Genomic DNA, 224,196 nt, shown 5'->3' with positions numbered 1-224,196 from the left:
GATTCAGTGCCTGGTGAGAGCTCTCTTCGTGGCTTGCAGATGGCCACCTTCTCAGTATGTCCTCCATACGGCAGAACTAGGGAGAGCTCTCTGGTGTCTCCTCTTATAAGGATCTTATCCTTTCGTGAGGCTCCACCCTCATGACCTCATCTAATCTGGATTACTTCCAAATACTTTCACATTGGGTGTTAAAGCATCAACATGTAAATTTGGGGGGCACGCAATTTAGTCCATAGCATGACCTAAGTTTAGTAATCTTAGTATCTTCATTCCTTTTTAATCCTTTCCTCCAAATACATCTCACTTCACATTGTGACCAGCTGTGAATAAAACGTCCTAATCTTAGGGTTGCCTGGATGGCTCAGTCAGTTAAGAGTCCGACTCTTGGTTTCGGCTGGGGTCATGATCTCACAGTTTGTGAGTTCAAGCCCTGTGTCGGGCTCTGTGCTGACAGCCCAAGTCTGCCTGGGATTCTATCTCCCTCTGTATCTGCGCCTCCCCTGCTCGCTATTTTTCTCTCTCAAAAATAAATAAATAAACTTTTTTTTTTTTTTTAAAGTCCTAACATTAGAGGGCGCCTGGGTGGCTCAGTCTGTTAAGCGTCGGACTTCAGTTTAGGTAATGATCTCACAGTTCATGAGTTTGAGCTCAGCCTCGGGCTCTGTGGTGACAGCTCAGAGCCTGGAGCCTGCTTGGGATTCTGTGTCTCCCTCTCTCTCTGCCCCACCCCACTTGTATTTTGTCTCTCTCTTTCTCTCTCTCTCTCTCTCAAATATAAATAAACATTAAAAAAATTTTAAAGTTCTAATATTAGAAATCAAAGTAGAACTTAATTTTGGAGTTTCAGAGATTGATCAGAACAAATTGGAAACATATCCATAGCACAGAAGACACTGATTTCTACTAGAGTTCAGGATATAGTGTGTACTTGATCTAAAGTTTGAAGGAATGATTAGCTAGTCTTTGTCAAGCCAGGTTTGTTGGAAAATTCAAAGTGGTTTCATGCTTCCCAGCCAAAGCATTGGAGGTCATCTTTCCCATAAGCTTCTGGAACTTCTGAGCATTACTCATTCAATCTTAAAACCTGCATGATTCTTTCAATCTTTATTTTCAGGCTCTTAATGGCCTTGAACACCACAAAAGCAATTAAGTTGCCAGAGAAAGTTTCTAATATCCTGTTCATCTGAAGTTCTTTGAACAGGTATTTTATTCACTGCATGTGTAAGGAGAGAGAGGAAGGAAACACTTCTTCAGTATTTTCATTTTGTCAATTAATGAATTAAAGAATGAACATCTTTAAGGAGAGAGAAAGGTTTCAGAGAAGAAAGCCAATATCCTAGAGAAATGATGAGATTAATCTGTTCAGAGAGTATATGAAAAGTAGACTGATCTATGGGACGTGTTTATAGACTGGCTATCCACTATCAGCCTCTACAAAGGTATGGCCCTTGGGACAGGCATTCAGGAAAGCTGTTGTTCAACCCAATCAATATCTCATAGACAACAGCATTATTGATAAGTCTTCAATCAGCAGAAGAAAATTTAGAATTCTCCCTGAACTGGTATTCACATTAGTATAAGGAAATGAAAACTGGATTTGGGAATTTTAACACTTTTAACATCATCCTTTTCATCAGGCGCATTATGTTTACTGATGCTTCTGACCAGTCCTGGCAAAAACTGATGGATACCAAAGGAGATATCTAGGAGGACTAGAAATAAAGAACAGTGGCTATCTATTCTTTTTTTTTTTTATCAAAAAAATTTTGGGGCGCCTGGGTGGCGCAGTTGGTTAAGCGTCCGACTTCAGCTCAGGTCACGATCTCGCGGTCCGTGAGTTCGAGCCCCGCGTCGGGCTCTGGGCTGATGGCTCAGAGCCTGGAGCCTGCTTCCGATTCTGTGTCTCCCTCTTTCTCTGCCCCTCCCCCGTTCATGCTCTGTCTCTCTCTGTCTCAAAAATAAATAAAACGTTAAAAAAAAATTTTAATGTTTACTTATTTTGGAGAGAGAGACAGAGCATGAGCAGGGGAGGGGCAGGGAGAAAGGGAGACACAGAATCCAAAGCAAGCTCCAGGATCCAAGCTACCAGCCCAGAGCCCGAGGCGGGGCTTGAACTCACAAACTGTAAGATCATGACCTGAGCCGAAGTCACATACTCAACCAATTGAGCCACCCAGGCGTCCCTAAAAGATTTTTAAAATCATTCACGTTTAATTTGTCAGAAGTGTATCTTATTTAATTTTGCAATCATTTTGACTGCATATCTGTGTATTTATACAGGTGTGTTGTTATTGCAAATTAAGTGGGCTGGGTTCCATAAGGCACACATAAAAAATCTGTCCCTAGTTCTGTGTTGCACACACAGGGAAGAGCCATAAGATCAATTTCCAATTTTTTCAACATGTTTATTCATTTATTTATTAATTTAGAGAGCACCCCTGAACAGGCCGAGGAAGAGGGAGAGAGAATCCCAAGGAGGCTACCAGCTGTCAGCACAGAGTTCAATCCCACGTGGGGCTCCAGCCCACGAACATGAGATCATGACCTGAGCTGAAACCAAGAGTCAGACGCTTAACCAACTAAGCCATCCAGGCACCCTGGGTCAATCTCCACTTTTAATTGTCTTGTCAGGTACATATTTATACCTCACCTTGTTAGCCTGATCAGGATATATAGTACTGAAGTAGTTTTTGCAATAAAAAAACTTTAACAAAAGCATAATAGTTTAACAGCTTTAAACATCACTATCCCGCCTTCAAATTGAACTGATATTGAATTGACATGACCCTGGATTTATTTTTTTTAAGTTTACATAAATATATATTTTTTTCAGATTATAAAAATAATACATGATTGTAGAAAACTTGAAAAACATAAGAAGGACAAAACAGAAGAAATAAAATTGGCTATCATTTCACAACCAGTGGTAACTTCTATGTCACTTGGGCATATTTCCCTTATTTTGGTCATGGCTGCATAGCAGCATCTGAGATATATATATAGATATATAGATATAGATATAGATATAGATATAGATATAGATATAGATATAGATATACACACACACACACAATTTATACATATACAGAATTATATGCATATATATATGTAATTGGCATATAATAAATATTTGTCAAATATGTTAATGATTGGGTCTTTGTTGACAGAAAGTTAAATCAAGCAAATTTTTCCATAAAATTAGTCAGAAGAATATGGCTGTGAGGTGCCTGGGTGGCTCAGTCGGTTAAGCATTGGACTTCGGCTCAGGTCATGACCTCACGGTTCGTGAGTTCGAGCCCCACATCGGGCTCTGTGCTGACAGCTCAGAGCCTGAAGCCTGCTTTGGATTCTGGGTCTCCCTCTCTCTCTCTGCCCCTCCCCTGCTCACACTCTGTCTGTCTCTCTCTCTCTCTCTCTCTCTCTCTCTGTGTCTCTCTCAAAAACAAATAAACATTTAAAAAAAGAGAAGAATATGGTTGTCATTGTGTTGACTTTGTATCTTTTGATTTTCAAGTGTAGAATACTGAGCAAATGCTACAGACAGATCCAAATCACAGAGGAGAGGCAGGGTACGTCAGGCCAAGGAACAGCACCTTTAAAACCACCCAATTAGAATCCACTCCAGGAGTGGGACTCTAGGGGCACCTAGATGGCTCAGTTGGCTGAGCGTCCAACTTCAGCTCAGGTCATGATCTCGCAGTTTGTGGGTTTGAGCCCCGAGTCAGGCCCTGTGCTGATAGCTCAGAGCCTGGAGCCTGCTTCGGATTCTGTGTCTCCTTCTCTCTCTGCCCCTCCCCAACGTGTGCTCTGTCTCTCTCTGTCTCTCAAAAATAAATAAATGTAATAATAATAAAAAAAAAAAAAGAAGTGGACTCCAAAACATGTCACTCCTTGAATATACTCAGCCACATCTCACATACAAAGGCAATCTCCCTTGCTGATTTGGAAGCTACACTAACTTTTTCTAGCCCCTGGTAGGTGATTTGGAATGTCAAGACTTATTCTTTCCCAAAGCTAAGTTCATCAAAAGTAATGGGTAAGTCTTTTGATGGCGAATAAATTTTCCAATGCCTTAAGGGGAGAACGCTAATGAAAGACTGCTGAGAACTCGTTCAGCAAATAATCATGCCTCAATGCGTCTTCAGAAGAAAAGTCAAATTATATCTATTGAGTTGCCAAAAGTAGGATAGTTTGAACCACCCCAGTGTTCCAATAGCAGTGCTTCTGAAACGTTAAGGTGCATCCAAATGACCTGAAAATCTCAGTAAAAAACAGATTCTGATTCAGGTGGTTGGAAGCAATCCAGGATTCTGAAAGACACACAAACTCCCACGTGATGCTAAGACTGTTGGTCCTCTGACCACACTTTGAGAAGTAAGGTCCCATCACACAAAGCTGATGAATGGCCTGACTGGTCTCCGCTATTAAAAACTCAGGGTACAGTGTGGTAAATATAACAGGGGCATCAGGCTGTGTCTCATATAGAGTCTGTCGCATTAACTGATCTAAATCATCTCTGTCTACATTTGAAGTGCTTTGCCACTGATCGGATAAGGCTACATTTAATTTCTCTCCTTTAAAAAAATTGAGGTGAGATTCGTAGCACATGAAATTAACCACTTCTTTTTATTTGAAAGAGAGAGTGCATGTGAGTGGGGGAGAGGGGCAGAGGGGGAGAGAGAGAGAGAGAGAGAGAGAGAGAGAGAGAGAGAGAGAGAGAGAGAGAGAATCTTAAGCAGGCTCCATGTTCAGTGCAGACCCCAACACGGGGGCTCAATCCCATGATTCTGGGATCATGACTTGAGCTGAAATCAAGAGTCAGACACTCAACAGATTGAGCCACCCAGACACCCCTGGAATTAACCATTTTAAGTGTGTAGTTCAATGACATTTTCATCACCCCAAAAGGAAATCTTATGCTCATTAATTAGTCACTCCTCATTCCCCCCTCTCACACATCCCTGCCAACCACGCATCTACTTTCTGGATGTTCCATATCCAGGTGAAAATGTTCTGGACAAGGGTCCCTGCCTGGCTCAGTCAGAAAAGCATGTGACTCCAGGGGCACCTGGGTGGCTCAGTAGGTTAAGTGTCCAACTCGATTTCAGCTCAAGTTATGATCTCACAGTTTGTGGGATGGAGCGAGCCCTGAGGTGGGCTCTGTGCTGACAGCATTGCACCTGCTTGGCATTCTCTCTCTCTCTCTCTGGCCCTCCCCTGATTGGGCTCTCTCTCTCTCTCAAAGTAAAGAAACTTAAAAAAAAAAAAAAAAAAAAAAAAAAGGCCAAACTTTTTTTTTTTTTTTTTAAAGAAAAAGCATGTGACTCTTGATCTCAGAGTTGTGAGTTAGAGCCCCACGTTGGGCATAGAGATTACTTAAATAAACCTAAAAAAAAAAAAAAAAGAAAAGAAAAGAAAATGTTCTGGACATAGACAGTGGTGATGGCTGCCCAATACTGTGAATATACTAAATGTCACTGAATTGTGCATTTTAAAATGGCTTTAAAAAAAAGTGAAACTTATGTGAATTTTACCACAATAAAAAAAGGGTATGGGCTCTGCATTTTCTAACAAAAGCTACTTGCTGATGATCTTCTCAAAATTAACTTGAGACCTAGAGGATGCTGAAACCAAGGCCTGGAGGTCACTCAGCTATTTGGTGGCAGAATACAGCCCAGATTCTTGATTTCCTAATTCCTACCTTGTTTGCTCTCAACCAATAGGATAAAAAAACAATTTTAAACACAGCAATATATTGGATGGCAAGAAACCAGACATTAAGATCTGCACCTCAGGGTGCCCAGGTGACTCAGTTGGTTAAGCGTCCGACTTTGGCTCAGGTCATGATCTCACAGTTCGAGCCCTGCATTGCGCTCTGTGCTGACAGCTCAGAGCCTGGAGCCTGCTTCGGATTCTGGGTCTCCCTCTCTCTCTGTACCCCTCCCCCACTCACATGCTGTCTCTCAAAAATGAATAAATGTTTAAAAGATTAAAAAAAAGATCTGCACCTCGATGCTTGCAATCTAACTGGGAAAACAAAATTGTCACATGAGTGCAAGTGGGCTATCAGAAATGCAGAGTAAGTACGAATGGAGTACAGCCAAACATCAGTAACAAAGAATACGTAGATCCTGCATTTATTTGGACAATCAGTTCTGAGGATTCTTCTCTTCCTGCATGGGATGCAATTCTAGGTAAATGAACCATGCAAACCAGGCCATAATAGGTTCCTCCTAATCTATGTGAAGTATAACAAACATCTCTGCCCTTCTGAAATATCTGTGGTGAGCCTACCACATTTCAGAACTGGTTAGAAATGTGGGCTCTGTACTCAGATGGCCTAGGTTGGAAGCCGGCCGCACTACTTAATATCATGGGGCTTTGGGTGAGTCACTTAATCCTCTGTGCCTCCATTTTCTTGTCCATAAAATGGGAATAAAAACAGTACAAACCACAGGGGTTAGTATAAGACACATATACAGTGCCTAGAATAGTGCCTAGGACTTAGTAAACCATAATAAATATTAGCTGTTATTATTATTGCATTTAATAGGGTGCCTGGGTGGCTCACTTGGTTAAGTGTCTGATTCTTGATTTCAGCTCTGGTTATGGTCTCATGGTTTGTGAGTTCGAGCCCCACATCAGGCTCTGTATCAGGATTCTTTGCCTCTCCCCTACATGAGTATGCATTCTCTCTCTCTCTCTCAATAAATAAATAAACTTAAAAAATTAAAATTAAAAAATTAAAATACAATAAAAATTTAAAAAAACTGATAAGCTGGGTGACTTTTGACACTTTGCAAGTCAGTCACTAGCTTTCTTATTACCTCTACAATGGAAAATATAATACATGCCTCCCCTACTTCTGAGACTGAGTATCAAAATAAATAATAAAGGCAAAGCCTTTTTGAAACACTAAAGCACTGTCCAAACATAAACTTTTTATTGAATCCAAGGGAAATCATATTTACCTACTCATAAAAGCAAATTTCCACGAATTTCCCATTTTCCTGAATTTTGACTTATTCAGAACTATTGCACAAACTCGAATGTGCTGAAATCACATCTCTTTCAAATTATCAGAATTCAGACTTTTCACTAATTTAGGCATTTTCCTAATCAACACAAATTGTTGCAACTTTATTTTATATCAAAATTTACTGGTGTGGATTTATGCTCTTGCAGGGATCTGAACAAGAAGATTTCTGACCTCGTGCTAAAGGAATCCAGACGAGAAAGACCTTGAGTATAGGCAGAGTTGGGTGAATTTGATCAATGAAAACATTTTAAGTCCAATAAAAGAGCTGTAATTTGGGAAGAAAGGGAGAGCATGAGCCGGCAAATATACAAGACTACAAAGGTAGCCGTTGGGTGAGAAAGGAAAAGAAAAACTGGAAAGAAATGGTGTTACCAGTTATCCTTTGGGTTAAAAGATTCTGGAATAAGGGGCTCCTGGGTGGCTCAGTTGGTTAAGGGTCTGACTTTGACTCAGGTCATGATCTCAGGGCTCATGAGTTCGAGCCCTGCATCAGGCTCATTGCTGTCAATGCAGAGCTTGGAGCCTTCTTTGGATTCTGTGTCCCCCTCTCTCTGTGCTCCTCCCCTACGCATTCTCTCTCTCTCTCTCTCTCTCTCTCTCTCTCTCTCTCAAGAATAAACGAATATTTAAAAAAGAAGATCCTGGAATAATACAGATCTTCTTACATGTTGTATTAGCTCTGGCTGCCATAACAAAATACCATAAACTCGGTGGCTTAAACAATAGGAATTTATTTTCTCACAGTTCTGGACACTGGCAAGTCCAAGATCAAGGTGCCAGCTGACTGAGTCTCTGGTGAAAGCACTCTTCCTGCTTTGCAGCTAGCTGCCTTCTTGCTCTCCTCACATGGCCCGGGATGGGGATGGGGGTATCTCTCCTCTTCCTCCTCCTCCTCTTTCTTCTTCTTCTTCTTCTTCTTCTTCTTCTTCTTCTTCTTCTTCTTCTTCTTCAGCCATCATTCATATCAGATTAGGGCCTCACCCTTATGACTTCGTTTAACCTTAGTTACTCCCTAAAAGCCCTATCCCAAATACAGTCACATTGAGGCTTTAGGACTTCAATATATGAATGGGCGGGGGGGGGGGGCATTCAGTCTATAGCACATATATATATTTGTGTGTGTTTTCCAAATTTGTACAAACAGCAGTCAGTATTTATATTGATCATCTTTAAAAGACAGAAATGGAAAGAAAGAGGGATCTCCTGAAGATATTTTGAAGGAAGATATTACAAAAGAGTTAGTGTCGATCAAGAAGAATGTTAAATAACTCCCATACTTAAGCCTAGGGGTCTGGTATTAGTTTGGAAGGCGGTTAGTTTCTCTGGTTTTACCTGAAGTGTGACTTTGTCTCAGTGTTGCAGGAAAAGCCACGAGGACAACTAAAATGACAAACACATGGGTCAGGTTAAATCAAGGTCCAAAGCCTAGACATACTGGAGTTGAAGCTTTGCCTGACCTCCCCAGCTGGAATGATTTCTTCCTCCCCAGAATTGATGGAGCAACAGTCTTCAACACTCATTTGGCACATCTACATTCATTCATTCATTCATTCATTCATTCATTCATTCCAACATATTTCCTGAATGCTCTTTGTCTGGGATCATTCAGGTGGAAAAGGGAATAGACCAGATTTGAGGAATGGGCGAGGAGTGGGGAGGGTAGGCAGACAAGGAGAAAGTGGAGACTAACTCCAAAACCTAGGGGCTTTCCCCCCATAGATTTAGGATTACCTTCAAAACTATATACCTGATTCTTAATATCTTTTGCACAAATGAAAAACACTCCTGCCTTTCCTTCCCCCTCCAAAAATCTCAGTATAAATATTAAAACAGAAAAATACTACTGGCAAACAGGTGCCAAGCACAAGTCTTAGAGAGAAAATTGAACATCTCATTTTTACCCCTCTTGATAATGAATCCATTTGGAATGTAAATTTTCAACTAACCTCTTCACTACAGCCACTCTAAGGTAATAGAGAAAAAAATGGTAAGCTTCTGGATCTGATTCTTACTTTCCAAGTACAAATTATCCTAAGAACATAAATTACAGTTCACTTTTTTTTTTCCAGAGAAAGCATTAAGGAGGAAATTAAATTGGAAACATTATGCTAATAATTTTCTACATGTAGATAAGCATTGAGAGTAGAAATATATTAGGGAAAAGCAAACAGTTTGGATGTATACTATACTATAATACTATAATACTGTAATGAAGAGCTTATCAAACTTTAGACAAGGCCAGAATGAAAGACTTTTTTATTTTATTTTATTTTATTTTATTTTATTTTATTATTATTTTTTAATACACCTAACACTTTTTTTTTTTTTTTTTAACATTTGTTTGTTTTTGAGACAGAGAGAGACAGAGCATGAACGGGGGAGGGTCAGAGAGAGGGAGACACAGAATCCGAAACAGGCTCCAGGCTCTGAGCTGTCAGCAGAGAGCCCAATGTGGGGCTTAGACTCACGGACCACGAGATCGTGACCTGAGCCGAAGTCGGACGCTTAACTGACTGAGCCACCCAGGCGCCCCTGTTTATTTTATTTTTTATTTTTATTTTTTTTTAATTTTTTTTTCAACGTTTATTTATTTTTCGGACAGAGAGAGACAGAGCATGAACGGGCGAGGGGCAGAGAGAGAGGGAGACATAGAATCGGAAACAGGCTCCAGGCTCTGAGCCATCAGCCCAGAGCCCGACGCGGGGCTCGAACTCACGGACCGCGAGATCGTGACTTGGCTGAAGTCGGACGCTTAACCGACTGCGCCACCCAGGCGCCCCTATTTTATTTTTTAAAAAATTGAGTTGAAGGAGCCCCTGATCTGCTCAGTTGGTAGAACATGTGACTCTTGATCTTGGGATCATGAGTTCAAGCCCCACATTGGGCATACAGCTCACTTAAAAACATTTTAAAGTGACCAATTCAGTGGCACTTAGTACATTCACAATGTTGTGAGCAGGGGGAGTGGCAGAGAGAGAGAGAGGGAGAGAGAGAATTCCAAGAAAGCTCTGCGCTATCAGTGCAGAGCCTGACACAGGGCTCAAACCCACAAACCATGAGGTCAAGACCTGAGCTTAAATCAGGAGTCAGTCGCTTAACTGACTAACCCAGGCACACCCAGCACATACATTCTTATATGGTACATGAATGTGGTGATGGAGAAGACAGAAAACTTTTTATGTTGCATAGCCTGAAATTGGAATATTTCAAGACAACTATTTTTATCTCAACCATCTGGATATCTCCATCTCTAAATGTTTATCTTGTTCATTCATGAGTTGACTTAATGTGTGTATTCCATTGTGTCTGTCCAGTTTGTCTGTAAGTGTGAATGAGCTTCAGCCTGTCTGCCCTGGATTGTAAACTGTTAGAGATGAGACAAGGTTTAGCTAATTTTCTCTGAAAGCAGTTAGCATGGCATAACACCACACACAATGAGGGATTTAATAAAGGCATTTATTCTGACCTTTGGAAAGAGGCTTAGTACCTGCCATCAGTTCTCAAAAGGATGGGAAAAGTTGACTTGATCTACTTTTCATATATTGTTAGCCTAGGAGCATATGCAGAATGAGATAGCTGAGGCCTATTGCTAATGTCTACTGGTAAATGTGTGTGTGGTACAATAAGCAATATACTTGGTCTTTGTCCCTGGTTCCCGGCACAGAGCCAAACCAGTGGAATTTCCTGATAGGAATGTATTTTGTTATTTAAAAAAATTTTTTTAATGTTTATTTATTTTTGAAGAGAGAGACAGAACATGAGCAGGAGAAGGGCAGAGAAAGAGGGAGACACAGAATCCAAAGCGGGCTTCAGGCTCTGAGTTGTTAGCACAGAGCCCAACACAGGGCTTGACCTCATGAGCCACGAGATTATGACCTGAGCGGAAGTTGGATGCTTAACCCACTGAGCCACCCAGGTGCCCCTGTATTTTGTTATTTTTAAGGGGCCCCTTCTGAGCACATCTGAGTTTATATTAATGAATGACTTAGGTGGGGCCCTAGATCGCCTAGTGATGGAGCTGGTCACCAGAAAAGCTGGAGGTTTGTTATATATATATTTTTTAACTGGTTTCTAGTTTAATTCCACTGATACTGTATGATTGCTATTCTTTAAATTTGTTAAGGTGTGTTTTATGGCCCAGAATGTTGTTTGTGTTGGTGAATGTTCCATGTGAGCTTGAGAAAGAATGTATATTCTGCTGTTGTTGGAAAAGCAGTCTATAGATGTCAATTATATCCAGTTAGTTAATGATGTTGTTGAGTTCAACCATGTCTGATACTGATTTTCTGTATATACTGATTTTCTGCCTGCTGGATCTGTCCATTTCTGAGAGAGGGGTGTTGAAGTCTCCAACTGTGGTAGTGGATTCACCTCCCTAGGTCACAGTGATGAAAAAGAGAGGTTGTTTCTGGAGGCTGATTTTGGAGTAGAGAGATGGAGATTTTTTTTTTTTTAACTAGAAAAGACGTTTGTAACAACATGGATGGACCTTGAGGACATTATGCTAAGTGAGATAAGTCAAAGAAAGAAAGACAAATACTGTATGATACCTCTCATATGTGGAATTAAAAATAATCATAAGAGCAGAGACTCAAATGATGTTTACCAGGGATGGGAGGTAGGGGAATGGGAGAAATGTTCTTTATTTATTAAAAAAATTTTTTTTATGTCTATTTATTTTTGAGAGAGAGAGGACAGGTGACAGGCAGAGAGAGAGGGAGAAAGAGAGAATCCCAAGCAGGACCTGCACTGCCAGTGCAAAGCTGGACATGGGGCTCGAACTCATGAACCATGAGATCATGACCTGAGTCAAAGTTCGACGCCAACTAACTGAGCTACCCAGTTGCCCCGAAATGTTATTTAAATGTATATACTGGCAACTAGCAGATAAATAAGTCCAAGAGAACCAAAACACAACACAATGATTATAGACAATGACAGTATTATAAACATTAAACTTGGTAAGAGGCTAGGTCTTAATTGTTTGCAAGACTAGAAGAAATGATAAGTATTTGACAGACAGAGTTGTTAGCTAATGCTACAATAACAATCATTACGATGTAAATGTATCAAATCAATATGTTGTACACCTTAAACTTATACAATGTTGTATATCAAATATATCTCAATAAAAAAAGATAAATATATATGAGTGTATTTTTATTTATTTATTTATTTTGAGAGAGAGAGTATGTGAGGGGGTAGGGGCAGAGAGAGAGGGAGAAAGAGAATCTCAAGCAGGCTCTGCACTGTCACCACAGAGCCCATTGGTGGGGCTTGAACTCAGGAACCACAAAATCATGACCTGAGCCAAAATCAAGAGTCAAACGCCACCCAGGCTCCCCGTGAATATATTTTTAAAAAAATTTTAATGTTTATTTTTGAGAGACAGAGAGAGGAGTGTATTTTTTTTAATGTTTATTTTTTTTTTAATTTTTTTTTCAACGTTTATTTATTTTTGGGACAGAGAGAGACAGAGCATGAACGGGGGAGGGGCAGAGAGAGAGGGAGACACAGAATTAATGTTTATTTATTTTTGAGATAGAGAGCGCCAGTGGGGAAGGGGCAGAGAGAAAGACAGAGGATCTGAAGGGGGGCTCCACACTGACAGCACAGAGCCCGATGTGGGGCTTGAACTCATGAACCATGAGATCATGACCTGAGCCAAAGTCAGATGCTCAACTACCTCAGCCACTCAAGTGTATTTTAACATAGGCATGATGAATAAAATTACTTCAATTTGGTAGAATTTTGTCCTAAAACTGGGGAATGAGAAGGTAGAATACTGAATATACATTTATCTTTCTTCAGCAGTCTTGCCACTTGTAGTAGGTGGAATGGTGGCCCTCGGAAGGACATGTCCACCCAGAATCTGCAAATGTGACCTTACTTGGGAAAAAGGTCATTACAATTAAGTTAGGGATCTCAAGATGAAATCGTCCTGGATTATATGGGTGGGCCATAAATCCAATGACTGCTCTGCCTTTTTTTTTTTTAATTGAAGTATAATTGACATACGACATGTTTCTTTCAGGTATACAACATGATTTGATATTTATATGTATTGCAAAATGATCATCACAGTAAGGCTAGCCAACATCTGTCACCACATACAGTTACAGATCTTTTTTTCTTGTGATGGTAATTTTTTAAAATGTTTATTTGTTTATTTATTTATTTATTTATTTATTCATTTATTGGGGGCGAGGGGCTGAGAGACTGGGAGAGAGAGAATCCCAAGCAGGCTCCATGATGTCAGTGCCGTCTGGTGCAGGGCTCAATCTCACAAACTGTCAGATCATGACCTTAGCCAAAGGCAGACGCTTAACTCACTCAGCCACTCAGGCACCCCTCAATACAGTCCTTTTAACTATAGTTGTCATGCTGTATATTATATACCCATGACTCACTTATTTATTTATTTATTTATTTATTTATTTATTTATTTTTTTTTTTTTTATTTTTTTTTCCCCCGGGACTTACTTATTTTATAACTGGAAGTTTGTACCTTTTGGCCGCCTTCACCCATTTCATCCATCCCCCACCCCAATAACCAGTGTCCTCATATGAAGAGGTATTGTACACATAAAACTAATACAATGTTATGTATCAATTACATCTCAGTAAAACTGGGGGGGGGGGGGGAAAGAATACATAAACAGGAGGCTGTATGAAGACAGGGAGGCAGAGACTGGAGGGATTCTACCACAGCCAAGGAACCGTCTGTAGAGGCTTCTTCCTGAAGCCAGAAGAGGCAAAGAAGGACTCCCTTAGAGGCTTTGGTGGAAGCCCAATCCTGCCAACACCTTCATTTAGGACTTCTGGTCTCCAAAGCCGTGAGAGAATAAGTCCTGTTGTTTTAAGCCATCAAGTTTGTGGTTACTTGATGATGGCAGCCGCAGGAAACCAATGTACCACTTCTGACATTTTCTTTTATTCTGACCATTTAAGCTCCATGAGGAGAGGGGATGTGCCCTCTTTTTTGGTGCTTGGCATCACATAGTGGGTGCTTAATACACTCGAATGATAGATCAATACGAGGCGGAAATTATACTGACTCCACATTTCAGGGGTAGACGAATTGTCTCCCCAATGCTGTATATAATATCCATAGAGTCTATATGTGAATGTGGATCTACTGGACAAGAGGTAACTAGTTTTACAAGGTCTGCGCCTTTGTTAGAAGAGTAGTAATATAGGCGAGCATAATACTGGGCTGGATGTAGAAGATTTGGCAGCTAGTCTCGTTTTCATTGCTGCCTCACTTTGCCGCAGGCACCAAGGCTCCCTTCTGTGGCTCAGTTTCCCAAGGCTTGAAAAGAAAACCCTGTCCCCTTTCTGCCTACTCATGGGGATCAAGGGGGAGGAGGAAAGCCTGTAAAATGCTCCAACTTTACTTTAGAGAATTATAAAATGGCCCCACATTGTTTGTTTTACTCTGTAGTAAACAGTTTAAAGTTCTGTTTCACGTATAGCATCCAGATTCTTCAACCATTCAGCAAAGTGTAAGACATAAGCTGCTAGTTAATTATCATTATCTCCATTTTACAGATGGAGATACTTAAGGTAGAAGAGGGTTATATGTTCAGGTTGGCAAAATAATTCACCAGCAGAATTCCAAAAAGATTCTGAGTCCCGGACAAAATGATTCTGTGGAACCATCTGTTCTCCAGCTGCATAGACAGTTCTATAAAATGCAGTAAGTATTGTTGAAACTATTTTTACCATAGCAGAAGTCAATCAGACATCTGGGATTCAGATAAGACCTGGCTCAAGCAATCCAATGAAGAGATGATTTTTCATTCTACTGGTGAGTAGATTTTATGCCCTATCTACAGCTTTGGTATTTGCAAACACAGGTTAATTGAGGATCGTTAGAGAACCCTTCAGTCTTCTAAGTCATGAAATTTAAGCAGCAGCCACAAAGAAGATGAATTACATTGGGTAAAATAGTTACATTTGTGAAGGTGACCCAACAAGCAAATCAGACCCAATTTTCAGATACCTTCATCTGGCTCATATCCAGGCAACCAGTCATGCACTAATCTAATGATGTGACATAACTCTGATGGGGGATGGGTGGGGAGTGGGGGCAGAGATACAAATGCTGGATATGAGACAGTGGTAGAAGGTAGAGAATTGTGAAAAGTGGGTGATGGATACAAGGAGTTCATCACTCAATTCTCTTTACTTCCTATATGTTTGAAAATTTCCAAAATAGGAAATAGCTTAGTATAGCAAGTTGCTAACCAACTTTGCAAAAAGGCTCATATGGTCTTCTATGACTTTTTATCTTTGAGAGAATCCATTGCTAGAATAAAAATAGCTAGCTTTCTACCCTATTGTCTTATGAATACACATGATGTTGAAAGAAATAGATTATTCAGTAGGTTTTTAAAAAATGTAGACAACAAAACATTTGCTACTTCTTGAATTTGAGACAAGTTTTGAAATTATTTGACATAGCCCATTTTGAATTCAATAAAATTTTGGGGGGGAATTAAAAAAACCCAACTCAGATAACATTCTAATGACATCCTAAGCAAGTAATTGAACTGCAATAAATATCTCACGTGCCTGGGTAATACTTTTTGACTCTGAAATACAAAGTATTAGGCTGTTATGATTACCTTAGCAATCAGACCACATTTTCCTGAACCACAATTGGCACAATTAGTACACAATTGAAAGAAAGGTGTCATATAAAGTTTGAAACAAAGAAAAAAATAATCACATAATTTATCTCATTTATTGAAAAAGTATGATGTTTAACCAGAAAATGCCTCTCAAGCTTCAGGAGGTCCCAACTTAAAGTATTTAGAAAGTGTGAACTTATGAGAGAGTGAACTTATTTAGAGAGTGTGTACCTTATTTACTCCCTAATGGGTGAGGTTTTTTGTTTTTTGGTTTTTTTTTGGTTTTGTTTTTGTGGGGTTTTTTTGTCAATATCCTATTCCTTCTTAGTCTTACAGAAGAAAGAATTCACTCAAACGTTTGTTGGGAGCTTACTTTTTGCTAGGCACAAAATAAGTTTGCCTCAAGAGTTGTAGTTTTAAAATGTTCTCCAATACTTGAAGCACCTGGGCAACTAAGTCAGTTAAGTGTCGGACTTCGGCTTATGTCATGATCTCGTGGGTTCGTGAGTTTGAGCTCTACTGACAGCTCAGAGCCTGGAGCCTGCTTTGAATTTTGTGTCTTCCTTTCTCTCTGCTCCTCCTCCCTGCTTGTACTCCCTCTCTCTGAAAAATAAGCATTAAAAAAAAATGTTCTCTACCCGTGGTTGTTGTTGTTTCATTTCTTTGTTTTTATTTTAATTCCAGTATAGTTAACATAGTATTCATTTCAGGTGTACCCTTGGCTGTTTTCATTACCTTCCTCTGGCTACTCTCCAGTTTTATAAACTCTTTTTTGGTGTGTTTTTACTCCACATCTTTACTATTGTTGTTGTTATTATTTAAATGTTTATTCATTTTTGAGAGAGATAGAGAGAATGCAACAAAGGATCTAAAGCAGGCTCTGCGCTGACAGCAGAGAGCTTGATGTGGGTCAGGGATTCGAGCTCATGAGCTGTGAGATCATGACCTGAGCTGAAGTTGGATGCTAAAACAACTGAGCCACCCAGGTACCCCCAACATCTCTATTATTATCAAAGCTTTATTGAGATTTAACTCACATACCATACAATTTACTCATTTAAATAGTAAAATTTAATAGTTTTTAGTGTATTTACTCAGTTGTGCAACTATCACCACAGTTAATTTTACTTATTTTAAATGTAAACTCTATGCCCTTTGTGGGACTTCAACAAAGTCACCCAGAGATCAAGAGTCACATCTCCACCAACTGAGCCAGCCAAGTGCCCCCACCACAGTTAACTTTTAAAATATTTTCATTGCCCCAAAAGAAACTGCCCACTAGCTGTCACTCCATTCCTCTCTAACCCCCTCAACCTCTGGCAACTACTACTCTACTTCCTGTCTCTATAAATTTGCCTAATAGGGACATTTCATACCAGTGGAATCAAACAATATGTGACCTTGTGTGACTGCCTTCTTTCTTCACTTAGCATCATTTTTGTTTTTTCAAAGTTCATCCATGTTGTTGCATGTGTCACTACTTCATTCCTATTTTGGCTAAATAATATTCTGCTATATGGATGACATTTTTAACCCATTCATCAAATAGTGGACATTTTTACATTTGTCCACTTTTGGGCTCTGATGATTGTACTGCTGTAAACATTTCATGTACAAGAGGTGGTGTTTTTTGTTTGTTTACAGACATATGTTTTTATCTCTCCTGGGTTTATGCATAGGACTGGAATTGCTGGGTCGTGTGGTAACTCGACGTTTAACATTTTGAGGAACTGCCAGATGGTTTTCCAAAGCAGCTGCACCATTTTACAGTCCCAACAGCAATATACTAAGGCTCCGATTTCTCCACATCCTTACAACACTAATCATCTGTTTGATTTTAGCCATCCTAATGGGTGTGAGGTGGAATCTCATTATGGTTTTGATTTGCATTTCCCTAATGGCTAATGACATTGAGTATCTTTTCATGTGCTTCTTCGTTAACTTTGAGGCAGGCCTGCCAGATTTCCTTCTTATGAGGGAGAATCATGGCTTTGTACGACCAGTGAGTTTTTATTGAGTTTCTTTGTGCCTAGATCATTAGAAGAATAAATTAATAACTCTCTTTTCCAGCGAAGCTCGGCTGCTGCTCCAACGTGGTGAATGAAAGGCTTTCTTTGCATTTTTTTCCCAAAGAAGAAAACTCGGGACAGAACTGCGTAAGAAGTTAAATGACATTATCTCAGCAGTGCTTGAAGAAAAAGAAGGACGCTAAAATAGAAGCTAAAAAAATAAGTATTCTTGCAGCCTGAGGAAGTGGCGTGCCTTTGTGTTAAATCCCACATGGTGCATATAATAAGCAAATCTGTTTAAAAGAAATACAACAGTTTTGGTCCTCTTGAGAGGTGAGTGAATTGACATCATCCTGTATTTTTCTTTAAATACGGTGGAGTTCGAGGGGAGAGGAAGTGTGGGAAAACCAACGGAATGTCACCAAGTCGGACTGAAGAAACCGATACTTTATTTTACAACCTCAATTTTCTCTAAATAAAGTCAACTCCAAGGGCTCGTCTGAATTCTCTCATTGTGTTCGGATTTGGTTATTTTGAACGTCGCTCTAAAAGAGCAGCTGGGATTTGAGAACCGTTGGTTCAAGTGTTTCCAATAAAACCTTGCTTTTAAAGCCGCGTCTTTGCGCGGCTTGCCGCTCTGCTCACCAGACCCTCCCGAGACCTAAGGTCATTACCGAGTGTGAGAGGATTCAACGTCCCGGGAGGAAATCCAGAGGTGCTGCTCTGACTGCTGTTAAAAAAAAAAAAAAAAAAAAAAAAAAAAAAAAGCCTTCAAACCTACTTTCAAATTTACCACGCCCCTTCCTGCCTTCTCAGCCCCGGAGACTTCATCACCTAGCCCCAAAGCTAAATCTCCGCTTACACAGGTTCCTCAGGGGACGCTGACTCCTATTTCAACGACCCAGCCAAGAAATCCGCCCCGGCGGGTACCGCCCGCCAACGCCCAGACCCGCCCAGCTCAGCGCCGGGCGGAATGGAGTCTTCCTCCGCCTACCCCCAGGCCAGAGGCCCCGCCCCGCCCCGCTCCCGCCACTTCATTGGCTCTGCTGACCGGCCCCCCGAGGACTGGCTCCGGATTGGCCGACTCCGCCGCCGCTCGGCGCTCTTCCTGGGGGCGTGAGGCGGGCGCGACTACGCCCCTGACGTCGGGACGCTAGGTCGCCGCGGGAGGCGCCGTAATCGCCGCCCAGAAGGAAGGAGGGCGGCTGTGCGAGGAGCTGCTATGGTGCTTAGTTCCCCGGCAGAGCCGACCGAGACGCGGCGGTCGCGGCCATGAAGGTGAGAGGCCGGTGGGGCCGGGCCGTTCCTCCTCGCCTCTCCTAAGTGGCCGGGACGCCTGAAGTGCCTTCCTTTAGCCTCAGAGGTGAACCCCGCCGGCACCTCGGAGAGCTCCGCGGAGGGGCGTCCCGGGCCGGCGTCCGGGCCCTGCCCGGCCCGGAGCGGAGATCCTGGGCTCTGGGACCTCTCCGGCTCCCACAGCGCCTCCCTGCAGCGAGCCTGAGGAGGGGGGAGAGGCCGGGAGGCCCCCGCGCTCAAGCCTGGTGGGCCCGTCTTTGCTCCTGGCCCTGTCCTCTCCCTCGGGGGCCCGAGGCAGACCCCCTAGTTCCCGCCTCAGCCCTCCATGCTTTTGCCCACAGCGTGCCCTCTCCCGTCCCGAGTCCTTGAACTAACCCAGATGTCGGGAACACGACGGGACCGTCGCAGGATGCGAACTGCAGGACGAAGGGAAAAGGAGTTAGTGTGGGGAGTCGTGAGGCTGGGGCCAGGCTAACAGGTTAGAAACGCCTCGGGGCGCCCTTCCGAGGGATTTCAGGCTTATCTTTGGGGCCGTGACCTAGAGCGCTAGCAAGCTGGATGTGTCTGCTTCGCCACTAGGTACGCAGCAAGTAATTTGACAGCTTGAGTTCTTCAAGGTGGGTGTGAGAGCGTGGGAACATCAGTGAGTGAGAAGTTTAAGGAAAAGGGGAAGCGGGGAGACTCTGGCCTACTTTTGGGAGCTGATTTTCTCAACTCGATCGCCGAGAGTTCTACAGAGCTCTGTGTACGACAGTCAGTCCAGGTATTGATTCGTTAGCTGAACTCCGACCAAGTGGGGTAAGGTGATCCTGTTTCAGACCTGGACGATTTCATTAATCCCAGTGAAGAGGTGTGCTCGTTGTGGGTAAGGAAAACAACCGGGAACGGCTGGCTTCAAACAGAACCGTCACCAAAAAACCTCGAAGATGGACCGTGGAAGACTGATAGGGAGTGTCAGGCGGCTAGAGAAATTTCAGCAAATATTGTGTGTTGGGAGGGAGACTTGCTGAGTTGGAGTAACTGAAAATGCAGTCCACCTTTGAGGAGTTTGCCAATCTAGAGAGAAAAGGCCTTCTCAACCGCATTACAAAGCAGAGTATGATGGAAGGTATCAAACCCTAAGTGCTCTGGAGCAAGAAAGGATGTTTCTGGCCTCAGGAAATAAGGAAGATTTTTGGAAATAGATAACTTTTTTTTTTTTTAATGTTTATTTTTGAGAGGGAGAGAGAGAAAGAATGAGCAGATGAGACAGAGAGAGACAGAGCATGAACGGGGGAGGGTCAGAGAGAGGGAGACACAGACTCTGAAACAGGCTCCAGGCTCCCGGCTCCCAGCTGTCAGCACAGAGCCCGACGCGGGGCTTGAACCCACAAACTGGGAGATCATGACCCGAGCCGAAGTCGGATGCTTAACCGGCTGAGCCACCCAGGTGCCCAGAAATAGATAACTTTGCGAACAGTGTGTGAAAGTATGAAGATATTGTAAGACCTTTGTTATTCACATTTTTGTTTTAATTTGTTTGATTTGAGAGGGAGAGAGAGCATGAGCAGGGAAGGGGCAGCGCGAGGGAGAAAGCGAATCCCAAGCAGACTCCTCACTGCCCAAACCCACAAATCGTGAGATCATGACCTGAGCTGAAATCAGGAGTTGGATGCCCAACCGACTGAGCCACCCAGGTGTCCCTAACACCTTATTTTTAACTTCCTGGTATAGTTATAAAATATTTTAACTTAGAATGCCTATTAAAATACCTAAAACTAGCTATCTTCCCTGAAAATTATCATCTTGCTCTGTTAAGATTCAGAAACAAAATAGGGGTGTGTGTGTGTGTGTGTAGATATTCTCAAAGAATGTCGGTATCTTGAGGAGTATTAAATCTGTGGCCCATCACTGAACTAGATGTGGAAGGAAAAGAAGTAGGGACAGGTCCAGTATTGAACTTTTTAATCAAGTTCTTTAAAATCAATTGAAGTGGAAGATACTGCTGAATCGAAATTTTAGAAACAAGGTTTGGTGGTAGGTAAAAATGTAGCAAAGATAGATATTTTTTGAAGCAAAATGGAGACCTAACTAGACACCAGTCTATTTAGACTATCAGAATTTAGGATGTAGAATTTCCTCCTTTGTGGTGTATGGTCTGATTAGTTGATAATTAAAAAGGCAGAATTTCTGCAAATTTTATTTCAGTTGCAGTTTCCATAAGAAATCTTCCCACATTTTGGGGCGCCTGGGTGGCGCAGTCGGTTAAGCGTCCGACTTCAGCCAGGTCACGATCTCGCGGTCCGTGAGTTCGAGCCCCGCATCAGGCTCTGGGCTGATGGCTCGGAGCCTGGAGCCTGTTTCCGATTCTGTGTCTCCCTCTCTCTCTGCCCCTCCCCCGTTCATGCTCTGTCTCTCTCTGTCCCAAAAATAAATATAAAATGCTGAAAAAAAAATTAAAAAAAAAAAAAGAAATCTTCCCACATTTTAAGGAGCATGTTCTTCTCATGTGGCTCTAAATAGGTTAAAGATTTTTGATAATTATCTCAACTGGTTCTTCTGCCTTGCTTGCTTTCTTCTGGTAGTCCTAAGTTCTATAGGAAATTGTAAAACTTATTTTACATCACTAGTGGTGAGGTTTGAAATATCTTTTCGTGTTGTTTAACACAAGGACGTTGAGTTTTAGCAAACAAAATTGTTGGGAGTTGAAAACAACACATATGGTGAGTGAATTCTCTGACGAAACATTCCTTGGTGGAAGAATTGAATTCCTGCTTGGTCCTAGTTAGCTTCATACAACATCCAAGAAAATTAATATTCTTTTCAGTCTGAAACCTGGAGGTAACTGTATAATGTATTTAATTGAGAGTTATGGCAAGCAACTCCTAGGAGATGGCATTATTATTGCTCTTTACCTATTTTAATCAAAAGCAAATGATAAAGGGGTGCCTGGCTGGTTTAGTTGGTGGAACATGCAACTCTTAGGGTCGTGAGTTCAAGCCCCATGATGGGCATAGAGCTTATTTAGAAAAAATGATTTAGACTATGATTGCTAGTTTTCTGCTGTTTTCAAATCCATCAACTTTCTCTCTCATTGGCTGTCATTTAGTCTTCATGGAAACCAGCATGGCTTTTTAAATTCTTCATTCTAGTTTGCCTAGTTACTATTATATTTGGTGGAATCATTAAAAGGGATCACATCCTGATGTGGTTTAGAATAGGATTCAAAATTTGCAGCAAACATTTTTTAATTGAGCATTTTGGAATTATTTTACCTCCGCAGGGATTCTAAAAGCACATTAGATCTCTCTCTCTTTCTCTTTCTCTTTCTCTCTCTCTCTCTCTCTCTCTCTCAATCAAAGATGGTTGAACCTTGAAGCCATTTGAAAACTCTGGCACTCTGCCAGAAAAAAGGCTGGGCTTTTGGTTTTGCAAAGATACAGCATGTTTCCTCTTGCTTTTGTTGACTGAAATGATGATTCAGAGTGGGCTTATATTGTGTGAATCTGAGGAATCTGAGAGAGTGCTTATAAAATTGGTGGTGTCTCATGGAAATAAATGTCAGAGCACTGGAAACCAGTCCCACTTGCATGCAAATTGTTTAGATTTGTGGATACACTCCCCTCCTCTGTACTCCTACAGAGGGAAGATACTTTTTAACTCATCCTCTAGGAAGGAACAATATAAGACAAACACTTTCAGCATTTATGCTATCAGAGAAAGAAGAGAACTTTTATGTGGGTAAGTTTTAGCACAGGAACCAAACGGTACTTTCTGGAACTTTCTCAGATCTGTCTTCCTATGGGGTGGTGGCATTGTGGTCAACTAGACGACAAGCAACTGTTGGTCTGCTGTGCTGGTGACTGGCCTGTTAACAAGACCAATAGGCGACAGAGCTAAAGTCATGCTTTCAAACTGGTGTAAGTAAAGCAAACGTTTAAATTTCTGTTTGTATTATTTCTTAATTAGTTCCAAATTGGGAGTGAAAAAAAGTCATTATTGCCCCCCTTCACCCCCAAATCTTGGTGTACTGGCTTTGGAAAAAACACAAAAACTGGCATTGGATATCAGAGTAACATGAGATCTAGGTGTCTGGGCCAGTTCAGAGGAGGCTTTAGAATTTGATTTTTTTTTTTTTTTTTTTTTTTTTACCACGGAGCATGTAAGTTTTTAGTATGATACCTAGTTCTTAGCTAATACAAGCCAGGCAGGCCATGTCCCATGAGTATTCTATTCAGGAGCAATTTTGGCCTGAGGGGGTATGTAGGAAAGGGCTTAGATTATCATGAAAATCATTTATTTTCGCTAGTCATTGAGGAGTAGAAAATAAACTGCAAACACAGTTAAATTCCCTGAGTAAGTTTTGTGCCAGGCATAGGTAGATAGTTGTTTTGTTCAGTTAGTCTCCATTTCTGAACTACATTTATGGTCCAGGGAAGAAATGTTGCCATCTTTACAGATTGTTCCTTCCAACCTCTCGGATTCATGTAGTTTAGCCTGTAGAGTCTTGCTCTCAGCCATGGTCCCAAGTAGGATTTAGAATTGTTAGTCACATAAGCCCAGATCATAGCTGTAGTTTTCAGAAATCCAGACTTTGGCTTCACTCACGGAAGGGTAGCTTTTTGTTTTAATAAGCAAAAGATGAATGGCGTAAATATTAAATATTGTTTTAATAAGCAAAAGATGAATGGTGTAAAAAAGGTGTAAATATCACACCTTTTTGGAATGGGGGCAGAGTAACAACTCAGTGAATTTAATGCAAATTTAAAAGCCAAAGGGCTGTGCCTTGTATGCTGTCTAGGAATTAGGTTTGCTCAGAAAATCTAGGAGGAAGTGGAATAATTTGGAAAATATGCTTCAGTCTTACTACCAAAAGGTGAACAGAGAATGAATAAAGGAAAAATAAGGGAATGCAGGCTGCTTAAACTGGTGGAAGATCTTAAAGGATAGGGAAGACCGTGGGAAAGAACATGAGCCTGGGTCTCTAAATCTAAAGCTTTTAAAGGGAAGATGCAAAAAGAGAGAAGCTCTTTGGCTGATATCTTATGAGACACGGGAACTGGGCTCCAGGGACATAGAGGCAGAATCAAGAGCTCAGAGGATCAATTGGCATGTTCCCTCTCCACACCCCCCCTTCAAGAGCCCACATTCAGTAAACTTGGGAAAGTGCTCTCTGAAATACTTCCCTAATTGCTTTTATAGATTCTGTCACTCAAAAATTGGGACTGTTACCCCAAGTAGTAACAAAATCTGGACAGATTTGAGAGGGGAAAAATTGGTGTAGGACACTTCAAGCATTATTAGGTGAACGTCAAGGTGACAGTTGTGAGGTAGGAATGCCTGTGCCCTGAGGGGACGTGCAGAAAATATTGAGGAAATTGGGATGTTAAGGGAAAGTGCTGGAAGATGAAACATACTAAAGGGGGCAAGGAAATGGAGTTCAACAAGCCTCGGGGGGGGGGATCCACCTTCTGGATGGATTCTTCAACTTGCAGGTGAAGGACAAAAATAGTTTGAACAAGGGCTGCTTTTGACCCAGAAATCATTTTCTTTCTCCCAGTGTTGGGGATTTCACACAAGAAAATATGGAGAGGAGTACTTTGGGAAATAAAAAGTTGGGGCCAAAAAGCAAAGAGTAAATAAAATGACGGAATAAATTAAAAATGAAAGAAGGCACCAAATTTCAACAAAAGTTCCAGGCCAATACGTGGAAAGGAACTAATATAACAATTAGATAAAATTGTTAAAAACTCAGCCGATCCTTTGTGAAGGGACTAGGGGAGACCATAGAGGGAGAGGAAACAGGGGAGGCATGTCCTACTCCTGCAGGGAAAAATTATCCACAGATTATGAGGAGCATTTGGCTGAGGTCTTGGTCCTGGAACTGGAGAGGTACAGGCTTTGGAAGTAACCACAGCCTCTTTTCGTCAGCACTCTGCTGAGAGCGGTTTTCCAGCTGAAACCCTGTAGACAGGAAACAAATCGCCTAAACTGAGCAGGTGTTAACCTTGTAACCTTTGCTGTAATTTGAATCAAGTGGGGAACTTCAAAAAAATTCGGGGGGGGGGGGTTGGGGGCTGGCTGGCTGGCTCAGGGGAGCATGTGACTCTTAGTTTCCGGGTTGTGAGTTAAAGCCGTAAGTTGGGGGTAGAAATTACTTAAAAAATAATAATAAATCTTTAAAAAAATTCTGATGCGTCAGGCTATACCCAGACCAGTTAAGAATCTTGGGCTGGGACCCAGGCATCGGTATTTTTTTAAGGTTCCCCTGTTGAGTCCAACCACTGTTTTCAGGGCCATGTCATAGGCCTGTGCAGTTTCCTAGCAGGAGACCAAGGCAGCAGCCCCCTGGAACAGAAGTAAAAATCCCCGCTCCCAAGAAGTTGGGGAGATCGAATCACTGAAGAGAGATCATCTGCACTTCAGCACTGGGGTGCCAGAAAGCGTGGGGTTTTAAGGGGGAAATGGAAGTTAAGTTTTAAAAATACGCTGGATGGGAAAGAAAGGTCCTTCAAGTAAAATTAGTGCCTGGGGCTTCCACGATTGCAAATCTCTGAACTTTGAAGAAGGCTGGAGTATTGCAAATGCTATTGTCAGAAGATAATAGTCTAAGTAGGTAGGGTCACCCTGAAGTGTGAGTATTATTGGGAAATTTTGTCTAAGTTCTCAGTGCTGATGAGGCTGAGACCTAGTTCTTTTTGGTGTTTTTTCTTTCCCTCTCCTATGGTCTTTGGCTGAATTATACTAAATATTAGGTTGTAGCAACGTATTTTTGCCTGGGACAACACTTTGGGGGTTGGCTTGAGCTTTTTTTATTTTGTAGTGTGATGACCAAAAGAAGATAGGAGTGTTCTTTTCATTCTTTTCCCTTCTGGGGAATGAAGAGGAAATTCCCTCCCCTTTATAGAAATGAGGAGTAGGAGAAAGTTGTTACTCCCAATATTGATATACGTATAGGGATTCTACCTGTTTTCCCAAAATAAATCCTTCTATTCATAAGAGCTGTGAATATTTGCAGCCTAGAATTGTGATGATTCTACTCATTTATATGGTTTGAAAGTATGTATCCTTCCTTAACTCTTGTAAAACTGCTTTGTGGTAGAAGGAACAAAATGTGACAGTGCTGCTTTTTATTGAGCTCACATCTGAGATTCCGTGCCTGCTAGGTTAGAGTCCTTCTTACCTTTAATACTTTCTCAAAAAGATGCGATTGGATCTTTCTGGGTAGCATGCAAAATGTAATATTACATTGCCTTTAAAGAGGTAATATGAAGAAACCTTCTACACGGTTATTTTCTTATCAGTCGTGGTGGAGCTAGATGTTGTGCAAGGAGGGAGTCATGTCCACAAGGAACTTGCAGTTGTTTGCGGAGGCACATCACCAGGAATCAGAAGGGTTATGGATAAAAGCCAACACAGCTGTTTAACTATTGTAGCTAGGTCAGCAGGAAGCAGAAGCTTACTGAGAACTTTATTTCTTTAAACTCCTGGAATGAAGAAGAGTTTATCCCAGTGGTGCTTTCTGCAATTGAGGTATTTCCTTCCCAAAAATGTTACGTGCAAATTATATTTATCCCCCCAATGGTAAACTTGAAAACAATTATTTTATGTATTTTTAATTTCATTATGATTAACACACTATTATATTAGTTTCAGGCATACTGCAAATTGAATTTTTAAAAACATTTTCAGTTTTTAGAACGTGTGTGTGTGTGTGTGTGTGTGTGTGTGTGTGTGTGTGTGTGTGTGTGTTCTAAGTAATCTCTGTGCCCAATGTAGGGCTCAAACTCACAACCCGGAGATCAAGAGTCCTATCCTCTACCAAGTGAGTTAGCCAGGCACCCCAAGAGCTCGTTGTTTAAAGCACTGAGGATAAATCTTTTGCTAAAAGAATGCTTCATTTAAAATGTGTTTTTACAATTTTATTGCTATTGACCTGCAATGTTACATTAGGTTCAGGTTTGTAGCACGGTGACTAGATGGACTTGTCACCTCTATACACTGTGCTGTGCTCCCCACAGAAAAGAACACTCACTTTCAGTGAACTTAATAAATCCGGATTTTCATTTTTTTTTTCATTTTTTTTTTTAATGTTTATTTATTTTTGAGACAGAGAGAGACAGAGCATGAACGGGGGAGGGGCAGAGAGAGAGGGAGACACAGAATCGGAAGCAGGCTCCAGGCTCTGAGCCATCAGCCCAGAGCCCGACGCGGGGCTCGAACTCATGGACCGCGAGATCGTGACCTAAGCTGAAGTCAGACGCTTAACCGACTGAGCCACCCAGGCGCCCCTGGATTTTCATATTTTTATGTTTAAACATACTGTGGCTCTCAAGCCTGAGGTATATATTTGTTTAAAGGTATGAACTATTAATTATAATTTAACCTGATTTTTATTTATTTATTTATTTTTATTTATTTATTTTTTTAACATTTATTTATTTATGAGACAGAGAGACAGAGCATGAATGGGGGAGGGTCAGAGAGAGAGGGAGACACAGAATCCGAAACAGGCTCTAGGCTCTGAGCTGTCAGCACAGAGCCCGATGCGGGGCTCGAACTCACGGACCGCGAGATCATGACCTGAGCTGAAGTCGGATGCTTAACTGACTGAGCCACCCAGGCGCCCCATTAACCTGACTTTTAAAAGGCATCACTGTTTCTCTAGAATTATAGGGTGTGAAGCCATATAATACTCACGTCAGTGACCCTGCTACTTGAGACTGTTTGAACCCTGTATTGTGGTTTCCTATTGCTTTACCTTCTCCTTTCCCTATATTTAATGTAGCATTACTTGTGGGAAGTAGCAAGAATAGCATGATCCTTCTGTAGCATTCTAAATAGCCTTTTGAGGTTGTTTAGAAAAAACATTTTTAAGAGCTTGTTGGACAAATAACAAATGTTTGATAGAATTAGATAATAAAATATGGAACTATGTGGCCATTTTAACTAATCAGATCTCATCCACCTGGACTTCCATTACCTATCACATTATCTAGAGTCTAGAATATGCTTAAGAATTAGGACAAGGGGCACAAAGTTCATTGGTTCCAAACACTACAGCTTTTATACTTTTGTTTGGGAAAGTACCTTGAGCCCTCACTGAACGTATATTTTCATATATACTTCTGACATGCTTGGCTATCAGCTTTGTGAGTCTGCAGTAATAAAGGGGGTTGCTGGAGGTGAGTATAATGTTAGCAGTGGTGCCTCTCAGAAAGGGAAGAGACTAGAGAAAAACCCAAAAGGCGATACGTTAATATCAGGACATTCAATGGAGTGACAAATAATCCTTACACCCTGGAAGGTCATGATGGTTATCCAGTCATCAGAAATTGTGTTTAGTATTTTCCGTTTGAAAAGATAGGATCACTGCTTTTATAAAAATATATTTTTTTACAAATTTATTATTTTTTTTATTTTTAACGTTTATTTATTTTTGAGACAGAGAGAGACACAGCATGAACGGGGGAGGGGCAGAGAGAGAGGGAGACACAGAATCGGAAGCAGGCTCCAGGCTCTGAGCCGTCACAGAGCCCGACGCGGGGCTCGAACTCACGGACCGCGAGATCGTGACCTGAGCTGAAGTCGGACGCTTAACCAACTGAGCCACCCAGGCGCCCCATAAAAATATATTTTTAATGTCAAAGCAGTGTATTCTTTTTAAAGAGTTTGGAAAGTAGAGAAAAACTGGAGAAAATAAATGTATATAAATTACATTAAAAACCAGAGCTTCCGTTGGCATTTTGATGTTTTTCCCAGTCATTTAAAAAAAATTAAAAAATTTTATATGCCATAGTTTATTAGGCATGGCTGTGAGTGAGAACAGAAGTTTAATGAAATTAAGTAATTTGAATTTATATATTAAAAAAAATGTTTATGTTTGAGAGAAAGAGAGCATGCATGCAAGTGGGGGAGGGACAGAGAGGGGGACAGAGGATCTGAAGTGAGCTCTGCGCTGACAGCAGAGAGCCCAATGTGGGGCTCAAACTTGCAAACTGCAGGGTCATGACCTGAGCCGAAGTTGGACGTTTAGCCGTTCTGCTGTGCTGTCTAGTGCAGTGGTCACCAGTTGAAGGTTGCCAGATGGAAGACAGGATGCTCAGTTAAGTTTGAATTTCAGATAAGCAACAAGCAGTTGCTTTGTTGTAAGCATATCCCACGTGTCACACAGCCTGTAGTTCTGTTCAGTCATTCATGTGTGTGCATGCACGTGTATCTGTTTCAGTGTGTGTGGAGTTTTTTTTTGTTTGTTTTTTGGGTTTTTTTTACAAAATTGGGTATATGTTGTATCTTTTCCTTTTGTTTAATGATGTGTCATGATTTTACCCATTGCCAAGTATTCTTTGAAAACACCAAAAAATGATCTCTTTCCAAAGAGCTTAAATTTGTGATGCTTAAAAGAATAATCTTTCAAAACCACAGTGAGATCTTGCCTCCCACTTACTAGAATTGCTATTATCAAAAAGACAAGAAATATGTGTTGGAGAGCATGTGAAGGAAAGGAAACCTTCGTACACTGTTGGTGGGAATGTAAATTAGTGCAGTCACTATGGAAAACAGTATGGAGAGTCCTTGAAAAATTAGAAATACCATAATCCAGCTATTCCACTTCTGGGTATTGATTTGGAGAATATGAAAACACTAATTCAAAAAGATCTGTGCAACCCCTATGTTCACTGCAGCATTATCACAATAACCAACATAGGAAAACAACCTAAGTGTCCATTGATGAATGATGGATATTATGTGGTTAATGCATACAATGGAATACTACTCAGCTGTAAAAAAAAAAAAAAAGAAGGAAATCTTCCCATTTGTAACAACACAGTTGGACCTTGAGGGAATTATGCTAAGGGAAATAAGTCAGGCAGAGAAAGACAAATACTGTATGATTCTACTTACATGTGGAATTTAAAAAACAAAACAAATGGACACACTCACAGATACACAGAGAACAGACTGCTGGTTACTGGCGGCGGGGGTGGGGGGGGGAGGGTGGTAAGAGGATGGGTGGTAAGAGGATGGGTAAGAGAATGAAGCAGCTCAGTTGTATGGTGATGGATAGTAACCGGACTTGTGATCGCTTTCTAGTGCATCCAGGTATTAAATTGTGTACATCCAAAATTCATTATATACCAATTTTGCCTCAATTAAAAGAATAATCTCGAAGTTACTCAGCGCAAATGAGCCTCTCCAGAATGGCATTCCCGGAAGTTCCTAAAGAGCCTAGGTTCCACTCAGCTTTCAACTGTGGTCTCTACTTGTGTCCCTTTCCAGGCGGGTGCCACGTCTATGTGGGCTTCGTGCTGTGGGCTGCTGAATGAAGTCATGGGAACTGGAGCTGTCCGGGGCCAGCAGTCAGGATTTGCAGGAGGCACCGGTCCATTCAGATTTGCACCAAACTCTGATTTTTCCACTTACCCACCAGCACCTACGGAAGGGCCTAATATAGTTTGCAAAGCCTGTGGACTTTCATTTTCAGTCTTTAGAAAGAAGGTGAGTTGGATGAAATGTTATCTATAGAAACATCACAATTCTTGATTGTATGTTATTTTGAATACTAGTGAATCTTTTTGTGAAAAATATGAAAACTTTTTAAGTTTTTACTATTACCTTATGTAAAGCATTCCCACCTTAAAAAAATTTTTTTTTTAATTTATTTTGAGAGAGAGCATGAGATGGGGAGGGGCAGAGAAGAGGGAGAGAGAGAATGCCAAGCAGGCTCCATGCTGTCAGTGCAGAGCCTGGTGTGAGGCTCGAACTCACAACCACGAGATTATGATCTGAGCTGAAACCAAGAGTCAGACGCTTGACTGAGCCACCCAGGCACCCTAAAAATATAAAAAATTCTTATTAACCTGAGGGGTGCCTGGGTAACTCGGCTGAGCCTCTGACTCAGTTTCAGCTCAGGGCATGATCCCAGGGTCGTGGGATCAAGCCTCGTGTTGGGCTCTGTGCTGAGGATGGAGCCTGCTTAAGATGCTCTTTCTCTCTCTCTCTTTCTCTCTCTCTCTCTCTCTCTCTCTCTCTCTCTGCCCCTCTCCCCTACTCTCAGGAGTGTGCTCTCCCTCTCTCTTTAAAAAAAGTGCTCAGGGGCGCCTGGGTGGCTCAGTTGGTTGAGCGTCTGACTTCGGCTCACGTCACGATCGCGCAGTTTGTGAGTTCAAGCCCCGCGTCGGGCTCTATGCTGACAGCTCAGAGCCTGGAGCCTGCTTTAGATTCTGTGTCTTCTGGCCCTCCCCTGCTCATGCTCTGTCTCTCTCTGTCTCAAAAATAAATAAAACATTAAAAAAAATTTTTTTTAAAGTGCTCAGTTGAATGGACTGTATTACTGCTCAAGTGTCCTGACGAGGTATTGTTCTCACGTTACTCAGGCATCTTCTGAGCTCTGTAAACTTTATTCCTCCTGATGATGCTTATGTTCTGGAGCAAGGGATTTCATTAGTCTGCAGTTTTGTTCAGAGGTGATTTACTGTAACTGACCTTGTGTTCCAAAAAATGTATCCCTATCCACATTCTTCACTCAAGTGAAGAAATAAGTGTAAGGTAACTACTGTGTGGAGGTTCAACATGAAACAGTTGGGCTACAACACTTATTTTCTCTAGGACGGAAAGTCCTTTTTTCTGAGCACCATCATATTGTGAGGCCATCTCAGTCTTTGATCGTCAGTTCAGTCCTCTGAAACACTTCGGGAACAAGGTGTCAGCTGGTGGGAACAGTGCAGCAAGTAGAAAGGGTCACATCTTCATGTCGTCCCTAAGCTTTGCTTGTGCAGTGGCTTTGAGTGTGATTAGGCCTCGGCAGGGTACAGGTGACTAGAATAGTGAGATCCTCTGTTTGCTTGGAACAACCTTGAGAGATCATTTGTCTTTCTCTTTCCCTTTCCCTGTGTTGGGTCCCCTGCCCACCTTGTCTTTAAATGGGGAATTTCACATAGGAAAAGAGCAGGAAGAGTTTGTGGTGGTGCTTTCTGCTCCACGTGGTTCGAGTCAGCTCTGTTCTGCTAATTACATGTTTGCACCAAGGGGTGGAAAGGTTTTAATTCATTAACACAAAAGTATGTGTTTTTCTTAAAGGGCTGTTTTTGAACTTCTGTGAATCCAAACTGCCTGAGCAGGGAGTGTTTCGATTTTCATGGCCTCGGAACACGGAAGTGGCTATGAGAGTAGCCAGGTGCCATGGGAGACTCTAGAAGAACTAAAATTGAATTTTATAGAAGGCGGAAAGAAAACTAGTGCTTTCCCAGGGGCCTGTAGGTGGCTGTCATTGACTGCTTCTTGTCTCTGTTTCTCCAGCATGTGTGCTGTGACTGCAAGAAGGATTTTTGCTCCGTCTGTTCAGTCTTACAAGACAATCTCCGTAGATGTTCCACTTGTCACTTACTACAAGAGACGGCCTTTCAGCGCCCACAGTTAATGCGACTAAAAGTCAAGGATCTCCGGCAGTATCTCATTCTTCGAAACATCCCCATTGACACCTGTCGAGAGAAGGAAGACTTGGTAGATCTCGTTCTCTGCCACCGCGGGCTGGGCTCTGAGGACGACTTGGACACGAGCAGTCTGAATTCCTCACAGTCCCAGACTTCTAGCTTTTTCACACATTCATTTTTTTCAAACTACACAGCCCCTTCTGCTACCGTGTCTTCGTTTCAGGGAGAGCTTATGGGTGGAGACCGGACCTTGGCATCTGGAGCGCTGGCACAGGTACGAGGCTGGGATCCCCCCGAGGGCCTGGCGTGTCTGCTCGGCCGTATGTGGTGGGGTCTTTACGGCTTCATGAGCCCCTGTGGGAGCAGAGATTGCACACACCTCTGACTGCTGTGCACGCGGGCTCTCCTGGGGGGGCACAGAGCCTCGGTGGCAGGGAGCCCCAGAGTCAGCTGTCTGAAGCTCAGCAGTCTCTTGACTCTGGTTGTTTCAGTTTCCCAAGACGTGAAATGCTGTTAAACTAATGACTGAAAAGTAGTGCGTAAATGTTTGTAGGCTCATTTGTCAGGGACCACGTACACGATACAGTAAGTTAACCTAATGCCCCGTTGCCTTGCGCAGTAAAATTGCTCTAATTCGAATTTAGATAATGGGACAAAGCCATCTGAATTAGTCAAAGGATGTGATTATTTACTAATTTCAGAGAAATGCCATGGTAGAATATTGTCCCAGTGGGGTCCTTGGGCATTCTGCTTGAATAACCTGCAAGGGCTTGTAATTAATATTCAGTTTGTACGTATGAATGACTCCAAAATACTGAATGGATTATTTTCAACACTTCTCTCCACATTTAATTTTCTTCTCTGAAGAAAGCAGTTAAAAGCAGAGGGAAATCGGGCCTACCTACCTCTAAATAGTCATAAAGTAGAGAAGTCCAAGCTAGGAATTTTATTTTCCAAATGAGAGCTGGCATAATAATGATGCAAACATACGACACCTCTGACTTTTGTGCCATTTTTGGTTATAGGACCCCACTTGGGAGGTGTGGGTCTTTGGGTGCTGTGACATGGTGCGTGTGAACCAGTGAGTGGGGTGGAATGTTTGAAGCTGGGAACTGACCTAGAGTATTGTAGAGCTATGGCCAAAATCAAGTCTGAAGAGAAAGATAGGAAAGATGGCACGTAACCCATGCTGAAGGTCTCTGTGCTCTTCCTGAAGAAGAGTACCTCTGATTGTGGAGGCATTTCTGAAAACTAGAACCAGCAACAGCCATCGGTGAGGAAGTCTAAAAACCATTCTTTGGAGTCAAAATGTCTAAGTTTGATGTAGTGGGATTGAAGTCTTTCAAATCAATTGGCCCTGCCGCTTGGGCTGGACCTGGAACTTTAGTTTGTCTCTGTGTCTCAGACCAGCCTTGGCAGGTCCTTTGAGAACAGTGCGGTGCAGTTACATACATATACTTATGGCTTTGGCATTTCGTGACAGGACCTTTCTCAGGGAGTTAATACTCTGGTGAGGTTTTACAAATTCACACACACAAAGGAATATGGGTTTTGAGATAACTTTATGGAAGGTAAGTTGTTTATGAAGTTATGTAGGGCCCAACTCTTTGGAGCCCAAGGTCACTGTGGAGTATGCCAGGTGTTGGGGTCATTCTCGAGGAGGATCTGTGGGAAAGGTTTTCTCCAGTGATAAATATTGACAAACAGGGTGGATGCCGTTAGGATAATAGGATTCCTAACCTGATGAGATCGATTATGTGTGTAGGTACAAAGTGAAATAGCTTCAGCAAACACAGAAGAAGAAGAAGAAGATGATGATGATGATGATGATGATGAAGATGATGAGGATGATGAGGATGATGACGATGAAGAAAACTTGGAGGAGCGGGTGAGAGCTCCTGTCAAATTTGGTTTCCTTGACAGGGGAACCTGGCAGGCAGGTAGAGTGCCCATGCGGCCATGTGCCACATTAGCCCAGGATGTTTCTTCTGGTTTGAATGTAGCATCATCTAGAAGACACTTCAAGAACTGACGCGACATCTGGGAAGAACACCAGGGCCGGGGGTGGGGGGGCAGTGGGACTGCGGGGTGAGGGGCGCATGCAGTCGCCTGGCTGTGGGAGGTCTGTGCTTGCAGGAATGGAGCTCAGGAAGCCCTCTGTGATTGCAGACGCCCGGCCTCTCCAAGAAGCGAGTGAGAGCTTCGCTCTCTGACCTGTCGAGCCTTGACGAGGTGGAAGGGATGAGCGTGCGGCAGCTGAAGGAGATCCTGGCTCGGAATTTTGTCAACTATTCTGGCTGTTGTGAGAAATGGGAGCTGGTAGAGAAAGTAAACCGGTTATACAAAGAGAATGAAGAAAACCAAAAGTCATGTAGGTTTCTTTTTTTCTTTTTTGCCTCTCTGGTAGCCTTCTTTTGGCTTTTAAAAACTGGCTGTTTCTGCCACAGTGAAGGCACGTTTTTGGCGAAAACTACCCTTTTATTGAGCGAATTAGATGTAGGAACCTGTTTGTTGATCTGTTAAGTAGTAAGTTTATTATGTGATGTTGGCTCTGAGATCACTAATGGCAGGTGAGTTAGGTAATCGTTTGTCAGTCTCGTTTTCTTCGCCATAATTTGTGAGAAGTCTGATGAAATTTGTTGTCTCTCTAAAAATGCGTGTTTTCTCACTGACCCCTCTGGCAGGCCAATACTTCGGTTAGCTCGGTAGCTTTTAAATCCTAACTGGGAAAAAGAAATTCTCTACCGCCAAGATGTTAAGTAGTTCTTAGCATCAAGCATCAGGTTTCTGTGTAAGTTGTGAAAAGCTGAGGTTAAGAATTCTTCAACTATTGACTGATGAAGCGTGGAGCAGAAATTCTCAGCCAGTAACAGGGCCAAGCCATGGAGCGTTTATAGGCAAGAGAAAAGATTTTAGTGGTGTTTAGACCGACAAATACTATTTCTATCTAAACAGCCCTCCCATCACTAACTTTTCCATCTTGAGTTTTTTGTCTTTAAATCTGCTTATAATACAGCAATTATTGATAAACAGGTTTATGCCCAGAATACACAGTAAGTGTTATGGCATCCCTATTGCTAAGGTGATGCCACAGTGGCAGATACACAGATCTTAATCCTCAGAGCCTTCAGAGGTCCCAGGCCTTGGCTGGGAAATGGAATCCTCGCAGTGAGGGGAGAAGCCCGTTTACTTAGCAAGTGTAAGTGCCAGCTGCGTACGGTGAACAGTGGTCATGCGTAGCCATCCTCACCCCTACCCCCCCAGGAGTTTATGGTAGAGGAAGCCGTGACGTGCACGTTTGCCAAAGTGCCTTTTTCAGTTGATTCACTGCTTACCCTTTCCCTGGCCCAATCTCCAGGTTTGTGGAATACTCATTTTGTTTTGAGCACAGCTGGAATCTTCCCTAGTTTGACTGGCTGAAGCCACTTGGGTTGAGACTCACCCCGACAGTCTTACCTAATACCCTTGACAGACCCTGGCTCCTCTGCTTTATGCTCAGAACTTGTAAGAGTTGGAAAGAAACTTCCATGTAGGAGAGGGGACCAAAGCCTAGACTCTGATTTATTCAGTAGCCCTCTAGTGTCTTCTCCATTGGCTCATCCATTGTCTCATCCCATGCATCCTTTGTCCCCAGCCCCTGGTTTACAAGAATCTCCTGATTGTGGCATTGTTATTTCTCTTAAATCCAGAGACTACTGGCCCTTGAAGGTTGAATTCCTCTTCTTTTCTAACTGTATTTGTGACATATTGATCCCCTCTACAAGCTGTAGACAGGGAAGCCTCAGTGTCCATAGGTCCATGGACAAATCTCAGGCTGAGGTGAACTTTTTAAAATTCATTCAGCACTTTTTTAACCCAGGTTGGATTTTCTCAGAACCCAACCTGGGCCACACAGCAAGGATGGCTTATCCATTTCAAGTTAGAGAGACTCCAAATGTACCTGGGTGGCCAGGAATACAGTTGGTTTTTGAGATACTTCCAAACTTTCCCCCAAGTACAGGCTGCTTGATGTACTTCATAACTTTTCTATCAGTGTGGAAATAAAGGTCCTACTGAGATGAAGCTCTGGACACTGACTTTTCCCAAGGCCACACAGTTGGGTTGGAAATTCCAGTCGTGCTCTCTGAGGCCCATTAGTAGGACAACATTGGGTCTCCTCATTTTCACTTACAGAAGTAATTTATCCTTATCGCAAACACTTGGAGTTACATACAGATAAAAAACAGAAATCAGTAGGTAACATTTGTTGGGCATTTCATACCTGGCCTTAAGCATTTCTCACTTATTCTCCACAATACGCGGTACAGACATTATTATCACTGCCATTTCCAGCAGAGGGAACTGAGGTGCAGAGAAGTTACAACCCTGGGCTCATTCGACGGCCGCTGCGGTCACCCCAGATGCCTGCTGAGCGCCCGTCGGGCAGCGCGGTGCCTGCAGCCCCAGCTGTCTGTTGCCTTTCAGATGGTGAGCGGCTGCAGCTGCAGGATGAGGAAGATGACAGCCTGTGCCGTATCTGCATGGACGCCGTCATCGACTGTGTCCTGCTCGAGTGTGGGCACATGGTCACCTGCACCAAGTGCGGCAAGCGCATGAGCGAGTGTCCCATCTGCCGGCAGTACGTGGTGCGCGCCGTGCATGTGTTCAAGTCCTGAAGCCCAGGTTCTTCCCGACAGGGCGCTCGCCCCAAGCTTGATCCCAGACATTTCAATGCACAGAAGGGACTGGAAACTTACTGTTCAGAGGCTGAGACTATTTTTAAAGATTATTTTCACTACTAACTGGGAACAGAAAGATTCGATCCTAAGTTGTGGCAACATTGGTCCATGCCATGCACCTATCAGCCTGTGGACAAGCCGTTTCCCAGGTTTTGCTGGGTTTCATCCCATGTCCATGATCACTAATTGCTGACGAAGTCAGACTGCTTACAGCGTCAGCTACTGCTCCCTTTGGAGAACACTTATCCTGTTCTCTTATTTCTCCTTCATCCTATTTTTAACTTAAACTACTCAGATGTTTGAAACTTCTGTTCTTTGGATGAGATCACTGTCCACAAGTGGCCAACACGGTACACGCTGAGCAGTGGCCTCTCTAATGTTCACTTTATTAGTCATGTATATTTTAAATGCTACTATTTGATGAATGTAAGTTTCCACATTGTTGCTATTTCTGCGTTTAAACGTAATTGGGAACAAAGGACATTCTATAGTCAACTGCCAGGGCCTTAGATCCAACATGTCCATTTCTGTTCAGGTACAGCTTTTTAGAGTAAGGGCTGCCTCTGGCTTCGTTCATTAGAGAAGTGTGTGTGTTAAAATCTTTATTCACGTGTAATCAGTTTACACTGTTTTGTATAGTGAAAGTGTATTTTCAGTGCTACTGCTAGCTAATTTGAACTTTAGGAATAAAATTAGATTTTAAAAAATGCTTTTGCTTACATTGTCCTAGCCAGTTTCTAATTCACTTGGGTACAGCATGAATGGGTGTCTGCGCCTGGTGTAGTACCTTTCTTCACATGGGGACAGGAGCACCTTCAAAGCCTTGCAGTGATCTACCTTTGCTGCTGACTCCCCAGTAAGGTTAACTACAGATTTGCTGTTGACTATGACCAGGTATTGTGCCGAGTGCTTTCTAGTATTCTCTAGCATTCTGAAATAGATGTTGCCTTGCTTTGCAAATGGAGAAACTGAGAAGTTAAAGAACTTGTCTAAGATCTTAAAAAGTGGCCAGGACGCCTGGCTCGCTCAGTTAGAAGAGCATGGGACTCTAGATCTTGGGGTCATGAGTTCAAGCTCCATGTTGGGAGTAGAGCTTACTTAAAAAGTGGGTGAATTATTTGGGATGTGAATGTCTCTTAATAGAGCTGTTACCAAAAAAGTGATAATAAAATATTTGATACTTGAAAAAAAAAAAAAAAAAAAAGGGAAGTGTCTAATGTCAGAATTTGAACTAGGTCTGATCTTAAACTCTTCTACTACCCCCCAGCAAATGAGAAACCTGACCCGAGCTTATGCAGAAAGGTTCCTGGGACACGAATGATCTGAAATTGCTTTTCTTTTATGTCTAACTCTAACCAGGGTGGTGTTGAGACCAGCTGTGGACTCATTCCCACTGGTAGTGGGCAGGTGTGTTTGTAAGAAATGCCTGACTTCTCAGCTGAGTCCTGTTGGGTTTTATTTTTTGATTCTGCAGTGGGTAGCACACCTGCCTTTAAGTGCTCAGGATCCACAAGTGGGGGCAGATAAAGAAAGTTGGCCTAGTTGTGAAGAAAAACCTACCTTCCCCCCTTTTCTGGATTTTAGGGTCAAAGCATACAAACCAAAGCCTCGTGGATATTTCAGACACCCTTCTCTCCTGTTGGCCTACAGAGCCCAGGGTTGGTGTTAACCATAATTCACAGTAAGCAGCCTGAGCAGATCATTACCACACCACAGAACCAGTGAAAGCCCAACCCCTGCTGAAGCTGTAGGAGCACTTACCCTGTACCTTTCATCAGACCATGAACTCCAGAAATTCAACCTCGTCCACAAATCCCTAATTTGGTTGAAAGAAGTCTTCAAATACAGGCTGGCAGGTGATAGTAAACAGAAACTAAGCAGCGGGTGGTTTGTCTTAAATTAGATAACTGAGATTTATTTGCATATGATCTCAGCTTCAAACAGCTTGTTTGATGTTTCCTCTTGGATTTATAGAAGTTGTCTTGGGTAATTTTTAGCAAGAGAATAAAAAGTCTTAATGGTGGATTTTTTTTAAAGTAGTGTTTTGAGGGGCACCTGGGTGGCTCAGTTGGTTTAGAGTCCCAATTTTGGCTCAGGTCATGATCTCATGGTTCGTGAGTTTGAGCCTTGCATGGAGCTCTGTGCTGACAGCCTGGAGCCTGTTTCGGATTCTGTGTCTTCCTCTCTCTGCCCCTCCCCCCCCAACAAAAATAAAATTTTTTAAAAAATTAAAAGGTAGTGTGAAGTAATCTTGGTTTAGTGAATAGCCAACAGAAATATTTAGTCTAGCAAGCTTGACAACTGAAATAACCACACCTTGTTAGGTACAGACTTGTTAGGCAGAGGGTAAATATTTCTCTCCGCAATGTCCATTTTCTAGCTGGCATGTGCTGCCTCTAATTTTTTTGAACAGGTAATGTATGCATAAAAGTCTGAAGGTCTACAGAATACAAGGATGTCTCTTGGCCCCTATCCTCACAATACGGAAGGAGAACATTCGATGCTTTGGACATGCCATGGTATTATCCTTTGTAAACCTCAGGTTCCCTGGAAGGAGGGGAGATAGAGCCTATTTTCTAGGATAGGAAGCTGTGACCTAATCCACAAAGCACTGCCTCTGGCTTATGGTCCTGTCCGCTTCATCCATTATGGTCTATGGATTCAGAGCAGCAATTTACAAGCATTTAACTCAGGCTGGCCTCATCTAAAGCTCATTTTTAAAAATAACAGGTCTGTAGAGAAACTGTCCTGGGCTATACCCTTAACCAGTTCTGTACACTTGGGAGAGCCCCTGAGCAACCATCACAGGACTGTAGTCTGCCTCAAGCCTACGGAGACTGCTGTCTTGGTTCTGAGGTGTCCCTATGGTAGCCGTGGCTCCCCAGCGCCGGCAGCCCCCTCCTCCCCTCGGCAGGCCTGCATCCTCCCGGAAACATAGGAGAAACAGGGCCCTCTAACCCCAGGGACTGTTCACCTGGAGAACACTGTTACCCTTAAAGCAATTCCCAAGGAAGAAGATGCCTTCACTGGACATCAGGGTAACACGTATTCAGAAGTTCAGAGAACTCGGCTCCCAGAAAATGGACACTTGGCCTCCTGTGCAGGTGTTCCGTGATGAATGAACAGGCTTGCAAAGGTAAGCCGCGTTTTTATAAATAAACTGTAGTGTTAAGCTAATCTTACCTCTGTAACGTGCATCTCCTGAGTTAAATTCTGGGGTACACCAGTTTGAGTCAAAGGATCTCTAGGTTTTAACTAACAGAAGGCAGGAGACCAGATGGGATCTAAAACCATTTGCTGTGGCCCAAAAAAAAAAAAAAAAAACAGGTAAGGGGAGCAATAAACTACCAAGGAAGGAAGTTGGGTTATTTTCTCCATTTTCAGATTCACTAGAGCATTTTTCTATGGAAGTATGAACTTGCAGGGCCCTGTTTAAAAAACAAATTTTTTTTCTATGATCTAAAATTACTTCCTACTGGTTTCTGTGTCTGCTAGCTGGGATAGTCACCTCCTATCCTTGTGCCTTCAGCCACCGAGCAGTGTGTGGCCTCCATGAGCTGCCTCTAGGGAGAGGCTGAGGAGGTGGATGTCCCCCGCCTGCTCCCCTGCGGCCACGGAAGGGGTCAGCGCCACCCAAACAGGTAAGCTGCCTCGCCCCTATGGCAGTTTGTACCGAATTCCTCCCCCTGCCTTCAGGAGTCCTAAACCAGTTCTCTCTGAAGCCAGGAAAAACATGGACCAGGGGGCCACAGCTTTTCTCTGGGGAATACGAAATTACAGCTTGTGTTATGCCAATGTCGAGACTACTGCCTCTGGATCTTTTAATCGAATTTCTAGTCCACTCCTAGAACAGAAACTCTCAAAGTCCAAGGGTGCTTTTTTTGTACAATTGTTTATACAAATTCAACAAAGGTAAAACCGCTTTGGGGAAGGTCTAGGAAAACAACACCTTACAAGAATGGCACTTATGGAGGCATAACTTTACAACTAGGAAATAGCCATGTTATAAACCTTGAACGAGAACTCAACTCACCTCAAAGGAGAGAAAAAAGGAAAAGAAAGGCTATGTTGGATCATTTATTCTACTTGACTCACTGTATAAATTAATCTGTGTAGGTACAACAGCTCATGCGCTGGCCGCAAAACCCTCCTGAGTGCAAAGGCTGAAGTCTGAATTTTAAAATTTTGAGAAATAGGTGAATTCTGTACAGAGTGTCTTACTTCGACTAGAATTAACATAGATCCACATGCTTAGGTAATTCTTGACGTCCAAAGCGGGCTCTCAACTTCCAGTTAAACATGCTTTTAACGGGAAGGTCTTGGCCTGCTCTGCCAGATCTGGGCACGTGTGTAGATGGGGCATCTGTGTTGATGAAGTACAGGTCAAGTTCTCTCCTACCTCAGGGAAACCAGGAAAGTTGGCAATCTTCAAACAATAAAAACACAGGTATGCATTCAAACCTTGCATAAATAACTTTTAAACAATTTGTACAAAAATAGTTCTGCATAATGTAAGATGTAACAAAACCAACCAAACAAAATGTCAAGATGGCAGCAGAGGCGGTGTGTGGCCCACTGTATGTCGACACCAGCCCCGGGGTTGCGAGGACTGAGGCGTCCAAGACAAAACACCACCACCAGCAAAAACTCCTAAGCTCGCTCTTCAGCAAGAGAATTTCTCCAGAGTCCATCCTCCTCCGGCAGGAATGTCTTCTTGGTAAAGGCCGCCTTAGAAATGGTCCAGAAAGCAGTGCGGCTAGAATTCAGACCAAAGGAAAGGGTCCGGCTCATTCAGCCCCAGAACAGGCGGCAGAACAGCTTCTCCCTCGGCAAGACTTGCAGATGGAACGTTCTGTGGTCTGTTGTCCAAGTTCCAAATTGAAAATCAAAGCCCTCCTTTTTTTTTTTTTTTAAAGTCTTTTCCCTCCTCGGCCGTGTCCCCTCTCCCCACCCATCCCTTATTTACATACTTGTCCTCGGACTAACTCAGTTTCTGTAGGAGTTTTTCTTCCACTTGCCCAAACTGGACACTCACAGACATTTCAGCTATGAACTGCTCACAGCCCTCCTTGGTGACCTGCTTGCAGTACCTCAGGTCAATATGACAGATATTTCCACAGCGTTTGAAGAAGGACAGGCACTGGTCAGTCACCTTATTGCAGTCTGCAAAGAAGAGGGGACACATGAGGTGGAGGAATCGCAGAGGCCCAGAGCCCCCCGCCACCACCCCCCTCAGCAATGAAGAAACGGGACAGGGCCCGTGAGCATATTCCAGCCCCTCGTGCCCTGGGGAAAACTGCACTTGCTTGAAAGCTCTCTTTAAACAGGGAAAGGTTCCATCTACCAAACTGTAAAGGTTAGTATAGGCCTGAAAAGCATTCAGACCGTTTCAAGTGGGATCACTTAGAATCTTACCATTGCTTCTTTACATGTATATGTTCTCACATAAATAGGTCCCCTGTCTATGTTGTTTAATAAAGATGGGGCCACACTATATATCAAACAGCTTGCCTTTCCCATCTACTGTTGAAAAACACCTCCCCATCTCCATTACTGTGTGCTTATCTGCTTATTCCCTTCAGATACGTTCTGGACCATCTCTGTGGTCGTCTGAGGATCCTTTTCCCTCGTGTGGGCACCAGTGCTTTGAAGCGAGGTACAGCATGCTTGGGAGCCCCCTTACTAAGTGCAGAAAACCCCAAGGTGCTACAAGGGCTGACGAGATGCTGTCTACAGTGAGCAAACCAGAATTCAGAATCCGTCATCACCCCCTCCACTATAGACACACTTCTCTACCCCATATTCTATTGATTGGTACGTTGCTTTTATCACCCTCTTTTGTGTGAGAACTGAATCCACAGTTCTCTGGCTTCAATGCCAGTGAGCATCCAACTGAGGCTCAGAGATCCCTCCTCTGGCCTGATGATTTCCTTCATCTGAGTGGCCTTCATCTCAAGGCCTGTCATCACTAGTTCTGCATTTGCATTTTTCCGTTAAGTAGGAATGAAAACAGTAAAGGCAAACTGCAAATACAATCAGGAGCCCTGTGCTAGCGCTGTGGTACTGAAGTCCCAGGTTTAGAGGTGGCATAAAGAAGTAAAAAAGTTCAGCCAAGTTGCAGGACACAAAATCAACACACAAAAATCAGTTGCATTTTTATACACTAGCAATGAACAATCTGAAAGAAAATGAGTAATTCCATTTACAATAGCATCAAACAGAGTAAAACAGAGTAAAATACTTAGGAATAAAGGTAACCAAGGAAGTGAAAGACTTGTACACTGAATACTTAAGAACACTGCTATAAGAAATTAAAGATAAAAATGGAGAGATTTCCCTGGCTCATGGGAAGACTTAATATTGTTAAAATGGCCACACAACTCAAAGCAATCTACAGATTCAATGAAGTTGCTATAAAATACCAACAGTGTTTTCTGCAAAAATAGAAAAATCATCCTAAAATTAATGCAGAAGTATAAGAGATCCTGAATTGCCAAAGTAGTCTGGAACACAAAATTGGAGGACTCACACTTCTGGATTTCAAAACTTACTACAAAGCCACAGAATAGTGTTAATGCATTAAGGACGACATACAGACTAACCAACAGACTATAACTGACAGCCTAGAATTTAAACCCTTGAATGTTCAAATGATTTTTGACAAGGTGCTACAACCACTTAGAGGGAAAAAGACAAAATTTTCCAACAAATGCTGCTGGGAAAATTAGATATCCATATGCAAACAAATGAAGCTGAACCTTCTACCTCACACCATATACAAATTTAACTCAAAATTCTTTAGACCTAAATATAAGGGCTGAAACTACCAAACTCTTAGAAGGAAATAGGAAAATCTTTGAATTTGTCAATGGTTTCTTAAAGATGACACCAAAAGCACAAAATTAAAAACATTTGTGCAAAGGACATTATCAAGACGGTGAAAAGACACGCAGAATGGGTGAAAATATTTGCAAATCATGGATCCTGGCAAGGGATTACTACTACCCAGAATATATGAAGAACTCCTACAATTCAACAACAAAAAAATCCACAAACAACCTGATTAAAAAACAGGAAAAGGACATGAATAGACATTTCCCAAAGATGATACACCATCAACAAAAAGATGCTCAACACCACTAATCACGAGGAAAATGCTAACTCCCCAAGACAAAACTACGTTGAGGGGCACCTGGCTGGCTCAGTTGGTAGAGCATGTGACTGTTGATCTTGGGGTTGTGAGTTTGAGCCCAATGTTGGGTGTAGAGATTACTTTAAAAAAAAAAAAAAGGTATTTCAAAACTACATTGAGATATCACTTCATACCACTAGAATGGCTATAAAAAATAAAGTTTAGCAAAGATGTGGAGAAAAATGAGACCTTTGTGTCCTATTACATTAGGAATGTAAAACTGCGCAGCTGCTACAGCAAACAATATGGTGGTTCCTCAAAAAATTAAACCTAGAATTACCATGTGATTCTGCTAGGCCATGTCTGGGTATATACCAAAAAGAACTGCAAGCAGGGACTCGAACAAATATTTGTACATCCATGTTCCCAGCAGCATTATTCATAACAGCCAAAAGGTGGAAGCCACCCAACTGTCCAGATGGACAAATAAATAAAACTGAGTCTATACGTACAATGGAATACTATTCGACTTTAAAAAGGCAGGAAATTCTGACACCTGATATAACACGGATGAACCTTGAGGACATTATGCTAATTAAAACAAGCCAGTCACACACAAAAAAACACTGTTATATAATTCCACTTACATAAGGTCCCTAAAAAAGTCAAGTTCACAGAGACGGCATGGAGATTGTCAGGGGCTGGGGGAAAGAGGAATGGGGAGTTAGTTTGTGGATATAGAGTTTATGATGGGGTGAAATTTCTGGAGAGGGGTGGGGGGGCAGTTTGCACACAATGTAAATGAACTTATATGCTAGTGAACTGTATACTTAAACAGTAAATTTTATGTATTTTACCATAATTTTTTTAATTCTGTTAAGTTGGAGAAGAGATAACATAGATTTGAGAAAGCTTAACCTAAATAGGCTGAAGGGAAAGCAGAGAAGCGATTCATTCTGTAAAACCCCCAAGGGTTCAGGCAGGAGAAAGAACAGGTACACTTGAGGGGCACCTGGGTGGCTCAGTCGGCTGGGCGGCTGACTTCAGCTCAGGTCACAATCTCGCAGTCTGTGGGTTCGAGCCCCATGTCGGGCTCTGTGCTGGCAGCTCGGAGCCTGGAGCCTGCTTCGGATTCTGTGTCTCCCTCTCTCTCTGCCCCTCCCCAGCTCATGCTCTGTCTCTGTCTCTCAAAAATAAATAAAATGTAAAGCAAGCAAACAAACAAACAAAAAAAAACAGGCACACTGGAAGTGGAGCTAATGAAGGGGCTAGATTGGTGGCTGTTTGATTCCCTCCCTAGATGTTGATATAAGAGAGAGAAAGTCTCTGGTCTGAGCACCAGGCTGGGGCACCCATTCAAAATCAGGGTCTAGGGGGGAAACGTACCTGCTGTTGACATCCCCGGCTTCCTTCCCCTGCCAGGCCCCAGGACACTGGGCAGTCTAGCTTGCACCCTCCAGTTGGGAGGTCAAGGAGAATCCTTTTGGCAACCCTGACCAGCTCAAGAGAAACCTCTCAAAGATCTCACGTCTTGGTTTCCCCCAAAGAAACCACCTATACTGACCACACAATGACTGACTGCTCCAACGTGTGTCGCCAGCCTCTGATCACCTTAGTGTGGACAACCCCGTGTTGACACTAAATCCAAGGAAGATCTCTTATGAGGGCCACTGACTACGTTTGAAGGAAACCATGTAAGCCTGGAGAAGAAAATAAAGCTGTCAATATCCTCAGGCTACTCTACCGAGGTTCAGAGAAGGGGAGCACCTGGCTGGCCTAGTCGGTGGGGGTTGTGAGTTTGACCCCCGCGTTGGGTGTAGAGAGTACTTAAAAATAAAGTCTTTAAAAAAAAAAAAAGCTCAGATAACAGAAAGGGGAGAGGATAGTAGGATGGTGGTGGTGGGGGGGGGGAGTTCAGAGAGTAAGATACAGCTGTAATATTAAAAAATATCAGTTGAGGGATGGCTCAGTCAGTTAAGTATCTGACTTCAGCTCAGGTCATGATCTCGCAGTTCTTGAGTTCGAGCCCTGCATAAGGCTCTGTGCTGACAGCTCGGAGCCTGGAACCTGCTTTAGATTCTGTGTCTCCCTCTCTGCCCCACCGCTGCTTGTGTGCGGTCTCTAAAAAATACACATTAAAAAAACTTTTTAAAATTATCAGTTGAACCATATGAAACTGCCCGTGTTTTCACTGTTTGACCTACATAAACAACAGTAAAAAACTCGGTATATGAATTGTGTGATAAAGTAGAAACTCTCAGAAAAATGAGAAGACCTACAGGTGGAAAACAGAAGAAAAGGAAATTGAGAAATAATTCAATGAAGTTTCCTAGAACTGAAGGACATTTGTTTCTAGGTTGAAAAATCAAAAGGGGTCATGAGTGTGGTGGATGAAAACAGATTCAAAGCAAGACTCAACAATTACAGAAAACTAGAAACAAACTAAAACTTTTGATTAGAGAAAATATTCACTGAAGGAAGAAGAATCAAATGGTTTTGGATTTGGACTCTGAATGCAGAGAAGGAAGCGCCCACTTTCTGAAACATCACAGTTGCCAGATCCAGCTATCAGTTCAATGTGAGGGATAATAAAACCATTTTCGGACGTACCAAGTCTAGATGTCCTCCGTGAAATCAGAGAGACAAGAAGAAACATGGGGTCAAGGAAAATAGGGACCCTACACAAGACAGAGACCAAGAAAATTTCTAGGCTGGCAGCAGGTAGAAGTCTAGGAGGAGAAAACAGACAGGAAGGGAGTCCAGGAGAAAGGGCTCCCACCAAACACTGGTCAGGGCCCGGGGTGCCTGGGGGGCTCAGCCAGTTAAGTGACTTTGGCTCCAGTCATGATCTCGAGTTTCCTGAGTTCGAGCCCCACGAGTCAGCACAGAGCCTGCTTTGGGTCCTCTACCTTTCTCTCCCTACTCCTCCCCTGCCCGCACGCTCTCTCAAAAATAGACATTAAAAAACAAAAACCAAAAACCCACAACTGGCTGGGGCCACAGAGAGGAGTTTGTGTGTGAGGGAAGAACGGTATTCAGGTCTGTTGTAGGGTCTGCTTAGAGACTAGGCAAACAAAAAAAGACGCAATTATTAACTCTAGGAAAAAGAAAATTTATACAAGGGAAATGTACTCATAATGCACTATTTAGTTCAACAGTGGACGATACTTATGCGGCCACAGAAAGAGACTTAACCACGAATCGGAAAGATAAGGGGAGAGACGATGTAAGAGCAGCAATCCTGTGTTCTACACAGCAAGCCAGTAAGTACAGAATGCCTGAGTGGAAAAAAAAATCAAGGTGTGCAAGTACAGAGACAGACACTGGGAGAAAGAATTTAAGGTGGTTGCCTGGCCGGGCGGGGGCGGGGGGGGGTGGTGAGCACCCAAATAAGTAATCTAGAGGAACACGCAGCCTAATAATGAAAGCTCGACAACTGTGACTTGACTTTGTCTCTAGACCATATGCTTCACGTTCATAGGTCCTGAAACAGGTCAACTGTCCTCTTTGTTGTGCCAGACTTTTTACCATTAACTAGTTATCCTGATGGCAAGGGAAAACTTTTTAAAAAGCAATGAACCTAAAAGAGACTGGGTCTCAAAGTTTGCCTTCCCGTCCGGCATGGCTCTGAACAGGAACTCGAGACACCTCTATGTACTGAGGCCAAGGGGTGAGCTTCGTGGAAAAACACAGAAGCGCGTTTGCACGCGACGGCACTGCAGGGGAATCTCCGCTCCACACGCAGGGCAACCGACAGTAAACAGTCGCTGTAACACCAAGGCGCACCCAGGCCCTCGTCCGCAGGACAGCCCCGGCATCCGTGTAAGACCTCGAGTGGAGCCTGGAGTCGGGATGGTCAGCCCTGCCTGGCTCTCTCCTCTCTGCCAACACGGGGGCGGGACGGCCCTTGCCGCGACTCCCCGAGGAGGAGCAGGGATGGCTTCCTCGGTACAGAACTCTCTCGTACCACCAACTCCCCCATTCCTCCTCAAATGTGGCACAGCTGACAGGAAGCTGTTGAGCTACTAAGCGTGAGGTGAAGGTGGCCTTTATTAGTTGTTAATTTCTGGAGAAAAAAGCATTTTTTGAGGGTTTGTGTAAATCTTACATCCACAGCCTGACCCATTACTGTCAGTCACCCCCAGGGCCTTAAAACCCGACTCCGGCCCCACGGGCGAGTAGAGGGAGCGCGGGCTCTGCAGACACAGGACCGCAGCAACACCAGCTGTACGGCTTCCTTCTCTCCGACGGGCCCCTTGCTAGCAGGGTCACATAAGCGAGGACACATAACCCCAGCAGACGCTGAGCTACCTCAGGGATCAAAGCCTGCCTGGCCTCACAGCCCGCGGCTCCCCTGCTCTCCTCTCCGCTTCGGGAGCCGGCTTGTGGGCACCACCGGGGAGCAGTTCCTCCAGCCCGTATTGCGGGTCAGGAACCACTGGCGCGTGCTCTCGCTGCCACCAGCACTAATCTTTTGGCAGCAATCATTACCAATCCAGTGATAACTCCTGTGCTCAAGGTTTCTCCACCAGCCCAGGCTGTCTGTCTTGTTTTCAGGTACGTCCCAGCCCTGACCCTGTGACCCTGTAACAGCAGGCACACGGCGGATTTCCCCACAAAGGTGAAATTTCCAGCCTGTCCCCCAGGGTCCCAGGCAGAGCCTGCTGGGTGCCTCTGACTGACCTGATAGGTTGATTTCGGTTAAGGAGTCTCGGGTGGTGGTGCCCACAGCGGTGAGCAGGTTGATGGACTGGTCGGTAACATGGTTACAGTAACTGAGGTGGAGCTTGGACAGCAGGGGCATGTGGCGTATGATGAGCCGCAGGGAGGCATCTGTGATGTCCAGGCCTGCTAGACGCAGTTCCACAATGTTCCGGAGCTTGCTCCGATTGTCCATCTGACCTGAGGGGGCAGGAAGGAGAGAGGCGGCATGTCAACCTGACCGGGGAAATGTGGTCACAATGACCTAACACTCTAGAGGGCCTACTGGCCACATGTCACACTTCAGCTTCACTTAGCCATTGTTTCCCCAAACTGGTTCCCACGTTTAAAAATATAAGGGTTCCACATCAACTCTCCCACTTCTAGATTCCTGAAAAATCAGAACGTCTAGAAACACACCCCACATTCTACCCAGCAGTCCTCAGCCAACTAGAGCAGAGACTGCACAGCATCTCTGATCACCAGGGTTTCCTCATTTGAGCTACAGGCAGGGAGCAATGACCCTCACAACCCAAGCCAGGAAGGTTCCATCTTGTGAGCTCATCTCCAACTACACTGACCCCCGTGCTCACGGAGGCTTGAAGCCAACGAAGGACAAATTAACAGAGAAGTAGCCAGATGCATGCAAAGCCCCCACAGTGAAGTCCTGGGTGCGCAAAGAAGCCTCTGCTCTCAGTGGTCCCTTCTCTGCCTGAAGCTGAGTGAGAACATAACAGCATCCTCCGGAAAGGGCTGGGACCAGAGAAGGCTTGAGAACCCGTGCACCGGGTGGGGCCTGTAGTGAAAACCAGATCCAACGGCAGAGCCTGGTCAGACTGCCTCTGCATCGACCCCCTTGGGCCCGGCCACTCACCTGGCCTGTTATCTGTGGGCGGGGACAGGAGATCCCGCATCTGGGCATCCTTTAGTCCTTCCACCCACTGGACATCCAGGGTCCGGAGCAAAGGACAGCTGGAGCTACAGAGAGCTGAGACGGCGATCCACGAGCAGCCCGACAGCACCAAGTCTCGGAGCCCTGGGGGACAGGGGAGGGCTGGCAGGTCAGGCGATGCACCCAGCCCCCACCACTGCACCTCCAGGGTCCCTGGCCCAGTGCTCACCAGGCAACCGGTTGATGAGCCAGCTCAGCTGTTTCTTGGAGATATTGGTCCAGCTGAGGTCCAGGGAGACAGGCTGCCGCCGGATGATGCCACTCAGCATCAGGGGCGTGATGGACTTGCAGTGGTTCAGATCGATGCGGGTCCATAACCGCTTATCGCAGCACCTGGGGGCCAGGTCCAGCAGAGGGGGTGTCATCAGACTTGAAGCTGGCCCCCTGCACTGCCGTGGCAGCTCACCCCACTGCCACGTTCGGAGGAGGGGGAGCTCCTTAACTCCGCCCTCTGGATCCTTCTCCGTTTCACTCCTGTCCTGCCCACACCTGGGCACCTTTCCTCTGATGGCCCCAGGCCCCCATGGAAGGTGCCAGTACCTGCTCTTCATTAAGTATTTACTGAGGCCTCTACCACACCCCCTACACACCACTTCTCACAAGAATGCTCCAGGCAGACACCGTATCATGCCCTTTTACAGATAAAGGTAAGTCACCTGGCAAAGGCCAGAGAGCTAGGAAACATCGAAGCTGAAATTAAGATCAGTAACTGGAACACTTGCTTTTAACCTGGACTACCTCTTTAAGGACAAGGACTCCACCTGGTCCCCAGTTCATCTTCCAAGGGCCGAATCAAGCAATCAAATAGGGTTCACCTCTTCTGACAAGACCAGCGTGACCAGATTGCTGTAGCCACCTGGAACTCTTTGAGAAGAAGAATTAAGCTGGACTGAGCTTAGAAGGAAGGAAAGACGACCATGAGTGACTTGTGGAGACACATACCACGCATGTGCCATTCCTGGTCTAGTCTAAGCCTTAGCCTGGAGCCCAACACGGTGCCGGTCCCTGGCCGCCTCCCCATCCAAGCTCGGCCCCTCACCAGCGGTTCCAGGTCCTGCAGACCCGCATGCAGACACACAAGTCTTGGTGGCTGAGGTAGCTGAAGACGGCCATCCACACCTCCCTGTGCATGACGTGGGCCGCCCCATCGTCCAGGGGCAGTGAGTCAGGCGGGGGGCTGATGGGGGGCGGCCGGATCACATGTCGCTCCATCTGGATGCACTTGGGCGGGGACACGGAGGGAGGGGGCCGGGAGATGACACGGGGTGGGCTCCGCAGGCCGGGCCCCAGCTGGTGCCGCAACTCCCGGGGGGGGCCGGTGAGCCCCTTGCTGAAACGGTGGGGGCGCTCGCAGAGGCCCAGGGGCCGCTTGGGCTCCTCGCTCTCGCTCTCGGGCTCTGACTTGATGGGCTGGTGGTTCTCGTTGGCCAGGCTGTTCTCGGTCTTCTGGATCTCTTGGTTCAGCTCCTTGCTCAGCTCCTTGCTCAGCTCCTTGGTGGGAAGCCGCCTTTTCCGGCGCATCTTCACCTTCTTCTTCTCCTCAGGGCCCTCTGCCCCCTCGGTGCTGGGCCCAGCGGTAGGGGAGCTTGAACGGGAGTGGTCGCTTTCCCGGGCGGTGGGGGGCGCCTCGGGCAGGTCATCCTCTGGCTCCTGCTTGAAGCGCCGGAGAGGCTTGTTGGCAAGGGCCATCCGGTCCTCGGCGTTCTTCCAGGACCGCCGCTGAGGGAGGAGGGGGGAGCGAGGGCAGCTCAGCCCCTCGGCTCGGGGCTGCCTCCCCACCCTCCCACAGCGACCCAATGACCCAGGAGCAGGCGTGGGGGGGAGACGGTACCTTTTTCCTGAAAAGCTTATCTTCTTTGCCAGGTTTTAGCTGTCACAGGAAAGAAAGCATGCAGAGCTTGCTCCCAGGGTTCGTGGGATTCGGTCCCCTCTACACTCTGCCCCACCACAAGTCCACAGTCTCTGGAGTAGGGGCTGGAGGGCCACCTTTCCCACAAATCCCATCTCCTCCACTGAGGCTGAAACACGGTGGTCCCTGCCTGCTGCTTTTAGACGTTGGAAGGGGAGAAGTGTGGTCCAACTGTTCCCACCCAACTGACCTCCCACCCTCGGCCAGACCCTGAGGTGCGCACTCGCCCACTGAGGTTGGACTTGGCTGTGGGAGCCGGTCCTGGAGGCGGGGCCTGCAGGGTTCCCAGCGGAGCCTTAATGGCTGGAGCTGGGAAACGACAACCAGGCGCCACCTCGTGGCCGAAGCGGGAAGAGCCGCTGGGCGAAGCGGGGCTGCCAGGATCCTCCGAGGTTTCCAGATCCACAGGGCTTCCCCGCGGCAGCTTCAGCTTCTCAGGCCCCACGCCAGAACCACCAGCCAGTGATCCGGGACTGGGGCCCGGGAAGCTGCGGCGCACAGATGCCTCGGAGCGGCTGCGGCAATGGGCTGGAAGACCGCAGGGGCGGGGAGGGGGGGGCGGGGGCAGCCCGGGGCTCGCAAGTCCCCAGGGCCTCAGGAGGGCGGGGCGACGTGGGAGCACCTGCTGCTGGAAGTAAGTGAGACTGGATCTCCACCAGGGGTTGAGGCTGCTGCCTAGAGGGGGCCTCGGCGAGAGGTGAGAGGAGGAACCGGGGGACGTTTGAAGCGTCGAGGCCTAAAGGGGTGGGAAGAGGAGTGACTCGCTGGTTTTCCCCTCCTTTCTTTTGGGCCGGGCTCTCGGGACTTATGTGACCTGCTCAGGGCAGCCAGAGGCCAGGACCCCGAGTTCTCCCCGCTGCCCGTCCCCGCCCCCGCCTGTGCGCCCTGCACCCGGGACCGGCCAGGCCACCCCTCGCTGCCCGCTCCTCCCGCTCCGTACTCGCTTGCGTCCACTCAGCTCTTGGGGCTTCTCGTATTTCCGCTTCCTCCTCAGGTGCACGTCGTCTGACTTTCGGCGCAGGATGCCATCCGGGGGCACCTTCTTGGGGTGCTCATCTGACCTGCGCCGAGGCGCCTCCTCACACTCACTCCTCCGCTTGGCAGGCTCCTGCCCTTCCTTGTTGTCCCGGTTCATCTTCTGCTCCTTGAGCAGGGAGCCGGGCAGGTTGGAGGCATACTTAAAGCCAGGGCCACGCTTTTGCTTGTAGGCCAAAAAGAGAGAAGGAACAAACAAACTGTATATCTTTGGACTTGCCCCCCTCCGGGAACCCGCGGCACCCCGCTGGCCCACAGCGCACCGACAGGCCGCATCTGACAAGGCCAAGGTCTGCCCCTCCCGGGCTGACCCCTGGGACTTGGAGCCCGGCACTCACTTTCCCGGTCTTGCCAGCGTGGTTACACTTTGGACACTCCCAGCAGTTTGGAAGCTCATCGTTGACCACGCCCTCTGACTCCTTAATCTGCGAAGGGCACACGCCAGTCAGCAAGCAGGGAGGGGGCAGAATATGCCACACCTGCCAGGAACACCAACAGCCCCCTCCCAGATGTCACTTCTAGCCCATCCTTGACCAAGACAAAACAAAGGTGGTTAAGACAGGTGGCTCTGGATTCAGGCCAGGGGTCAAATCCTAACTTTGCCTCTTACTAGCTCAGTGATCCCGGGCAAATCACTCCATCTCTGTGGGCCAGTGCCCTCCATCATGGAATGGAATGTACCTGTCTCACCACTGTTCTGCAACAATTCAGTAAGTTAACCTAGGGGAAGCAATGGGCCCAGGGCCTGTTCAGTCATTTAGTAGCACTGGGTGCTAGGTGTGAGCAACACAGAGGTGCTGTCCCTGCCCTTGAGGAGCTTCTGATCTGGGAGACAGAAGTAACCAGGCAACTAAAACATCAAGTCTGACTTCCAAAGCCAGGGAGCAATCACAGTGCCCCTTCAGACTGTGAGGTGTGTGCAGGAGGATGAGCCTTGCAACAAGCCCCCACTACTGCCACCAAAGAAAAGAGACATTTCAGAGCTGAGGTAGTATTCGGGGCAAGCCCACCTCAATCTTTCTAAAACACACACACAGGGGCACCTAAGCGGCTCAGTCAGTTAAGCGTCCGACTTTTAATTTCGGCTCAGGTCATGATCTCCTGGTTGTGAGATTGAGCCCCACGTCCAGCTCTGTGCGGAGTGGGAAGCTTGCTTGGGATTCTCCCTCTCTCTCTCCCCTCCCCCCTTGCTCACATTCTCTCTTTCTCAAAATAAATAAACATTAAAAAACACACACACAGATACACTGAGGCTGACACCTGGGCTGAGAGGGCTGACAACATTCTCTGGGGACAAGCCCAGAGCAGTCTCCTGCTTGCAGAGGTAGAACCTGTTGCCTGAGACAGGCAGGCACAGCACAGTGGTCCCCACAAGAAGGCAGCCCTGCCCTGGACACACCAAGGGAGCAGGTTCTCAGCACAAAGGGACACTGGTGCAACCACCTGTCGTCACAGGGTCCGCCCTCCCAGGCCCAGGCTTTGTTCTCCCAGAAGCCCGGAGCCAGGATTCCAGCGAGCAGCACAACCACCCAGTCTCTCCCTCTGGTCTCAGTGCAAGACTCTGGGAACTCTCTCTGGTTTTGTCTTAGTGGGGAGTGGGGGGTGGGGGGTAGGGGGGGGTATGTGTTCATTCCCTCAAAGCCACAGGTGGGAGGTCTGAGCTACTGCAGACCCTTCTTGCCCTCGGCTTGTTATCTGACACTCAGAACCCCCCCAGACTCAGAGGTCCTCTGGGGAAGGAAGCTCACTGTCCCCCAGCATCAGCACCACCAGAGGTGCTCAATGGGGGTGCCGAGCAGCACAGCCAGACCCCCCCCGGGACTGCTCACCTTAAGGCATCCGGGGTGGATGATTTCGTTGCAGATAGAGCACTCCATTAGCATGAGGTTAAACTTTCCTTCTTCCTCTTCCACTGTGTCTTCTTTCCCTGCCTCGCCACACACCAGGCACACGGCGGTGTGGGGCAGCACTGGCTGAAGAGCCGGAGAGAGCACAGCGAAGTCAGCAGGGGCCAGAACCGTGGGGAGCAGGTCCAAGGCCAGGAGGCAGCAGAGAACTGGCTCAGCCACTGCCTGTCATTCATTCATTGATTCGTTCGTTCGTTCAAATACTCATCAGGCTACTATCTCTTTGTGCCAGATACTAAATGCTGGGAATGGCACTGGACAAGACAAATAAATATCTCTGCCATCCTGAGCTTACATTTTCATGGAGGGGGGCAGACAAAGAAAACCAACAGGATATGCTGTGACAAGGGACACGGAGAAACATACAGCAAGGAGGGCCAGATGAGGGGTGGAAGGGGCTCATTTGGAACATGGAGGTCAGGGACAGCGTCCCATGCGAGTCAAGACCCGAAGGAGGAGGTGGGGTGTGAACTGAGCCCAAGCCTGTGGGGGACTGAGGCTGTGCACCACCAGCGGCCATCAAAGCACGTCCAAGGACTCCAGGGTCCCCACAACCTTTACAGGGAGGTCCGCAGGGTCAAAACTATCTTCAGGGTAACACTAAGATGCTATCTGCCTTTTTCAACTATGCTGACATTTGCACTGGTAAGGGACATTGCCGGTCCTCGTCGGGGCAGTACTGAGTTTGTCCCTGCCACACGCTTATTACAAAGACCACCGGCTTCACTGAAGAAGGTCTTTGATGAAGCAGTAAAAAATTACTAATTTTATGAAATCTTTGACCCTTGAAAACATAACCTTTTAATATTCTGTACGACAAAATAGGAAGTGTGCATCAGGTGCCCCTGCTGCATACCAAAGGACGATGGTTATCTAAAGGAAAAGCACTCGTGACTAAGTTGTGACCTGACTTGGTCATTTTCTGCATAGAACATCATTCTACTTGACAGAGCAACTGAATTTAAAAAAAAAAAAAAAAGTATTGGCAAGTTTCTCAAAGATGAAATGAGCCGGTCACGTCCACAAAAACAAACTTACAGCATCCGTTGCAGATGATAAAATTCAAACTTTAAAAACAAAAATTAGAATTTTGGAAAACCTACACTAGCCACCATGAACTGGGCAGCTTCCTAATCACACTTAAAGACTCTTCAGAGAAGACTGGCGGCGGGTCAACAAATGTGTGGGGTTTTTTGTTGTTGTTGTTGTTTTTACATAGTATAACACTGTTTGCCCCTATTTGGAAAATCTGTATAACTCAGTGAGCCAGTTTTTCCAAATGACCCCACGTGTGATGTTGTAACATCATGCATGAGCAAATGAGCTTTTCCGGGGGCAAGGAAAGACTAATGAATTTTAATGTAACAGCATGACAAGTTCATTGATACAGTTTCAGATTCCACAATGCAACTAACCTTTAAGAAACTGCCACCTGTTGCGTTCTGGTGGAGTACCAGAGATTTCCACCCCTACTGGGAAGACTGCTAAAATACTCCTCCCCTTTCCAACTAGGGATCTGTACCAGGCCACATTTTCCTCACATAGTTGCTCCAAAACAATGTATTGCGACAGAATGAAGACAGACATATATATGAAAATGCAAATCTTGTCTAATGAACCAAACATAAAAGAAAAGATTTACACAAACATAAAACAACGCCATCCTTCCTATTAATCACTTTTGTTTTGGAAAACGTAGCTAGGTCTCATAAAAATGTCATTTGTGTTAACATGTAGTGGGTTTGTTCTTTTTATTTTTTATTTAAAGTTTTATTTATTTAAGTAATCTCTACACTCAACATGGGGCTCAAACTCATGACCATGGGATCGAGAGTAGCACACTCTTCCAACTGAGCCAGCCAGGTGCCCCAAGTTTGTTCTTTTTAAATGAATTCCAAGTATTTTTAAAACTTCTCCATTTTAATTTTGAATAATAATAAATAACCCACATAAATAAAGCTTTTGCGGTGGGGGGGGGGGGCTCATAATTTTTTAGAGGGTACAGAATTCCCAAAACCACAACGTTTGAGAACTGATGTGCTAAACCATAAACCCTTTGCAGACAGAGTCGAGCCACTTACACTCTCCCCCCTTTACACACCCACCCTCCCTGTACCTGGGATCCAGATGAAGCACACAGTCAATTTTTATCACACTGAATTAACAGAGCTTCAAAAAGGCGATACAGGCTCCACTACTAAGTGAAAAGTCTATAAAATGGCACAAACATTTGAGTTCAAATAAATAGAACACTGAAGGCGAAAGAGCCATCATGTGTTCAACAAATACTTAATAAACATCTGCTGAAGCCTGAAGCAAGCAACCAAGAGGGGAACAGTGATGAGGAAGGCAGCTGCTCCCCCGAGCTGTTTGGGAAGATGAAGACAGAACATGCTGAAATCCTAGGAAGACATGGGAAAGTCATGTGCAAGTGCTATGGGAGCAGCAAGAGGCTGGTTTCCGGAGGACTCCCAGGACCGAGAATGTGGGCTCCTGCAGGCGCAGAGAAGTGAGGAGCAGGAAAAGGAAAAGGGACCACCAACCCACGCGAAAGAGGACAGAGAAGCAAGAGCCAGACGCGCTCAGCCACTGGGAGCAGGCCAGGCCACCGGGGGCAGGGGAGTGCGGAGAGCCCAAAGCTGGGGTGCCGGGTGAGGAGCACCTGGTGGCCAGAAGACGGTCTGTGATGGGATGGGCGAGGGTAGGGGACTGAGTCTGAAACTGGCAGGCAGAACCACAGGCGAAGCTACCGCAGAGACTGACAAGGGGAACCCAGGCCCGAGCCAGCAGGGAGATGGTGCTGGACGGTGCGAAGGGATGGAGCCTCACAGGGAGGAGAGAGACAGCAGCACATCAAGAAAGAAGAGCCTGGAAAGGGAGGAGAGGTGGCCTGCGTGTGTCAGAGGCGGGTAAACCATGGCAGGAAGAGCCCCAGCAACGTGGAAAAGTTGGAAGAAGAGTAAAGAGGACCCTAACGGTCAGGCCAAGACGACACTTGCTATTAGTTCCGAAAGCCACATCAGGTTGGAGACACACACACAAAATTGAGGTTTCCTTCAACCAACACTCACAGTGGCAGGCACCATGACTGCAAAGCATAGGTAACATCAGAGACAGGTCCCATGACTGGCCCTGGGACACAGGGCAGGGACGGGGGAGGGCTGAAGAGGAAGAGACAGTGCTGGATCACTGCCAACATGCCGTGTTTAGGGGACACTATTCTCAAAATCGTAAATCCTGACAGCATGCGATGGGTCACATGGACCCTCACTCCAGAAAAATGTACCTAGAGGTAGGCACACAGACAAAAACCTGTATTTAATTTCAAGGGGACTCCCGACATTCCTGAAATCCACGGAAATGACCTGGGTAGAGGTAACAATTAAAAACACAAGTAACCCAACAACAACTGCACAGCAAAAGGAAAAACAACCAACAGAGTGAAAAGGCAACCCACGAATGTATGTGATGATGAGTTAGTATCTAGGGCACATGAAGAACTCCAATTCAACAACAAAAACACAGACAATCCAATTTAAAAATGGCCAAAGGACTTAAACAAACATTTCTCCAAAGAAGCTACGGCCAACAAAATATGAAAAGATGCTCAACGTCACCAATCATCAGGGAAATGCAGATCAAAACCACCACGAAGTACCACCTCACTTCCATCCAGGCAACTGCTTATCAAAACAACAGTAAATCTCAAGTGCTGGCGAGGATGTGGAGAACATGGAACCCTTGTACACCATTGGTGGGAATGTACGATGGAGCAGCCTCTACGGAAAACAGCATGGCGGTCCCTGAAACCAATAAAAGTAGAGCTACCGTATGATCCAGCAATCCTACTTCCAGGTATATACCCAAGGGAATTCAAAACAGGATCTCAGAGAGGTACTGGACGCCCCCACGGTGCCCAAGAGCCAAGAGATGCAGAAGCAACTTAAACGTCCATCAACAGAGGAACAGATAAAGGAAACACAGCACATACAAATGATGGAATACTATTCAGTCTTTAAAAAGAAGGAAATCCTGGGGTGCCTGTCTGGCTCAGTTGGTAGAGCATGCGACTCTTGATCTCGGGGTTGTGAGTTCAAGCCTCAGGTTGGGCACAGAATTTATGAAAGAAAGAAAAGAAAGAAAAGAAAGAAAAGAAAGGGAAGAAAGAAAAGAAAGGGAAGAAAGAAAGAAAGAAAGATCGATCCTGACCCATGCCACTACGTAGATGAACCTTGAGAACACGATGTTCAGTGAAATGAGCCAGTCGCGGAAGGAGAAATACCATTTATATGAGGGATCTAAAGCAGACACACTTAGACAGTAGAAAGATGGTTGCCAGGGGCTGGGGGAGGGGAAATGGAGTTGTTGGATGGATATAGGGTTTCCATTTGGCAAGATGAAAAGGTTCTAGAGATCAGCTTGCACAACGAGTATGTAGGTATTATGACTATACTGGACACTTAAAAACGGTTAAGATGGTAAATTCTGTTCTGTGTTTTTGACCATAAGAAAGAAAACAAAAAATAAAAACAAAACACTAAACTAAAACAAAAACAAAAACGCAGGCAGTACGTGTGGAGGGAGAAGGGGAAGGAGTCCCTGGGCTCAGAGGGGCAGCAGCAGCCGGAGAGAAAGGTGCACCCAATGCCAGGCTGGGCCTTCAGAGCAGCTCTCCCAGGAATCCTGTCCCTCCTGCTGAGCCTGCTTTCCCACAGGAGCAGAGAGATCACCGTTCCCACAGGGAGGACCCCGAGGACCTGGGAGCAGCACCCTGCAGAAGGTGGGGTGTGTGCTGTAGGGATCCAGGGACAGACCCCCAGACCATGTTTTGCCAGGGTCTGTGCCATTGGCCCGCCCTGGAGCAAGGCTGGGGCGGGTGAGGTAGTGTGGAGGGGCCGGCCAGGCTCTGCAGCAGCCCGGCTCCTGGGCACCATAAATCAGCCGTCTTTATCTGGGGCAGTCCCCTCAGGCAGGGCACTGACCTTCCACCTGGACCTCTGACTTTGAAGGCAGGACAGGAAGGAAGGGAGGGCCCAGAACCGTCATGAACTGGACCATAAATGTTGGCAATGGGGTCACAGACAGGACAGGCTGACATCTTTAATGGCAGACACTTCAAAGTACTCGGTCATCTAGGGAAGGAAGCAGTTCTAAGGCCATCAGCCTGTGAAGAAAAAGGGGCCCAGCAAGGTAAGTCTGCCCCCAAGTCCTGCGATGTGGAATCTGAAACGGCACTGGTCAGAGCCCCCTTTCTTCCCACAAGGGAGCCCCTCCTAGGGGTTTCTGCAGCTGCAACATTCTCTTTTAAGGGAGAAAAGAGGCAGACCAACAAGCAGAAGAACAAGCCAGGAAGGTGGGGTCTGGATTCAGAGGAGGGCCAGGGCCACCACCTCTGTTCTGCTCTGGGGGTGTGGGGAGAGGCCCCCAGGGGCCTCCCCGCGTGGCCGCAGCCGCCGCACTCACCGCGATGCACTGCCGCATGATACAGCTCTGCTTCATCCGCCCGGGGCCCCCGAACTTCTTCATGTCCTTGCAGAAGTGACACTCTCCGCACTCGGTCCGCAGGCAGGCCTCGCACTTGCGGCATCGCGTCCGGCGCCGGCGAGCTCCCGCCGTCGTCCGGTTGGCGGCCAACTTCACGGCGGAGGCCGGGCCCAGCTTCCCCTTGGGCCGACCTACCGCCCGGTTCTGCGGGAGAGCACACAGGGCCGGTGAGATGGGCCGCAGGGCCTCTGAAGCTGATGTGTTCAGGTCCCAACCCCAGGACCTCAGGCTCCGACCTTATTTAGAAACAGGGCCTGTATAGAGGCGATCCAATTAAAATAAGGTCATTAGGGTGGGCCCTAATCCAGTACAACTGGCATCCTTATGAAAGGGGAAGTCTGGACACAGGCACAGAGGGAACACATGTGGAGACACAGGAAGATGGCCATGTGACTGGAGTAATGGGTCTATAAGCCAAGGAAGTCCGCGGCCACCAAAGGCTCCACCAAAAGTTGGAATAGACAAGGCAGGATCCTCCCTTAGAGCCTTCAGAGCAAGCATGGTCCTGTTAACACCTTGATTTGAGACTTCTGACCTTCAGAACTGAGAGAGAGTAAGTTTCTGTTAAGTGTCCCAGTTTTGGGTAGTTTATTATGGCAGCCCCTGAAAGTAAAAAGAGGACACCCTGCCTCTGAGAGCATGTCCTGGCTCAAGACCCTTCTGGGCCCCCATGCCTCGGCAGAGGCCCCTGCCCGCCTCAGGCCAGGTCCCACTACTTGTGCTTCCCGAGAGAGGCCGTACACGGCCACACGGGAGGCCTCTGTCCCCTCTGCCAGGAACACAGACTCCCTTCCCCACTCCGCTTGGCTAATGCCTACTCTTCTGCAGGCCCCAGTTTACAACTGCTTTCTTCTGGCAGCCTCCCTGTCCTGTGTTCAGGGCGCCTTCCCCCATGAGGCAGACTCAGGAAAGCGGTTATCAAAAGTCTTGTCACCACTGTCCTTTCACAAGATGGCCTGGCACACCAGATGTGCTCAATAAACCAAACAAACCCAGGTGGAATAAGACAGTAACCCTAAGGAACCCCGACTTCAAGATCTTCTCTAAATGGGCTCCAAATGCTTCTTTCCCTGTGACTCAGAGGAAGAACAGAAGGGAAATGAACAGAAAGCAGTGCAAAAATGTGAAAGAGTGAACCAGCCAGCCACAGGTCCTGTTCAGGGGTCCTTATATCCCAGCCAGCAGTCTCAGAGCCTCTTGCAAACCAGGATCTGTGCTGGAGTTCCTGGGCCAACCGCTGGAGGACAGAGTCTGCTGAAGGGCCCTGTGCACCTGGGACTAAAAGTGGGAGGGACCAGGATGTAGCCTGCATTGTCTGAAGCACATTTCCAAGTAGCAGGAGAGTTTGCTGAAAAATGGTTCATCTGTCAGGGAGACACTCCTTACCCCAAACCATCGGATCGAATTGGCCTCAAATGCTTAACGCCCTTTGCAGCCAATTAATCTCCAGTCCAGTCCCAGCCTTTTAATTTCACTCACTTGCCACACCCGGATCCCTAAGAAAATTAGCTCCTCTAGTCAGTTCTGGGGGCCCAGAAGTGTGGTTACTATGTATCACAACAGTGCAAAGGGTCCTCCTTCCAGGGACCACCTTCCCCCAAGACCACAGGGGCTATCCAGAAACAGCCACATCAGAAGGAAACACCGTCCACCTTTCATCCGTCTCTTCTCCAGTGCAGTGGTCCCTGCGCAGAATGAAGATCTCACACACGCACCCCACTTCAGTACTGACACCTAAGTGGACCCTTCCCTCCAATTCATCTTCCTAGCAGCCTGCAACATTCAAGGGAACTGCAAAGCTGTCTGACGGCTGAGGTGCTCACCTTGGAAGTGCTGCTCCCCTGATCTTTATCCCCCACAGCTTGCCCTGAGCTCCAAAGGGGAAAAGGGAGACACCAGACCTGGCTCTGGTGGCCCATTGGTCCTCATCAACCCCATCCTGACCCTGCCGCTGCCACAGAGCCACTCCACGCTCACTCGGTCACGGCCACCCTGAGCTGTGAGGTGGCCCGGACAGCGGCGCTGTCACCAGGGAGACCCACAGATGGGCCTGTCACCACCAGCTGCCTCGGGGAAGGGGCTGCTCCCACACAAGCTACTCTGCCTTCCCCTAGCGAAGGTCTCGTGGCCCCCTCCCACCAGTCCTTACACTGCACCCCAATGAGGTCTCGAGTGCCCCTTGTCACACACAGGAGAAGCTTGGCAGCCCTAACACCAGAAGAGGGATAAATCGGCCCACACGTCATACATGGACATTCATGTCAGGTATTGCTGCCAGATGAGTAGTAAAGGGAAAAAAAAAAAAAAAAAAAAAAAGATGAGTTTTCAGAGGCTTTGGAGATGAGAATGGTACATAAGGAGCCACGGACCTGAACACTGAGCAGCTGACCAGAGAGCAGCAAGTGTGCCAGGCAGAAGCAGCCGATGACAAGGACGGTGACAGGAGTGATGGTGGATATTTGCCGAACGCTTGCTACTGTGATCATCTTTTTGCGTATGATATTACCTTATTTTTCCAATAATGACCCTATGAGAGATGCCATTTCTCAGATGAGGGGACTGGAGAGGGAGGATAAGTGGCTTGCCCAAGGTGACAGAGCCAGTAGAGGATGAGCACACACCCAGACTGTGCTCTGAGCACTACGAATTACAGCACAGGGGCAGGCACAGCAGGGCGGGAGTCCACTGGAGGTGAGCACACACCCTTGGAAGAGGCCCCTGGTTAGTGCCTTCACGCCCATAGTAGGACAGGTGCCAAAAGAAAGTACACAGAAGCACATTCACTGCCAGAGAAGTGGAAACCAGGAAGGTTTCTCCCTCCCGTCACAGCCAATGCGACTAAGATTCTACCCCTATAAAGAGCACATGTCCTCTAAGTGACTCAGTCCTCAAACCCTGGCAATGAGGCAGACAGTGCCGAGCCTCAAGTCAGGTACAGATGTGAGGGCAGTGCACACAGTCCAACCTCCAAGGACAAACCAGAGGGGAAGGGCTCAAACTCTGACTCCCACAGCAGGAGATTCTAAGGACTAGCCGCTTTGGTGAAGGACTGAAAACATTCCCGGGGTCCAAACACGGTTCTCTTCTTCCACTCAGGAGCGTCAGGTATAAATAGCTGCTGGGCACCTCTGTCCTTACTGGCCATGGGGACAGTGTCCCTCTGAAGTCAAAAGTTAGGCCAATCCAGCCAGGGTCACAGAGCTCATAAGTGACTGTGAAACAAGTCTACCTTCCAGTGCTTTCCAAAGTACGTTCCTCTCCAGAGAGGCACTTTTCCAACCCATGAAAAAAACCCAAATTCGTCAGGATCCCAATGGCAGCTGAGACATCCCGGAAAATGACAGGGTAAACGAGAGACGATGTCCTGGGAGAAGAGGTGTGAGGAGGCTCTGTTTCTGAAGACCTTGACTCAGGCCCTCTCTAGCCAGCTGCCAAGTCAAGCTAGAAAAGCTGCTGCCACCTACAGCCTCATGGCCAGTTTCTGCGGGCAGTGGACACCAGCTGGCGTGTCAGGAGTCAGCTGAGCAACACTTGAAACGCAGGCACCTAAGAAAGATCACCCAGAAAATCAACAGGTGAAAAAGACAGTGGAGGGTCTCTATTAAGGAAGGTAAACAAGTCAAAGCCCTGTCATTCTCTCTGGCATGAAACTTCTGTCCTAATCTCTTCTGCGTGATACCTAAAGGTTCAAAACTCAGGGTGCCTGGGTGGCTCAGTCAGGTAAGTGTCCGACTTTGACTCAGGTCGTGAACTTGCGGTTTGTGAGTTCAAGCCCCACGTCTGGCTCTGCTGACAGCTCACAGACTGGAACCTGCTTCAGATTCTGTGTCTCCCTCACTCTCTGCCCCTCCCCCGCCTTGTACGCTGTCTCTCTCAAAACTAAATTTAAAAACACTTAAAAGTTCAAAACCAATTCTAAATTCCACTCTATCCTACCTTTGCCTCTATTTGTTCAAGTAACCCAGAATGCATCTTTGTTAATTTCAGCATGAACTATTCTCAGCAAAATGGAGTGATGGTATCCACTGACTTTCACTTTACAAACTGGCCTCCTCAACCCCAAGGCCACTTGTTGATTTTATCAGCCCAGCTCCACCTGTTAAGGACATCTAGAGTCCATAACTGTCCCCCACACAAAACATAGTATTCTGACACCTCTTCTCCATCAGTCACTCCTAAGCATTTTCCTTAACAGCAATAGTATTTTGGTAGTTCTTTCATTCATTTGTTCATTCATTCCACAAATATTAACAGTGCATCCTATCCATCAGATCCTCTTCTCCTGAATATTCTTGGGCAGAACCTCTTCAATCCCTCATGTCTAAAATACTGGGATTGGGGCGCCTGGGTGGCGCAGTCGGTTAAGCGTCCGACTTCAGCCAGGTCACGATCTCGCGGTCCGTGAGTTCGAGCCCCGCGTCGGGCTCTGGGCTGATGGCTCAGAGCCTGGAGCCTGTTTCTGATTCTGCATCTCCCTCTCTCTCTGCCCCTCCCCCGTTCATGCTCTGTATCTCTCTGTCCCAAAAATAAATAAACGTTGAAAAAAAAAATTTTTTTTTAAATAAAATACTGGGATTAAAATTACTTGGATTAACCTAAATTAATGAAAAGACATCCCATGTTCATGGATTGAGAGACTTAATATTGTCATGATGGCAATACTCCCCAAAGTGATCTATAAATTCTATGCAATCCCTGTGAAAGTCCCAGCTGTTTTTTGGTTTTTTTTTTTTTTGCAGAAATCAACAAGCTGACCTTAAAATTCATGTGGAAATGCCAGGGACCTGGAAAGGCCAAAACAATCTTGAAAATGAAGAGCAAAGTTGGAGGATAAATACTTCTTGATTTCAATACTTACTACAAAGCTCCAGTAAACAAGACTATGTGATGCTGGCATAAGGACAGACATATTGATCAACGGAATCGAGAATCCAGAAATAAACCCTCAGAATATTTACAACAAAATGAATTTTGAGACCACGTGATTTTCGGCAAGTGTGTCAAAATGATTTAGTCGGGGAAGAGAATAGTCTTTTCAACACATGATGCAGGGACATGCAAAAACAATTAAGTTGATCCCCTACCTCACACTATTTGTAAAATATTACCTCAAATTACCTCTTACCTAAATGTAAGAGCTAAAACTATAAAACTCTTAGAAGAAAACAAAAGGGTAAGCCTTCATGACCCTGGATTAGGCAATGATTTCTTGGATAGGACACCAAAAGCAGAGGCAACAAAAGAAAAGAGATGGACTAAACTTCAAAACTGAAAAATTTTTGTGCTCAAAAGGGGCACAATCAGGTGAAAAAGCCCAGAGAGTGGGAGAACACATTGCAAATAATACATTTGGTAAGGGACTAGTATCTAAAATATATAAAGAACTCTAATGACTCAACAATAAAAAGACAAACATCCCAATTTTAAAATGGACAAAGGATTTAGGGGCGCCTGGGTGGCTCAGTCGGTTGAGCATCTGACTTCAGGTCAAAATCTTGCGGTTGACAAGTTCCAGCCCCACATCGGGCTCTGTGCTGACAGCTCAGAACTTGGAGCCTGCTTCAGATTCTGTGTCTCCCTCTCTCTCTGCCTCTCCCCCACTCATGCTCTGTCTCTCTCTGTCTCAAAAACAAAGATAAACATTAAAAAAAAATTTTAAAATTAAAAAGTGGACAAAGGATTTAAATAGGTATATTTTCAAAAACATACATACAAATGGGGAACAAGCACATGGAAAGATGCTTAACATTACTAGCCAACAAGAGTATGTAATCTGCACTGGAGACTCATTCATTAATGAGTCACAGGTTCACCCACCTGCCTACTCAAGTGTTTTCTGGCTGAGAATTCTGTACCAGATTCAATGGTAGGTGCTGGGAATACAGAGATGAATAAGATGCATCCCATACTCTCAAAGGCATTAGAGTCTAGGGTGAGAAAAACAAACAACCACGTAAATGCAATGCGATGTGATGGTGATGATAATGATATTACAAGTAACGCTGTCTGAAGGAATCATTCCTTTCAATATTCTCATCAGTAACCTATGAGACAGGAATTATGATCTCCATTCAGGAGGAAACTGAAAGAAAAAAAAAAGTGAGGAAACCGAGGCATAGCAGAGTTAAGTCATCTACCTAATGTCATACTGCCAATGAATGAGAAGCTGAGATGTGAGCGTCAGCAGTGACTCTAAAGCATGGCCCCTGGCATGCTGACCCAGAAGAAATGCCTCATCTCACTGGGAAGGGATATTGGGAAAAGGGTCACAGACAGAGGAGGTGGTGACTAAGGTGGGTCTTGAGGGAGAACAAGCCGCATCTTCAGGCCGAGGGTAGGGGTGGGGGTAGGGAGCAGATATTCTAGGCAGAAAGAAGAGTAATAAGATAGAGACGTGAAGTGACATGACATGTTCAATAGCCTGACACAACTACTTGAGATGTCAGAAGCCCAACCTTGTAGGGCCTCATAGGACACAGAAATACGGTGTCCCCTGTAAGAGCAGTGAAAGGACTTTACACTCAGGAGCAACATGCACAAGTGTGAGGAGTGCCTTTCTGGACAGTGAGCAAGATGACAGGCGGGGAGAGGAGTTGAGAAGGGTGCGACGACAGCAGTCCAGGCTGAAGACGATGAAGGCATGAGCAGAAGCCACAGAAGCGTTGACAGGGAGGGGATGATTCAGGACATGTTTTAGAAGCAGACCTGGTTTTAGAAGACCCCGGAGGCTGCCTGAACATGGGGCATACAAGCAGGAAGAGCCCTGGAAAGCTCTGAGGTTTATAGCTTGAGCAACAGCAGAACAAGGGGCCTAGGAGAGGAAGGAAAGATCAGCGACTCCACCGTGGACACACAGAATCTGAGGAGCCACAGGACATTCAAGGAAGCTGGCCGGCAGCGGGAGGGACCAGAGTGGATCCACAGCCGGGAGTCAGCATCACATACTGTTAAACTAGTTAAGTCCACGAGGCTGCCCAGGGAGGACGGGCGGAGTGAAAAGAGGGTCCTGGACACTACCTCCAAGACTACGGACATTCAAGGGCCAGTGAGAAAGACCAGCCCGCGGAGGAACGGCCGGAAAGGCAGGCAAAGCAGCAGGCGGTTGGGTCATCCCTGAGCCTGGGAAGAGTTTCAAGAAGGGACGACTGTCCAGAGGAGTCAGTGAGAAAAACAGTGAAATAAATGTGGCTGTGTGGTTTTACAGTGAAGACCGTTGTATATTTCCCAGCAAGCTACCCCCAACAGCAGCACACTGACACTCAGCCCCACGAGGGGTAGTGATGCCCCCCCCCCCACATCTGTCATGCTAATGCTGTATTCTACTGCATAACACAGATTCACCTCAACATATGTCTGTTCCCAAATCTTCATGCATAATGGACATCCCAGGAAAAGCTGGATGTTAGCAGCAGTGTGGGGCCCCTTAACACACACCTGTAGACTCCAGGGAGGGCTTTGGTTTGTTTATATACTGAGGATAAGGAGCAAGAGAATAAAAACACGAGAGCTACCGGAAACCCAGGGGATGCGAGGACCTCTGGAGAATCTGAGGAAAGCTAAGGACCTTTTCCCAGAAAAATGCACACAAAGTCACAAACCTTTGATATTATTTCAGAAAGGTTCAGGGACCCCTGTCCTAAAATTTCATAAGAAGCTACAATGAGTAATACAGTAGTTATGGCTGCATAAACTTCTGAGAGATTTTCCTCTTCATAATTTTCTATTATTTTTACTTTTTTAAAACAACAATCACTTTTAGTTTAAGAAAAGGAACAAAGCTATTTTCACTTCAGGGGTTAAAAAAAAAAGATGGAACACATATTCTCATTAACAGCCCTTTTTGGGGGGGCATCTCCTCAAACTGAACACAGCTAAAGAATTTTCTGACACATTCTGCACTGGAGAAGCAAATCAAGTCCAGGGGAGAAGGCCCAGCCAAGAGTGAGCACTGGCAAAGAGCAGGCAAGGGGTCTCCTCCTGCCCACCATCACCACCTCGCCCCCACCCCACACTGGGAGCGGGGGGGGGGGGGGAACCCAGGCTGCTGGGGGAAGCCACAGGGCAGACACACCTAAGGAAGCCTGATGCCGCCCAGGACCGGACACCAGCCTCAGGTGGGCACTAGAGATGGGCACGGACTTTTAAAGTGGAACAGGCAAAATTCTGATGCGGGGTGGGTGTGGGAGGGGCCAGGTGCAGCTGCTGGGGGTAACTGGGCAAGAGCAATTCCCGACAGGGCCTCCGCCAGTCTCTTCGCGAGTGTACCTGCGTGCCCACTCCTCCCTGGAGGACACTTTACAGAAGAGTGGGGTCTAGAGCCCAGAGACTCACTCTCCGGTGGAAAGACGCAAATGCTTTCGAGATCCGTCGAGGAAGCCACTGTTCTCAGGCCCAAGAAATCCTGAGGCTGAGAAAGGCTGAAAAACCTAGTGACGAAGGGCTAGAGGAGGCCAACAGCAGGGAGTTACAGCCTGGAGCTTCCACAGGCGTGCGGTCCTTCACGGACAATCTTCTTCTCTGCCGGGAATATGGGAAAACCCTGCTGCCCACTGACCTGGCTTAGGGGTCAGCTCAATACACCTGAGTGAAACAGACCGCCTTAAAGTGAAGCTCAAGAACTTCTGTTGCTGACAGCTCCAGAAGGGCCACACAGGGCTGACTATCCTCAGGAGGGGGAAAGCAGTCTGGCTACCGGGAGCACAGGTCCTCTCCTGAAGGCAGGCTCTCTCAGGAGTGGCAGACCTGAAAACCGTGGTTTTTAGCCCAGAGACACATGAAATCTTGTTTCATACCTTGTCAAAGATTGCATCTACCATAGGCCACAGGGTGTGGCCAAATTAAAAAACCAAAACAAAAGCAAGTAACAGGAACCTCAATCCAGAAACACCAAAGCACAGTCCAGGCCGGCTACCAGTGTCTTCTTGTGAATAAGCAGATGCAGAAAGAGTAACCTGCTGGCAGGAATTAAGCAGACCCAAACTGAACTGAAAAATTTTCAAACCAAGATTTGGTGTGAACCAAGAAGCAAGAAGTGAGAACCATTCGCACACTGTGCTGCTGACTTGATAAAAGTTCCAAGACAAAAACCACTTGGGTTGTCTCTGGGTTAACCCAATGCCTAAGACCAGCGAGATTCAGGAACGTCTCACAAGGTGCATGTGCCTGAAAAATATCCCAGCAAAACTCAGAAAACAGTAAAATGCAACTAAACAATAAGACTTAACTTCGTCTGTTAGATAAAACCACTTAATGATGTGTCTGATACAATTTAAGCGCAGCATATACAGCGCTTCCTCAATCGCCCCCAACGGACGAGAAAGACGTTCCTACATCTCGGCCTGAACATTCCAAAACATCTTTATTCCACTGAGGAAATGCACCCAGGATTATAAATAAGCATCTTATTCACCTGGTCCCATGCCCACATGATAACTTAACCCACCCCATGCTTAATTCCTCGCACAAGTCCACCTAGCCTGTGTCCTGTTTCAAATATTGTGCAGACTGCACTCCGTAAAACCTCAACTTTCTTCCCCCTCTTCCTAAACACGAATGTTCCCGGAGCAAATTCACGCCGTAAACACACCCAGGGCTTTGTTTTATACACAGATTTCTCCCCCCTCGTCCCAAGAGAGGTTGCTTTCCCTTCTAAATCCAACCCAGGCCAAATACTGCCATCTGGGGTCACGGCTTCCTCCGCCCCGCCGTGGCGGAGCGCACTCGCCGGGTTCCGGATTCCCCGCGCCGGCCCGCGGCTCGCACCCCTTCCTGTCTCCGTCTGCCCACGGCGGGCGGCGGGCGCGCGGCGCCCAGACAAAAGCTCCGGCCGTCGGGCCCACGGGCCCCGGGCCGCGGCGTCCTCCAGCCCAGAGGCCGAGGGTCCCGGTGCAACTTTGCAAACAGAAAAGAGGGAGGCGCAGGCGGCCGCAGGTCCGGGTGCGCCCAGGGCGGCCGGCACGCGCGTGGGCCGCGGGCGAGGGCTCGAGGGGAGGGCGAGGCGCGCCCTGGCCGCCAGCGCCGGCGCCCGCAACTTGCCCGCGGGCCGTGGCCCGCGCCCGGCAGGGCCCGCCCGACGGCGAGGCCCACATTGTCCCCGCGGCACTGCCGGCCACCCTCGCGCACAGCCGCTCGCACACGCCCCCTGCCCGGGCCGGCTGCGGGGCCCGCGGCGCCCCGGCGGCCGCCGGCCTGCCGAGCTCCTCCACGCCCCGCTCGGGCCCGGCCCTGGCGGCCCCGCCGGCGGCGGCTGCAAAACTTTCTCCTCATCGCGGCGGCCGCGGCGTCGCTGCCGCCCGGGGCGCGTCAGTCGGTCGGTCGGGAGATCGGCGGGCGGGCGGGCGGCGGGTCCCTCCCTCAGCCCCACCCCGGGCCGCCGACCTGGTCCGGCTCCGATTCATAGTCGTCGTCCTCGGCGCTCACGGACATGGCCATGGCTCATGGTGGGCCCAGGCTCGCGCGCGCTGACATGGCTGGAGCGGCGCCGCCGCCGCCGCCCGCCCGGAGCAGGCTCGGCTCGCCCTGGCTCGGGCTCGGGCTCGGGCTCGGGCTCGGGCGCCTGCTGCCGCGAGGAGGGAGCCGCGCCGCGCGCCTCGCACGCCCGCGCGGGAGGGGGCGGGGAGGGGCCGGCGCGGGGAGGGCCGGGGCGCTCATGCATATGCATGAAGCGAGCCAGGAAGGGGCTGGCCCCCCGGGCCGGCGGGCCAATGGCGCGGCCGCGGCGCTCGGGCCGCACACAAAGGGAGCCCGGCCTGCGGTGACATGGGGGCGGGCCCGCCGAGGGCGGCCCCTCGCGGCCGGCGCGCGGGGACTGGGACTGCGTGGGGGCGTGCCCCGCGGCCCGCCCGGCCCGCGCGCCGCGGGATGCACATGGGTGGCTGCACGCCGCCGCCGCTCTAACAGGAAATGCACGCCCGACCTGGGGTGGGGTCTTTTGTGTGGTCCTGCGGGGCGTCTGGCAGGAGCCCCGGGGCGCACCGGCCACGGGGGGCGGCCCTGCACGCGACGCCAAGCAAGACTCCCTGTGCCCCCGGCAGCGGGCACACAGGCTCCCAGGTTTGCACATGCTTTGGGACCAGGACCTGATGCCCGCGAATACGGGAGTCCCGTACCCGGAGCTTTTAGGCCCACTGGCTTGCATACGGTGTGGGGGCTCAGTTCCCCCGGAAGCGGACAGTTGGGTTGGGCAGGTACCCTGACGCTGCCCTCTCTGCTCTCAGGTTTGCCTTTCCAGATCAAGAGGGAGTCCACGTGAAACGTACTGTGGTGCAGGCGGGAGTTCCCACAGAGATGCCGGAGTTGGACGCTCCCAGAGAGAACGCCCTGAATGCACTCTGCCCCGAGTTGGGCGCCCCACCGTCTTGGACAGAAACCCTCCTTACAGTGGTACCCTGGAGGTGATATGCCCTGGAAGCGATCTCAGAAGGGGCAGGGCACTTGCAGGCCAGAACCCAGTTCTCCTATGAGATTGGCAGTGTCTGAGCCTGGCCCAGAAGGAATGGGTTCTAAATTCTTAAACTGTAAAGAATTTAAACTGTAACTCTTAATGCTTAATCCAAAAGCAGCCCAGTCCTGCAGAAAATTGTTACTGGAAATCCAGATTGAGATTCATTAAAAAAATTAAAAAATGTCTATGGGACACTTTCCTCCCCCTGCCCTTATTCCGAAGAGGAGCTCTGACCATTAGCTAGAGCAATCAATACTGTTTGTTATAAGCATCAAAACCACAGTTAAACTCAAGACAAGGCGCAGATGACTTAGCTGGGCAGCTGGCATACTTATCGTCTAACTAGGAATGTCCAATATGACGCTAAACATGCATACCTGTGTGTGCTCAGTTTCTTCATCTGTAAAATGGAAAGGTATGCCCAACCCAGGGATGAGCAACCTTCTGCAGAGATCAAAGGCTTTCCCAAGAAAAAGCTTATTAGCTGTGAAATCTCGTAATCAACTCTGCAGTGCTGTCCAACTGTTATTCATGCCCAGGCCACTGGCCATGAAATCCACTGTGAGAACAGAAGGGACCCACAGGCAGGTCACGGCCTGGGCTTTCAAGGAAGGCAGAATGTATGTGGCAGAGACCTTGTAAGTAAAACTCAGGAGCTTCCAGCAGGGAGTCAGCAGGAGGGGGTAAGCAGGAATGTCAGTTTTACTGAGTGGATTCTGAAGTCTGTAGGAAATTTATACACCCACTGACACTATGGGGGAAAAATCCCAACAGACTTGCTCTTTACTGAAACATATTTATTCTGCGTTTCCTTCCTGCCTCCTTCCTTATAGTTTCTTTATAGTTTCCACAAGCCACTCAAGGTTAGCAAAAACAAAATGCAAAAGAATATCCCCCTCCTCTACCTTACTCCATCCCCAAAGATCTCAGCTTTTAAAAATCTACAGTGATGGACCTAAGTCTGTATCTGACGACCTCTTAGGGGCCATTCTACCCATTAGGAAGCCCCTTAAAATAAAGGGGAGGGGCTGATAATATGCTAATCATGCTTTTACTTCATTGTCATTCATTGTGGTCAGAACTGCAAAGGTACGGAAGTGGGACTTTTTCTTGAAGGTCTCTCCCATTGCTTATCAGGAATGCAAGATCACCTAGACTTGTCTTCGGGCGATTTCTTTTGAACTCTCAAAAGCTCTTTTCTGTATTTAAGGAAGTAAAAAGACATGGTTCCCATTTATCATGGCACAAAGAAGAGAAGGGGAAAATGTTGATAAACAGAAGCTGTAGCTAACACAAACTTCCTTCCCCCATATCATTTCTGAACTAGAAGGGGCCTCACCAGACCCCCTCACTTCACAAATGAGGAAATGGAGACCCAAAGAAAATTAGGAAATACTCTCAAGCCCAGAGTCCCTTATATGATAACACCACCCAGAGACCCCCATCCTTCAGGGGTCCAGACAATAACAGCAGCTAATATTTACTAAAGCATGATTGCAGGGCTAGAGCCAGTGGTAAGTGTCTTATAGACATTATCTCATTATTCCGTATACTTTTTTTGAAAGAGAGGGTGCAAGTGAGTGAGGCAAGGGTAGAAGGGGCAGAGAGAGAGAGAGGGAAAGAGAGAAGAGAGAGAATCCCACAAGGGGCAGAGAGAGAGAGGGAGGGAGAGAGAAGTGGGGCTCACCCGAAGCGGGGTTTGAGCTCCCCCAATGCAGGGCTCAAATTCACCAACCATGAAATCATGACCTGAGCCAAAGTCAGATGCTTAACTGACTGAGCCACCCAGATGCCCCTACCTTTATTTATTTTTTAAGTTTATTTATTTATTTTGAGAGAGAGCACATGCACACAAGTGGGGGAGGGGCAGAGAGAGAGAGGGAGAGAGAGAATCCCAAGCAGGCTCTGCACTGTCAGTACGGAGCCAGATGTGGGGCTTAAACTCACTGACCTCGAGATCATGACCTGAGCTGAAATCAAGAATTGGACGCTTAGGGGCGCCTGGGTGGCGCAGTCGGTTAAGCGACCAACTTCAGCCAGGTCACGATCTCGTGGTCCGTGATTTCAAGCCCCGCGTCGGGCTCTGGGCTGATGGCTCAGAGCCTGGAGCCTGTTTCCGATTCTGTGTCTCCCTCTCTCTCTGCCCCTCGCCTGTTCATGCTCTGTCTCTCTCTGTCCCAAAAATAAATAAATGTTGAAAAAAAAAAAAAAAAAAAGAATTGGACGCTTAGATAGAGCCACCCAGATGTCCTATGCCTTTTTGTTTGTTTGTTCATTTTCTCTCAAAGAGACAGAATGCATAACTGGGGGAGAGGCAGAGAGAGAAGGAGAGAAAGAATCCCAAGCAGGCTCCTTGCTGTCAATGCAGACCGTGAGATCATGAACTGAACCGAAATTAAGAGTCCGGACACTTAACTGACTGAGGCCCTTATTTATCCCATTAAACAGGCCTATCAGGTATGTACCATTGTTCACCCATTTTATAGATGAGGAAACTGAGGCATATTGCTGCTAGGAAATGAAAGCACCTGGATCTGACTCCGCAGGCAGCTGGAGCCTAGAGCTGACAGCCTGGGGCTTGGGCTGTTAATCACACCGCTCCGAGATCCCTCACGCCAGAGCCAAAAGAGGATGCCAAATGAGATCGATACAAGCATCCAAGTGAAAAACTCAGACTTCTGTAGAATCAAATCAACTATCCCTTATTTAATTTTGCAAATTCTGTATTCTCGGTTCAAATTCAATTTCAAGGCAGATAGGTATGGTTTTGGTAACCAAACTGCTGTCTGATCAATCATCTGTCAGGGGCCAGGTCTGGAAGTAAGAAATCAGGAGTGAGACATGATAATGCAGTGGATCCTCTCCAAACAGTAAGAAGGCTCCTGCCAGCCACTATCCTAACACCTCTTCAAAATTCCTCTTTTGAGGGGTGCCTGGGTGGCTCAGTCGGTTAAGCGTCAACTTTGGTTCAGGTCACGATCTCACGGTTTGTGAGCCCGAGCCGCACGTCGGGCTCTGTGCTGTCAGCTCGGAGCCTGGAGCTTACTTCCAATTCTGTGTGTCCCTCTCTCTGCCCTTCCCCCGCTCACACTCTGTCTCTCTCTCTCTCATAAATAAATAAAACATTAAAAAAATTTTTTTCTAATTCCTCTTTTGACACTTGCAAAGAACTTCTTACTCCTCCCCTCGGTCAAGTTTCCTTTAGCTAATTGGCACACACAATTATCCAACATTTGTTTTGTATTAAAAGCGTGCTGGGCTGTATATAAAATACATTATGCTAGGGGCACCTTGGTGGATCAGTTGGTTAAGCATCCAATTCTTGACTTTGGCTCAAGTTATGATCTCATGGTTCATGAGTTTGAGCCCTGCATCGGGCTCTGCACTGACAGTGCAGAGCCTGCTTGGTATCTGTCTCCCTCTCTCTCTGCCCCTACCCCCTTGCTATCTCTCTCTCAAAATAAATAAAAATAAACTTTAAAAACGATTAACGGGTGCTTGGGTAGCTCAGTCGGTTAAGCATCCAACTTCGGCTCAGGTCATGATCTCGCAGTTTATGAGTTCGAGCCCCGCATCAGGCTCTGTGCTGACAGCTTGGAGTCTACAGTCTGCTTCAGAATCTGTATTTCTCTCTCTCACTCTCTCTGCTCCTCCCCTGCTCTCACTCTGTCTCTTGCTCTTAAAAATAAATAAACATTAAAAATTTTAAGAAAAGGGGCGCCTGGGTGGCGCAGTCGGTTAAGCGTCCGACTTCAGCCAGGTCACGATCTCGCAGTCCGTGAGTTCGAGCCCCGCATCAGGCTCTGGGCTGATGGCTCGGAGCCTGGAGCCTGTTTCCGATTCTGTGTCTCCCTCTCTCTCTGCCCCTCGCCCGTTCATGCTCTGTGTCTCTCTGTCCCAAAAATAAATAAAAAACATTGAAAAAAAATTAAAAAAAATTTTTTTAAGAAAAAATGTATTCAGAAATACATTATGCTAGCCCGGGACCAGCAGAATTGCCACCTGAAAATTTAGTGTTTACATTGTGCTTCTAGGCTTATCCTTTCTCCCTCATCTTTGCCTCATCTTTGACCCTCAGAGCTGAATGCTCTCCCAGCTCCACTTAGCCAAGGCTTATATTCTTAGAAAGAGCTTCCCAAAGCTGATGCCACCCGAGCAGTTGGTGCTTGCCCTGAGCCAGGAGGATTCAGAACTTCCACCAAGCAGGGAAGAAATAAACAAAAAACAGATGGGAGCCGAATCAGCCTTGGTCACAGTCGGCACCCACTTCCCTGTTTTCTGTCATTTAATTTTCTGGTCTGCCTATCAGATCATGAGATACCAGGAATGACCCCTATATGCTGAGAGATTGTGCCCAGAATTAGCCACCTAAGGACACTGCAGGCTGTCCCCAGTGCAGGCACAAGCCCTGAGCTTATTAGGTTAAAGAAGGGGAGCCATCTTCTCTATCCCCATTTCCAGGAACAGGGACAAGTTGCCCGCTGGACTCTGGACTTCCCTAGGACAAGGGTTTCTCCTATGTGTGGCCCCTTTCCTTGTGCCCATGTCCCAAAGGGCATGGCTAAAGCTTGGGAACATTATTTTCCAGAGGATCAAGGCAGGGAAAGAGAATGGATTCTCTGTCCAGACCAGTAACGGGCTGGCACAGTCCTAAACCAATGGACCCCATTTGTAAACATGCCCCTAAGGAGGGAACAGAAATGACAGAACAGGCACACGAAGGGGTAGCTTCCCAGCACAAGTAATAATTTATACTTAACAAGCACCAGGGAATGCGTGCTTCAGTTATTTTACTATATTTTACCCTTTGTCTCTGTTTTTCAATAGGTTTTTTTCCCCCTTAACAGCAAAAGGCAGTCTCTTGGAGAGTTATTTTTCTAATAAAATGTAAATCAGAGGATTTTTTACATTGTGTCACATAGCAACTTAGGACTGATTCCAGGGTTGCCTGGATGAAACTACAGTTCAAAGAGTGTCTGTATGACCAGCCAAGGGCTGCAGTGATTTCTGCCGAGGAAATAATAATGTTATTTAATTGCTTTCTATTTTCCCCCTGGAGAGTCATTCATTCCACAAGCATTTAAAAACCATGTATATTTGTCATATGGGTCCTTTAAACAGACTGAGCTTTCTTTTAAATGGGGTTCCTCTCCTAATAATGTCTCCTTACATTACCAAAATCAACCAACAAATATTTACATTCACTGGAAGATTTGTGACCGGGCACAGGATTTTTTAAAGATTAACTAATTTAACAGGTGACCGGCATTGATCTGAGAAATGTTTTCCCGCCATCCACCCCATTTCCAGTTCATTCGCTGACCTTAGGAAGTTACTTCCCTTCTCTACTCATTGCCCTACAAAAATCCAGGCTAAGGCTGAACACTCAATTTGGACGAAATAAATGAGTTCACTTTACAAACCCCTCTCCCCTGGGACTCCGGAAAATAGGAGGGGCTAAAAATACTAAAATGCCAGCATAATTCTGGCCTACAACCAAGACTTCTGTACTTTAAAAATATTTCTTCTTAACAAGACCAAATCTCCCCGCTTCGTTGCTTTCCTAATGGACACCCATCCCATTATGTATCTCTCCATCCTCCAGAGAAACACCTTACAGAATCAGAATAAAAAGTTCTGCATTTTCAAAGTAGATTACTTAAGATGGGATGATAACATAGACAAGAGGCAAAACAGGAGTAAAATTAAGTTCATCACTGATTAGCAGCTGTTTACAATAGCCAAAATGTGGCATATCCATGCAATGTAATACATATTTTTTTTTACCCACCATCATTGAGAGTGATCTTAATTCCTATTCCTGAAAGGTAACCTGGTTAGGAAATGTAGGCCCTAAACCCCGGGGCATGTTGAAACTAACCAAACCAAAGAGATAGTTGAATCACCTCTTAAATGAGCTGCTAACAGGCACTGTGGTGGTCTGTTGGGCTCTGATGGTGCTTTAAAGACTTTAGGGAAGACTGACAAATGCAAATGTACAGTGGTTGGTGTGGCTGGGAGTAGGGATGGGGGAACACTCCCTCTCTCTCTCTCTCTCTCTCTCTCTCTCTCTCTCTCTCACACACACACACACACACACACACACACACACACACACACACTTTGGCTGCAGCCATAGCCCTCTCTTCATTTACCATTCTTGCTTTTCTTTAAAAATGGCTCATCTCCAGCAGGCCAATTTGCCTTGAAAAGCCCCCTGGATCTATGAAATTCCATGAGTTTATCACGACACTCAACATAGAAAAAGCCTGACAAACTCATCTGTCACCATTTGAAATGGCCATTAAACCAACTCCTTATTTTGAAAATTGGTATTTAAAAGGGGAAAATTGAGCATGTATATGGTCTTTTCAGGAGGAACTGTATTTAAGGGTGGCCCTAATTGATGAGGGAAAACTGTAGGGAAAAAAGCCAAGTCAGTGATGTAATTCTCAACAATTTATATCAGTGATTTATTTCTCAATAAAATTTGGGGGAGGGTATGCCAGCTAATTCACAAGGGAGAGCATGATAAACTAAAGCTCCATTTTCATCTTTTGATACAATTATTGATACAGGAAAGAATGAACAACTGGTCCTAAAACCATGAGTGAATGATGGAGGGAAGCAGGGAACCAGGGGGCCAATGGATCCCCTTCCAGATTGTTCTCTGGAAGAAAGAGGGACAACCATAACTGAATAATGGGGTAACAGACCACCATCACCTTAATCCACCATTAATGATATTTAACTTTAACCAAGCCTTTAGATCTCATTTCCAGTTTACAGAAATTACAAGAGCTGGGGGGAAAGTTCCGTGACACCACAGGGAAGCAATCAGAAAAAATCACATAGTGAAGGGATCCTCTGGAGGACACGTGGTTCCATCTTCTTTACAAATCAATGTCCTGAGAAAGGTCTAGATTGAAATAGAATGAAAATGGATTCAATGTACCGTCCTGGATTGGAGGCTGGTTTAGATAAAGCATCTGTAAAGGATAATTTGGGAAATCTCACTATAACCAGGCACTAAGTGGTATTAAGGAATTATAAATTCTGGTAGGTATAACCCACATGATTTTAGCTGTGTAGAAAAATATTTTTCTTTTTCAGAGATGTAAACTAAGCGCTAAGTATTTAGGAGTAGCATGACATGATGTCTGTAACTTTCTAAAGAATACTTCAGCATAAAAAATAAAGCAAGTTGAAGGGGTGCTTGGGTGGCTCAGTTGATTAAGCATCTGATTCTTAATTTCAGCTCAGGTCATGATCTCACAGTTTGTGAGATAGAGTCCTGGGTCAGGCTCTGTGCTGACAGTGTGTAGCCTGCTTGGGACTCTCTCTCTCCCTCTCTCTCTCTGTGCCTCCCCCACTGGTGTTTTCTCTCTCTCAAAAATAAAATAAATAAATAAAATAAAATAAAAACTTAAAAAGAAAAAAAAGAAGAAGGCAGGTCCCCCATTCACAGACAGGACCAGAGGATAATATTTTAAATAAACAAACAAATAAATAAAATGGTTATTAAAACAATCAATTTTATGTTATATCTATTTTCCCACAATTAAAAAAAATATGATAAGAATCAAAGAAAAGGAAATAAAAGAAATACCCTCCCTCAGGAGAATGGATATACCAATAGGGAATGCTCAAACCAATAAGCCTTGCTCCACGGAACCATCCTGTCCCATAAACATTAACCAAGGGAGACATGAATCTAAATGTCTCAACTCCTTCAGAGTGTTTTGCTGCTTAGTTATTTACACACACTGGTGGAGAACTCCAGTGGTTCAGAGTAGGTGTTACTCCAGCTGTCCCTTCTCACCTGCTTTCTTCATGTGTGATTAAAGTTCCCCTCATCTCAACAAATACACTTGCCCTTGTCACCTTTATAACAAAAAAGCAAAGTTAAACGATGTAAACACCTCACCTGTGTTCACCTACTCGTGTCTTTTTTTTCTCTAGATCACCTAAATTTGGAGAACACATTACCTGGCAACATCATGCGATCACACACATATCCATCCTTCTAAAAAAGCCAAATGAACGGCGCCTGGGTGGCTCAGTTGGTTAAGCATCTGACTTCAGCTCAGGTCATGATCTCACAGTCCGTGAGATCAAGCCCCATGTCAGGCTCTGTGCCGACAGCTCAGAGCCTGGAGCCTGCTTCAGATTCTGTGTTTCCCTCTCTCTCTGCCCCCCTCCTCAATCTATCAATCCATCAATCAATCAATCAATCAATATTAAAAAGCCAAATGATCGGGGGGGCGCAGAAGAACATGATAACTTATTCCCCATGTCAATGATCAAGTGTCCTCCTTTAACATGGGAAATATATGATGACATTTGACAATAAGAAAAGTCCGAGAAGGGGCACCTGGATGGCTCAGTCGATTGGATGGCTGACTTTGGCTCAGGTCATGATCTCATGGTTCATGATTTCGAGCCCCGTGTCAGGCTTGTGCTGACAGCTTGGAGCCTGGAGCCTGCTTCGGGTTCCGTGTCTCCCTCTCTTTCTGCCCCTCCCCTGCTCGCACTGTCTCTCTGTCTCTCAAGAACAAATAAATGTTAAAAAAATTTTTTTTAATTAAAAAAAAAAAAGAAAAAAGAAAAGTCTGAAGGATAGGCCATTGTTCCAGAAATAAAACAAGGATAATGGCAGGCAATCACTTACAGTGCCTGCCTGGCTTTCTAATTACCCCACCAAAGGCAGGAGCCCGCAATATTTCAATTGCTTTCCAAGAATTTGTCTTTGGCGTTATTAACACAGACAGCTGAGCAGGTTATCAGACTAAGAAAGAAATCCTCGGCTGCAGACTTTAATTACAGGTTATTTTAGCTGAACGCTGACTTAAAGTTCAATAAAGCAGTTCTAAAATGACACAGACGATGGCTGAGAAATTCCAGGTGATTTCTAAGTCCAGTGGGATAAAGAAGGTTGTTTAAATCTGAGGGACAAAAAAAGGGTCCAAAAGTACCCATGAGCAATGAACATTCCATTTAGCATTCTTTCACAGTTGGCTGGGGCTGGGACATAAAAGTTGCAGTAAGGAGAGATCCACATTCTCACCAAAGAGACATAGGTAGAAGAAAGACAGCCAAGAGCCTGAAACGGATGGAGTCCAATTTCATCTTTTAGAAATGCTGCGAAAACCTGTGATCGAGTTCATTTACTCAACAGACATTTCCTGGGTCCTTGCTATCTGGGAGAAATCGTGCATGACAGGATAAAAATGGAGAAGGAAAAAATTAATAAGATGAGCTCCAGTCTCAGGAAGCTGGTGAAAGCCATAAAATGCAGAGTAGAATATAGACGTCCAGTGGAAAGAGAGACTGGGGAAGTACAGCCGTCAGGATCTTGGCAGGAAATGGATGGTATACCCTGGCACCCTCATACCAGGTCATGTGGGAGAGTTTAACAGAGACTCGGTTTGCAGAGGGTAAGTAGGGTTAGGGAAATCTACAAGGCACAGTGTTGCACCTCAAGCCTAGCAACGGCCATGAGACATTACCTCCATTTGGCTGATGGGCTATGAGAGGGAACAGTTACTGGACTGGAAATGCAGAGAAAAAAGTTGGAGAAGGCCACAAAACAGGAATCGTGGCCTTCAAAAGAAGGAAACAGCCAACCTTCAATGATCCCATGGGGAGGAAGCTGGGGGAATAAACACCCCAGCCTCTTTCTCCTCCCACATTTCCATCTCATGCTGGTACTTCCCATTGGCTGAGCCCAACCAGAAGCCAGAGAAGGCAAGAAAGCCCTTTGACGGAGCCCACTTTTGGAGCAGGTGGGAGAAGGCTGGAGAGGGGCTCTGAAGGTACAAATAGAAAACATCCAGCCCAGGAAGCTTCCTGGTGAAGAAGTTTGGCTGGGCTTAGAGGTGGAAATTTTGTACATGGGGAAATAAGAAGGGCATTTCCAGAAGGGGAAGAGTGTGAGCAAAGACCAAGGCAACTAAATGGAAAATATGGAGTAATTCAGTTCCCCTGCAATGTTGAGGAGATGAGAGAAAATCGTGAGATTCCATGGCAGAAACACAAGTGAAGACTTGGGCACTTGGGACCGGGTCAAGGATTTGGGAGATGATTTAAAGATGGAAGGCTTGACAAGTTTATAGGCTGAATCTTTTTTTTTTTTAATGTTTATTTATTGTTGAGAGAGAGAGACAGCGTGTGAGCAGGGGAGGGGCAGAGAAAGAGAGGGAGACACAGAAACCGAAGCAGGCTCCAGGCTCTGAGTTGCCAGCACAGAGCCTGACCTGGGGCTTGAACCCACAAACCGTGAGATCATGACCTGAGCCAAAGTCTGGTGCTTAACCGACTGAGCCACCCAGGTGCCCCTATAGGCTGAATCTTACCTGCCCCAAAATTCATATAGTGAAGTCTTACCCACGCTAATGTGTCAGAATATGACATCGAGTCTTTACAGAGGTGATTTAGTTAAAATCAAGCTATTAGGGCCCTAATTCAGTATGACTGGTGTCCTTATAGAAGGAGGAAATTTGGACACAGACACGTACAGAGGGGGGACAATGTGAAGACACAGGGAGAAGACAGGACGCTTACCTACAAAAAGCCAGCAGGCAAAGCCACAGTTCTGTCCTGCCTAGGTCTCATGTGGTGTGCTCTAGAAGCTTCTACCCTCCGGCTTCGGTTCACTCCACCAAAAAGGGAGGGTTCTGATGAAATCCCTGTCATCCGGCTCGCAAAACCATGTGAGTTCAGCCACAAACGGATTTGGAACCGGAGCTCACAAAAACTGGTCCAGAGACCTGAGCCCCAGCTTCTCCGTTCACCACCGATGATTTTCTTCCAACTGGATTTTTCTACTTGTTGATGTTGTGTGCAACACTCTCCAGAATAAGCAGGCTATTTTTGTGGGTACTCTTTCATCACAGGTTTCTGCTGCACTCCTGGGAACCTGCTGGACTTCACAGATGACTCAGCTGTCACTGAGGAAAACCCTGGGGATTCCAGACGAGGGGCCCCCGATTGTTTTCCATTTGCTTCCCCTCGCTGCAGCCTACCCACCATCCACTGGTTTCTCTTGCCTTTCTCTGCTCTCCTGGTGCCAGGGCTCTTTCACTGCCGGCTTCCTCCGGGCCCGTGAGCATTACACCCACCGGCTCTTGGAGTCTGCTCTCAGGAAGCTGGAAAGACTGGGCACCCTCGCCTCCTACCCTGACCCAGAAGCAAAGCCTGTGGCCTCAACAGCCTCAAACCCTCAGGGGCACAGTCTAAGGCAACAGTCACCCACAGCACCCGGGACTTCTCCTTTCGGGGGAGTGAGGGAGGGATAAAGGAGGAGAACCACTTTTTTAAACCAGCTCCCCCGTAAGGGTATGCCGGCCATTTCAGAAAAGCCATGACTACTTAGGGGAGAATGAAGTCACTAGGGTCTTTGCTTGAGATTAAGTGTTTGCACCAGCCAATGGTAACTGAAGGATGGGAAATGTCTCTAAACTCTTCACCCCCTTCCCCTGCTCCCTGCCATTCCTTCCATATCCACTATTTCCATAGAGACCATCACCAGCCTTCTGGAAGGCAAATTCAGGGTTGTCAATTACTTATAAGCCATAATTGCAAAAAAATCACATTAACTATCACTGACTGATAGCCTACTGTCGAGGTATTTTACAGACGGCATCTCACAGCAACTCTACAGGAAAGGCACTATTAGCCCTTTTTACAGATGAGTAAACTGAGGCTCAGACTTGCCTACAACCACACAGTTGGTGGCAAAGCCTGGGTTCAATTCCCAGATGCATCTGACCCCAGAGCCCACCCTAGTCACGCATGAGAATTGCCTGCAAAGTGTCAAGAAAGTGTAGACCTCCCAGGCCCCACCGCAAACCTACTAAATCTCAATGTCCCAGACCAGGCCCAGGAAGCTGTATTTTTTTTTTTTTTACAAGTTCCCCAAGTAAAGCTGATGCCAGCAGCCTGAAGACTGGCTCTCATTAGACCGCAATGCCTTTCTGGGAAACTACCTGGCCCCGAGTAGGCAACAATAAAAGGCAGGCATTATCGTCATCCTCCTTCTCCTCGTCATCAATTTAATTACTCCGGGGGTGACAGGAATCGACAGCAGGGCAGAAAAAGAACAGGAAGTACACGGGACCTCTTTTTATTGAATTATGTGCCTCTCTTTCAGGTAAGGGCTATGTGTCACACCAGAGGGACCCCACACTTATCAAGCCTCCCAGATCTAAATGACCAACTGCAGAGGAAGGGGAAGAGAAACAAAGGGGAACCAAGAGTAACACAGACATCAGGTGTGTGTGTGTGTCACTTCCTGCCGTGGTTCCTGCGTGGCCCTGTAACGTCCCCATAAGGAAGCCAATCCAATAACTGAAAAGGGCTGTCCCACGTCCCCTGTCAGGGTACTTGTGCATACACACTCCAGCCTGTCTGCTCCTAACTCCAGAAAAACTGTCAATAATTGAAATTCATGTGGCAGCCCAGTTTGGCCACTCAAGCTGATGGGTTAAGATGCAGACAGCTGTGGCTCAGTCTCCCCTCCTTCCTCAGTTTCCCTCCATGTGAAAGCACCGGCAAGCTAGCTGGGTAGAAGTGTCTGGCTGGTGAGCCGAAGGTCAACTTGCTAATAAGACTGAGGTCAGAGGTCAAGCCTCAAAGAAGCTCAGTTCTCCTGGCTTGGTTCCAAGGTCACAGACAGGCCCCCAAAATCCTGCCACCTGGTCATAAAAGGGAGCAGCCAGAGTGTAGACGGATCAAAACAAATCCATCACCGCTGGTGGGAACAGCCAATCGGGGGAATGGTGACGGATGGTGATTCAGTAGCATCTTTGATTTGAAAGACACGACATCAGAAATGACCTCACAGCACCTAATCAGTTCCAGAAAGGGACTTTGTTCTCCAGGAGACAAGGTGGGAGATCAAAGCATTTCTTGCTAATCATCATTTAGCATTAATTACTTGTTAAGTAACCTGACCCAGACCCAATACCGCTCCCTACCTCGCATCCTGACAGCCTCAACGAACACCCTTGATCTTTCAACCCAACCTGCATCAAATTGGGAGCAAGCGGACTGCAAACCTGGGAACGGACAGACCCCGGGCGGCCCAGGCAGTCAGTCGTTCAGTTACTTCTCCTTTTCCTGTGAACTTTTTAACCCCACCAGCCAGGAAATGCATACACAGGGCAGCGGGCTTCCCCGCCCCCGCCTCTCCACCACACTGCACGAGTTCCTCAGATCTGGGCACTAACGCCTCTCCATTCACAAGCTGTGTGGCCCAAGGCATACCGGCATCCCTCTCTGAGACCCCGGTTTCAACTGCACGCACAGAGATAACACTATCCACACCTCCCAGCCTCGTTGTAAGGATTAAACAAGATGTAAAAAAGACCTCTAAAGATTGGTCCATACATTGTGTAGGAAACTACAGGGGGTTGGGGCTGTACTGGCAATAATTTATTTCTAGAGCTGAGTGGGGGCCATGGAGTTCATTATTATATTACTTACATATTTTTTTGTAGCTCTGAAATAATGTATGATAAATGCTACAGGTTGAATTGTGTCCCCCCTGCCCCCCAAATTCTTATGTTGAAGCCCTAACCCCAGTGCCTCAGAATGTGACTACCTGGAGATAAAGTCTTTCAGGAAGTAACTAAGTTAAAATGGGGTCATTCGGGTGGGTCCCAATTCAGCAAGACTGACGTCCTTATAAGAAGAGATTAGGACACAGGCACACACAGAGGGCAGACCACGTGATAACACAGAGAGACAACAGCTATCGACAAGCCCAGGAGAGAGTCCCCAGAAGAAATGCGTCCTGCCAACGGACTTCTGGCCTCCAGAACTGTGAGAAAATGAACGTCTGTCCTCTAAGCCACGCACACAGTTTCTGCAGCCCTTGCAAACTCACACAATAAACCTCAAATGAGTTGTAGAAACCATAAGCTGAATGAAAACGAAAGAGACAGTACTAGTATGGCTCTAATCAAAAAGATGGATAAGGGCGCCTGGATGGCTCAGTCTGTTGAGCATCCAACTTCCGATCAGGTCATGATCTCGAGGTTCGTGGGTTTGAGTTCTGTGTTGGGCTCTGTGGAGACATCTCGGAGCCTGGAGCCTGCTTGATTCTGTGTCTTTCTCTCTCTCTCTCTCTGCCCCTCCCCCCGCTCGCAGTCTGTCTCTCTCTCTCAAAAATAAACATTAAAAAAAATTTTTTAGGGGCGCCTGGGTGGCGCAGTCGGTTAAGCGTCCGACTTCAGCCAGGTCACGATCTCGCGGTCTGGGAGTTCGAGCCCCGCGTCGGGCTCTGGGCTGATGATGGCAAAGAGCCTGGAGCCTGTTTCCGATTCTGTGTCTCCCTCTCTCTCTCTGCCCCTCTCACGTTCATGCTCTGTCTCTCTCTGTCCCAAAAATAAATAAACGTTGAAAAAAAAATTTTTTTTAAATTTTTTTTTTAAATATAAAAGACGGATCATAAGTGCTGGCGAAGATGTGGGTTAAATTGAAACTCTCATACATTGCCAGTGGGAGTGTAAAAGGGTGTAGTCACTCTGGAAAACAGTCTAGCCATTCTTCAAAAAGTTAAACACAGAGTTACCATGTGACCAGTCAACTCCACTCCTAGGCATCTACCCAAGAGATATGAAAACATGTATCCACACAAAAACTTGTGCACGAATGTTCAGGGCATCATTATTCACAATAGCCAAAAGATAGGGACAGCCCAAAGGTCCAGCAACTGGACAAGGGATGAACAAAGTATGGTCTACAAACACAATGGAATATTATTCAGCCATAAAAAGGAATGAAATACTGACAGATGCCACTATGTGGGTGAAGCTTAAAAATATTATACTAAGTGAAAAAGCTAGTCACAAAAGGTCAAGTATTGGATAATTCCATTTACATGTCCAGAACGGGCAAATGCATAGAGACAGAAAGCAGATTAGTGGTTGTCAGGGGCTGTGGGAGGGGAAGATTTAGGGGTTGGGGACTGGTTGCTGATGGGCTTTCTTTCAGAGGGCATGAAAATGTTCTAAAATTAGACTGTGGAGATAGCTGTCCAACTCTCTGAATATCCCAATTATACTAAAATGTGAGTTGTACACTTTTAGCGGGAGAACTGTATGGTAAGCAAGTTGTATCTGTTTCATTATAAGGTGTTTAAAAAAAAAAAAGACTGGTACCCCCAAAGTATTGTTTGGTTTAGTATTGTTAAATCTCGAATGTTCTCTCTTCACTCTCTAACCAGCCGAAGGGCTTCAGTCTCTCCCCCACCCCCAGATTTGATATTAGCCACGTGACCTTGTGTATAGACCCGTGCTTATACACCAACCCTCCACAAAAATCTTAGATAAGGGCTACTCCCCCCAGAAGCCTGCTTCCTGTTTCAAGCCCTTTGGAGCAAAAGGGCAGAGGGTTGATTTTTTTTTTTTTTTTTTTAATGCCTATAAGCCTCTCAGGAGTAAACTGAGGGTCTGAGGCACAAAGGACAGGACACATCAGTAATCCTGAAGTGCTTTCCCCCAGAGAAGTTCGTTTGGACCCCTCCATTAATTCTGAGATTACAATGGGTCGTGGCAAGTTTGTTTTTTCAAAGCCCATGTTCTTTAAACCCCAATCCCTCCCCCAAAGCAATTCCTTAGCTGGGAGGGGAGCAGGCAGTGAGGCAAAGCCACCATTTCCTCTTCAAGTTCAGAGCAGCCGTGGGGCCCGGCTAGGTTGTTGCAAGGCGCTATGTTTGCAGGTACAGTTTGCGGTCTGAGCAATGGTGGTTGTGTTTATTGCCCATGTAGGGGAAAGTGAACATTAAAGCCCCACTCACTTCCATGGATCGGGAAACTAATGGCAGAAGCTATGAAAGTGAATCCTTTTTCATTTCTACTGCCACCTAAATTCCCACTAAGCTTCAAAGAGAATTAGAATTCAATACCTACAAGTAATAGGGGCCATCTTCCCCAGCAATTCTACATTTAGGAATATACCCTAAGGAGATAATCAAACAAAAGTGGAAAGAATGACCTAAGAACATCACTGACCAATAGAAATGTAAAGTGAGCCACACATATACTTTTATATACTTTTCGTAACCACATTTAAAGAGGCAAAAAGAAAAAGGTGAAATTAACATTAATAATCCATATATTCAAAATATTATCATTTCAACTAGAGTTGCCAGATTTAACAAATAAAAATACAGTACACCCAGTTAAATTTCAGATGAACAATGAATAATCTTTTTTAGTGTAAGTATATGTGATATGTGGGCTATATTTACACTTAAAGTTTTATTTGTTGTTTACCTGAAATTCAAATTTAAATGGGGATCCTTTCTAAAATCTGGCAACCCTAATTTCAACATGCAATCAATATAAAAAACAAATTAATGAGTAATTTTACAGTGTTCTTTTTTGCACTAAGTCTTTGAAATCTGTTGTGTATTTTATACTTCTGACACATCTCAATTTGAGCTTGTCATATTTCAAGTGTTCAATAGCCATACAGCTAGCAGCTACCATTTTGGACAACACAGATCTAGAATATTCCTCTAAATGTTTCTTATAAGACCAAAAAAAAAAAAAAAACCCAGAAATTGGCAAAATACACATCAACAAAGAGGCTGCTGAAGTCACAACTGACATTTAAAGAGCACTAACCACTGGTCACTCCTTGTCCTAAGAACTTTGCATACATCATTCCTTTTTTTTTTTTAATAGTTAACCAGAAACAAATTCAACAATGCATTATCTCATCTAGTCGTCACAACAACCATTTGAGTAGGTGCTGGTATAACCCTTTTTACAGATGAGGAAAGTAAGGGCCCAGGGAGCATCTATAACCTGCTCAAGAAAGTGGTGAGCTGAGTGTCAGCAGATGGGCTGATACACACGTGTCCTACCCCAGCACAGACTTTGGAAGAAGACACACCAAAATGTTACTGGTTTTCTCTGCAGAATGGACTTTGAGGTAGACACTGGTTAACAGTCTAGTCTCTGCTGTCAGACCGATCGCCTTGCCCTCGGCTCTGCCAGGTGCCCTCACAAGTGACCTTACCTTTCTAAACCTCAGTTTCCTCATCTGTAAAATGAGAGTCACAAGTGTCTGTCCCACAAGGCTGCTGGGAATCTAAAGAAGATAAGGGGATGCAGGGGATGAGGCAAAGCAACCTGCTCCTGGTAAGCCCTCAGTGACATTACTGTCATTCTCCCTAGGGTCTTGGTCCCTTCCTATTTGAATAGACTTTTTCATGGTGAGCATCAATCAGGTTTACAAAGAGAAAAAAAAGTTACTTTCAAAAGAGAGGAAAGAGTCCTTGAAGCAACTGGAGGAAAAAAAGAAGGAAGGAAGGAAGGAAGGAAGGAAGGAAGGAAGGAAGGAAGGAAGGGAGGGAGGGAGGGAGGGAGGGAGGGAGGGAGGGAGGGAGGAAGGGAAAGAAGTCACCTAAAGAAGGGGATAAGTGAGCCATCATTTCCCCACAGTTTTCTGAGTGGCCACCAGGTGGCCACCACTGCCTGCAGTTTCCACAGCTAGGGAAAATGATTCCTTTCAAAAAACAAAAATTTGCAATAGACAAATCACCAAAAACATTCATCTTAACTGGGGTGCCCTAGGCCGGGAGTCCCCACTGAAAAGTTGCCCACACTCATCTTACAGGAGATGTGAAAGGCAGCGGAAATGGTCCCTCAGCTGCGGGCGATCTGCGTCTTACCTTTGGAGTCTTCTTTGGCCAAGTGACTACAGGGACCCCAGTGACGGCCAGACTGGGGTCGTCGTCTGCATGCTCCTTCAGGACATTCTGTGGCCAAACAAAGGAGCCATATTAGCCCAGAGTAGAGGGAAGGTCTCTGAAGGGGGCTAAGACTGGACCTAACCCAGTGAAAGACTGATAGGCCTCTGCAGTCACCCACCACCCACACACTCAGTAGAAACCAAGTCACCAGGGTCCGTCAGAGACCACAAGACACACAACATCCTCCTTTCCAAAAAATGTTTAAAGAGTAAATCACTCACCTCCCTATGACTTCCATGAAAGTATCACTCACTGATCATATTTATAATGTGCCAAATATTTATCTCCAGCACCAGGGACTCACACACAACCTCATTTAATCCTTACCAAGTACCCCGGGAGTGGGCTGGGCAGTGCACTAAAATACTCCAATGTACAAAAACTCAACTATGGATGCAGAGAAACAAAAAAACAACACTAACCACAAGGTCTTGACACCTGTGAGACCTGACTCAGCCATTAAGTCATGCGTATTCTATTCCCCGTGTGAAAAGACATGTCACTGTTTATTACAACATGGGCTTCATAAACACTGGTAGATACTTAATCTGGTTTGACCAAGGATGGAGTCATATGGCTACAAATGCCAGCAGAAAAGTGGGCTGTGATAGACATACATCCAGGCTGGGCAAGGGTCTCCCACATGGCACGCTGTGTTCACATCTTTGTATGTCATCTGAAGGCTTTTCAAAGGTAATTCTGACTCTACCAGATTTCGGCCTTAGGTGGTGACTGATTTGAGAACCTCATCCAGGTGCAAGATGCTACTCCACTGAATTATCCCTAACTTATAGGCACAGCAATCAAGGCTCAGAAAGATTCAAAGGCCTCGGACGCTGCCCCAGACCAGGAGGGCAGAGCCCCTGAACTCACTTTCTGGGTCCAGACTTCCCGGCCCAAGACCACTCCACACATGGGTTTTTTAGTTGCATCCGCAATGCACCATTAGCCTTTAGGGACAGACACAGATCTGTCACTGGCCTCTTCCGACCTTGACCATTAATTTTTGTGTTGTGCAAAAGCATTCCTGCAGGGACATTTAAAAGCAGAGAAAGTTGCACAGGAGAACTTAAAAAGAACAGAAGAGCTCCAAAGAGAAATGTAGGCAAAGAGTATTTTAACTCACTTTCCTCATCTACCCACTGGAAATGAATCCAACTCACTTGTAATTTATTCCATCTACTGTCTTAGTTTTCCTCGTGTGCCTTTGGTTGCCAGATTTTTCAAAATTTACCTAACATCCCAAATCCACCTCCTCTGCCCATGGGAGGTGGCAAACAGGACAGTGATCAAGGGTCAGACTCGGGGCTGCCTGGGTTCAATTCTCAGCCCCTGCAGCCTTCTCCAAGCCCAGCGTCAATGTCACTGATTTATAAATGCTGGGTTTTTTTTAATTTTTTAATGTTTATTCATTTTTTTGAGAGACAGAGACAGAGTGCGGGTGGGGGAGGGGCAGAGAGCGAGGGAGACACAGAATCCAAAGCAGGCTCCAGGCTCTGAGCTGTCAGCACAGAGCCTGATGCAGGGCTCAAACCCACGAACCGTGAGATCATGACCTGAGCCGAAGTCAAACACTTAACCGACTGAGCCACCCAGGCGCCCCTATAAATGCTGTTTATAAATGTTTTGTTTCACTGTTATATTCCTAGCCTTGCACAATGACTTACAGTAACCCTCCAGTAAATAACTTAAAAAATAAATAAATGAAGCTACAAATCCCCAAAGAGGGACTTTCTACTCAATCCCTGACCAGCACTCCTCACATCTGTCAAGGTCAACAAAAAAAAAGCCCCCCAAAATCTGAGAAATCGTCACAGCTGAGAGGAGCCTGAGACATGACAGTTACAAAGATAGAGGTATCCTGGGTGGGATCCTGAAATAAAGGACATTTGGTAAAAATTGAGGAAATGTGAATAAACTATAGACTTTAGTTAGGAATAATGTACAGATACTGGTTTTAATTGTAACCAATGTACTCTGCAGACGTACCATGTTAATAACAGAGGAAACTGGATGGGATGGTCGGGGGGGGGGGGGGGGGGGGTCTAGTAAACGGAAACTCTCTATACTACCTGCTGAGTTTTTCTGTCAATCTGACGCCATTCTGAAACATAAAGTCCTATCATAAAAAGCAATCTTTAAAATGCCAGACAGTAGTAACAGCTACCGTAAAGGAAAACAGGATAATTAGGCTGCCAAGCTTTCTAACATGTATGCAGAGTATTTAAAAAGAAATACAACAGGGACACCTGGCTGGCTGCCAGCAGAGCGTGAAACTCTTGATCTTGGGGTTGTAAGTTCGAGCACCATGCTGGGTGTAGGGATTACTTAAAAATAAAATCTTAAAAAAAAAAAATACAGGGCACCTGCATGGCTCAGTCAGTTAAGCATATGACTTTGGCTCAGGTCATGATATCTTGGTCTGTGAGTTCAAGCCCCGCGTTGGACTCTATGCTGACGCTTCAGAACCTGGAGCCTGCTTCAGGTTCTGCGTCTCCCTCTCCCTCTGCCCCTAATGCACTCTGGCTCTGTCTCTCTTTCTCTCTCAAAAATAAATAAACATTAAAAAAATTTAAAAAAAGAAGAAGAAGGGGCGCCTGAGTGGCTCGGTCAGTTAAGCATCTGGCTTCGGCTTAGGTCATGATCTTGCAGTTTGTGGATTCAAGCTCCGCGTTGGGCTCTGTGCTGACAGCTCAAAGCCTGGAGCTTGCTTCGGATTCTGTGTGGGTGTCTCTCTGCCCCTCCCCGCTTGTGCTCCGTCTCTCTCTCCATTTCAAAAATCAATAAACATTAAAAAGAAAAAAGAAACAGAACAGAAGGGAACCAAGAACACAGCATTATTCAACACACATGTGGACCTCACAAGGGGCATGAAAGAGGCTATGGAAGGTTGGGGGCAGTGGGAACGATCCGTGCCTGGGGGGAGGAGCATTTCATCAGTGACGTTGTTTAGAATCGCCAGTTCCCAATGATGATAAAAAGCAGACCAATTTTTGATCAGTTTTGGTTTTTAATTAAATAGACCGCAGACACTGCACCCTTTACTACATGGACCCTAGTGGGTCATTCCTGCTGCCCCTTCTCTGCCTTGACCCACTGCTCGGGGTAGGTGGGACTGGCTAGGTGAGGGGTAAAATGGAAACATCAGGAGGCAGGTACCACATATTTTGCTGAATGGATGTACGAGAGAATAAGATGTATTGAGTGTTTGCTCTGTGTTGGGCACTGTAATAAACATGCCATATCCACTCGGTCATCCAACTGCTTGACCGCACTGGGAGACAGACCACCATCATTTGCAGATGAGAATACCAGGGTGTAGGGGGTGAAGGAACAGTCCAAGACCACTCAACCAGTAAGAGGTGGAGACCCCTCCACTCTACAACCTGTGCTCTAACCACGGTATTACTCAACCTATCCTTAAACAAAAGAGGGGGCCATGAACCTAGCAGCATTACTCGTAACAGCCAAAGGACACTTGGAAACAACCCAAGTGTCCATCAAGGGATGGATGAATAAATGATATGTGGTCTATCCACACCATGGAATATTATTCAGCCTGAAAAAAGGAAGGAATTGCGACACATGCCACAATATTCTGCTGAGTGAAATAAGCCAGACACAAAAAGCCAAATAGTGCATAATTCTACTTCCATGAGGTGCCTAAAGTAGTCAAATTCATACAAGCATAAAATAGAGCGGTGGTTGCCAGGGGCTGAGGGAGGGAGAAGCAGGGTGTTGCTTAATGCATAGTGGTGACTGCTCTACAGCAGTGTGAATGGACTTAATGCCACTGAACTGGACACTTTGAAAAATGATTAAAATGGTATATTTTATGTTATGTATAATTTGCCACAATTTAAAACTTTTTGCAATGTCTTGTTTTTATTTAACTAATCTCTACACCCAACATGGAGCTCGAACTCACAACCTTAAGATCAAGAGTTGCCCACTCTTCCAACTGAGCCAGCCAGGCGCCCCTACCAAAATTATTGATTTATTTCTAAAAATGTCTTAATTATTTTTTTCTAAGTGTCTATTCATTTTTAAGAGAGAGAGAGCGGGTGATGGAGGATTCAAAGCAGGCTCCATGCTGTTGAATGTGGGGCTTGAACCCATAAAGCGTGAGACCATGACCTGAGCTGAAGTTGGGCACTTAACTGACTGAGCCACCCAGGTGCCCCACAATTTTTTTAAAAGGGGAGGAGAGAATGGGACAAAGCAGTCCCTCCCTAAGGAATGGATTCGGAAGTTCTAGAAAGTACACATAGGGGACCTAATATTTTGCTAGTTAAGCTGTTGCTATTATGCCTGCAACAACACTGGTTCTAGAGTCAGAAGATCTGGGTTCAAGTTCTACATTGGACTGTGTGACCTTGAGGAAGCCACAGCTTAGAACAGTGATATCTAACGTTGATTTTATGCCATGAAGCTAGATATGATTTTGCTACCATTTCTAGGAGCATTTGTTAAGTGCTTGCTCCAGACTAATCTCTGGGGGATAGGGCCGATCTTGCCCATTTCACAAAAGCAGAAACTTAAGTTCAGAGAAGTCAAGTGACTTGCCCAAGGTCACACAGTTGGGAGGTGATAGAACCTGACACTGACCAGGTCCATCTAACTACAAGCCCAGGCATTAATAGTGGTAATAAAGACTCCGGAGACCATTCCAGCAACCTCTACAGCTGACCTATACCTCATTATTGAAAAATGTGACGCCTAGGAGACAATCTGGGCTCATATTTACCATTCGATTAACAAATACAGAAGTGAGTTATCCTTGCCTATTCCTTGCAAGTTAAGACCAAGAACTAATTCAGCCACTAACCCCTCTACGAAGCATTTTTCAAACTTTGCTCCAGTCACAGAAGAGGCACGAGGCCCAATGTGGGCCCGCATAAGCACAAAGTTTCGCTGACATTTCATGGTTCTTAATAATCCTATGAGGGGCGCCTGGGTGGCTGAGTCAGTTGAGCCTCTGACTCTTGATTTCGGCTCAGGTCATGATCTCATGGTTTGTGGGGTCAGGCTCCACACTGGGCTCCGCACTGACAACAAGTAAGCCTTCCTGGGATTCTCTCCCTCTGCCCCTCCCTCACACATGCATACTCTCTCCCTCAAAATAAAGAAATAAACTTAAAGAAAAATAATAATCCTAGGAATTTCACAACCTGCTACACCATACATCAGAGTTCTGTGGGGTTTTTTAAGAATATTTCCCTACCCCCCCCCAAAAAAAGTAAAAAAAAAAAAAAAAGATTGTCAAGTAAGATGCTCTGTGTTTAGGCAAAACCTTTCAATATATGTGTGGATATATATTATATATTCAATATATATTGGAATCATATATATATATATATATATATATATATATATATATATATATATATATATATAAACCTATCTTACCATATGGTTGCAGCAGGGGGCCCATTACTTCCACAGGACTTCCTGCCCCCTTACCCTAATCGCAAACTCCAGGCTGGGATGACAAACTCAAATGCTTCCAGGAACCAAGCAGATAAAATGCAAGATATCAACAAATGAGAGCACTAGACAGTGGTGTGGTCTATGCAAACTAGAAGGCACAGGCCCAGTTTAAAGAGGGCAAATGCTACTCAGTTCCAACCTACTAACCTCTTGTGGACATGAAAGCCCCACCAGATCTTTGATTTTCCAGAAGAAATCAAAGATCCATAGTTTTATCTGAAATCACTTAAATGCTGACAACTGATTAAAAATTTAAAAGTAATAATAATAAAACGAAAACAATTGTGAGCCCAACAAGATCTGTGGGCCAGTTTAGCCCAAGGGCCACCAGCATACAAATGCTACTCTGTGTAAGATTGAAAATAAAGTCCATTCACCTTGGTTTTCTTGGAGTTTCTTTCTGAACTGTCTCAAGATTTCCTATCATTTCAGTATCAAGCTGGAGTCCATCACTCACAACAAGGTGAGGCCGCTTTAGAGGACTGTCTGGTTACAAAAAGCTATTACTGGAGGTGTAAGTATTATTAATAACTAAAAATACGTTAGTAACAATAAATAATAATTAAAAATTAATAGAGACCTCCCCAAGTACCCTAGAGTGGGGCACCTCACACACACTCACTGTAGGAAGCAGTTCCCCCATGGACCTCACTGGCCACCAGGGGGCGCTCGGGGTTCTGTCCCGCAGAGAAGTATTTTCATTAGTATGTGACAGGCTACAGAAAAAGGAGATTATTCAAATTGGAGATTCTCTGAGAAATAAATTGTGCTGAAGAAACTCCTGTCACTGCCTTCCCTGGGCTCTGCAGAATTTATACACTCCTTGGGGCTCTAGGAAGCAGAGACTAGGTAATACCAGCCCAGGGGCCTTTGGGTTACATCCTATAAACCTTCCCAATTAGAAAGCCTCGGGCAGACTTTCTAAAAGAGAAAGATTGGGGGGTGCCTGGGTGGCTCAGTCAGTTGAGCACCCAACTCGATTTCGGCTCAAGTCATGATCCCAGGGTTGTGGGATTGAGCCCTGCATCAGGCTCTGTGCTAAGCATGGAGCCTGCTTGGGACTCTCTCCCCTCTCTCTCTCTCCCCTCACTTGTGCATCTGTGCATGCTATAAATAAGTAAGTAAATAAGAGAAAGATTGAAGCTCCTGGGTGGCTCAGTCAGTTGAGCGTCCAACTTCAGCTCAGGTTATGATCTCCATGTCCATGTGTTTGAGCCACTCATCGGGCTCTGTGCTGACAGCTCAGAGCCTGGAGCCTACTTTGGATTCTGTGTGTCTCTCTCTCTGCCCTTCTCCTGCTCATACTCTGTCTGTCTCTGTCTCTCAAAAATAAACATTTAAAAATTTGAGAAAAAAAGAGAGAGAGGGAGATTCAGGACACTAGAGGCTGTTTCTGCTGGAAACTGCCCTGCTTTTGACCCAACAAGATGACCACAGACAACGGATGTGCTGGGCCTCTGTTCCCTGTTACTCTAACTCTCTCAGAGAGTTTAATTGGTTAACAATAGATTCAGGCCCCACCATTCCCTAGGGTGGGGTGTTAATAATAATGATAATAAAGCAGAGGCAGGCATCAGGAAAGAATCAATGGGTAAAAAGGAAGGTAACAAGGTCACAAGGCCTGGAGCAGCTCCGATGCTGCTCTGAGGAACCTAGCAGACTAAGGGGTCCTCTGCTTGCCACAGGAACTGGATTTCAATGCACTTTGGGCCTCTCAAGGTCTCTGCCTCTGCCCCAGCCAACCACCATGTGCCCGCCTGTAAAAACCCATCTGTACTGGGGTGCACCATATCTCCCAGATAGGTATGTTCAAATCCTAATCCCTGGTACCTGTGAATGGGTAACAGGTTCTTTGCACATGTAATTGTTTAAGGCTATCCAGATGAAATATTCCTAGATTTAGGGTGCACCCTAAATCCTATGACTGGTGTCTTCATAAGAGAAAGAAGAAGGGGATGTGAACAGAGACACAAGGAAGAAGGCTGTGGGAAGACAGAGGCAGGGACTGCAGGGATGCAGCCACAAGCCAAGCAACATCAGGAACAACTAGAAGCTGGAAGAGCAAAGAATGCCCCCCTAGAGCCTTCTCAGGATGCAGACCAGACTGTGAGAGAAGAAATTGCTGTTGTCCTAAGCCACCAAGTTTGGGGCTCCTGGGCGGCTCAGTCGGTTAGACATCCGACTCTTGATTTGGGCTCAGGTCATGATCTCACGGTTCGGGAGTTCAAGCCCCACACTGAGCTCTGTGCTGACAGCGCAGAGCCTGCCTAGGATTGTCTGTCTCCCTCTCTCTGCCCTGCCCCTATTCATGCTCTCTCTCTTTCTCTAAAAAACAAACAAACAAACAAACAAACAAACAAACAAACATTTTAAAAAGTCACCAAGTTTGTAATTAATTTGTTATGGCAGTGACAGGCAACTAGCACAAACTTGCCGTAGCATACTGTGGCTAAAAGCCTCTTAGCTGCATGATTTGGGCAAGTCGCTACATCTCTCTGAGTCTCAGTTTCTCCATCTAAGAAATGGGATGATAATAGTCTCCACCTCACCAGGTTGTGGCAAGGATCACAATGCATGGAAGGTACCAGGTACACAGTAAATGTTCAACAACTTTTGGCCGATCTCTTGTGGCTTATGTCACATTTCCTGCTGGAATACACTGTCCCTGTCCTCTGTCTGCAGAATTCCACTACTTCACAAGTTCTAAGCACAGGGAAATGTAAAAGTTTATTTAGTTGGAAGGGCAGTCTAAAAGCTGACTGAGCTGCCTAACTAGGAGAGAGAATAACGCCCACAAGTTAATTTTAGGCTAAAAAAAAGCTCCAGCTGACATGGACAATCTATCCATTTTTCAGGTCTAGGGTTTGCCCAGATGTCTGGAACTCAGATCTCTGGCCCTTTGCGGTCCTCCTCCGTTCCCCTGAGGTGGTGCAGGCAGAGAACTCGGAGTATGCGTGGTTGGTCGTCATAGTATATGGTTAGGCCTGTCTCACTCACCTTTGTGTCAACCCTCTATCCCCTCCCTCCCCAACAAAAATACAAAACACGCGGCTCAGTATTACACCCAGCCCCCAACAGGAGAGCCTGAGCAACTACTGGAGGCCAGACACCCAGTCCCACTCAGTCTGTGCGGTACCTTCTCTATGCTCTGGGCCATCCTCTGGGGCGGGAGGGAGCCGGGCTGCAGACCTCCCACTGGCTTCCTGCTTTTTGGCTCTTCTGAAGCAGGTGTGGTGGTGGTGGTGATAAATTAAAAAGCCAATAGTTCCAGAGGTCTGGGCTCTACACCTTACTATTTTGCACAACACCTAGGCGGGGGAGGGGCTTAAACAAGCAGGTGTTTTCCGAGGTGAGGGCTGATGACCCCCTGAGAGAAAAGCTGTATAAACGTTCCACGGTCATGGGTTTCACAAACTCTCACACTCATCCCTAAATGGGCCTGTTTTCATTCCACGGTGTCTGAAATAATAATAGTAATAATAATAATAATAATAACAATAATAGTAATGATAATAAAACAGCTCCAGGTTACTGAGCACTTAAAGGCCTGTGCTAAGTAAAGCTTTATGCATGTTGCCTCACTGAATTTTATCACGTTCCCCAAGAGCATTCAGCTGGTTAATGGATGGCACATGGGATTCAGCCTGACTCCAGAAACTTTGGTCTTAAAAGATAATACATGTTTGGATAATGTACTCTTAATTTACAATCATTTTCTTTCCTATGATATTTGGGTTTCAATGAAAGAACAATAGAATTGATTTCTTTCTTTTATGTTGAAAAATATATATATACACATAAAAAACACCTGAAAACAATGGCCCCTCGCTGGCTCTTCCAGCCCCGTAATTCCACGCAACCCCACAATTCCAAGCAATAAGAAAGGTGGTTGTCTGTGGTGAGCTGGCCTTTGTCATCCAAGTTGACAGTCTGGCAGCCAGGGGAGTCTGGTATTACTTTAACTAACAAAAACAGCTGCAGAATAACCTTGCAATGGGGTAATTGACAAAGATCCTCCCATCTCCAACCTCACTGGTCACCACCCACTTAGGCCCAAACCCTCACAACCTTGCAATACACTGGTAATTCTCAAGTCATTTACAGTCAATTTGAGTAGACCTGCCCCCAAAACAGCACCATGCCTCCCTTTCCTCCCAACAGGAACCAGATCTCTCTCTCCCTGAGTTCTAGTTGAAAGTACAGCTTCTTCTAGAAGGAACAGCATCCAGGGCAACTCCCGTCTTACTGTTGGAAATCCAAGATGGAAGAGAAGAAAGATGATGCAGTGGGTTGAATAGCGTGGCCCTCAAAATTCATGTGCAAAACCTCAGAATGTGACCTTACTAAGTTATGGGGTCTTTGTAGATGTAATCATGTTAAGATGAGGTCATAGTGGATGAGGGTGGGACCTAATCCAATGACTGATGTCCTCAGAAGAGAAGAAGACACATGGAAAAGACAAACAACCATGCGAAGACGGAGGCAGAGATTGAAGTGATCTAGGGACAAGCCAAGGAATGCCAAAGATTGCTGGCAATCACAAGAAACTGGAAAAGACAAGGAAGGTTCCTTCCTCCCCTCGAGTCTTCAGAGCAAAAGCATGGCTTTGATTTCAGACTTCCAGCCTCCAGAACTGTGAGAGAATAAGTTTCTGTTGTCTTAAGACAGTCTGTGGTTCTTTGTTATGGCAGGCCCTAGGAAACTCACCCAGATGGCAATCATTAACCTGGAAGATGGATGTGGGGGAAGCTAAGAGATGGGACAGAGCTGGGGAAGGGTGGGGAGCTGGCCAAGGCCAGGCTGGCTCTCCTTGGACTGTCACCTATGAATATCTAATTATTCTCCACAGGTTTAACTAGGAGCGCTAGGCATTCCTTACCTCATTGTCACTCAAAATACTTCAGGGACATAGGTCCCTGTTGTTAGCCCCGTTTTACAGTGAAGACACTCAGGTTTCAACTGGTGAAGCCCTTCAGAACAGCCAAGGACCTACAGAATCTGGTCCCCACCAAGACAAAGCAGAGCTAGTCCCAAACTCTTGTTTTACATGCAGGTGAACAGATGGGTGGAATGACTTGACCACACAGCACGCGGCAAAGAACAAACGGAAATAGAACTCAAGGGTCTCGTGTCCTGATTTCCTATTCTCCCCATTAGGTACAGGCCAATATCCTACACTCCTCCAGCAGAAGTGCTCTGAAAGAAGAAAGTTGCTAAAGGTATGTCAGTGCCAAACCCCAAGGATTTCACAAACACAGGGAAAGGAAATGGCTTTCTCAGTTCGATTTTTACAAGATGCTTGAATCTTTCTTTTCACAATATAAATGAAGTCAGGGTGGTCGTTTTGGTTTGCATCTAAATCCAGACCCTCTCAAGGCAAGTTTTCAAGGTACAAATGAGCTCACTGGGAACTACTGAAACCACAGGGTCACAGCAAGGACAAACTCAACTTTCGAAAGTTCTGCCCCCCAAAAGAGTATAAGCTAGACTTACAGGGAGATAAACACACAAAAAGCTTCTTTAAGGGACAAAAGCAAGTTGCTTTTGCAACTTGCAATCCAACTTTTTAAAAATGATGTATACATGGGGACGACGGGAAAGCCCCAGAAATATATTTAGCAGATGAGTAACAGGGGGTTACCTCCAATTGGGAAAGCTGAGGAGGAGGACATTTTTTCTAGCCTCTAGCCTATAATGTTTAATTTTTCTTACATTGATCATGGAACACTTGAAACTTTTACAGAAAAGAAATATCCAGAATAGGTAAACCCATAAAGACAGAAAGCAGACAAGGGGAGGGGGGAAATGGGGATTGACTGCTAGTGGGGACAGGATTCTGTCTGGGATGTTAAAAATGTTCTGAAGTACACACAGGTGGTGGTTGCACAACATTGTGAATGTACTTAAAGTCACTAAACTATACACTTGAAAATGGTTAAGATTGGGCGCCTGGCTGGTTCAGTCAGTGGAGCATGTGACTCGATCTGGGGGCCATGAGTTTGAGCCCCACATTGGGTGTAGAGATTACTTAAAAATAAAAAAATTAAAACAATATTGGGGCGCCTGGGTGGCTCAATCAGTTAAGCATCCAACTTCGGCTCAGGTCATGATCTCACGTTTCATGAATTTGAGCCCCGCGTCGGGCTCTGTGCTGACAGCTCAGAGCCTGGAGCCTACTTCATTTTTTGTTTTTAGTTTCTTTTAATGTTTATTTATTTTTGAGAGAGAGAGAGAGAGAGAGAGAGAGGGCCTGAGTGGAGGAGGGGGAAAGAGTAAGGGAGACACAATCTGAAGCAGGCTCCAGGCTCTGAGCCGTCAGCACAGAGCCGGACATGGGGCTGGAACCCACGAACCAAGAGATTATGACTGGAGCCGAAGCTGGACGCCCAACCAACTGAGCTACCCAGGCGCTCCAACCTGGAGACTACTTCAGATTCTGTGTCTCCCTCTCTCTTTGCTCCTCCCCAGTTCACACTATGTCTCTCTCTCTCTCTCTCTCAAAAAAAATAAATAAATAAGTAAATAAGTAAATACATAAATAAATGAATAAATATAAAATAATAATAATAATAAAATAAATTTAAAAATTAAAATAAGTATTTTAATAAAATAAAATGGTAAGATGGTAAATTCTTGAAGATTTTTTTTGTATTCCATTATTCTTTTTTTTTTGGAGAGAGAACAGGAGCAGGAGAAAGGGGCAGCGGGGGAGAGAGAAGGAGAGGGGTAGAGAGAGAGAGAGAGAGAGAGAGAGAAAGAATCTCAAGCAGGCTCCACATTCAGCACAGAGCCTGACATAGGGCTCGATCCCATGACCCTGGGATCACGACCTAAGTCAAAATCAAGAGTGGGATGCTCAACCGACTGAGCCACCCAGGCGCCCCAATTCTTGAACATTTTGGAAGATTCTAAAGTAGTGATCTAGTAAGTAAAAAAGAAAAAAAAATTAATGTTTATTTATTTTTGAGAGAGAGACAGAGTGCAAGTGGGGGAGGGGCAGGGAGAGAGGGAGACACAGAATCCAAAGCAGGCTCCAGGTTCCAAGCTGTCAGCACAGAATCTGACACGGAGTTCGAAACCACAACCCTCAAGATCATGACCTGAGCCAAAGTCGGATGCTCAACTGACTGAGCCACTGAGACACCCCAAAAAAGAAAACATTTTAAGACAAAATAGTGTCATGTGTATTTTACCACAATTAAAAAAAACACATTACAGGGGTGCCTGGGTAACGTTGGCTCAGGTCATGATCTGGTGGTTTGTGAGTTTGAGCCCCGCGTCGGGCTCTGTGCTGACAGCTCAGAGCCTGGAGCCTGCTTCAGATTCTGTCTTCCCCTCTCTCTTCCCCTCCCCTGCTCACACTCTGTGTCTGTCTCTCAATAATTAAAAAAAAAAAATTTAATAAATACATTACAAATGAAAGAAAAAAATGAGTTTTCCCAATACACTGTATGTTAACTAACTAGAATTTAAATAAAAAATTGGCGGGGGTGGGGGGCGCCTGGGTGGCTCAGTTTGTTAAGCATCTGACTTCAGCTCAGGTCATGATCTCGCGGTTCGTGGGTTTGAGCTCCACCTCGGACTCTGCTGTTAGCGTGGAGCCTCCTTCAGATCCTCTGTATCCCTCTCTCTGCCCCTCCCCATTTGTGCATGCATGCTCCCTCTTGATCTCTCTCAAAAATAAATAAACATTAAAATTAAAAAAATCTTTTTAAATTTTTTAATGAAAAAAACGTTTTTTTTTTTTAATTTTTTAAATGTTTATTTATTTTTGAGAGAGAGAGACAGAGTGCAAGCAGGGGAGGGGCAGAGAGAGAGGGAGACAGAATCTGAAGCAGGCTCTAGGCTCCGAGTTGTCAGCACAGAGCCCAATGTGGGGCTTGAACTCACAAACTGTGAGATCATGACCTGGGCCAAAGTCGGATGTTTAATCGACTGAGCCACCCAGGCACCCCCCAAAAATGGGTTTTTGATAAAAGCCAAAACCTAGCCATCTGGAGACCGAGTTGTTTTGGGACCATCTCCAATCCCAGGGGCCTCTGGTTACCATGAACCACCATCAGCAGCAATCTCTGAGGCCCCGGAGAAAAGGACAGAAGGAAAAATGTTGTCTTTTTGCAACACAGCCAAAGATCATAACTGGTCAGTCACCAAGGGGGAACCACCATTGGCCAGAGACACGAATCACTCAATGGTAGGGATACCCATAGGCACGGGACCCACATTCCTGACCTGTGTTTGATTTCTCAGCCAGCACAAACGAAAGCTCAATATCTGAGGACAGAGAACAAAGGCATCGAAGTGTGTGGAGCCAGTGTCCGTAACAACACCACTCTCGCTCTGAAGGTCACTCTTGGATGCCACATCTTTTCTGGGTCTCCAGGGACCGTGAGGGGCTGATGGCCTGGCTGGACAGCCAAGAACTCCCCTGTTATGGAAGAGATGTCTGGCCCACTTCCCTGTACAGACTCCTGGCCACACAGCACTTAGACACCAGCAGCTGCTCCAGTTTTCCTGAGGCTCTAAGGAGACCTGTCTACCCAATTTACGAGCTCTTCAAGCTGCAAAAGGCCTCCCCAGACAAGGCTCAAGAACATAAATATCTCCAAAGATAGGCAATTCAAGCCCTCTCGGCCTCAGTTGCCATCTTCCTGGAAACCTCTGCGCCATGAGAGCCAAGTGGAGGAAGAAGCAAAAGCACAGGCTAAGGAGAAAAAAAGGAAAGATGGGACACAGGTCCAAGTAAACCACTAGCTTATGCACCCACGGAAGCCACAGGAGCAGAAATAAGGAAAGCCAGAGGCCAGGGACACGGGTACGAGTTCCTGAACTGCACAGCTACTTTCTAGAACTTGATCCAATGGATCTAAAACATCCAGCACCATCTGATCACAATGACCACCTTTGAGAGACACAGCTTGTTCAGACCAAAAAACACTCCCTTTTGGTCCTTTGCCCTGGACCTGTGACTTTCGGGACTAATTCTGTTTTCATTTGGAACATGTATACAATCAATCATCTCTTCTGCTGTTTTAGTAAAAAAAAAAAAAAAAAAAAAAAAAAAAAGAGAGAGAGAGAGAGAGAGAGGCAAGTTCAATAAGTGAGCTAAGTGACTAGATTATATGAAAAAAAGATGTGAGAGCCTAATAATAAATACACACTCAGGGAGGCAGTAGGGAGTGGTCGGGAGTAGGGTGCTGCTACTCACTTCCTACTAATGGTAGCCAGTCTGGAACACAGGCCAGGAGAGCTAGGATGTTTTTTTATGACTCTTCTGATATTTTAATGTTGGCAAGTAATTACAAAAATATATTTCACACTGTGCAGGCCAAACATAATGCCAAGAGGCTGGATTTGGCCAGGGACTGCTGATTTATAACCTGTTCCAGGGCCTGACCCACTGCTTCTGTAAAGAAAGCCCAAGCAGTCCCCTTACCACCTTCTCCCTAAATGCAGAATGGCCTCTGAGAGGGGAGAGAATTTCTCTACAAAGCAGTATGGTGTAGGGGGTAAACACAAGGATTCCCCCATTGTGGTCTTGGGCAAATCACTTAACCTATCAGTACCTCAATTTTCTCATCTGCAAAATGAGGCTAGTAAAAATACTACTGAGGGTTGTTGGGAGGTTTAAATGAGTTTATATATGGAAAACACCTATAAGAGCACATCTCAATTGAGATGCATTATCACACATTATCACAACCTGCCATTGAACCCCATGGTGGGGATAGGAGGGAGGAGGCTGGGCTCCTTAAAATTTACCTAAACCCCTCCCCCAGGCTTCCTCCACACCATCGACCAGCCTAGGCTGAATCCAGTCTCAGATGCCCATCAGGTGGGTACACGTGAGAGACAGGAGGGGCCAAGTCTCACCCCGAGAAAGAAATCTGACCAACTGAGGAACCAGGAACACTACACAAACAGATCAGAGACACAAAGATGCATTTCAAGTAAAAAACAGAGGGGTGCCTGGATGGCTCAGTCGGTTAAGTGTCCAACTTCGGCTCAGGTCATGATCTCCCAGTTTGTGGGTTCGAGCCCCACATCGGGCTCTGTGCTGACAGTTTAGAACCTGGAGCTTGCTTTGGATTCTGTGTCTCCCTCTCTCTCTCTCTGCCCCTCCTCCTCTCATGCTCTGTTTCTCTCTCAAAAATAAAAAAAGTCTAAAGTAAAAAAAGAGCTTTCCACAAGCACAGAACAACATTTCCTTATAAGATGAATGTGTTTTTAACTCACAATATGTAGGGGCCCCAATACTATTAATGGTCTTATGACTGATGAAAATTCCTTGTTGTTGTTTTTTTTACTTTAAAGGACCTCAGAAGAAAAAAAGGAGCCTCATGAAAGAATGCTAAGGTTTCTTTGGGAAACCCAACAGACAAAACTCCATACCGAGAGATTAAGGATTCTTAACCCAGGGTCCAGGAACAGGCTCAGGAATCCAACAGGTTAGGAGTCCCCTGACCTGGCATGCAAAATTTTGTGTGTATAAGCAAATTTATATAAAACCCTCAGGTGAGGTCAGCAACCTATAAAAAAGTCAAGAGTCAATAAAAAAGACCCAAAGCAAGTAAAGATTTGCTTTATAGGGATGGTCACCACAGAGTTCTTTTACCAGGCAATTTCCCCCAGTTTATAAGATTTTCATTTCATGGCACCTGGAGGAACACATCTTCTATATGAAGTGAAATATATCTGGATTAATGATTTTGAACACCCTCTCCCTTTGCTGGTGGTGCCCGTCAGGCTGCCCGATGCCCCTCCGCCTGCCCTGGGGTCTCACTCCAATATGAGTTCAGCCCCACATCACTGAGCATCTTGAGGACAGGACCTTCTTAACATTTCTGTATTGCAGGCCCTGACACCTGTTTCCTAAATGAATCAGTGAACGCATGAACTAGTTTACAAGACCTGGGTATCGTCTCCAGCCATCAAAAAAGAGACTTAAATTGCTTCCAACCCCAGCAGCAGGCAGCTGGACTCACTGGGGAATCAGACCCTGGAAGAGGAAGCCTAAATGCCTCTGAGGCCTCACAGCAAAAAGCCTGACCGATGTTGAAAACAGAGGTGGTTCTGCATAGTGGTATACACTCGAGAGCTCTTAAGCCACTCCCAGGTCCTCATCCCAGCTCCCCTCATTTACCTGCTCTGTCACCTCAGGCACATCCTTTACCCTCTCTGAACCTACTTCCGTATCTGGTAAATGCAGATAGTTGAGGTAGCTTGCCTGGCACTGGTACCTGACAGGTAGCCAGTTTTCCACAAATGGTATGATGATGATTACTACAGGGCAAGGCCTCTCAGGGTATGTCCTAGGAAATACACACACCGCCTGTGTGCACTGTGCCTGTAACAGCCTTCCCCTTCCAGAGAACTCCTATGCAACCTCTAAGGCCCAAGCCAAATGCCCTCTGCGTAACTGTCTCAGAGCCCTGGCACCTGGTGTGGCTGATGAGTGTCCTTCACCTCACTTCTATGCCCTGGGTACACACAGCAAGCCACAGGCGACTTAATTCCCTATGTCCTGACTTTTTCTCCTCTCTACTCCCCTGCTAATAGGTAAGCTACCAATGCCTTCCTGCTTTCTGTTTCCCTAGTGGTTAGCCCAGATGGTGCTTAATGAATATTTGCTCAATAATTAGGCTCTGCTTAAAGACCTCTGAACCCCAGGCGGCTACCTCAGCAGGCCACCTAGAGGACCACCAGGAGGTACAACTGGTCATATGAAACAGATGCATGCTCTGGAAGAAGCCAGCCCAGAGTCTTGCTGAACAGGATGGAGGGGTCTGTCCCCAAACCTAACAACAGCACTGTGGGCACACCCATGATGTCTAATGCCAGCAAAGCCTGCCAGATTTTCAATAAGTGCTGAGAATAAGTCCTTGCCAACCACAGAGGCAGCTCCCCCTATATAGCTCAATGGTGGCCTCAGCTCAGGGGCCCTACAAGGGCTTGCTTGGACCAGAAGCCCCTTTCCATGCATAGACATACCCCCAGGACAGTCTGCACCAAGCCACCCTGTGCTGAGCTGCCCCTGGGAACTGCCAGGCCCTTCTCAGCCGCCCAGGTCCAGATGCGACCCCCTGCCCACCTTCACACCCTCCAGGAGTGCCTGGGGGTCCTCGATGCCCTCGGGGACACACTTCTTGTTCTCTGGGAGAGATTCCAGTTTCTCCACCAGCGCTTTCAGGCCCTTCAGCTCAAACTCGGTGAGGTGGGTCCACTTGGCAGAGACCCCCGTGGCTGGAGAGCCAGTGGGCGTCTTGGGGTAGTCTGTGGGCACCGTCGTGGACTTCACACTCTCCTCCGACTCGTTAGACAAAGTCCTTTGGAGGAACCGCATGGCAGGTGCTTTGGGCTTCTTCCCGGGGGCCTCCTGGTCCTCTGAAGGGGTGCTGGTGGGCGAGGCAGGACCATCAGCTGGAAGTTTGGGCACCTTATCTGCACCCTCCTCCTCCTCCTCTTCCTCCTCTTCCTCCTTCTCCTCCTCCTGAGGCTGCTGCTCACAGGACTCCTCCTCCATCTCCAGCCAGGAATCAGATGAGAAGCCGTCTATGCTGGGTTTTCTTGGGGCATCTACAGGGAGCAGGAGGGTCAGCAGAAGACTGAGATGAATGGCCCAAACTCCCTGCTGGAAGTCCCTGGAGCCTCCACTCACTATGCCTCCCCTTTACTCAGGAGACCGGGCTTCTTTTTTTTTTATTATTATTATTTTTTTAATGTTTATTTTTGAGACAGACAGAGACAGAGCATGAGCGGAGCAGGGGTAGAAAGAGAGGGAGACACAGAATCAGAAGCAGGCTCCAGGCTCTGAGCTGTCAGCACAGACCCCGACATAGGGCTCGAATTCACAAGCTGTGAGATCGTGACCTGAGCCGAAGTCGGACGCTTAACTGACAGAGCCACCCAGGTGCCCCGCTTCTTTTGACAGTTCTAATGGTCTATGCCTCCCTCAGCCTTTAGAAAGGTAGGGGTCGGTCAGACGTTGGTTCAAATCCCAGCTCTCTGTTTCTTCCTAGCTGTGTGTTCCCACTCAGGTTGCTTTACCTCTCTGAATACACCTGGCATTTTATTTTTCAACATATAAAAATGAGACCAAAAAAATACATATAATGATTCATATGAAATATCCAGAACAGGGGGAAATCTATGGAGACAGAAAGTAGATTAGTGACTGCCTAGGCTGGGGTAGGGGGAGATAAGGAGATAACTCAAGGGTACAGGTTTCTTTCTGGGGTAAAGAAACCAACCCCAAAATTGACTGGTGATGATTGCACAGCTCTGGGAATATACTAAAAACCATTGAGTTGTACACATTAACTTGTAGGATATGTGAACTACATGTTTTTAAAAATGTAAGGCACACGCGGTACCTGGGTGGCCCAGTCAGTTAAGCATCTGACTGGCTCAGGTCATGATCTCACAGCTCGTGAGTTCAAGCCTTGCCTCAGGCTCTGCACTGACAGTGTAAAGCCCGCTTCAGATCCTCTCAGTCTCCCTCTCTCTCTCTCTCTCTCTCTCTGCCTCTCCCCAACTCACGCTTTCTCTATCTCAAAATAAATAAATAAACTTAAATAAATAAATAAATATATATATATATATATATATATGGCACAAAATGCTTCCTCTGAACACTTATGGTGAGGATTCAGTAAGGCATCACTAAGCATGGGTCCTGGTGCACAATCAGCATTTGATAAATGAGGCAACTGCCTAACATCTCCCCTTTTCTTTTGTGGGAGGAGTGCTGAGACAATGAGAAACAAAGACAAGAAATTTTAAGAAAAAAAATCAGGCACCAATGACCCAAATGCCGCCTCAAGATTTTGTCTCATGCCTGCAAATGGAATCAGGGATGTTCTCCTATGGCCCTAAATACACAAATGAGAGATGTGACCTCCTGTTTGCTGGTCCTGAGGACTGCCACAAAATCAAGCATCCGGTCCCCACAGGAACGTGGAGCTACTACAACCACAGGGGTTATCTCATTATTTCAGAATCATTTCCTAATTCCTACCAAGCTGGGAGCTTCCAAAGAGCAGGCTGTGGGGTCTCAGACTTTTCCACACCTGAATATTACATCATCTGACATGTTTGAGACTCACAACAGACTCCCCAGACAAAACTGAACCTCTAGGAGGTAAAGAAGCACTTCCCAATAAAGACCCCAGCAGAAACATTTGTTCCCCATCATATGCCCAGTGTGAAACCCCCAGAAGTCACCGAGGATGAAAGTCAAGGGAAGGAGGGAAGAAGGCTTTTTGCAGTGAGAAAAAAAAAAAAAAAAAAAATAGGGAATCTAAAAATCCTGGCGATTGCAAGAGAAAGAAACAGTGCAAACCCTAAAGGAGACAGACCGATCGTATTTTTCTATCCTGTGATGAGACAGAAACCATGAATGAGGCTCAGCAGACTTTGCATCCAGGAAGCCCCTCAGCAGTAACAGCTCAGAGGCAGGGACAGAGGGAAGATGGGTGTTCCTCCAGATTGCTCCTGGGGGCTCACTGTCACAGCTAGAGGCAACTTCAGGCGGGCACCTATGAGTCAAGATTCAAGGACTGAGCCATTTGGGGGGTGATGTCCCTTTAAATAAAGGAAGTAAGGCAGGGCTCCGCAGCTGTGGCTATAAACGCTCTCTCCCAGCCTCTGTCAGAACCACCCACTGCTCTGGCAAGCTTGTGTCTCCAGCCCTGGTCACCCCTCCCGCTGGCTCAAAGCTGGCCTCAGATTTTGAGGACTGGCTGCACCTCGCGGGCCTGCTCCCATATAGACAAAAACCAACCCCTAGGTGCAGCAGAGGGGTGAGGATAGGGGGATCAGCTGGTGGCCACAGAGAAATAAAACAACCAGGATTATTTGCTCCGTGGGGGTCCTGTCTCAGCAACCATGACTGGACTGGATTCTCCTCACACCTAAACGGTCACCAGCGAGACCTGGAGGCCACCAGTGGGACTCTTTGGGGGGGGGGGTGTCACAATTTCATTTTCTTGGACCCTGTATTCCAAATGGAAGGTCAACAAGGATGGCTTCCCCTTCCTAAGGGGTCTCTAGGAATCTATCCGACACTTTGGTTCAAAAGAATTCCAGAAACCCAGGGACTCTCAGGGGCCACACTGAAAAAATTCTTCCTGCCCAGCTGAGCAGTGGAGGCGGCCAGTCCGCATTTCACTCACCAATAAGCATGGATTCTCTCTGGTATTCCTGAGTGAGGTAGGACCGCTGGGTCACACAGTATACGTATCTCTCCAAGACATACCAGCACATCTCATAGTAGAAGGGGTAACGGAATTTGGGCTGCACCTGAAAGCAAAGACCCAGGAGTAGAAGTCAGTTTCTGGAGGGCAAAGGAGAAACAGGGAGGAAACTGGGAGGAGGGGGTTTCTGCAGGTGGGAGTTATTTTCACCATCTTAAGCAAGAGCACAAATGGTGTGAGGGGAAAAATGGGGGAGGCGGGCCGGAAGGCAGGAGAGAGGCGCTGGAAGGGGCAAGATACCAGTAGCATGCACAAATGAGGAGGAAGAGGGGAGAAAGAGGCCTATGTGACAGCATCATTTCAAAGCTCCCTGAGCTGCATGCCGCCAGGGAAAGGCGGATGGGGTCCGCTTTGTGCTTCTGTGAGATGCAGAGAAACAAGAGTTGTCCCCTGACCTACTGACGGAGGGTGCGGGTACCTGCGGATGTGATCCTGATTCCAGCTACAACAAACACAGGCTCCTCCTTGTTCTCAAAAAATTCTTACACAGACTCTGCTATCCCTCCCTGCCCCTTGAAAGGCAGAAATCGACCCCCAAACCTTACCCATTTGCAGACGGGCTATCAAGCATCTCCTGCACTCTGGGAAGGAGGCAACACGAGGCGGACCAATGAGGAGGGAGGGGGTGTGGCCTCTCCTACCGCCAGGGGCGGGGCCTCAGAGGGGCCCACCTCCTGCTCCTCCCCGACAACCACCTGGCACTGCCCAGCCCATATTCCAGAAGGACTCCCTAGACCCAAGTCCCCACGGTGACCTGGGACCACCAGGGTCTGGTGCAGGAGACCAGATGGAGATTCCCTTTTCGCAGTTTCTTATAGGGGAGGAAGTGTAGGTGCAGACAGCTTTGTGTATCAGAATTATGAAAAGGCCTGGGCTCCAGGAGGATTCTGATGGGTCTATATGGACGAGATGGCAGAGGAAGATGGGAAGGAAGCAATACCACTGATGGCCTTGCACAGATGAACCTTCTGGAAACTTCATCCTGAGAGGGTTAGTGAGGAATGAGGGTGGTGAGAAGGTGGTCCCTGGCTCCCTCCCGCCCCCACCCCAGGGGGCTGAGCCCTCTCTTCCAAGGCTACACGTAGATCCTGTATGTCCAGGCTCACTCCCAGCCTGCTCTCTTGCCCTCTCACCAACAGTGTGTCTGCCTCAAGGGACCAGACCCCTCTTCACCTCTACTATCTTCCAGAAACTCAGGGAGTTGGATGTTAAGCAAGAACACGCTCCCACCTTTTTCTGCAATAGTGTACAGGCAACGTTCTACATGTGAGATGAAGGCAAAGACAAGCACACTTAGCTCCTCCGTTTGCCCTAAAATACCATTTTGCTGCCTCTCTCACAGTGCCCACCTGCAAAAGGCCTCAGCTCTGCCCTGAGAGTCCCAGCTCAGTCCCCCGGCCACCCCAGGCCCCGCTGACTCAGTGTTCAACAGCGAGGCCCTTTTCCCATGTTGGGGGCCTCACTTCTCCCATCTGCTTAGTAGGTCCATTTGACCTCCCCACCTCTGGTGGATGGTATGTTGGAATGAGATCCTGGCCGCCGCATGCTTTTGAGCTCCTCCAGGGGATGCATGGAGTTGGGAACATCATCTAGCGGTTTCCTTGGCTCCAGCTACTTTCCCAAGAACCCTGGTTTTAATGCTGGGATAGTATTAATCCTTTTTCACTGTCACTGGATCAGTGCCCTTCAGAGTTTAAAAAGGAGAGGGGCACTTCAAACTGAGACAGACCCTGACCTCCTCCTGTAAAGAAGGGTCTGGGAACCTCAACCCCACCCCTGCTCCAGAGGGAGGACCAAGAGACTTTGAAACCAATTGCCAGTACCTACGGAGCAGGCTGAGGACAGGCAGGCTCACCTCTTCTCAGACCCCCACTCACATCTCCCGACTTCAGGTTTGATTGGTAAAACTCTGAAGTTGCAATTGACCTTTCAAATTTTGGGAAACCGTCTGAGCCGAGCCGCTCTGTATTGAAGGGCACCATGGCACCTGAGAATCTTTCTAGATCAGGAAAAAAAAAATCTATTTTTTGGCTGTATTTCAGGAGAGGAAGAGAAGTCTCCCCTCATTGTTGCTGAACCCAAGGGAAACCGGCTGGGTGAAAACAAATAAATGCTGATGAAGGAATTCAAATTTTTTCATTTTATTTTTATTTTTTTTTTCCAAGAGAGCACTGCAGGAAACAAAATTTGCAAAGAATTGACTTACAAACGGGTTGTCGCCTTCCACCCTTCGCCTTCAAAAGGTTTCAGCCACATGCCTGGGAACATTAAACACACGATTGCTCAACATTACTTGTTGACAAATTCCGAGCCTCACCAAATTGAGTTGTTCACCGAAAGGCAAGGCAGTCAGAAAGCATGCAGCGCTCCTAGCCTGGGGGGTAATCAATCTATCAGCGGATCTCAAGGGGTAGCTTTGAGTTCCCAAAGGCCCATGCGAGTAGCACTCGGCCTTAGCCCTTCCTCTTAGAGCTGAGTGACCTCAGGAGATCAGAACCAAAGGTGTTTCGGTGCATCTAGAACTCCCGGGTTTCAAGGGACTTGAAAACTAAAATATGAGGGTGGGTGGAAGTGTCTTAAAATTTGTTTTTCTCCTGGAAAAAAAAAAAAAAAGTCAATGGAAAAAAAAATCCAATGGTAGAGGAAAGAGGAGAGGAAGGGAAAATTATTTGCAATTTCCAAATAGATTCACTGGCTGAGAGGGAATGGAGTGTGTGGTGTTACCTTTCCTGAGAAAGCTGCTTTCACTAGAGCCATTAGGGGGGGAAAAAAAAGATAAACATAAGAGAGACGGCAGTTTAATGAATGACCAACTGGACCATCCCTGTCCCTGAGGAACCTAACTGGAGTCAAAAATACGTAGCGATAGTTGTTGAGACGTTATCTTCAAATAATAAACATGCAACACACCCGTTCTTTGTAGTTCTTTGACTCCCTGCATCTTTAGAACAAGAGGATTTAATCCACACGGGGGTGGGGGGGGGCATGCATGTGGGTTTCTACACATGCAGACCACCAGGTCCTTGCAGGGTAAGGCCTCATGGGCAGCAGGGTCAAGCCGCCTATGAACCCCTCTCCCCAAATTAAAATCCTAGCGAGAGAGACATGGCTTCCTAGACATAGGAGAACCTTGGGGTTCCCCTGGTCTGGATGGGAGGGGGTTTCCCCACGTTGGGCCACAAAGGCAAATTCTTTTTCTTAGACAAATCCACACCATGGGGCTTAAAGATTGACAGTTTCCTGTCCCACCCCCTGCCTTTGGTTTCCAAGCAAAGCCCTCTTTTAGGGACTCTTGAAAAACTATTTTTAAATGACCATAACCTTCTTAAGAAAGCTCACAGGGATGTAAAGAATTAAGCTGTAGCGAGCTGACAAGGAGCCCTGGCATTTTATCTGGATTCCCGTGCTCTCTCCCCAGCATCTTTTGTCTGCTTTGGCTCCTAAGACATAAACAATTGGGCCTTGTAGCCAAGCCCTCTCCAAAGACCAGAAATCAAAGCAGATTAAACAGCCTGCTGCTGCTTCCAGCCCAGACTGCCCGCCAGCCCCCCGCCCATCAACCTGCTTCAGGGAAACCAGATGGGGTGCCCACTCAGACGACAGGGACAGTGGGCCTTGGGGGAGGAGACCCCGCCACACTCATCTCAATGTGGGCATGATATTCTACAGGAACTTGGCGTGACGCTGGGGGTTCCACACTATTACCCTCCCTCCAGCCTCCCACCCAGCAGGGGAGAAGAGCTGGGCTCCTAATGGAATGATGGGGCCCAAATCCACTGAGATGTGCAATTCGGATTCCCTGGGGGAGAGGACAGCTGCCAAGCAAGTTGCCAAAGCCTTTAGAAATCCCAGCCTGACTCTGGCTTTCAGGAATTGGCTGGAAAGTCGCGGGCCTCACTTCTAGATTTCTCCTTTTCTATCCCACGCCTCCCTAGTCAGCTAACACACAAACTGGCCCATTCTTCAGGGCTGGCCAAAGAACAGTTGGCCGAAGCCCCAGACAGCACTTGACCCAGACTACGAGATCACCACTCACACCCAAATGGTGCCTTTTTCCAGAATGCCACGGGGCAGCATCCACCAGACCGGGAAAGGGATGGTGGGCAGACGACAGAGAAAAGAGGCATGAAAATCCACAAAACAAGACCCAAATTCTGCAGACCCAGGCCTCCCAGCAGCAAACCCGCCAATCTGGAGATGAGGCACACCTGACCACTGCATAGAGCTCAGTGCTACTCCCAGGAAAGCCCTGGACAAGGTCCCTCAATGTCGGGACTGTTAGAGAGGCCAAATACACACACAGTAGCTAAGATTTTGGCTCACTTACATGATTCCGTGCAGACCAGGGCCTAAAAACAAGACCAAGAAAGGCAGGGACCCCAGGCTCAGAGCATCTGCCTCAAGTTGATGCTTCTTTAGTGTCCAGACATGACATTACCTCTCTGGGGCAAAAAAGTCACCTCTGAGGCAAAGCCCAAGAAGACATGATGTGGTCAAGCCATACAACGGAATATGAGTCAGCCATAAAAAAGGAACATAGCACCGACATCTGCTTCGACGTGGATGAACCCTAAAACATCATGCAAAGTGAAAGGAGCCAATCACACAAGGACACGATATAGGATTCCATGTCTATGAAACGTCCAAAACAGGCAAATCTGTAGAGACAGAAAGCAGGCTGTTGGTTGCCACAGGCCGGGCGGGGGAGATGATGGAAGGTGACTGCTAATGAGTAGCGGTTTTCTTTCTGGGGTGATGAAAATGTCCTTGAATTAGAGGTGGTAGCCGCACAACATGGTGAATATGCTAAATGCCACTGAATTGTGCACCATAACTGGTGAGTTTTATGGTACGTGGAATGAATCTCAATAGAGAAAAGAAATGAATATTTGAACAACTATAAGAGGAAAGAAGAAGGAATGGGTCCTCTTGGTCCCAGTTGCCCAACCTCAGACCTGTCTCAGATGCCTTGGGACTCTTGGCCGAGTTCCACAATGGGAGAGAGGGTGCATGCAAGCAGCCAGTGCTTTCCAGAGGAAACTCATTGAGCAGAGCAGAGGGCACATGTCAGGTGTTTAAGCCTCAGCCCCTGGTCCTGGGGGGTGGGGGGTGGGGATTCCCTATGTCTGAGAAACCGTTATTCTCAAGAAGAAAATGAACCCCCCCCCCCGCCCCGCCAACTCTGTAAGCAAACAGAGGCAGAGCTTAGAGACAATACCCGGGGGACCCACAGATACTGGCTTCCTTGGGGCACTACATCACATTTGGGGTCCGTGGGCAGAGGAGACACAAGGTCAAGAGCTGACCTTTCCAAGGTCCCAGCCCCCCTCCAAACCACAGCAGGAACAACCATAAAATCCCTCCCAACGCCCTTGCATCCCTCTCTACACGTGAGAAGAAGAAGCAACGTTCCCGATATCTCACGGTGCTTTCTCAACAGATACTTCCTCTTTGACAAGGGGGTTTTGGCTGCCACTGGCCTGGAGGTGAACAGAAACTCCAGGGGCTCTGGGTGGGGCTCTTGCAGACAGCCCCCAGCAAGGACCAAGGCCCCCACTTGAGGCAGGGAGCAGCAGGGAAGGGGGAACCACGGAGGACTGTGAAACGACTCGTCCCACACACCCCAAGCGCCAGGCAGAGCTCAGGAGCTGGGCAATCCCACGAGGAGAGAAGGAAGCCGCCTTACCCGTGTTCTGTCCTCAATCTCGTAGATCCGCAGCTGCATGGGCACGTTAAAGCTGTGCAGGATGTTTCCACCAAATACCAGAGAGTCTACAGGAGTGTAGACTGCGTGGATCCAACCTGGGGTGAGGAGGGCACAGAGAGGGTCAGCCACTGGCTCCTGGACCACCGGGGAGGGTCACCCTATGGAAGCATGCAGAAGATCACAGGAGGCCCAGGGGAGCACCCAGGGCTAGAATCGGGGATGCTCGGGCTGCCTGATGCGGAAGGCAAGGTTCCTGGCTGGCTGAGAGGACTCACATACACAGCCCCGATGGACTTCTGCAGGTAGTAACTCCTGGTCGGCTCAAGACGGGTGGCTGGCAGCTTGAGGGCCTTGACAAAGGCTTCGCCGTGTTGTGGCGGACCGGGCCGCAGCAGCCAAAAGAGGCAGGCCCTGTGCCCCTTCCAGAGAGCGGGACACCCCTTATTCAAGGCTGCTCATAGCTCCTGAGCCTCTTCCTCAGCATCCCAGTGACCACTCATCTCGGGGGGGAGTCACAAAGGATTGCTTGGGGCCACAATGCAGGAATGACACCTTGCAAAAACTGCAGAACCCAGACACTTTCCTGCCTGAGGCCACCTCCTGCCACCAAAATCCCCCAAGGCCCGTTTCCAGGTGGTCATCTTAGCCACACGACACCTGTGCCCCCACATCAATTCTGCTTCTGCTCTGCCCTACAGCTGCTGACAAGTCTTTCTCCTGCCGAACGCAGCCCTTTTAATGGCCTGGGACACGGCTTTTTCGTCCCCCTGAGCTCCAAGCAAGCCTGGCCTAGTAATCCTGGGGATAAAACTGAAGGCTGCCCCTGTGCCAGGCATTGGGCTAAAGCCTTTACAGAACTTATCTCACTTAATGCTCACAAAATCCTTAAGAGATATATACTACATTCACCCCCAACTTACAGAAAAGAAGACTGAGGCACAGAGAAGTGAAGTCACCTATAAGGTTTGGAACCCAGGGAGTCAGCCTCACTTGGTCCTTGAAGGCCAGACAAATCAAACCCCACAATTCCCTCCCCAAGTAACTAACACACGTTTCAGGTGCTCAACAGACCCACATGCACCTCTAGCCTACTGTAACAGTGTGAGGCTAGGGGACAGGAAGTATTCCACTCCCATTTACAGATGCTGAAACCAAGGCTAAGAGAAGGTAAGTCACTTGCTGAATGAAGTCACAGCTGGCAAGAGCTAGCACCTCCGTTCTTAACCGCGATGCATCATCTCTCTATCACAGGCTTAGCACCAGGCGTGCAGGCCCCAGGGGACGGGGCCTGCAAACATTCTGGGAAGGCAAAAAGAGACACGCAGAGAGAAACAAGAGAGACAGAGGTGAGACAAGGACAGATAGAGGTAGACAGACTCCCAGTGAAAGACGGGATCAGCAGAGGGGAAAGAGGACAGAAAGGGCAGCCCAAGCCCTGAGATTCCCAAGTCCAGGTGCCCACATCTCCTCTTCTCTGACCTCTCTTCTCCGACCTATATGCATAATTTGTTTGCTCGGAGGAAAATTACAGAGACCTCCCCTACCATGCACCCAAAACACGCCAGCCCTGAGTCACAGGCAGCCACCGGTGGCCACGGCTGCCAGAAGCAAAGGTGCCACCTGGGAAGAGAGCTGGGAGGCCACTGCTGCCATCTGTAGGACACTCGGGGTGCTGGTCCTCCCTTGCTGGGCAGAGGGTGGGATGAGCTGGCGGTCCCCGAGGCGGGCAGAGAAAACCGACAGCCAAGAGCATGGGAACGAAGGCTCTCTGAAACCCGGTGCTGCTGTGAGCTCCCCACATCTCCGGCCCTTGTGGACATCTTCCCCACCACCTTCGCACCTCTGTGCAGGACAAGTACAGCTGCTGCCTTTAAAGCCTCAGTTTCCACATCTACTTCAGCCTCTCGACCTCAGCTGGGTACCAGCTGATTTTCTCAGCTGTCCATTTTTGTATCTTTGTCGAGCAGCACTGCGCTATTATTGTTCCTGTTACCACCATCAATGTTATTTAAGCATCACTTCCTAAGACTGGGACCTAGGACCGCCAGGGTCAGGTAAATGCACAGGGTGGGGTGAAGCCTGAATGGGGCAAAGATTCCTGGGTCTTGTTCCTATGTTCTTCACACACCCACCCAGCACCCTACAGAAAGCCCAAGTCCCGGGACCTCGGCTGGAAACTGTCCCATGGCCAACTCACCATGTGATGTCGGACTCTTGACCACCCCTCTCCTGGCCTTCACCTGCCCACGTTAAATGAGGGAGATCATTGCCTCCCTTGCAGGGAATCTGGTGAGCAAGAGCTCAGTCCATGGAAGCAACTGCCACTGATATTCATGGTAGTCTCATCCATCTCCAGGGCTTTGCAAACAGTGATGCCCACATATATCTGCCTTTATCAGCCCTGGAGTCTCCCTTCCGTCCTATCAGGTGGAAATGCAGACACACCTGATGTACACCTGCTACCCTGCCATGTGAGCAAAAGAGGGAAACAGAAGAGAGGTTCTGTTTCAAGTGGAGCGGCAGGGAATTTCAAGGGCTTTTAGAAGCTTCTACCAACTCTCCTCTTGTCCCCAAGCCAGGGCCTCACAGGTGGGTCAGGCAGCCTCAAATGGATTAGACACTGCCTCCCCCAGCCTTCCTCAAATCTACTCCATGACTTTCATACTCCCCTCAGGAAGAACCAAGGAGGAATAACAGTATTCATAGGCCCCATCCATCCCCACTCTCCCGATGGCATCTCCTTGGCTGCATCCCAGGAAGCATGAGAGAGCAGGTGTCCCTAGCTGGTGACTGGGCTGTGGAGGCTGGCATCTGTCTCTTGCTTCCAGGCCAGAGTCACCAACAACATGAAGGCAATAATGGAGACTATTCAGGCCAAGCGACAAGGGACAGATCAATTGTGGAAGAAAAGCAGGCGACCCATAAAACCTACCAACGGGTGGTTCCCTGGGACCTGAGGGACAGTGGGACACATGGAGTCTTGCCCACAACCCAAACACTCGGGATTCAGAAACCAAAGCCCACCTGCCCCATCCACACTTGTCTCTCTTTGTGGCTGCTGTAGGGGTAAACCCAAAAATCACAGAACTTGGGGGCATCTCACAGAGGGCCATGACCTGCTTCCTTCGCTGAGCTAGGCCAGGTCCCAGGCTGGGCAGTGCAGCTGCCAAGATGAAGCAAGAATGCCCTTTCCTTTCTAGGACCTCATAGTTGGTACCAGGGTCCCAAACTGGCAGGTCACAGGCTGCAGCAGACTCAGGAGCGTGCTTAGTTTGACCCACATGTGTTACAGAAATGGGGAAATTTCCAGGGGCACCTGGGTGGCTCAGTAGGTTGAGTGTCCAACTTCGGCTCAGGTCATGGTCTCACGGCTTGTGAGTTCGAGCCCCACATTGGGCTCTGTGCTGACAGCTCAGAGCTTGAAGCCTGCTTCGGATTCTGTGTCTCCCCCTGTCTCTGCCCCTCCCCTGCTCACGCTCTCTGTTTCTTAATAATAAATAAACGTTAAAAAATTAAAAAAAAAAACAGTAATGGGGAAATTTCTCAAGACAAGCTGAATTGTTTCCTTCTCTAGAAAAATAGGAAGATGGCCCCACAGGCCATTCTCATCTTTAACTGGCTGGAGGTGAGCAGCAGTTATCTCATTTCCCTGAGCACAAACACCCTCTATCTCACATCCAGCCTTCTTCACTTCCACCCTCTCTCCCTGCTCTGTACCCATTTTATAGGTGGGTCATCTGAGGCCCAAGCTACATTATGCTATTAAGTAGCTTCGGGTTACTTTTTCTCAGACTGGCCCAAGTCTAAGAAATACCTAGGGCTGCCTGTGAATTCTGGACCATGGGTGATTCTTACTACAAAGCAAAGATGGGAAATACTTTCAGGTCAGTCCAAGCCACTGACCCCAGGGCCCTTCCCAGGTCCCTATACCTGGGCTCCACCATTCTGGCTGCTACCTGGCTGGACATACATTCAGGACAGACAGAATCTATCTTACAGCTTCCCTACCACCTTCCACACTGCCAGTGGGCCCTTAAGAAAGTTTGTTAAATGAGCAAACAATTTTCCCAAAGTCTCATGGCCGAGAAGGAAGACCAGATCCCAAGTCTGCTGACTCCCAGGCTAAAGGAGGACGAGGTCGGCTCTGAAACTAGACACACTTGGGTTCTTGCCCTGGTCTGTTGCTTATTAACTGTGTGAGCTTGGACCAGTCTATTCACCTCTCTGGGCCCCAGGAACCTTCGTTACTTAAAAGGCAGAGGGAAAATAAGTTGCTCCCTACATGCTCACAAAAAGGTAAGTAATAAATGTAAAATGCTGCTCAGTAATGTGAGTTACTATTACCATTAGCTATAGTTCATTAAGCTGGTTCATTAAGCCAGAGAAAGAGGCTGAGCCCATCAACGTGGTCAAGGCATTGGCCACAGGTCCCCTCACACAAAGGAAAAAGAGGTCACCGGGTCTCTCTGACTTCCTGCTCCTTGGTGATGATTTCCACCTCAAGCTTTCCTTCCACCTAATGATTAGGCTGAATCTGGGTAACTCACTGGCCACTCTGACCCTGACTGTGTACCTTGGGGAGGCAACTGTATTCCCACTGCCTCTGCCTCATCAACAGGACAAACCCAGGCCCCTTTCTTGAGATCATCTCACTCTTCAGCCACCTTCAGGTCTGCCTCTTCCAGGCAGCTTTCCTGGACCACCCAGGAATGAGGCCTGAGAACCACCCACACCCACAGCACAGCCAATACCCAACCTCTTCACTCCAGACACAGGAAGAAAAGAGTGAAAGCACATCTCACAAAGACTGTAACATTTAAAACCCTCCCATGCCACTAGCCTCCCATTAGCGTTGAGTTGAAGACTTGCTGAACGACCCATGGGCAGACGTGAAGCCAGCATCAGGTAAGAGGTCACGTGTCTAAAGTCACACTGTGGGGACAAAAACCCACGTCAGAGATGAGAAATGCCGGAATTAGATTTTCTACTCCCGATACAGAAAACCCACATGCAGGGGGCTGTGTTGCCCACGGCTGTCTCTCCAACTCTCCACCCAAAGCCACACCCCAACCACCCTAACTCTCAGATGTGTGTCTGCACACAGCTCAGGGGGCGTGGGTGCTGGGAAGAATCCCCAGGTGGCCGTCTACCTCAGTGACCACAAAACTCTGGTCCTTCAATTTTCACTGGCTGGCAACACAATGAGGAAAATGAAGATGGTATACATTTTCATAAACTCAAAACTATCAAATTTAAAGTACTGGCCATTATTCTGAAATTACATACTTCCGAATTTTTAGTGTCAGAATCATCTCCCATTCATGAAAATCAGCACTAGTAGATGCCAGGTGTTTGGGTTTTGTTCTTTTTTTTTTTAATTTTTTTTAACATTTATTTATTTTTGAGAGAGAAAGAGAGAGAGCAGGGAAGGGGCAGAGAGAGAAGGAGACACAGAATCTGAAGCAGGCTCCAGGCTCTGAGCTGTCAGCACAGAGCCCAACATGGGGCTCGAACCCATGAACTGTGAGAGCGTGACCTGAGCCAAAGTCGGACACTTAACCTACTGAGCCACCCAGTGCCCCTGTTTTTATTTTTTTTACGTTTATTTATTTATTTTTGAGAGAGACAGAGACAGCATGAATGGAGGAGGGGCAGAGAGAGAATCCCAAGCAGGCTCCTTGCTGTCAGTGCAGAGCCCAATGCAGGGCTTGAACACATGAAACTATGAGATCATGACCTGAGCTGAAACCGAGAGTCAGATGCTTAACCGACTGAATCACCCAGGTGCCCCCTGGGTGTTTTGGTACTTTTTAAAAAGAAAAAAAATTTTGTAATGTTTTTATTTATTTTTGAGACAGAGAGAGACAGAACATGAGCAGGGAAGGGGCAGAGAGAGAGGGAGACACAGTATCCAAAGCTGGCTCCAGGCTGTGAGCTGTCAGTACAGAGCCTAATGTGGGGCTCAAACTCACAGACTGTGAGATCCTGACCTGAGCTAAAGGTGGACGCTTAACTAACTGATTCACCCAGGCACCCGTGGTTTTTTTTTTTTTTTTTCATTAACATCCATCTTTAGGAAAACTACAAGTTTGTAACTATAAGCTCCCAACTCCTCCCCCTCCTAACGGTCACTGAAATCAATGCTTGGGAACCACATGTACCCCCAGCGTCTGAGAAAGTGACAAATTCTAACTGTCCCTTTTTTCCTTCCCAAACATCCTGATGTCTCACTCACAACCTTCAGTGCCCAGGAGTCTTGGCTGGGATCTAACTCAACATCTGCTAACTGTACTTCAAATCCCGCTCTTGCCGTCAACAAACACTCAACACCTCTGCTTCTCAAGACCTTTTCCAACTCGCTAAGCCCCCAAAACACACACCCTTCCCATCCCAGACTGAGGGAAACCAATGAACCACCTCCCAACTCTGCCAACGGCCCTGAGGAAAGAAGGCCAGTCTTCCCAGAGAGATTAGGAGGCCTGCACTCAGGGGGGCTGGGTTGGGAAGCACCTTGAGGGTTTCACAGTTTAGCCCACTGACTCCCATTGAAGAGATTGGACAGTTGAGGCGCAGACAGGGGCAGAGACCAGCCCAAAGTTCCTTTGGGTTCCCTTGAATCATCACAGCTCATCCTCCAATACCTACAAGTGGCTTGAACACATCTTAGAAGGGTACCGCTTCCTTCCCGATTCTCCATGCCACATCTGCCAGGGTATGTACCATAAATGCTGCCCACCAACTGCAACCCATTCCTGTCCCAAACAGGGGTCCCTCCCCTCCCCCAAGTCTGAGGATGGACCTGGGTCCATGGTAACAAAGTCATCCCCACTAAACCCTACCATTTCCAAATCCCCAATTTCCCTAATAGTGAAATCTCTACTTTCTGCCCAACTTTCTAGAAGAGCCCAAGTGTGCAGGCCCTATCCCCTCAGTGGGAGCTGCTACCATAACGGCCCCCTCCTCACTTGCCACTAGCACTTGATGTCCAGACCCAAGACCAGCTTCCAACCCAACTTTCAGAAACTTAAGTGTGACCAGCTTCTCCCTCCAATGGATCTTAAGCGCTTCAAAGGATACTCCTAAGGTTCAAGCCTCCACTCAGTGGCAAATTTCCTGCAGCCTCCTTGGCACAGCCATATATAGAGCTTCTACTCGTATATATCCAGTGACAGGGAGCTCACTACCTAGCTGAGCAAGTCATTCCAACACTACTTGGCTATACCTCTTCTTGCAGAAGACGACAACTAGCTGACTGCTGTTCCCTTACACCTTTACTCCCCTGGGTAAAACCACACAATTCCTCCTTCAAATTTATCTCACCTGGGGGCCCCTGGGTGGCTCAGTTGATTAAGCATTCAACTCTTGATTTCGGCTCAAGTCATGATCTCACGGTTTGTGAGTTAGAGCCCTGTATTGGGCTCTGTGCTTACAGCTTGGAGCCTAGAGTCCGCTTCAGAATCTGTGTGTGTCTCTCTCTCTGCCCCTCCCCAGTCATGCTCTCTCTCTCTTTCTGTCTCTCTCACTCTCTTACAAAATAAATAAATACACTTAAAAAAAAAAAAGGCAAATTCATCTCACCTGGTATGGTATCCAGACTCTTTAGGTCGACTTACCTCCTATATGTGACCTGACTCCCTTACTCTATACAGTGGGACTGTCACCTCCCTCATCCTGGGTAAAATGTTTCCATTAATGCAGCCAAAGACTGCACTCCCTGATCCCTAGGGCATCTGTCATACTCACTGGTGACTCACCCTGTAACTGTCCAAGAACTATAGGCTCTCCAAAGAGCTGTAGGCATGTAGGTCTTAGCTCACTCCAGTCCTCACTACCACCCTGGGAAGTCTCACTCCCATTTTACAGACAGGAACACCAAGGCTCAGAGAGGTTAAATCACTTCCATAAAGCCACAACTTAAAAGCAGTACATCTGAAAATTAAACTAAGGCCGTGCAGTCTGGCTCCAGGGCCAGTGCTCTTAATGACTGCCCTCTACTATACTTGCAGTGTTAATTTCTTTTTCTTTTTTCTTCTTAATTTTTCTTTTGGAGGCGGGGGGAGTCCAAGTACAAGAGCTGACACTGACCTCAATTACATTTCACCTACTTCTGCTGGAAGGAGGCTGCCACACCAGGTCCTTCCCCAATGCCACATTGCCCTCTGTCCATTCCCTAGGCTTTCAGGCACCCCCGTAAAGCTCCCGGCCCTGGGGTCTGCCCTCTCCCAGAACCTGCCTTGGACTGCAACCTCTATACTTTGCTTCCTTGGATAAACAACCCAATTCCTCCTTCAAGGGGGTGAACCTACCCCCTCCCCACAGTGCCACTGTCATCCCCTCACACGGAAATTTCCACAGGAAGTCCTAGGGAAACCATTCACACTTCCCCTGAGGGAGGGCCCTATGCTTTTCCCCAGGAGTGAATTCTAGCCCACAGGCGGGGAGACACAGGTTAGATGTGAGAGAGAAAGGGGGCTGTTTTTCCCTACAGCCTGAGGCCTACTCCTGTCAGGGACTGCCAAATGCCACGAGGCCCACAGAGCCCCGTTCCTTGGCCCGAAACCCTGGCTGAGGCCCCAGGGATGCGGGAGCCTTCTCCCAGTGCTGGGAGAGCCAGGCGCCGAGGGAGAGCCCAGCGCCAGCCTTGGCCGGAACCTACCGGAAGGGATGAAAAACGTGTAGCCCTGTTTCAGCTCAATTCTTTGGCATCGCTCCACGCGGTCTCCCAGGAAGATGTCACTCTGTTTGCCTGATAGCACCCACTCCTCGTACAGTGCCAAATTGTGTAGGGTTGGAGGAATCAGCCAAAAGATCTTGGGAGGAAAAGGAGGCAATCAGCTGAAGATCCGGGCCAAAGTCCTGGATTCCTTCCAGGCTGTGCCGCAACCCAAAGAGACAGTCCCACCTGCCTGGGAGTGGGGGGAAGACAGGGCACCGCCTCCAGGACCAGGCCCCTAAGGGTCTCTGAGGTGGCAGGGGGGCTGTGCCACCGTCCTGGGACACCCTTGGCCTGCCTATAGGAAATCTCCATTCCCACTGCAAAACCAGGGTGGGTAGACTTCCTGGACTGAGAGGAACATTCTTTCTCCTAAGCCACAGGCTTGTTGAGGAGGTAAGGAAAGGAGAGGAAGGGAATTTCCTAAGTTGTCTGATCAAATGGCCCAATAAATAAACCCAGCTTGTGTTCACTCTGGAGAAGGACGAAAACATCTGGAACCAGGCAGGATGACTTCCTACCCAGAATTTCTTCCAACATGTTTGGTTAAAACGAACCTACACACAGCCCCAGACGAGCAGGACGGCACACATACTCTCAGGCACCCACACCCGCGCAGGGTACATGCAGAGCCGAGCACAGCGGGAGCATCCCGAATGCACGCCCCACCTCCTCTCTCTGGGTGACGCCTGTCCCTCATGTAAAATGTTCGTGAACGCAGGTGGTGCTGGCAACTAGACTTTTTACGTTAAATGTTCTCCGTACTGGAGCTAAAAACTACAGTGGGCAAAATGAATGCTGGCAAATCTTGGGACCCAAAGCTGGAGTTCTAATCTGGCCTGAGATGCTTAGAACACTGGACTGGGTGGGCAGGTGTGAACAGGTCACTAGACGTGATGCAGAAGAGTTGACCCTTCATCCTTCTCCCCAGGAGAAGACAGAGAGTGAGGAGGTGGCCCTGAAAGCAGTCACAGGACAAGGGCTGGCTGGGCGTGGGTGAGGGGAGCGAGCCCCTCCAGGAAGAAACAGTCAGGAACATACAGAAGTTGAAGAAACTCAGTTCGACTCACCTTCCCACCCCGGAAAACATGGTACCAAACAGAAGTGCCTCCAAAGTCGATGTGGAAGTCAGTGAAACAACCTTTGACGCTCATCAGACAGTATCTGCAGCACAGAAGCAGGGGAGCAGAAAAACAGTTCAACGCCTGAATCACAGGAGGTGAGTGAACAGCTTCAGAGATGCTTGACCTGCTGCCCTTTTGCAAATGCTAACACTGGGGGATTTTTTTTCTTTTCTTTTCTTTTTAAACCCAGTTCTAATCGGAGTTCCCCATGGGGGAAGCCCCTGTGATCAGATGATGAATCTCAAGCATTGGCCACCTGCCCCCAAGGCTGGGGGAGGCATTTTTGTTTTCAGGTTCCCAGGAGAGAGCTGACAACCCACAGGCCACTTGGTTCCTTCCTGACAGACAGTTCTACTCTGGCCCCGCCCCCACTCCTACCCCAGTGAGAGGCTTCCTTTCTGCTCCTTCCAGCTCCTTCCTGTACCTGCAGCTCCCCTGAGCTGCCAGTCCCCTTTGCAGCAGCTGGACCCCCTGGAATTCCATTGTAAACCACCTGCGTGGCTTGCCAATTACCAGTCCCCATTCATCTCCTCATTCGTTCAACAATCACTGAGAGCCAACCCACGGCCCAGCCCAGACCTAGGCATGGCACTTAGAGAAAGGCATAAGAATGCCTAAGACACCTGCCCTTCGGGACGGGACACTCTTAATGGAGCACTGCACAGGAAAAGTTAAATCGCAAGACAAACTGCAGGGGACTGAGAAGTGAGCAATGCAGCTCAAAGTACGTGGTACCAGCCACGAAAAGATCACAGTGTAGGATTCCACATGTATGAAATGGACAGAGTAGGCAAATCTACAGAGAGAGTAGATTAGTGGCCAGGGCCTTGGGGGGGGGGGGGGCGGGGGGAGGAGCAGGGATGGAGAGTGACTGCTAATGGGTACAGGGTTTCACTTTAGGGTGATAAAAACGTCCCAAAATGGACTGTGAATGCACAACTCTGTAAACATAAGAACCACTGAATTGTACACTTTAAATGGATGAATCGTACATGAATTATATCTCCATATAGCTGCTAAAAAAAAGGTGGGGGAAGAGATTAACAGATGTTGGGGTTAGGTGGTGGACAGGCAGAGGGGAGAACCTGGGCTTCAGAGACTTGGGTGAAGGAAGTGAATTCGGAAGAAGGAACCTGCCAGCAGCCCCTCCTCTGAGCTCCAGCAGCAGCCAGATAGCCCACCCTTCCTTACAGGAACTCACCAGTCTCCTCCCTCCTCCCTTGCCATGCTGCCCTCCTGGGGGAGGGCAGAGCTTAAGTGGGGGTGGGGTGGGGGGGCAGAGCAGGCTTCCAAGTCCAGGCCTGGCAGTCAGTGATGCCAGGGCCCCCTCTTCTCCTCCCGCCCCTTCCCACAAGAGCCACCGGCAGCACGGATGGGGCAGCCTCCCCACGGCCCATGCTCATGCACCTTGGCATCTCCGGAGGCCCACACACACATGCTTACCCCACTGACCTCTTTTCCCCGCTGCACTTTGCTTTTCCATGGTTTGGGGAAGAGGGGAGGAATGGGGCAGGGACTGGCAGGGAGGAGCCAGCAGCAAGCCCAAGTGGAGATAATGGGGGTGGGGGCAGTTAGGGGCTGAGCTGGTTAGGAGGCTGGTGGGCTCCAGGTGCCCCCCTCCCTCTAGCTGCCTTTTGCACCTCACATTCAGGTGGACCCGGGGCTCAGCAGTATGCAGGCAGCGTGCCCCGCGTCCCTCCTCCGGATAGGCTGGAAGGAGCCTTAACCATGTGTCTGCAGGAGGCTGACAAATCAGAAGGCCTTCCCGCACATCAGAGCCCTGCTGCCTAGCAACCCCATCGGAGGGGTGTAGTTGACAGCACAGGACGCAGCCCTGTCACGAAGACAGGCGCGGGCTGCGGGGCTGGCGCTGGGGTTGTTAAAGTCCCAGCTCGGCTGGGGCTCTGCACCCTCCCACCTCCGCCCAGCACCGCCGGGCCAGGTCTCCACTCTGAAGACCCCAGTGATCCTCCACTCTCCAAGGAAATGGGGGTGGGGAGTGGGGGTGAAGCCCTAACCCACCCCACCCCCACGGACACACCAGCCTGCCCTCCAAAAACCACCTCAAAATATTAGTCCTCATTTTCCTAAAACCACCTCTATGTCTGGCTTTTCTTCTTTTCTTTTTTTAATCTAACCTTGGTTTCCACCCCCTCGGGGCCTCAGCAGAAAACAGCCTCGTGAAAACAATTTAAGTGTTTGTGGGAGATGTGCTTCCTTCAGTTGCAGCTGGATAGCAACCCAGGTGCCCGCGAGGAGAGGAGAGGAGCGTGTCTCTTGGGCACCAGGCCCCAGGCTAGCCTGGCCACACCGGTCACCACCCCCCAACCTCCCGCACTGCCCCCGCCCCCCCCCCCCCCGGCCCCAACGTCCCCAGCTCGCGTGGACAGAATCACTACGAGCTGCGGCAGCTATGTGGGAGGAAAGTTCTCCAAGTTGTGCTTGGGTCTGATTTGCCCTCCCAGTCACCCTTCAGCATCCTCTGGGGCCCTTCGGAGCTTGGGGGCGCCACTTCCAGGACCCGCCTCTCCTAGAGAGGCCCCTCCTCCCACGTCCCTCATTTCCTGGCCGCTAGGCCGGGCCGCCCCTCCCGCCGGGCAATTGCATGCGTTGGAGCGGCCAGGGTGGCTGTGACAGGGCGGCTTTGTCCAGGGGGCCCCTGCAGCCGCCACCCCCGCCCTCCCAGCTGCCCCGCGCTCATTCCGGGTCTCCCCCCTCACTCCTGCTCCCGCTCGCTCTGGCGTGACGCCTTTGCACTGACCTCTACAGCTTCCTCTTCCAAAGCACACCGCAGTCACATGGGCACCCCGGCTCTGTGCCACGGCCGCTAAGCTCTCCCCGCCGGCCAGCCAGCCTGGCTTCCGCCTCGGCTGCCCCTTGCCCGGAAAGCCGCGCCCCTTAACACCCCCCACCCCCCACCGCCCCGGTGGCTTCTGTGCAGGAGCGCACCCTCCAAGTTGGGGGATGAGAATCAGGAGCCCCCGAGCTGAGCCTCTGGGGGGTTCCCGCCTCCCGAGGCCCGCGCAGGCTGGGGAGGAGCGTGATGGGAGGGGGCGCTGCACCTGCAGCACCAACTTTGGGGCACTGCCTGGGATCCGGGGAAGCCGGGCGACCCCACCCCGCCCTTTTCCCTCCAACTTAGCGAAACTCCCCGGGCGGCTCAGGCGGCATCCCTTCGGGCAAAGGTCTTGGCGGGGGAAACCTGGGAAAAGCTGGCACCGGGTGACGGGGCTGGAGGCGCCGATCGCGCGCGCACACACACTACACACTTACACGCAGCCCCGGGAGACACAAAGAGCTGCTCCGCGACGCCGGCCGCGCAGCCCGCGGGCTGGAGGCGACCCACACCCCGCCCCGGCGCGCCCCATAGGAGCGGTGGCTCCCGGGGTAGCCCCGGGCCCGCGGGGCGCAGCGCAGGGACGCCCGCCCGGCCCCGCCCGGCGCGTCCGCGGTTACCCTCGGCGGCGGCGGCGGCGGCGGCAGCGCGGCTCCCGGGCGTCCCCTACGGCAGCGCAGGATCGACGCGCGCCCAGCCCCGGAGACCGGAGCCGAGCCCCCTCCACGGCGCTGCCAGGGCCCGGCCGAGGACTGTGCAGCCCTCTCTCTCTTCCTTCCTTCCTCGGGGAGCTGGGCGCAGCCTGCGCTCATCCCCGCGCTGAAACTGAACACCCGCGCGGCGCGGCGGCCGCCAGGAAGGAGGAGGGAGGCCGCGGCGGCGACAGGGAAGCTAGCCGGCCAGCGCCAGGGGAGGCCGCCGCCGCCCACGGCCGCCCCCTCGCCTCGGCTGGGTGGGGGCACGAGGGTAGCTCTGCAGGCGGGCGCTCAGGAACCCCTGTACCCCCGTTTTCAGGGAGTGTGGACGCCGTCCTGCTACTGGAGGTGACCACCCAGCAAAGCCACCTTCCTTACATGTGTCCATTGGGGCACGGCTAGGGGTTGGAGGGAGTGTCAGATCCCAGGTCTGGCAGGCAGCTCGGAGACCAGGTTATGCTGCTCTGGCCCTAAAACAGATTATCTCTGTGACCTTGGGCAACTTACTTTCCCTCCCTGAACAGGTTTTCTCTTCCTAATGGCAGGGAGGTGACCTGAAGTTCAACTCTCCATTCTAAGATGTCCCTTACCTGCCCTCTTAGTAGCTGTGTAACCGTGCATCATAGAATCACTGTAGGAATTCACTGAGATATATACATGTTAACACAGTACCTGGCACTATGACACTTTGGTTATTAAATCAATTTTCACAACCCTCTGAGGTCATTCCCAAGATTGTCCCCATTTTACAGATGAGAAAGCAGAGGCTCACCCACCCAGGTCTCTATCGTAGTCAGTGATGATGCTTACCCAGGCAGCCTGTCTCAGAGTTTCTCAGGCCTCCTCCCAGTCTAACCTGGCAAATCCCAAGACTCTCAAAGAAGCAGTGTCTACAGGTTACAGTCAAACTCAACCACTGACTTCCGGCTGCAGGAGATGGTCCAGCTCAAATCAGAAGTCCTACCCTCCAGGGCATGCTCACCAGGGCCACAGCCCTCCTCCCATTCTGTCCCCACACCCTTCCCCTAAACCCCAAGGGGGCAGGACACCTTTGCAGGGTCAGAAATCAAGCTTCTTAAGTCTTTGGCCAAACCCCATCTCCTGGGGCTCTCTACCAATGTTAATTAATAGACTCTAATTATCAAGTGCTAATACTAACAGCTACTTATATGCCTGGTATCATTACACCTTTAAAACAACCATGGGGGGGCGCCTGGGTGGCGCAGTCGGTTCGATCTCGCGGTCCGTGAGTTCGAGCCCCGCGTCGGGCTCTGGGCTGATGGCTCAGAGCCTGGAGCCTGTTTCCGATTCTGTGTCTCCCTCTCTCTCTGCCCCTCCCCCGTTCATGCTCTGTCTCTCTGTCCCCAAAATAAATAAATGTTGAAAAAAAAAATTTAAAAAAAAAAAAAAAGAAAAAAAAAATAAAACAACCATGGGGCCCCCGGCTGGCTCATTCAGCGGAGCACGCGACTCTTGACCTCAGGATTGTAAATTCAAGTCCCACATCGGGTGTAGAGATTACTTAAAAATATAAAATCTTCAAAAAATAATAAATAAAATATAAATAAATAAATAAATAAATAAATAAATAAATAAATAAATAAATAAATAAGACAACCCTATAATCCCCATTTTAGGGAAGTGAGCATTGAAGCCATTTCAAGGTGGTCAACTCCCTGGGCCAGGGTTTTGCTCCCCGGTGTCATTTACAGGATGGCCCGCCTATTAGTACCTCTCCAATGGCCTGCTACGAGCTTATACTGTGAACTTTTTTGCAACTGGCTGATTTTTTCACCATATGTATGTTCTGTCTATTTAAAAGAAAAAATTGTATGACAAGAAATATCTCTCACCTTGGATCTGAGCACCAGTCATTGAGTGGGTGTTCTTGAGCAAGGTCTTTGACACACACAAAATATAGATGGAGTTAAATGAGCTGAGAGAAGGCCCTGACAGCTGGACCAGGCTGTCCCCACGGGAAAATTGTTATTACTTTTTTAGTCACAAATGCCTCAGCTTAAGCCCCAGCAGGGATCACATCAGATTCATCTGTGTTAAGTATAGCACCCACCAATACAGCCCTATAATTATTCTAACCAACTGTGTGACATTGGACTAAATGCTTCCCCCTCCTGGAACTCACATTCCCATTTGTTTAACTGATCAGGGGCCTCTAACTGGTGGCCCTCATGGGTCAAACCAGACCGTCGATGTGCTTGGTTTGGCCAGCTCTGTTTTGTTTTTTTTGTTTTGTTTCTTAAGAAGAATTTGGGGGGGAACCTGGGTGGCTCAGCCGGCTAAGCGTCCAGCTCTTGATTTTGGCTCAGGTCATAATCTCATGGTCCGTGAGTTCAAGCCCCGTGTCGGGCTGTGTGCTGACATCACAGAGCCTGCATGGGATTCCCTCCCTCCCTCCCTCCCTCCCTCCCTCTCTCTCTTTCTCTCTCAAAATGAATAAATGAATGAATGAATGGATGAATTTTTGAAGTTATCCACATCCACACCAGCCCCTACCGTCTTACATTCAGCTGCTGCACCTGTTACCTGCACTGAAACACATGAACTTCAGTTTCCTTGTCTGTAAAATGAGGAGAGTAACACCTGCTTCCAGTACCATTAAGATGTGCATGCTAAGTGTTTAACACAGTGTCTGCATCTATCCATGGCAGCACAGAAAGGCTGGGCTTCTTTGTTCCTCTGATAAAGGTGTGGATATAGAGAGGAAAAGCCAGAAATCCAGAAGCCTGGGATGTGGGTGTGTGGCCCACACAGTTCTATGCCTGTGTGACATCAACAGCCTCTCTAGGTCAGATTCCCTGTGTGATATATTACACAGGGATGACCACTTCTAATACCAGCAAACGTGGTTGAGGAGAGCTGAAAGTAAATGAGCATTGCCGAGATAAAAGCCCAGTGCAACTGTGAGAGAATAGATCGAAAAGCCAAGGATTCCGATGGCAGTTGGAGACTTGTATCTACACGAGGCCACAAAGACAAACATCTTGTCCTACCCACATGTCACATCCACTGTAGGCTCCATCTTCCCTGTAGCACGGTTGGGAGGTGGGGCAGGGATGACAGGATCCCCACTTTGTAGAAGGGGAAACTGAGTCCCTAAGAGGAGATGAAAGACTTCCTGCAGCCACCAGAAACTGCCAGGGACAGCCCTTGAACCTTGATCATCCCAGCACCCAGCTGCACCGTGTCTGGGTTACAGCTTCACATCCAATTTTTTCCCCAGTTCTTCCTGCCACCCCCATAAGGTGCAGGGAGGAAATGCGGTTCACTCCCAATTATTTGGGAGCCGAATATATGCTTTATCTGGGGTCCCCCTTCCTTCCACTGCTTGTCAGTTCACAGCCTGTCTCCATTAAGCCGCAAACCTCATTTCTGCAAGCAGCATGTGAGGAGAGAAAAGATTTGTTAATTTCCCTCTGGAAGGCATTATAATACCCAGTGGTCCTAAGTGAGAAAGGTACACCCATGCCAGAGACCTAGGAGATTGTGGAGGCTTTAAAACATGCCCACTAGTCCTTGAGACTCCCTTTTTCAGAGATAGAGCCAAATTCCCCTCTCCTTGGTGTGTGGGCTAGACGTAGTACCTCACTTTTAATTAATAGAATATGATAGAAGTAAACAGCATGTGATTTTTCAAAATTGGGCATAATAGGCACTGTGGCTTCTTCCTTGCTCTCTCTTCCCCCACTATTTGGGGTGGGGGAGGACCAGCTGCCATGTCACAGGGACTCTTGAGCAGCCCTATGGAGAGGCCCACAAGGTGAAGAACTCAGGCCTCTTGCCAACAGCGATGTGAGTGCGCCATCGTGGAAGTGGGCGCTCTAGCCCCAGTCAAGACAAGCCCAAGAGCAACTATGAGCCACTCTCAGATTCCTGACCCACAGAAAGTGTGAGGTAATGTTGTTCTAAGCTAAGATGTCTTTTTTACGCTACAAGGTTTTAGGAAAATGTTATGCGTCAACAAACAACTAATACAAGGGGTACTCCCAAATAGTTGTCAGTTTATCCGATTATGAGGAATTTTCCAAGACAAATAATTCTGGATGGCCAAAACATCCCTGCAGGGTAGAGATGGAGGGCAGGCAACGGCGGATGTTCACGGGGCAGCTGATGTTCCTTCAGCCTGCCCTGTCATCCTCTTTTTCCTTTTATCTTGCTTTTTTTTTTCTATAGTAATCTTTATGCCCAATGTGGGGCTCAAACTCATGACCCTGAGATCGAGTCGCATGCTCTACCAACTCAGCCAGCAAGGAGCCTCCCTTTACCTTGCTTTAGGTTTCCTCCCAACACTTATCACCTCCTGAATTATATTATTCACTTGTTTACCTGCCCATCTCTTTTCACCACCTGAATATAAGCCCCCCGAGTACAGGAACTTTGCTTTATTCACTGTAGCCTACCAATTACTTAGACTAGAGTCTTGCATTTATGGGCAGTCAGTTAACACAGCAATAGATAACTGATACACTAACATATCCTTTACATCTTTTGTCTCCCACAAAGTTACAGCCACCCCCTTGACAACTGCCAGTACCCCTAGCCTTAAGTATCTCAACCAGAACCCATTAAAATTCTGAAATCCCCCCCTCCACGATCAAACTGCACAAACCCTAGAGCAGGGGAGAAGGCAATGATGGGTCTATAACACTTCTCTCTTCCCTCCTGCAAACCTTATATCAGGTGACCTGTCAGCATGGGAGCTCTGACTTCTAGAAACAGTGTCATTTTAATTAAATTCCACAGAACCATTCTGTGGTCCCAGAGGACTTCATCATTGCGGGATTTTTACCTTGCTGATTAACTGAAATCAGCATTCTTTACAGCCAAACCAATGGAAGATTCCCAAAGTGACAACTTCCTTCCTAACAAGGTTCAAATCCTGTAACAAGTTCCCAAGGCCACTGACAGAGTTTGTAAATGTATCTGCCACACAATCCAACCAATGAGTCAAAGACACATGGTTCTAGAAAATAGTGCATGGGGCTCTTTTTGGTAATTCGATAGGATTCTCAAGGTATTACTAGAAATTACTATTCAGAGGAATTTTTCTATCAGGTGAATATACCAAGCATCTAAAGGGGGCAAGGCAGTTGAAATCTAGGTCCCCCAGTGCTATTTTCCCTTCCTAGACACATGTCCCATCCAAGTCCCTGCTCCCTCCTGGCCCAGCATTTGCCCTATGGAGGCGATGCACTGCTTTCCGCTCTCACTCCACCCCACTTCCTTCAATCCACACAGCGGCAGCACAACTTGTGGCACGCATATCTGCACACATCCCTCTCTGCTTAAGATCTCAGAGAGGCTTCTGGCTGCTCTTAGGAGAAACACAGACCCTTCAGCCTGGAGCATCTGGCCCTGAGCAGCCTGGCCCACCCACCGTCCCGCACCACCCCCCCACCCACTTCCCTCACTTTGCTCCAGCCTCACTAACCTTCCTTCCACAGGTCCACCTGCCCCTGTCTTCCTGACCTTCCTAGCCATCCCACCAGGCTCTCTGCACACAGCCAGGAAAGCTCTTCCCAGACCTCTTCACCTAAGTAACCCCACTTCCCCGAGACCCCACCCTGGGGACGACGGCCCTGCCCTCCGTGACCGAGAGTGCCCTGGTACACAATCCTGGAGCACTGTGGATCTCTGCCTTATGGTCTCGACAGAGCTGCAAATTTCCATTTGTTTCTCTGATTGTTGGATGAACGTCTGTCTCCGGATAGACTACAAGCTCCGTGAGGGCAGGGAGCTCCCCTGGTTTTCTCCTTTCCGCATTCTCAGTGCCCAACACCAATCAGATGTTTAATACATATGCTGACTGAATCACCCAATCAATCGATCAGAGCTGTGATCCACCCCTAACTAGTCTCTGAGCCCCACACTCTTTCCTCCAGCTCTACCCTCATGATTCCATCAAGGCCCCTGGCACTTCCCTTCCTCCACCACCCCCCTCCAAGTCCCTCCCATCTCCTCTTCCTTTAAAGCCTAGGTGCAGTGTGCCCTCTGAGAGGACTTCCCACTGCCACCAGCCAAAAAGGATTCCTCCTCTCCCTGTCCCGTCCCAGAACTGGTTTCACTCTACCTAGGATGAGATGGTACCTTACCCCATGCGTTATACGACACATTCTCCAGAGGGTAGGGGCTCTTAGTTTCATTCATCTTACTTCCCCACCTGAGGGGCTCCAGAAATTTTGCTGTGATCGAACGGGACAGGAACAGAACTGAAACCCTTCTTCCCTCCCCACCTTGAGCTCGTTCTTTGTGTTTGACGCAGCCCAAATCTAAGGGGTGTAAAGAGCTTCAGCTTCAAGGGGAGGAAAAATGCCTGAGAAATAATTAAAGAAAGAGAGAGCTTGAAAGCAAAGCCTTGAGAAGCCAGGGCCAGCGTGCTGGCCTCTCTTACAAAGCTGGCACCGAATCTACATTCACTCTACCCTTCATTCAGGGTGGAGTGAATGAACAGCTCACAGCCTTCACGCTCCTGGGGGCACTCCTGGCAGCAGGGCTGAGCAGAAAGATATTAATGGATTCAGAGCTGCCAGAGCCAACTCTTCTAGGAAGCCCAGAGCAGCGGTCATGCCTGGGACGGCCAGCATCTCCTTCCCGTTTTGGAGATGGAAACACAGACGGTCTGAGGTGGAGAGAGCCCCGATAGCCCCAAGGGTCCCCAGGATCCGTTACCGAAATTCTAGAATGTGGGAGGGATCATAGGTGCCTCTGCCCATGTTTAACAACTGGTCTCAGGACTTACTGGTCCATATGTAGTGATGTCCCTGCAATTAGACGTGGCCATCTTCTCGGCCCAGAGCCGACCTGCCGCTTCGAGACACCAGCTAAGGAGTGTTTAGTGAGTAAGTAGCCCTTGGGCTTTGATCGGGAAAAGTTCTGGATCAGAGGCCCTGCATATCAACAGCAAGCAGCAAAAGAACACCAGATCCCTTCCCAGCCCTTGGCAAAAGCAAAGTGTCCACGGTCTGCCCACTCCCAGGGCTTGCAGTCACTTGGCAGGAGTAGATAAAGGTCTGGCAAGCACACAAGTACAGAGAGACGGTCCCCAGTATTCCTCCCCTCCACTCAGATCACAGGCCCCGAGGGAGAGCTGGCAAGGAGGCCAAGAAGGACCATCTGGATGGGGAATGCAGAGCCCCGTGTTCCAAGGCGCCAACCTGCTCACGCCAAGGACCCCCATCCCTTACATCCCAGCAGCACCCTGTTGGGCTAGGAGACACCCCCACCCCCAGCTCCCGCCACTAGCCAGGCAGTCTTACTTCTTCACTTTCGGGTATTTCATCTCTGCAATGGCGTTCGTGGCTTCTGTCTGCTTCTCCTTCAGATGCTGGGGCCACATGTTGTCCACCCAGTCCACCAGGTCTACCTGAAAGCCAGATCGCTGTCAGCACTTCCTGTCTTGGGGTGCCCTTCCACTGGGCTTCCTCACCACCTCCACCCTTCCCCGTGCTCCCCGCGCCCCTCCTGTCCTTCCCTGGGGCTGACACTGGCTGGCCTCAAGCCTGAAGCAAGTGAGGCTGGGCAAGGAGAGGAGGCGGGAGGGAGGCGTCAAGGAGAGGGACGGCGGCCGGGGACCTACCACAGTCGGACGCTTGACCAGGTGCTCCAGCTTGGTGTGGCTGAACTCAAGGCTGATGACATTGTACAGCTTGTCCCGCTGAGCCTCAGGAGTCTCGTAGTACCGCACAAACTGGGACATGCTCATTTCCGCGCCCTTCTGCGTGTTCACATCCATCACGTCCACCAGCCGACGGCCGCCTGGGGGCAGAGTGCACGTGCTGGCGGCTCCTGACAGCTTGGGGCCCGGATCCCACCTGGGGTCCCCATGAACAAAACCTGCCTCTTCCATATGCCATGTCTGCTCTGTCACCTCATCCACTTGGTTTTCCTCACTGAATCTCTCTCCACTGCTTCCCTGCACCAGCATGGCCTCCACACTGGTCCAGTCCACCCTTACTAGTGTCCAAGACAACCTCCGAAGCGGTCTCCAGACGCCCCCCTCCCGTCCAGAACATCCTAAGCAGTCTCCGGACTCCCCCCTCCCGTCCAGAACATCCTAAAAGGTCTCCAAACTACCCCCTCCTGTCCATCCTCTACAGTGCTGCCGGCGTGAGCTTTCTAAAACAGAGACCTGACCATGGACACTCCTCTCTCTGCTCAAAACCTTCAATGCTCCACACTGCCTACTAAAGAATCTCTTAGCATGGCACTCAAGGCCTTTCTGTTTATTCACAACACTAGGATAGTACTTCTTTCTTTTTCTTTTTTTTTAATGTTTATTTATTTTTGAAGGAGAAAGAGACAGAGTGGGGGGGGGTGGGGCAGAGAGAGAGGGAGACACAGAATCTGAAACAGGCTCCAGGCTCTGCTGTCAAGCACAGAGCCCGACCCGGGGCTCGAACCCACAAACCGCAAGATCATGACCTGAGCCAAAGTCGGACGCGTAACCAACTGAGCCACTCGGGTGGCCCTGCCATCTCTTTTCATAGGCTAACTGTGAGGATTAAATCAGATGATGCTCACAGAACTACTAGGCACAGTACCTGGTACTGAAATGCATGGGTCTCCCTCTTATTCCCTGGGACTAATCACAATTCCTAAATATGTTTTGTTGGCTTTGTTGTCTTTCTTCCCTACTGTTCTGTAATCGTTGCCAGGACAGAAGTCCTGTCTGTCTTGCTCACTACTTTACCCCAAGTATCTAGAACAGAGCCTGGCACATGGCGGGAGCTCAGTACATATTTATGGAACAAATAAGTAAGGAATATCGGCTGTCCCATGCAACATGTGACGTACGACTTCTCGTAGGAACCACCGCTGAACTGAAAGGAATGAGGGGCGCCCCTCCTCAGGAAAGTCCCACTTCTCATCTCAGGAGTGAGCTGAGTCACCTCCCACTGCTTCCCAGAGACAAAGGAACAAGCTCAGGACTGGGAGACAGGAGCGGTCAGCACTAGCGCTGGGACCAATAGCAACAACAGAGCTTCAAGGAAACCACAACCCTTCCGGGGACTCTACTTCCCCATCTGTAAGATGGGAATAATAATGGCTCCAGACCTTCAGTCAACATAGAAGGAACAACCAAAGTAAGCGCTGTGAGCGGTGAGAAAACAGACACACAGCAGATTGCCAAATTCATGGTGATTGAGGATGAAAGCTGGCCCCTCCTATCTGTCAGGACACAAAACAAGCATCAGGACTGGAATGAGGAGCCCACCATCTGTTAAGGAAAGACCTCAATTCCCCATTAGCTCAGTGACAAACACATGGTCCATGGGAACTTAGAAATGTATAAACCAGTGGAATTAAGAAAGAAAGAAAAGAACAAGAAGCAGGAGATCACCTTGTTCAAAGCCACTCCAAGACAGAAGAGCAAAGGAAGCAGCAAATGACAACCCGTGGGCAAACCTGGCCCACGGGCTATGAACAGTTTTTACATTTTTAAGTGATGACGGAGGGGGGAAAAAATCAAAAGAAGAATATTTTTTAAATTTATTTATCTAGGAGGGAGAGAGAGAAAGAGAATCCCAAGCAGGTTCCGCACTGCCAGCACAGAGCCCAAGTGGCTGGAACCCATGAACCGGGAGTTCAAGACCTGAGCTGAAGTCACTTAACCAACTGAGCCACCCAGGTGCCCCTCCGGAAGAATATTTTGTGATATGAAAATACTACAAAACTCAAATTTCTGGGTCCATATATAAAGTTTTATTAGCATACGGCCACACTCTGGTTCACACAATGTCTCTGGCTGTGTCCATACTGCAAGGGATAAGCTAAGTAGCTGACACAGACTAAATGGCCCGCAAAGCCCAAAACACTGACGCTCTAGATCTTTACAGAGAAAGCTTGCCAACCCTTGAACTAGACAAAACCCTCATGGAACTTACATGCTGATGTGACTACTATTCCCATCTGGTTCAGTGCTATATACCCAGCTCTGTGCACAGAGCCTGCCTTATAAGAGGCCCAAGTTCAGTATTTGCTAAATTAATACACAGTGCATTTCACATAGTAGGAACTGAATAATAAAAATAATTCCATAGGCACATATGAGAACTTGGGTGTTACTATCTTTTGGGTTCAATATCTAATTTTTCATAACCACCCCAGATGCTAGGTAGGACTGTCCTTGTCTTATAAATGAGGAAACTAGGGGTGCCTGGGTGGCTCAGTTGGTTTAGCATCTGACTTCGGCTCAGGTCATGATCTCATGGTCTGTGAGTTTGAGCCCCATACTGGGCTCTGTGCTCACAGCTCAGGGCCTGGAACCTGCTTTAGATTCTGCATCTCTCTCTCTCTCTCTCTCTCTCTCTGCCCCTCCCCTGCTTATGCTCTGTCTCTCTCTCAAAAATAAACATTAATAAATTAAAAAATAATAATAATAATAAATAAATGAGGAAGCTAATGTCTACAGACGATGGGATCGGCTCGTTGTCCAGAACATACTCTACCAATTAGAATAGTCAATATTTACTGAGCACAGGTAAACTCTCTCCACAGGTTATCTTAGGTTTATTATGGTTCTGTGAGGTAGAACTTCACTTATACCCATTTGATAGATGAGAAACCGAGGCTCAGACAACTAACTAGACCCAAAATGCCCAGTTAATGAGCAGCAGAACTGCAACGTGATGCCAATTCAATCTAATCCGGTGCCCAGGCTCCTGTCCCCCGACTCCTGTTCCTGTCCTATGCAATACTGAATCCAGATCACATGCTAGGGTTGAAAAATGATCTCTGCCTTCAGGGACTGGCTCCTGACCCCACAGATCCTGGGAAGACTCGGAGAACAGCTTTGTCTTTGCTTCAGGAGTGCAGATCCACCAGGGGGCATCCCTGAACTTTGCTGGAAATTCTGGCCTGCTCTGGACAGTGCTGGCTCCTACCTTACCCGGGGCTCCTGGAGCAGGTAGGCTCTGCTCAGCTTTTCTGGGAAGCCCACTTGGCAGAGAGGCTGCTATTACAGCAGGGGAGTTGAAAGAAGAACAGGCACCCAAACCCTCCCCCGTCTCTGGCCAGCCTCCCACCTCCTGCAGCCTCTCCTTCCGAACTTTGCACAAGGTCATGTCTGCGAAGCCCGCTGTGGAAGGACTGCTGGGCAGGTAGATAACAATCACAGACCTAGAGGCTCATGCAAGTCAGCACTGAAGACTGGAGCTCAGTGGCCTCTATCAGCACAACAAATTAAGGAAAGACTTCATGGATCAAAAACCAGCTGGACGTTGGGCCTCTTAGTTTCTCTATCAGTTTCCCCATCTGTAACATGGGGACAAAAATGGCAGCTTGCCCACAGGTTGATCTGAGCCTTAAGGGAGATAATGCACATGAAACACTTCCATAAAGTGCCTAAAGATAGGTATTGTTACCTAATGGGCCAAGTTCATCTATAATTACAGGTGGAGAAAATTAAGCAGTAGAAAGTCAGAGCCACTTAAATCTCTGCCAGCCAGTCCAATGGACTGACTACTTCAGATCCTAAAACATAACAGGGATGACTAACAGGTGTGAGGTTTTTATGGCGGGTGATAACAATGTCCTAAAACTGACTGTGGCGATGTTTGCACAGCTCTGTGGACAGATGAAAAGCCACTGAATTGGGCACTTTAAATAGTTGAATTGTAGGGCATGTGAATGATACCTCAATAAAAATGTTATTAAACAAAACAACTCAGGCACTAAATGACCAACAAAGCTGGTTATTCTAAAAGTAACTTTTTTCTTTCAAAAGTCTCGCAACGGGTCACCTGCATGGCTCAGCAGGTTGAACATCCAACTCTCGATTTCAGCTGAGGTCACCATCTCACGGTTCGTGAGATAGAGCCCCACATCGGGCTCTGCACTGACAGCTCAGAGCCTGCTTGGGATTCTCTCCCCTGGCCCCTCTCTCTGCAATTCACCTGCTTGCTCGCTCTCTCTCAAAATAAATAAATAAACTTGGAAAAAACAAAAACAAAAGCATGATACTCAGTGAAAGAAGCCAGACACCAATGGTCACATTTTTTTTTTTTACATTTATTTATTTTTGAGAGACAGAGCACAAGCGGGGGAGGGGCAGAAAGAGAATGAGACACAGAATGGGAGTCAGGCTCCAGGCTCTGAGCTGTCAGCAGAGAGCCCGACGCAGAGCTCGAACCCACAAACCATGAGATCATGAGCCGAAGTCAGACGCTTAACCGACTGAGCCACCCAGGCGCCCCACCAGTGGTCACATATTTCATGAAGCCATTTATATAACATGTACAGAAAAGGTAAGTCCACAGAGACTAGAAATAGGTTAGTGGGTGCCAGGGGCTGGGGGATAGGAATGAGGAATGAGTGTTAATGGCTATGCGTTTCCTTTCAGGGTGATGAAAATGTTTTGGAACCAACAGAGAAGTAATGGTTGCACAACATTGTGAATGTAACAAACGCCATTGAATTGTGTACCTTAAAATGGTTAATTTTATGTTATGTGAATTTCACCTCAATAATTTTTTTTTTTAGGTTTTATTTATTTTGAGAGAGAGAGAGAGAGAGAGAGAGAGAGAAAAAGCGCGAGTGGGGGAGGGGCACAGAGTGAGAGGATCCCAAGCAGGCTCTGCGCTGTCATTATGGAGCCCGACACAGGGCTCGAACTCACAAACCATGAGCCGAAGTCAGACATTTAACCAACAGAGCCACCCAAGCACCCACAATAAATTATTTTTCAAAGCAATGTAAGATATGAATTTAAATCTCATATACTTCCTCTAACCTGACAAGAACAAGAACTTCATTTCTTCCTCTCTCTCTCTGTGTCTCCTTTTACCTAATTGTTTCTTGTGAGTCTCCCTTCATCATGGACCAAGAGCTTGGGCCATGCACTATTTCAGCTTCTCTCTCTGCAGAGGCTTCACAAACCGCCCACAATGCCCTTCCCTCCCCTAGGGAGGCACTAGGTGTATGCACGGGCTCAGTTCTTCACAACTTAACAGGGCTTAGGGATGCAAGCAGAGGTGGGAAACCCTAAATTGAGACCAGGAAATGATAAACAAAATTCAAGATGGTAGTGGAATGGTGACCCTCCAAAAGATTTACCCAGAACTTTTGAATAGGACCTTATTTGGAAAAAGGGTCTTTTAGAGGTAATTAGTGTAAGGATCTCAAGAGGAGATTGTCCTGGACTGAGAGTGGGTCCTAAATCCCATCACTAGTGTCTTTAGAAGAAGGTCAAGGTCAAGTGAAAGATGGAGGAGAGTGTGAAATAATGTATCTATAAGCCAAGCAATGCCTGGAGTTACCAAAAGCAGGAAAAGGCAAAGCAGGAGTTTCCTTCAGAAACTCTAGAAGGAACCAATGCAGTCAACACCTCGATTTTGGACTTTGGCTTCTAAAACTGAGAGAATAAATTTCTGTGGTTTTAACCCACTCGGTTTGTGGTACTTTGTTATGGCAGCCCCAGAACACAAGACAACAGGCACCTCTGGGGCGGGAGGGTCTCACAGGAACATGTAAGGAATTACAATCCTTCCTAACCTGGGTGGCAGGCGTTCGTTTTAGAATTTTCTTTTTAACTTTTCAGCATATATAATACATTCCACATGCAAAAATGGATCAAAGGACTCATGTTTCAGGTTCCTGTCTTTCCTCAGAGCATAAGATCTTTAAACAAAGTACCCCAATGTCCTCATCTACAACAGAGATAAGACCACCTACCTCAAAAAACAGTTGTGAAAAAAACATTTTTAATTAAAAATTTAATTAATTAGATGTAATTTAAAATTTCATTTTTTTAATTAAAAAATTTTTGTTTCACATTCAGACAATTAATGCTGGAGGCAAATGAAAGGCTCTTAAAGGTACCAAATGTGCTATGGCATCTCGCTGCATACAAGCTAAAGATTTGGGGGCACCTGGGCGGCTCAGTCAGATGAAAGTCTGACTTCAGCTCGGGTCGTGATCTCTCAGTTTGTGAGTTCAAGCCCTGCATCGGGCTCTATGTTGTCAGTGCAGAGCCTGCCTCAGATCCTCTGTCCCCCCTTCTCTGCCCCTCTCCGGCTTGCACTCTCAAAAAAAAATAAACATTAAAAAAACAAAAACAAAAAAAAACTAAAGATTTGTATATGCAACTCACAGCTTCCTGTCCCTGCCAATCTAAAATGACAAGATTGTCAGGGCACCTGGGTGGCTCAGTTAAGCATCTGACTCTCGATTTCGGCTCAGGTCACAACCTCACGGTTTGAGAGCTGAGCGTGGAGCCTGCTTAAGATTCTCTCTCTCACTCCCTCTGCTCCTCACCCCCCACCACTGCTCACACACGCATGCACACTCTCTCTCTCAAAATAATTAAATTAAATTAAATTAAATTAAATTAAATTAAATTAATAAAATAAAATAAAATGACAAGAATGTACATATCAACCCCTTCTCTTTCTGAATACTTCTGACTCATTAACCTGAGTCCCAAACTTGCACAATAAGTGTACAATTTTGACAACTCTAAAATAGTAGGTCATCATATCAATACTATTCTATCAAGTCAGTATTATGTATGATGCCAACTTATATACAACGAAAATCAAAGACTATAATAAAAAGATGTCAAAAAACATAACAACCCAAATCTGGTTCTAAAAAAAATCCTCTTAAAACTGGGTAAATTTATCCATTTTTGTGAGCACATATTATATGTACACACATATGATATACACATAATGCATGTAATAGGCATGTGTGTATAAATATGTCACATATGTAAACAATAACATAGATATACATTAACATGTACATGTATCATAATGTACACACATATTTACATTAGAAAAACTCTAAAATAAATTAGATGTTGTATATTGAGTTATTCATGGTATGTACATCGTAATGTACAAGTTGCTGATACACATATATATATTTCATTGCAGTTCATCTGCCACACAATGTTACATCAGTTTCAAGTGTACAACACTGATTTGACAAGTCTCTGTGTCATGTTATGCTCAGCACTAATTGGAGCTACCACCTGAAACCACATGACACTGGGACAACTCCTGCCTGTACTCCCTATGTTGTGCCTTTCGTCCCCATGACTTATTCATTCTGTAAGTAGAAGCCTGTACCTTCCACTCCCCTTCACCTCTTGAAATTAGTGGTAATTTTTTTTCTTTATGTTTATTTTCGAGAGAGACAGACAGACAGAAAAACAGAGCGGGGAAGAGAAAGGGGCAGTGAGAGAGGGAGACACAGAATCTGAAGCAGACTCCAGACTCTGAGCTGTCAGCACAGAGCCCGACACGGGGCTCGAACTCACAAACCATGAGATCATGACCTGAGCCGAAGTCGGACACTTAACCGACTAAGCCACCCAGGTGCCCCAAAATTAGTGGTTTTTTTAAAACACGTTAACACCTTCCTTACAGGACATTCATATCCACATGTAACTGTGAGTAAATTGTGGGCACAAGTGTGTTTTCAAATATGTATGTGCCTTGCATACACCATGACACTTGCCTTTTGTAAGATATTTTATGCAACACTTACAACTCCTGTTTATTTCCATGTATACAGAACCCCCGCAACAGACACACATATATTAACCTATAAACTATGACTTTTGCAGCTTTAAAGTAATCTAGTTCAATAGTATCATTTACTTACAAGGGTGCAATAATTTCCAAAACTGTACCATGACCCCCTAAAAATGTTATTTCCCTGCATACGTCAAGGTATTTTATTTATTTACTTTTTAATGTTTATTCATTCTTTGAGAAAGAGAGAGGCAGAGAGGGAGACAGAATCCAAAACCTAGAGATCGTGACTTGAGCCAAAGTCAGACACTCAACTGACTGAGGCACCCAGGTGCCCCAAGGTATTTTAAAAAATAATAAAACTAGGGGCACCTGGGTGGCTCAGTTGGATAAGTGTCCGACTCTTAATTTTGGCTCAGGTCACAATCTCACAGTTTGTGACATCAAGCCCCACATTGGGCTCCGCACTGACATCTCAGAGCCTACTTGGGATTCTCTCTCTCCCTTTCTCCACCCCTCGCCCGCTCGTTCTCTCTCTCTCTCAAAATAAATAAATAAACTTAAAAAAAAAAAAAAAGTGTGGAGTCAACTGAGGTGGCCCATACAAAATGCTGGAGGTATGAAAGGCACAGCCCGGTGTTGGCTCCCTCCTCTCCTGGGCCTAACCTTAGTGTCCTCTATCCCACTAACCGGCTTACCCTGCGGGCTCCTATGGTTGAATTGTGTCCCCAAAAAAGAGATGTTCAAGTCCTAACCCTGGACACCTGTAAATGGACCCTATTTGGAAATGGGGTCTTTGCATTTGTGATCAAGCTAAAATGAGGTCAGAGTGGATGAGAGTGGGCCCTTAGCCAACACCAATGTCCTTATAAGACACGGAAAATTTGGACACACACAGAGGGGACACAGCGACATAAAGATGCAGGCAGACATTGAAATCATGCAGACACAAGCCAATGTGTGAACACCAAAGAAGCCAGCAACTGCCAGAAGCCGGAGGAATCTCTGGAGAATTCTCGCCTAGAGACTTCCCAGGAAGCCTGGCCCTGCCAACACCTTGATTTCGGACTTTTGGTCTCCAGAACTGTGGGGGAATACACTTCTGTGGTCTTAAGCACGTAGGGTGTGGTGCCATGGGAGCCTCAGCAAACCAAAAGCAGGGCGAGAGAATGACAGGGTGACCCCACAGGGCTCCATAAATATCCCCGAAGGCAGAGAAGGGCTATTCTGCCCCCCTGGCCTCCCCCACCGCATCCCCCCCCACCCCCACCACCGTCCTAGGCGTTACAGGACAGACATACCCTGTAACTAAACGTAGTTGACTAGAAGCTTCGAAAAGAGAAAGTGTCATCCACCAATGACATCCTACCACTTAATCCTAGATGCTAATTCTTTGTCAGCTTGTTTCTTGTCTCTCTCCCCTGCTACTCTGTAAACAACATGAGGGCAGGAGTCTTGTCTGTCTTGCTCACTACTCTATCCCACACATCTAGAACAGAGAGCCTGGCCCATAACAAGAACTCAGTAAAAATACTTGGGGAATGAATAAATAATGTTGGTGTTTTCCAGTTATATGTTCTGCCCAGCATATGACATATGATCTCACATATAAGTAACAGTCAAACTGAGAAATGGCCTGGGGGTGCCTCAAGGTGGGTATGTGTAACCCTCTCCACGCTAGAGATGAAGCCCCCCCACCTGAAAAACATCTGGAAATCGTGAGCAACCAGGAGCCCCACCAGCGCGACAACTGTCCCTGAACACAGAAGGATGTGGGTGGGAGAGGCCCGTTTTTTCTTTTTTGAACACACACCAGGCTCCCATCACCCTCATCACAATCCCCAGGGCTCTCAACGCATCCTCACTTCCCTCTGCTCTTAGCCAGGTGCAGGCCCCAGCTGACCCCACCTCAGCCGGCCCCCCACCCTCTGATGAAAAGGGAAGTCAGGACCTGGAGGGATGGGAGCAGTGAGGAGCAGCTGGGACTGACGGGGGAGTAAGGGTATGCAGGAAAGAGGCCCGAGGGTGTGAGAGGCTGAGTGACTGGGTCTGGAGCGGAAGGTCGAGACACTGGTTCTAAGAATAGTTTCCTTGGTGTGCAGGGGAGCTCCATCCAGCTCCCCAGGTGTCCTGGAAACCACAGTCTGTGGGAGGGCTTGAAGCAGGAAGAAAGGGAGGAGGGAAGTCAGTTCTTTTAGGTGCCTGCGCTCCATAAACATAAACCCCCAGGGAAACGCGAGGACCTAGAAAATTCAACTCTGCTGGGTTCCGGCCCCCAGAGGGTAGGGAGAAGTGCAGAAATGATAGCACACTTTCAAGGGAGGCAGAAAGAGGTGGGGAGAAGTGACCACGGGCTTGAGTCTAAGATAAGGGCTAGGCTGAAACAAACAGCAGAATAGGGGAAGTGTCTCTCCAGGTGTCTTCCAGTCAACAAATGACAAAGGATTATCAAACTAGACCGTCACCAACCTTGTAGCCCCAACACGATAATGAAGCTAGACATTAAACATCAATGCCTTCCAACATCAGACAGAGAGAGACAGAGAGAGAGAGAGAGAGATGACCTGACATCATGTGCCTCCTGATGGAAGAACAGAACATCATCTGTGAAGTAGTGTTGCCAGAAAATATGAATGAATGAATGAATGAATGAATGAATGAGTACATTTCTGTGCGGAGAGACAGAAATGAACCTGAACCTGAACCTGATCAGGAGTCTACACCCAACTGCCAATTTACAGAAACTACACAAGAAAGAACACAAGCTATTCCAAGGGAATGCTATCGGCAAAATCCAGACCATGAAAACTCTACAGGTCAAACAATCCAACTTCTTCAGACTGGTGTGAGATGGTAGGAGGGTCTAGAGATTATAAATAAGAGACTTAAAAGGCATCACAACCAATCACAATATAAGGACATTATTTACCTTCCGACTCATAGAACTGGCAAAACAAAACAAAACAAAACAAAGAAGTGATATGTATGGTCACATGAAACTGGGAGTTTGAACAATAAATATAGATATTTACATATTTTATTTATTTTTTAAATTAATTATTTTATTTTTTTAAGTAAGCTCTATGCCCAATGTGGGGCTTGAACTCACAACCCCAAGATCAAGAGGTGCACACTCTACTGACTGGGCCAGCCAGGTACCTCTGATATTTACTCATTTTAAGAAATTATTGTTTTTATTTTTTTATTTTTATTTATTTTTATTTTTTTTAATGTTTATTTCTTGAGAGAGAGAGAGAGAGAAAGAGACAGAGTGTGAGTGGGGGAGGGGCAGAGAGAGAGGGAGACACAGAATCCAAAGCAGGTTCCAGGCTCCAAACTGTCAGCACAGAGCCCGACGCGGGGCTTGAACTCACGAACTGCGAGATCATCACCTGAGCCAAAGTCGGACACTTAACTAACTGAGCTACCCAAGCATCCCAGGAATTGTTGTTTTTAAAAGATTAGGTGTGATAATGCTATTATGACTAAGGTTTTATTTATTTTATTTTTCAAAGCTTATTTACTTATTTTGAGAGGGAGAGAGAGCAGGGGAGAGATGGAAAAAGAGGGAGAGAGAATCCCAAGCAGGCTCTGCCCTGTGAGCACGAAGCCTGAGGTGGGTCTCAAACTCATGAACCATGAGATCATGACCTGAGCTGAAATCAAGAGTCTGACGCTTAACTGACTGAGCCACACAGGCACCCCTCTCCTCATTACTTTTTTAAATTCTCTCCAGCAAATCCCAGCTCTGTTCCTAGCTCTGTGGTTTCAGGGGACTCATTTACCCTTTCTAGAATTGGAAGGGTGTTCATTTGTAAAAGGGGCCCGTTGATGTAAGAGAACCTAACACAATGTCTGGCACATGGTAGGGTGTGCAACACACTTAGCCACTAGCCACAGAGCTGGTCTGGGCCCTGACGTTTTGAATAGGAAATGAGGAGGTGTCCCAATCAGACAGATGGGGGAAAGGGAGCTCATGCCCCTGCCTCATATGTGGTCTTCTTAGGCCCCGCGATTTTAACCCTGAAGACACAGCCCCGTAACAGGCTCTTTTATTCTCACATGAAGAACCACACTGGAGGCAAGGGTGCCTGGTTTGTTGGCTCCTCCCACAGGAGGCCACGCAAAGAGCGGTAGATGCCTCCAGGGCACCTGGAACAGTGTCAAGAGCCCTGGGCTGAGTTCCAGTCCCAGCAACCCTAACTGACCCTGCTCCAGGCCTCAGTTGCCTCATGTGCAAAGGCAGGAAGAATGACCTTTACACTTCTGTTTTTACCGCCATAGAACTCCTTCTTCAAACAGAAGCTCTGACAAGAGCCAAAGGCATAAATAAAAACAAGCAGCTCAGGTTAAAGCAGGAAGGGGGGGGGGGGGGTTGCGCTGAGAACTCAGACCCAGATTCTGGGGATTTCCCTTTGAAAACCACTGGGTTAGGTCTTTTCAGGTCCTCTTCTAGGACCAACACACTGATTTTTAGCCTACTTCTTAAATAGATCAGATCCCTTAAACATGAACTGGAGAGAAGCATGTGGGGGACGAGACCCACAGGCTTGCCCCAGGGGTCACTGGGGACACTGGGGCCTGTGGGGCCTGCCTGTCCTCTTCAGTCTGAGCTGGGAGATTAAGAATCAGCCCTCCATCTTCTCAGGTTCCCAGTCTGGTCTGCTGCTGATGGCAAAGGAGAGCTGGCTGTAAATGCCAGGTCTCTGAGCAGGAAGCTCAGTACCGGGGGAAGAGGCGTGTGCCCCCAAGGGACAGAAGAAGGGACAGATCAGTGCTAACAATGGAATGTGGCCCTCCCAGCGTTGGGAGCAGCCACCTCTGGAGCGGATGACAGGGACAAGCTGCCCTTTGGATCCTGCAAGGGACCCAGAGCAATGGAACTCTCCGGCTTCTGAAGTCAACGGGTTACAGGGAAAATTTTCCACGTTGAGCAGTGTCTGGCGTCCCTAAGTAGGCCAGCAGCTCAACCCCCCTCCTTTTCTCTCTCCTCCCCACCCCCCCATTCTCATTGGTTCTCTGGGCTCACAGGCTACACACACATCCAACAAATTCCAGCTGCAGAAATTAATCCGTAGCCCCATGGCCCTTGCTTTGAAGGCCCCATCAGTCAGCTCCAAGAGCCACGGGCTCAGAGCCGGGGAGAGGCTGCTGAAAGTCACCTTGAACACTAATATAAAGTACACACAGGCACTGACCCCAAACTCCTCCTGAGAGTGCCCACAACTGTCCTCCATCGTCGTTCTGGAACCCTCTCTATCTTCCTCAAGTTTCTCAAATGGTTTTTTATTCTGCTCCTTGAAAGTGTCTCCTCATCCATTTCACAGAGGTAGTGTTTATTAGCAAAAGCACTGGCCACAGTTCAAATCTCACTCTTTCCTAGCGGTGAAGCCTTTGGTATGTATATCCCTGAAGTTCTCTGGGTCTCTGTTTCTTCATCTGTAAAGTGAAGAGAATAGGACCTTCTGACACGATTACTGAAAGCACTTTGTAAACTTAAAGGCAGGAGTCCTTTTGAGGACACTCTCCCAAACTGAAGGTATGAGGGAAAGGGGAGGGCCCAGAGCAGACACTATCTGCACCACCTGGGACAGATCTATTGTAGGGTCTAGGCTTCAGTGTCTTCACTGTGAAATAAGGTGCTTACAAAGGTCCTTAAGTTCTCCCTAAGCACTGTTATCTTCTGGCTCCTCACCTCTGCACCTTTAAAAATTATCTCCAGGGGCGCCTGGGTGGCTCAGTCGGTTAAGCAGCCAACTTCGGCTCAGGTCATGATCTCGCGGTCCGTGAGTTCCAGCCCCGCGTCGGGCCCTGTGCTGACAGCTCAGAGCCTGGAGCCTGTTTCAGATTCTGTGTCTCCCTCTCTCTCTGACCCTCCCCCATTCATGCTCTGTCTCTCTCTGTCTCAAAAATAAATAAAAACATTATTTAAAAAATTTATTAAAAATAAATAAATAAATAAATAAATAAATAAATAAATAAATAAATAAAATTATCTCCAGCACAGATCCAATACCAGGATGTCCTCTGTGCCCCGGGTGCAAGATCCCGACCCTCACAGACAGATGAGCATAAGATACAAACCAGGGGCGCCTGGGTGGCTCGGCTGGTTGAGCGTCTGACTTCGGCTCAGGTCATGATCTCACAGTTTATGAGTTCGAGCCCCACGTCGGGCTCACCGCTGTCAGCACAGAGCCTGCTTGGGATCCTCTGTCCCCTCTCTCTCTGCACACTCTCAAAAATAAATAAACTTAAAAAAAAAAAAAACCGGAAGAAGATACAAACCCAGGCTAACAAATCAGGGTGAAACCCAATCAGCCAAGAAAATCCAAACAGACACTCAAGCCAAAAATACTACAGAGCTCTGGATTATGGGACACCAAGAGCCAGCCACAGTACTGTGCAGAAGTTAAGAGAACAGCTCCTTAGTCAAATGGATATGGGCACAAATCAGCAACTCCACACACTAGCTATTTGTGGACAAATCACTCTGAGCCTCAATTTGACATCTATGGAATGGGGATAGTGGCAAATACAGTTTTATGTGGATCAGACGAAAAAATACAGCAGAGGTTCCTGGCTTCTAAGATCTCAGGAAGCAACAGCTAATGCGAGCAGTTCCAGTCTAAGGAGCTACCCACAGGGGAGTGATTTCTATTAGGTAAACAGTGGGCAGAAGCAAGTTTAGCTCCCCAAAGCCCAGGTACAGTCAAGATTTTGATTTCAGAACACTGGCATTCCAAGGAAAGGGAAATAGGACAAACCAGTGAGCTGGGGCTCATCTTAAAGAAAAAAAAGGGGTGCCTGGGTGGCTCAGTCAGTTAAGCATCTGACTCTGGCTCAGGTCACGAGCTCACAGTTCTTGAGTTCGAGTCCCATGTCGGGCTCTGCACTGACAGCTCGGAGCCTGGAGCCTGCTTCGGATTCTATGTCTCCCTCTCTCTCTGCCCCTCCCCAGCTCACACTCTGTCTCTCTCTTTCTCAAAAATAAACATTAAAGAAAAGAAAGAAAGAAAGAAATAGGGGCACCTGGGTGGCTCAGTTGGTTGAGCGTCTGACTTTGGCTCAAGTTATGATCTTGAGGTTTATGAGTTTGAGCCCCACATGGGGCTCACTGCTGTCAGCCTGAGAGCATAGAGCCCACTTCAAAATCCTCTGTCCTCCTCTCCCTGCCCGTCTCCCGCTTGCACTCTCCCAAAAATAAATATTTTAAAAATAAAATTAAAATTAAAAAAATAAATTAATTTTTAAAACTTATTTAACAAAAAAACAAAAAAGAAAAAAGGAAAAAAAAAATAACTATAACCGAACTCCTCTGAAACTCTCCTTCCTTGGCACTCAGGAGTCTCAGCCTTCCTGACTTCATGCACCTTCCTCTGCTTGAGTTTCTATCTGTTCTGCCAGGTGGATGCCTGCCGTGCCATCTGTCCACCCTGGATTTCTCTCTCGAGCTCCATTCAACGTGGCCAGAACTGAGCCCATCCACACCCCCCGCACAAGTCTACCTTTCCTCTGGGTTTCCATTACAAGCATCATCTTCTCCCAATCACTGAAATTCAAACCCATGTTTGAATCTCATATGCCATCTGCTGTCTGGGCAACTTGCAAGTCACTTGTCTCCAGGCCTCAGTTTTTCCCACCTGTGTAAGGGGAAAGCAAGACTAGAGGAATTCTAAGAGCTCTTCCAGAGGGGCACCTGGGTGGTTCAGTGGTGAAGCGTCTGACTTCGGCTCAAGTCATGATCTCTCTCTCTCTCTCTCTCTCTCTCTCTCTCTCTCAAAAATAAACATTAAAACAAAAACAAAAACAAACTCTTCCAGAGTTTCAAATGTAAAGTGTCTATGATTTTAAACCAACTTAAAAAAAAAAAAGAAAAGAAAAGTCTGGAGGCAAGTCAGCTATCTTTGACTTTTTTTTTTTTTTTTTTTAGTATTTATTCATTTTTCAGAGAGCACAAGTGGGAAAGGGGCAGAGAGAGGGAGGGACAGAGGACCCAAAGCAGGCTCTACGCTCCGCTCTGACAGCAGAGAGCCCAACGCGGGGCTTGAACTCACAAACCTCAAGATCATGACCTGAGCTGAAGTTGGATGCTCAACCGACTGAGCCACCCAGGCGCCCCAGCTATCTTTGATTTCTAAAGTGTGAGAATTTACTAAGCACAACCTGGCAAGGGCACATCCAAGTCTGGTGAGTCTCCTTCACCAGACACAATGCAGACACCAGTAACACTACGAAGGAAGAATGAATGGAGGAGAAAGTCATGAAGCAAAAGTGTGAGAAACACCCAGAGCTGAGTTCAGGTCCCATGTAGATCGCCCATCCACGGGCCATGTGGGTTGTTCCCCCTGAGCCTCGGATCCCCATCGGGAGAGTGAACGGTAACAATTTATATGATTATTGGTGAGGACAAAATGAGGTCATTTGGTAAACAGACAGTAAGAGACAGGAGATTATTTCTATAATTGGATAAATAAATACTGAATGAGGTGATTTGTCATGAATATTTTTCAAGAAAGGGGGTCAAAGAAAACATCGGTGAGCTAGGATATCCTCTTTAGAGAGAAATACAGTAAGATAATATGCAGGACACAATCAGCGACACAATTGGTAGAGAGTGAGTGGGGACCCAGCACTTTATGGATATGTTTTCTCAGAAAGTTTAAAGCATCTTCAGAGGCAACTAGAATTCCTTCCCAGTCTCCCTATCCCCCCAACTCCCAACCCACATATGTGAAAATATCCCATTCTTCTTAAATGGATTATCTGGGATTGAGCCCGTTATTTGCAGGATGCGGGGAGCTGCTCAGGGGACACACTGGAGCATCCAGAAACAGACGCATGCAAAAGCAGTCACCTGATTTACGACAAAGACAATACTTCATTGCCATGGGGAGAGGATGCTTTTTCAATCACGGTACTGGATTAACTGGATATACACGTAGGAGAAAAGGGATCGTGACCCTTATTGTGCACCAAACACAAGAATCAATTCCACATAAACTACAGACCTAAACGTGAAAGTCTGAACGATAAAGCTTTTTTTTGAGAAAAACACATGAAGATCTTCCAACCCTGCTGTATGCAAATATTTCTGAAACAAAACACAAAATAAGTAATAGACCAAGAAGCGCTAAACGGTCTATGTTAAAATAAAGAACGTCTGTCTGTTCATTCAAAGACACCTTTAGGGGTGTGAAAAGGCAACACAATCCACAAAGTAAGAGATTTTGGAATGTATAATCATATCCAGAATAGATCAAGAAACTTTATGTTGTGGGCTGAATTGTGTCCCCTAACATTTATGTGTTGAGCTCCTAACCCCCAGGATCTCAAAATGTAATCATGTTTGAGAACAGTCTTTAAAGAGGTAATTAAGTTAAAATAAGACCTTTAGGGTGGGCCCTAATTCAACAAGACTGATGTCCCCCTTTTTTTTAAGCTTATTTATTTATTTTGAGAGAGAGAGAGCCTGCGCATGAGTGAGGGAGGGGCAGAGAAAGATGGAGAGAGAGAATCCCAAGAAGGGTCTGTGCTGTCAGCGCACAGCCCAATGTAGGGATCGATCTCATGAACTGTTGAGATCACGACCTGAGCTGAAATCAAGAATCAGATGCTTAACCAACTGAGCCCCCCAGGCACCCCAAGACTGATATAAGAAGAGATTAGTTCACAGAAACAGAGGGAAGACCATATGAAGACACAGGGAGAAGACAGTCATCTACAAACCAAGGAGAGAGGTCTTCAGAGAAACCAGCCCCACAACAAACACTTCCATCTTGGACTTCTAGCTCCGGAATTGTGAGAAAATAAATTTCTGCAGGGTGCCTGGGTGGCTCAGTCAGCTAAGCGTGAGACTCTTAATCTTGGCTCAAGTCACAATCTCACAGCTCATGGTTTGAGCCCTGTGTTGGGCTCTGTGTTGACAGCATGGAGCCTGCTGGGGATTCTAGCTCTCCCTCCCTCTCTGCCCCTCCCCTGTTCATGCTTGCTCGCTCTCTCTCTCTCTCTCTCTCTCTCTCTCTCTCAAAATAAGTAAATAAACATCTAAAAACTTAAAAAAAATGTTCTGTTATTTAAATCATCCAGTCTGTGGTACTTCGTCATGGCGGCCCTCGCAAACTAATACTTCTTACAATCAACAAGAGACAACCCTTCAAACTAATGGAGAAAAGACTTGATCAGACAGCTCACATAAACATATGAAACAGAGTTCAATTTCATTAGTTATTAAAGAAATGCAAACTAAAACCACCATGTGATAAAACTATACTCCCTCCAGCACAGAAGTGTGACTAAAATTAAAAGGATGGGGCACCTGGGTGGCTCACTCCTTAAGCATCTGACTTCGGCTCAGGTCATGATCTCACAGTTCGTGAGTTCAAGTCCCACATCGGGTAAGCTGGAGCCCTGCTTCGGGTAAAACACAAGCCCAGGGTGAGCCCCGCTTCTCTCTCTCTCCCCGCCCCTCGTGGGACTCTCTCTCTCTCTCTCTCTCTCTCTCTCTCTTCTCCTTGCTCACTTGCGCTCTCTGTCTCTCAAAAAAAAAAAAAAAAATGAAAAGGATGGAAAGGGGAGCCTAGGTTGCTCAGTTGGTTAACTGTCTGACTCTTGATTTCAGGTAGGTCTTGATCTCAGGGTCGTGAGTACAAGTCCCGAATTGGACTCCGTGATGGGTGTGGAGCCTACTTTAAAGTTTTTGGTTTTTTTTTCAACGTTTATTTATTTTTGGGACAGAGAGAGACAGAGCATGAACGGGGGAGGGGCAGAGAGAGAGGGAGACACAGAATCGGAAACAGGCTCCAGGCTCCGAGCCATCAGCCCAGAGCCCGACGCGGGGCTCGAACTCACGGACCGCGAGATTGTGACCTGGCTGAAGTCGGACGCTCAACCGACTGCGCCACCCAGGCGCCCCTGGAGCCTACTTTAAAAAAAAAAAAAAAAAAAAAAAGGATGGAAACATGAACTCTTGGTGAGGATGCAGAGCAATGAGAAGCAGACCAAGCCCTGTGGACGGTTACTGACAGTGTCTACTAAAACTAAACACATGCTCATACCCTGTGACCCAAACAGTTCCACCCTTAGGTATATGCCCGACTGAAATGCACCCATCTGTTCACCAAAAGTCATGTCCCGGGGTGTTCACAGCAGCCTTAAACTGGCAGCTATCAGAGTGCCCACTAATAAGAAAATGAATAGAGGCACCTGAGTGGCTCAGTGAGTGAAGCATCTGACTCTGGATCTCAACTCAGGTCATGAACTCAGAGTCATGAGTTCAAGCCCCGCATTGGGCTCTGTGCTGGGCGTGAAGCTTACTTACAAAAAATAAACAACAATAATAATAATAGGATGAATACATACATAGGGAAATAGTCACACAACAGAAAACTACGGCAATGAAAATAAACCACCTACAACTATACACAACAGTATCGATGAGTCTTATAAACACCAAGCTGAGCAAAAGAAGTTGAAAGTAAAAGTGGACGCCTGCCTGATTCCACTGTCATAAAGTATGATGAACACAGGCGAAATTCATCCACGCTGCTAGAAGTCAGGATGACAATGGAGGGCAGTGACTGGATAGGGACACAGGGGTTGATTCTGGAGTGCCAGTGACCATAGTACGTTCAATTTGTCAAAATTAATCAAGATGTATGGTTATCATACGTGCACTTTTCTATATGTACATTATACTTCAATAAAAAGCCTTTTTTTTTTTTAAAGCGTACCGTGTCCTAAAAATGCAAAGTGCCTTTTTTGTTTTTAAAGGCGAGGAGTTAGGAATGGAGACCAGGTATCTGAATTCCCAGAAGGCATATAAATGGGGCTGATAGATCAAAGCCTGATTTACGGCATTAGAGAAGAATCTGTGGCTGCAACCGGTGCCTCAATAGCTGGCCCCTTCTAGAACAGTTGCCTCCCAAGGTACGAGGCCTGGGGAGGGGGCAAGAGTCTAGAAGACAGAGGGTGAGATCCCACACTGACAGGGTTGGCGCAGCCTTCCCCATACCCTACCTTCCAAGGCAGAACTCCTATTTGCGTTTGGGACATGTTAATGTCGCCCAGCAACCCTGGATAATCACCCCTTCCCCACTCCCAGATCACTTGCTTGTGCTGCAGCTGACCCCAGCCACCAGTTCCAGGGATGGGGTGCTGCTAAAGCCATCAGACCCAATCCAGAGACATTTGATGGAACGACTGGCGGGTCGGGAAGGAGAACCTGAGCTGGCAGGATAAAGCCGGAGCTGCTGGCTCACCATCTTTGCCACCACATGGGGAGAAGCTTGCCCAAGAATGAAGCAGAAAGAGGAAGCCAAAGAGGGAAGCAGAAAGGAAAAATAAGAGTCAACCTCTCAAGATCTTCTTGGAACACCTAGATGTAGACGTGCCTGAAGGTCACACTCTAAACCTATTATGTAAGCCAGTGAATTCTGTTTTGCTTAGGCCAGCTTGAGTTACATTTGCCATTTATGTCACTGTGAAGTATGTGCCCTTTTGCTGCTCCCCGGAAGCCTGCGTGCACTCTCAGAGATTAAAATGGGCATAATACCCCATGCTAACTGCATGGAACACACTATATCTTCACAAAGCACTTCAATACCCATCAATCCATTTGATCATCACAGAAATGCCAAGAGAGATAGGGTGTAGGTATCACTATTCCTGCCTTCTTTGCCATCCCAGACTTTTCGAGAGCTGGCAAGGACATGAGGACCATCTAATTGAGTCCTCTTGCTTCAACAACCAGACAAATGAGGTGCAAAGAAAGCAGTAGAAGCCTGGAAATGACTAGAGCAAAATAAAACTGCAAAGGGTTTTTAAGTTCCTCAAAAGGGCCAAGAGCAACATTACTAAGACTCTGATGTCGCCTGAACCTCAGACTTGAGAATCTAGCTTTCATCCTTGCTCATAAAGAGAATTTTATCGGGGCTCCTAGGTGGCTCATTCAGTTAAGCATCCAACTCTTGATTTCGGCTCAGGTCATGATCTCATGGTTCATGAGTTAGAGCCCACATCGGGCTCTGTGCTGACAGTGTGGAGCCCGCTTGGGATTCTTGCTCTCCCTCTCTCTCTGCCCCTCCCCTGCTCTCTCTCTCTCTCTCTCTCTCAAAAAATAAAATAAAATAAAAAAGAGAATTTTATCACATCCATGGCCTTCCTTTATAATAAATAATAACAGGGACCATTCATCAAGCACTCGTCTGCCAACAAAATGCCAAGCATTCATTCATTCTCTTCTAGAATCCTCCACTGAGGCAGATTCTACTACTAGATCTATTTTGCAGATGAGGGAACAGAGGCTTAGGTAGATTAAGCAGCATGCCCCAAATCAGTCAACTGGCAGAGGTGGGCCTCAAACTAAGGTTGTCCAGCAGCAAAGGGTAGGGTGGGGTTTCGGCCCCAGAATGAGTCGTATGTGCCAAGACTTAATTTTGCGGGTCCATCATGCCATCTTCCGCACAGGGTCAGAAAGTCTGCTGCTTCTGCTGTGATGTTCACTTCCTTCAGCATTTCTAGAATCCAGCTTTAAAAAAAATTATGTCCTAGGGTGCCTGGGTGGCTCAGTTGGTTAAATGTCCAACTCCGGCTCAGGTCATGATCTTGCGGTTTGTGGGTTCGAGCCCCACGTCAGGCTCTATGCTGACTGCTCAGAGCCTGGAGTCTGCTTTGGATTCTGTGTCTCCCTCTCTCTCTCTCTCTCTCTCTCTCTCTCTGCCCCACCCCTGCCTCCGCTCTGTCTCTCAAAAATGAATGAACATTAAAAAAAAAAAAAAAGACAGGCAGGGATGCCTGGGTTGCTCAGTCTATTAAGCATCCGACTCTTTTTTTTTTTAATGTTTGTTTATTTTTGAGACACAGAGAGAAATGGAGTATGAGCAGGAGAGGGGCAGAGAGAGAGGGAGACACAGAAACTGAAGCAGGCCAATGTGGGAACCCACGAACCATAAAATCATGACCCGAGCTCAAGTCGGACACTTAAACAACTTGAGCCACTCAGGTGCCCCAAATGTTTGATTCTTAAGCTCAGCTCAGGTCTCGATCTCAGAGTCTTGAGTTTGAGCCCCATGTTGGGCTCCATGTTGGGCATAGAGCCTACTTAAACTTAAAAAAAAAAAAAAAAAGATTAAAATGGAAAAAAAAAAAGCACAAGCAATAACAAGGTTTGGCGAGGATGTGGAGAAACTGGAGCCCTCCTGCATTCCTAATGGGAATGTAAAGTGGTGCAGCTGCTTTGAAAAAGTCTGGCAGTTCCTCGGGTTAAATAAAGTTAACATATGACCCAATTAACTAGGTGTAGACCCAACAGAAATGAAAACATGTGTTCACACAAAAACTTGTACACAAATATTCATGGCAGCATTATCTATAACACAGAGAGAAACAAGCAAAATGTCCACCAACTGATGAATGGATAAACAAAATGTGGTCTATGCACACACGTCCACTGGAATCATATTCAGCCATAAAAAGGAACCAAGCACTGGGGCGCCTGGGTGGCTCAGTCAGTTAAGTGTCCAAGTTCAGCTTAGATCATGATCTCCAGGTTTGTGGGTTTGTGGGTTGGAGCCCCATGTCTGCTGTGCTGACAGCAGAGAGCCCACTTCAGATCCTCTGTCCCCTTTTGTCTGCCCCTCCCCCACTCATTCTCTCTCCCTCTCTCTCTCTCTCAAAAATAAATAAAAAAAAAAAGGAATGAAGCACTAACACCTGCTACAACATGGATGAACCTCAAACACACGATGCTAAGTGAAAGAAGCCAATCACAAAAGGCCACATATTATATGATTCCACTTCCACGAAATGTCCAGAACAGACAAACCCACGGAGGCAAAAAGCACATCCCTGGTTGTTGGGAGTTGAAAGCAGAGAACTGGGAGGTACAGGGCTGACTTTAGAGGTGATAGGATTCTGAAATCATAGCGTGGCGATGGCTGCACAACCTTGTGAACGTACTAAAAGCACTGAGTTGTACACTCCAAAGTGGTTAAATAGTGAATTTTACGGCCTATGAATTTTATGTCAATTAAAAAAGTGTTTTTAAACCTCTCCCAAAGAGAGTGATCAGATTGCATGTCTACCCCCTTCACCCCACTTTAAAACTCCCCAGGGCTTCCCACCACACTGGGAGCCAAACCCAAACTCCCCACCAGGGCCTGTAATGCCCTACATGGCTCTGGCCCTGTGACCTCTCCCCTTTTCTCCTTTCCCCCTTACTCACTCCACTCGTCCCCCACCTCCTGGCCTTTGACCTGGCCTATCCCTCAATCTGAAATGTTCTTTCCCACAGCTGGCTTCTCATCAGTCAGGCTTCTGTCCATATGTACACACACACACACACACACACACACACACACACACACCCCAGGCCCTCTCTGACCAGCCCATCTAAGACACAGCCCATTACCCTGCCTTGTTTCTTCATAGGCCTTATCATCATCCAAAAAGGTATCGATTTTTAAAAACTATTTACTTGTCTGTTGCCTATCGCTCCAACCAAGAGGACAGGGATCTTGTCTGTCATGTTCACAGCTCTGAACTTGCCTGCCATGAAGGAGCTACTTGAGAAACACTTCTGGAAAGAACGGATTTATTGAAGGACGTCCTGTAACATCTGAAATGCCAGGTCAGGAGTCTGGAGCACTAAGTGATCACTCTGCAGAGCACACTCGGCAGGTGCTCGGGAGTTAATAAGCATATGCTGGGTACTCAGTGGCAAACCCCACCCTAGACCTGTCCAGAACCCTGAGGAAGCAGGAAGCAGGATCCCTCCCCTCCAAAGTCTGAAAGTCTTTCAGGGGTCACAAAGCACCCAGTGTTTACCCAGCAAGCCCCAAACAATGCAAAGGAGAAATCTAAGATTGTGTTGTGATGGAGGCTAGGGTCCAAATCAGCCCTCATAAAACTGTGCACTGGCCAACACCCTCTCACACAGCTTCTTATGACTTTGCAATCTGACCTGTTCTCCGGAATGAGACGGTTGCAGCTCACACCTGCTCCTGCCTCCTCCCACAGGGACTTTCTTTTCAGAGGCAGTTAAAAATCTAAACAGGAGGGTGGCGAAGACCTCTGCCTCTTGTCCCTCCCCCCCCCCCAACTTCGGCATCTCTGAGCTGCACACACATTGAGCAACTTACCCACTAGGAGTTTGACATCTCGGACTGTGAAATCAGGGTCAGGCATCCTGGAAAAAGAGAAGCACAGATATTTGCTGAGAAGCCAGAAACAACAGAGTTAGACCCAACTCTGGGGCAGGGGGAAACCATTTTTCCAAGAGGGTTCCCTGGCTCTCAGTTGGGGAACCCAGAATGAGATAATCCAGAGGGAGGGGGATAGACCAGTGAGTGCCCCCAGAGAGGGTCACTCTCCAACCATCGAGCCCTTTCCTCACTCCAGTAGGCAAACCAAACCCCCTCACTCTCCCCAGTAGGAATTCAGCACTGCCACAGAAAAGTGGATGAGACATCCACTGTCCACCCCACTTTTCAGGGGAAGACTGAATTGTGGTGTCAAAGGTAAGTCCTAGAGCTAGGCATTCAAACAGCTGCTTTCTTTTAGGGTCAGCAGCCCTCTCTTTGTCTCTTCTCCTAGCAAACAATCTCCATAAAAAGGAGCTCTATGGAGGGTTGGAGGGATCCCTTTAAGTTCAAAGGGGAAAAAAAAAGACACACATCATTCCAATTCCGGGCATTTGGTAACATAGGCCATAATGACTGTGCTGACATTCACTATTAATTCACAGTGACGCCAGAGGTTTGATTTCTACCCTGGGAATGAGACTCTTGAGCGAGCCTGGCAGTAGATGCTGGAGAGGGAGGCAAGCTGGGATGCCACCCACAGCCTCCTCTCCACCCCAGCCCAAGGGGCGGAAACCTGTTCTTCCAGCCTTCCTCCCGGATGTAGGATGTCTCCCCCACCCCACCTGGAGCTCTGACAGATCTCAAAGAGAATGGAAACCAAACAACACACAGTTGGGGAGGCAGGTGCTGGGGCAGAGAAAGAGGAGGCAAGGAGCCTGGCAACCTAGGAAACATGCCCTCCACAGAAAAGGACCAATTTCCCACGTAGTGGGAGTCCAGAGTAGAAAAATATGTATCTAGGTACCCTGCCTCTGGAGTTAGAGACTGGCCAATCCCTTCACAGCTCAGGCCCTGCCTCAGTTTCCTAATTTGGGGAGTACTACGTTCTCTTTAGAAAGTCGCTGGACGTTAACTGTGATGGGTCAGGGAAAGAAGTGAACACTGTTCAAGTACCCTCTGTCGTCTCTGCCCAAATTCCCTGAAAAAGATCAGTCTTTGTAGAGTTTTTCCCCTTTCTCAGGCTTTGAACAAAGAGATTCTATCCCCAGGTAGTGAAGAAAGATCCTTCTCTGTGATGAGAGGTGGGGAGGAGGGCTCAGGAAATCCATCCCAAACTATAAACTGTAAGGGAGTGAGACATGGGAAGAAGCAATTAGTTTCAGCAACTTACTTAATCCCCAGTCCATCCTTTTCTCGAAATATCAGGGGAACCCTGAGAGCTTCTCTCTGCACGTACTCATAGTTGAAATCTGTTTGGATATTGGAATTAAAACAGGTTGGTTAAGTCATGAGGGAGCAAATGAACCACGATCAGTTGGTCAGAGGAAAGACATGGTTATATTCGATGCAGGCACCAGCTCTAGGGCAAAGCTCCCCGTAAAATGACAAGGAAGTGGAGCAGGCACAGCCCAGGAGAAGCCAGGCCAACTATCAGCTCCTCTGCCTAACTCAGTCATTCCCTGCATGCCCCACGGGTCAGAACTTGTCAATGAGCAGCCCAAGGCCAGGGAGGGTGGGGAGGGAGACTCATGAAAGAGCCCCGCACAGAAAAAGGCCCCAGATCGCTGAGAAAGAGGGACAGAGAAACGCACCCCAAGCTGAGCTCAGAAAGTAAAGGCAGTGCAAAATTGAAGAATACCACCTGGGAGGATCTGAAGCCCCAGAGAGGAGGCTGGGAGGAGAGTTCTCATTGTAGCTGAGCATCAGGGAAGATCTTATTGTAATATCCTGCATAGTGAAGGGGAGGGGGGGGGAAGCTGGTTTCCCTGGAAACTGTGTATTTGGTGCCAAAATAACTAGAGAACTGGGCACAGCTTTGTTGTCCTAATAGTGAAATTCTGCTGCAGCTATCACAATACTTGCTTCAACTGGGTAACAGAGCAGAATGCTCCCCAGGTGAAGGCTGTGTGAAGAGGGCACACTGAGGCCCAAAGAAAATTCACACGGTAGTTTTCTGTCCCGGGTTTGTCTAGCGTAGACCCCAAAACCCTTAACGAAAGCCCTGGAGAATGAAGGAGGCCTTAGTTTCTATGTTCTTCGAGTTCCAAAACCAGGGGATCTGACCCAACCTTCCCTATCCCTAAATAGGGAGTTGAGGGAAGCGGAGATAAACCATCACATCCCCAAAGCCTCAGGTGAACCAAGGCACTCCACAAGGGCACAAGCCCTCCCTGGCCAGTCAGAAGAGAGATCACAGGCCACTGAAGCCCCTGCCCCAGGCAAACGGTTCACCAGGGCAGCTTGGTGGGGGAGGAGGCCAAGGCAACCCTGCTCAGAGCAGAGGGAGAGAACAAAACCAGAGCTGGGGAAAGCCCTGACCTTAGCAGCTCAGATCCCCAGGGGCTCACAGTGAATGGGGATTCCTAAGGATTTAAAGGCAGAGAAGTTTAAGAAGCTTCTACTTTGAATCCAGGCTAAGGGCTCCTTCTGTTTCTCAGCTCCTCCCTCGAATTTTGGGGCCAGATCTGAATTAACTACCAAAACGCAAGGACCCTCTCCTTTGAAAAGAGCCTGGACAGCAGATTTAAGGACTCTCCCTAGCTGGAATCCACCCCCTACACGCCCACACCCAAAACCCAGCTCCAACCACCCCCCCTCCTCAGCTTCAACTTCCTCAAAAGAGCTTGAGAAAACACTCAGATTTGGGGCCGAGAATTCTTCACAAATAACTAGGAAGAGTTTGCATGTCGTTTTCTCATAGGATTCACCAAACTCAAAATGAGAAGGAAACGAGAGGAATTAAAATCCCATTTGTGCTAAGGAAATTTAAATGTAGTTGAGACTAGTTCTCCACCCCCCCGCCCCCCCCCCCAGACTGTCTGCCTGCATATGCAATGCTCTTAAGACTTGGCAGGCTGGAAGAAAGTTCTTCTTCCCTCCCCCAACAACTACCCCCTACCACTGAACCCCAGGAAGCAGTGGGCACAAAGGAGAAACTTCAAAAATGCAAAGCCAGGACTGTCTCATCTGGGGGCTAACCTACAGCCCCAGCCACTCAACCAGAACCTGGAGGGGGAGGCCCTTCCCCTGTTATCAGCTCACTGAGGGATGGAAGGGTTTTCCAAGGGGGGGGGGGCAACAAATGGAAATGGTGTATTATAAAGGAAACTTGAGTATCTGAGAGGAAAAAACCAAACTTAGAAACCCCAGAGAGCATAGGGAAATACCTAGGTAGGCAGGGGTATCTCCAAAGCCCCAACCCCACAGGCAGAGCCAGAGGTCACACAGGGCCTCTGGAAGTCTCAGACCAAGCTAGAGCATCACCCCAACCTTGGCGGGACACCACAGACACCTTTCTAATACTAGAGCCAGGGAGAAACTCAGGCCGTGAAGATCTCAGGGTGGCACCCCAAAACCCCAGAGGCTTCCCCAACTTCTCCTCTAGACTGGCAGGGCCTACAAGGGACAGAACTCTCGAAGTCTCAGTCTGAGAAGAGACTTGGTTCCCCAGGGGGCTACCCCAAGTTTTCACTTCAAACTCCGGTGGTCAGGGATCTCAGCCTGAAGCCTGAGGGGGTAAAACTCTCTTACCCCCAGTCCCCACTTCAAACTGTCAAGGCTGAAGGGCCAGAGGCCTCAAACATAACTGGGGGCTCCAGACAACAGCTCTGAACTGACCCAGCCTCTGCTCAAATCTGGCAGAGACCAGAAGGTTATGGGGTTCTGCAGATCCCAGGGGCTGAGGAGGCATCATTCAGCAACCAGAGCATCCCCAGCACCAGCTCCTAACCGGCACGGCCCGAAATAGGACGGGGTTTGGGAGGCTTCGGGCCTAGGGGGACTCTCATCACAATGTCCCTGGGACACCCCAGCCCCTCTCCCAGACAGGCAGCCGCACCTCACGCAGCTACAAGGAGCTGAGCTGGCTCTGGGAGGGGTAGAATGCCGCGCACCCGCCCTCCCTCGGCCCACCCGTCAGTCCCCAGGTCCCTCTGACCACCAGTCCCCTGGCTCTGCCCACCCTGGGGCCCACTGTGGGCGCGGGCCGGGTCTAGGCCCACGCCCGGCTCCCGTTCCCGCCTGCCCTCCTCCTTCGCCACCCCACCCCACCCCCCCAGTGCTCGGCCTCGTTTCGTCACCGGATCCCCTGGAATGGGGGACGCGGGCGCGAAATACGAACCCAGCCACCGGCAGCTCCCTCCCCACGTGCGCTCGGCCCGCGGCGCGGAGCGCGGCCCGAGGAGGGGGCGCCTCACCTTTGCCCTCCATGGCGTGCACGAAGTCCCCCTGGTACAGCTGACTGCGCAGCTTCTCCTCCAGGCTGAAGCCGCGGACGCTGACGATCTCCTCCACGTCCGACAAGTCCTCGTTCTCGTCGTATCTCTGGCGGTCAATCGGGCGCTGCAGGGACCCAAACCAGAGAGCCCGAGGCATTATTGGGGGGACTGGGGGTCGTCTCTTACCCTAGGCCCAGCTCAAGCAGGTGCAGGAGTCGCGCGCCCCCCGCACCCCACCATTGCGACCCGAGCAACTTTGCGCAAATGCCAAAGATGCTGAAAATCGGGATAACGAGAGGGGCCCGCACCCCCGGGGACCGGCTGTGCCCTGTACAGGGCACTCCCCTCCTGCATCTTTGGAGGCCATGGAAAGGACACCTGGGGGGCTCTCCCTTGGCCCCCCCCCACCCCCGATAGGTGTTGAGTTTTGCCCACTCGGCCGGGAGCCTGGTTATGTAACCCGCGAAGGGGGCTCCGCGCACGGGCTGGCGGGGCATTTGTAGGCCCCGGGAGGAGCCGCCGCAGCGCCCCGCTCGGCGCTAACAGCAGCCCGGGCGGCCGCGGCGGCAGAGCCGGGAAGCCGGAACCGGGGGCCGGCGGCATTTCTAAGACTGGAGCCGCCCCCGAGCTACTCGGGAAGCTGGAAAGCTGAAATGGAAGGGCTGAGACCCCAGCCACCCCCGCCGACCGCCCGCCAATGCTAGAAGAAGAGGTGGAGGGGGAGGTCGGGGCTTGGGAGGGGGAGAGGCAGACGGCCCGCCACAAAGCTCCCATCGTAGACCCCAAAACGCACCAGCAGCTGCCTCATCTCCCCACAAGCGCGCGCGCACACTCACTTCCTAAGGAGACTCCCCCACCACTCCCCGCATCCCCTGCCTCCTCCCTCGACCGCCCAGCGCCGGGCCCTGCAGCCCCCCAGATTCCGGGCGAACCCCGAGCCCGCTCAGTCCCTCTCCACGCCTTTCCCCTCTACCACCTCCCCACTTAAGTGTCTGAGACTCTGAGCCTCACAAGGGACTGGAGGAGTAAGCTGCTTGCTTCCTTTTGCATGCAATTTATTATATTTTTTTCCGGTCCTCTTGCAAAATACAGAAAAGGAAAGAAAAGGCAGCAAGAAACAACAACAACAAAAAAAAATAGATCTATCATTACCAGATACAGATTTGGAAAAAAAAAAAAAAAAGCTACACACCAATCTTCTTCCAGAGTCTTTCTCTGCCTCCATTTTTTTAGGAGAGTTCACCAATTAATTGTCAACACTCCTGCCCCCTGCATTTTGGCGGAGGGGGGAAGGAGGGAAGACCAAAGAAAACAAACCAAAAAATAAATAAATAAAGCAAGCCAGAGCCGAGATCTACAAAGTTTTGCACCAACACTTAAGCAGATCCGTTTGCAAAGTCCTAGGAAACCATTTTCAGCAGTTGTGGGGGGGGAGGCGTCGACGTCATAATCCCCGGAACGTAAACATTGTTGCCGATCGCGCTCTGAGCCCGCGGCCGGGCTAGTGGAGGGGGCAGTCGGCCCGGGATGGGGGGGGCGGGGGCGGCTGCCCGAGGAGGTGAGGGGCGGGGAGGGCGCCCGGGAGGCACCGGGCGCCGTTAGCGCCCTGGCATCGCTGTTTTGTTGTTGGGTCACGAGTGCGCCTTGCACGCAGGCGCCGCCGCCGCCCGGGAGTTGTGTGCAGAGCTGACTTTTGGAGGGCTGAGTTGCAGGCGGCGGGCGCATCCCGGAGATGGCGGGGCAGGGAGGGAGGGAAGGAGGAGGGGGTGGGGAGGGAGGTGCAGATTTGCACGGCTGGCCTCAGCGGGAGGCGCGGAAATGCAAGCCGAGCTTGCTGGCTAGAAAGCCCCCGAGGCCTGGCACCCCCCAAAACGACCCCCCACCTCAATTCCTGCCCCCATTGCCCACGGCCCCCACGGGCCACCCCTCTTCCTCTTCCTTCACCCACCCCACCCCATTACCTACGTGGCCGACCCAAATTCAAAGAGCTTTGTATATATAATTGTTTTTTCTGCTGCATGTCTTGTTTTTTTGGGGGGGGGGGTGCCGGGGGTGGCGATCCTCTCCAGACCCCCATATGCGGACCTGCCATGTGGAGGAGGCATTTGGGGGCTCAGGAAGAAATTAGCGCAGCTCCATACCTGTACGGACTGCATAACTTTTAAACTCCCGGACTCAAAGATACGGACCCACACACACGCAGGTACAGGAAATAACAGCCAGACCAGAGCCTTTTCAGACCCGAGCTGACCGGAAGACGTTGCATTTCATTCATTCATCCTGCCCGCGTCTGTGGAGTCCTTTACTAGGCGACGAGCCCTGGAACACAAGTTGGACAGTTTTTAAAGGTCCCTGCGCTCGCCAAGAGAAGGAAATAGATGCTCAGGAGTGAAATACCGAGAGAATCGGATCTGGCGCCTCCTAACGCAGCTGGCAAGCAGGCGAAGGGTAAGCCCTCATTGGCCGATTATAAGAGAAAAGTCGGTGGAAAGCTCTGGGATGGGGTGTGGGGAACTTGGGGAGCCCCTCGATTAATCCTGTAGGGATTCTTGGCAGAGGTACTGGCACTTTCCTGCTTTCTGTCAATATACCTGGTTGGCCATGGCCACCCCCAAAACTGTAATCCTAAATGTGCTGTCCTGTAATTCCATTATGAACAGTAATAGTCAGTTAGACTCTGATGATGAGAAAAGCTGGCCCTAAACATTTCTCTAGCCCAACTAGGCCTGATCTTTGGGGTAACCACATGGCACCAGGGCTACAATAAAGGAACATTACAGATGCTCATAGCAGGCTTTGCCAAAAAAAAAAAAAAATCTTCCCATATTTTTTATTTCTGCCATTAGCTCCTGTAGGATAGTTGGAGCAAGTAATTTTGAAAAACTGAGGCTCAGAGAAATTATCAATCTGGATGATTTCCTCTGCCCCCATATGGTCCCCAGTCAACACTCCATTCAGACAGAGAGGTGTGGAGAGGAAGTGGCTTCCCCATCAGAGATCGGATGTGAACTATCAGCCCTGGATTGGTCACCCTAAGAGATAGCTTCCCCCTCACTCACCTTAAAGTTTCCTGTCCTAGCTTTCTATATTCTTTTCTACCCACCCCCAAAAACTGCTCTTTGAAGTTTGTTTTAATCCCAGTCCACTAGATGGCAAATATCAAAATTTGTTTCCAGACTGAAATCGCCCAGGTTAGCTCAGTGTGAGTGAGAAGGGGTTAGCCTTCAGCCCCTGTCAAGAACCAGGAACCAATTTATCTGCTTCTCTTTCACACAAGACCCCTTGAAGGGTAATAGTCTGGTTATTCCTCACATTACAAAGAAAAACTGAGTCTCAGAAAGGCAAAATCACTCACCCAAGCTCACAAGCTTGTAAATGTAGTTGGCGGGGCTCAAACCAGAGCCTGGTTCTGCCATCTCATGGTTTTTTGGATATTGACCACCTTCCTTGCTCCCACATAATGAAATGAACATGTTCAAAGGAGCGTGTCTGGGCTGGAGGGTCAAGAAAAGGAAGTTAAGTGCAATAAGGTAAAAGCGAAATAGAATGCTTGATCCTGATTCTCCTTTCCTCCCATAGACCCTTCTCTCTCTCCCCATGTGGCCTCATGGTGTCCCCAAAGTCTGGTGGTGTCAGGAAAAGATCCGATGGCAGGCACCTCACTGCAAAAACAGTTAAGTCCATATATTACCCCAAAGGGGAGGTCCTCGCCTGTCAGAATGGAAAGGGGTTGAGTAGTCACCTAATTTAATCCCTTCCCTTTACAAACCATAAGGAAACTACAGACCAGAAAGAAGAATGGGCCAGCCTGGGTTTGTTCCCCTTGGACTCCCCCAGAAAGCCTACCCTACCGCCTGGTCCTAAGTGGTCACTCAATAAATGTTGGGTCCTTGATGGATCACCTTCCCCAGCATATTTGCATTTTCCCTTTATCAGTAATTGGCAGATGAAAGGCTTTGTCCTCCCCTTGAAAGAATTCCAGGCATTTGCTCAAAGTGGGGGAGGAGGTTATTTTGGGCCAAAGGGGGAAGGGCCAAGACCCTTGGGGTCCTGGTGTTGGCTAATTGTCCCAGAGGAGCCGGAGGTAGGTGAGAGAGGGAAGGGAAGATTAAGGTGCTTCTCCAAGAGAAGTACTTTTTCTTGCAGGAAAAAAAGAGCAGGCCAGTTGTATTTGAAACTTAGTAATAATGACTTCCCGGACCCTCCTTCTCATTCTTACAAAAGGCCCAGTCAAATCCTGGCTGTGTTGGCCTCATTCATTCATTTCTTCATTCATCAAAGGTTGATTGAGCAGCTCTGTGCTTCAAGACAGAGGGGATACAGAAGAACCAGCTCTGATTGTAGACATACTCCAGGCTGCATAGGGAGTGGACAGACAGCTCCAAAGGGAGTTAGGAATCCCCAGAATTTAGATTTTCAAACTGTTAGAAACTGAAGCTGTTTTCACACTCATACATGATTTTATAAGAACTCCTGATTTTTGAATGCTTACTATGTCTTTAAGCAAAGGTACTCACAGTTGCTATTTCTTTGAATCCTCATCTAAACCCTAATGAGGGAGAGTCTAGAATTTGCCACCTTTATGGTTACTTGCCCAAATTTTACAGCTGTAAAATAACAGAGACAAGATTTGCATCCAGGGCTTATAGGAATCCGGAGCTCACAGCCTTTACCATTTACTATACCTCTCTGCAGGGCTGTCCCCTAGGACATGGTCATGGAAATATTCTATGTCTGCGCTGTCCAATACAGCAGGCTCTAGCCACATGTGGCTACTGAGCACTTGAAATGTAGGTAGTGAGATTGAGGAAGTGAATGTTAAATTATTTTTTAATCTTAATTAAAATATAAATAGCTGTATGTATGTAGCTGTGTCTACCATTATTGGACTGTGCAATCTTAGTGTTTTCCAGAATTTGTCTGAACTCACCTACCAAGCTGCCTCACAGTCTGATTTGGCACTGGGTCTCCATAATCAACCTTCTGGAAATATTTGTGGAATGAACGAAGGGACCCTGAGAAAATGAACTATTGGAATGATGAGGTGGGGGAAGAGGACAAGGGATGTCTGCAAAGGTTTCCTAGAAGGGGCCATCCGGTACATTGTGAATGTTTGGAGTGTTAGCCCTTCAACCAGTCACTCTGCGTGCCTGCCTGGGGATGCCAGTTGGGTAGAAGATTGTCCCACCTGCCCAGATCTGACAAATAAACTTCTCAAGGACAGATAATTGGTGATGGGGCAGGAAGCCTTAGAAATGGGTAACCACTTCCTGATATGTATCATGCTGATAGACAGGAACACAAAGATGCAATCCATTGTAACCCTGCTTGCAACAGAAAAGGACTGAATATGGAGCGCCTGGGTGGCTCAGTTGGTTAAGCTTCCGACTTCAGCTTAGGTCATGATCTCACAGCCCCTGAGTTCGAGCCCCACGTTGGGCTCTGTGCTGGCAGCTCAGAGCCTGGAGCCTGCTTGGGATTCTGTGTGTGTGTCTCTCTCTGCCCCTCCCCCACTGCGCTCTCGCTCTTACGTTCTCTCTCTCTCAAAAATAAACATTAAAAATTTTTAAAAAGAAAAAGACTGAATATGATCTAAGGGAGCTGATTAATCCTTGGACCATTTTTCTGTGCAATGAAATGTTATCAAAACATTAAGAAGAACGAAGTAGTTCTACATATACTGGTGTGGGAGGATTTCATGACATCCTAAACATGAAACAATGAGATGTGGAATACCAAATTGTGCTGACCACTATGTCAACCAAAGGGAACACATCTATATCCACATTTATTCTTTCGTATGTACAGGATTTTCTTTGGAAATAAATATAATCAAAAAATGGGGGAAAGAACCTGGAAAAGAGAAGAAAATGTATTCTTTGGTACAGCGTTTCATTTTTACCACATGTATGCATTAGAGTTGCCTGATTTGAGATCTTACAGATTCAATTTCACTTTCTGTGTTGTAGTATCCATAATACCTACTCGGGCAGGACTTTCCTTTTATTTTATTTTTTTTTTAAGTTTATTTATTTATTTTGAGGGAAAAGGAGAGAGAAAATCCCAAGCAGGTTCCACACTGTCAGGGCAGAGCCCGACATGGGGCTCAGTCCCACAAACCATGAGATCATGACCCGAGCCAAAATCAAGAGTTGGACTGAGCCCCCCAGGTGCCCCAGGAGTTTCATTTTGTTCACCTTTTAAGACAATAAAGTTCAAAATCTGGCAAATCTAAGCCAAATAAATACTGTTTAGGCATATATACATAAGCAGTAAGGCATAAATAAAAGCAAATGAGTGATTAACACAAAATGCAGGAAGAGACTCAACTCTGAACAGGGAGAAGTGCTGGTGATTTCCTGTTTCTTAATATGGATGGTGAACACCTGAGAGTATTCTTTAAAATTTTACAAATATGATTGTACTTATGAAATATTCCACAATCTAAAAATTGTTTGGGGGCACCTGGGTGGCTCATTCAGTTAAGCATCTGACTTCAGCTCAAGTCAGGATCTTGCAGATCGTGGGTTCGAGCCCCACGTTGGGCTCTGTGCTGACAGCTCAGAGCCTGGAGCCTGCTTCAGATTCTGTGTCTCCCTCTCTCTCCACCCCTCACCCACTCACGCTCTGTTTCTTTCTCTTTCTCTCAAAAATAAACATTCAAAAAAAAATTTTTTAATAACAACTGTTTTAAAATTGCTTCAAGTCTAAGGGTACCTGGCTGGCTCTGGGGGGTAGAGCATGTGACTCTTGATCTCAGGGTTATGAATTCGAGCCCCATGTTGGGTGTAGAGATTACTTAAAAATAAAATAATTTTTTTAAATGGCTTTAAGTCTTTCTCCCCCATCCCCACCCATCTACCCAGTTTCTCCTGTCCATACTCCCATCCCCAGAAAACTTGTTAGCATGTCTCTTGGGTATCCTAGCAGAAATAGTTTATGCATTTACACACTTCTATATACTTTTTCTGTTGTTGTTGTTATTATTATTATGTCACATAAATATTACCCATTGTCCTCTTTCTTTTTGCATTTAATATGATATGGAGATCTTTCCATATATTGTCTAGAGAACTGCATCATTCTAAAATATTAGCTAAGGATGAAGTAAATCTGAATGTCGTGATTCAGAAACAGTTCAAGATTGGTTAAGAAATAAAAAAGTCAGGATATCATATATGCTATGATCCCTTTTAAGTTAAAAAAGAAGAAGAAAGAGCTTGAATGGAGCAACAAGCCATTACGTTTGATCACTTCCAAGGGGGGAGAAAACTTTGAGGGAGCGATATAGGGACTATCTCATATATTATTTGCCCTTGTAAATTTATCAAACATTTTAAACAAAAAGGCATAGAAGATAAATATACCAAATATAACAGGGACTTGCGTATCCACCTCCTACTTTGCCAAATCCTGGATTTTTGTCATATTTTGTATTGCTTTCGCAATTTAAAAAATACTTTGGGGAACAGCATACTGTACTTTTTCTGTTCAAGTGAGTGGAGTTCCCAAAGACCTTTTCTCTTTTTTCTTTTTTCTTCCCCCCCCCCCCCCCCCACCAGTCCCGTGTAGATTGAAGTATCAGGGCAGCTTACATACAGCCTGAGCATCTGGCTTTGGGCATTTAGGGAAGACTTTGCGAGAGTTCTACATCTCCCTGAGCGAGGATCTGAAGGAAACTTGGAAATAACAGGTGAGTTAATTAAGGGGTTAACTCCAGGAGGCGAGTCCTAAAAGTTCAAAGATACTTTCAAAACTTGCATCTTTGGATTGATGGACAAGTGTATTAACCAATGGAAATCAAACTCCAAGCATTACTTCATCATGCTAAATTGTCGTTGGTTGCCAATCCCTGAGGGCCTGACAGCCGGGCTGGCAGTTAACCCTTTCAGGGACGATCTTGCCCTTAACATCAATTTTATTTTGAAAGATGAAGTAGGGATGGGTGAAAAGCCTAGAAAGATTCCCCGGAACTTCAAGTGTCCGTTTTGGATCTCAGCCCAGCAGGTAGAGTTTCGGCCCACAAAGGAACACCCTGGGACAAATTTCCTGGAGAAAAGTTTTGAACTTTTAAAATTGGGAATCAGCTGACCTTGCTTAGTGGGAGGAGAGGGGAAGGGAGAAGTCTGATTCACTTTTTGTGCTGTCAGAACAGCGACCAGTGTTGGAGCCAATTCCATTAATCTTGCAGAGCAATCAGTCACTGAGAGGATTGAATTGCATTTCCTGCCCCAAAGATGTAGAGACCGATGACCTTTGCAGCAGCCCTCAGACCCCCCAGTTCACAGCTGGAGAGAGGATGTGTCAGCATTTACTTTCGGGTCTCACCCTGCCCTTTGTTCAAAACTCAAACTCTTTGTGCTCAGGCTGCTGCAGGGGTTTTTGTAGTTGTTGATTTTGCCAATTTTTTTTTTAAACCTCCCACGTCTTGGAACTTCTGAGAATCAAACTCTCTATTTAGCAGAAGATAATATCTGGAGGTGCCCCCAGAGAGGGAACCAGAATAGACACAGGGGAATTTTAAGAGAGGCCATTGGGCCTTTTGGCTTTCATTACTGCCCCTTCCTGGGCTCCCTGAATGCTGCAGGCTGAACTGGATGGAGCCAGAAGCCCTGCAAGAGGACTAAAAAGCCTCATGTGGACATGGGTCTGTTACAGAAAAAACCTTTTACACGCATTACCTCGGGTAAAAAGGAACTGCTAGAACAAGAGCATTTACATAAAGGAACATTCTAAATTCCCAAATCCAGTGAGCTATATGACCTCACACAAGGTGCCCAAACTGAGCCTCAGTTATCCCATCTGTAAAATGGGGGTCATAATATCAAACGTATAAGAGCTACAGGAGGATTGAATGAACCAGTGTTCTGTAACAGGGTGGTGGTCATGGTGTGTGTCTTCATTAAAATGAAGTCGACCTTCTCTCCCCAACAAGCCTTCAAAGTCTGATCGCACTCAACTGTTTTGGGTTCTTTGAATAGAGCTGCTTTCTCTCCTCCAGACCTTTGCATTTGCTGATCTGTGCACCAGGAGTTGTCTCTCCTGCCAGCCGTCCTCTCCATAGCTCTTATCCTCTTGGAACCAGCTTTGATATCTTCTCTTTCCTGTCCCCCTCATAATACTTATCACATTTTCTTAGTGTTGCCTATGCTGTCAGCACACTGGGAACCCTGGGGCTGTAGGGCCCCTGTCTGCCTCATGCATGGACGTATCTCCTGCCTAGCACAGTGCCAACACCTACTCTGAAAGTACATATCTAAGCGTACCTGGGCTGGCTCAGTCAGTAGAGCATGCAACTCTTGGTCTTGGGGTGGTGAGTTCAAGCCCTATGTTGGGTGTGAAGCCTACTTAAAAAAAAGAAAAAAAAAAGTACCCATCTAATGGAAGTCCAGCACCCCTACTGTGCCTCCCTTAGTCCCCAAATTTCTCACCCTTCCAGAAATCTAGGAGTAACAGTACTGAGATTTTTCTCTTGTCCTGGTTAGCCATATTACAACATCCTTTGCAAATGGAGTCAGTGGCTTTTTAACTCGCCTTGAAATGCACTTCATTAATTCACCAATTACTTATTGAGTGCCTCCTAGATTCCTACACAGAGCAGCCTTTGTAGGAAAGCCTGCTCTTCACCCTATAGCACCTATTCATGGCACAGAGCAGGCCTTTCACCCTGGTGAGGCCAGGATGCTCTGAAACGGAATGGGCAGTTGGCTCTTACCCCAACCCAAAGAGAGGGATCTCTGAGACCACCCCTTGCAAATTGAGAGCAGGTAAGTTTGCCCAGCTTACCCTAGCACAAAGCTCTTTCCATTCAGAATACTTGTCATAATTATAATAAAATACTCATGTGTGAACAGTCTATTGTCTGGCTCTCTCTTTTAAAGGAAATGTCCCGGGGCCCCTGGATGGCTCAGTCGGTTAAGCTTCCAACTTTGGCTCAGGTCATGATCTATGATCTCAAAGTTCGTTGGTGAGTTCAAGCCCGCATGGGGCTGGCTCTGTGCTGACAGCTCAGAGCCTGGAGCCTGCTTTGTATTCCGTGTCTCCTTTCTCTGCCCCTCCCCTGCTCATGCTCTTGTCTCTCTCTCTCTCTCTCTCTCTCTCTCTCTCTCTCTCTCTCTCAAAAATAATAAATGTTAAGATAGGTAGGTAGATACATAGATAGACAGACACATAGATAGAAGACTCTGAGGAGACTGACCTTGGTCTTAGTTCACTACTTATCCTCAGTCCCTAGGGCTTGGTTCATAAAATCTCTATTTTCAGCTTCACTAAATCTTAAACTGTACCTCTTTGAAGATGCAAAGTTCTAAGAGGTTCTCTGAAAGTGCAACAGACAAGGTGGTGTGCCTGGGGAGGTGGTACCCCTTTCTAGGTCCAAAGCCCAGGCTCTCCTCCACTCCATCCCAGACTGCCTGGCCATCTCATGAGATCTCCTGGGCAGAAATTGAGTCGCAGGGCCAAGGGGTGAGGGGAGGGGAGACAGGGGGCAGGGAACCAGCTGTCATCGCAGGCAGCTGAGGCCTGCGAACCCCCTGGTCTGAGAGGCCCCTGGAGTTGCTGATGCTGGGTGGGGAGAGGGGAAGCCGCTCTTTGCATGTGAGCATGGCTTCCCCAGGGCGATGCAGGGGTTTTATCACTGGTCACTAGCCACTTGGTCTCCCGGCTTGATGGCCTGGAGTCTGGAGACCCTGGGCGGAAGGGAGAGTGGCACAGAGCCTGCTGTGGGGGCAGGGCTGGGGCTGGTAGTGCCTCTGGGTCAACAGCAGCCCCAGAATGACCTAGCGGGCCTTAGACCTCTGCTCCTGATCTCTGGAATCCATTCATCTGCCTGAGCCTTGACTTCAGCCCCTGCGGTCCGCATCTCCCACAGGGGATCATGCTTAATGTCTGCCCTGGGCGTGGCAAGGACGCTTCAGCAGAGTTCTGTGAGTCCTCCACTCACCTGGGTCAACTTACCCACCTCCGATTATAAACTCTTAGAAGAAAGTTTGATGGTCCTTTTGTTTACACCACAATCCTAGGCACTCAATAGAGGCACAGCAAAGAGTAGAATCCTCAGTCCTTCAAAGGCCCGACTTCTTAGCCTGTAAGTTCACCCCTCTTAATCTCACTATCATTTCTACAATGGGAAAATAATAGATGTTTGGGAGAATGAAATGAAACCACAGAAACCCCAGTCATCACACGACCTAGTTCCCTTTTCTGCTTTCATTTTCTCTAGCACTGATCACCATCTATCAGATCTTTTATTTATTTATTGTTTTTCTCCTCCCACTAGGATGTCAACTCCACAAAGCGACAATTTTAATCTTTTCTGTCCACCTCTGTACCCCCACACCTGTCAAAGAGAACTGAACCCATGAGGTTCTCAATAAATATTTGTTGAATAAATGAATGGATGGATGCAAAGTGATTAGCACTTGGTAAGTGCCCCATAATGATCGCTAGTTTACCATTGTGATTAAGCACTCAGTCTCTGGAATCTAACTGAAAGCGGAATAATTGAGGCAGGAGAAATTTAGCATCACGATAGGATGTTGGCACTCAAGCTGAGGAATCCTCTGTGCATCATTTACTAGCTGTGTAATCTGGTACAAGTGACTTTGCTTTCCTAAGTAAGGCTCAGTTTTCTCATCTGTAAAATGGACGTAATAATAGCACCTCCCTGGTAGGATGTGAAGATAGGATAAGATGGTAATGTAAAGCAGTTAGTAGAGTGTCTGGTATATAGTAAGTGCTCAATAAACAGTGATCATCATTATTCATTATAGTAATACTCAGATGAGAGGTGATGTCTAAGTCAATTAAACCATTGCTAAGCACTCAAATATGTCAGGGTCTAGCAGGCTTAATTAATGTTTATTGACCTCGATCTGTGAGCTCCTCAAGGAAAGAGATTGTGTTTACATTGTCATGCTCTTGGCCTACAGTAGATATATGAAGACATGCTGGAAAAATTACATTCTGGACTCAAATATCAGTGAGAACATGGAAGAGCTACTAGAATAATAAGAATACCAACGTCCTACTATGCACCAGGCACAATGTTGGTTGCTGGAGATAAGGCAATGAGCTCAAACAAACATTGTGGCTATGACTTTCAGGCTAGTGAAACTTAGCAGAGTTGACAGACTTTGTTCCAATAATTGCACAGACAGATGGAACATTGCAACTAAGTGTACCATGACAAGGAGGTATAGGAGGCTCTGACATATAGAATGTGGGCATGGAGAGGATGGGGTTGACCTGGTCTTGGGTTGAGGAGGAAGTCAAGGAGCTTCTCTCAGCATAGAGCTGAGCCCCGTGGAAAGAAGAGGTCTTGGCTAGGCTGAGGGTAGGGGAAGTGTTCTCAGCAGAAAAAATAGCAGAGGTAGAGGCCTTATGATGGGGGAGTCCATGTACTAAAGGAACTGAAAGAAAGCCTGGATGATCCCAATGTAGTGAGCCGATGGCAAGGGACAGGGGTGAAATAAACTGGAAATAGAAGTCGGCACTTTGGAAATTAATTGGGCAATGTGTGGTAAAGCTGAAAGAGTGTACAACCTATGATCCAGCAATTCCAACTCTAGGAACATTCTAGAGAAACAGCCACGAGTGCACTGGGAAGCATGAACAAGGAAGTTAGCCCTAGCCGCATTGTATGCAGTCTCAAAAAACCAGTGAAACAACCCAAATGTTCATCAACAGGAGAATGGACAAATTGCAGAATGTTTTCCTTGGGTTCCTCAGAAAGCAGTCTGCACCAAAAGTTAGTGTAGTACTCCTTTATCAGAGAATGCAGTCCTGGGGAAGCAAGAGAGAGGAAAAGGGGCAGTGAGACAGGGAAAGAGGGTGAGTCAGTATGAGGGTACCAAGGAGTGGCCATATTTACCACAGCATCTTGGACAGTTCTGGGGGTCGGAAGAAGGGAAGAGAATTATCTGCTGGCTCCTGGTCCAACGTTTGCCCCATGGGGTGTAAACCACCCCCTACTTGGAGATTACCCATGTGTAAGCACCTCGGACGCCCCTTAGTGCTGCACATGTCTGCCACAAGACAGGAGAAGGAGAAGCCCGAGATGGCATCTAGTTGGCCAGAGCCCACACAGAATCGGTCACCGTGTAAGGGTCAGGATGGAACAGGTCACCAAGGGAGACTGTCTGAGAAGGCAGGCTGAGAAGAGCTGAGGAGGCCTGTGACGTATGTGATGTAATACCAAATAGTATACAGCAGTGAAAGAGACGTATAGCTGCGTACGTGCACATGAAGACTAGCCAAACAATGTTGAGTTGAAAGGCAAGTTGCAGAAGAAGGTACAAGGTAAAGTTTATTTACATAAAGTTCAAAAAGAAGCCAGTGTAGACAACATGTATAAAAAAGCAGTGGAGGGGCGCCTGGGTGGCGCAGTCGGTTAAGCGTCCGACTTCAGCCAGGTCACGATCTCACGGCCCGTGAGTTCGAGCCCCGCGTTGGGCTCTGGGCTGATGGCTCGGAGCCTGGAGCCTGTTTCCGATTCTGTGTCTCCCTCTCTCTCTGCCCCTCCCCCGTTCATGCTCTGTCTCTCTCTGTCCCAAAAATAAATAAATGTTGAAAAAATAAAAATAAAAAAAATAAAAAGCAGTGGAATAATAACAGATAAATCCAAAATTGAGGCTACTAGTTGCTTCTGGGGAGTTAGGAGGAAATTGTTATGAAGCCATGGAGAATTCCAGAGAAAATGCTGGTGATGTTGGGGGTTTTGTTGTTGCTACTGTGTTTTTGTTGTTGTCATTTTTTTTTTTAATATTTATTTTTGAGAGAGAGAGAGAAAGAGAGAGAGGCAGAGCACGAGCCGGGGAGAGGCAGAGAGAGAGGGGGACACAGAATCTGAAGTAGGCTCCAGGCTCTGAGCTGTCAGCACAGAGCCCAACATGGGGGTTTGAACCCATGAACTGTGAGGTCATCACCTGAGCCGAAGTCAGACACTTAACCGACTGAGCCACCTCTCTGTTGTTGTTTTCAATATGGAACACTTCACACGTTTACATGTGTCATCATTATGCATGAACCATGCTAATCTCTGAATTGTCCCAATTTTAGTATATACCCTGATGAAGTGAGGAGGGTTTTTTAATTGCAGCAAATACCACACAGGGTTTATCATTTAAATCTTTAATTAAAAAAAAATTTTTTTTTTAAGTAGGCTTCACACCCAGGTTGGAACTCAATGCAGGGCTTGAACTCAAGACCCTGAAATTAAGACTTGAGCTGAGATCAAGGGTCGGATGCTTAACCAACTGAGCCACCTCTGCATCTCTAAGTCATTTTTTTAAAGATTATATTTTTATTTTTATTTATTTTTAATTTTTTAAATGTTTACAGCCCTCTTAGCACAATGGGCGGCATGTCAGTCTCATAATTTTTTTAAAACACTTATTTATTTTTGAGAGAGTGCGCGCGCATGTGCACATGAGTGCGGGGGTGGCAGAGAGAGGGAGTCACAGAGTCCAAAGCAGGCTCAACACTGTGAGTGCAAAGCCCCACATGGGGCTCGAACTCACAAACCATGAAATCATGACCTGAGCCTCAGTCGGCTGCTCAATCGACTGAGCCACCAAGGCACCCAAAAGATTATATTTTTAAGTAATCTCTACACCCACCGTGGGGCTCAAACCCACAACCCCAAGATCAAGAGTCGCCTGCTCCACCCACCAAGCCAGGCAGGCACCCCTTCATTTAACTAATTTTTAAGGGTACAGTTCAGTGGCATTAAGTATATTCACATTCACGTTGTGCAACCATCACTACCATCCAACTCTAGAATCTTTCCTTCATCCCACTCTTGGATAGCTTGGGCTACTCTAACAAAATGCATCCACAGGGTGGCTTAAACAACAGTCATTTCTTTATTACAGCTCTGGAGGCTGGGAAGTTCAAGGTCAAGTTGCCAGCAGATTTGGTGTCCAATGGGGGCCATCTTCCTCACAGATGGTCTCCTCACTGTAACCTCACATGAGGGAAGGGGGCACTCTACAGTTTCTTTTATAAGGGCATTAATCCCAATCATAAGGGTGAAAGCCCACTTCTTGGTTTGTAGCTAGCCGCTTTTTCCCTGTGTGCTCACATGCCTTTCCTTGGAGCGTGTGTGGAGAGAGATTTCTCTCTCTTCCTCTTATAAGGGCACTAATCCCATCAAGAGGGCCCCTCTCTCCTGACCTCTAAAATGTAAACATAATCATCTCCCAAAGGTTCCACCTCCAAACACCATTACGCTGGGGGTCAGGGTTTCAACATATGAGTTTTAGGAATTTCAGCCTATAACAATCCCAAGCAGAAACTCTACACCTACTGAATAACTAACTCCCCAAAATTCCCTCTCCAGGCAGCGCCTGGCATCCACTATTCTATTTTCTGTCTCCATGAATTTGTCTACTCTAGGGACTTCCTATAAGAGGAATAATACCATATTTGTCCTTTAGTATCTGGTCTATTTCATTTCGCGTAATGTCTTCAGTGTTCATTCATATTGTAGGGTGTGTTAGAATTTCCTCCTTTTTGGGGGCACCTGGCTGGCTCAGTCATTAAGCATCCAACTCTTGACTTCAGCTCAAGTCATGATCTCATGGTTCGTGGGATTGAGCCCCAAGTCAGACTCTGCGCTGACAGCATGGAGCCTGCTTGGGATTCTCTCTCTCTGCCCCTCCCCTGCTCGTTCTCTCTAAATAAATAAATAAACATAAAAAAAAAAAAAAGAATTTCCTTCCTTTTTAAGGCTACATAATAATCCATAGTATGTATATAGCACATTTTGTTTTCCTATTCATCTGCTGATTGACATTTGAGTTGTTTCTACCTTTTGGCTATTGTGAATAATGCTGCTATAAAAGTGGTGAATTTTTGTTTCTTAAGTTGATCACGATAATAATATATAATTTTTTTTTAATTTTTGAAATGTTTTTATTTATTTTTGAGACAGAGAGAAACAGACCATGAGCGGGGGAGGGGCAGAGAGAGAGGGAGACACAGAATCCGAAGCAGGCTCCAGGCTCTGAGCTGTCAGCACAGAGCCTGACGTGGGGCTTGCACTCACAGACTGTGAGATCATGACCTGAGCTGAAGTCGGACGTCTAACCTACTGAGCCACCCAGGTGCCCCAAATATATAATTATTTTTAAGCCACATGTATGTTTATTTCCTATTTTTAAAGTTTAGAACTGCATAATATGATTCTTTATTACTAAACTGGTCCACAGTGGCACTGTCTTCATTATTTTGCATGACAGTAAGTACCTCCAAAAAGTAATTTAATGACTCGGTTTTACTATGACAAACTCAGTATTTGCCATTTCTTTTCAAAATAATTGGTATATTATTAAAGTTATCTTTGTAAATGTTCTAAACAACCTGATCATTAAATAGAAGACCCCAGTAAAAGGTAACAAATAAATGAGTTAATTTTTTTATTAATTAAAAATAAAAGGGAGCACCTGGCTGGCTCAGTCAGTGGAGCACGCAACTCTTGATCTCGGGGTCATGAGATTGAGCCCCATGTTGGGGGTAGAGATAACTTAAAGGAAAGGGGGTGGTTCAGTCAGTTGAGCATCGGACTCCAGCTCAGGTCATGACCTCACGGTTCATGAGTTTAAGCCCCGTTTCGGGCTCGCCGCTCTCAGCACGGAACCCACTTCAGATCCTCTGTCCCCCTCTCTCTCTGTCCCTCCCCCTGCTTGCACACACTCTCTCTTTCTCTCTCAAAATAAATAAATAAATAAATAAATAAATAAATAAATAAATAAATAAATAAACGTTTAAAAATAAATAAAATGAAATAGTTAAAATGGTAATTTTATGTTGTATGTATTTTACCACAATTAAAAAAGAAGGGAAAGAAGGAAGGAAGGAAAGTGTCAGATGAGGCAAAACCTGATGACTGCAGTGAATATTTGAGTCTCAACAATTTCTTTTTATTTTTTTAATGTTTATTTATTTATTTTGAGAGACAGCACACACCCAGAGGGGAAGAGGGAGGGAGGGAGGGAGGGAGGGAGGGAGGGAGAGAGAGAGAGAGAGAGAGAGAGAGAGAGAGAGAGAGAGAATCAAGCAGGCTCCACGCCGTCAGCACAGATGCCTACTTGAGGCTTAAACTCACGAACCATGAGATCATGACCTGAGCCAAAATCAAGAGTAGGAAGCTTAACCAACTGAGCCACCCAGGTGCCCCAAGTCTTTAACAATTTCTGTGCATTGCCTCAGTTTTTACAAGAATAGATTACATAGAAGTCCAGTCAAGGGGTTGCACCAAAGGAGGAGGACTTAATCCCTCATTTATTGCTGGAAGAATCAAGCCAAACGGAGGTTGGGCAGCCTGTCAGAGGCTCCCGGCTCCTGGCCAGCAGCACCAGGGTGAGGACCCAGCTATTGCCCTCTTGCCTGGTGTATGAATGAACAACTGTCCATAGGGGAAGCAGCAGTAACCAGATAACAGGCACTGACTGAGCGTGTGCTACAGGCCAGGTCCTTCCTGGGTGCCCAGGGGATGGATATGCAAGTGAATGAGAGGAGAGTCTATCTGACCTTCAAAGAGCTGGTTCCCAGGTAAGAAGATAAGACTCAGAAAGGTACCTGCCAGTACAAGTTGATAAGGGGCCCCTCTGCAGTCTGAACACACCCACATTACTGCCTTATCTTTGTATGTTAGAGTTATTTATTTACAGGCCATTTTAGCAGGAAGACTGGGGGCTCCTTGAGGACATTCATTGATTCAGGTATTTACTGAAAAGTCCTGTGTACCTAGGCACTGATTTGAGACAGCTGGTATACAATAAATGTTTCATAAATGTACATTGCCTAGCATTCAGTAGGCATTCAATAAATGCTCTTTGAATTGAATAAACAATGCATGAATAAATACTTTGCACAAGGCCCGGCATACAGCAGGTATTCAATAAATGTTGAATTGCATGAAGGAAGGAATAGCACACTGGAAGTACTCGTTAAATGTCGCACCCTCCTGCCTATCTGACCTACCTCCATCCTGAGCCTGAATCCTGGACATGGGAGCGCAAAGACCAAATTGGATGTGCTGATCATCATCCATCCATTCATCCATTTAACAAGCATTTATCAAGGATCTACTGTTTGCCAGTCCCTGGGGATATAGCAGTGAACAAGCAAGTGTTTTTCTCTCATTTGCTCACATTCTGATGGAGGAGAAAGACAGTAAATAAGTTAATAATTAAAAAAAAAAAAAAGTAACAGTAAGTAAACCCTGGTGACATTAAGTAAACCCAAGTGATGTGAAGGACTGCAGGGAGGTGAGAGGAGTGGGTGAGAGCGATTAATCAGGGAAAGACGTCTCTGAGAAGCGGACACTGGAGAAGTCTGAAAAGGAAGAAACAGCCAGCCAGCCATATGAAGATCTGGGGAAAGAGCGTTTAGGCAGACGGAACAGCATATGCAGAGGCTTTGAGGCAAGAACAGAGTCGGACTGTGGAAAGAACAGTGAGAAGCAAGGAGGTTCCTATGCAACTGAGCCAAGGGGAGGGCGGGACAGATAGGAATGGGTTAGATCACAGAAGGCATTCCCATTAACGGTAAGGAGCTTGGGTTTTATTCTAACTCAGATGCAAAGCCATTGGAGGGCTTTAAGCACTGTGGGGTAGCCTGAACAATGAACCACCAAAGATGTCCACATTCTTATTCCTTGAACCTGTGAGTATATTACTGCCTATGGCAGAAGGGGCTTTGCAGATCTGACCAAGTCCAGGATCTGGAGATGGGGAGATTATCCCAGATTATCCAGATTGACTGAATGTAAACACAAGGGTCCTTGTCAGAGATAGAAAGGAGGGTCAAAAAGAACCGGAGATGTGGCAACAGAAGAGATTGGATAAATGTGCTTTGAAGAAGGAGGAAGGAGCCACAAGCCAAGGAATATGGGCTTCCACTAGACGCTGGAAAAAGCAGAGAAATGCATTTCTCAGAGCTTCCAGAAGGACCCAGCCCTGCCAGCACCTTAATCTTAGCCTCTCATAATTCATTTTGGACTTCTGGCCTCCAGAACTGTAAGAGAATAAATTGGTATGATTTTAAGCCACTAAATTTGTGGTAACTTCTTGCAGCAGCAACAGGAAACTAATCGACCAAGGGCGCCTGGCTGGCTTCGAAGGTGGAGCATGTGACTCTTGACTCTAAGGTCGTGAATTTGAGTCCCACATTGGGTGTAGAGATTACTCAAAATAAAATTTTGAGTAATAATAAAAAAGAGGGCACCTGGGTGGCTCAGTCAGTTAAGAATCCAACTTTGGCTCAGGTCACGATCTCGTGTTTCATGGGTTCAAGCCCTGCATCAGCTCTGCGCTGACAGTGTGGAGCTTGCTTGGGATTCTCTCTCTTTCTCCCTCTCTCTCTCTGCCCTTCCCCCATTCATGCTTTCTGTTGCTCTCAAAATAAGTAAATAATAATAATGAAGGGCGCCTGGGTGGCTCAGTCGGTTGAGCACCCGACTCCTCGTTTGGGCTCAGGTCGTGATCTCACAGTTCGTGAGTTCCAGCCCCACATTGGGCTCTATGCTGACAGTGCAGAGCCTGCTTGGGATTCATTCTCTCTCTCTCTCTCTCTCTCTCTCTCTCTCTCTCTCTCTCTGCCCCTCCCCTGCTCGGTTTCTATCCCTCTCTCTCAAAAATAAATAAATAAACATTAAACTAATAATAAAGCTAATCAACTGGACAAGGAACAGGATCAGACTTGTTTTAGAAAGATTTTTCTGTTTGCTGTTACAGAATGGCTTTAGTAGGGTTAAAAGTAGAAGCAGAGACACCAGGGAGGTTACTGCAAACTTCTGAGCGAGCAATGGTGGTGGTCTGGATAAAATGGGAGAGATGATGCTGAATGGGAGAGCTCAGATATAGTCAACTGGGTTTTCTGATGGATTGGATGTTGTAGGGGAAGGGCTCGGTGAAGGAAAGCAAGAACTCATCACCACCACCACCCCCAACGTCCCCACTCTCCCCGGGGCCTCACGGAACCACATCACACTTGACAGGCTATTCCTGGGATGCTGGGCATTTTTGCATGATTAGGCTGGAACACTTCTCTGGGAAATACATGCCTTCAGCCTGAAAGGTTTTTACAAGCCAGGGCAGAGGATTAAAGGCAGTCAGGCTGAGGAGAAATCCCGGGGTCAGAAGACAGCTGAGCATGGAGACTTTTACTCTAAACCTTAACATTTTCATTTTTCACTCCCTGAACCCAGGGTGTCACGTTAAATACATGTTTGGCAACATCGGCTGTTCTATTTTTCTTCTTAATTATACAAAGAGAGAGACTGGAGGTGGCTCAGCCCCAGGCTGGGGGAAGCCAGGAGGCTTTGGCACCAGTGGGAGGCAGAGACACCAGCTAAAAGTCAAGAGGATTTGAAATCCTTTTGAAGGAGCATGGAGACCAAACTCCCAATTCCCCTGAACTCAGTGCGGTCAGCCCTGACTCAGGGTTTCTAAAAGGAGACTGACAGAGTCACCAGCTTAGAATGGAGAGGGGACAGATGGGCACGTGTCTGAGATAAAAATATCACCAGCACCAAGACCGTTCCTGTGCCGTGAATTTATACCCAGGCCTCTGTCCTCCTCCCTCCTTCCATCCTCTGAGCAGAAAATGGCTAACTAGATCGTTCTTCACATTTATAGAGTACTTCCTACTGTGTGCCAGGAACTGGGTTAAACTGTTAACTCGTGTTATCTTACTGTACTCACTCAACTATTCTATGCGGAGAGACTACCATACTACTGTTATCCCCATTTTCTAGAAAGGGAATCCGGCTCATGGAGTTGAAACGTGACCCCCGCTCCCTTAGGCTGAGCCTGGGCCTATCTGCCTGCAACCCCATGCTTTGCCCTCACTCTGCTTTGCTCTGTGGCACAGGCAGGCCAACACCAGCAAGCTGCCAGATCGGCTGGCTTCCGCCAGATTGGCCAGGGGGAGGCAGTGATAGGAACCAGGTGGGTGGGAGGAAGGGAGAAGCCAGGATGGTTCTCCCTTTCTGCCTGCCTCAGGCAGTTATCTCCAGCAGCAGCCACATTTCCTGTGTCTCCACCTCCCACCAGGCAGGCCTGCTGTGGGTCCAGCTACTACCTGGTGACTCCAGTCCCTCCTGCATCCCAGAAACCCCAGTGGCTTCAACCCCAGAGGTGATCAAGGCCCTCCTACTGTTGCTAATCTGCGCTTGCTTCCCCCTCCCCTGTCTGCCTTCTCCCGTAGCTCTCCCACTGCCTACAAAGCCATTCCCCTCCTCTGGTGTCTGGTTTTTCCCATTGGATTCTCACTGATATTCTGCCTTTAGTAGATACTCACAGATTACCCAATTCATTAGATTTGGAATGAGACAATCCCCTTTCATCGAGAACAGCACATCCCACAAGAGGGAAAATAGTAACCACAGTTTACTGAGCATTGTGCTAATTGCCAGACAAATGTTCTTTCGTGGAACACTCATAACAAACCTTTCTGCCAAGACCCACTGCTATTCCCATTTGACAGATGGGACTCAGGGAGGTTGGGTTGCTTGCCCAAAGTGACACAGTTACAAACTGACAAAGCTGGGATTCAAATCCAGGTGTACCTAGCTCCGAAGTCTGTATCTTTTTCTAATCTCTGTTGACATCTTGAATACACTTGCAGCCCTCTGATGAGCTCAACTCCCCTGGCTGACTGGAAGACCCCACCTCAGCTCACTCTGGGGTACTTATATTCGGTTCCTAGACAGCTGCAGCAAAGTACCACAGCCAAGATGAGTGAGAACAACAGAAATGTATTGTCTCACAGCTCTGATGGCCAGAAATTGGAAATCGAGGTGTATTTCTGAAGTCTCTATAGAAAGATCTGGTCCAGGCCTCTCTGCTAGCTTCTGGTAGCATCAGGCATTCCTTGACTTGTGGATGGCCATCGTCTCCCTGAGTCTCTTCAAATCATCTTCCCTCTGGGTACGTCTGTGTGTGTTCTAATTTCCCCATTTTATAAGGACACTACTCATATCGGATTAGGACCTACCCTAATGACTTCATTTCACTTGATTACCTCTATAAAGATTCTATCTCCAAATAAGATCATGTTCTGTGGCACTAGGAGTTAGGATTACAAGGTATCCTTTTGCAAGGACACAATTCAGCCCATACAGTCCTCCCTGATCTCTGGTGCTGAGTCTCTAGAGTGTGGCCTAGTTGGTCCTGTTTTGCCAGCGAAGATGTTAGATCATCCAGGAAGATGTTTAATTCTCTGACACCCTGCCCCTTGAAGAGATGCATTGAGTCCCAAATCATGTATGCATTGACAACATTTATCCCATTTTACTCCAAAATATAGAGAGAGACGTAAAGCACCTTGTGTGGCCACACCAATTTTGAAAAAGGAGAACAAAGTTGGAAGGCTTAATTTAGTTGACTTCAAGACTTACTTGTTTTTAACGTTTACTTACTTATTTAGAGAGGGGGAGAGATGGGGGGGGGAGGAGGGAGACAGAGAGAGGGAGACAGACAATCCCAAGCAGGTTCCACACCATCAGCGCAGAGCCTGACATGGGGCTCAGACTCACAAAACGTGAGGTCATCACCTGAGCTGCAATCAATGGTCAGATACTTAACCAGCTAAGCCACCCAGGCGCCCCGACTTCAAGACTTATTTTTTTAAATGTTTATTTATTTATTGAAAGAGAGAGAGAATGAGCTGGAGAGGGGCAGAGAGAGAATCCTAAGCAGGCTCCAGGCTGTCAGCACAGAGCCTGGCACAGGGCTCAATCCCTATTGAGATCATGACCTGAGCTGAAACTATGAGATCATGACCTGAGCTGAAGTCAAGAGTCAGACACTTAACCGACTGAGCCACTCAGGTACCCCGAGACTTACTTTAAAGCTAGACTAATCGGGGCACCTGGGTGGCTCAGTCAGTTAAGCATCCGACTTTGGCTCAGGTCATAATCTCGCAGTCCGTGACTTTGAGCCCCCCATCAGGCTCTGTGCTGACAACTCAGAGCCTGGAGCCTGTTTCAGATTCTGTGTCTCCCTCTCTCTCTGACCCTCCCCCGTTCATGCTCTGTCTCTCTCTGTCCCAAAAATAAATAAATGTTAAAAAAAAAAAACATTCATACCAACATTGCCTATAATTACAAAAAAAAACAAAAAACAAAACAAAACAAAACTGGAAACGACTCAAATGTCTTTAAAAAATAAATAAATAAAGCTAGACTAATCAAGACAGGATATACTGGCAAAAGGATAGACAAAGTGAGCAATGAAATAGAGGTGGGGGGGCCAGAAACAGACCCTCACATATGCAGGGACTTGGTTTTTGACAAAACTGTCCTCACATTTTAACAAAGAAACCTTACTTCACTCAAAAATCAGTTTGAAGGTGACCTGGCTGGCTCAGTCAGTGGAGCATATGACTCGATCTCAGGGTTGTGAGTTCAAGCCCCAAGTGGGTATAGAGATTACTTATAATTAAAAGTTAAAAAAAAAAAAAATCAGTTTGAGATGGATCATATGCCTAAACATACAACAATACCTCTAGATCTTTTTTTTTAAATCCATGTTTTAAAGTTTTAAAACAGGTGAATATCTTCATGACCTTGGGGTTGGCAATGGTTTCTTAGCCAGGACTGAAAAAACACTACCCATAAAAGGCATAGGCACAAACACATGGACCCAGCAATGGCTCCTGACCAGGGGGGAAGAGTGAGCCCCACAAGCCTAGGAAGTGGAGACCAGGGAGGAAGAGCAGGGACTCCCCAACATGCTCTCTGACCTCCAGGCCCAGAGAATGATTTGGAGATCAACAGTGAAGTCCACAAATCCTAATTCTGAATTTTACAACCTCTCCCCTGACAGTTACCTAACTTTGTTTCCAGCTTTCTTTACCCATTTCTTCCATTCTGAAAGACTTCTGGATCATTCACTAAAGCTGCCTTCCAGATGTCTTGTGGAGTTGGCATCAGGGCCAGGCAGCAGAGGGATTTCACACGTTCTATGTGGCACACAGTGGGAGTCACAGGGAGGCCTATACCAATTCCATACAAGGAAAACTTGTGAACTGTTAAAAATAACATTACGGGGGCGCCTGGGTGGCTCAGTCGGTTAGGCATCCGACTTCGGCCCAGGTCATGATCTCACAGTTTGTGAGTTCGAGCCCCGCGTCAGGCTCTGTGCTGACCGTTTGGAGCCTGGAGCCTGCTTCGGATTCTGTGTCTCCCTCTCTCTCTGCCCCTCCCCCGCTCATGCTCACACTCTGTCTCTGTCAAAAATAAATAAACAAACAAAAAAAAAAAAAATTAAAGGGGCACCTGGGTGGCGCAGTCGGTTAAGCGTCCGACTTCAGCCAGGTCACGATCTCGCGGTCCGTGAGTTCGAGCCCCGCATCGGGCTCTGGGCTGATGGCTCGGAGCCTGGAGCCTGTTTCCGATTCTGTGTCTCCCTCTCTCTCTGCCCCTCGCCCGTTCATGCTCTGTCTCCCTCTGTCCCAAAAATAAATAAACGTTGAAAAAAAAATTAAAAAAAAAAAAATAACCATTACGGAAATGCATGGCTTCTGGAAGGAGTGAGCTTCCTATTACCAGAGGTATACAAGCCCTGTTCTGTAGAGGCATGAGTTCAAGAAATGGTGGTTGTTTTTATGATTATTAATTTAGGGTGTTTTTTAAACATTTATTTATTTTTAGTAATCTGTATACCCAACACAAGGCTCAAACTCATGACACCTAGATGACTCTTGAGTCATAGGTTCTTCAGACTGAGCCAGTTAGGCACTCCTAATTTAGGGGTTTTTGGGGCGCCTGGGTGGCACAGTCGGTTAAGCGTCCGACTTCAGCCAGGTCACGATCTCGCGGTCCGTGAGTTCGAGCCCCGCGTCGGGCTCTGGGCTGATGGCTCAGAGCCTGGAGCCTGTTTCCGATTCTGTGTCTCCCTCTCTCTCTGCCCCTCCCCCGTTCATGCTCTGTCTCTCTCTGTCCCAAAAATAAATAAAAACGTTGAAAAAAAAATTTTTTAAACCTCAGAGCAGAGGGGGAGGCATAGATGGGAGAAGGAAGTAAACAGAAGCAAGGGATCAGATTATGATGGGCTCCAACAAAGTACTCTCTCTCTCTCTCTCTCTCTCTCTCTCTATTTATTTATTTATTTATTTAAATGTTTTATTTATTTCTGAGAAAGAGAGCAAGAGCAGGGGAGGGGCAGAGAGAGGGGACAGAGGATCCAAAACGGGCTCCTCCCTGACAGCAGTGAGCCCGATGCAGGCCTTGAACCCACAAACAGTGAGATCATGACCTGAGCCAAAGTCGGAAGCTCAACTGAATGAGCCACCCCAGGTGCCCCAAAGTACTCTCTTTTTTAAAGTGGAAAATTCTTTGAGCTTTTATTGAACAGGAAGTGGCAAGAAGGTTCCTCTTCAGCTGGGCATCAAATATACCTCTCCTATTAATCTGCCTGAGAGAGGTGACTAGGTGTCCACACTCAGGGTCCATGAATAGATATTTCTAATACCTCCATTTTTGCTAAGAGGACTGGGGGCTCAGAGAGGTTAAGTAATTTGCCCAAGGTCACATTGCAACTGAGTAGACAAGGGAACAGCCAACCCCAACCATTGTAAAAGACTGAAAGTACTTAAAAACTAAAGCCCATCTAGTTCAGTGGTTCTCAAACTTTGTCCTAAGAACAAGCTAAAACTAAACTGCTTGGGTGGTTTTTAGTAACTTACACGTTAACAAAATACCTCTGGAGATGCAGGCAGGTGTGAGTTTGATGGTGGTGAAGCCCCAGATCCTAGAGTCCCACTCTAAGGTTTAATGTCCTGTAGTACTTACTATACTCATTAGTTTTCTGATTTTCCATCTGGAAAATGGTGATATTAGTAGCATGAGTTGTAAAAAACTCTTGAGTTGAATACAATATATTCAATATAATAAAATAATAAACAATGAAATCATTTCACGTATTTAATATAACCTATAATATGGGGGGCCCTGGGTGATTCAGTCTGTGGAGCATGCAACTCTTGATCTTGGGTTGTGGGTTTAGGCCCCATGTTGAGTATAGAGATTACTTAAAAATAAAATTTTAAGGGGCACCTGGCTGAGTCAGTAGAGCATATGACTCTTAATCTCAGGGTCATGAGTTCAATCCCCATGATGGCCATGGAGCCTACTTAAAACAATATTTAGGAGCACCTGGGTGGCTCAGTTGGTTAAGCGTTGGACTCTTGATTTCGGCTCAGGTCATGATCCCAGGGTCATGGGATGGAGCTCCACATTGGGTTCCACGCTGAGCATGGAGCCTGCTTGAGATTCTCTCTCTCTCCCTCTGTCCCTCTCCCCTGCTCTCAATCTCTTTCTCTCAAATTAAAAATAAGAAATATTAAAAAAAATAAAATAAAATAGGGGTGCCTACGTGACTCCACCAGTTAAGCACTGGATTTTGGCTCAGGTCAGTATTTCACAGTCTGTGTATTTGATCCCCGTGTCAGGCTCTGTGCTGACAGCCTATAGCCTGCTTCGGATTCTGTGATTCCCTCTCTCTCTGCCCCTCCGCAGCTCATGTTCTATCTCTCTCTCTCTCAAAAATAAATAAACATTAAAAAAAAAGAAAATTAAATTTAAAAAGTAAATAAAATTTTAAAGAATCTTAAAAAATAAAATAAAAAATTTAAATATATAATGAGTATATAACAATTTTAATATATCAATTATATGTAATATATATTAAATCATACGTGTTATATTTGTATATTATGTACTTACTTACAATATATAAATTACTTAATAATAAAGGGTTTAAAATAGCACTTGTCATTAGTAAGCACTACTTAAGCATTAGCTTTTTTTCACTCCATCTTACCAGGAGCTTGCTACCCGATCTCCAAGGGCAGCTCGGGCCATCTTTGGTCACCCCTGGGCTGTGCCCACAGCCACAGCGGCAGGGTGCAGCAACATTTTCAGTTGGAGCTCTATAGGCTCACGCACAGAGTTGACTGAAAAAATTCTATTTGGATTTTTTTTGGATATAAACTCCCAAAGGCTGAGAGTACACGTCCCTGGCCACTAGGGGGAGCTACGCGTGGAGTTTGGAAGCACCGCCGGGGTGGGCAGCTTGGGTTTCAAACAGGATTCTCTAATGGTTAGTCTGGGATGGAGTTGGTGCATCTCAGGTCCCGGCTGGTGGGGAAAAGCTACTAACCACAGGCCCTTCAGGGCTATAGGACCTAGGGCCGGAAGCAGGGATTGCCCAGATGCCTCCCCTCCAAGTCTGGATAATATTTTTATTTTTTCTGCTCTGTGCATGTGGTAGGATTCAAACTGCAGAGAATTAGAAGGAGGGGGGGAGGGGCATGATGGAGGAGTTGGAGGAAGGAAACCAAAGCCCCCTGCTAAACTGCCACTCCCACATCCCATTGTTGCTTCTAAATCAGCAAATCTCTCCTTCCAGCTTCCAGCCTCTTCCCCTTTCAGACGTGGCCTCCCTCAGGCCCCACCAGCTTCCAAATGTTGTGTGTACCCAATTCTGTCTGAGCAAGGATTCTTCAGACCCAAGCACATCTTATTCATTAAACATGCTTCAAATAGGAGTTTCCTGTGCACCTAATCCCGTGAGAGTCCCTGGGGTGTTGACAAAGTGACTTAAACAGACACCAACTTTGCTCTCAGGGTGCTCATTGGCTGGGGTGGGGACAAGGACAAACAGGTCAATACATAAACAAACTAGGTGATTTCAGATACTGTAGTAATCAGAATTCCAAAAGAAATAAAGTAGGGTGAGATGATGGAATATGAGATAGGGGCTACTTTAGACAGAAAGGAAAGGTCTGTCTTGGGAGGTGGCATTTGAACACAGATGGTAAGGAGAAGGAGTAACAAATACAAAAGCCATCAAAGAAACAAGCCCAGTGAGGTGAGATTTCAAATTCCAACTTGCCTAGTCTTCAAGAAAACGCCCAGAAAGGCCTCTGAGGAATCCCAGAGACTTTGGGGAGGAAGGGGCCTTAAGGTTTATCCCATAATGTGGGGGGTGTGGAGGAGCGCCCTCTAGTGGTGACAATAGTTAAATTTCATCATCGCTGACCTGGAATGCCACATGCCTGTGATTTGACTGGGCTAATTATGAGCTTCACTCATCACTGTCTCTCCCACATCTATTCATTCAACAGATACTTACTGAGCGCCACCTACGTGCCTAGTGCTATTCTAGATACTGGGGTACACTTGTGAACCCGACAGTAAATGTCCCTGTCCTCCCAGAGCTTAGACCTCTAACCCCACCTCACCTCTGCCTCCACTTCAGGGTCTTTGCACTTGCTATTGTCCCCTGAATACAGGCTCCTGGCTTTTTGCATCGCTGGCTCAGGTCTCATTTCAAATGTGACCAAGTCAGAAAAGTGTAAACTTATTAATTTATTGCCTGCTGTCCCCACTAAAATATGATTCCAGTAAGGTTACCATTTTCGTGGAATCCCTCAGTCTCGCACTTACTAGGCGCTCAGTAAACAGTTTCTGAATGGGTTTGAGCATTCATTCATTCAAAAAATATTTATCGGGTGCCAGCCAACCTACTACACATCAGACGCTGGTGACCCGTCAAGTGAACGGATTGAACAAAACAGACCAAAACTCCCCGACCACAGCATTCTTAAATAAAAATTGCAACCCGGGCACTACTCATCCCCTTTACCCTGCCTTTTTTTTTTTTTTTTTTTTTTTTTTTTTGTCCGGATACATTTATCACCCTCTAAACTATCATAATTTTACTCCTTGGTGTTTGTGTGTCTTCCCTCTAGAATATAAGCGCCACGAAGGCAGGGGATTTTGTCCATGTTGTTCACCCCTGAGCGACTAAACAAGTTGGCACCTGGTAGGTGCTCAGTAAGTAAAGACCGAATGAACTCTAGACCTCAGCCAGCTTTTTCCTACAGACCTTGAGCCACTTAGTTCCAAGGGGGAACGGGCCTCAGGAGGTGCCGAGAGGTGACCTCAGGTGGCCCGACCCAGGAGTCCGAGCTCTGGGCAAGGGGCCATCGGAGCAGCTGAGACGGGAGGCGCGGGCAGCGAGAGCTCGACACGGCCCCGAGGGCCTGGAGAGCTGCCAGAAAGAGGAGCAAACGCTCGTAGCCCGCGCCGGAGACGGTGGGCGGTGCCGTCGGAGGGCACGAGTCACATGACTTGCGCCGGTACCTCCCACCTCCTCGTGGGCGGGGTGTCAGGAATGGGCGGGGGCCATGCTAATGAGCCCAAGGGGGCGGCCAATCGCGGCGCGCGCCGAGGGTCCGGACCAAGGATCTTGGACGCCGGCTAGCGCGCAGGCTCGCGTCGGGGCCGCCCCGGGCTTTTGCAAGCGGCGCGGCGGGCCTGCGAGTTGGGGCTGCAGCAGCTTCCTCGACCTGCCTCTCGTGCTTGGCGGCCGTCTGGGTCAGGCCCGGCCCGCGCGGGGGGCAGGCGGCGGCTGCCTCAGGCGGAGGCGGAGGTGCGGCGGAGGGTGGGGGCCGCTGCCTTCGCAGGCGCCCGGGCCGGCCCGCGCCTTTGCACGGTGCTCCATGCATCCGGAGCCCGCCCCGCCCCCGAACAACAACAGCCCCGAGCTTCCCCTCAGCGGCGGCAGCACCACCAGCGGCAGCCGCCGGAGCCGCCGCCGCAGCGGGGACGGGGAGACCCCGGGGTCGTCGCCGCCGCCAGCCGCCGTCACCTACCCGGACTGGATCGGCCAGAGTTACTCCGAGGTGATGAGCCTCAACGAGCACTCGATGCAGGCGCTGTCCTGGCGCAAGCTTTACTTGAGCCGTGCCAAGCTCAAAGCCTCTAGCCGGACCTCTGCTCTGCTCTCCGGCTTCGCCATGGTGAGCTCGGGCCGCCCTGCCCTGCCCCCTCTCCTGTCCTGGCCGCTCCCGCCCGCAGCCCCGACGGTGCCCACAGGGAGCAAGCTGGGCGGGCCGGGAGGGCAGGGGATGAGGGAAAGATCTGGGAGAAAGGTGTTGTGAACGCTGGGGGGTGGGAAGTCCAGAGTGCTGGACGTGAGGAAAAGTGGGCGACAAGTGACACCTGGTGTGGGAGATTGGGTGTCATAGAAATTGTCCAGGGTTGGGGGGCTCAGGTGCCTTCAAATGGGCAAGTTTGATGCAGCAAATAGGGAGGAAAGAGCAGTATCTTAGAAGTGGATCTGTAAGAAGACAGTCCCACATATGTTCAGGGGGAAAGGAAGGACGGAAAGGGTGTGATCTCCTTGGGAGCAGGTGTCAAGAGGTGGAGAGGGACCCTCGAGCTGTCTCTCACATGACCTCATACTTGAGGCCAAAAGGTATCGGCCATGCCCTTTTATCACCTAGTGGAGGGGATTTCCTGACAACCTTTCTCTCACTGCATTTTCCGAGAGCCTCAGCCTGGGGTTTTGACAACCGCTCTCCACCCTCAGTCTACTCTTCAGAAACTTGCCACTGAGTCACTGGGTGTGGGGGAGGCCGGTGGGACATATTCCCCATGAATGGGCTTTCAGCTGATCTGGGGGGTCAGGCATAGTTTCCTCTTCCCATGCCAGGCTGGGCTGCAGCGAGAAGCCTCTGAGAGCTGGTGTAGGTGAGGCTGCAGGTTGGACCAAGAAGTGGCCCTGAAGATGCCTTCAGGCCTGGAGGCTCCCAGGGCGGGGCCTACAGAACAATTCGTGATTATCACTGTGTGACATCAACCTGTGTGAGTGGGGTCCCCCCCCCCCCACAAGGTCCCTAGCCCAGAGCACTCCCGCCTCCCCAGTGAGTGAGCTGAGCTCTTGGCCTTGAGGGAGGGAGTGGCTGCACCCTCATGTTTTCTTGGGAATGTGTCTGGTACTCTCCCTGTGTTCTACAAACAAGTGGGCCGACGCAATGGAACCTGAACTGTTTAGAAGCCCTGAGCAAGCCCAGAGCACACGGGGCCTCAGTGGAAAAGGCAGGTGGTCCGGTGGGGAAGAGCTCTCCCTAGGTCTGCCACTGCCTGGGTGACCTGAGACACATTTCTCTCTGGATCTTGATTTCTGAATCAGTAAATGAAGGCTGCTATTTAGAAGTATCTCTAAGAATTAGGGGTGCCTGGGTGGCTCAGTTGGTTGGGCGTCCGACTTCAGCTCAGGTCATATCTCACGGCTCCGCTCACGAGTCGCAGCCCCTTGTCGCCCTCTGCGCTGACAGCTCAGAGCCTGGAACCTGCTTCAGATTCTGTGTCTCCCTCTCTCTCTACCCCTCCCCCAGTTGTGCTCTGTTTGTGTTTATAATGAATAAACGTTTTTAAAAATTAAAAAGAATTAAATCGAGGAAGCCCTTGAGAGGAGATGAGAGAATGTGTGTGTGTGAGGGAGTGGCATCCTAGTGTTTAGTTTAGGTCATATGATGGAATTCTGTTCTGTCATTCCCAGATCCTTGGAGACAAGTCTGAGCCTTTTGCCTGAAGAATCTTTAAGACTAGCTGACATTTACCAATCACTCACCCTGTACTAGGCATCCTGTAGGTTCCCTAAACTTCCACACTAATTCCTCAACTACCCTTTCAGGTGGTTTTGCCACGCAACTTTCCCAAGGCGATACAGTACTCTACTAGAGCAGGATTTGAACCTGAGTCTGCAGGCTCAGAACTGTCTTGGGCACTTGTGCCTTTTGTGGGTATGTGGAGTTCTGACCAATGTCCAGCCAGGGACATGTTCGACCAGGACTCCTGGGAGATGGGAAATAGAGCGGGAAAGTTTCTTCTAAGCAAAATAAAAATGTTACAGTTTGGGGGCAGGGCGTGACACCATTAGCTTCTCACAGCTGTTCACTGGATTTAAGATGGTGGCATACCTGTTCCCCTTTTTCTTGGGGTCATAAATTCATAACTGCCCAGCCCCCTTCCCACTTCGGGAGAACTGAGGATCTAATGGGTAGCACTTTCCTGCCCTCTGGAGTCCTGTTAAGCCTGGAGAAGCTAGCCTCTCAATCAGATGGCACCTTCCTCTTCCTCCTGCTAAGAATATGGTGCAGGAAGTCAGGAAGCAGGGCAGCCAGTGGCATTGGGTGGGCCTTGGCTCATCCAGACTATATCTTGGGGACCTGTATTTCCCTGGTCAGGGGGTGCCTGGCTGGCTCAGTTGGAAGAGCATGCCACTCTTGATCTCGGGGTTGTGAGTTCGAGCCCCATGTTAAGTGTAAAGATTACTTTAAAAAAAAAACTACAAAAGAAAAATCTTTATATTTTCCCTGGTCAGGGTAGAGAAGGCTTCCTGGCTCCACAGATGAACTCCCCAAAGTTCTTCTGACAGGAGGGGCGAGCCCCATCACAGCCTGCGTTCTGGGAAAGTGGTTACAAGGGGCAACTGTTGTGAGTCTGTAAATCTATGGGAGAAATGGAGTTGGCCTGGACAGACAGATCGAAGAGGCAGGCAGGTCTACCTTGCTCCACTCCCCACTGCAGACACCCAGCCTTGTGAGTGAGCCTCTGAGAGGAAGGGGTGCCACACAGCCCGGCACCATGGAAACAGTGGCAAGTTTCCTGGACTGCTCTCCCTTGGCCCGTGAGTCAGCACAACCAACTTCCTGCCCCCAGAGGGCTTCCTTCCTAGAGACATGGAAAACCAGAGGCACTGATGTGACCTCCGATCTCCAAAGGTAGGAGAGTTGGCAAGGCTACCAGGCTCACCTGCTCAGCAGGTGAGATTGAGGGAGGGTCTCTGAAGAGCCCGGAGGGGATTGAGAGACTCCCCCCTTGTGGGCGGAAGGGCCTGGCCAGGTGCCCTGATGTGCTGGGGAGATAGGCTGCAGGATCTCAGATAAGCGGCTTATGTTCTTTGAAGCCAGTTTCCTCATGTGGACAAAACGGGTACCTATCCTGCTCTCGTCTTGCATGAGGATTCGTTATGAGTCCTGACTGAGCCCACCAGAGGTTGAGGAATTGTCAGAATCTGATTGTACACACCGTAGCTGGACCCGCTCTCGTCTGCAAACACGAATCCTACTCCTGACAGCGTTTCTAGAAACAACATGCCTTTGCTAGGCTCAGCATCCGGACTCCCTAAACCAGGGGCCCTGGATACATAGCACATGATCAGCATCCTGCAGGAGCTCCTGGAGATGAGGGTATGACTCAAGTCACCTGTGCCTCAGTTTATCTAAGTGAGAGGCAGCCCCCTCGGCCTGACCCTGTGCCTTGCGGGACCATGGCAAGCACACTGGCAATCTTGGTTTGCTGCGGAGGGCAGGCTGTAACGTTAGCCTAAGCAGAAGATAATTGGGAAGGTCAGCTTGCTGCCGTAAACAAAATGCTTTCCACAACCTGGGATCAATTATTTTTGGATTATCTGCCTCCTCAAGTTCTCTGCCCGCCAGCACCCTTTTGTTCCCGGGTCCCAGAACGGGTTCAGAAGTTGCTTGGAATGTCTGTGAAAATGAGTTGGAAGGAAGGGCTGAAATCATAAGACATTGAGCCTCTGGGATACGTTGTTCAGAGTTCAGGGGGGCATGGAGTCGAGTAAGAAATAACTGTTACTACTCATAGTGCTAATTACTAAATAGTAATCATTGCTTTTGTTGATTGGGCTCTTGCAGTGGGCCAGGCGTTGTGCTAAGTGTTTTATTTGCACCATCTCTTGTGACCTTCACACGATCTGTGGAGGGCAGGCGAGGGCAGGTGCTTTGTCCCAGGTGGATAATTTGGCTGGGATCGCTTGGCTGGTGAGCTGCAGAGCCCTGTGACCCTGGGGTGGCCCCATCGCTAGGGGGAAACACCGGGAGTGGTAGGAGGACAGAGCTCGAGGCCCGAATACGGCAGAGCAAAGAAAGAACAAGGACTCTGGAGCCAGACAACTTGGGTTTAAATCCCGGCTTTACCGCTTACAACTGTGAGGTCCTGGGGAAGTCACTTAATGTCTCGGGGCCTTCGCTTCCTTACCTGTAAAATGAGGATAATGGCAGTACCTGCCTCACAGAGTTGGTGTGAGGGTTCACTGCGTTAGTACTTGCAAAGCACTTAGAACATACCTGGCCCAGGTTTTCAGGAATCTCGCTCACCCTCGTTCCCATGGGACTACTTTGGTAAGGGTTAACTGATTTCTTTTTCTTTTTTTTTTTATCTCTATACCCAACGTGGGGCTTGAACTTACAACCCCACCATCAAGAGTTGAACGCTCTACCCACTGAGCCAGGCAGCCAGGCGCCCCAGGGGTGAACTGATTCCAAAGAGTGTGATTCCAGAGGTGATAGAGTCAGAGCTCGGGAAGAACCCTCTTATCAGAGGAAGTGTTGGGAGCAAAGTTACAAAATGGGAAATTTAGGGTCTCAGGGAAAGGTGGTGGGGCAGGTGTGGCTGGAGTTGAGGGTGTGTAGGGAGTAGTTGAGAAAGGTGAATCTAGTCAGGTAAGGTGTTGCTTGGCTTTGACTGGCTGTTTCGGAAATCTGAATTCTTGTGTAGGCAGTGGGAGGCATTAAGGTTTTGGAGGAGAGGAGTTGTGTGATGAATTCTAGAATAATCTTGATGATGTTACTACTATTTACTAACCACTAGATATGAATGACCTTGGACCCTTTTTTTCATTCTTATTTTATCCTCAGATCAACTCTTTTTTTTTTTTTAAGTTTATTTTTGAGAGAGAGAGAGAGAGCGCGCGCGCGCGCGCGCGCGCGCGCGAGCTCGAGTGGGGGAGGGGCAGAGAGAGAATCTCTAGCTATCAGTGCTGGGCTCAAACTCCCTAGCCATGAACCATGAGATCATGACCAGAACCAAAATCAAGAGTCAGACACTTAACCCAACTGAGCCACCCAGGCCCCCCTCCTCAGACCAACTCTAAAAGATATTTACTATAGATAGAAAAACTAAGGCTCTTAGAAACATAGAAGTTAAGATACCCAGCTAGTAAAATTCATGGACTGGTAGGTCTGACTTGGAGCCATTTCTACTTAACTGCCCTCTGGCTGCTGTAGCTGGTTGGTAGCTGGGCCTTTGAATCCTTCCAGATGTGGGGTTCTGCACTCCAGGCTGTTTATAAATGGAAATTTGTCTAATGCCCCAAGGGGAGGGTGCTCCCTGCCTCGCAGAGAAGCCTTTTGTAAAACTTCACAAGTGTCTGTCCTGCATTTCTGGAATTTTCAGCTGGGATTTGCATTGAGTTCTGCCAGTTGTTGGGTCCAGGTCTGGTGAAGGAGAGAACTCTAGGGCTTCTTAAGATGGCATGATAGTAATCAATGTTTGGGGCCGGGTGGGGTCCCTTGGAGAACTAAAGCTGAGAAAGTTTAAGTAAAAGCCAGCAGGTTTCTCTCTAATGGGACTTCTGGGTAGCTTTTTTTTTTTTTTTTTTTAATGTTTATTTATTTTTGAGAGACAGAGAGAGACAGAGTGCAAGTGAGGGAGGGGCAGAGAGAGAGAGAGACACAGAATCCAAAGCAGGCTCCAGGCTCTGAGCTGTCAGCCCAGAGCCTGATGGAGGGCTTGAACTCATGAACCCTGAGATCATAACCCGAGCCAAAGTCAGAAGCTCAACCAACTGAGCCACCTAGGCACCCCTGGGCTTTCTCTTGATCTAGCTAATTCCAATTCCTTGGTTTCACCTTCCAAGTCACCCCTGTTCTGTGGCCTCTCAGGTGAGGATGAGACCATTCACCTACTTATGGGAAATATGTATTGAGAGCTTACTATGTGCCTGGAGGACCTTGTGGCTCCGAGAAAGTGCAGGAACTAGGACAGCAAAATCTCTGCCCCAGAGAGCATGGCAGGCACTGAATATTTAGGCAAAATAAGTATTTTCAGATTGTGGTAAATGTCCTTCAATCCACACTCTCCTGCTACTACACTTATTGAACGTGTCCTAAAGACGTAACTATATGACTTACTTCCTCCACTATACTCTTATTTCCTGTTTCCCCAGGATCCAGCACTGTTCCTCTTCCCTCTAGGGGCCACGGTAAAACACTGTTGAAGAAATAAATCAGGGACACCTGGGTGGCTCAGTTGGTTAAGCGTCCAACTTCGGCTCAGTTCGTGATCTCGCAGTTCATGAGTTCAAGCCCCGTGTCAGGCTCTGTGCTGACAGCTCAGAGCCTGGAGCCTGCTTCGGATTCTGTGTCTCTCTCTCCCTCTGCCCCTCCCCCCAAATAAATATTTTTTTTTTTAATTTAAAAAAGAAAGAAAGAGCCTAGGCCTGTCCTTCCCCCAACCAGCAAGTTCAACAAATTTAGCTTATGACCTATATTTAGTGAATCACCACCAGGTTTTTGTTTTTTGTTTTGTTGTTGTTGTTGTTGTTGTTGTTTTCAAATGAAATAAGAATGGAATGAAATAGCATGCATTGGGTGTTGTAAGGATAGGCTATATTACCTTCCTTTAAGAAGAAGTATTGTGGGGCACCTGGGTGGCTCAGTCGGTTGAGCGTCCGACTTCGGCTCAGGTCATGATCTCACAGTTCATGAGTTCGAGCTCCACGCCGGGCTCTGTGCTGACAGCTCAGAGCCCAGAGCCTGCTTCGGATTCTGTGTCTCCCTCTCTCTCTGCCCCTTCCCCATTCATGCTCTGTCTCTCTCTGTCTCTCAAAGATGAATAAATGTTAAAAAAAAAAAAATTAAAAAAAAAAAAAGAAGTATTGTTTGGGGAAACTTTTGTTTCTGTTACAAATGTGTTTCTCTTTATGGAAACATTTGGAGTACTGGACTGAAGTGGTCAAAAGAGTTTATAAACCACTAGACAAGGCCTCAATTCTTTCTTAATAAATGGTTTGCATTTGAGGTAGTGCGGCAGGCTCAGACAACTCTGGATGACCTGGGTGGCTATGCTTGGTGGCCCTCCTGTTCCAGGCCCAGCCACCCACCCTCCTTAAGGAGTGAACAGTGAAGCTTCGGCTTAGAAAAGGACAGTTGGCTCTCCCAACTGCGGGTGCTGGGGTCGGGCCAGGCATGGGAGGACTGTCTCAGAAGGGCCTGGACTTCGAGTCACCAGGTGGCAGGGGTCTCCATGGAGCCCAGCAGGGGCGAGGAATGATGGTTGGCATTCAGGCGTAGCGGGCACATGCCTGGCAAAGCCAGCCAGGCCCCACCCTTTGTAGAGTCCTATGGTCATCTTGTCTCATACTTGAAAATTGGCATCCCAGTGTTCACCATGCGGGATCCACGGACCAGTGTGAGGTGGGGCTGGCAGTCTCTTGTCCTTCCTATCCCTTTAGGCCCCATGTGGCCAGGTTCAAGCAGGCCCTTGGCTGGCTGAGAGCTGTTTATTTTGGGTTAACAGGCCCAGCACTCTGGCTATATTTACCTTGTGAAGTTGCTTGCAATCTGATCTGATCTGATCTCTCTGGGACTGAGCTGGGGCCCTGGGAGTCGCCTGCCAGATTCCGCGAGGCCCCCTTGACTTTACTCTTGCTATCTGTGGGGAGATTTCCCAAGCGGGAAGTGTTCTGGAAAAAACAGTGGCTTGTATTCCTGTGAATGGTTTTCATCAGGATCCAAGACGCGTGCCATCCGTTCCTTCTCAGTCCACATTATTCTTTCTGCAGCCCCATGGCACTGAACTCTGCCCCTAGTGTGGGAACAGTACATACAGCCAGCCTGCATGGTCAAAGCCCCAGGAATTGTAGGGGCTGGTGAGGGTAATGGGGTTTCTTCCAGAGCTTGGGAGCAGGGCTTTTCCTCTTCCTCAAAGTGCCCAGCGTTTCAGGCTTTGCTGCCAGCCTCTCCCCAGCTCAAGACCTCTGGGAAGCTGGCCAGTTCTGGTGTCCCCAGGTCAGGTCCATTCCAACAGCTGTGATTTCTGGTCCTGGATCCTGTGAATATGACAAATGGTGTGGAAAGCGTGGTCTCTGTCCTGCTGAGGTAGCCATCTGGCACCGTGTGGTTTGGGGCACACTTTCCCCTTATGCCCCAGGTTTGGAACTTGGGCAGATGAGGCCCAGAGTGGGGATCTGACCCTCTCACCCACCCCAGGGGGTAGAACCTTGGCTCATGGGATCAGTTCTCTCATGGGATCAGCTGAGGGTGTCCAGGGGCTATTTCTTTCTCTCTCTCTCTCTCTCCCTCTCTCTCTCTCTCTCTCTCTCTCTCTCTCGCTGTCTCGCTCTCTCGCTCTCTCTCTTTGTTAAAGTTTATTTAAGCAATCTCAACACCCAACATGAGGCTCGAACTCATGACCCCAAGATCAAGAGCCGCATACTCTACCCACGGAGCCAACCAGGCACCCCTGGGCTATTTCTCTTCTGCTTCAAGCCCCATGTTTTTCTTTTTAACTAAAATTTATTGTGCACCTCCTGTAGCCTGGCCCCGTGGTAAATGCTTACATGTCAAGACCTTATTTAGTCTCCTCAGCAACTGTCTTAGTCCATCTGGGCCGCTGTACCAGAATAACAAACTGGGTGGCTTATAAACAACAGACATTTATTTCCTCACAGTTCTGGAGACTGGACGTCCAAGATCAAGGTGTCAGCAGATTCGGAATCTGTGGAGGGGCTGGCTTCCTGATTCAAAGCTGCTGTCTACTCACTCTGCCCTCCCATGGCTGGAGTGGCAAGGGGCTCTCTGGGCTCTCTCACTCTTTTTGTTCTTTTTCTTTTAGAGAGTGTGATCGGGGGAGAACGACAGAGAGAGAGAGAGAGAGAGAGGGAATCCTAAGCAGGTTCCATGCATAAACACATACACCCCCCCCCTTTTTTTTTTAATTTATATATTTATTTTGAGAGAGAGAGCACAAGCAGGGGAGGGGCAGAGAGAGAGGGAGAGAGAATCCCAGGCAGGCTCTGCAGGGCTCCATCTCAGCAACAGTGAGATCATGACCTGACCCGAAATCAAGAGTGGATGCTTAACCCACTGAGCCACCCAGGTGCCCCTGGGCTCTCTTTTGTAGGGACACTAACCTGTTGGCGAGGGCTCCACCCTCCTGACCTAATCATCTCCCAAAGGCCCCACCTCCTACTACTATTACACTGGGGATTAGGGTTTCAAGGTGAGAATTTAGAGGGAACAGAAGCATTCAGTCTGTAGGGGCACCCAGATGAGAAAGAGCTTCTATTATCCACTTTGCACATGGGCTTTAAAGCCACATGGATCTGAGTTCAGAGCTCCCACTTAGAAGCAGTCTGACCTCGCCTCTCTGAGCCCATTTTTCTTCATTTGTAAAAGAATAATGATGTTGCTCATAATCGTTGATACTTTGTTAAGCTTATTGTATGCCAGCTCCTGTTCCAAGGGCTTTATATTCATTAGCTCATTAAATGGTCATAACAACCATAAGAAGTGGGCCCCTGTTTTATTGATGTGACACAGAGAGGTTGAAATACTTGTCCAAGGTCACCAGCTTTGTAAGTGGAGAAGCCAATTCATCCTTAATGGCTACATAGAAGGGGAGACACCAGGTAAGGGAACAGATTAGTTACCTGTATATGTCCCCCTGGAATATACCCCAGCATTCAGTTCAGCCTGATGTACCTCATGGGTCTGGATATTTCCAGTGAGTGAATAAATAGCCAGTGGACCTGAGGCAGCCAAGCAGCCAGCGGGCTCTCCTGCTTGTCCCTTCTCCAGTTTCAGGTTCCGGGGCAACAGGCCAAAAACAGGAAGAGGAAGTGCTGGGGGTGGGGAGGTGGTGGCAGAAGGCATGCATTGCTGGAGGGTGTCCCCCTCCCTTTCCAGCGTGGGCAGGCTTGGTGGCTGAGAACAGGGGTCCCTGGGATGTGTCCCTTAACTGTGTCCCTTAACTCACTATGCCCTGATGGCCTACCCTCACCCGTGTGTACTAAGAATTCTCAGGATTGGCATTAGGCCACCAGTGATCTTAAAAAACAGTTGAAATCCTGATGGCACTGCCCCAGATTTATAGGAGTTTGAAACATTTTGTAAACTCCTGGGCTGAACAGTTCATACCGTCATCAACTGGGGCAAGTCTGTGAATCTCGTTGAAATTGTCTGAAAAGCCCTGTGAATATATATGCCTGGATGTTCGAAGGAGGATATCCATTATTTTCATCAGATTCTCAAGGTGTCAGACCCCAAATTAGCTTTAGCCTGTGACCTTAATCTCGCCATGTTCCCTCCTTTTACAGACAAGAGGGGAAGGTTTTGACCAAGGTCAAATAAGGAAGGTGGTTCTGGAGCCAGACTCAGGCCCCCCACTTTGGCCTTGGTGTTCTTTCAGCCCAGGTATACCCTTCCAGTGGAGAGTAGAAACCCCAGACAATTCCATATAGAGATAGTGGGTTTGGGGATGAAGGTTTCTAAACTGAAAAAATGATATTAAACTCACTTTTATTGAGTGTTTACTTTCTGCCAGGCACTGAGTATTTTACATGGGATTAACTCGGTCCTCACAACAATGCTCTGAGTCATGTACTATTATTCCCATTTTACAGATAAGGAAACGGAGGCCCAGAAAGTTGAAGGAGCTTGCTAGAATCACAGCTGAATAAAGGGCAGAGGAGTCAGGGTTCAAAGCCAGGCAGCCTGGCTCTAGAGCCCGTGATCCTGACCAATGCCCCACACTGCCTTTCCTGGTCAAAGGAAGGGTAGAGAGAGAGATGAGAAATGAAAGCAAGCAGGGCCAGGCAAACAGGAGAGCTAGAAAGAGCCCCACCCCCCGCCTCCGGGGTAAGGAGGGGTCAGGGTCGCCTGGTATGGGGCTAGTGGATACATTTCAGCATTGGACCTCCCCTCTCTGAGCCTGGTACCCACATAGCAAACATTTTATGAAAGGCCACTCACTATCCTTAATGGTATTGCCATTGGCGTTTGCTGCCCCAGTCCCTCCAGCCTGGCAGGCAGACCCTGGCAGTGTGCCCACTGCTCGCTGTTCCTGGTCCAGATCTGATGAGCTGGCATCTTCACATGGGGGTGATTTGCAAGGCCCAAGTGAGAAGCAGCAGGTGGCAGGCCCAGAACGTGCCCCTGGTGACCCTGGGTCCACAGGTCTCCAGGAACTGGGGAGCAGCTAGTGCGTCAGCTGTGGGGCCCAGAGCTGGGGCGAGGGCAGGAGATGGCTCCAGGGCTTGCCAATCACACTGCAACAGCACCTGGCTCAGTCTCTTTGAGGAAGCTTCACGTTCCTCGTTGGTTGGTGCACTGTGTCCTTAGAAAGGGCTGGGCCTGGCCTGGGAGGGCCTTCATCTCTCTACCCCACCCCTCTCCTTCTCCCTGGAGCGGGGAGTAAAGGAGAAGCCTGTGCTTGGGAACATATGTTAGGCCAACAGAGAGGGCCGCTGGTGGTTTGGTGGTTGTGCTTCTTTTTTTTTTTTTTTTTTTTTAATGCAAACTGTATCATAGTAAAATATACATCAAACATACCATCTTTTTTTTTTTAAGTTTGTTTATTTTTTGAGAAACAGCATGAGCGGGGGAGGGGCAGAGAGCTCTGGAATCACAGAATCCAAAGCGCTCTGCGCTGACAGCAGAGAGCCAGATGCAGAGCTTGAACTCACAAACCACGAGATCATGACCTGAGCCAAAGTCAGACGCTTAACTGAGCCACCCAGGCAGGCGCCCCTCAAACTTACCATCTTAACCGTTTGTGGTTTGGGTTTTAATACCTGGCTGGTTGGTAGGAGCAGTGGATACTATTTGGGAGATGTTTACCATGTACCAGGGACTCTGATTTCATTTTTTTTTTAATTTTTTTTTAATGTTTATTTATTTTTGAGAGAGAGAGCATGAGCAGGGGAGGAGCAGAGAGAGAGGGAGACACAAAATCTGAAACAGGCTCCAGGCTTTGAGCTGTCAGCTCAGAGCCCGACGTGGGGCTTGAACTCACAAACCGTGAGATCATGACCTGAGCCAAAGCCGGATGCTCAACCGACTGAGCCACCCAGGCACCCCTCTGACTTCATTGTTAAAATAATCCTGTGAACTACTGTGATATCTCTTATTTCACAAATAAAGAAGTTGAGGCTCAGTGGCTTTCCCAAGGACATGTGGCCCGCGAATAGCAGAACTGAGATTCACATCCAGGCAGCCTGGGCTCCAAACCTGCTATCTTCACTAGTACTTTCTCAACCCTAAGTGAGGGGGTGCTCTTACCCCCGTTATATAGATCAGGAAACCGAGGCTTGGAGAGGCCAGGTTGATTTGCCCAGGGTCCGAGAGCTTGATGGGAGGGGAGCCAGGATTTGAGTGTGGTTCTGTGGGCCATGACAATCCTGGCACTCAGCCTGCCTCTCCCCTCCCCCTAGGTGGCGATGGTGGAGGTACAGCTAGATGCCGACCATGACTACCCTCCCGGGCTGCTCATCGCCTTTAGTGCATGCACCACGGTGCTGGTGGCCGTGCACCTGTTTGCACTTATGATCAGCACCTGCATCCTGCCCAACATCGAGGCGGTGAGCAACGTGCATAACCTCAACTCGGTCAAGGAGTCACCCCATGAGCGCATGCACCGCCACATCGAGCTGGCCTGGGCCTTTTCCACGGTCATCGGCACCCTGCTCTTCCTGGCTGAAGTGGTGCTGCTCTGCTGGGTCAAGTTCTTGCCTCTCAAGAAGCAGCCCGGGCAGCTGCGGCCCACCAGCAAGCCCCCGGCCAGCGATGCAGTCGCCAACGTCAGCAGCACTGGTGGCATCACTCCGGGCCAAGCCGCCGCCATCGCCTCCACCACCATCATGGTCCCTTTTGGCCTGGTCTTCATCGTCTTTGCCGTCCACTTCTACCGCTCATTGGTCAGCCATAAGACGGACCGACAGTTCCAGGAGCTCAACGAGCTGGCCGAGTTCGCCCGCTTGCAGGACCAGCTGGACCACAGAGGGGATCACCCCCTGACGCCCGGCAGCCACTATGCATAAGCCCTTCTGGGCCTGGGCACTTCAGATCTTTGGCCTTACGCCGCTCCCCACGACCTCGTCCTGCCCCAGCCTTAAGGACAGCCAGCTCCAGGGATTGGGCTTTTGTCAGGGGGGCAGAGAGTGGAGGGAAGAGGCTTCTTCTTCTTTATTATTTTTTTTTTTTAAGAGAAATGACTGCACTTTGAAACTTTCCTCTAGGGGAATAAGCACTTCCTGTTCTTCCAGCTTTGGGTTTACCTCCTGTTAGGAGGCCGCCGGTGGGAGCCACAGTGGGGACAAATGCTCCCTTTGTCCCTCCTCCTCCCCTGTGCCAGTGCCACTTGGATGTTTCTTGTTTTTTCTGTCTTGATCCCCCTCCCCATTCAGTGTCGTGCGTGCGTGCGTGTGCGTGTGTGTGTGTGTGTGTGTGTGTGTGTGTGTGTATGTGTGTCTGTATACACATAAATATACTCATAAGGGACACCTCTTGTGTCTGTCTTTGTTGGGTCTGGACTGCCTGGTATGAATTCTGGTACCCCAATCAGATGAGCCTCTAAGTGAGAAATTTTGTTAACATTTTATTTTGAAAATTTAAAAACCTACAAAAAAGTTGCGAGAATAGCAACTGAAATACATATACAGTCAATTCTTGTCATTCATAGCAGTTGTGTTCTACAAAGTCATCATGAACACTGAATTAGTATTGAACCATTGCTCCTGTGGTTCCTATGAGGCTCTGGTCACAATATTTTGTCAGCCGTTCAATAGGTTAACCTTGTTTTATGTGTTTCTGGGTTGTTTGTTTGTTTAAAGATTTTTATTTTTAAACAATCTCTACACCCAACATGGGGCTCGAATTCACAACCCCGAGATCAAGAATTGCGTGCTTCACTGATGGAGCCAGCCAGGCACCCTACTGCCTTCTTCTTAAATAGCAAAATCACCGGGGCACCTGGCTGCCTCCATTGGTGGAGCGTGCAGCTCTTGATCTTGGGGTTGTGAGTTCAAGCCCCACATTGGCACAAAGCCTACTTAAAATAAAAGTTAAAAAATTCTTAACAGTTTATTAGTAGCAAAATCGCCAACGAAAAGCACCGAATGTGAACAACGTGGCACTAAATAGACGACATGAAAAGAACACTCGTTTAGGAAAGCTGAAACAAGAAGACAGAACAGTGCCGTTTGACCTCAGCAAGGAGGCAGGTGCCCAGATGCTGAAACTGAATGATGGGGGTGAACTGTGTGTTTCTCCCCTGAGCCATGTGCATTGGTTGCAGATACCACCCTTCATGCTTAGATACTTCCTTCTAAAACCAAGGACATTTCTCCTACATAACCTCAATTCAGTGATCAAATTCAGGAAATTTGATATTGACGCAGTACTGTTTAATAACGACATGTATGTTGACTTCTCCACGTGTCCTCATCACGTCCTTTCTAGCAGTGATTTTACCCGGGTGTTGCATTGAGCTGTCACGTCTCTTTAGTTGCTTTTAAATTTGGAACAGCCTTTTCTTGTCCTTTATGACATCGACATTTTTGGAGTCTGGGCCTGTGGTTTTGTAGAATGCCACCTCAGCCTGGCTTCCCCGATGTTTTCCCGTTATTACAATCAGGATGTTTTGGCAGGAATGTTGATCTCCATTTTGCAGATGACAAAAGTTGATGCCCAAAGAGGTTAAGTGTAATTGGCTAGAATTCGAACCTAGAAAGTCTGACTCAGAGCCCAGCCTCTCACAAAAGTCATATATGTGGATTCTGGCTTTGCTTAAGAACTTGGAAGATCCAGCAGCAGCAGGAGGACTGGTCCCACCTTCTTACAGAGCATCAGTGAGAAGGAACTGAGTTGCAGCCGCCTTCTTCCCCAGGAGATGTGTTTGCCACAGACCCCACCTCTCCTCCTTGTCTCTCACCAGGCCAGCCTTGTTTATGTTACTTGCCTGGCTCCCCACCATGGGCCTTTGAGTTTGAGACCTCTGTGGGTCCCAGAAACACAATACAGTATGGGATTTTATAAAAACAAAGTCCTCTGAGTGAAGTCAAAGTTCGTTGGGGCAAAGCGTGGCTTCAGGTTCTTGTCCTGTGCAAACAGATGCGATAAGAGCAGTTTTGTGGGCTGAGTGGGGCAGGGGCGCTCCTTTTTCCTATTGCAGCTTCTTGCCTCTCTCCTGCATCTCACGCACCAGGACCTACTCTCCCCTGTCCTTGGACGGCCTTCTGACTGGGACTGAGTAGTGGGGAGCAGGGGCCCCTGTGTGAAGCTCTCCGTTGCTCCCCAGAGAAGACCTGGCCATCTTCCATGCAGCCCCGTCACCTGCCCACCTCTTTGCTTCTGCAAAGACTTGGGAGCTGGCTGCACTAACTTCTGGGCTACGACTCCAGTCTTAGGTCTTCCCTTCCCTCCTCGCCTTTCCCCTCCCCTCTTTGATTTCTTTCTTTCTTTCAGTTTTATGTTTAAGTAATCTCCACACCCAATGTGGGGCTGAAACCCACAACGCCGAGATCAAGACTCATACACTCCAGCGACTGAGCCAGCCAGGCGCCCCTTAGGTTTATTTTCTTTCCTAAGTCAAAAAATCACCAGATTGGCTTATAAAATGTAGCTTTCCAAGCTTTTCCCCTAGAGGTTCCAATTCAGGTTGGTCTGTGTAGATCTAGAATCTGTATTTTTAACAAGCACCCCAGGTGCTCCAGGCAACTCAGGAAAACACTGGTAGTTAAAGAACAGTCTTTAATTTCAGTTTTATTTATATTTTGGATACATAATACATTCACAAGTTCCAAATACAACAGTGAAAAATTGCCCTTCCTCCCTGGTTCCCAGTTCTCTCCAGAGACGTCCATTGTTGCCAGTGTATTTATTGTGTTCCTATCTAGAGAGATTTTTATACATAAACTAGAACACACCCTACTTTTTCTGGTGGAAAAAAAAAAAAAAAAAGCTGGCCTTATATACGCTCTGCCACTGTTCTGTGCCTTCAGAGCAGACAGATCTAAGTACAGTTCCTTTCTAGCTTTGTGACTGGTGAACATCCCTGAACCTGTTTCCTTCTCTGAGAAGGTACTAATAATAGCAGGACACCTCATAGGTTGTTGAGGGGTCATGGGAGGAGACACATATCAGCACAGGGCCTGGCACCGAGTGAATGTTCTGTGTCCCAAGTGGGCCAGGCTCAGCTTCCTGGTGTGAGAACCATACCGAGGGTCAGGCCACCCTGCTTATGATTTAGAGGGCAGAAAGAACATCGATAGTGTCCCTGTTTATTGAATCTTTATATCTGGCACTTGCTGAGGGCTTTATGAACATGGGGTTACAGGGTTATACTTCGGACATTGGGCTGGAAAACTATTGTAGAATGTTTATTTTTTTAATGTTTATTTTTGAAAGACAGAGTGTAAGCAGGGGAGGGGTAGAGAGCGAGGGAGACACAGAATCTGAAGCAGGCTCCAGGCTCTGAGCTGTCAGCACAGAGCTCGATATGGGGCTCGAACCCACAAACCCTGAGATCATGACCTGAGCTGAAGTCGGGAGCCCCTAGAGTGTATTATAGTGTGTTTAGCAGGATCCTCAACCTCTAGCCACTAGTTGCCAGTAATATCTTTCCCTGCCAGTTGTGACAACCAAAAATGCCTCCAGACATTGCCAAGTGTCCCCCAGCAGGGAAGGGAGACAACAGCACCCTCAGATTAGAACCACACCTTATTTCATCCTCATGTTAACCACGGTAACCTGGGTGGTAAGGACTGTTATTGTCCGGGTCTGAGGGGAGGGAACCTAGAGAACAGAGAGGTTGGGTGCATGTCCAAGAACACACCGCTCATAAATCACTGTTGGGATTCACACCCAGGCAGTCTGCTGAGCTCATGTTCCTACCCATTATGTAAGGGTCCCTTATATCTTGCAGAATGTTGTCTAGAATTCTGCAAAGCTCTTCCTGGATCTCAGCTTCACAATTAACCTCAATACAACTTATTTGTTATTATTACATCTGTTAGCAAATCCTCAAAAACACCCCTGTGAGATCTCCTAAGTGCCATTTTACAAATGGGGCAGCTGAGGTCACTTAGGGTCACAAAGCCAGTAAGTCAGGGGTTCATGGCCCCGGCTGCACGTTAGAATCATCTGGGGAACTTTCTGAAGGCCAGGCCTCACCCCAGACAGACCAGAGTCTGAATGTGAGACCTGGGTGTCTGTAGCTTTTAAAGCTCCTGCAGGATCCTAAGGTTGAGTGTTCCTGTGTTAGGTTGAGAAGCCAGGTTCTGTCTCAACCCCAAATCTTAGTGGCCAATGTGACCAGACACCGGCTTTTCTCCCTGGAGTATCTCAAAGATCAGAGACCTAGAGACACTTCTTTCTCCCCCTGGGTAAATCCATGCAGCCCGTGGGGACATCTGTCTTCCTTACCTAAAGTCCTTTCCAGAACTCCACCCTCTCCACCCCACCCACAATCACACACCGCAAGCCCTGGGCTGAAGCCACCAGGTTCTTTATACTCCCTTGCTCAGGAATGGGGGCCCAGAATGAAAGCTGTAACAAGAGGATCCCCAAAGCCAGCTGGGGAGAGGATGATCCAGTGCTGGGAGGAGTGAGGTGCCCTCTGAGGGTGCCAAGGGTGTGCCCGAGTCACCACTCACTTCTGCAGAAGCCGCACCGGTTTGAGCAGTTGGGCGACGGGCTTGAATTTCTCCAGAAGCTCTGGTGTGTTCTCTGCAGGGGCAAGGGGCTGGTGGCAGCTGGCGACCCAAAGATGCTGTACCATCACCCTCTCCTGGAACCCCACTTAACACCCACACGAGGAGGGGCTAGGACAGATGCGCAAGTGCAGGCCTGGGGCAAACTACCTTACTCAAGGGCTTTCAGGAGGGACCTGGTCTTTGAGGAAATGAGTTTTGAAGGGGAGGAACCAAAAAGAACCAGCTGGATTGCAGGAGGAAAGAAACCCACCCTCTGGTCCTGCCCGAGCCCCTTGGCCAAAGGAGACCCCAGGAGCTTTCTCAACCACATCCGAGGGGGGAAAGTATGTCCATCCCTTACCTGGCATCAATCTTCATCTTCCTCTGTCTTCTTGAACATGGCCAAGGCTTCCTCCAGCACACCATTAGGGTCTAGAATTTCGATCTGGAGGGAAGCAGTAAGGGGTTGGATTGGGGAGCATGCAAGGCCTAGGCCGCCATCCTGTGGGGTGCTGCCCACCTTGTGGGGTGCTGCCGACTCTGGAAGTGCTATCTGCCTGGGGCGCTGCCAGTCTCCATGGGGATGCCCCGACTGAAAACAAAATCTGGTCTGTTCCCTGGCTGGGCTGGGCTGGGCTAGGCCTGGGTGTGGGCGGTTGGGGGGGAGGTACTGTTTTCTGTCTCTCTGGGTGTGGCCACAGGGCCCTGGTGGGTGCTGCCCACCTTAGGAATGGGGAACTGGGTGGGCTCAGGGGCCTCATCGCGGCCAAAGTCAATCATTGTGCCACACTTGGCCACGTCGTCCACCCAGAAGCCTTCAAACAGCTGACCGTGGTCCAGGTGGAAGAAACGGCCCGACCCATTCTTCATGCCTCTCTGCCAGTAGCCCTCGTAGCGGTTCCCGTTCTCTGGGGGAAAGGACAGGGTCACTTGGGTGCTGGACACACCTAACCAGGCCCCACTACCACGTTGGCCCCTCCGCATGCCACTGTGCCCGCAGGGAAGCCAGAAGGAGACCAAGATGTTGAGAGTGCCCTGGGCTGGGCTGCCTGGAGTCTGGGAGGCCCGAACTATAAACATCAGAGCCTAGGGGTGTCAATGGCTTCCGGAATCAGAGCCGGTCCAAGTCTTGCCTCCACTACTTGCCTGAATTTGGATGAGCAACATCGTTTCCTATTTATACAAAATGTAGCTACTGACATGAAGAGGCAATGTTTTTCCAGCACTCATTCCGCGCATGGTTCTTTGCTATGTTTCTGACCTCACGCCCTCCTCACAAAAACAGTTCTATGAAGGATAACGGACTCCATTTTTACAGATGGAGCTTGAAAGCTCAGGGAGTTTGACTGACGTGCTCAAGGTCACAGAGCTAGGAAGTGTCAGAGACAAGATTTGAAGCCAAGGGCTGTTCATCCCAGGAGACCGTGCTCTTAATCATGAATGAACTCTCCTGCTCAACGGATGGTGGTGGTGCTGCAAAAGGAGTAATCATAAAGCTAGCACTTCTCCGCTGAGACGCTCGCAGCCATGTGGTCTCGGGCAAATCGCTCGACCATTCTGTCTGATTTCCTCATGTGTAAAATGGGAATAACAGTAACACCTACCTCACAGAATTGCGGTGGAGATTAAATAAGTCAAAACACAGAAAGGGCTTAGAAGGATACTGGATAAACTCTAGGTCAGAGGTCAGCAGACTTTTTCTGTGAAGGGGCAGACGGTATTTTCTGCTTTGTGTGTCACATGTTCTCTGTCACAGCCACTCACCTCTGCCATCGAATCATGAAAGCAGCGTGGACAACGTGTAAATGTATGAGCAAGTCAGTGTGCCGATAAAACTTTACTTACCAAAACGTACGCGGAGCTGGATTTGGATTTGGTTCAAGGAATGTAATTTGCTGACACCTGCTACCTCCAAGTATGAGCTATGATATTGTTGAACATTTACTATTACGTGTCAGGCACCATGCTAAGCACTCCACAAACCTCAGTGAACCTTCACAATACCCTACTTAAGTTTTATTTTTATCCTTACTTTACAGATGAGAAAACCAAAGCGCGAGAGTGTAAGCAAATTGCCCGAGGTCACGTAGGTAGTAAGAGCTTGTGGTGGGATTGAACCCAGGCAAGCTGTCTCCAGAGTCTGGGCCACTAGAAATGATGCACTTAGAACCCTTACACTATGTGTGGCCGCGGCAGGTGCTCACTAAATGCAGGCTATCAGATGCTCACTGAAAGCAGGCACAGCACTGGGTGCCCGGGGGATTGAGGACGACAGACAGAAGTGACTGGATTAAACCCTCCTCAGTGGCCCCAATGCCTCAGTTTGGCCAAATCTCACTGGAAGTTGGAATCTTGAGTTTTCAGGAGACTGAGCTCTGGTCTGTGTCCTCACTGAGAGCACTTACTATGTGCCAGGCATTGGGGAAACAGTGGGGAACAAAATAAATACGCAGTCCAGGTCCTTATCCAGCTCACAGTCTGGAGAGACAATGGCACTAGCTTTATAGATAGCCTACTATGTGCCAGACGTGTTCGTAGCACCTACAAAGTGGGTACTACTATCACTCCCATTTTACAGGTGAGGTAACTGAGGCACCGACAGAAAGAAACTTGCCCAAGGTTATACACCTAGCGCTAAAAAGGAAAGGAAGCAAGCAGGTGCTGTGCTTTAGTGGAGTGAACAGGGAAGGCCTCTCTGAGGAGGAGACAGTGCAAAGACCTGGAGGATCTTCTTTCTATTGCGGGGAAGAGAGAACTGCAGTGCAAGGGCCCTGAGGCAGAAAGCGTGGGAGGAACTGGAAGAACATGAGTCTGGCTGAAATGAAGGGATTCCCAGAGGAAGACGTGGGAAGCACAATTAGGTGAGGAGGGCCAGATGGTGCTGCCTACGGATGGTTGCAAGCAGGGCAGCCACCAGGTCCAATCTGTAAAACATTCATGCTGGTTGCTATGTAGGGAATGGGTTAAGTCCTGACGCTAAGGCAGTTTACTTGACTGATGACTCTTTCCTCTGTCCTTTCCCAGCTCAATGCCTATCAGGTTCCTTCTCTTCCTTCAAGTCTTCTGTTCAAATGTCACCTCTTGAGGGAGACATTCCCTGACCATAAGTCAATCTAAATCGCTCCTGTCCACAACTCCTTTGTCATCCAACACACCTTTCTGTTTTCAAGGGATATTCCTTAGCACGTTGGATCTAACGACTAACAGACTGCATTGACCTTGAGCAAGTCACTTAACCTCTCTGTACCTCAGTTCATCTGTAAAATCGGGCTAAGAGTATCTATCTTATAGGACCATAGCCAGGATTAAGTGAGCTCAGTGCTGTGTAAGCATAGACTATGATTATTGGGACCATAAGAAAATGTCTTAATTGTTGATGTGTATTGTTAGGCTCCCCCTTTCGAATATAAGCTCCCAGGAGGGCGCCTGGGTGGCTCAGTCGGTTGAGAGTCAGATTCTTGATTTTAGCTCAGGTCATGATCTCACCATTGGTGAGATCGAGGCTGGGTCAGGCTCTGTGCTGTCAGCTTGGAGACCATTTGTGATTCTCTCTCTCCCTCTCTCTCTGCCCCTCCCCCACTCTGTCTCAAAATAAATAAATAAACTTAAAAAAAGAAAAAAGGAATATAAATTCTTTGAGGGCAGGGATCTGGTCCTGTCGTTCATCTTAGCTGGAGCTGGCGAAAGGGTTGTGGGTGGGGCGTGGCCAGCAGGCTATTGGGGCGGGGCACTTACTCAGGCGCAACATGCCCTCCCCATTCGGCTTGTCCTTCAACCACTGGCCCTCGTAGATGTCGCCGTTACTGTAGTACATGCGGCCCCACCCGCTGCGCTGGTCGCCACACCACTCACCCTCGTAATACTCCTTGGGTCCGAAAAACTGAATCCCATAGCCCTGAAAGCACGAAGGTGTCCCTGTTCATGGCGTCCCCAACACCAGGAAAGTCACCCCCATCTTCCCTGGCACCCAAGCCACACCCTGGCTACTTCCCTGTTTCCTCCCTCAGCCCTACATTCCAAGCTCATGGTCGTGAATTGAAAAAGCTCCCCGGGTTGTCCCATTGCCCCCCACCCCTATGCTGTCACCTTCATGCAGCCCAGTATCTCGTCTCTGCTCCTCACGGGTCCCCTTCCTCCAACTCTCCCATTCTCCCCTCCTCATGCATCCCCCAGTAAGCAGCTAGACGGATCTTTACATCGCACATCTGATCATGTTTGCCCCCTCTCCTCAGCTTTGATTTGACCCTATTAAAAGTCACAGATGCTTCTGAGAGAATCCGATCAGTTATGGACTTTCTCCCCAGGAAAATGAACACCACAACTACAGAGAATCATGGACTCCCCGCAGATCACACCTAAGGAAGTTGGGTTAAGCAGCCCATCTACCCCTCAAAATCCTGATTCTCCACATAGCCTTCAAGGCCCCCACCTACCCCTCCCCCCTCACTCCTACCTGTGGGCACACACACCTTGCTGTTTGACACATTCTTTGCTCCTTCCACTTTGCTACTTCCTCTTCTCTTTTTTCCCTCCCTGTTTAAGTCTTTGTACCTTTTGGCATCACCTCCTGCAGGAAGCCTGCCCTGAATTCTCAATTCCTGTGGGCTCCCTGTGAAAACCTCTATCCTAACACCATATTAAATGTGAATTGTTTATTTTGGGATCTCTCTCCCTACTGGTCAGTAAACAGTTTCAGAGCAGAGATCATGAAATCCTGAGCTCTACCACTTGCCAGCAGTGTGTGACCCCAGGTAAGGCACTTCACCTCTCTGAGCTTGTTTCCTTATGAATAAAATGAGTGATGATGATGATGACGATATTGTGAGTTAGCTGAAGCATCATATGCTGTGATTCTGGCATCGCAATAGCAGTTGTTCAATAGCAGCACTGTGTTACTATCTGTCTCTATGGCCTATGGTGAGGGGTCAGGCACTTATGGGTTGAGGATATGCCTCTGGCTGGCTTCTACCTCCAGGACCTTCCTTTCTTGTTCTGTGGCCAAGGGTGTGGCCTTTGCTTTCTTGCTCCCACTTTTCCTACCCCCTTCTTGTTCAGGCCCAACAGAAGGGGGATTCTTAGAAAGGAATGCCCAGGGAAAAGAAAGCCAGGAAATGAGTGGGGGAGATGGGGGAGGAGACTTGGCCCCCACACAGCCTGGCTGGCTTTTTGTAGCCACAGGGTTTCATGGGCTCCTCCCTGGGCCCTCTCCTCTTGCTTCCTGTTTCCTGGGCTTTGTTCTGAGAACCCTTGATGATTCCCCACCCCTTCCTTCTCCCACGCACACAGTGCCCTTGTCCTCCTTCCCTCAACCCTTCCCCCCTTTTCTCCCAGGCCTCTCTGACTGCTCCCCCTACACACACACACACACACACACACACACACACACACACACACAGCCTGCTTTCAGCCCGGCCCACACCCCAGAGCATGATGGGAACCACTCACCGATTTTTTATCATCTTTCCACCAGCCAGAGTATACTTTCCTATACTTTCCCTTCTCTTGGTCAGGATTGCTGAGGGTGCCATAGCCATCTCGCTTCCCAAACTTCCAGTCTCCCTCATAGATGGCTCCTTTTTTCTTCCAGATCTGTGTTCCTTTTCCTGATGACACAGAGACGGGCCAAGATTGCAGACACGGCAGCCATGGGGCTGGAGGAGCAGATGCTGTGTCTGCCTTGGCCTCAGGGGCTGCCTTGGTGTTCTCAAGGGCTGGGCCAGGGTCTGTGCCCCTAGACACCCACCAGTAGGGAAAACACCAAGAAAGTTCCATTTCTACAAATAGCAGTTCTCCAGTCCTTTGCTCTGAAACCAGATTGCTCTAACAAATCCCAAGTAGAAATCTGCCACTTCTTTTTCTCTTAATAATAAGCTTTGTCTCTTTTTTTCTATTTTAATATTTTTAATGTTGATTTATTTTTGAGAGAGACAGAGACAGAGTGTGAGCGGGGGAGGGGCAGAGCGAGAGAGGGAGACACAGAATCCGAAGCAGGCTCCAGGCTTCGGAGCTGTCAGCACAGAGCCCGACTCGGGGCTCGAACTCATGAACCATGAAATCATGACCTGAGCCGAAGTCAGACACTTAACCGACTGAGCCACCCAGGTGCCCCTAGCTTTATCTCTTAATAATACTGAATGATTATGCCAGATGGCCAGAATTTCTAGAAAATATTCTGCATATTTCTTCAGTTCTCCAGAACACACATGGGGACCCTCTCCTACCACTCCTGCTTCGTCTGTGTCTTCCACTCCCGCCTTCCAGACTGCTCTCCAACCACTATGGCCTCCCTGCTGTTCCTGGATCCCGCCAGATATGCTTCTGCCTCAGGGCCTTTATACCTGCTTATCCTTTGGCCTAGAACGCTCTTCTCCAAATATTCACTCACTCCCTACCTCCTGCAAGTCTCTGTTCAAATCTTTCTCAGCGAGGCTTACCCTGACCAACCCCTGTAAAATCACAAGCCTATCTTCCTCTCTTACCCTGCTCTGTTTCTTTCCATATCCCTTATCAACTCCTAACCTAATAGACAATTCACTCACTTATCATTTATTGTCTATTGTCTAGCTCTCCATGAGGAGAATGTGCACTCTCTGAGGACACAGACTTTGGTCCGTTCTGCTCACCGCTCTATTCCCAGCACCGAGGAACAGTGCCTGGCAAGTTGCAGGAGACAAATACATGCTGAACAAAGACATTTGTTGAACAAAAGGATGAATAAAATATTTGTGGAGTACCTATATGGGCCAATTCATGTCTTGGTCCTTGGTAGCTCAGGAACAAATCCAACATTGTCCCTGTGAGCTTTCTGATCTTGCACAAATAACTTAATGTTATTAAGTGCCTCAATGTTATTAAGCTCCTCATCGGTAAAAGGAGATGAGAGAATCTCATGGGGTTGTTCTATCACTAAATTCATTAACGTATGGAAAGCACTTAGAACAGTGCCTGCAAATAGGAAAGATGTTACCAATTATTTTTGCCCTTGAGGTAGAGCTCTCACTGGGTTGTCTCTACCTGTCCTCCTTCTAATTTTATTCCTTTTGGGGAACCAGCACCTCCCAAACTCTCAATCCCTAAGGTTTGTATGGATCAGACTCCTCCCCCTGGCAAGGCTAGCCAATCAGCCCAGGCCACTGTGATTGGTTCAATGAAGGGCATGTGATTCAAGTTGGTCTAATGAGACTGTTTGCCTCTGGGATGATGGCAAATTTACCACCTCCTCAAAGGTCCTTTTTTTTTTTTTTTTTTTTTTAGTTTATTTATTTATTTTGAGCGAGAGAGAGTGCAGGAGTGGCAGAAAGAGAGGGAGAGAGAGAGAATTCCAAGCAGGCTCCGTACTGGCAGTGTGGAGCCCTAGGCAGGGCTCAAACCCACAAACCATGAGAGATCATGACCCTAGCGGAAACCAAGAGCAGATGCTCAATGAACTGAGCCCCCCATGCGCCCCAATAAGGTCCTTTGTGGTTGGAACCCTTGCCCTGCCTGCCCTTTCCCCTGGCTCTCTCTGCTCTGGGCACATGGGCTTCCAGTCAGTTCCAAAAACAAGACTGAACAAGACTTAATACAGCCCAAAGCCTTCCATTCTGATTCCACCATCTAGAAGATATGCTCTTCTACCAAGTGAATCCTTATCCTTTGGCACTCAGCTCAAACACCACCTCTCTGTGTTCTCATGGCTGCCTCTGTGTCTCCTCTCTGGCGCTCTTCACATCCTGATGCCTGATGCCACACTTTTATTTTTATTTTTTTGATGCAAAATAACCTTGTTTTATTATGTACAGACTATATATAAACAAATCACCCACTCTGAAAACAGTAGGTTCTGGCTTTTCCCAGGACCCTCAGAAGCGTCTGGGAGACAGTTCCTTCCCCAGAGAGGAGTGTGTGTGTGTGTGTGTGTGTGTGAGAGAGAGAGAGAGAGAGAGAGAGAGAGAGAGAGAGAGAGGGAGGTCTGGCCACATGCTTCTCCTTGCCTAAAATCTTACACTTTGGCTCCAGCTTCTCTGGTCCAGGAGGAGGTCTCAGCCTGGGGCAGGCATAAGCCAATCACTCAACTTCTTTTTTTTTTTTTTAAGTTATTTATTTATTTTGAGAGAGAGAGAGCATGAGCAGGGCAGGGGCAAAGAGAGAAGGAGAGGGAGAATCCCAAGCAGGCTCTGTGCTGTCAGCACAGAGTCCAATGAGGAGCTTGAACTCACAAACCATGAGATCATGACCTGAGCTGAAATCAAGAATCAGATGGTTAACCAACTGAGCCACCCAGGCGCCCCTCAATCACTCAACTTCTATCTTATTCTTCTGCAAAGAATCGAGGAAGGATTGCCACTCTGCTGGGTAAAAATGCTTATAGACATTGGTCTTATTCTGAATCTGCTTTGGGATATCTTGACAGTAATCCTCCTCATCTTAGGCCATAGCTTTATAGTCATCCCCATGGTTCTCCACCATGTAGCATACATAGTCACTGAGTTTTCGAGACAGCATGTTTCCTTTTTTTTTCTGGGAGGCTGGCTTCTGCCTCCAGGTCATTTAGCACATAGGTATGTGACCCTCAGTAAATAATTTCTTCTCTCCGAGTCCCAATTTCCTCTTCTCTAAACTGGGATATTACTTACTGTGTGGCTTCTGTGTGAGACTGGAGCTCCCTGGGGGCTGGCATTAAGCAGATGCCCAGTACAGGGCCTGGCATGGACTAGGAGTGCAATGGGTGTTAGCAGAGTGAACGAATGAACAGGCTGGGGAAGCACTAGCCACTCCAATCCTTGCCCTAAATGATGATGACTTTTGACTGCTTCCAGGCTGCTTACACCACAGCAATCCCCTGTCAGCGTGGTCAAAGGCACGTCTTGAAGAGAGGGGAGGCTGGGTCTGGATTCTCTGACAGGTCCATTTTCTGGAGCCCCAGCCCAATCAGCTCTATGCCTCCAGGGTCCTAGGGGAGGCAGGACTCACACAGAAGAAGGGCTCAGAGGCCCTTGTCAACCCATGAGTTCATATCACAGGTGGGACAGCTGAGATCCAGAGAATGGGAGATGGCTTACCCGAAATCACACAGCTGTTCAGTGGTAGAGCCAGGGTGGGAACTTTGGGATCCTGATTCCTAGTTTAGGGCCTTGTCCACCTCACCTGCTGCCCACAGGGACTAAAGCACACAAACAGGCATCTTTAACTGCACACAAAGCCCAGAGTAGCTGCATAAAGTCTGGCCTTTAAGTCAGTGCTGAGTGGTGGTGTTGTGTCGCACATTGGGTGGGGTGAGCTTTGGAGTGCTTCCGGACAAGGAAAGTTCTCAGGAGTGGTGATCCCTGCCACGCTCAGCCCTCAACACTCAAGAAGTTCCCCTTCTGTACAGACCCTGGGCTACACACTTGATAGACGTCATCTTTTATCTTTACTGATAAGTATTTTCCCACTTTACAGATTGGAACACTGAGGCTCAGAGTGGCGTAATTAGTTTCTCAAGGCCAGAGTTGGTGAAGCTGAGATTCTGACCCAGCTTTATGGACTCCAAAGTGCTTAGCTCAGGAAGGCAGGACAGAAAAGTGGTTAAGAACATAGCATCTGGATTTCAAGTCCTGAGTGAGAAGCCATACCATCTGTTTAGAATAAAAATTTGTTTTTTGGGGGGGTGCCTGGCTGGCTCTGTCAGAAGAGCATGTGACTCTTGACCTTGAGGCCATGAGTTTGAACTCCATGTTGGGTGTAGAGATTACAAGAGTTTGAACTCATGACCCCAAGATCAAGAGTCACATGCTTGGGGTACCTGGGTGGCTCAGTCGGTTAAGTGTCCAACTCTTGGTTTCAGCTCAGGTCATGATCTCATGGTTCGTGAGTTCAAGCCCCGCATCAGGCTTCACACTGACAGTATGGAGCCTGCTTGGGATTCTCTCCCTCTCTCTCTGCCCCTCCCCTGCTCGCTCTATCTCTCTCTCAAAATAAATAAATAAACTTAAAAGAAAAAAAAAGAGTCACATGCTCTACCAACTGAACCATCTAGGTGCCCCTAAATAAATAAAACTTAAAAACACTTGATTTTCTTCAGGGCTGATTTTGTACCACAAGGACCCCCATGCTGTTTGCTGGTTAAAGCTACAGTTAAATTTGAAGCCCCAGCTAGTTGTGTGTGTATGTGCTTGTGTGTGTGTGTCCTCTCTCACTCATTACTGGTCAGACCCCCACATCAGAGCTCTTTGAATCACCACTGCAAGTGGTTTGGGGGGCTCCTTTTCCTCCTGCTAACCAGGCCCAACTTAGCCCAGGTCTCAGAGGGTAAGGACTATGCTGGAGTCCTTAGAACCCTGGCCGTGGTTATGGTTGGTATCTCAAGACCACTTTGTCCCGCGCTGGTCCCTGGTCATCTAAAGTCAGGGTTGAGTTTGGTTCCAGAGCCCCAGGCTGTGGAGGCCCCCAGCTGGTCCAGGTCAGCAGCATTTACCCCCTGGGGGAGCCTTGGTGACATATCTTATGATATCGTACGTCCCTGACAAGCTCTGCCAGCTACTTCCTTGGCCCCCATCACCCACCATGGCCCAGACTCCATACTCCCAAGCCCCTGAAGATCCCCCACTCACCATGTTTCATGTTGTCCTTCCATTGGCCCACATAGCAGTCACCATTGACAGCATTCACCTGGTGCCTCAGTCCATTCTTTTGGGCCTTCTGGTCCCACTCCTTCCACAGGGGCTCCGACTTTTGCAGGCACTTGGAGTTAGGCATGTTGGCTACTTCTGCGGGACCAGAGGTGCTGGCAAAGGGTTAGGGACATCAGGGGCTCAGTGTGTCCCTAGTAATGCCAGGATCCCGGGGCTTCCTGGGGAGGCACTTGTCTGAGCCCAAATGGTGTGAGTCATGTGTGTTTGGAGTCCCCGGGCAGATGAGCAGCCATTTGGGGAGGATCCTTCTGCACTAGACTGGCCTGTGTCTGTCATCTCCTTTGCATCTCTAGGGCCTCCCTGAGGTGGGTCTGATGGCACAATTGCTTGGGAACCCAGGGAAACCAGTAGAGCAGGGGGGTTTGTGATGACAAAGCTGTCCCCCACCAATGGTTGAAAGTCACATATTTAATAACAATATGACCAGTCAGAGTGGATGCTGGTCCTAAGTCTAGAGCCTGGCCTGGAGCCCCCAGTGGTGAACAGTGGGATTCACTCAGGGAGAGTTGGGGGGAGAAGAGCTAGCCAGGCCACTCTGGGCTGGCGGACAGCTGCTGTAGCAGAGCCCACAGGGACACCTTCTCTGCACCCAGCACCCAATACTGTAGTTCTTTTGGTCCTGCCTTATCTGTTAGCGGGTACTGGAAAGGCTCAGGGCCTGGCTTTTGAAGTGGTCAGGAAAGCCCACCAACTAAGGATACTACATCTCAGGTGACCAACTGTCCGGGTTTGCCTAGGATTGAGGGGTTTCCTAGGAATTTGGATTTCAGTGCCAAAACTGGGCTGATCCCAGGCACACCAGGATGGATGGTCATCCTTTTATCTATGACCTCTGCCCTCTGCCCGGATATTC

General features: G+C 47.5%; 4 protein-coding genes, 5 long non-coding RNA genes and 1 other non-coding gene across 28 annotated transcripts; 5 read left to right on the top strand and 5 right to left on the bottom strand.

Annotated features, from left to right (window-relative positions):
• Positions 1–18,116: 18,116 nt before the first annotated feature.
• On the bottom strand, positions 18,117–18,680 carry LOC109493180. The gene is made up of 2 exons (XR_002147256.3): positions 18,547–18,680; positions 18,117–18,414 (listed from the first exon to the last, which is right to left on the bottom strand). It is a non-coding gene; the product is annotated as an uncharacterized LOC109493180 (long non-coding RNA).
• Positions 18,681–18,809: 129 nt separating this feature from the next.
• RNF34 (ring finger protein 34) lies at positions 18,810–37,819 on the top strand. Of its 3 annotated transcripts, XM_045041771.1 has the most exons (7): positions 18,825–18,962; positions 22,749–22,879; positions 30,240–30,458; positions 32,259–32,666; positions 34,158–34,280; positions 34,562–34,763; positions 36,725–37,819. In XM_045041771.1, the coding sequence occupies exons 3-7, from the start codon at positions 30,255–30,257 to the stop codon at positions 37,045–37,047; spliced, it is 1,260 nt and encodes a 419-aa protein (XP_044897706.1). In that variant the 5' UTR covers positions 18,825–18,962; positions 22,749–22,879; positions 30,240–30,254; the 3' UTR covers positions 37,048–37,819. The 3 variants fall into 3 exon arrangements, with proteins under 3 accessions (XP_003994688.2, XP_044897705.1, XP_044897706.1); XM_003994639.6 differs by lacking the exon at positions 22,749–22,879 and having other exon boundaries at positions 18,810–18,962; positions 36,857–37,819; XM_045041770.1 differs by lacking the exon at positions 22,749–22,879 and having other exon boundaries at positions 18,810–18,962.
• Positions 37,820–40,983: 3,164 nt separating this feature from the next.
• Positions 40,984–194,419, bottom strand: KDM2B (lysine demethylase 2B). 12 transcript variants are annotated; one of them, XR_006587992.1, is made up of 24 exons: positions 166,706–167,071; positions 165,311–165,455; positions 162,286–162,364; positions 160,953–160,999; positions 136,914–137,092; positions 136,594–136,700; positions 125,735–125,828; positions 124,608–124,761; positions 115,931–116,046; positions 110,164–110,290; positions 107,082–107,566; positions 89,420–89,506; positions 60,210–60,434; positions 54,669–54,812; positions 53,178–53,264; positions 52,745–53,014; positions 52,427–52,540; positions 51,727–51,765; positions 50,935–51,614; positions 50,065–50,228; positions 49,818–49,979; positions 48,926–49,144; positions 41,643–42,273; positions 40,984–41,536 (listed from the first exon to the last, which is right to left on the bottom strand). XR_006587992.1 is itself a non-coding variant. In XM_045041766.1 (23 exons), exons 2-23 carry the CDS (start codon positions 165,321–165,323, stop codon positions 42,092–42,094), a joined length of 3,774 nt encoding a protein of 1,257 aa, XP_044897701.1. In that variant the 5' UTR covers positions 165,324–165,455; positions 194,233–194,419; the 3' UTR covers positions 40,984–42,091. The 12 variants fall into 12 exon arrangements, 11 of the variants coding, with proteins under 11 accessions (XP_044897701.1, XP_044897698.1, XP_044897694.1 ...); XM_045041766.1 differs by lacking the exon at positions 166,706–167,071 and adding an exon at positions 194,233–194,419 and having other exon boundaries at positions 40,984–42,273; XM_045041763.1 differs by lacking the exon at positions 166,706–167,071 and adding an exon at positions 167,473–167,612 and having other exon boundaries at positions 40,984–42,273.
• LOC123381231 lies at positions 71,028–71,918 on the top strand. Its single transcript, XR_006587999.1, has 2 exons — positions 71,028–71,342; positions 71,507–71,918. It is a non-coding gene; the product is annotated as an uncharacterized LOC123381231 (long non-coding RNA).
• LOC123381232 lies at positions 78,180–80,159 on the bottom strand. The gene is made up of 2 exons (XR_006588000.1): positions 80,108–80,159; positions 78,180–78,652 (listed from the first exon to the last, which is right to left on the bottom strand). It is a non-coding gene; the product is annotated as an uncharacterized LOC123381232 (long non-coding RNA).
• Positions 99,430–112,375, top strand: LOC109493177. 5 transcript variants are annotated; one of them, XR_006587996.1, is made up of 6 exons: positions 99,430–99,625; positions 100,148–100,209; positions 105,305–105,438; positions 105,846–106,189; positions 111,053–111,234; positions 112,287–112,375. It is a non-coding gene; the product is annotated as an uncharacterized LOC109493177 (long non-coding RNA). The 5 variants fall into 5 exon arrangements; XR_002737174.2 differs by lacking the exons at positions 111,053–111,234; positions 112,287–112,375 and adding exons at positions 103,241–103,805; positions 108,736–110,167; XR_006587997.1 differs by lacking the exon at positions 111,053–111,234.
• On the top strand, positions 167,640–170,803 carry LOC123381230. Its single transcript, XR_006587998.1, has 3 exons — positions 167,640–167,779; positions 168,911–169,004; positions 170,235–170,803. It is a non-coding gene; the product is annotated as an uncharacterized LOC123381230 (long non-coding RNA).
• LOC111557444 lies at positions 179,308–179,416 on the bottom strand. The gene has a single exon (XR_002737479.1). It is a non-coding gene; the product is annotated as a U6 spliceosomal RNA (small nuclear RNA).
• A 194-nt stretch (positions 194,420–194,613) lies between the features above and the next one.
• Positions 194,614–210,041, top strand: ORAI1 (ORAI calcium release-activated calcium modulator 1). Its single transcript, XM_003994647.6, has 2 exons — positions 194,614–195,148; positions 207,433–210,041. The coding sequence occupies exons 1-2, from the start codon at positions 194,849–194,851 to the stop codon at positions 208,036–208,038; spliced, it is 906 nt and encodes a 301-aa protein (XP_003994696.4). The 5' UTR covers positions 194,614–194,848; the 3' UTR covers positions 208,039–210,041.
• On the bottom strand, positions 201,946–223,663 carry MORN3 (MORN repeat containing 3). 2 transcript variants are annotated; one of them, XM_023241391.2, is made up of 6 exons: positions 223,263–223,663; positions 218,137–218,294; positions 216,427–216,586; positions 213,415–213,599; positions 213,053–213,136; positions 201,946–203,049 (listed from the first exon to the last, which is right to left on the bottom strand). In XM_023241391.2, exons 1-5 carry the CDS (start codon positions 223,405–223,407, stop codon positions 213,059–213,061), a joined length of 726 nt encoding a protein of 241 aa, XP_023097159.1. In that variant the 5' UTR covers positions 223,408–223,663; the 3' UTR covers positions 201,946–203,049; positions 213,053–213,058. The 2 variants fall into 2 exon arrangements, with proteins under 2 accessions (XP_023097159.1, XP_019670061.1); XM_019814502.3 differs by lacking the exon at positions 201,946–203,049 and adding an exon at positions 212,489–212,725 and having other exon boundaries at positions 223,263–223,660.
• Positions 223,664–224,196: the final 533 nt, after the last annotated feature.

This window comes from Felis catus, chromosome D3, assembly GCF_018350175.1.
Source record: "Felis catus isolate Fca126 chromosome D3, F.catus_Fca126_mat1.0, whole genome shotgun sequence".
Taxonomy (NCBI): domain Eukaryota; kingdom Metazoa; phylum Chordata; class Mammalia; order Carnivora; family Felidae; genus Felis; species Felis catus.
Note: the sequence above shows the minus strand (reverse complement) of the source record. Positions and strands in the feature narration are given on the sequence as shown.

Excerpts from the sequence above, each read along its gene's own strand:
- RNF34 (XM_045041770.1), top strand. Across the intron at positions 30,459-32,258 it reads TTTCAGTCTTTAGAAAGAAG|CATGTGTGCTGTGACTGCAA; the intron begins GTGAGTTGGATG and ends CTGTTTCTCCAG. Across the intron at positions 34,764-36,724 it reads TGAAGAAAACCAAAAGTCAT|CAGAGGGAACTGAGGTGCAG; the intron begins GTAGGTTTCTTT and ends TGCCATTTCCAG.
- KDM2B (XM_045041759.1), bottom strand. The coding sequence starts at position 167,056 with ATGCGCCCGCCGCCTGCAACTCAGCCCTCCAAAAGTCAGCTCTGCACA. Across the intron at positions 110,291-115,930 it reads AGATTGAGGACAGAACACGG|GTGCAGCCCAAATTCCGTTA; the intron begins GTAAGGCGGCTT and ends CTTTGCTTTCAG. Across the intron at positions 51,766-52,426 it reads TCACTTACTTCCAGCAGCAG|CTAAAACCTGGCAAAGAAGA; the intron begins GTGCTCCCACGT and ends TTCCTGTGACAG.
- ORAI1 (XM_003994647.6), top strand. The coding sequence starts at position 194,849 with ATGCATCCGGAGCCCGCCCCGCCCCCGAACAACAACAGCCCCGAGCTT. Across the intron at positions 195,149-207,432 it reads TGCTCTCCGGCTTCGCCATG|GTGGCGATGGTGGAGGTACA; the intron begins GTGAGCTCGGGC and ends CCCTCCCCCTAG.
- MORN3 (XM_023241391.2), bottom strand. The coding sequence starts at position 223,407 with ATGCCTAACTCCAAGTGCCTGCAAAAGTCGGAGCCCCTGTGGAAGGAG. Across the intron at positions 213,600-216,426 it reads GGAGGGCATGTTGCGCCTGA|AGAACGGGAACCGCTACGAG; the intron begins GTAAGTGCCCCG and ends CCTTTCCCCCAG. Across the intron at positions 213,137-213,414 it reads CCCAGTTCCCCATTCCTAAG|ATCGAAATTCTAGACCCTAA; the intron begins GTGGGCAGCACC and ends GCTTCCCTCCAG.